This window comes from Rattus rattus, chromosome 10 (assembly GCF_011064425.1).
Source record: "Rattus rattus isolate New Zealand chromosome 10, Rrattus_CSIRO_v1, whole genome shotgun sequence".
NCBI lineage: Eukaryota > Metazoa > Chordata > Mammalia > Rodentia > Muridae > Rattus > Rattus rattus.
The window spans coordinates 51,149,937-51,374,215 of NC_046163.1; the positions used below are offsets into that span (position 1 = coordinate 51,149,937).

The 224,279-nt window shown below is 45.7% G+C and overlaps 8 protein-coding genes and 1 long non-coding RNA gene across 11 annotated transcripts; 3 read left to right on the top strand and 6 right to left on the bottom strand.

Moving 5' to 3' along the window:
• Positions 1-20,063: 20,063 nt before the first annotated feature.
• Positions 20,064-25,419, bottom strand: Nhlh1 (nescient helix-loop-helix 1). The gene is made up of 2 exons (XM_032915321.1): positions 25,107-25,419; positions 20,064-22,202 (listed from the first exon to the last, which is right to left on the bottom strand). The coding sequence occupies exon 2, from the start codon at positions 22,030-22,032 to the stop codon at positions 21,631-21,633; it is 402 nt and encodes a 133-aa protein (XP_032771212.1). The 5' UTR covers positions 22,033-22,202; positions 25,107-25,419; the 3' UTR covers positions 20,064-21,630.
• A 7,892-nt stretch (positions 25,420-33,311) lies between these two features.
• Ncstn (nicastrin) lies at positions 33,312-49,127 on the bottom strand. The gene is made up of 17 exons (XM_032915683.1): positions 48,968-49,127; positions 47,442-47,546; positions 42,888-43,011; positions 42,383-42,504; positions 41,868-42,013; positions 40,380-40,530; positions 40,027-40,136; positions 39,632-39,784; positions 39,014-39,118; positions 38,781-38,858; positions 37,524-37,696; positions 36,104-36,206; positions 35,919-36,014; positions 35,557-35,644; positions 35,152-35,306; positions 34,658-34,870; positions 33,312-34,093 (listed from the first exon to the last, which is right to left on the bottom strand). The coding sequence occupies exons 1-17, from the start codon at positions 49,047-49,049 to the stop codon at positions 33,971-33,973; spliced, it is 2,127 nt and encodes a 708-aa protein (XP_032771574.1). The 5' UTR covers positions 49,050-49,127; the 3' UTR covers positions 33,312-33,970.
• Positions 49,128-49,149: 22 nt separating this feature from the next.
• On the top strand, positions 49,150-90,015 carry Copa (COPI coat complex subunit alpha). The gene is made up of 33 exons (XM_032915682.1): positions 49,150-49,315; positions 53,571-53,684; positions 55,398-55,471; positions 57,793-57,873; positions 59,894-59,970; positions 60,945-61,054; positions 66,143-66,252; positions 68,835-68,934; positions 70,094-70,229; positions 71,142-71,224; positions 72,747-72,897; positions 73,824-73,890; positions 74,756-74,831; positions 76,763-76,845; positions 78,393-78,532; positions 79,040-79,125; positions 79,229-79,367; positions 80,215-80,377; positions 80,474-80,620; positions 81,282-81,471; positions 81,582-81,677; positions 82,559-82,647; positions 82,849-82,972; positions 84,854-84,943; positions 85,116-85,225; positions 85,815-85,892; positions 86,051-86,119; positions 86,604-86,740; positions 86,984-87,170; positions 87,256-87,366; positions 87,640-87,801; positions 88,891-89,085; positions 89,362-90,015. Exons 1-33 carry the CDS (start codon positions 49,276-49,278, stop codon positions 89,419-89,421), a joined length of 3,675 nt encoding a protein of 1,224 aa, XP_032771573.1. The 5' UTR covers positions 49,150-49,275; the 3' UTR covers positions 89,422-90,015.
• Positions 90,016-95,799: 5,784 nt separating this feature from the next.
• On the top strand, positions 95,800-110,771 carry Pex19 (peroxisomal biogenesis factor 19). Of its 2 annotated transcripts, none has more exons than XR_004389292.1 (9): positions 95,800-95,901; positions 97,523-97,632; positions 98,034-98,199; positions 98,764-98,849; positions 99,385-99,546; positions 101,438-101,614; positions 102,197-102,241; positions 102,404-107,716; positions 110,292-110,590. XR_004389292.1 is itself a non-coding variant. In XM_032914717.1 (9 exons), exons 1-9 carry the CDS (start codon positions 95,832-95,834, stop codon positions 110,299-110,301), a joined length of 882 nt encoding a protein of 293 aa, XP_032770608.1. In that variant the 5' UTR covers positions 95,800-95,831; the 3' UTR covers positions 110,302-110,771. The 2 variants fall into 2 exon arrangements, 1 of the variants encoding a protein (XP_032770608.1); XM_032914717.1 differs by having other exon boundaries at positions 107,661-107,716; positions 110,292-110,771.
• A 1,519-nt stretch (positions 110,772-112,290) lies between these two features.
• Positions 112,291-159,126, top strand: Dcaf8 (DDB1 and CUL4 associated factor 8). Its single transcript, XM_032915515.1, is given in 15 exon segments — positions 112,291-112,454; positions 113,353-113,425; positions 130,444-130,511; positions 136,741-137,131; positions 137,133-137,388; positions 138,334-138,474; positions 139,895-139,989; positions 143,502-143,612; positions 149,462-149,534; positions 149,992-150,049; positions 150,527-150,634; positions 152,173-152,303; positions 155,776-155,895; positions 156,488-156,604; positions 157,253-159,126. Coding segments are annotated over 13 exon segments (1,767 nt in total). The 5' UTR covers positions 112,291-112,454; positions 113,353-113,425; positions 130,444-130,462; the 3' UTR covers positions 157,370-159,126.
• On the bottom strand, positions 152,455-155,779 carry LOC116911523. The gene is made up of 2 exons (XR_004389328.1): positions 155,305-155,779; positions 152,455-153,553 (listed from the first exon to the last, which is right to left on the bottom strand). It is a non-coding gene; the product is annotated as an uncharacterized LOC116911523 (long non-coding RNA).
• Positions 159,127-159,447: 321 nt separating the features above from the next.
• Positions 159,448-169,300, bottom strand: Pea15 (proliferation and apoptosis adaptor protein 15). Its single transcript, XM_032915516.1, has 4 exons — positions 169,122-169,300; positions 162,952-163,125; positions 161,498-161,653; positions 159,448-161,337 (listed from the first exon to the last, which is right to left on the bottom strand). Exons 2-4 carry the CDS (start codon positions 163,121-163,123, stop codon positions 161,273-161,275), a joined length of 393 nt encoding a protein of 130 aa, XP_032771407.1. The 5' UTR covers positions 163,124-163,125; positions 169,122-169,300; the 3' UTR covers positions 159,448-161,272.
• A 3,418-nt stretch (positions 169,301-172,718) lies between these two features.
• Casq1 (calsequestrin 1) lies at positions 172,719-182,051 on the bottom strand. The gene is made up of 11 exons (XM_032915466.1): positions 181,757-182,051; positions 180,180-180,264; positions 179,088-179,188; positions 178,350-178,461; positions 177,930-178,003; positions 177,475-177,605; positions 176,270-176,315; positions 175,793-175,847; positions 175,482-175,582; positions 174,617-174,691; positions 172,719-173,142 (listed from the first exon to the last, which is right to left on the bottom strand). Exons 1-11 carry the CDS (start codon positions 182,033-182,035, stop codon positions 172,972-172,974), a joined length of 1,230 nt encoding a protein of 409 aa, XP_032771357.1. The 5' UTR covers positions 182,036-182,051; the 3' UTR covers positions 172,719-172,971.
• Positions 182,052-185,598: 3,547 nt separating this feature from the next.
• LOC116911083 (sodium/potassium-transporting ATPase subunit alpha-4) lies at positions 185,599-221,267 on the bottom strand. Of its 2 annotated transcripts, none has more exons than XM_032914869.1 (23): positions 221,217-221,267; positions 220,772-220,940; positions 220,528-220,587; positions 217,798-218,004; positions 216,990-217,103; positions 214,149-214,283; positions 213,751-213,868; positions 209,655-209,923; positions 208,112-208,313; positions 207,610-207,719; positions 207,279-207,413; positions 203,169-203,358; positions 202,867-203,039; positions 198,215-198,351; positions 197,684-197,834; positions 197,234-197,402; positions 195,702-195,856; positions 195,456-195,579; positions 194,659-194,804; positions 190,885-191,015; positions 190,682-190,783; positions 186,149-186,240; positions 185,599-185,895 (listed from the first exon to the last, which is right to left on the bottom strand). In XM_032914869.1, the coding sequence occupies exons 2-23, from the start codon at positions 220,910-220,912 to the stop codon at positions 185,867-185,869; spliced, it is 3,090 nt and encodes a 1,029-aa protein (XP_032770760.1). In that variant the 5' UTR covers positions 220,913-220,940; positions 221,217-221,267; the 3' UTR covers positions 185,599-185,866. The 2 variants fall into 2 exon arrangements, with proteins under 2 accessions (XP_032770760.1, XP_032770759.1); XM_032914868.1 differs by having other exon boundaries at positions 220,772-220,943.
• Between the last annotated feature and the right edge of the window lie 3,012 nt (positions 221,268-224,279).

Genomic DNA, 224,279 nt, shown 5'->3' on the forward strand with positions numbered 1-224,279 from the left:
AGATGGTTGTGAGCCACCATGTGCTTGCTGGAATTGAACTCAGGATCTCTGGAAGAGCAGTCAGTGCTCTTAACTGCTGAGCCATCTCTCCAGCCCTCTCATTATGTATTCTTAACTGGCCTGGAACTCCCTTTGTGGACCAAGTTGCTCTCAAATTCTTAGAGTTCTGTCTGTCTTTGCCTCCTGAATGCTGGGACTGAGACACTTTTAGTTACAGTCAACTGAGGATTAGGGAGAAAAGCAGTGAAAAGTATATATTTGATAAAGACCTTGTAACTACGTTATTAAAAGTAACTCTTAAAGACCAGTGAAATGGCCCAGTTACTTTCTCCGTTTCTGTGATAACACACTATGACCAACGTAACTTGGGGAAGAAAGAATTTATTTGACTTACCCTTCCACATCACTGTTCATCATCAAAAGAACTCCGGACAGGAGCTCAGACAGGGCAGAGACCTGGAGGCAGGAGCTGATGCAGAGGCCAGGGAGAGGTGCTACTCACTGGATTGCTCCCCATAGGTTGCTCAACCTGCTTTCTTAGAGAATCAGGATAGAATCCAAGCAGGGATTGTACCACCCACAATGGGCTAAGCCTTACCCCCATCAATCGCCAATTAAGAAAATGCCCTATTTTAGAAGTCTCATCTTAGTGAAGCATTTTCTTCACGAGATTCCCTCCTCCCTGGTGACTTCAGCTTCTGTCAAGTTGACACAAAACCACCCAGCACAGGAACTTACTGCAAAGCTTGGTGCCTGAGTTTGATCCCCGGAACCCACCTGAAGGAAGAAGAGAACAGACCGTGGGTTGTCTGACCACATGTTCACCATGGCACACGCGCATGTGCAAAGATGCACGTGGGTGGGTACACACGTGCAAAAATAAATATCTTTCAAAACCTTATACATTTTTAATGTTTTGAACAGCAGGAACTGGAAAGGTAGCTCAGTTGATAGAGTGTGGGTGAAGAGCTTAGCACGAGTGAAGGCCTGGGTGCAGTCCTTCACCCCTCAAACGCTGGGCGTGGTTAAGTACACTTATAATCTCAGCGCTAAGGAGGAAGAGAAGGAAAACGAGGAAGAGGAGGAGGAAGAGAGGAGACAGGAGGAGAATCAAAAGTCCAATGACATCTTTGACTATATAGAAAGTTAGAGATCAGCCTAGACTACATGAGGCCCTGTCTCAAAAAAATAAAATAAAATTAAAATAAAAAGGCTAGAAAATGAAAAAATCTATAAAAACGTTGCAAAGTAAGAATTTTTTAGCGCAAGGCCCTGGGTTGGTCCCCAGCTCCGGAAAAAAAAAAAAAAAAAAAAAAAAGAATTTTTTAAATTGGACTGGAGAGATGGCTCAGTGGTTAAGAGCACTGACTGCTCTTCCAGAGATCCTGAGTTCAAATCCCAGCAACCACATGGTGGCTCACAACCATCTGTAATGAGATCTGATTTCCTCTTCTGATATCTGAAGACAGCTACAGTGTACTTATATAAAATAAATAAATAAATCTTTTTAAAAACATTTTTTTAAATTGATGTTCTATTAAATGTATGGGATAATAGAGTGGCCTGTGGAGAAAATAAAGTTGGATTGCTACCTGAACTGTTCACCAGCGAAACACAGACAGTGGGGCTGTGGAAAAACTCAGTGGGAGAATGCATACTTAGTATGCATAAGGCCTGGGTTCAGCCTCCAGTACCAAAGGACAAGAAACAAAACAAAACAGTAATAATTATCAGGACATGTAAGGTTTCTTTTTTTGTTGTTATAATTTTGGCACTGGTAACTGTAGCCCGTAAGCAAGCTGCCCAGGAGGCTGAGGCAGGAGCATCTTAAGCACAAATGTTACCTGGGTTACTAAGTCCCATCTGCACAACTTGGTAAGATCGTCTCATCTCAAAATAAAAAGTAAAACTGGGACCAGATATCTAGTTCAGCGAGAGAGCACTTGTCTCCCCTCGGTTTAATCCCTAATAACGCAAAGATTAATTAACTAACTAAATCCGGCTTGACAAAAGTTACTATTTATAATCCTGTGGCTCTTTTTAAATTTCTAAAGACCCTAGAAGGAGTTAGAAAATTCCAAACAATTAAGCAGAAAAAAAAATATCTTTCACATTAAATCACTTTTCCTAAGTGGTACAATTGCATAGTTGGATAATATCAAATGTTAGCCAAGTCTTCCTATCAAGGAAATGGAACTCGACATGAGCTTAGTGGTGTGGATACAAATCTGTGTGTTTTATATGACAATGTAGTAGCATCTACTAAAATTGAGTATATGTATAGTCTATGGTCCAGTTCTGTTGTTTAAAGATTAATTTATTTATGTTTATGAATGCTCTGTTTGCATGTGTGCCTGAGTAACAGAGGAGGGTATCAGATCCCATTACAGGTGGTTGTGAGCCACCACGTGGTTCTGTGAACTGAACTCAGGATCTCTGGAAAAGCAGCCAGTGCTCTTAACCACTGAGCTATCTCTCCAGCCCCTCCAGTTCCATTTTTAAGAATATATTATTCCTTAGTTACAGTTTTATCGCTGTGAGAAACACCATGCCCAAGCCAAGCTTTATAAAGAAAACAATTTAATTGAGGATGCCCTACAGTTTCAGAGGTTCAGTCCATTATGATCACATCAGGGAATCATGGCAGCCCACAGGCAGACATGGTGCTGTATGAGCTACATCTTGATCCGAAGGAAGCCAGAAGGAAACTGACTTCAGAAGGCAGCCAGGAAGGCTCTCTTCCACACCGGGCAGAGCTAGAGCACTAGGCATCCTCAAAGCCCATCTACACTGTGACACACTTTTTCTTTCTCTTTTTTTAATGATCTATTTATTATATTATGTACACAGTGTTCTGCATATAGATCTGCATGTCAGAAGAGGGCACCAGATCTCATTACAGATGGTTGTGAGCCACCATGTGGTTGCTGGGAATTGAACTCAGGACCTCTGGAAGAGCAGTCGGTGCTCTCAACCTCTGAGCCATCTCTCCAGCCCGACACACTCCTTCTAACAAGGCCACACCTCCTAATAGTGCCACTTCCCATGGGCCACGCATATTCAAACCACTACATATTTTTTTTTAAGATTTATTTATTTTGTGTATACAAGTACACTGTAGCTGTCTTCAGACACACCAGAAGAGGGCATCAGATCCTATTACAGATGGTAGTAAGCCATGATGTGATTGCTGGGATTTGAACTCAGGGCCTCTGGAAGAGCAGTCAGTGCTCTTAACCTCTGAGCCATCTCTCCAGCCCACCACTACATATTTTTAACTAATCCTGTGGCACACAAAGTAGCATGATCAAGGATGTTTATTGCAGAAAACAAGGGGCAAACCTCACATGACAGATTGGAGCGTATACACATAGTGTGTGCAGACGTAAATGATGAACTGTATACCATACACTGCATCTGCATACTCTTCCCTGAGGAATAGCTTTCATGTACAGGAAGATGTCATGCAAGCTTCCAAGAGAGGGAAGCAATCAACAGGGCTACCCAGCCATAATGCCTATGAGCCGCAACAATGACCAGCATGTGCCAGTACCATAAGGGACGACAGTGGCACACATCCCCTGGAGGGAGCCAACAGACCTCCAATTGGATTTAGGTACCGATAAACGAGAGGAAAATCATGTCTGGTACTGTAAACATAGCCAACAATCCAGAAGAGAATCTAAAACCCACTTTATTAAACCAACACTGTATCCTAACTGTAACTGTATCCTAAATGCTTACCCTTAGACCCACAGATGAAATGTAGTTTACAGCCCTCCTCAAATAAACTTCTGTCTCCAATAGAAGGAGACGTTTACAAGAATCAGGTGACCAAAATGCAAAGAACAAGAGACTGTGCGGTGGCCGGTCCCAGTTGTCACACCTTAGACACAATTCTTGCATCTGAGACTTGGGGATCATTGCAAAGAGAAGGGACGGATTGTAAGAGGCAAAGAAACAGAAAGTTTGCTGTGAGATCGTGTCACCTAGAAATGCTAGAGAGGCTGCATCCCTGAAACCCCACCAACATGGCTGCCCAGGCAAGACCTGAACAATGACACCAGTGGACATGCTAGCATGCAAGCCGGAAGGAAGCTCAAGAGGCCTCCACTCTAGACAAAGAGCTCAGCTAAGGAACGCTGAGAGGGAGAGACATAATCTTCCCAGGGAAGAGCACACCAATTTAACCAATTAACCAGTACCAAGTGGTCAGCTCCGAAATAACACACAGAAGGTGGCATTATTTGAACTGAGTAAGATATATACGTATATCAACAACTAAAGAAAAAGGAGGCCACGGATCTGAAAGAGAGCAGAGGGCGCTTATGGGAGGGTCAGAGGAAGAAGATTAAGGGAGGGGGTGATGTAACCATATCGTAATTTAGAAAACGAACAGTACATCATTATAATTTGTAAAAGAATCAAACATTGAAACACATAAAAAGAAAAAAGGAGGAGAAAGCATTGTAAGGTGTGCAATATAATATTGTTTGAAATGTAAAATATGCAGACTAATGCATTTGCCATTTCAATACACAAATGCAGAGAGGAAAGGAGCTAAAAGCATGGACTAAATAAATGTGTAGATCATTATGGGCAGGGTGACAAGGCGACTGGGGGAAAGAGAGAGGAAAAAAAGTAAGGAATAGAAGTGGTCATAGCAGTTAAATTTTATGAAGAACATGAATATTTTTATTTTGCCTTAAAATTAAAAAGAAAATTGGGGCTGGCAAGACAGCTCTGTTACCTGAGGACCTGAGTTTGAAATTAAAAAGAGAAAACCGCACACCATGGCGTGTAGGCGTCGACATCCTCACACACCTAGCACACACAGCACACCACATGCGCGTGCACACAGCAATATCAAAGTTTAAAGAAAAAAATTAGAAGTCAGAGAGACGACTCGCCAGGTAGAGAAGCTTGCCCCGGAAACCCGATGACCCAAGTGGGTTATCCTGAGACTCGTGGTAGAAAGAAACAATCAACTCTAGTGAACGGTCTCCTGATCTCCATACATGTGCAATAGCAGGTGCCTGTGTTCTCATGCCTACACACGCATGCAGAGATAATAATAAATGAACAAATACAATAAATACATACACAGAGATAATAATATATGAATAAATGTCATTTTTTTTCATTTTTTTTTTTTAATTTTCAAAAAGATCGTACATAGGACCTGGTGCATACTAGGCATGCACTCTACTGTAACTTTAATTTTTTTCTTAAATCTATTTTTAAATGATGATTTTTTTAAACGTTTTAAACTCTCTTTTAACCCACTACCCACCAGAGGTAGTGGAAAAGAAAGGATACAGGGCGGGGGAGGGTGGTGGGAGGGTAAGTGGATCTGTTTAGAAAGGTTCTTTAGAGCAACTCCGTCTGTGTTGTTTGGAAATCAGCAGTTCAGTTCGCACGTTAGCAGCAGCAGTTCGATCCGCTCACAAACAGTCCAGTTCGGTAGAGTTGGGGTAGCAAACAGGGATCAGCAGGGGCGGCACTGCCTAGCAGAGACAGCCAGGCCTCTGCCTCGAGTCAGGCTAAGTCAGCAAGAGGGACCAACAGGAACGCCAGGAGAAGTTCTCGGCTGTGCCCATCTCAGGGAAGCGAAAACCAGCAAAGACTCGAGACCCACAAGGGTTGCACAGCTAGCTGTAACAGCAAGCCAAGGTCAGCATCTGTCACCGTCTGCCGCGTTTTGTTTACATCCTTGGTAAACATCACATGTCTTGCCTCAGCATATGCGTCTGTCTCAGCTGACATCACTCTGCCAATCAGCCACAGAATTCCACAAAAGTGACAAAAAAAAAAAAACAAAAAACAAAACCCTGAAACACACCACCAAAAGGTTTTGACACGTTTCTCTCTATAGAGTCCGCGCAAGTGTAACTCAGCTACACAGTATAAGGCAGACCAATATATGTGTGTTGTTAAAAACTCTTTTACCACGAGTCCTTTCACGTGTTCATTTTAACAGAACACCCTTTCTCCTGTGTCTGTTTTAACTAAACGTTCTTTTACAAATCTGTCTTATTCTTTCATCTGTGTCCTCTTAAGCTAAACATTTCTTCTCGTGTTTGCCACATCACCATCTAACTGACGTTCTAAAAGATCCTTAGCTTTCCACTTCACTCTATTGAGATACAGCCCAACCCTTTTTCTTTAAAAAGAAAAGGGTTTAGTCTTTATTTATGTGTATGTAAGTGTGTGTGTGTGTGAGTGTGTGCACGTGTGTGTGTCTGTGTGTGTGCGTGTGTGTGTGTGTGTGTGTGTGTGTGTGTGTGTGTGTGTGTGTGTGTGTGTGTGTGTGTGTGTGTGTGTGTGTGTGTGTGCATATGTGTGTGTGTGTGTGTGTGTGTGTGTGTGTGTGTGTGTGTGTGTGTGTGTGTGTAGGCCAGAACAGGGCACTGAATCCCTTGGAGCTAGATTACAGGTGTTTGTGAGCAACCTGATGTGGGTGATGGGATCCAGGTCCTCATGATACTGCAGTAAGTGTTCTTAACCACTGAACAACCTCTCCAGCCCCTCCCCTCCCCTTTGTAAATGATAGCTGCCTTGAACTTACTCTGCAACCCAACCAGGCATTAAACTTGGATTCCTCTTGCCCCGGCCATCTGAGTAGCTAGAAATACAAACCTATGTCATTAGGCTGGCCTGAAACTTCCTATGTAGACCAGGCTGGCCTCATAAGCATAGAAATCCATCTGCCTCTGCCCCTCTGCCCCTCTGCCCCTCTGCCCTTTGCCCCTCTGCCCCTTTGCCCTCTGCCCCTCTGCCCCTGCCTCTACCTCTGCCTCTGCCTTTGCCTGCCCCTTGCCTCTTGCCCCTTGCCCCTTGCCCCTTGCCCCTTGCCCTTCCCCTGCCCCTGGCCCTGTCCTTGGCCCTGACCCTGCCCTTGCCCCTACCCCTGCCCCCACCTCTGAAGTGCTAGGCTAAAGGGATGCCGAACTTCTTTTAAACAGACTGAAACAAAACTTCAGCAAGCCTAGGATACATAAAAGAAATAAAAATAGGCATAAATGCATCAACTTCAAATAACAAGAAAATTTTTAATTAAAAACAAATCTCCTCGGTTTTTTTTTTTTTTTCTTGCAGATTGGCAATATAAAAAAGGATGATGGTCTCCGTAGGACGGGCATGTAGAAGAATGTGAACTTTCACCCGTGGTTCAAGAGAGAAGATGTATAAGCTGGCACGATGGCGCGGGCCTGTGATCCCAGCACCTGGGAGGCAGAGGCAAGAAACAACACAGCAAGCTTGAAGCTGTCCAGTGCTTCATAGTGAGACCCTGACTCAGTAAAAATAAAATACCGTCCTCTTTGAAGAACACTCGTCAGTACCTATCCAAACGTTAAATGTGGGGTCAGGGAGGAGGTTCGGTGGGTAAAAGTTCCAGCAACGTGAGCCTAGTGCTTTGAGGTTGCTCCCCAGAAACCACGTAAAAAGCTGGATGTGGTGACCTAAATCTGTCATCCTGGAACGGCTACAGCAGACAAAGAACCCCTGGAAGCCCCAGGCCAGGTAACCTGCCGTGTGCACACAGCAGCAGAAATAAGACAGAGTCTGCCTGAGCAAGGTAACAGCCAAGAAAGATGTCCTCTGACCTACGGATGTACCGTGGCACGTTCAGGCCTGCACTCACGCACACGCACGTAAATGACTGAATTAAAATTTCCAAATACACATTCTCGTTACATTCATTTCTAGGAATCTACCTTCAAAAAGACGTGCACACAGAGCTAGTTGTGGTGGTGTGCACTCCAGCACTTGAGAGGCAGAGGCAGACGGATCTCTGAGTTCGAGGACAGGCTGGTCTACAGAGCAAGTTCCAGGACAGCCAGAGTTACACAGGGCAACCTTGTCTTGGAAAAAAAGACCAAAACATGCAATTACTTAATTGTGTGCATGATTAACGCGCTCCTCAGTGGGAAATAGTTTAATAGATTACAATACATGCCTCATGGATGGACTGTAAAAGTGCTGTTAGTCTCTGTGTAAGACATTATAGAAGAGTGTTTATAGCAGATTCCTTGAAGAAAACTAAGTAGCAGTGTGTGCATGTTAGTTTCTTTTCTTGTTGCTGTGACTGACAGGGGCAACAGATTTCAACTCAGGGTTTAAGACAGGATACAGTCACACACACACACACACACACACACACACACACAGAGGCACTTGCACACGCACGCACAGGCACACGCATGCACACACACAGCAGACACAGCTGTGGGAGGATAAGGAGGATAACCATATTGCCTAAAGTCAGAAAACACAGAGAGACAACTGGTATCGCTTTCTCCTGTTTCATAATGGTGGGTCTCTCCTGAAACTGAAGTTACAGACAGTTGTGAGCTGTCATGTGGGGATTAGCAACCAGACCTGGGTCACCTGGAAGAACAGTGTTCTTAACTGCTGAGCCATCTCTCCGGGCCTTAATGATAAATTTATTATATAATATTAAATTAGCGCACCAAGGTATACAAGTACGTGTAAATCACAGTCTGAAAGAATCCTTTTCAAAATGGCTAACCAGAATTACTTTAGGCGACAGGCCTGGTGGTCCATGCCTTTAATGCAAGCACTTAGGAGGCAGAGGCAGACACATCTCTGTGAGTTCAAGGCCAGCCTGGTCTGTACAATGAGTTCCAGGATGTCCAGAGCTACAGAGAGAAACTGGATCTCAAAAAAACAGAGGGGAGGTGTTGGTATTCTGTCTAAGCTCTACCCCCACAGCTACCTGGGAACAGCCAGGTATGCTCTGCCCCACAGTTGCCTGGCAACAGCCAGCTGTGCCTGACTATAAAAGGGGCCACTTGCTCCCTCCTCATTCTCTCTTGCTCTTTGTTCTCTTCTCTTCCCTGCTCTTCCCCTCTTCCCTGTCTCTTCTCTCTACCCTCCCTCCCCTCCATGTGCGCATGCCGGCCTCCTTTGTCCCTCCCTTCTTCTACGCTTCTTCTCTCATTAAACCTCTCCACATGGAACCATGTTGGCTTGGTGTGCTTTGTCCGGGCTCGGGCTGAGATTTAAACACCAACCTTGGTCCTAACAGGAAGGAAGAGAGAGAGGGAGAGAGAATTACTTCAGGGAGGCAACAAGATGGCTCAAGACAGGCACACGCATGCACACGCACACACACAGGCACACTTGCATGTGCACACGTACACTCACATGCACACACACGGTAGCATGTACTTGTTACACAAGCATGCACACACATGCATGCAGTTCGGGGATAGACTGTTTGATTCGGATGTTTGCTTGAACTCTACATACTTAGGCACTACTTGAATGGTATGTAATAGGCGTGTATGGCTTTGTTAATTTTTCAGAATGATTTTTTTTTTAAAGAAATATGTAGCCTGTAGATCCCAGTGAAGTGGAAAAAAACAAGCAGGGCTCTGGGAGAAATAACTCGTGAAAGCCTCATGTGAAGAGAGAAACAAACCCATCTTCTCAAGGTGGGTGGCAGCCAGCAGATGCTGAGCCAACTCAACAATCGGAAATGCTGGCCGATGAAAGCATTAATCACCCGGATATGGGTGCCATTTTGTTGGGCACCAGCACTGGACCATACGTGTTATCTCTGGTAAGGAATAGCTGCTCAGAGATTTTAAATAACTTATCCCAGTTCACATAGACATCCATATGAGAGTGTGATAAATCTCCATGCGGAGAGGGCAACCGTGGAGAGCAGGGTACGCAGAGCAGGACGGCAGTGGAGTGGGGTCTGCCTTGGGGCTATTGAAGGAGTGAGCCACATCTAAGCAGGTCGTGGAGATGAAGACATCTACGCTGTCTTGAAGGATGAGTGAGACTTAGATGAAGGTCAGAGCGAAGACGCTACCAGGTAAAGAGCTGCTGCAGAAACCCTGCTAGGTACACACTGAAGTAGGAAAGACTTCGTGTCTTAGCTACGGTTTCCACTGCTGTGAGGAGATGCCATGACCAAGACAACTCTTACAAAGGAAACATTTCACTGGGGCTGGCTGAGTTTCAGAGGCTCAGTGCACCATGACTGTGAGGGAAGCATGGCAGCTCGCTTTCAGACATGATGCTGGAGTTGATCGTCAGGCAGCCAAGAGGAGACTGGAATTCCACAGTGGGCAGAAGTTGAGCATTTAAGACCTCAAAGCCCCACTTGTGCAGTAGCAAGCTTCCTCCTCTAACAAGACCACCTCCTCCAGTAAGACCACACCTCCTAAGAGTAACACTCCCCATAGGCCAAGCATTCAAACACTTGAGTCTATGGGTGTTGGTATCAGGAATTGCCTTTAGAGCGACACCGGTTGGTCGCCGTTGCCATGGCAATGGCCATACATTCCCAGAAGACCTTTTGGCTCAATTCGCACCTCCACCTGGGAACCTTTACGTCACATTCCAAATAAAAGGCAGACACCTTCTGCCCTCCCTCTTTCTCTTCTCTTCGCTCTTTTCTCTTCTTCCTCTCACCCTTTCTCCTTGTCTCGTTCTCCCTTTAAATCTCACCACGTGGAACCGTGTTGGTGTTGGTTTGGTGTACTCTTTCCACACGGGTGTGGCCGGTATCTGATATTATTAACAACAATGGAGGCCATTTCTATTCAAACCACCACACTCTGGAACATGCCAGAGAGTGCTGCGCTTAGGAAAACTACCAGACCATACAGTGCAGTGCAGTGGTGGTTCAAGTCTTTAATCCCAGCACTTGGGAGGCAGAGACAGGTGGGTCTCTATGAGTTCGAGGTCAGCCTGGTCTACAATGCTGGTTCCAGGACTCCAGGGCCACACAGAGAATCCCTGTCTTGAAAAAACAAAGTCAAAAAACAAAACACCAAAGGATAGAATGGCATCTCAGGCTGGGCAGAGGGAGTGGCAGGAGAGATAGCATGAAGAAATCTTCCTCCCACATTAAAGAATGTGAGTTTTATTCTAGAAATAATGGGTAGCTGTGAAAAAGACCTGGATACAGAAGTGTCCTGCTTAGATTTGTATTATAAATGGGTAAGTCTGACATCAGGCTTCACAGTGGACTGGAGAAGAGTAACCCCAGAGGTAAGGGGGCATCTAAGTATGAAAAGAAAACAGAGGTACTGGTGGTCACACAGCAGTGTTCAGCCTCATTGTCATGGTAGCCTCTGATGACAAGTTGATGACAGACTGCAGGAGGCAGGAAAGGGAAGAAAATGGTGATAGCCTAGATGACGAGTGCTGGCCACTGTCAGTGCTGGTGGGCCACGTCAGGAGAGGTGCAGGGAGCAGGAGAAGATAAGATAGCCTTTAGGGTATGTAGAGTTGGAAGTCTCTGGAATGATCTCCAGTAAAGAGACCCAGCTCTTCAGTTACAAACCCAAGAAGCAAATGTCCTTCTGGACCGCTCCCTAGAAGGAGCCTCAGACATTGGTTCACGGCTTGCTCTCTTGATGCTGTCTCTACTGCCACCACGCCCATCCCAACCCAAGGAAAGCTCCTTCTCCTTCCCTCTCTGCTCTGGAAAGTGGAAACCCACTTCCTCCAGCCGCCCTCTTCCACCATACCTGGGCGGTTAGTTACCACAGCTTGCTGGTTTACCATTTAAAGTGCTGTCCTAAACTTGTGTTTCCTCTTCCCAATCGCCTCAGGCCAAAGACACAGCCTTATGCAATTAGCTTAGCAACAGCTGCCTAAAAGTGCTCCCTACCTAAGCTTAACCCCTATGGTGTGTGTGTGTGTGTGTGTGTGTGTGTGTGTGTGTGTGTGTGTGTGATATATCAGAATGTAACTCTACATTTCACTATATACAATCTGTGTGTATGATATATATACACACATATATTCCTATATCTTCATATACATACACATCATATACTGTACACATACACACATACATCATATACATATATACATACACATACATCATATAAATATACATATACATATTCATATACACATACATATGCATACATGTATGCATATATCATATACATATACACATATACATATACGGGAGGGGTTGAAAGCAAGGTCTTGTTTACTTTTCTATTGCTGAGAGAGACACCATGACCAAAGTAACTTTTTTTTTTTTTTTTTGGAGCAAACAACCCAAGTCCTCGTGCTTGCTAGGCAAGCGCTCTACCACTGAGCTAAATCCCCAACCCCCAAAGTAACTTATAAAAGAAAACGTTTCATCGGGGGCTTGCTTATAGTTTCAGACAGTAAAGTCCATGACCACTATGGTGGTGCATGGCCGTAGACAGTCAGTCATGACACTGGAACAGCAGCTGAGAGATTATGTCTGATGTACAAACAAGAGGTTGAGAGAGAAAGCCAACCAGAATAGCATAAGCTTTTTTATAACTCAAAGCCCACCCCCAGCACACATCTCTAACAAGGCCACACCTTCTCCAACAAGGCCACGCCTCCCAATCCTTCCCAAACAGTTTCATCAACTAGGAACCAAGCATTCAAACATTTGCACTTATGGGGGTCGTTCTTGTTCAAACCATCCTATTTGCTATGTATCTCAGGCTGGCCTCAAACTCAAACCCAAGATCCTCTTGAGTACCTGGGTTATAGGAGTGCATCAATATGCGTGCCCTAAAAGTGACATTTTCTAAAAAGATTTATTTATTTTTATATATGTGAGTACACTGTCACTCTCTTCAGACACACCAGAAGAGGGCATCGGATCTCATTACAGATGGTTGTGAGCCACCATGTGGTTGCTGGGACTTGAACTCAGAACCTCTGGAAGAGCAGTAGGTGTCCTTAACCTCTGAGCCATCTCTCCTGGCAGAGAAGGACACTCTCCTGCCCCCAGAGTGACATTTTTTTTTTTAAAGGATTTTCATTTGTTTCTAATTATATGTGTATGTGCACACAAATGTAATACCTGTAGAGGCCAGAAGAGGGAGTCAAATCCCCGGGGCCTGAAGTTACAGGCAGTTGTAAGCCTGGGTGCTGGGAAGAGACCTCTGCAAGAGCAGTATGCAGTGTCAACTGCTAAACCATCTTCCCAGACCCTTAAATTGACGTTTTTAACATAAAAAAATGATGATGACACCTATACCCTATTACAGCCTGTCCGCTGTTTTCCCATCAGCATGTAGCAAAGGACTGGACACTATCTACCTCACCTGACCACTATTCACCCCTCTCCTATCCCACCAGCCTGTGGTGGTTTTGTCCCAGTAATATCAAACTGATTAAAAAACAAAAACAAAAACAAAAACCACCTTCTCAGGGATCCACACCCCTCGCATCCATGATGCCGTCTACCTGGAATATTCCTCTGGGATTGTTCTCTGGGAAACAGATGTGGCTTGTTTTGTTTCCCCCTTAGCTACAAAAGCACTGGGATTGTCCAGGCCCTGCTAAAATCCTGTTTTGTTTTTTCTCTATGTGTTCTGTTTGTTATTTTCATTTCTGGAGACCAAACCCAGAGAGAGCCTCACACAGGCGTGGTAAGCAAGCATTCTACTGCTGAGCCGTCCCGGGTGGGAGCTGGATTCCTTGATTCTGACGCTGCACGCAGGCGAGTGCTCCCAGGTGTGAGGTAATCACGGGATTGCTACAGAGGTCTCTGATGATCCCACGAGGACTCTCAGGCTGGGATAGCCCGAACCAACCAGTCGTTGCACGCACGCAGATGCCCCGGGGAGAGAGCTTTCTCCTTCCCAAGGCAAGTCCTGGAGAGAATCCTGGAGTCAGCACTCCTACACGTGGGAAGAGAGTGCCTCTGTCCAGAGACGGGAATCTGTGACAGGGTTCTTGGCAGCATGGTATAGAGCTCATTATAATCACCTTGCTGACCTGCGGGAGCCCATTAACCTTCAGAATCGAGCTTGCACCTTACCTGTTCCCACCCTCATCAGCCTTCCCCACTTCTGCTACTTACGTGTGACTCGCGCGTTTCCATGTCTACGCCCCTACATCCCATCCTAAGCAGATTTGCGGAGGTGGCACAGAGCCTGTAGTGGGACCTGCAGCAAGGCTGGACACACAGGACTTTGCAATAGACGGGCACTGCACCGGACGGAATATAATCCTCTAAGATTATAAAAGGGAAGGCTGGACGTGAATGCCAAGGAGGATAAAAGAAAGGAAAGAAAAAGAGGTAGATGGCAGACAGGCCGTGACCTCAGACCCTTATCTCTCCCCTTGCTTCTCTTGGAAGATCCGAGGGGTCCATGTTAGGGGAAAGCTGGAATCTGAAGTGAGAATGAAGTGGGCCAGAAACGGGGGAGGTGGAGGGGCACAAACACTGCATCGTGCAAACAGCCACGTGGCTGATGGAGCTGAAAGAAAGAAGCCGCCTCCAAGGAAGGAGAGAGGCTCTTGCTGCCTATTGGCCAGCTGCCGCCCGGGTTCTTACATTAAAGAAGGGTAGGAAAGGACTGGACGGCGGCTCTGAGGTTTTAAGTGTCTACTGCTCTTGCAAAGAAGTATGGTACCAGGGTTGGGGATTTAGCTCAGTGGTAGAGCGCTTGCCTAGCAAGCGCAAGGCCCTGGGTTCGGTCCCCAGCTCCGAAAAAAAAGAAAAAAAAAAGTACGGTACCCAACACCCACATCGAGTGGCTCACAATGACTTTTAACTTCAGCCCTGGAGTACCCAGCCTTTCTGGTCTCCACCGGCATCTACGAAGGTGTGTGCAGGTGCCAGTGTGTGTGTGTGTGTGTGTGTGTGTGTGTGTGTGTGTGTGTGTGTGTGTAAGTGCACATGAACAATTAAAAATAATTCTGGGGGGTAAGGGCACAAGAAACAAGCATCAAGGTGTAGGGGCGTACACACACCAAATGAAAACAGCCACAGACAAAAAGGATTTGAAGCTCTAGTCAATGAATAAATAAAACACAAAGTCTAGTCGATATACCTAGTCAGTGTCTTCCCTCACCTCCCAGGAACAGAGTCCTGAGTTGCTTGCCCCACCAGCAATTTCTCTTCTTTGTCCCCATTTTCAGTTTCTTAGCAGCTCTCTCCATCAGGAAAACGAAGACTGGAGAGCGTCTCTGCTAGTGACCAGCAGGGGGCAGTGTTCAACAAGCAATGATCAAGATTTACAGACGGACTAGGGAAGGAGGTGAAAAGTAAAGTCCTTACAGACTCCTCTGACTCCCTTTCCTGGTTTTTCGACCCCCACCCCCCTCCTCGGCTATAATTTCTCCAGTCCTAGTTTAGTATAACTCGCAGATGTCTTATTCCCAACTCCCCAAAGAAGACTACCTCCTGACCAATTTTCAGGAAAGCATACCAGAGGCTTGAATTCAGGGCCTCTTCTCTAAAGATGTATACCTCCTCCTGAGAGCAGAGCTGGTCTGGTGGAAGAATGTCAAACCTTTCACTTATGCTGCCCTGAACAGTGAAGAACTTTACAGAAGTACAGGTTAGCCCTGCTACTTACTGCCCCAAGGTATCATTTGATGAACATGTATAAATCTCTCTGTGTGTCTCTCTCTGTCTCTCTGTCTCTGTCTCTCTCGGTCTCTCTCTCTCTCCCTCTCCCTCTCCCTCTCTCTCTTTCTCTCATTGAGTAAGATTCTCTGTATAACCCTGACTGTCCCGGAACTCGTTTTGTAGACCAGGCTGGCCTTGAACTCAGAGATTCCCCACTCCTTCACCCTCCGCCCCCCAGCTTTGGAGTTCTGGGATTAAAGACCCGCAGAGCACTTTCATGTAGACCCCATTTAATCCTCCTAGCACTCTGACAGGCCTTGATTATCTTCCCACTTCACAAGTGAAGGAGCCGACAGGTGAGCAGGCAGTCTGTTTATCTTTGTATGTGGTGGCCAACAACCCCTAATCCCAGCAGGCAGAAGGATGAGGCAGGAGGATTGCAGCAAACTCAAGGTCAGCCTGGGCTGAAGAGTGAGAGGCTCTGTTTCAAAAATACTAATAGGAAGAAGGGGGAAAAGGGGGGGAGGGAAGGGAACTGAATCACCACCAGTCTTCTGGCTACCAAGTATGGGCTGGCCTTTCCCTCTAGCACAATGTGCTGCTGCTGCCTGGGCCTGCTTCTCCCCCTCCCCCTCCCTTCCACTCTTACAGACCCATGGGTTTCTGTGTTCTTCTGTGTTAATGACCTGGCAACCCTCGTGTCAACTCACCTTCCCCAGCTAGTGGAACGTGAGAAAAGTCTTTAGAAAGAAGCCGGAAGATAAAGGATGGGCCTTCCAGGAAGAGGAAGAAGAGGAGGCAAGAAAGGCAAGCACTCCACAGGGCATCGAGACGAAAGGGGTGGGTGAGCTGAGAGAGAAGGACCCGCATTCTATGCCCAGGCTGTAAAGGGGCACAAACAGGACCCCCATTGTGTGGGCACAAAGGAGCCATATGTCTGCCAGTCTACAGTACTCTGTGTGTGTGTGTGTGTGTGTGTGTGTGTGTGTGTGTGTGTGTGTGTGTGACAGAAAGGGGGAAAAGAGAGAGAGAGAGAGACAGAGAGAGAGAGAGAGAGAGAGAGAGAGAGAGAGAGAGAGAGAGAGAGAGAGGAGGACTGGCTTAGAGACACATTATGAAGCCCTTGGGGCCTTGTCTTCTGCTGTCACTGACTTAAGGCTTTCTGAGACAGAGGGCAGGGAAGCAATTATTATAGCAGATAGGACTGAGAAGATCAGGAGCTTGTGGTCACCGGGGCATGAACAGCCGAAAGAGGCCACGCTGTGCATGGGAGCTAGAAGAGGAAAGAGGGAGTCAGATTGTCCCCCACCTGGGAATTTAAGTAACCTCCTTCAACACACACACACACACACACACACACACACACACACACACACACACATATACACATATACACACAGGAGTGCTTGTGTGCATGCACGAAACAGACATACATACACACATGAACACACGCACACATGCATACACACATATACACATACACACACATGCATACACACACATATACACATACACACATACACACATGCATACACACGCACACATACATGCACATACATATGCACACACACACACACACACACACACACACACACACACACACACACACAGAGGCACCCCACTACCTCTGGATCTGGGTTTTGTTTTTCTGTTTCTGTCTCTGATGTTGTTTCTTTTTTTGGTTTTTGAGACAGGGTCTTGCTATGTAACCCTGATTGGCCTCCCTGGTGCTCGGAATCTAGGCATGAGTCACTATACTTTTGAGCTGGACTTTGAAACAGCATGAGATGAACTGTGGTGTTCTCTCCCTTTCCTTTCTCCCTGCCTGTTAGCTCTGCAGCTCCCACTTTTCTCTCCTTCCCTCAATCCAGAGACTGCCTTCTCCCTCATCACTGCGATTTGTGCATTGTGCCCCTCCCGCCCCTCCCCCCTCCTTCCCTGTCCTGCCATGCACAGCCAAGCGGCAGCCGAGGCCAATTGATTATCTGAAGAAATTTGGAGTTAGCAGCAGAACAGCTGCAGCGGTCCCCTCTCACCATCCTCAGGCCCTGAGGGACCTGGGAGGGGAGGGGCCCCTAACCCTTCTGCTCTCCAGCCTGGGAGGGATGGAGCTGCTCCCTGAGCACAAGGCATAGTGCTCCCACTTAGAATCACACCCTGGACCCTGGGGCTTGGGTTATAATATCAGTCTATCATCATGGGAATCACGTCACCTTTCTGGATAGGCACCTGTCTTTGAAACAAAGGTTATTAGCAGGCATGGTGGCACACGCCTGTAATCCAAGCTTTCTGGAGGCAGAAATAGGGGGGTGGCAAGTTAAAAGTCAGCCCGGGCTATTTACTGTGACTTTGTCTCAAAATAAGTAAATAAATAAATGAACAATGAAAGTTGTTAGGCATATACAGCCGTGCACCCTTATAATTTTAACACTGGGGAGACTGAGGCAGAAAGATGGCAAGTCAGAGGCCAACCTGGGCTACAGAGATACCCGGTCTCGAATTTTCTTACAAATTATAAAAGGAAGGCAGGGAGGAAGAGAGGTAAGAAGGTGGGGAGGAAGAAGCTGGACCCAGTGATCTTCCAGGGTCCTTGGGACAGTAGTCATTTGTAATTCTCAGACTTCCCTGGTCTCAGTTCATCCCCCACTCCTGCCAGGCTCTGGGCATAAAATATTTCACCTAACTCGCACGCAAGAAAGCAGACATGGAATCTTGGGAGTTCCTTCTTAGCGCTAAAGATTTATTTTATGTGAGTATATTGTTGCTGTCTTCAGACACACCAGGAGAGGGCATCAGATCCCCATTTCAGATAATCATGAGCCACCACGTAGTTGCTGGGAATTGAACTCAGAATCTCTGGAAGAGCAGTCAGTGCTCTGAGCCGTCTCTCCAGCCCCCCTTCCTAGCTCTCATCTAAACCCCTCTTGCTAATGGCATGAGGTAGTCATCCCTCAGGTACCGCAGGATGGAGGACGTTTTCTTCCCACGGACTTTGCCTTCAGCCCTTTTCCATGGCCTCAGGTCAGGAAAAGCTCTCCAAGGGTCTCTACCCAGAGTGTTTCGTCTGAAGTGGGAATGTGCTCTAAGTGTTGCTACACAGACTAGATTTTTTTCCAGCCTCTCTGCTTGAATTCCTCTTCGTAGGACCAGGTGATTCTGAGGCTGAACGATTCCAGGTACTACAAAAACTGAAAAGTTTTACGTGGAATTAAAATCTATTATCCTATAGCTCCGATTCAGTGACCGGGAGCTACGCACAGAACATCCATTTCTTCATTTAGTATTCGAAGATGAGAATGGTTTTACCTCTAAATCTACTCTTTGCTTGCTCTGTGTTTGAGACAGATTCCCACATATCCTAAGGCCTCAACTGTAGCTGAAGGAACTTTGACCCAATGGCCTCCACTTTAGTGTGCCAGGATTAGAGGTGTCAGTACAACCCCTTTTATGCAATGCCAGGGAACAAACCCAGGTTTGGGGGCATGCTAGGTATACACTTTACCAACTGAACTGCCCTTAATATATACTGTAAGTTATATATACATATATGTGTGTGTATTGTACACACACACACACACACACACACACACACACACACACACACGCACGCACCTAAATATACTCTTATCAAGAAAGACAAGTATGTGAGGCCTTTGGTCCCATCCTCAGCACCAAAAGAAAAGTAAAACGAAAGTCCAAATGTGTCTTCTATTTCCCTTGTAGAGTGGCCTCCAGACATTTGCCCTTTTACCCATGCAATAGGCCTCTTTGTTTCTCATTAAATTAGGGGATCCAGAAGAGCAGGACCCATCAGACGGGGTCATTTCAGGGAGGTCAGCTATAGCAGTAAACACCTGCAATTCCAGTGCTTGAGAGGTTACCAAGCAAGAAGATCTGAAATTCAAGATCACCCTTAGCTATGTCAAGTTCAAAGCCAGCCACAGGTCCATGAGACCCTGTCTCCAATCAATCCATCCCCCAAAAGAAGCTACATCTGGGGTCTGGGTTTTAAGTGTGTCCCTAATAACTGTGTGGTGTTGGGTAAGGTGTTCTCTGGGCTTAACTGTCTTTACAAAATGATCTTAGGGACTTTCTAGAATCCCTCGGATGCCAGCTCAGCACTTTTCCCACTTTGGTGTTTTGGGCAGGATTTGGGGCTAAATTGGATTCTAGTCGGGGCTAGACTTGCATCCGTGACTACTTGCTTCAGTCATACAAACCCAGCCCCTCAGCACCACCCCCTTCCTCATTATCCCAGTGACTTGTTCTCCATCACACTTCCTGTAATGCTGGGAAGCACAGGACACACCAGGAGCTGAGGTTCCGAGCAACTTCGGCCCCGCCTAGAGATGCCAAACAAAAAAGGGAATGTGTCAACGTCACGCCCTGGCTTTCTCCAGCAGCATGGACCCAGGGACACATGGACACATGGACACAGGTTTAACTTGGATTCCATTAGGACACTCAGCTGCCTTCTCTCAAGACCATGGGGAGAAGGACCTGAAAAGCAGAATCACTCCATGAATGCTAAGACGATGCATACCTCTTTTTCTCTGTAGCCCCTCTTCTTCGTCTTCATGCACCACATGAAGCTCTCGTGATACAGATGCTCTCGGAAGAGGCTTCCACAACCAGGACTGCCAATACCCAGCCACCCTACATAACCTGACATCAGGCCAGCTTCCCAACACAAAGGAGCCACAGCCATATCTGGTACTAGATCGAGGTCACTTTAATTTTTCTTTTTGTAAGAAATTAAGAATGCAACCAGACAAAGACTTCCACACAGGACACTAGACACAGAGCCCAGGGTCTGCTCCTAGTGATATTGGAAAAAGCAGGGCTAGTAAAGAGGAATGGAGTAGATAGGACTGAAGTGGGATTGTCAGGATTGGGGGCAGCAGAGAGAGATTGAGAGAGACCCCCGGAAGCTGGGAGGCTGGGAAGGGGCACTATTCCAGAGGAAAGGGGATAGAGACAGATGGAGCTGAGGAAGGCATACCAGTATGGTGGGTGAAGGGATCCCCACGCTTGCACTGGAGAAGGAAGAAGTGACCCAGGAGAAAGCAAGAGGACCCTAGCTAGAGCTCGCTGCAAGGAGTCCCCCTCGCCCTACCCCAAAGTGCATAACTCGGTAATAAATAGCAATATTTATAAATAAATAAATAAGTGAATAAATAAATACATAAATAAATATCCTTGTAGAGCTAGGAGTTTGGTGTGAGAGTGGACGGAGCAGAGAAAAGCAGTGACTTCATTTACAGGGATTCTAAAGCCCAGAGACCGTGGTCACAGGCTACAAGGGCTGGTAGGCTCAGCAGCATGGGAGGGGCACCTTCCTGCCCACGGCAATTTAAGAAAGGAAGGGGGGAAATGTAATAAGGCCCTAGATCCTTCGCAGAGGGCAGTCGCAGGCATCCTCCTGCGTCTGAGGGAGGAGCTGGTGGGGTTCGCATGTTTTCAAGGGTCCACTGGGACAGAAGCAGCGGCTGAAGAGCTGCCCCACTCAGGGCCTGAGCCTACTGCAAGGTGCCCTGGGCTGTTTGGAGGTGTCCTCCTTATCCCAGGGCTGAGGTGTTCCTTTTTCTAGACAGCACAGGGAAAGGGAGAGTTCTGGGATGGCAGGTGTGGGAAGGGACCCGGGGAGTGGCCAGTCAGCTCCAGGAAGGCAAGGCACTCACTACCAAGTTAGATCTGAGGTCTATATATCCTAAGCCTCAGGAGCAAGAGAGACAAAGGGAAGAATTTTCCTATAATCCCTGGCTACCCAGGAGTCACCTCCCTCATCTCTCTGCCTTCCCAAGAGTCCATGCCCTCCCTCCCCCACCCCCCCACCCCCGCATGGACAGACAAGTCTGGGAGTTAGGAACCCCGTTTGCCCAACCTCTGCTACTAGTCAGTTCCCCTTCCTATTCTGCTGAGTCCCACCATTGTCAGAAGACAGAGAGTCAGGGTCTGGGGGCTCTGAAAACTTGGACATGGGGCAGAAAAGGCAGCAGCTGGGTAGAGGCTAGGCTTAGTTAACCCAGCAAGGACTCCATTCTGACCACTCTGACAAGCAACCCTGACCAGCTAGGCCCGAACAACTCTCTGAAGGAATCCTTAAGAGCATCCTTCACATTCCTGGGCCAATGAAAAGAAAGTGGCCTTCAGGACGGACGGGAGCCTGGTGCTCTGGGATGGGCAGCAGCCGGCCATTCTAAGTAATGCATGGTGACAAGGGGCTCTGGAGAGGCCCAGGGAAAAGGGGAGAATCCAGGGCCGGATGCGGACTGAGTTCAGACGTCCAGCACGTGGTTCAGGTAAGAGATATAGCAGATGGCCAGGCGCAGGATCTCAATCTTGGAGAGCTTCTTGTCCGGGGGCAGAGTGGGCAGCAGCTTGCGCAGCTCGGCGAAGGCCAGGTTGAAGGCTTCCACGCGGATGCGCTCCCGCGTGGCGTGCGCTGTGCGGTACTTGGCCGTGGCGCGGCGCCGGCGCCTGCGCTCCTCACGGCTCAAGTGCTGCAGGTCTTTGCGGCCCGACTCTCCGAGCTCTAAGCTCCGGACCTGGCCCACTCCCGGATCGCCCGATCCAGCACCATCCGGGCCCGGCCCGCCCCCACAGTCGCTAAAGCCCGACTCCGTCTCCGAGTGCGTGGGAGGCAGATCCAGCTCCATGGTGTCGGAGTTGAGCATCATGGTGGAAAACCCACACCTACGGAAATGCGGATCCTCTCCCCACCCCTCCCTTTGGGAGCTTGAAAGAGGGTTGTGAGAAAGGCAGGAAGGGCCTCGAGTGCTCGGGTCTGCCACTGAGCTCTGGAAAGCAGTTACTTCAAAGTTCCATGGTCAAGATTCCAGCCTGGAGCCTGAAACAGAGAAAGATGAATTGAGAGACTTGACCGCCGCAGAAGGTGTGGGCAGCTCACCGAGGGGCGCCGGGGTGGGGGTGGGTCAGGTCGGGTCGGGGTCGGTGGGGGTTGGGGGGGTGAGTTGGAAGTCGTGGTAAGGGTTGGGGATTTAGCTCAGTGGTAGAGCGCTTGCCTAGCAAGCGCAAGGTCCTGGGTTGGTCCCCAGCTCCGGGAAAAAAAAAAAAAAGGAGAAGCAGGCTGACACTCAAGACCAGCTCCGCCCTTTGCTACTTCTGTGGAAGTCGTGGTAAAGGAGAGCAGAACTTGGCTTCAGAGTTGTCCAAGGCTAGAAAGACCAGCAGGTTGGAAAGAAGCGGGAAGAATAACAGGAAACAGAAAATCCTAGGAAGGACAGAGCAGGCAAGCTAAAACTGAACCAGAGGACCAAAGGCTAAAACTGCTGAATTCCTACAAGGAAACAGAAATCCTTCAAGACACTGGACTTGGCCGTCCTTTCTTGAATATGAGAACAGAAGCATAAGCAAAAAGAAAAAGAAAAAAAAAAAGTCGACACCAAACTTAACTACAGAGCACTGAAGAGAACGATCCCCACAGTGGAAATCTAAGCTATGGAATAAGGGAGCGGTCACAAACCAGGATTCTGGTAATAGGTTAATATGCAAGGCATATAGAGAGGTTCCTAGGCAAGTGTGGCAGCCCCAGCAAGCAGAAGGCTGAGGCAGGAGGATTGCGAATTTGAAACTATCCTGGATAGTCAGTCTCAACAAAAAGGAGAGCCCAGAGCAACCAAAATATCGAACAACCTAATTTTAAATGAGAAAAGGACTTGTACAGGCGTTTCTCCTGTGATAGTACACAAATGGCCAACATACATTTGTGAACACGTGGCACATCACGGATCACTAAAAATGTGAAGCAAACCACAGTGAAACATCACCTCATATCCACTAGAGACAGAGAATGTATTTAAAAACAAAACAACAACAACAACAAAAACCTAATTCAATGTTGGCAAGAGTATGAAGAAATGAGAACCCTTGTCTGTAAAGTGGTACACCTACTATAGGTGAAATGGCCTGGATGTTCCTCAAAAAACTAAAAGTGGAAATATAGGATATTCCAGGACTCCGGAGGGATTGGTAGGTGAATGCTCATAGCAGTGTCAGAAGCAACTCCATCGCCTACCAGTGGAGGAATGGACAAACACCACGTAGATACAATGTATACATAATGATAAACTGCGAGCCTAAATGAGGGCGGATTCCTGTTGTACTGCAAAGGAGACTAAACCTTGAGGACATTGCACCATGGGAAGTAAGCAGTGACAGAAAGACAAATACTGTGACTCCGCTCACGTACATTTTTTAAAGTAGTCTAATTCAATTGACTCCATGGTTGCCAGGGGCTGGAGGGCGAGGCAGAGGGGGGCTAGCCATTCTTAAACAGTATAGAATTTCACATTCACAAGGTGAAAAAGTTCTGGAGATCAGTTTCACAAAATGACAATACATTTAATACGCTCAGGCTCTATACCTACTTGTAGTGACGGCAATTTCGTTATGCTGGGGTTTTTTGCATAATAATAAATAAAGAGAAAGGCAGCGCAACAAGGGGGGGTGCAAACCTTGGCTTAGGAACCTTCTGCACCCCAGTTTCTTGCTGAGGGAGGGGGCAAACCCAGAGATGGCTGTTGTCGAGAGGGCTGGGATATAAGGACCTTGGCACAGGTACCTTGGTTCAGCTCCCTCAGAATCCCTCAACCTCCCCAGCGTCACCACTTCAGACGTTAGGCCCTACTCCCCTGCCCATTAGAACCGAAGAAAGGTATTTCTTCTCAGCACCAGCACCTGCTCAAGACTACCAGAGGCCCCAGCTCTGTCCTTAGCTCATTTAGCCCTTACTATTCCCTGGCCTTCTTGGTGATGCTGTAAGAAGACTTGAGAAACTCACCCCACAGTCCGTGGTGTGGCCTGCGGAAGAAGACCTAAGCTTCCTGGAGCTCAGCTAAGTTTGCCCGTCTCACAACCACTGGGCCTTTCCCAGTGAGTTTAGCCTTGACAGGGACAGAAAGAGAGAGAGAAGCTCTTGGGATCCTTCCCAGCCGCCATCCCCAGCCCTGGCTCCAGACAGCTGACAGCTGACACACTCTCACAGGAGCCACCCTTGCTCCTGGGCTTGCCCCACCCTAACCCACAGAAGATGAGTTCAAGACCAGAGCAGTTCCTGAGCTCTTAAGGGGACGCGCACAAGACCACCAGCATCCGATGGTGGAGAGACACCTACACACCGACTGTGACATAAAACAACCTAATTAATGCTGAAATTATGAACATCCTCCACATTGTAGGGTCCGAAGGAAGAGAACAGGAATAGTATAGAGTGTTGGGGGAGCATTTCCGATACACATTCAGTGTCCCTAATTTCGTACTCTCGAAGCGAACTGGAACCAAGAGTTCAGCTTGGGGTTCCCAGGATTTCTATCGCAAGCAGATTCCCCCTCTGCCCAGTCCCCTTGTTCCCAAGTCCTCCATCACTCTCTGGTGTCCTCCCTTTCTCTCTCCTGCTCCCCATCTGTCACGACCCATCTCCACCTGCCCCTCCCTTCTCCCCACCTCCACTCCCTGCAGCAGAGTCTATAGTCTATATTCCCCTCAAGTCTTTCCTCCGTGTCTGCTCTCAAAGTCTCTGGCTCCGAGAAGCAGGGGAGCTACAATTCCAAGCATCCAATAGGAATTCTCAGCCCGCTTCCTACAACCGCCCCTCACAGACGCTGCCCAAAGAATCCAAGAGAAGTGGGCAAGAAAGAGGCAGAGATGGAGAGAGACCCTTCCTGGGAGGGGACTCCAGTCAGAGATCAGGAGGGGCGTGCCCACCCTTCCCCAGTGCATGGCTTCCCCTTACCTAGAAGGACTCTCCAGGGATCCAAGGTGACAATCGAGGGGGACAGCAAGCGAGCGTGGAGAGCCCCAGTCTCTTCTCGCTGCTCAAGGGTCATCTGTCTGCAAAGTTAGTGAGCAGTTTCTAGAGCTCTTAGGGGCAGCTTGTTGTGGCTGAACAGGATCCAGGACGGATGAGAAGGGTACACATCCTGAAGGCCTAGGCAGGAGGGATGGCCTCAGTCCGGAACTGGAGTCACTCACACGCACACTCATACGTACATGCACACACTCACACACCCACACATTCACACACTCACCGCACATACACACACCTGAGCTGGCCCAGCCTTCTGTGTGTATTTATACGGAGATACACACACACCCCCAGCTCTCTATTGGCTGGCCCAGGCACCCCCCTCATCAATATTAAACATCCAGGCCAGGCAGCCATTGGCAGAGGGATCTGGGAACCCCTTGGGAGCTGGGGGCGGGGGCTGGCCCTGGGGGGGGTGCGGGGAGTGGGGGAGCAGGGACATCTGTTCTCCATGCATATTTCATAAGTAAGAAACAGAGAGCTGGGGAAGGGGTGGGGCTGAGGCAAGAGCCAGGGCAGGACCACAGATGAACCCCCTCCATCTCCCACACTAGAGGTAGCAGGGCAGAGACTCCAAAGAAGCTGCATTTAAATGTATTAGTTCCATTCTAAGTCCCAGCATGGCTCTGACTGCCCCTTCTCCGTCTCCCTTTTCCTGGGAAGAAGGCTCTCCAAAGTACTAGGAGAGAAGCTATGAAAAGACTAAGTAGCCAGTAACCTGGAAGTCCTTCCCCTAAGTAAGTTCTCACACAGATAAGCGCCCAGAGCTTAACTGGCTGCCTCTTGCTGCTGTTCAGGTCCTAGCCCTTGTCATCCTGGGACTTCGGCAACCTGATCATCTCTCTTTTAGGCCCCAGTCTCCTACCTACCCCATCACCAGGCCAGCAGGGGAGTCAGATTCTGGGTGGAGACCCCCACAAGGAGTTTTTCTAGGCTGGCCAGTCCAAGCTGATCTACAGGGAATCAGGGGCTTGGGAGGGAAGAGCTAACAGGAGAGGGAGGAGAAGATCCAAGAAAGGCAGGGCAGAGATTGGAAGGACCCTAGGAGAGGAGGCCATGCAGCCTGCTAAGTGTGCAGACCATCAAATGAGCAACAAGAAAACCAGATACAAAATTATGTGCAGAGGAACACTGATTACGTTCACGTCAATAGCGCCACCGCCTCCAGGGTTTGTGCCTGCTCATATGTGTGGCTCTGTCTGTGTGGGTGTGTTGCAGGGTGGCCTGAGAGGGGAGCCAGTTTCTGGGGGCTAAGGGAAGCACAGAGAAAGAGTGGGCTGGGTTTCAGCATGGAAATTCTCCCGTGTATTCAGTAGTAGGACATCTTCATTGAGCCTCAGTATCAGAGACTCCGGGCACAGTGAGTTACAGTAAAAGGGGCTCTGTTGGCTGTATTAACCCTGGACAAGTAATGACCTTTGAGCCTCAGTGTCTTTTTTCTTTAAAATAGGGTAAATTATAACTGTGTAGGTTGCCATGGAGATCAAGTGAGATAATGCTGGCTGTAGGATAGACCCTGGTAGGATCACAGGCGGTGGGAAGGATTTGCTACTTCCCTGTGCTTTCTCAACCTTTTCTGGGCTTTCTCCAGGGTGAGGCCTTCCCTACAGGGAGTCCTATAATTCCTCCCCAAGCTCACCCTCCTCTCCCCACCCCCAGGCCTGGGAGGTGCCAACTCCCACCTGGGCAGGCCCAGACAGGTGCCCAGGCGCCAGCAGATGGGCTGAGCTGGAGGGGAAAGAAGGCCTGAGGAGGGGGTGGGGGGGGCAGGGGATCAGGTGGCGGCTTGGTTCTTGCATCATCATTGCCATGGTGCTGATTAAAAACCAATCTCCACCTAATGAGCCCCCAGCAACAACAATCCTACTTCCCCACCCTCCCGCCCTCCAACCCATCCAAGGAAGTGGGAGAAAGTGTCATGGGGGAGATGGGAGGCGATAGGGAGAAGCCCAGGAAAATGATGGAGACACGAGGAGGTCCGGAGACACGGAGGAGACACAGAGAAGTGGGAAGATGTAGTCACAGGGGGACAGCATAGGGGAGACAGAGAGGTTGGGAAGGAGGATAGGGCCAGGTTGTCAATTCTTTGCAGAAGGTAGAGATGTATGGGGTGTGTGTGTGTGTGTGAGAGAGAGAGAGACAGAGAGAGAGAGACAGAGAGAGAAAAAGAGAGAAAGAGAGAGACAGAGACAGAGAGAGAGACAGAGACAGAGAGAGAGAGAGACAGGGAGAGAGAGAGACAGACAGACAGACAGAGAAAGAGAGACAGAGAGAGAGGGGCAGGCAGGCAGAGAGACAGACAGATGACAGACTTGGGGAGAAACCTGAAAAGGGAGACTGCTATGGAGAGTCAGATGGAGGGGCATATTCAGGGACGGAGAGATATAAGAAAGTCTGACAGAAGGCCTCGAGCAGAAAGGAAATGCAGATATGGAAGTAGAATGCAGACAGTTGTCAAGAAGAGAAAAATTGTGGGCTATAAGGTAGGGTAGGGAGTCACAATAATCAAGTATTACAGTGTCATCCAAATGGGGGATGGAGATCCCAACAGGTAAAGAACACAGAAGAACGTTGAGAGATCACAGAGCAGAAAGCAGCGGCAGAAGCAGGAGCCAAGCCCCTGGTGCCAGCCTCTCCTCTTACATGCTCTTTAGCCCAGATACTTGCAGCCCCACTACCTCTGTCCCTGCAGCATCCAGCCCTAGCTGTCCCATGTACTCAGGGGACTATTTCTTCCTCCTCTGCATCTGTCATCCCAAGATCTTAGACTCTGGGAACTCCCAGGCCCAGGCCTTACTCAGGAACTCCTAGGGCAGTTGCTGAAGGATAACAAAGAGGAGTTGCCAGCATCAAACCGTAGAAAGCACTGTGAGCACTGAGCCCCGAGTCTGTGGGACCTGAGTCCAGGTCCTTGTGACCCTGGAAAGTTATGTAACTTTCAATGGATCCTTTTCACTACCTGCAACATGGGCATAATGTCACCTTTGCCATAGGGCTCTTGTGACACCCAGTGAAACAGTTCATGGGAGACTCCCTACACCTGCATGGTGGTCAGAGGGTTTAGAAAGTTTCACCTATATATGTGTGTAAGAAATATGACTGAGGGAAACTGAGGAGAACTCTCCGTGTTGGGAGCGCTCCCCCCCGTGTGTGTGTGTGTGTGTGTGTGTGTGTGTGTGTGTGTGCGTGTGTGCGTGTGTGTGTGTGTGCGTGTGTGTGTGTGTGTGTGTGTGTGTGTGTGTGTGTGTGTGTATCTTATCTGCAAGAGAAGACAAGAGGAGCAGGCCTTGGGGATGGAGAAGATGATTATCCCTTTGTGGTTGTTATTTTGCATTTTATAGAATTCACTTTTTCAGATTGTGGTTCACAGATTTCTCTCTCTCCCCCAGCTCGAAGGGTAGGTTAGACACAGGGGCTGGGGCTAGTCCTTGAGGGTAAGGGAGGGCCTGGAGAAGCTGGGAATCAGTGGGCTTGGCAGGAGAGGGGATGACATATGTGGGGAGCCCTGGGGACCCAACCAGGCAAACTGGCTGGCAGGGAGAGCAGACCGTGTTAACTCTTGCTGTGCCATACCTACCACCTGACCCTTCTCTGAGAGTGGGCTGTGGTTGAGGTGTTGTTTTGTCAGTGGCTGGAGGTGTGTTGGGACACAGGAGACAACGCAGGCAGGGAAGCTTGGGCAGGAGCTACCATCACTTGGAAACAGCAGCAGTGCTTTTGTGTCTTCGCCTTGTCCTTGGTTTCCACATGGTCTCTGTCAGTCTGTCTTGCTCTGTCTCCACCTCTCTGTGCCTCTAGAAGGTGACAGCGGGTCTCCACTCTGGCTAACTACACAATCTGTCGCTCTCTGTGCTGCCAGCCCAGCTGGAAGTCCCCCTTCTCAGCACCCAGCCCAAGCCCTCTGCCCCTGGCCTCCTAGGCCTTTGAGCCTTTGTCTCCTAAGGCGGCCTCCCCTTTCTTCCTCTCCTCACCTCTCCTCAGCTCAGAGCCCATCTCCAATCTCATTACAGCCTCAGCCTCCAACCACTGTGCCACCCCCACCCCGGCCTCTCCTCTTCCCTCCCCCATCCATCTGTCTTCCCTGAAGCTCTGTCTTTGTGTCCTCCCATCTGTCACCACCAGCACTGGGCCTACTCCCCTCCGGGCCACACCCGCCTGGCCTTTCTCCCCTTGGACTCAGTTCCTTCTCTCCCTTCCTCCTTTAGTCCTAGCAGGAACCCCACTTCCTCTGTTTCCTTTCATAAGCTGCTTTCTCAGGATCTTCTTTCTCCCTCACTTGTTTTTAATCCCAGCTCTCTAGCATCGCTGACCATTCCTTGTGAGTTGGGGGAAGAGTGCGGACTCCAGGGTCCCAGCCCCTAAGCCCTGAGCAACCACTTAGTTGGGGCAGAGGATGGTAATGTTGGCTCACAGTTGCATCAGCTCAGGTGAATGGCTCCTTAGGCCCCCTGAGATGACCCTCCACTCCTGCTGTTTGTGGGTTTGGGCCCACGGCTTCCACTGCCCTTCTCTACCCTGAAGTGTGAGGTTCCTTCTCTATCCCCTGAGTTTAAGTTCATGGAGAATAAAAATTTATCCAGGAGCCCATTGGATCCCTGGCTTTCCAAGGGCTCCAGATTCTCCAGCCTTTTATTTCTTCTGTTTTATTCCTTTTTTTCTTCCCTTCTTTTTCCCCCTCCCCTCCCTCTTTATTTCTTATGAGGAAATGATGCCATACTTCCCAAATTTCTATTGTTCCTTTCTAGTGTTGATCCTTGTGCTATCTCTGAGAGTTCATGAACTGATCATCTTTTCAACCTTCCCTGAGGGCCTCAGGGACAAGAGGAGGCTAAACCGTCAGTTGTTCCTTCCTAGAACCAGACAGAGCCAGTGCGGACCAGAGAGCAGTCTCTTGTCCAAGTCTACACTCTACAGAGAACACTGGGGCCCAATGTCACACAAGCAGCAGAGCAAAAACTCTGGTTGGTCCTGACCTCTTAATAACGCACGAGGCTTTTCTCCATTGGCCTCTGAACTCGGGTAGAACTTATCTAGAACTGATCTGGTACGGAGCATACACAGCCTTGCTGGGTTATCCTGGGTCATGTCCCTTCCCTGTATCTAAACTTCAGTCTTGAAAAGATGCCATATCTCTTATGCTTTAACCATGCACGGGCAAACTGCTACTCCTATAGCCAGGCTCAGCAGTGGCACAGATCTAAGACGTTCTAGTCTTATCTCAGTCTCTCCCTTATTGTCCCTGGGCAAGCAGCCTCACTCCTCTATGCTAGCTGCCATTTATCAAATCAAACGAGTTGATTCCCTGAACATGGTGGTGACTACCTGTAGCTCCAGTATTCAAGATACTGAGATACTGAGGCAAGAATGACTGAGTTTGAGGTTAACCTGGGCTATCAAGAAAGACTATGTCTAAAAAAAAAAAAAAAAAAAAAGATTTCTAAGGTGCTAGAAATTATAAGTCCCTGGATACAGGGAGTATGGAAGAAATTAATAAGGGAGAGGAAGATCTCACACACACACACACACACACACACACACACACACACACACACACACACACACACGAAAATGCCATAACTAGTTGCTTTGCATGCTAACTTAAAAAAAAAAAGTTGGCTGTGGCACATTCCTTAAAACCTACCACTCAGAAAGTACAGGCCTGTGGCCTGTGGGACCTAATTGCCCAGAATATATGGGGAAAGGGTCGAGGAGAGCTTCAACCCCAGATGTGTCACAGGAGGACAGCAGGCACTGGCTCCCCCTCCCCCAACCTGGCGCCAGAAAGTCGTCCCCACTATCAACCCTAGTAAGAATTTATTACCCTGAGAGTTATCAGGCCTCATCCTTGTTTGGCTTTATAAGATTTTTCCCCTTTGGAGCCCCCAGCCCCTTAGTATGCAGATGAAGTATCTTCCCACATCCCTGTCCTGGCCAATTGTACACAGTCACACAAACCTTGCCCCAGACACTGTGCCGGCCCCCCACAGAGGGATTAATGCCACCTTCTCCCCTCCAGTTAAACTAAACCAGTTCTCCAAAGCAGTTCCAGGATGTATATGTTCTTTACTGGTACACTCTCTGAGGACCAGGGTCCTGCATTCCACCCACACACCCTGCTAAGCTTCCCCAGGGCAGAAGCAGACACGGAGTGCAGGTAGGTGGATCTCTGTGAGTTTGAAGTCAGCCTCTTCTACATAGCAAGTGCCAGGTTAGCCAGGGCTACATAGTGAAACCTTGCCTCAAACAAAAACAAACAAACACATTCCCTCAAAGGCACAAAGTTCTATTGAATAAGGAGGGATTTTAGTACAGAACAGAGTGTAGATGTTTAAAAGGTTTGGACCGTAGATAGCTCAGCTGGTAAAAGTGTTTGCCATGGAAACTGGGCCACTCTAGGTCCCATGACAGGAGAGATTGGACACCCCAAAGTTGTCCTCTGACCATATACATGCTGTGGCACACGTGTGTGCACACACAGAACATATCTCCTCCTACAATGTCCGTTTGGACAGCAACCGAGAAGTTAGAAAAAGAAGAGAGTCACCTCTTTATTCAACCAGCCGGAGGGAAAGCCTAGTTAGACTTGAGGGAGGAGGCGTCCCAGTGGTCATTCACTGAACTTGCTACCTGGGTTGGAAGAGCAGGGTCAGTATGACCCAGCAAAAGCAGGGCAGGAAGGAAGCCCTTAGGGAATGGAAGGGGGCTAGAAAATGAAGCATTCCAAAAGGCACTGGGTGACGAGGCCTGTCTAGGGGACAGCTGAGGTATTACAAACTACGTGGCCCCTAAGGTGCTGCAGGCCGTGGGCTAGCACACTGGTCTGAGGAGTGCGAGTCTCGGTGGCCGTGCTTTCTGCGGAGCCTGACTTCTGCAAAACCCATGAAGTGGGTGGGCTCTGCCGTTGCTGGCAGGGAGGTTGGTGTGGGATGGTGCAATGTGGAGGGAGCATGGAAGACAGAACACGAGCTCAGATTCTGTGTTCTCCTTACCCCCCACCCCCACCCCCAGATCCCTTGACTCTGCCCAAGCCTGTTTCTCTGTTTGGCCCCCTCTCTGGTACCCAGCCGAGTCCGCACTTCCTGAGGCTGCCAGCAGGATGGGGGAGTTTACTGTTCAGTCCGCAGGGAGACCTGTTGGCCAAGGGAGGCATGGAGCTGGTCCAGACTATGGCAGCAGCTGTGTGCGGCTCCCACCAGCGCCAGCACAACACACAGCTTTTCCAGCTCCAACTGGGGGCTCGCAGGGGAAGCAGCAGGGTATGTTTCCTATCTCAGAACCCCAAACAGGCCTCCTCCGGGGAGCCTGGAGAGAAACCTAGAGAAAAACCATTTCCTCTCAGCAGGATTCTCGAAAAGGTGAACAGGACACGGAGTGTTTGGACTGTGAAAACAGCCGGTTTTCCGGCTCTGCTGGTCTTTAGGCATGTGTGAGCAACGGCCTTCTGGCTAGCAACAAGGAGAGAAGGCCCCACTTAGGACTCCACTGCTGCCGGGTCTCCTCTCCTGGCCTCAGCTGACTCAGCCTCGGCCCACGTTCACTTGCGGCTCTGCAGTGTTGGCTCCATGAAGACGTGGGGAATCATTACCCAAGAGCTGAGGCTCTTTCTAAAGCGGTCCCAAACCACTCCTGTATTCACCCACAAAGCGTGCGCCATTCAGTGGATGGCTCAAACTCCTCAGCATGCCATGCAGAACCTTCTGCCGTGGCCCCCACCTCATCACCTAGTGCTTATCCCAGTGGCTCAGGCACAGCAGGTAACTTACCATTTCCTAAACATGTGCCTTCGCTCGCTGTGCTTCTGCGTGTGGTGACTTTTAAATCCTGACTTAGTCACTTCCAGTGCCCTGTCCCAGAAGGAGCACATCTCAAAGCTTCCATTTATTACACTAAATGTTACGTCTAGTTGTAAACCCTGAGCGATCCGAGTCTAACGGGCAGTGTCTGCTTCATCTCTGCTCCTGCTCAGAGTCCGTGAATACACAGGAGCTACGCTAATGCTGTGCTAAGAGGGGCTTCACTTGGCCTGCGTTCTAACAGCGTCTTCCTCTGGACAGCGAAGCAGCACACACTGCACTCTAGTCCAGCGTCACTGGACATGGTGACCTGGGAAGAATACCAAACAACAAGTACGAATTGTATTGGATAATTTTAATGAAACTTGCTATTTATATATTTACAAAAAAAAAAAAAAGGAAAAAGCCCAACAAAAATAGATATTATAGTTTAATAATAAAAAGTACATCCGAGCACTGTGGGCTGGAGGTGGGATGCCCACCTAACAGCATGCCCACACTAACATGGCATCTGCACGCCTGGAGAAAGGACAGTGAGAAAGAGGCACTGGCTCAGCCAGGGAACCCATTCCTTCCCTCAGGTTCAGGGTGCTTGGATGCCGATGCCCAATCTTTCACACCCTCTTCCTGGTGCAGCAGGTGGCTGAACACAGGAGGCTGTGGGGGTCGGGTGACAGTGGGGTCAGAGGGCAGTACAGGGCGGGATGAAAGACAGGAGGAATCCCGAGAAAGGGCGAATGGGAGAGGGTAACTGGGAGTTAGACAGGAGCAGCAGGCCTCTATCGTAATCCCTGGTATTAGAGAAGGAGAAACGAATGGGGAAGGGGGGCTGAGAAGGGGAGGCAACTTAATCATCTCTCCACTCACATTTCCATCTACCTGTCAATCCCAGTCTAAGCAGGCCGAGACAGTCCAGTGACAAATTAGTGGTTTGTTCCCAGTCAGACACCTGGTCTGGGAAGGAAAGTTCAGAGCTGGCAGGGAGAGCTGGAGTCCTCTTCAGTAAGACACAGCTCCTGGCTCTCGGGGAGCAACGAAAAGGACATCGGCCTTGGCGTTGATACAGTAAGTGACGATGAGAGAGAAGACGAGGATGCTGAAGCCCACGATCAGTGTGATGAACTGTGAGGGCAAAGGTGTGGGCAGGGGAGAAAAGTGTTGTCAGAACGTCATAGCCTTAGGTAACCAGGAAGAATTGCCATCATAATTCAGCACTGAAGTCAAGTGCCCAAGAACTAGCAACAACCACGGGCAGCACCTTCCCAGTTAGCAGACCGGACTCTCCTCGGTGAGAGTGTCTGTTCTTTGTTTAGGTGATCTGAGGTAGGCAGGACCCATGGCTTTGGTTGTCTGGCATTGTCTTGCTTATGCTTATTGCTTATGTTCGTGACTTACTATAACAGGGCTCAGTAACTATCTGACTGACTTGTCCCAGCTGTGCCAGGAGTGGGAGACACGGAAGACCTTTCTTAGGTCCAACAGGGCTCTCTCCTAAGTGCATTCTAGCTATCAGTGTGGAGAAGACTTCTAATGGGAGGCAGGGACAGACCAGGCACAGACTGTACTGGTTCTGCTACAGATCCGGGACAAATGAGAAACAGCAGCAAGGAGCCTGACAGACAAGAGGCAAGGCAGTGAGTGAGGAGAGCCATGGGAGTATACCACCTCCCTCCAGGCCAGGCTTACCTCAAGTTCTTTGCTGGCAATGAGGAATATCCGAGCTTGGATATCTTTCCAGCGGCTCTCGGCCCACGTAGAGTATTCTGTGGAGCTCCACTGACTCAGCTCAAAGGCGGGGGACAAGGCCCTAGCCAGTCGTACTGTGGAGCGCACACACCGTGGGAGCCGCTCTGTCTTGTTGGAATTCCAAGGGCCTTGTACCCATGAGTATTCATACAACTGCACAGGAAGACAGGTCACAGCATAGGACTGAGCTGACACTCCTCTCTCTTGCTCCCTGTGCCCCTTTGGTACCATATTCCAACCAACTTCACCAACTGGCTGCAACTCTTCTTCCCACAGGTGGCCTAACTTCACTCAGGCCACAGCTTCCTCAACACTCAGGTTCCTAAGACTAGCCCTCTGCCTTTCCATGCCAGTCCCCCCGTCTGCCCAGGAGTCTCCCAACTTCTCCAAGGGAAAGAGGCCCCAGGACATCTCCGACACCCACCGCCACTCACATCCTTGCTTTCATTTGGGACTTTACTTGGATCCTGGCACTGCTCTTGGGTGAGGTTGGTCACCTTGCCAGTCAGGTTTGCCAAGGCATACTGCACAACGTAAGTCGTGTTGGTAGGGCTGGAGACAGCGATGTAGTGTTGAAGAGGCCCATCATCTGATTGCGGGCCAAAGGGAAAGGGGGATTTGGAAGGTAAGGTCAAGTGGGTCAGAAACAGAAAGAACCCAGCATTGGCCAGAAGGGAGCATGTTAGAAGAGGGTCCAACCAACATCAAGAAAAAGGAAGGAAGACAGGCAGAAAGAAAGTAGAGGAAAAAAAAAAAAAATAAAGATTAAAGCAAAACGATGCCCTTTTCTTTGCACGGTTCATCAGGTAGGAATCCCCCTTCTCACAGCAGATGCTTACCCAAATAGGACCTCAGATCATGTCTGAGGATAGACTGAAACCATGAGTTGTTAGCTCTGACCAGGAACCCATAGAGCAGACGTGTAACCTAGGATTGGCACACAAAAGAAAAAAATTGCTCCGACTTTCCACAAGACCAAGGAAACAGTGAGCAGAGCCCAGTTACAAGATAGGAACTCTACTACTGGGGCTGGGAGACGGTGGCCAGTCACAAGGATGTAGATGAAGTCACTCAAGAACTCCCAGAGGTATCACCCTCACAGGCATGAAGGGGCACGCTAAATCCCAAAGTTTAGGACGCTGGGGAAGGGGGAAGCCCGGGTTAACAGAAACAGAACGGACCAGAGGCCCATTTTTCTTACTGTCTGGGGATCAGCCTGAATGGAGTTGTTGAAGTTGGTTCCTCCTGCAAGCTTGTACAAAGCTCGTGCCAGCACTGTGGCAACATCTGCCAGTGCCTGCAGCAGGGGAGGAGAAGGGCTGGATGGCCCAGCTGTCTCCAGGCACCTCCCTTGTACTTCTCCCACCCAGCCCAGGTCAGTGCTACCTTGGCAGTGTCTGTTACAAAGTTGAGGTCCTCTTCTGGGCTCTGCGACTCAGGATAGGTCACGTTAATGTTCTCAGCAGTGTCATAAATGCTCTGGTAATACCTGTCAGGAAAGTCAGCGTGAGCCCTGGCTGAAGGGAGCCAGGCCTTCTTCCTTTCCTATCTAAACACCCCTCACATGGAACCTGCTATCTTACTCTTCAGTGGGAGAGGAGAAAGAAAAGAGGAGTTGGAAATGGGAAGCAGGAAGCCTCTGCGATGGACACAGTCTACAAGATAAGCAATCCCCAAGCTCTAGGGACTGTTTGGGCTGGCTTTTCAGAGAACTGCACCCTGTGCGAGTGTTCTAATGAATGCTCTCAGTGATACAGGGAAACTGTCAGCTACTAAGATCAGGCATGCTCACAGCCACAAACAGATATTCTGGATCAAATCACCGTGACGGACTTTAAAAGAGCACCCTTAGCCTTCCTACTCAAATGCCTCTTATGCAGGAATAAATTGCTCCCATACAGAGCCGAATCAACAACACAACCAAGAGAATCATACAAGATTTGGAAAGCAGAGAGTAATCTAGAACTGTCACTCCCTGCATACAGTGAGAAAGGATCTTTGGTAGGATCAGAGGATCTGCTTCAACGTTTTTACTTAAACCCTCATTTGGCTCCAAGGAGGCTGGGGAGAGAGCCGTCTAGCCTGAGTGGGAAGTCCCCTGCTCTCCCTGGCCTCAAGTTAGGCGCAGCATGAGGGAATCCAGAACCAGGAGAGAAGTGACTAGCAGTGCCTTCTTATCTTCAGTCACGTGTACTATCACAGGGTAACAACATGTCACATTTACAAAGTAAAACACTGTTCATGGACCCCAGAGAGGGACCACTCCTGTCCTCCAGCCAAAAACTACCCTCCATCTTCCTATGCTTGGCTTGAGATAATGCCCTCTGTGGTAGTCCTTGGGAACTCAGGTGCCAGAGGAACCTGGGAGAAGTGGAACCATCTCAGAGGACGATTGTACTAGGAGGTGCTAGAGGTTAACAATCAGGGTCCCAGGCCTCCCATGAATAGGCTACTGTGTAAAGAACCAAACTTCCTGGAGGTTTTTAGAGGCAGCGTATGGTGTGGGAGAGGACAGCAGTCTTCCTCCCACACTACAGAATAGACTTCCTGGGCTGGAGAGATGGCTCAGAGGATAAGAGCACTGACTGAGTTCAATTCCCAGCAACCACATGGTGGCTCACAACCATCTGTAAGGAGATCCAATGCCCTCTACTGGCCTGCAGACATACATGAAAGCAGACTGTATACATAGTAAATAAATCTTTTTTGTTGTTGTTGTTAAATTTAAATAAATAAATCTTAAAAAAGAAAAAAAAAAAGAATAGACTTCCTCTGAAAACAGAGGATACCGGGTCAGGCGACTCACCGATTGTGGAAGGAACCAGAGTGGTCAGCCAAGACTACGCCAGAGATATTTCGAGCCCGAAGAAATCGTTGTAGAGACGACGGTGGCAGGGCCTGGGACTGGACTAGTCTTCTCAGGACAACTTCAGGGATATCAGCACCACTCTTCTCCAGAGTGACCAGAAGTTCCTCCACCTGAGAACATCACAGAAGCGGACTGCTGGGAGCGGGGCATAGGAGCAGGAGGGCTCTGTGGCCCTGTGCTCTCCTGAACAGTCTTCAGTTTGGACAAGTCTCTCTGAACTTCCTACAGTCCGTGTGTTAGGAGGATAAGGCACAAAGGGGCCTGGGTTTTCCACATCCCTATCCACAGTGGGCCTTTCATGTGTGATTTGTTGTGCAGAACTGAAGGGGGGCAATCAACAATGGAATGTCAAATATGTAAGAAATTCTCTGAGAGCTACAGGAACCCAGAGCTGGGGTCACAGCAGAGGCTGGAGTGGCAACAGGAGTCCAAGGAGAAAAGCAGGCTTATAGCTGCATTGGCAGGCAGTAAGAGCCTTGACTACACGTGAGGAAGAGAAGGACATTGGCTGGAGAGATGGCTCAGTGGTTAGGAGCACTTGTTGCTATTGGAGAGGACCCAGGTTTGATCCTTAGTACCACATGGTGGTTCATAGCATCTGAATTCCAGTTCAAAGGATATGCCCTCTTCTGACCTCCCTGTGCATGTATATGCATGTGGTGCATACACGTGCGGGCAAATGCTTATACATATAAAATGAAATAAATTTATGCCAGTGCCCCACCAATAAAGTGGAGAGCAATTTGAACAAGAGCCTAGTGCAGGCAAGACTCCGATAGGCAGCCTTAACAACTGAGTCCATGGGACAGCAAGAAAAGAAGGAGTGGGTGGTGGTGGCACATTCCTTTAATCCCAGAAGTCAGGAGGCAGAGGAAGGTTGATCTCTTGAGTTCGAGCCAGCCTGGACTACAGAGCCAGTTCCAGGACAGCCAGGGCAAAACAAAAAAATCCTATCTCAAAAGCAAAAAAAAAAAAAAAAAAAAAAAAAAAAAAAAAAAAAAAAAAAAGGAAAAGGAGCAAGTTCTCAGCCATCCGTCCTTCATGAGCTGTAGGATTCAGGTATGGAATGAGCACAAGAACTATCTGTTCCAGGGAACCAACTGGTACCACTGAGTTTATGATTCTTTTCACACACCAGTGGGGTTCATCTTTAGCCAATACCTAATTCCACCCTTTCTCTTCTCTGTGGATTACCTGGTTCTTCACAGATTCATTTTTCTGAGACATAGGATCTGTGTGCATCCAGAGTTCTAGTGACGTCCTTAGGGCCACCTGGGAAGATGAAGAGCAACATGTATGACCTGTCTCCTGCTGCGACCCATGCCTGGGAGACAGACAGACGTCAAGGGGAGAGATGGGCAGTGCCTGCAGCGCAGGCCATAAAACGTACAGCTTAAGTTCAAGGAAGGGGTTGGATAGACACACACCTGCCCCAGCTCCACAAAGGAGTCAATGTTCTCTAGCCGCACAGGAAACTTGCCGTTCTCCATGTCATAGACCATCCTTGAGCTGCCAATGTAGTCAAAAGTTTCCTGAGGGGTGGAGAAATTCCCAAGGAATAGGGCAGTCTGAGGTCACCTCAGTCGCTAGCCATCTTACAGCCATGTGCTGTACCATCCCCCACCAGCAACTTAACCAGCTGTCTCTCACATGGATGCATCATGGGATTTCTTGGGACTAGACATGGGGAGAGCAGCCTTTGTGAGGGCTCAAAGCAAACACCAGCTGTCACAGAGTTCTTCTAGACTCTTCTACTCTTCGCAGTTCTGGCTGCTATTACCTTATACTTTAGCCCGGCTGTCACACCACAGCGATTGGGATGATAAACAAGAAAGGAAGCCTCAAAGTAATCTTATCAACGAGGGGAGAAAAGAAGACATAACTTCAGGAAATAGAAGCTTCCTTAAAAAAAGGGAGTGGGGGGAGGTTCAAAGGGAAATAGAGCCATGCAGAAACTCTGATTATCAGCTCAGATCAATAATTCCTCTCCCACCATTACCATCCCCTTCTTCTTTGTCATCATGCCCTAGGGAAAAAGCCCTTACCCCCTGGAAGAAGACAAACATCACATTTCGGGGTAGGGTGGTCACATCAGGTGCCTTGTGCAAAGCTTCAGCTGCGGCCAGCTGAGTGACAAAGGAGGCTACAGCACTTTCTGCCCCTGGGGCCACATTCCAGAAGAAGGAGCGGCTATCCAGCTGGAAGACAAGATAGGGGGCTACACTTAAAAAGTGGACTGTGAGAGCCAAGCCCAGGCTCCTTCTCTTGCTCCAAGAGAACCCTGGAGCACTGGAGAGGAGACGGACCCCACTGGACACGTATTAGAGCTGGGGAGTCCGACAGCCCAGCTCCCCCTCCTTCAAGGCTCCCCAGTAGGGTTCACTCTGAAATCAGAGAGACCTAGAGAGCCCTGCCCATGCTGCAGAGGGACAAAACTCACCCGTGTGGCTGCAACCACAACCCTGGCATCAGGTTCTAATCCCCCAGACGTATTTATAGGCTTAAGCATGCTCCATACGTTGTAGTCGGATAAGGGGTCACAGACGATTTCTGAGTAGGATACAAACAATGAGATCGATAGAGCTAAGGGGAAGGGAGTTATGGAGAAGGCCTTAAAGATACTCCAGACCAGTCCTCGTCCACCCCAAGGGCCATTTCTCCACATTCAACTGGTCTAGCTCTGGCTCTCTCGAGAAGTCTCCCGCCCAGCGCCTGCTGCCCGGGCCCACTCCGTCCCTGGCTGTATCTCACGAGCTCCCAGGCTGGCCCACCTGCACGGCTGCATCTGCTCACCTGGGTTGATGCTGAAGGTGCTCTGGATGAAGCTGCGTCGCATGCAGGTGGCGGTGCTGATGACGGCGTGCATGTGCGAGAAGAGCTGCATAGCACACAGTGGGAAGCTCGGTGCAGAGCCATTCTGACCCAGGTTGTGATCTTGATAGCACTGGAGAGGAGACGGACCCCACTGAGACAGCTAGCTGTGAAGGCCCTCTCTGGCTTTCCAGGAAGAGGAAGGCCCAGCTCCATTCTAGCTCCCTTTTGGGAGACATTAAGTCCCCAAGCTACAGGTGTCCTGGGATAACCATATAAGGTCAAAGAGAAAAATTCCTCAATCAGTACAAATGGCATGGACTCAACAGACTGGTCGGAGCAGATAAACTTATCCTTGCACAGTTTACAGTGGCCCTAACCTCATAAGCCTGGTTCAGTGACAGTATAGGTGTGTGTTACCACGCCCGAGTTCAGCTCTTAGTGTGTCTGGATTGAGGGAGTATCGGCTAAAAATAACAATCCACAACAGCTTGGCCAGCCGCTCATTTTGTCATTCTAAAGACAGACCTTTTAACTGATCTTAAAATGAAGAAGCTAGACTCGACAGAATTAGGACAAATTAGAGCTACAAACAACCGATCCAAGGGGCTGGAGAGAAGGCTCAGTGGGCAAGGGTGTTTGCTGGGCAAACGTGAAGAGCTATGTTCTAATCCTAGCACCCATGGAAGCCGAGTGTGCACCTGCAACCCCAGCAATGATGGGAGACAAGAGGATTGTAGGTGCTTGCGGGCTGCCAGCCTAGGGCCAGGGAGTAAGTGGAGAGTGAGAGCAGGACATCTGATGTCCTCCTCTGGCCCTGACACTGTGTTCTCACACACAAGTACACACACACACACACACACACACACACACACACACACACACACACACAGAGAGAGAGAGAGAGAGAGAGAGAGAGAGAGAGAGAGAGAGAGAGAACCTCAAGGATTTACTAAGCTCAACTCCTAATCCATTTCTCTCTGTCTAGTTTTGTTTTGCTCTTTATCAGACAAGGTCTCACTGTTGCCCAGGCTGGCCTAGAACAACCCTGAACTTTTGGCCATCTTCCTGCCTATGCCTGGTCCAATGTTCTTTTTATCTGGTTCTTAACCATGGCTAAACACCTTGTTTCATATTCTTCTTCCATGTATTTCTGTCCAGTCCAAAGCTTCCATTGCTATAATACCAGACAAGAGAGAAATGACGAGAGAAGATTGTCAGGACACTAGATAAGAAACTTCCAAGTTCTCGACTGTTTGAGACAGGGTCTTGCTATGTAACCCTGGTTGGTATGAAACCTGGTGTCTCTACCTCCTGAGTAATGACGCGTGCACCTCCACACTTGACCAAACTCCTTGGATGTTTTGAGGAGCCATTTTTCAAGGTGTGTATGAGTCGAACAAGCCTCCCTCCAAATCACACAAGAACATGGAAATAATTCTTTCTCACTAGAGCTGCCAGAGTCAGTACCTGCTTGATGACCTTGGTTTCGTTCTCATCTTCAAGAAGAAAGATAGGGAAACTGAAGTCTTCATAAGCCAAGCCATTGCCCAGTTCATTCCACAATGTTTTTTTGCAGTGAGCAAACTCTGGCCCATAGGAGTTGGAGTAAATACCTAGAGGGAGGGAAGCAGGGAGCAGTGTCGGGAACAGTTTACTGAGGCACCCAGCCCTGAGGGACCAGGAGAGGTGGGAAGGTTAGGATATCACTGGTCTGAGGGTAAGGGTACAAAAAGAGCCAGTGACTCTAAGAAGCAGTCATCAATCCACCACCAATCCTCCCAAAATACAGAAACCAGTACCAGTGATGTCTAGGCTGGCAGATTCAGTATCTGAGCATGTGTCAAAGAAGGGGGAGGGCAGAGTGTGGAATTAAGTTGTTCCCAGTCCACACAGAGATATGTGTGGACTGCCCCTGCCCCTGCCTCGGGAGCAACAATTAGTATGGAGCAACGGACGGTTCTCGGGATCTTTGAGGCTCTTACCAAACCCATCATTTGGGCACTGCACGCTAGGAGAGAAGCTTGACGTTGAATTGGGCTTGGCTAGAGTCACGGCAAGACCAGCGATTCTACTGGTTTCCCCCTTCAGCTTTTCCATTATATCTCTAGGATGGAGAGAAGGACAGAAATGAAGATAGGAAGGTATCAGATTGATACTCAGAATGGAAACAACTGGAGAATTAGGGACTCAGAACTACCAACTCACTCTTTCTCACTTTGGGGCTTAACCTCTGAGTCTGAACTATGGTCCGACCCGAGTTCGGTGTTTCATCTACCTTGTCCTTGAGAGATTTTGGACACCACTCCTTCTTCCCTGAAGGTCTAATTTTGAGATCAATGATTCCTTTTGACAGTATCTCCTCTTTTCTGAATACAAACCCTGCTTCCTGTCCCCTATCAAACCAGAGCAGCAGAAGTCGCCACTCATCGATACAAGGACCAACTCTTTCTTTCCACACAGTCCCAGGAAGACATACCCAGTTCTCACCTGGTAAAGAGCTTGCCCTCCAGCAGAACCATGTAAGGGGGGTTGGGGCCATCCGTCAATACCCATTTCAGGTCGTCTTCTTTCTCCACTACGTGGATAACCCCTGTATCCCCACTAATTGAAGCTGCCAGGATAGAATGGATCAAATTAAAGCTCCCACAGTTGACAAGTCTACAGATTTTTTTTTTTTTTTTTTTTAAAAAACAGGGTCTCACTATGTAACCCTGGCTGACCTGAACTGACTGTGTAGACCAAGCTGGCCTTGTATTTGCAGTGATCCTCCTGCCTCTGCTTTCCAAGTCCTGCGATTCAAGGCCACCATATCCAGCTTCTGCAGATCTTTTATCTCTAAAGATGTCACAAAATGTTAGGGTAAACACCGCCACTTCTAGACTTGAAGAGCTGCATTACCCCAATGCAGGAAAAGGAGAACAAAAGCCCAAGTGGATTCATTAGAGGTCTTTCTGAAAAAATTTTAACAGTTTGGACTTGGGTCATCAGGTTTTTATAGCAAGCACTTTCACGTGTTGTCACTGTGTTGGCCGTATGGCCTTTTAATTAGATGCTGGAAAAGTTCTGCAATTTTCACCTTTTTGCCCAATTCCGACACTTACCTATATACACAAGATTCTAGAACATTAGACACTCAAGTTCCAAAATCTACATTTTCCTTTAGAAAATGCCAGCCTGTACAATTCCAGCTCAGATTTACAGCTTTGGTCTTCCTTTGAAAAGGCATAGATTCCGTGGCCTTAGTAGCTTTTTTGGGTCACTATTTTCCAGCCTCCTTTGGGAATATCTTTATTTGCCCCTGGCCAGTTTTAGGTGATTTTAATCTAGAACTCTGAGCTCTCTAGAGCAGAGTTTCCCAACTGGTAGGCCTGGAATGGATTGAAGATGTGCTGATGAACACTGACTTCTTCCTGGGTCTAAGATTTTAAAAGCTCCTCAGTTGTCCAAATGAGTACATGCCTCATTCACACAGGATAGCCTATGAATAGTGCTCATTTTTATATGTGTTAGGATGCTAAATTATAATATTCTTTACATCTCATGATGTGACCAAGACTTGGAAATACTGTCTCAGAGGACTGACAAGCCACAGTCCAGCATGCCTGGAGTTTAACACAGTATCTCGAGTCTCTAGGAAACCATGCAGAGACATCCTAGGATTTCCCTGAGAATTTTCTCCTCGCTTAAGACTGTGCTATTCAAGACTTATTTTAGGGTTGGGGATTTAGCTCAGCGGTAGAGCGCTTGCCTAGCGAGCGCAAGGCCCTGGGTTCGATCCCCAGCTCCGAAAAAAAAAAAAGAAAAGAAAAAAAAAAAAAGACTTATTTTAGATACTAGTCCTCAAACGGACTGTGGGATGGAATCACAATGGAAGGTCTTCTTTGCTCTGCTGTTTTGGTGCTAGGGACCCAGTCAAAGGCCTCATGTATAATACCCTGCTACCAGACAGCTGTACCCCAGCCACTGCACCTTTAGGAAAACACAGATGCTTAGGCCTTCTCTTGGAGGACACATGCATTTTCTAAAATTACCATATATAATTCTTCAATATATACAATCAGATTTGAGAACCAGGCTTCTAGGCCGCAGCACTAAAATGCTTGTAACTCACAGAAGATTAAAAAACATTAAGTACTTCACAATTGCTAACCAAACAGGATTCTTCTCCCAGGAGCTCTGACGAGTAAATGCAGCAGAAGGGTCTACAACATCTGCCTATGGCTTATGCACAGTAAATACTTAACAGGATCATGTCCGTGGCAATAATAAAATATAGAAGAGTAGCAGAGCCTAGGATGGCTTTAGTTAAGATTGCGATACTAACGTGTTCAGAAAAACAATGACAAAAAGAAGAAAATACTTGCTAAAGCTCTTAAGACATGAGAAAAGAAAAAAAAAACACTAGTGTTAAAAATAAGTAAATAGGAGTTAAAAATAAGTAAATAGGGTTGGGGATTTAGCTCAGTGGTAGAGCGCTTGCCTACCAAGCCCAAGGCCCTGGGTTCGGTCCCCAGCTCCGAAAAAAAGAAAGAAGAAAAAAAAAAAAAGTAAATAAAGGTAACTTTGGCTCCAGGGAGGACAGGGAAGAAACAAATTGTAACTCTGGACTAGAGAAACCTAGATTTGCACCAAGGTCCCAGCTTGTGATTGCAGAGTTTTAAGTAACATGTTTGCTTTTTCTGGACCTTCAGCAAGAACAGCTTTGCTAGCCCATTCGCCTTATACAGGAGGGTTGGAGGGGAAACAAATTCCACAGCTCTCTTTGAGACTTTAAGGATCCATAGAAGTAGGCCATTAGAATCAGAAAACCAAACCCAGAGTTCCATTTTTTTCCCCTTAGCTTCATTATGCTCCCAGCCCTAATTAAAGAGGGCGTTGCCTGTGAAGGAATGGGCAGGTATGATGAAGCAGTAAGTAGGTTGAGAAGGAAAACAAGATCCTCATGAGGAAATGGCCAGAGTCCAGCCCCTCCCCTCCGCTCTCCGCTCTGGTCTTGGCTTGATCTCTAGAGGTTACTGCTTTGCTGGAGAGAACCTGCAGTGAAATTACTCTTCTCCAGGAGTCTTTAAAGCCTAGCTTCAGGAAGACGGGTCCTTAGTCAGGTCTGATCGAAGTCTGTCCTGGATCTGGTTTCCCTTCATCCACAACTCAGATAAGTAATTAAATCCGTCAAAAACCTGAAGGTGGTTTGACACCAATGAATCTACTTGCAGTACCTCCTGTATGGCGATAATGGGCCAATAGGCTTATAGCTAGCTCAGAGGTAAGCTTATAAAGTAAGACCCACCTCCCTGAGCAAAGTCCTTACTTCTCAGTAACTGGGTTTCTGATCAATTTGATGGTGAAGCCAAGATCAGACCTTGCTTATCGGCAAAATTATATCCCCACGGAGCTACTAACCATGGAAGACTAAAATCTGATTATAGCTTAAGCAGAAAACAAGCTGTGATTTTCATTTTATTTTATTGATATATATATATATTACCTAGATATTGAATTCAGGGCCTTGTAGGCAACCGTTCTACCACTGAGTTATACGTCCAGCAATTTACACAGTGTTGAGAATGATAGTGTTGTCATGTGTTCTGTTTTGTAACACATTTACAGAGCACAAGGATAAATCCAAATACTTCATTTATTTTTCTTGCAACTATTTGGCAGATGGGAGGAACAATAGGGTTCCTCATAGCTCAGGCTGGCATTAGCAACCTACTGAGTTTACAATTACAGCAGTGCCACTGTATACAATTTATATGGTGCTAGGGATTGAAACCAGGACTTCGTATTTGCTAGGAATGCACTCTACCAATTAGTTACATCCCCAGCCCTTGTTTGTGTATGTGTGTGCACATTCCTGTGTGCAAATGCCCTCCGGAAGACGATCTCAGACAAATGTCCTTTCCTTGTCTTCAACCTTGTCTGAGACGGGATCTTTTTGTTTTTTCTGTTGTACACAACAGACTACGCAGCCTGTTAAGTTACCAGGGATCTTCTGTCTCTGTCTCCCATCTCTTCATAGAAGTGATAGAATAATAAGTCACATTATGCGTATAGCTTTTTTAAAATATGGGTTATAGAGATCCAAATTCAGGTTGTGATGCATGCCCAAGAGCTTTTACCTACCAGGCCATGTCCCCAGCCCTTAGTTGGTTTAAGAAAACAAAAATAACTTAAAACATATTCTTGTGGATGAGTGTTTTGCCTGCATGTGTGTATGGGCATGCTGGCGCCTGTGCCAGTGGAGGTTAGAAACATCAGATTTCCTGGAACTGGAGTGATGATGGATGGATGAGAGCACATGTGAATGCTGGGAACCAAAACCCAGCCCTTTCTAAGAGCAACAAGTGCTCTCAATCACCACGTCCCCTCTCCAGCCCTGCTTAGCATGCCTTTGTGGCAGTTAGTCTATTGCCCTTGAAGAGGCGGATTTGGGGTTGGGGGATCCTAGCTCGATGGAGGGATTCAAGCAGCAGCCTCATAAAATAACAACAGCAAATAGTGACACATGTGTGGCCAAAACTTAGCAAAGAGAAGCACACAGTTGCAGTCCCAGAACTCAGCAGAAGGCCAAAGCTAACTTGGGGTACGTAGCAAGACTGTGTCTCAGAGGGGGAAAAGGGGTAATTTTGGTTCAACATTCAGAGTGACAGTAATGACCTGACTCCATAGGATATGGGATTGCCTTTCCCTAGAGCACTGTATGGTAAGACAGTTGAGAATCCCGCCAGGTTCAGATCCTAGCTTGATTTCTTACCATCATGGTGATGATGCCGGGAAAGTTAATCGATTTTCCCCAAGTTTTAGTTTCATCATTTGTACAATGTTAATAACAAGGTAAAAATAAAATGCACACTTTAAAATAGCATTTACTAAATTCCGGCTCTTATTATCTTGCCTGGTTGGACGGACGATAAACACCTCCTAGACATCTACTCTAATTTGAACGCCAGGACTTCTGAGCAGGACATGAGTACTTCTGAGTATCCAGGATACAAACTGAATTATTAATGGCCACAAACACAAATCCCAAGTTCAACTTACACTGGCAGCCAATCTGATGAGTGGCGTTGAGCAGGCGGACACAAGGAGCTGTTTTATTTAAGGGAATGTAGATCTTCCTCTCCACTGAGTTTCCCCCACACAATCCTAACCGGAAGATAAAAAGTGTTAGGCAAAAGTGAAAGATATTTGGTATTAACCTCTACCATCATCAGCTTGATTCATGTTTAGGTAAATTGTTCACTACCACACTGTCTAACACGAGAGTTATGATCATTCTTCTTACTCCTTGACCACATTATTGGAGCATTAAGAGTTGTAAAGGGTACCTAGCTGTGTATCTTAGAGAGTTATTGAACTCCATGGTGATCAATTAACTAGAAGCTAAAAGATGACTGTCCAAAGTATTTGACTTCAGATGTGCCAGCGTCTAGTTGCAAGGGTAAACAAATCTGCTTTCCTAGTTTGTATAGATACATTACTAATTAGTTATGAAAAGAGCTCTGGTTTAAGAATATTGATTACCAAAACCAAACAAAGAAAAGCATTAACAACAATAAAAACCACCTCAGAATCTGAACAGACCTAGGGGGAAGAAACCTTATGCCACACACCTGTTCAGTTAATGAAACATCAGACCATTTGGGAGCACACCTAGGGTATGGGGCAGCTACAGTTTCTCCCTTGAAGCTAGTCAAAAGCAATATGAGCGTAGAGAAATATAGAGTCATGGTTATACAAGGAAATGGTTGCATTTCAGGGCTTAACTGGTAAGCCATACATTTCCAAAAAAGTATAGCTTTTCTTAACTCTTAGTTGAACGCACTATAAATAATTACAGGTGGGGGTTGGGGATTTAGCTCAGTGGTAGAGCGCTTGCCTAGGAAGCGCAAGGCCCTGGGTTCGGTCCCCAGCTCCGGAAAAAAAAAAAAAATAATTACAGGTGTGTTACTGATTGTAATTCACAATTGCAAGATCACTTAAATAGACATTAGATTAGAAAAAACGAAAATATTCATATACATTAAACGTCTAAAATTCCTTGAATCATTACTTCCCTCTTAACAGTTTAGAGCAGCTAAGCTAACGTTAGCCTCACTTTAATAAGTAAAGAGAATAAGGAACACAAATTTAAGCTAGAACCAACAGGAGGAAATGAGAGCTCTTATTTTGCAACGTTGCACGGAGACCACAAAACAAGACTGTTTTGATCTAAAAAACACTAAACCAAAGGAAAGAGGATGAGCTTTTCACACCTGTCCCTTTTAATTGCTGTTGGGGTGGCTGGGCTTTAAATAAAACAAGGCATGCGAATAAGGTTGAAGAGAAGCAGGTTGGAAACCCAGAAAAGGGCTGGGGAGAACTAAGCGAAACGACATGCCTCCGGAGAGAAGAAATGAAGGTTCAGGCAAAGGAGGAACTTATGTCATGGGAACGAAAGACAAGAAGGATTTACAGGGAGGGGGACAGAGGGGCAATCGGAACCAGAAGGGCAACGCTTGCACTAGCGACGAGCTGTTCCGGACGGTTCCTCTTAAAGATCAGAGGTCCGGGTGGGGTGACCTCACCTGCTAGTACCACGGAAAAAGACAGAAGAAGGAGACCCCGACTTCCTGGGTCAGGCCCAGAGCCGCCCCTAGCCGTAGCCATCTTGCCTCTCCGCTGGGCGGAAGCCTCGGGTCCCTTCCAGTCTCGTAGCGGTCTCTCTAGGCTTCCGCTGGCATCGTCTCTGTGGCCCAGCGCTCCCAAAACCGGAAGTTCGTGTCTCAGGAGCTTCCGGGAGCCGCGACCTAGGGTAGCTGACGTGGAGCCTTTGGGAGTGCAACCGGGAGCGGCGGGATCCGCTAATCTGACCTGGGAGCCGAAGGCCTGAAGGATGCTAACCAAATTCGAGACCAAGAGCGCGCGGGTGAAAGGTAGTGAAGAAGAAGAGGGGAACTACGGAGGTTGGATGATAGGGGAGGTGCTGTCACCAAGGAAGAGAGAATGGGAGGACTCGTTGACCGAATTGGGCCTACTGGAAGAGCCCAGAGGGATAACCGAGGGGAGGCGGGTTAGGGTTAGTGGAGTCTCTGCAGTCTGCACTGCTTAGTGGGTCCTGGGACTTTGATTTACTCGTGTCATGGTTCGTTTGTGCTTTGTAGGAGAGCGCTTAGGCTCACTTCCTATTCTTTCCGTCCATTTCTTATGGGGGTGTGTTCCAGCTCTTTCTGTTCTGTGTTCTGTTCTTGTGACTTGTATGCTTTTTGATGACCATGTTGTATGGAGTACTTTTGGGGATTGATTCTCACCTTCTGTCACTGTAGCTTTTTCCGGAGTCAGTCACTGGCTACTCCAGTAGCCTGTCTGCACCATTTTAATGTCCAGCGCTTCCGTTGGACTTTTTTTTTTTTTTTTTTTTTTTTGCCTATTTGGAATTAGGGAACGTAAAGTCCTGCTACTGGTAGGATGGTCCGATGAAATACAAGATGCTTTGTATTAGATTTGAATACTAGATAAACAATTTTTTTGATAATCTGAAAGACAAAGGCCTGAGATCACACTCTTTCAAAATGTTGATGTTAGAAAAGCAGGGAATTAAGTCTACAGAAATCTGATAAAAATATATCTGGAATATTTTGTAATATGCATTATAGTAAAGTGGTTTAGAATGTGTTCATTGGAGTCAATCGAACTTGCTTAGGAATTCTGAAACATCTAAACAAGCCACCTTATGTGGCTTTCTTAACTACTTCTAAATCTCTATATGCTTATCTTTAAAAATAAGGATAATTAACATTTTCTTATGGAGAATTAAAATGAGAGAGTATATTAATGTGATTATGATGTGCCTTGGCCAGACTTAGTACCTCAAAAACTGGAGGCTATTTAATGTGAGACTATATTCTGAGAAGTTTCTAAGTCTCATGGGAAATTTGATCGTAAAGGGTGCCATTAAGAATTCTCAGTACCACCAGGGTTACACAGAGAGATCCTGTCTCAAAATGGCAAGAAAGAAAGAAGAGAAAAGAATCACCTGGTGCCAGTCATGATGGCTTTAATCCCAGCACTCAGGAGCCAGATGAGGGTGGATCTCTGTGAGTTGGAGGCCAGCCTGGTCTACATATCTAGTGACAAGCCTACACACTGAGACCCTATCCCCACCCAGCCCCCCCAAAAAAGGTGCTGTGGGCTGGAGAGAAGGCTCGGTTAACAAAATTTACTGTTCTTGAAGAGGACCTGAATTTGGTTCCTAGTTCAACAGCTCACACCCACCTGTAATTCCAGTTCCTGGTGACCTGACCCCCTCTTCTGGACTTGTGGGCACCTGAACTTCCATGTGCATATACATAATTAAAAGAACAAACAAAAACCAGTTTCTGGTATTTAAGTAGTTGAAATGAGTCTTCATTTTCAATGAGCTCTTTTCAGCTTTCTTCTTGGGTACTAGAAAGGGGTGGGGGAAATCAGTACTTGAGAGTTCATTAAGAGTGCTGGATCAGAGCCGAGAGGGCATACTGTCCCTACAGAGTTTGGTTCCCATCACTCAAGGCATGTGACTCGCCGCTGCCGGCAACTCCAGCTCCACAGGCTCCAGTGCCCTCTTCTGCCTCAGGCACCTACATTTCTGTGCACATAACCTCTGCACAGGCACCCACAATTAAAAATATAAAAGTGCTACGTTGGATGTAGTGGTTCATATCTGTAAATCCTAGCTCGTGAGAAGCTGAGGCAGGAGAATTGCTACAAATTGAGACTACATAATGAGGCCTGTCTCAGGAGGGGTTCACGTATATCATAAAAATAAAGGAAACCAAGGCCCTGGGTTCGGTCCCCAGCTCCGAAAAAAAAATAAAAATAAAAATAAAAATAAAAAAAAGGAAACATCATACAAAATAGGTGTTTTCATTAACTTGCTATTAGAGTATATTCCTCTAATGCTTTTACAGCTAAGCAATAGCTACTACCAGAGTTGGCTGCGGTGACTCACACCTGTAATCCCAGCACATGGGACACTAAGGCAAGAGGGTCCCTGCAAGTTGGGAGACCAGTCTAGACTACAAAGTGAGGCCATGTTGTAAAAGACCCTAATGTTCCTGGTGCGATGAGGCAGGCAGATCTCTGAGTCTGAGGCCAGCCTGCACTGAACAGCTAAGACTACACAGAGAAACTTTAGCTCTGAAAAAAACTCGAAAAAAATTACCAAAACTTTTTTTTTTCTTTTCTTTTTTTCGGAGCTGGGGACTGAACCCAGGGCTTGCGCTTGCTAGGCAAGCGCTCTACCACTGAGCTAAATCCCCAACCCCAAATTACCAAAACTTTAAACGTACATGTTCTAAGCCAGTGGGCTGATGGCTCAGTGGGTAAGGGTGCCTGTCACCAAGGCTTGATTCCCCATGACCACATGGTGGAATAAGAAAGCTGATTCTCATACATGTGTGCATTTAGACACAAACATATATACACACCCACAAGTAAATGTTACACAAATTTTTTAATGAACATAATCTATCTTATAGCCATTTAGTTTTCAAGTGTTTAGCCTAAAGCACTATTAAAGCAATTGGCCAATATTATCTATAGAAGTATCTTCAGTAGACATTTTTGTTGGTTTGGGTTGGTTTGGTTTGGTTTGTGTCCCCCCCACACTCCCCTCCAGACAAAGTTTCTCTATGTAGCCCTGGCTTGCCCAGAACTTACTATGTAGATCAGGCTGGCCTTGAACTCAGATCTGCCTGCCTCTGCCTCTGCCTCTGCCTCTGCCTCTGCCTCTGCCTCTGCCTCTGCCTCTGCCTCTGCCTCTGCCTCTGCCTCTGCCTCTGCCTCTGCCTCTGCCTCTGCCTCTGCCTCCGCCTCTGCCTCTCAAGGAAATAAAGTGTGTGTTACAACCACCTGGCTTCAGTAAATGTTTTTTTTTTAATAGCCAGAATCTAAAGGTGAATTTAAATGTTTCCTAAGAGTAAGGGTTTGTTGTTGTTGTTGTTGTTTGTACTGTTTATTTTGTCTTTTAAAGACAGTGTCTCACTATTTAGACCATGTGGGCCTCAAACTCACAGTATTTCTGTTTCAGCCTCCCAGATGCGGGATTATAGGTGTATAGTACCACGCCCAGCTTGTGAGTGTGTGTGGGTGTGTGTGTACACACACTAGTGATCATACACAGAGCTAGACAAGCCAATCTTCTTCCACTGAAGTAAATCTCCATCTTCAAATCAGCTTAAAATGTGATAGACTGGTGAGATGGCTCAGTGGTTAAGGTGCTTAGCCCAAGGCTAATGACCTGAGTTCAGTTCCCAGGGCCCATATGGTAGAAGGAGGGAATTGACACCTGCAAGTTGTCCTCACACATGCAGTGCGGCTTGTGTGTACCCACGTGAAAACTTGTCATGCACACAGAGTAAATAAGCATCATTAAAAATGTTGTGTAGTGCCCTTGTTCCTTACAGCTGTACAAAAGAATGAGTTTCTGTTAACTGAAGTATAAAAAGATTTACATCAGATATTTAAGTAAGAAAGGTTTCCAAAATAGCAACATAATTCCATGTTCGTAAATAATAAAGCACTTCAGGCTGTTAACAGGGCTTTCTTCTAGTATTTCCCTTTGTCATTCTGATGGAGTAACATGGACTAGGTTGTTTTCAGACACTGGTCGGTAAAGAGTACAGGAAATTATTTTTTGAGGGAAGGAAAATAAACAGGGTGGATCCTCTGCTTGTTTAGGTTCGTGCTTAGAGAGCGAGGCCAGGCTGCAGTGAAGGAAGAGGGAAGAATCCTGTGGTCCAGCCGAGGAGCAGAGCTCAGCATTTGGGGCAACAAAGATGGTTAGAATATGCTTGGAAATCCCAGGAAAGGGAGAGCGTTGGAGGTCTGTATGGGTTCCCTTGAGCGTTTGCCAGAGTATTGATAGGTACAAGCATGTGAGAAAAATATCCAAAACTCAGGGAGAAAGACATCAAAAGGTAATTGTGGGGCTGGGGAGATGGCAAAATGGTTGAGAACATTTGCTGCTCTTACAGAGGTTCAGTTCTCAGCACCCATATGATGGTTCTTAACCATTTGAAACTCTACTTCCAGGGGATTTGACCCTCTCTTTTGTCTTCTGCGGATACCAAGCATGCATATGTGACAAAAGAAAATAGCAGGGACCTTACCTCATTGTATAATTTTCTGCCTTTTTTCCCCCTTCCCCAGGCCTTAGTTTTCATCCTAAAAGACCCTGGATCCTGACCAGTTTACACAATGGGGTCATCCAGTTATGGGACTATCGGATGTGCACCCTCATTGACAAATTTGATGAACATGATGGTAAGTTAATTTCTAGGGAAAAATTAAAGATGGCTCAGTGGTGAAAAGTGCTAGCTGTTCTGTTCAGAAGACTCACGTTCACTTCCCCGAACTCAAATAAATACCTATATCAATCCAAAGGTCCCAGCCGCTTGTATCTGTAGCTCAAGAGGTGGGATGCTCTCTTTTGGCCTCCACTGACACTTGAACACATTGCACGTGTATGTATACAAAATAAAAGTGAATTTTTTTTAAGGGCAAGTATTTATCATCACCCAAATAAAAATCCTTGTTTGATACAAATTCCCCCTAAAAGTAGAGAATGTGGAAGTAAAAGGGGGTACAAACAAACAAACATAGCACAAATAAGAGGGGTTTGTTTGTTTGTTTTGTTTTTATTTTGTAGGGGAGGGTTCATCAATCCTTCTTGGCTGACACCTTCCTCTGGCTGCCAGCATATGGCTCAGCTCTTCCAGCATTTTTTTCTTGGGCTGATATATGTGCCCAGCCACCCTCTTCTTGTTGAACTTGAGTGCGCATTTGTCCTTGAACACTTTGAGCAACTCCATGGCACACTGCTTGTAGGGCTCGAAACCACACACCTCCTGGATCACGTCCCACACGAATGTGGTGTGTGCTTGGTGAGGAGCCCACTCCTCACCTTGTGGCCCTTGTTGAGGCCCATGGCCATGGGTTAGTACAGGGCTATGGTTGTTGCTCTCCAATGGCGTCCAAGACAGCAAATAAGGGTTTTATAAGGGCCAGATGTTGGTGGCACACATCTTTAATCCCAGCATTTGGGAGGCAGAGACAGGCAAATCTCTTGAGTTTGAGGCCAGCTTGGTCTACAGAGTAAGTTCCATGACAGCCAGGGCTACACAGAGACCTTGTCTCAAAAAAAAAAAAACAAAAAAAGGAGGAGGAAGAGAAAAGAAGAAGATTGAAGATCTTATTAGTGCTCTTTCCACAGTGTTGGTGCCTGTGGAGGCCTGCTGGAAGCAGAACTTTTTTTTTTTTTTTTTTTTTCGGAGCTGGGGACCGAACCCAGGGCCTTGTGCTTCCTAGGCAAGCGCTCTACCACTGAGCTAAATCCCCAACCCCGTTGGAAGCAGAACTTCTAAAAGGCGGATACACCAGGAAGGCTGTGGTGCAAGGCCACTTTTCCTGGCTAGGAGCGAGGTCTCTGAAACCAAAGAGCACAGGGCTCTTCGTACACCTGAAGGTGTCTATGCCCGAGATGAAACTGAATCGCACTTGGCCAAGAGATGTGCTTATGTGTATAAAGCAAAAATCAGTGCAGTGACTCCTGGGGGCAAACCAAACAAAACCAGAGTGGTCCGGGGAAAGCAACTCGGGCCTGAGAAATGGCATGTTTTGTGCCAAATTCTGAAGCAGCCTTCCTGCGAAGGCCACTGGACAGAGTCCTGTGATGCCCTGCCTTTCCCGGATTTAAACTAAAGAAAATTAAATCTATAAAGTGCTCTGTGCTTTTGTTTAGAAGGAAAGGAGTCTTAGGAACTGGTGAGGTGGCTCAGGATAAAGTAGCTGCCACGCTTGATACCTTAGCTCCATTCCCAGGACCCAGTGGTGGACGGAGAGAATTGACTGCAGCTTGTCTCTGACCTCTGCATGTGCACCCGCTCACATATATACAAATAAATCACTTTTAAAAACCTTTGACAAAGACATTGGAGGATACTTTCCGTACCAGACATTGCTTGTCTTCTTCCCTAGGTCCAGTGCGTGGCATTGACTTCCATAAGCAGCAGCCCCTATTCGTCTCTGGAGGAGATGACTATAAGATTAAGGTACAGGGGATCTGTCACGGCTGGGAGCAATAAATGGGAGAAGGTGGTAAGGTTTGAGAATTAAGGAAAGAACTGAGAGACAGGAGAATTCATGTACACAAACTTAGACTTCTAACATTGTCCAGAGCACTTTCCCAGCAAATGCCTACTGAATACTAATTGTATATCAGAAACTTACTTTGTGTGGGAATTGAAAGATAAATACAAAGTGACTTCTGTTCTCAAAGAGACTTTAATACAGAGGATAAATGTACACTCACATAATATGTGTGGTGTGGTGAATGATATAATAAATACTCAGTAAGACAGAGCAGGCCAGGTGCAGACGTGGACATGGCATCACTGGAGTGTTTGTAAGTCTCCAGTTGGTTGTAGAGAGTTAAGATCTGGAGAAGGTGGGGGTGGGGAACAGAAGATAGAGAGGGATGAGATCGTGAGCGTGTCTTTGCAGTGCTCATGAGATAGAGAGGGATGAGATCGTGAGCGTGTCTTTGCAGTGCTCATGAGATAGAGAGGGATGAGATCGTGAGCGTGTCTTTGCAGTGCTCATGAGATAGAGAGGGATGAGATCGTGAGCGTGTCTTTGCAGTGCTCATGAGATAGAGAGGGATGAGATCGTGAGCGTGTCTTTGCAGTGCTCATGAGATAGAGAGGGATGAGATCGTGAGCGTGTCTTTGCAGTGCTCATGAGATAGGGAGGGATGAGATCGTGAGCGTGTCTTTGCAGTGCTCATGAGATAGAGAGGGATGAGATCGTGAGCGTGTCTTTGCAGTGCTCATGAGTTCGCCGGTGGTTGCAAGACATAGAACCAATACTGGCTGGGCCTTAAATATAGAATCGGTATAAGATTTACATGGAACTTGTTTGTTTGTTTGAGACAGGGTGTCTCTGTGTATCCTTGACTGTCCCAGAACTTGCTCTATAGACCAGGCTAGCCTCAAACTAGTAGAGATCCCCCTGCCTCTATGTCCCAAGTGCTGGGATAAAGTGTTCGCTGCCACCACCACCACCACCGCCACCTGGTGGGTTTTTTTTAAGTTACTCAGATGGTAACAAAGAAAGTATTGGGTGAGTTGGGAAGGACTAGAGAGGTAGACAGATGCCCATGAGGAGATTATCTTGTAAGAGCATGGGCAAGTGAACAGAGCCTGGACTTCAGCGGTACCATCTGAAGTAGAAAGGGGACAGAGAGGAGCTTAGCAAGAGTAGGTATTTGTGATGAATGCTGGAGGGGTGAGAAAGAAAAGTGGATGAGATATCATTGCTGTATTTTTCCAGTCAGTGCTGAGGATTGATCTTAGGGCCCCTGTGTTAGATGTGTCCTCTACCACTAAGTTACATCTCCAGCCCTAAGAGGATGTCATTAACTTGGAAAGACAAAGCTGGAGTAGGTACAGTTTTCTGGAGTTAGGGGGAATGGATAATTCCATATTGGCTCTGAAATGCTTGAGGTACCTAAGAGACTCACTGATGATAGTTGGAATTTGTCAGTAAAAAGAGGGAGCTAAAGTCATAGTGCAGAAAGAAGACGCTGCCCAGGGAACAGTTTGAATAATGGGCAGATGATCATCTAGAAAGAGAGGCACCTTTCCCTTGAGGAGCCCATGCCCACACGTGGATCTGTCTTACATTCTGTGACTTTTCTTTGAGGAGCCTATGTTCATGTTCTTGGGAATGTCTTATTTTCTTTTGAATATCTCTCTTTCTCTTAACCCTTGTGCTTAAGTCTGCACTAACATATCTTTATCAAACCCCAACTCTAGAGAGGAAAAGAAGTATTGGTATAGGAAAGAGTAATTTTATAGTTTGGAGATAAACCAAGGAAAAGCAAAACTTTCTAAGATGCCAAGGAGGAAGGACATTTGGGGAAGATAAAGTGGTCAGAATGAGATCCAGACTAAGAAGAAACCGTTAGATTGCTCGTTAGGAGCTGGTTGATAATCCTAGTAGCTTACTCTCAGGTGAGGTTTGAAATGGGATGGAGGCAGTTCTGTGAAGACTGCCTTTAGCAAAGGTGAAAGAGTGCAGCAGCTTCGGGGGCTGAGGATAGGGCTCATTCAAGTGGAATATTTACCTAGTGTTCATGAAGTTCAGCACCATGGAAAACTGGGTATGTATAATTGTAATTCTCAGCGCTCAGGACTTAGAGGCAGGAGGATTAGTAATTCAAGGTCATTGTTGGCTCTGCAGCAAGTTCAGAGACCACCTGGGCCATGTGAAACCCCTGTCTCAAACAAGCAAATGAAAAGAAACCTGGTGAGTCTTTCAGAAGTCCGAGACATTTACATCCGCCTCTTGGGTTGAATTTCTGTCTTCACAGGTTTGGAATTACAAACTTCGGCGCTGCCTCTTCACATTGCTTGGGCACTTGGATTATATCCGCACGACGTTTTTTCATCATGTAAGTGGCTGTTGACCTTCATTACACAGCACTGTAATTTCTCCATAGTAATATATATGCCTTACTTGACATACTTACTGACCTCCTCCTTACAAATACCAGCAAAATCCTCTGCCATTGATCCCGGCAGTAGTCTCCTTGTCCTCAGGAGCCCATGCTGTAGGGCTGAGGGGAGTCCTTCAGTTGGTATGTGCTTCCACACAGGCATAGATAGTTCAATCCCCAAAGCCAAGCCTGGTGGCACACAGTTCTAATCTCAGTGTTGGGGAGACAGAGCCAGACAAACTAGGTTTTAATTCAGTTTAATTGGATCCAATGGGTTCCAAGAGGAAGTCATTGCTTTTCTACATTTACAGAAATGTAGAGATTATATTTTGTTTTCCAAGCTACCAAACCAAAGTTTGTAGGCTAATCCCATGTGTGGTGCTGTTATTAAGCAGTAGATATGTCCAGAAAAATTAAGACACTATTAAGTGAGCTAATAAACATTTTGGAGTATTAATGATCAGGTCCCTCTGTCTAAGGGTTTTGGGAATCTGTTGGAGCCTGTTCCCTTAGCCAGTCTCATGCTCTTTCAAGTTTCTCTCTCTCTCTCTCTCTCTCTCTCTCTCTCTCTCTCTCTCTGTCTCGTTTCTCTCTCCTTTGAGGCAGGGTCTTACTATGTAGTCATATCTGGCTTGGAACTCACTATGTAGACCAGGTTGGCCTCAAAGTCACAGGGTTCACTGGCTTGTCTCCCAAGTGACGGGTTAAAGGTGAGAGCCATCATGTCTTGCCATTTGTCTGATTTCATATGGTAGGTTTGAGAATGAATTAGAGAGACTCCTGGCCTCTTATCTAATCCTGTTATGACAAAGTCTTCCTATAATTAGTGCTATAATTCAATGAAATAAGTATTTACTGATTGAGTTTACTTATTTCCTTAGTTTAAAATATGGCCAACTGTTGGGTGGAGATGAGGGACATGGTTGTTTTGTTTTTTGAAACATAGTCTCACTTGTAATTTTATCTTTTATTCTCCTGTTGTAATTGTCTCTAAGACTTACTGCCTCAGTCTGTTAACCTAGGCCTAGTCCTAGAAGCTTCTAGCCTTTGTACAATCTTACCTAGGTCTAGAATGTTTTCAGTCTCTGAGACTTAACTGCTGAATAAGCTCACCCCTTCCTGGTTCTTTCTGATCTCTGGCTGGCTGGTTCAACTCAGCTGTTTTGACTCAAACTCCTTTCCAAGCTGACTGATTCAATCTGGCTTTTCTGGACTTCTCCTAAATTGCTCTGCTTGGCCTCATACTGACTTTGGCAGTCGGTCCTAGTCTTCTGTCCTCGCCTGTGTCTAGCTTGTTTTCTCTTCGCCATCTATCTCTAACTATCCTGGTAAAACTGCCTTCTTCCTCTCTCCGCACTGCCCCTCCAGTAGCTTCCCTTTCCTTTCGCTTCTTGTGAGAGTTGGACATGCCCTATTCTGTCAATCTTTGATTTGTCATTTTGTCTGCCACTCAATTAGACATCACTTTCAAACAGATTTTTCCAGTAAACAACACAATATTGGGGTTCACAGTGTGATCAAATATTCTGCAGTACTCACTATGTAGCTCTGGTTGTCCCGGAATTCACTATGTAAGCCATACTGGCCTCAAACTCAAAGAGATCCACCTGTCTCTGTCTCTCAAGCACTGGTATTAAAGGTGTGTGCCACACCTGGCTAGGAATTTTTTGTTTGTTTGTAATAAAAAATCTTAGCATAAAATGATATAAATACTCATTTGTTATTATCATAAAAGACTTGCTGAAGAGCCTTTCCTAGAGTAAGTTGCGCTCTTAAACTGGCATAGTAGTATACACTTTTAAAGTCCTAGCACCTCAGCACTTGTGACCACACAGTTTCAAGACTAGCCTAAACTACATAATGAGACCTGTCTGAAAAACCGAGGCCTGGGGATGATAAAACCCTTGTCAAGCATGCACAAGACTCTGGCCTGAAGAACAAGATTGTTCAGAGCCTCGTCTGAAATGTCTTTCAGGAGTATCCTTGGATTCTGAGCGCCTCAGATGATCAGACCATTCGGGTGTGGAACTGGCAGTCTAGAACCTGTGTCTGGTAAACCAAGAGGCAGTAGCCTCAAAAGCGGGTTGGTTTGATCCTAGATTATTATAGTCAGCTGCTTTTCAGGTCAGCCATTTTCCTTCCCAGGGGGGCCATGTCTGCTGGTTGATTGCTGGTCCTATTTTAGGATCCCTTTAATACAATAGTATCAATCTGGATTTTGTAATATCTTAACAGGAAGAAAGGCATATCAGTAGACTTTTAGGAAAGGATGTTTAGCAGCTTTTCAGTCCTGTTTCTATAAAACAGAGGTGGGATCTGGACAGGGGTCTTTGTTTGAACTGGTCCTCTGGAATTTTCACAAAGGCTGTGTAGAGCCCCAGCCTTCAGAAGCACCCTACTAAATTCTAAAAAGTCTGTTTCCAATAAGAATTACTAAGATTGCATTTATTTTCATGTTTTTATGTCTTTAATCTGAGAGAATTGTATAACCTCAGTTCCACGAAATTAATGTCCTTTAAATATTAAACAGCAGTGTCAGGAGGAGAGAACTGCTGGACAGACAGAGATGGCTCAGTGGCCAAAGGCGCTGTGCAAGCCTGGCGCCCCGAGTGTGGTCCGTCTAAGGGGAGGGAGAGCTGACTGCACGGTGCTCACTGGCGCTGCTTCCCTATAAGAAAATAGCTCTAATAGAGCTTTTTAAGACAGGCTTTCTCTGTGTGGCCCTGGCTGTCCTAGAGCCCTATCTGTAGACCAGGCTCACCTTGAACTCAGAGATCCTCCTGCTTCTGCCTCCTGAGTTCTGAGATTACAGGCATGTGCCAGCACTGCCTGGACAAAAAATGTTTTTAAAAGAAGCTGTTAACACAGGTTGCTTATTACTAGTACAAAGTGGTTAGGATGACTTACCTTGCTGCCACAAAAATACAATTAAATAAGCATTTGTTGAATATGAAGAAAGATATTTATTTAGCTTAGGGGGGGCTGTTGATTTCTAACTTTAATTTAATATGTTTTTCCCTTTGCAGTGTGTTAACGGGGCACAACCATTATGTAATGTGTGCTCAGTTCCACCCCTCTGAAGACCTGGTGGTATCAGCTAGCCTGGACCAGACTGTCCGCGTTTGGGATATTTCTGGTGAGCTGCCCAAGTTCAGGGGACAATCTAGTCATGTCTGGCGCAAAACTGCAATTGCTTAGAATAGCAAGAGTGTTTGGCTTAGAGCAACAAAAATTAAAATATCCCTATATAACATAATATCATCTTTATTTTTGAAGGTATCAAATCTGCTTTGTAAGTTCTTCATGTTAGAGTATTTTCTGTGAAAGTGGCTTACTCTAGAAAGGTAATTTGATTTAAATAACTTTTAACTTCTTTAGTTATCTTCATTAAAATATGTACATCGAGTTACTTGGTTAACAGCCAAGCTTTCTGTTCACATATTTTATAAAAATAAAAAATAAAAATTGAGACTTTGCAGGTAAACAGGATTCGTGAACCCTGTTGCCTTATTTATAAATGGGAAAGTCTACCTATTAGATTTTTTTTCTGTAGTAAGGAACATAGAGCAGAAATGAGTTTCAACTTTTTAATAAGCTTTCTAAGACTTTACAGACTTTGGGTAATAGGCTAATTTCCCTGTCATAGTTCACACATGGTGATTTTGAGATAAGGGTGGAGATTTGAGTGCCATACAGAGATTTCAGATGTTGCTCCACAGAGAATTTAAACACTGAGAGTCTCTGTGACGTAGGAGGAGCTTTGCTTTGGGATAGGGACTGTGTTGGGACTAAATACTGTGCTTCTCTACCCAGTTACATTATTTTAAAAACCACTCACTGAATCATCTTTATTGGCCACCTCAGAAGTTCTTAGAGATTGAGTTCTCCAGAAAGTCAGTGGTGATAAGTGCAAATTAGTGTTTCTTTCTAAAACAGGAAGGCCCTCTAGGCCCTTACCTGCTTCTTTGTGGAAATGAAGGAGTTAACTTTCACCATTGTATCCCTAAGGTGGTAACTATCCAACTTCTCTGTAACACTGCTGGGGTATGGCAGTGTAGTAATTGCTATTTTTTTTTTTTTTTTTTTTTTTTTTTTTTTTTTTTCCAGAGCTGGGGACCGAACCCAGGGCCTTGCGGTTGCTAGGCAAGTGCCCTACCACTAAGCCAAATTCCCAACCCCAGTAATTGCTATTTTTATAAACCATTAATGAACAGCAAGTAAAAACATTGAATTCTTGAATACAATACTTGGGATGTGGTAATAGCAATTACAATTTATGTGTTGTAGAAGTAAACCAAGGGGATGCTATCATCTTAGCACTTGAGAGGTAGAAGCAGGAGGATCAGGGATTCAAAGTCATTCTTGACTACACAATGAGTTCTAAGCCAGCCTGGGCTACATGTAACCCAACTCAAAGAACCAAGCCAAAGAATAAATTAAAGGAGCCAAAGAGACAAGAGGGCAGTTGGACAGTGGAAACACTGTCCCATGCTGTCTCTGGAGTTTCCACAAGTTTCGAGTCACAAGACAGTGCTGTAAGCAAGATTGTTTTTGAGATAGGGTGTTCATCCTCCAGGGCTTTGCCATTGCAGTTTTCCGTCAGACTGACTAGGCTATTTGAAGTACACCCAGATGTGACCAGCCATGCCAACAGGAGGAGCTTGGTACAGGCACTGTGAGCTTGTGCCCTCTCCTCACTGCCAGTACCGGGGAGCTTAGCAGTCACTCTGTCCGTAACCTGGCTGTGGCTTTCTGTAGGGTCTCATGCACACATTCAAGACACCTTCTCTGTCTAGGAGACACCCCTAACAAGGTTGGTTCCCAGCGCCTGCTGTCCCAGCTGATCAGGGACACTTATGTAGAACAGTCTGAGTTCCATGAGAAAGTTGCTCTAGGAAATACCTTGAGTGACTTTTCTCAGTTCTCCCAGGAATGGGTACAGTTAATCCCATCCTAGGACATAGGTTAATTTTATGCCTAAACTGCTGTTTGTAGGTTCCGGGGGTTCATCCCCAGGCTGAGAAGGCCCTTGTTCTGTTCTACTTTAAAGTTACTGTTTGTGCTACTTGCTACTAGCACAGCATGTTCCTGTGGTCTAGATAAAGTGATTTGAGCAATAACGTTTTAAAAGAATCTGTTAATTAAAATAATGTAAATTGGGCAAGTAAGGTGCCCAGGTTCTCATTTGTGGCCATGAAATGCCCAAGGCAAGAAGTACCCTTTGTCACCGTTTGGAGGAAGAAAACGTGTTTACATCAAAATTAAGGGTCTTAGATTAGAGGTGTGAGGGAGAATATGACCTTCCTGGGGTCTGTGTTGCTCTTGAATGTGTGAATCGCATGGATTGCTATGTGGTATTGCAACTGCTATAAATTGTAGACGTTACATTGAGAATGCTGTGCTAACTTGCTCTACTAATAAGAATGTTCTTTATTGTTTCTCTGCTGACTCTGTTGACTTGAAATCCTTTAACCAGAGTGGAAGGAGATGCTTTGGTATTTAAGTGGAAGTGCTCTGGGGTTAGCCTTTTACACTCACATTGATTGTCCTTTCCTCAACATTAGCGTATCTTCAGGAGTCCATTTTACTTTAGTCCTGGTAAGTCTGAACACAGGAGGACAAACCAGCTTTCTGGTCTCTTAGGGTCTGACATTAACATTTTCAAAACAGGAAAGTACATTTTAAATAAGGGGATGAATACTCTCATATTTAGGATACTGGTGAAATTCTGATAATGACTCTCTCTTTTAAAAAGAACGCCCTGAGCTGGAGGGGTAGCATCAAGAGAAAGTAGAGAGGCCTCTTTAAGGCAGAGCAACCCCTTAACAGCTCTCCATTTGGATTTGGCCTTTGTAACCTGAATATTCTGTTAGCCTGGTAAAAGTCATGTGTTTAAAGGGGAAGAGTTTTAAAAACTAACTGTGGAAGATGGGTTACTGTTTTAGCTTGTGCTTCCAAGTAAACTGTCACTTAAATTATTTTAATATGCTTACACCTTTGCATGTCAAACCCATGTAATTCAGGCTCACTCTTTCAAATATCCACTAAAATATATTAATATGCTGCCAAATCCTTTCCTCCTCTGTCTCTCTCTACTGCTTCCCCTGGTCCGCACTGGGAGGCGTACGTAACTGGTCCATTCTGAGAGTGTGCTCTTCTCCCCCTGGATTTGGGTAGCTGCTGTAGAAATTTTCCATCTGTCGCTCAGTCCTAGTGAGTGCCTTGTTGAAGGCTCAAACATTTCATCTCTAAGTATCTTTTCACTGCCTGTCACTGTTCATCTGTTTCGCCTTCCCCTTTCCCTGGATCATTGCAGGCAAGTGCAACAAAGGCTTCAGTTCTGTCAAACAGCTTTCCTTCTAATGTGCTTGTTGACGCTCATTGGAGGTGAAGCTCCTCACAGCTGTCTGGTTTTGTATCTTTTTGAACCTGTTTTATACACTTCACTCAGTAGAAAAAGTTGACAGATCCTATTAAAGGGACAAATGGAATAAGTGTAAGGTTTCCTTGTGATGATGTATTTATGAAGCTTGAGGAAAAAGCTTCCCTTTTTTTCACTCAGTTTATGTCTCTATGCCTGTGGCTAAGGCATCTCTTGAATTGGGCATAAAATAATTAAAATGGTTTGTGCAGTGCTGACATTAGGTACCGACTCCAGCAGAGTACACAGTAGTTTACAACACTGGCAAGAAAACGAGTCATTTGAATTTCTTTTCTTTCTCTACACATTCTAGTGCAAAGCTTCTTAGGATTTAGTTTCAATGATATGTTTTCTTCAGTCTTTGCTTTAAAATACGGTCTTTCTAAAAAGATTCAACAAGTGTTAGGTAACTCTATCTTACCATTTTCGCTCCCGAATATTTTAAAAGGTAGGAACTTAGTCTTAATTTTGTTTTGTATAATTATATATGATTATTACCTATGTTTAAGGGTTGTCAACAGAATCAAATCTGACGGTACTGATACTCGTACTCTAACTTTGGTTCTGGTTTTAACACAGTCAGCTTTCCCCTTCTCCTCCCTGCTTCTGGAATAGGGCTTTTCTCTGTAAGCCAGGCTGAACGTAAGGCAGTATTCCTGCTTCTGCCTCCTGCGTGCAGAAATTTCATGTCTGAGCCACCACACCTTAATTCAAGTGATCAGGCTTTAAAGATGTGTAGATGGATCATAAGCATGGGTCGTCCACAAATAAGACACTTACCCTGCTGTCTTTTTTTCCTATCATTTAAAAATTACAGGCTAATAATTCCTCCCAGTGAAAAATAGTCACTGTAGATTTTAATGGAAAATACATATATTCATATCTATAATCAGCCTTTTATGTAAGAACATGAAAAATCATGACAGTTTTAATTATTTCATGCCCTTTTCAGGAAGTAAGTAGGAAATGGAGTACACTTTGCTAGTACCTTGTTGCTATATCTTCTCAGTATTTGTAATAGTTCTTCCAAACTAGACAGCTGTTTTGTTAGATATGTCTACTTCTTCAGTGCATCGGGAACTTTCCTGTAAATTGCTTCCAGCTTGGAAAACACTGAAGTGTGATCTTCCCCAAGAGCATTTTTTAAAAAAATTTTTATTATGAGGATTAGAGATATGGCTCAGCAGTTAAGAGCACTGACCACTCTTCTGGAGGACCTGGGTTCAATTCCCATCACCCTTTTGGCAGCTTACAACCACCTGTAACTCGAGGGGCTCTATAGCTCTCTCCTGGGATCTATAGGCACCAGGCATGCATGTGTTATACAGATGTACATGCAGGCAAACATCCATACACATCGAATAATAAAATACATTAAAAAATTTAGGGTAAAAATAAAATAAAAAAAATAAGATTTTAGGGTGAGGGGGAAAAAGTATAGATTTTATGAACCTGAATGTGGACATTGAATGATTAGCACTTGAGGCCACATTTTGAGAAGAGTAAAGAAATGCAAAGTGTTACTGACCTAGAATAGACAGCCCTTTGAGGTGAGATTTAATGAACTTAGTTGGTCAGAATTTGGGTTGGCTCCCAATAAGGGATCGTCTGAAGTGTTAAGGAAGGAGCTAGTGAGGAGTAAGTAGGTGCTTGTGAGTGTGTCTCTTCTTCCTTCCTTCTAACTGTATTTTCCCATTTCGTTTTATCTTAGTCTTTCAGTGCACCTTTCTGTGATTTTGCCACTCTGCTCTTATTGATAACATTATATTTGCATCTTTCATCCCACTCCTTAACCCTCCAAAGGTCTAAGGAAAAAAAACTTGTCTCCTGGTGCGGTGGAGTCCGATGTGAGAGGAATAACTGGGGTTGATCTGTTTGGAACTACAGATGCAGTGGTGAAGCATGTGCTAGAGGTATTTATCTCTGTCGCTGTTGGTGGGTATGTGCTGCCCTCTAGGGACATTTAATTGTCATCTCTACATGAGTGGGTAGTGTGTGTGTGTGTGTGGGGGGGAGTCCAAGAGGATAATTTTGTGCAGTCAGTTCTCTCTGTTGTTTTGTGGATCCCGGGATTTGAACTGTGCCTTGGGTAGCAAGCATTTTATCCACTGCACCGTCTCACTGGCCCACATTCTTATTCAGTCTTGCAGCACATATTAAAGTGTCAGACACCATTTGAGATTTGAGGAATAGAATTGTAAGTAAACCAACAAAGAAAGGAAGAATACATGTCCTCTCAGTTATATCCATCTTGTAAATCCAGGAGGGAGGAGGAAGAAGGCTGGGCACGTGCTCCATTACAGTCACAGAGCAAAGCCATTCTTAGGCCTTGTAGACCGAGGGATCCCGAGGGAAATCAAGAAGTACCAAGAACTGATTCTAGATAAGCTATGAGAAACTTGTTCATGGTGAGAAGTAGAAAAGCCTAAGAAAAGAAACTAGGTTTTCTAAAATTAAAGTCTAAACCATAAAACTACTTGCTGAAATGTGAATGTTTAATCTCACAGAAAAAAAAAAAATGAGGCTTAGAAAAATTACACAGTTCCCCAAAGTCCAAACGTATGTGGTAAATCCTGGACTCCAACTTCAAACCCAAATGTTTTCACACATACATAATACCCTAAAACCTCTGAATGAAATTGCCATGTCCATACAGCCGTCAGAGATGAAGGAGGCCGTGTAAGTAGAATAGGGACCATCATGGAGGAGTGTCCTTAAACGTTTCAGTCTTTTTTTTTTTTTGGTTCTTTTTTTTGGAGCTGGGGACCCGACAGGGCCTTACACTTCCTAAGCAAGTGCTCTACTACTGAGCCTAAATCCCAGCCCCCACATTTCAGTCTTTTATCTAAACCTTCCTAAAATTTCAGTTTATTTATGTGTGCTATATCTTTCAATTTTAGCCATATTTGAAATAAACTTTTTTAAAAAATTTAATTAGTTTATCTTTATGTATAGGAGTATTTTACTTGCATGTGTTCTCTATGTACCATGTAATATCTGGGTCCTTCAGAGGCCATAAGAGGGCACTGCATCCCTTGGGACTGAAGTTACAAACAGTTATAAGTCATATCTGGGTGCTTAGAACCAAACATGGGTCATTTGTAAGAGCAGTCAGTACTCCTGACCAATGAGCCATCTCTCCAGCCCTTGTTTTTGTTTTTGGTGTGTGTGTGTGTGTGTGTGTGTGTGTGTGTGTGTGTGTGTGTGTGTGTGTGTGTGTGTGTTTTGTGCACATGCCCTACCATTGAATGACACCCAAACCTAAACCCGAGAACCTTTAAAAACTTGGACTTTTGCCTAACAAGCGCAAGGCCCTAGTTTCTGTCCCCCCAGCTCCGAAAAAAAAAAAAAAAAAAAAAAAAAAAAAAAAAAACTTGGACTTTGTCAGCATACATTTTATTAGCTGTCAGAGCAATGATGTATCACCTATAATGTGTCCTGTGAAAAATTCCACTGTGTAGTCATGGATAATAACAATAAAAGCAAATAAAATCTTAGTGGGATTTGGAAAATAGCTTTGAACTTGCAGATTTTCCAGTGGGATCTGGGGATTCTTTCTAGGGATTCCAGATCATAGTTTGAGAATTTAGTCGTTAACTTATGTCTTTTTTTTTTTTCTTTTTTTCGGAGCTGGGGCCTGAACCCAGGGCCTTGTGCTTGCTAGGCAAGCGCTCTACCCCTGAGCTAAATCCCCAACCCCAACTTATAAGTCTTTATACTTAAGATATTATAGTTACTTGTAAAAATAAAGCATATAGGGGCTGAAGAGATGGCACAGCAGGTTAAGAGCACTGACTGCTCTTCCAGAGGACGGGAGTTCAATTCCCAGCAACCACATGGTGGCTCACAACCATCTGTGATGGGATCTGATGCCCTCCTCTGGGTGTGTCTGAAGACAGTGACAGTGTACTCACATATAATAAATAAATAGATTTTTAAAAAAGATACCTCTCCAGAAAAAAATCATATAGACAAGTGAAAAATAAGGAAAAACCTAACTATAAATAAAGCTGAATTTCCTGGTGGAAATGTTTGCAACATCCCATAAGAATTTGAACATTGACATGGTTATTCTAATGTTCAAAGTTTTACAATAAGCCAAAAAACAAACAGATGTTTGTTACAAAACAACAAATCAAATGAAAATAAAACACCACCACATGAACTTTACAGTACCACAGTCCCTTAGACCTTTTTACTTGAAGAGTATTTCAGAGGACTGGGGAAATAGATCAGCGGTAGAGTACTGGCCTAGCGCCTCTAAGCCCCTGAGTTTGATCGCCCATATCACAGAAAAAGAAACAGACACATTTTGTTATAAGCACCAGCATGGTTTTCTTTTTTTTTTTTTTTTTTTTTTTTTGGGAGACTGGGGACCCGAACCCAGGGCCTTAAGCTTCGTAGGCAAGCGCTGTACCACTGAGCTAAATCCCCAACCCCCAGCATGGTTTTCTTTGGATTGTGTTTTTAAAGCTGTTTTCTCTCATTTTCACAGGGCCATGACCGTGGAGTGAATTGGGCTGCCTTCCACCCGACTATGCCCCTTATTGTATCGGGGGCAGATGACCGGCAAGTGAAGATATGGCGCATGAACGGTGAGTAAGGCACTGGCAATGCTGCCAGATCCAAGAAAGTGACTGCTGGCCAGCAAGGGGAGGTGGTCAGGTTCTCTGCCATATGCCTTAGTTGATTATTTACTACTATTACTAAGTGCATGGTCATTGTCTCTTCCTCCCCTCCCTACCCCTATGGCAGTATCTTGATTTTGAGAGATAGAAGCATAGTCAAGAGTGAAAATTCTTGGGGTTGGGGATTTAGCTCAGTGGTAGAGCGCTTGGCCCTGGGTTCAGTCCCCAGCTCTGAAAAAAAGGGGAAAAAAAAAAAAAAAAGAGTGAAAATTCTTGGGAAAAATAGTAACTGTGTTGTTCTAGACTGTGTTCAGGACTTTATTTGTATTACTGTGACTCAAAACCCCAATGCTGTAGAGTTTTTATTTATTCTCAAATGTCCGCAAGTAATACTTATACTCTGAGGATAAAATAGAATAGAGACCTAAAGAATTATTTAGTATAGATTTTACAGTCAGTAGGTGCACATAATAAAAGAACAGAGATGAACATAAAAATAGAATTTTGGAGCCAAGATAGCTCTGGTTACTCGAGAGGCCGAGGTAGTACAATTATTCATTCCTAGGAGCTCAAAGCCTGAGCTACAGCAAAGCCTTGCCTTGCCTCAAAAAAAAAAAGGGATTTGGAGGTTCAAGTAACCAAAAAATAATAAAAGATGAAGAAACTTACATGAAAAATATTGTCCAATTTGGTGCAAGTTAATTTAGTACTTTGCACTTCATTAAAAGAGCATCACGGCTGTACATGATGTAGGTATAGCCTTGCAGTATGAGCATGCATGGCTGAGGCAGGAGGATCACAAATACAAGACCAGCCTGAGCCATATAGCAAAACCTTGTCTCCTTAAAAATTGGGGCTAGAGATAGCTCAGTGACCCACTGCGGTCTGTCTGGGTGTGGTTTCTAGCACCTGTGTCAGGCAGCTCAGAGCCATCTGTTACGTCGGTTCCAGGAGACCCAAGGCTGCCTTCTGGCCTCCACAGGTGCTACACGCAGGTGCACAAACCCACATAGAGATGTACACACACAAAACACAAATAAAATCTTTTTTTAAAGAAAGGATGTTGGATTTATAGATCCCAGAGTTATGATAGAGAATTGTGATAACAATTTCTTTTATTCTTCAGAATCAAAGGCATGGGAGGTTGACACCTGCCGGGGCCATTACAACAATGTGTCTTGTGCCGTCTTTCACCCTCGCCAAGAGTTGATCCTCAGCAATTCTGAGGACAAGAGTATTCGAGTCTGGGATATGTCTAAGCGGTAAGGGAATTCTTTATGTCATGTGACCAAACCCAAGAGAAGGACCCTTTCTTTGTCTTAAAAATTAGATTAGAAACCAGTCACAGCGGCACATACCTATAGTGTTAGCAAGAGGGTGTTGGCAGGAGGAGCAGGTCAGAGTCATCTTCTGCTGCATAGTGAGTTGGAGGCCAGCCTTGGCTACCTGAGACACTGGCTCAAAAAAAAAAAAAAAAAAAAAAAAAAAAAAAAAGGCTAGTGAGATGGTTCAGCAGGCAAGGGAGGAAACATCCCTTCCACACAAGCCTGATGCCCTGCTTTAATCCCTAACCTATAGTAGAAGAGAGGCATCATCCAAAAAGTTGTCCTCTGTCTTCTACACATGCGTGACACACACACACACACACACACACACACACACACACACACACACACACTTTCTCCTCCACATAGAATATTAATATCTGTAAAAGGAAAGGGAAAATTTAGAATATTTCCTTTTCTCCTCAGCATGAAGAGAAATCACGCTATGAAGTGTTACGAAGTTTTAAGACTATGTTGCTTAGTGGTGAAAGTGCTTGCCTATCATGCATGAGGCCCTAAGTGTAATCCCAGCTACTGTGAAAAATATAAACAAGCAAACAACAACAAAAACCCTTAGAGACTCAGATATCAACAATATTTATTAGGTAGAAGTCTCCATGTATTCTTATCTCCTCTGAATTTGAGGATATTTTTCTTCCCTTCATTGTTCAGCTAAAGAGGTAAGAACTGTGAGCTAAAAGTACGGTCAGAGATGAGGAGGGGAAGGAAGCCTTCGACCTGTGTTCCTTGTAGACTTTACACTGGTCCCTAGCTTTGGTCGTGGACACCATTCACTGTCTGTCTCCATCTTAACTAACATTTTTCTCTGTGTACCTTTTGCTTTCCTAGGACTGGGGTTCAGACTTTCCGTAGGGATCATGATCGCTTCTGGGTCCTGGCTGCCCATCCCAACCTTAACCTCTTTGCAGCAGGTAAGGACCATTTCTTCTCACTCCTCGGGTGTAGTTGAAAGTTTGTAAGATTTTAAAGTGATTCTTCATTGGCTTTGTCTCTCATAAGTGGTAATAGGAAGACAAAGAGAAGCATAATTTTCAGAGCCATCTAACGGAAGCTTTCCTCATTTTTATCTCTCTTTTGGGAGACGGTGCTCTTTAGTGCTCTTCACTGCAAAGACCTGTTTAATGTTAAGCTCGTTCTCTCTGATGTGCTTTTAGGAGCTCATAGGAGACTAATATTGAACATTTAGAATTCTGACTGAGAAAGTAGAAGCCAAGTCTTATTCATTCATCTGTCAAATACATAATAAAATATCAGTCCACACTCTGGATGCTGGTGTCAGGGCACTGCATAAAATATTGCGTGTCTTGGTGGGGCTTTAAGGGAGACGTCTGTAAACTGTTAAGTATAGAAAGTGAGGTGTGTTTGACGATGCCTTGAATAAAAAGTCAAGCAAAAGGAGGGTGACAGCAGTGGTGGCCTCCAGGTCTATTGTGAATATTCAGAGAAGTGAGAGTGAGTGAGAGAAGGGAGACTGTGCTGTCACCGGCTGCCTTCCTAGTTTGTGTGAGGTCCCGGGTTAAAGAAGGAGAAAGGCCAGGAGAGAGACAGGAGCTATTTGGAAAAGGTGCTAAAAACTGAGTTTAGGAATGCATTTAGCCGTTGTATTATTCTGTTTTCTATAGCTGTAGCAAAGTACTTCATACTGTGTACTTTTAAAAAAGGGATTTGAGCCGCGCAGTGGTGGCTGATTGAGGATATCCTAGTCTGTAGAGCAATTTCCAGGACAGCCAGGGCTACACAGAGAAAAACCAAAAGGGGGTGGGGACATGGTGGGGGACTGCAGAGATGGCTCAATGGTCAAGAGCACTTGCTACTCTAGCAGAGGACTAGAGCTCTGTCCCAACACCAACATGGTGTCTCACAGCTGCCTGTAACTCTTGTTTCAGGGGATCCTATGCCCTCTTCTGCCCTTCCCAGGCACCAAGCATATACAGTGTGCACATAGAGTGTAGGCATTCACATGTGGATATAAAATCAAAGTAAATAAATCTGAAATTCACCATTTTGGAGGTTGAAAATCCGCTTGTCCTTTGGTAAGGGTTCCTTTGGCTCAGTCACAGCATGACACCGAGCATCATGAAAGGAGTGGTTGGGAGAGAAAGATCACATGACCAGTCAGCAATCCAGAGACAATTCAAGATACTCACTGTATGTCAGCATTCTCCTGACCTGTATCCTAAGAGGACATTCATCCCTGAGTGCTCCTCTAATGACCTACTGACATTTCAGTAAGCCTCATCTCTTAAAGATTCTGCCCCCTCGATATCACACACGGAGCTTCTCCACAGGAAGCTGAGGCACAACCCGTCTCCGAGCCTCCGAGCTGTAACAGATGCCTTTTCCCTTTTAGCATGTGAATGTAATCATCCTTGCCTATCGCCTATTTCTAGCAATCCTTTTTGCCAACAGCTGATTCTCTGTTCTGCTCTCTAGGCCATGATGGTGGGATGATTGTGTTTAAGCTGGAACGGGAGCGCCCAGCCTATGCTGTTCATGGCAATATGCTGCATTATGTGAAGGACCGATTCCTCCGTCAGCTGGATTTCAACAGCTCCAAAGATGTAGCTGTGATGCAGTTGCGGAGGTGAGTCTGACCTCCTCCTCCTTTCCAGATCTTCTCATCTGTTGTCATAACGCCCTGTCCTCAAGCAGGGCTCTTTAAACCAACCTTTTGGACCTAAGCTATCAGATATGGACTCCCTGTAGAGTAAACCTCCTCAGTTTAAATCCCTTTATGATAGATTCAGAGGTGTCTATGGGAAGAATGAGAGGCCCCTTCTTGGGACTACCAGTGACCCCGTGGTGAGGGTATTCCACTGCTGATGCCTGCAAACCGTCTTGCAGATTACAGAAAGTTCTTGGTAGAGAGTAGCCCAATTTATGCCTTTGGGAACCTTGTGGCAGAGAGGGGTGATAGCCTTAAATGACTATAGTACAGAATAATAAGACAATAATGAAGTTTTTAGAAGAGTTGCAGTTTATCATAGCTCTACCTTTACAGCAAAATACCACAACCCGCAAAAGCGGAACTGTGTCTCCGGAACTGTTAACTCAGGCTATGGTAACCCCTGGGATTCCCAGTCAAAGGAGCATTGGAATGCCAGCTGCGGCATTCAGAAACACTCATGGTTGCAAACACTGGCATCTGGGTTGATAACCACCCATAGCTTCACTGCGACAGAAAGATAGGTTTATGGGAACAGTCCCAGGGATAGAAAACAGGCAGAGAAATCATATCATGCTACTCTGTGGTGTCCACTGCAATTATGCGGAGCGGTTTGTACCAGGCGGAAGAACCATCACGGCTCGCCACCTCAGATGACAATGCAACTTCTGTTATGCTTTGTTGTTTGAACGATTAAGTAGTCATTTTAATGAAAAGAGGAAAAATACAATAACTGTATTTCCTTATAAAGAAGTGGTGAGCATACATGTCCTGAGTATGTAGGCGTGGAAGGGATAATTCTCTTCTCTATTCTTACCCCATTCTCTTTCCTCCTCTTTATGTAGTGGTTCTAAGTTCCCTGTGTTCAACATGTCATACAATCCAGCAGAGAACGCCGTGCTGCTGTGCACCGTAAGTAATCGTGGGGTCTCTGCACTCGCTCTCCTTAGTTTTCCTTAGTATTTTACTGCCCTTACTGCCCTCTAAGGACCTCTTAAAATTTCTTTTCCCGGTACTGAAAATTAAACATATGGGCACTTGCTAAGCAAGTTGTCTCGTTTCCTGATAGAGCTATTACTGGGTGTTTCGAAAGAGCTAACACAGTAGACACTCAGAGGCTCAAACTAGATGGCTTCAGTTGTCACAGCCTGTGAGGGTTGTGAGGTGATCAGAAGGAACGTTGGCACCTGTTTGCTGTGCAGAAAAGGCCTTTTCTGTCTGGCTTGGGTGAACTGTGTTAGAAGTGAAGTCAGTCAGTCAGTCAGTCACCCTCAGGGTTGTCAGAGCCCTTCCCGCTTCCTGCCACACAGTTAGCAAAGAAAAAAAAAAACAGTGGCATTCTAACTTTAGGACCCAGGTGGCTGGATGAAAACTGTCCCCTGGATAACTTTTCATATGGAATCTCCTTTAGTGTCTAACACTACCATATTCTCACGATGGTTTTCTTGAATGTCTTCTTGGATCTGTTTTGTTTTCTTTCATCTTTTTAACGTGACAAGTGTAATCAAATGAGACATCAGGTTCATCATCTTTGAATTTGTGGAATAGAGAGAAATCTTGGGTTTTATTCAGATAATATTTACACATTTAGAGGATAAAGAGAAGAGTGCCATCAGTGCTTAGCTGTTTGGCTGAGAGCACCGCAATTCTTACATGTGAAGATCGCTCAGATACCCTCTGGGTGCAGGTAACAGAAGTAGGAGAAATGTCTTTTCTGTCAGGATAAAACAGTATCTTCAGTACCCCCCACTAAACATGTTTCTTCTTTTCCCCACAGAGAGCAAGCAATTTAGAGAATAGTACCTATGATCTGTACACCATCCCCAAAGATGCAGACTCCCAGAATCCTGATGGTAGGTCCTGTTTGTCTCCTCCACGATGCTCCCAGCTCTCCTCATCTGTAGCATCACTTCTTTTCAAGTTTTGCACATCCCGTCCCCAGGCCATGGCTCCATCACTCTTGTCTGTTGGCAGGTGCCGCTGACAGTTGCACCAGAGGCAATTGTGGTGTGAAATATTCATGCTCTGCCTCCATTTTATTACCCCAGCTAGATATATATATTTTATAATTTGGTTATTAGAAACTCTCCATTTTCCCTTTCAGCACAGCATGTTACCCTAGATTATTGTCAGCTGATATGACTTTCACCCTGGTAGTTTCATTTATTTAAAAATGTGGCTCCAGTCTTGCAATGTCTCATCCTGGGAGTGGGGATTTATACTCTTCTATCTATATCCAGATCCGATTTGCTTCCTTTTGCTTGTCAAAAAGATGAGGCTGCTCACAGCCCCATGACCCACCTGGGATCCCAGGATCCAGCTGAGACCCCTGCCTGCCTCTTTCATCACCACCATCCCTTGTTGACATCCTTACTATTAGGACTTGCTGACAGAACATTCTGTGGATGGATTGGAATCTCATTTATGTTCTTTTCAATGCAGTTTTTCTAGTGGGTTTGCAGGCCTTACCCAGCCTGAAGTTTATTCCACAGGCCTTCCCTTTTACTAGTACATTTTGATACTGTATACCTTCCAAAGTTCTGCGAAATATTTTGCTAGTTCTGTTCCCTTTGTGAGTGACAACAGGTCATTATTGTAGTACTCTTGCTTATTTTGATTTTCGGAGAGGATATGTATGTGTATGAGACAGGGTCTCACTATATAACCAGGTTAGCCTAGAACTCATGGTTCCACTTGAATGGAGTTACACATTATGCCAACTCGTTCCAGCCTTATAAGTGTGCTTGGAGTGAGACGGGAGAAGCAGGAGACCTATATATGTGTGGGATCCGTAAGGCAAAGTTTTCCTCACAGAGTAATCAGTTAGGCCATCTTAACTAAACCTGTGATTTGCTGCTGCCCAACCCAGCTTGGGTTTTGTTGTTGTTTTTCCATATCCGTTAACAATTACTAGAACTTCTGTTCTCCATCCTTTGGAGGGATAATAATTATCAAGGTGTGGTCTAGTGGTGAGCACCAGAGAGGAGAAAGCAGAAGCTGGAGTAGTATGGGTTGTGGTATTAACAAAATTAAACAAAATTTTGTTTTGTTAAGTCTTTGGCACTCCAGATATGAGAGAAATACAAAACAGGTCTGGCCAGCATGTTCTGTTCTGTTTTCCACTGCTAAGACAGATAAGACTGTTTCAATGTATTCTTTACAAGTTTCTCAGAGAGTGGAGTATCCATTTCAAAATTCTAATCAGTTGCAAACTGAGGAACAGTTTATAGCTCTCCTCTGGGCGATAATAGTGAATTGACATTCACAGAGCAACAGCTTGATACTGTGTTACCCAGCACTGAGCCTGTCAAGATTTAGCTGGAGTGCTGTGTCCCACCCTGCCCGAGCGGGAGGCCTGCATTAGCATGTTAAAAGCAGCAGAGCAGCTGCGACCTGGGGTTGGGTTCTGTCGCTTCTCCAGCAGTGTAGATAGGAGGTCTTAGACTCTGACAGGCTGCTTGCTGTGCCTCAGCTTGGCTAGGAAGGCTCTGCTCGTTAGCTTGATGGAGTGTGCTGTCTCCCAAGATGGGCAGCATTTCTGCCAGTGTGTGGTGCTGGCTGAGATGCAGCCACTTGGCCTAGAGATAAGAGGCTTGGCAGGGGTGGGGGCTGGGGTTTGGAGAGAAGGATAGGGAAAGTCACTGACAATAGCCTGAGGTTATGGCTGAATTAGTTAGGAAGCAGCTGAACTGGCAAAGCCAAAATGGCAGCTCCATGGCACCTGACTCTGTCACCTGCTAGTGGCTCACCACATGCTCCCACATTTTGGTTTTGTTTTCCTCAGCCCCTGAAGGGAAACGATCCTCGGGCCTGACAGCGGTTTGGGTTGCTCGGAATCGGTTTGCTGTCCTAGATCGAATGCACTCGGTAAGTAGAAACCAGTTCAGGGAGTACAGCAACAGTGGCCCACACTGTAAGATAAAGAACAGTTTCCCTTAGTCTCCAAAGCAGTTGTGATCCTTGGGTACTGGGTCTCTCTCCAGCCCTACTCATAGGCTAACTCCCTTGGGGAGGGAAGGTTGATGATTGGGTGACGTTAGTAGGCCTCTGGCTTCTGCACGTGCAGGAGCTAAAACCTTCAGATTTAAGTATGTGGATTAGATAAGAGGGAGCTTTTCCTCCTTGTCCCACTCCCCTAATAGATTTAGAGAGCCAGATGGTGATACACACTTTTAATCCCTTTGCCTGGGAGGAGAAATGCATACACAATATGCACATACATACATACATACATACATACATACATACATACATACATGTGATAGGCTCAATGCAAGATAAGCAAGGGTCTTCCATTAAAATCTTAACAAAAGCCTAAATTTTGACTATTTTCTTTCTAGTTGAGAAACTGATCTAGGCGAATATTTTATTTGTTTGCTTATTTTTAAGTACAGGGGATTGAATTTGGGGCCTTGTTCATGCAAGGCTTTCATTTTAACTTGTTCATTTTTGTAATTTTGAGGGTCTCACTGTGTCTGGTGAGAAACTGCCTAGACTAGGAATGAACTCACTCTGCAGCCAAGACAGGGCTCAGCCTCCCAAGTGGCTGAGATTACAGGCCTGCGCTATGAGACCCAGCCTTTTAGGATTGCCTTTCTTTTCTTATCTTATGTACATTGGTATTTTCCTTGCACGTATGTCTGTGTAAGGATATTGCATCTGTAGCTGGAGTTACAGACAGTTGTGAGCTGCCATGTGGGTGCTGGGATTTAAACCTGGGTCTTCTGGAAGAACAGCCAGTGCTCTCAGCTGCTGAGCCATTTCTCTAGCACCTCCCCCTTTTAAGGTTTTATTTACTTATGTAATGTATATGAATATACTATAGCTGTCTTCAGAAACACCAGGAGAGGACATCTGACCTCATTACAGATGGTTGTGAGCCACCACATGGTTGTTAGGAATTGAACTCAGGAACTCTGGAAGAGCAGTCAGTGCTCTTAACTGCTGAACCTTTTCTCCAGCTTCTCTCCCCACCCCACCCCCTCTCTCTAAAGGAGAGAGGTTAGAGGTCAATGAGATGTCTTAGTGGGTAAGAACCCTTATCACCAAAGTAGATGACCTAAATTCAGTCCTTAGGTCCCATGTGTAAGAGGAGAGAACTGAGTTCTTCTATTTGTCCTCTGACCCACACACTTGGGCACCATGACATATAATATATGTACCTACACATTCTCAAGCGCACGCAGACACACACACAGACACAGACACAGACACACACAAATAATGAATGAATGAATGAATGAATGAATGAATGAATACTGAGAGGCCCTGGAGAGAGTATTAGTAGTCAACATGATGTATAAATGACTTGGATAAGGGACAAACTTCTTTACTAAAGGAGCAATTGCTGGGGGACATCATTAGTGGTTACCTTATCTATTTACTTCTCATGACTCCACCCATATTCATTTCAGCTTCTGATTAAAAACCTGAAAAATGAGATCACCAAGAAAATCCAGGTGCCCAACTGTGATGAAATCTTCTATGCTGGTACAGGCAACCTCCTGCTTCGGGATGCAGATTCCATCACACTCTTTGACGTCCAGCAGAAGCGGTAACATGGCAGACAAACTTGTAATGAGGGAGAGTGGGGGTCTTTAATAGGGGGGTTTTCTAAGCTTGCCACATGGCCTCGCTGCTGCTTACATTCTCGACTGCGAGGCTGTTTGCGATCCTTTTCCCTTTCCCTGGCTATCCTGCCACTGAGTGCATGCGTTCTAGCAGCGTGGCCAGGGCTACCAGACATTGAGCTATCTTTAAAGAATGGGTTTGGGTCTGGGGATGGGAAGAACACAAAGTTGAATAGCACAGTTCCTGTTCTTAAAGAACTTAGTAAGTCCAGTGGTGAAAATTGATAGAGACAAAGGCCTAATATAGGAGGGAACGGGGAGGCAGAGAGGGAGGAAGAGGAAGTGCAGAGTGTGAACCAAAGCATTTAGCTCCCTGACCTACAGCGTAGGCAGTGTTTCTCTGCATTAATTAAAGATGGAAAAGGCATAGGGTCATAGCTTGAGACAACGCAATTAGGCCCATTCATGATTCCCTTTCTCTTGCTATCCAGAACTCTGGCATCAGTGAAGATTTCCAAGGTGAAATATGTTATCTGGTCGGCAGACATGTCTCATGTTGCACTCCTGGCCAAGCATGGTAAGGCTTCATTATATCCACCGTCTTAGAGGCCACTTCCTCCCTGCCAGTTTACTGCACTCACCCTGTCCAACAGAGCACTCATGCCCTTTGCCTCTTACAGCCATTGTGATCTGTAATCGCAAGCTGGATGCTCTGTGTAACATTCATGAGAACATTCGTGTCAAGAGTGGGGCCTGGGATGAAAGTGGGGTGTTTATCTATACCACAAGCAACCACATCAAATATGCGGTCACCACTGGGTAAGTTAATTATCTGGGACAAGTGGGAGAAGGTGGCTTCTTGCAATCACTGTGCTAACTCAAGAGATTTAACTGCAGTTCTCTGTTAACATTCTTCATAAAAGAGCCAACAGGGTATATATGTACTATAGGTCTCTCTCTCTCTTTCTCTCTCTCTCTCTCTCTCTCTCTCTCTCTCTCTCTCTCTGTCTGTCTGTCTGTCTGTCTGTGCTGACTCAGTGACTCAGGCAGTTTCTCTAAGGTCAGACAACCTGAATTCAAATGGCAGGAGAGAACCAGGTCCTGAGAGTTTTCCTGTAGCCCCCACACACACCTGCATTGTGTACACACATAAAATAGAAAAATTTCAAAATTTAGGGAAACATTGTAAAGGACTGGGGAGGGGCCAGTGAGATAGCTCAGCAGGTTAAAAACAAGGCGTGAGTCTGCCAGCCCGAGTTTGGCCCCAGAGTCCTTGTATGGTGGGCAGAGAGAGCTGAGTGCCCAGAGCTGTCCTCTGACCTCCACAGTTCACTGCAGCATGCAAATCTATACTGCATAATGAATGCTTACATACATAATTATGAGTTTTTTATTTTTGAAGGGAGGCTAGTCATTGGTAGCATGCTTTCCTAGAATGCCCACGGCTCTAGACTCAATAACTCAATCTGCAAAAAAATAAAAAGTTCATAGCATATGTTCTGTCATAGAAAAGAATTAAATCGTTTTGAAACACTTTTTGTCTGTATCAGTGTGTAAGTACCACTTGATGAAAGGAAAATGAGAAAATACTATCTCAACTTTATTCATTTTTACAAGCTGGATTTTCTCCCTTCTGAAAATTGTGCCTTTTATCCCCTCTTCCTAGGGACCATGGGATCATCCGAACTCTGGATTTGCCCATCTATGTCACAAGAGTGAAGGGCAATAACGTATACTGCCTGGACAGGGAGTGTCGTCCTCGGGTGCTCACCATTGACCCCACCGAATTCAAGTTCAAACTGGCCCTGATCAACAGGAAGTATGATGAGGTATGAAGCAAAGCAACCTACGAACATGCTAAAGGGGGCAGTGCTCCTTTCTCCTCAGGAGTAATCTGTTTTCTGCCTACCAACCCGAATGTCTAGGTACTCCACATGGTGAGGAACGCCAAACTAGTAGGCCAGTCGATCATCGCTTACCTCCAGAAGAAGGGTTATCCTGAAGTGGCACTGCATTTTGTAAAGGATGAAAAAACTCGTTTCAGCTTAGCCCTGGAGTGTGGAAACATTGAGGTGAGAGGAATGTGTCATCAGTCCCAGGTAGCTGTAGAGAAAGGGGAGGCTTAGGGCCAGTGTCACCTAACAATGTACTGGAGGCCGGACTACAGAAGGTGCTCTCCTGTGCTTGTATTAGCCAGAGTGGAAGTTTGGAAGTTTTTAGTTTAAATTGAACCATTTTTCTGTTGCTGTTTCCGTTTCTGCATCTTCCTGTCTCCTCTTCTGCCCAGTATTTCCGCTCTTGTTACCATTTTCAAACTGAATTTAAGAAGTTCTAGGACAGCTAGATGGCTAGAAATACAAAGACTCTGCACATTTTCCGTGACGCCTTGGTCTTGCTGGGTGAAGTACTCACGCAGTGTTGAGGCCCAGACATTGCTTCAAGGAGAAAAGGGCTTAGGAATGCTGCTTTTCCAGTCCCATATTCCATCCCTTATTCCTCTGCCCTGCCTGAAACTGCTGTGCAGCCTTAGAGCTAAGGCTCTGGGGAGTCCACAGCCAGTAGGCGATGATACTGTACTAGTGACCTTTGGAGGGTCACACTGGTAGATAGAATTCTCCAGAAAAATAGTGTGAAAGTAGTGATTGCAAGCATGGAGAATTCCTTGGGAAATTTTAGAGACAAATGCTTTGATAAACTTGCCTACATTAAACACTGACCATGGGAATTCTTCAGATTGCTCTAGAGGCAGCCAAAGCTCTGGATGACAAGAACTGCTGGGAGAAGCTGGGAGAAGTGGCCCTGTTACAGGGCAATCACCAGATTGTAGAAATGTGCTATCAGCGCACCAAAAACTTTGACAAGCTCTCCTTCCTGTACCTTATTACTGGCAACCTGGAGAAGCTTCGAAAGATGATGAAGATTGGTGAGCTCTCGCTTGGGAAGTGTGGGGCTTGTAGGGAAGGAGGAAGGTAAATAGAGGAGGGAGATCTTTTGAGAGAAGGCCTAAGTAGGTTTCTCATTGACTTGATGCAGCTGAGATCCGAAAGGACATGAGTGGCCATTATCAGAATGCCCTGTACCTGGGTGATGTGTCAGAGAGAGTGCGAATCCTGAAGAACTGTGGGCAGAGTAAGTATTTATCGAGGACTTCCTGTCCTTTGAGACCTTTGGGAGGATTTTCTGGAAGTTGCCTTGTATTATTGGACTCTGTGTGTGTGTGTTTCTGTTTCTGTCTGTCTGTCTGTCTGTCTGTCTGTGTTTTCCTTGCATTTACTGTATTTCTGGGATTGAACTCAGACTGAGTTAGCTCCTCAGATTTCTTCTCTTTTACCTTTTTAAAATCCATCTTGTTGACATATTTCTTGGGCTGTTTCAGAGGATTGCCACATTTGTGGTGTCTATTGCTCCTTTCCAAGTTATATTTTAAAACAAACAACTAAGGGAACGCTCCCAACAGATTGTGTCCTCTGACCTCCACATGTGTACTGTGAGACTCACACACAATAAATACACAAAACTTTTAATAAATAAAACAAACATCCCTCACAGGTAGAGTGTGCTTAGCTTTTGTTCAGTGTGTGTAAAGCTGCAGTCAGAGTATTCTCAGGACTACAGACACACAGAGACCCAACAGGAGAAGAATTCATTTCCACATTCATGGGTGTGGGCATTCCTTGGGTCTTTGCTTCCCTTTGTCTGAGAAACAGTATCATCTTGCCATGTTACCTTGGCCATCACAAAGTTCACAATAGCTCCTTCAGAACAGGTTAACAAGATGACACCCAAAACAGAGTCCACAGTTACTGCAAGCCAATCTCGGGTGTGACATTCCATCAACTCTGACATATTCTGTCCATTAGAGGCTGATTAACCCCCACAGCCTACTCTTATGGTTGGGTATTAGTATGCATTTGAACCCTAGGAGCTAGGGGTCACCCCTTCCTCAGGAGTCTACCAAGTTAACATTCTCTTGGAAATGTACCCATACCACAAACTTGTGTTTTCTGTAGAATCCCTGGCCTACCTCACAGCTGCTACACATGGCTTAGATGAGGAGGCTGAGAGCCTGAAGGAGACATTTGACCCTGAGAAGGAGACAGTGAGTATTTACACAGATGTTTCTGATAACAGGATCCATTCCCATCTTGGGATAATTTAAAATAATAAATTTTACTCTACCACCTAATTACCAGAGTTGGGACTGGGAAGGGGAGATAAGTTGAGAGGAAACAGCGTAACCCTTTGTGTGTGATTCATGAAAGCTATTCATGTTTAACATTTTCATTATTCCATCCCTCAGATTCCAGACATTGATCCTAATGCCAAGCTGCTTCAGCCACCAGCACCTATCATGCCATTGGATACCAATTGGCCCTTATTGACTGTGTCCAAAGGGTTCTTTGAGGGCTCCATTGCAAGCAAGGGTGAGTGCCCATTACTCCTATATGGGTTTTAAACGTTGTTTTATAGAAAACTATCCTAACTGGGTCTGACTTGTACTCAGTGGATTGCTTACTTAGCATGTACAAAACTCTGGATTCAATCCACAGCATTATATACATAATTGACCAACTCCTGTGATACCAGCTAAAGAGATGGTGGTAAGAAATCAAAAACTCAAGGTCATCCTTGGTTTCATAGTCAGTTTTTGGACAGCTTGGACTATGTGGGACTATTTTTTTTTTTTTTTTCTATTCTTTTTTTTCGGAGCTGGGGACCAAACCCAGGGCCTTGTGCTTGCTAGGCAAGCGCTCTACCACTGAGCCAAATCCCCAACCCCTGGGACTATTTCTTAAAAACAAACAAAAAGGGGACTGGACAGATGGCTCAGCAGTTAAGAGCACTGGCTGCTCTTCCAAAGAACCCAGTTCAATTCCCAGCAGCCACATGGCAACTCACAACTGTCTGTAGTTCCAGTTCCAGGGGATCTGAATCCACCACACCTGGGAGGCTGACCACAATTCTACATTTAAAAAGAAAAAAAAAATGTTTACCAGCTTCTCCTGTTCTTCTTTCCGTGTGAAGTTTCACAGAGCACTAAAATGGTAGCCAATGCTAGGACGTCTCCAAACTGAGGAAAGTTTTTGAGATCTTTTTAAAGAGAACTTGAGCTCAACCTAGCACATACCTGTATTCTCAGCAGTTAGAAAGTTGAAACAGGAGGAAAAACATTCAAAGCCATCACAGAGCAGTAACTAGTTTAAGGTCTGGCCGGCCCATGTGAAACCCTTCCTCTGCTCTCTAGCCCCTGCCACAAGAAAGAAAGATAGAATGACGGCAAGTGAGCGTCTGCACTGCACCGACAGCTCCAACGCTCGGTGTCTCTAGCTCACCTCACATGCAGGCATCTCCACTTTGTGTTTTCCTTTTCGCCACATGCTTCTCCCCAGCACCCAAGCCCCCGTTTGCTTGGATCTTCCTGCTGGTTCACATCCAAGCAAGAGCCTAAGCCAAGTTCAATCATTTTGTGTCTGGCCCTGCTCTATCCTCGCCTCCTGGACCCACCATGTCTTCATTCTCTGCACGGACTATAGTAATAGTCACTTAGTAAAGTTTTCACAAAGAAACTCTAAGAGTGGGCAGCCAAGGACAGCCAGGTTTTGGTAACAGGGAGGTAGTTCTTTCCTACCTCAACAGGGATTTAAGCCAGAGCCTTATGCATACTAGAAAAGCTCTCTACCACTGCCACTGCACACACACACACACCCCTCTGGCTATCTCTCTCTGTGGAGACTGTTTCAAGTTAGCATAACTTATATGACAAAACCAATAACTCATAGTATGTGGATGGGAACTTTGGAGATGGCTCCGTCAGTAAAATGACTACCATGCAAACATGAGGGTCTGAGTTTGGATCCCCAGCACCAGAAGTGGAGTCACACACAGGCGAGCACACACACACACACACACACATACACACACACACACACACACACACACACACACACAAATACACAGAGCAGAACAAGACAGAACCTTGGGGTGTTGGGGATTTAGCTCAGTGGTAGAGCGCTTGCCTAGCAAGCGCAAAGCCCTGGGTTCGGTCCTCAGCTCCGGAAAAAAAAAAAAAAAAAAAAAAAAAGACAGAACCTTGGCAGTTATTTTTGTCTTTGCTTGAAGTTTGTTTTGAGATTTAACAACACACTAAAGCATATTTACTGACATCCACAGTTAGCAATTTCTAAGTAGACAGCACATATTTCTGAGGACACAACTTCTGAAAGCACATACCTTGCCTGTAGAGGCGATCAGTCGCACTTGAGACTTCTAAGCTCTGAGAAGTTCCCTCTGTCTTCCCATGGTAGGGAAGGGAGGCGCGTTGGCTGCCGACATTGACATCGACACTGTTGGTACTGAAGGCTGGGGAGAGGACGCAGAGCTGCAGCTGGACGAAGGTCAGAGTGTGTCCTAGGACTGTGCTGAGGGGTTTGGCGCCCTGGGGAGGAGTTACCTGTGGAGCGAGCAGTCTACAAGTCTCTAATTCATGGAGCCAGCGGGACCTAGTATTTTGTCTTTGGAGGCAGATGTTCCCACCTAAGTCTGTTTGATCATGGCTTGTCCTTACAGATGGGTTTGTGGAGGCTCCGGAAGGTTTGGGAGAGGATGCTCTTGGCAAGGGACAAGAGGAAGGAGGTGGCTGGGATGTAGAAGAAGATTTGGAGCTCCCACCTGAGCTGGTACGTGAAGTTCCTTCTCCTTTCCACCACCCCTGTAAAAAGTAGGTGGGTCTCTTTCCTCTCTCTCCTCTTCTCTTCTCCTCCTCCTTCTCCTCCTCCTCCTCCTCCTTCTCTTCTCCCCCCCTACTCCTCCCCTCCTTACTCCTCCCCTCTTCCCCCCCACACCTCATAGTGTGTCTATCCTGAAGTCCACAAAAGAGGGGGTTCCAGCATTTGAAAGAGGAATGTGTTTAATATCTAAACGGCATCTTGTGGAATGTCATTTTGGTCTTGGGGAGATGGCTCAAGCCAAGGTTAGCATCTAAATGTTGTATCTTGAGTTTATCAGAACACAGTACTTGAATGGCTATTTAAATGTCTTAATTTGGGGCCTGGGAACATAGCTCAGTTGGTAGGATGCTTTCTTAGCATACACAAAGCCCTTGATTTGATCCCACTATATGTAAATCAGGCATGGTGACAAAAGACTATATAGTCCTAGCACTTTAGGTAGAGACAGGAGGATTCAATCCTTGTTACAGAGTGAGTTTCAGACTCTGTCAAACTCTTATTTAAACAAATAAAGCCTTAATTTTCTTTTTCCTTCTAGGATGTACCCTCTGGGGTTTCCGGTGGTGCTGAAGACGGGTTCTTTGTGCCCCCAACCAAGGGAACAAGCCCAACTCAAGTAAGCAGGAAAACACAATTACACAGAGATGAGTGCTTCTGGGCTGGTTAATATTTGATTGCTATGTAAAAATATTGGTTACTTTTAATAGATATGGAGAAGAATTAGAAAGAGAAAGGAAATTTTTCATTTGGCTTATGTTTTCTATTTCTTACTAGATCTGGTGCAATAACTCCCAGCTTCCAGTTGATCACATCCTGGCAGGTTCTTTTGAAACAGCTATGCGGGTAAGTCTCCTGAAAACCTTGGCCACCCTCTTGAGTGTGTATTCCAGAGTCTTAGGGAGAATGGTGAACTCAGCTGTTTAACCCCATGGGAATGATCTGACCCACAGGGCCAAGGTAAGGTGTATATTGCATGGCGGTTGTTGCCTTGCTAAAGAGACTTGTTTCATAAAAGCCTTTTATCTGCTCTCCACTTGGTCTGTGGTTGTGTTTGCCAGTCAGCCATTTCTGCTGCTTCATTAGTAAAACCAGCACCTCTTTCTGAATGGGTGTTTATTGCAGACACTGTACCACATGTTACGATGATGTAACAGCCATGAACACTTGTTGTCACTCTTGGTCATTCTAAAATGCTCTCTGTAGATGTTAAGATGGAGTAGACCCTATAGTTGACTATATACAGAGAAGTAAAATACCTTGCTTAAGTTTGATTTATTTTTAGTTGGTAGAAAACAAATCCCTATGTTTCTCTTTTTTCTTGTTCTAGCTTCTTCATGACCAGGTGGGAGTAGTCCAGTTTGGCCCCTATAAGCAACTGTTTCTACAGACATACGCGCGAGGCCGCACCACCTACCAAGCACTGCCCTGCTTGCCCTCCATGTATAGCTACCCTAATCGCAATTGGTAAGTCCCCTTCTCCGTGCTGTGGGTTTCTGTTGGAGGAGATAGTGCAGATGATTCTCACAGTGACAGGATTCCCCAGAGCTACGGCTTCTAGGGAAGACCTGTGGCTTGTTACTTTGGGCTTTGGTTTACAGCACCTGCCCTCCTGTTTCCGGCTATGTCTACAGTAGGGCGTTGGCGATCGTGTCGGACGAGCCCTGCTCTGCTGTTGACCATCTGCTGTCTTCGTCATTTCCCTTCCAGGAAGGACGCAGGGCTGAAGAATGGTGTGCCAGCCGTGGGCCTCAAGCTTAACGACCTGATCCAGCGGCTGCAGCTCTGTTACCAGCTCAGCACAGTCGGCAAGTTTGAAGACGCTGTGGAGAAATTCCGCTCCATCCTACTCAGTGTGCCCCTTCTTGTGGTGGACAATAAACAGGAGATCGCAGAGGTAGGAGGAATCTGGCCTCTTACCCCATCCTGGGCACCTCCACATTCTTGTCTGTGTCGTGACTGTCTTCTGCAAACCTCTTCAGGCCCAGCAGCTCATCACCATCTGCCGTGAGTACATTGTGGGTTTGTGCATGGAGATAGAAAGGAAGAAGCTACCTAAGGAGACCCTAGACCAGCAGAAGCGCATCTGTGAGGTAAGATCTGTGAGACCTCCATCTAAATTGTTTGGGTTGGAAGTGTCTTGGCTTTGGGGAGGAAGAGAAATTGGAGTCATCTCCGTGAAGAGGTGCTCCTTTTCTCACTGTCATTCCTCAGATCATGAGTTCTCATATTTTAAGAGGTAGAACTAGTCTGTCTACCTGTGCTGGCTTTGTGTTGCTGTTTTGTTTTTTTCTTTTATAATTGTGTAGCTGTTTATAAACCGCAGCTGAACCTCACCTTGCTCTGTGCTCCTTTCTGTCCACTAGATGGCGGCTTATTTCACACACTCAAACCTGCAGCCTGTGCACATGATCCTGGTGCTGCGGACAGCCCTCAACCTCTTCTTCAAGCTCAAGAACTTCAAGACAGCTGCCACCTTTGCCCGACGCCTGCTAGAACTTGGGCCCAAACCTGAAGTAGCCCAACAGGTACAGGGGAATTCCATCAGTGCCTTTGGGGGAACCAGATCTTAAATTGAGGAATAGAAGCCAATATCCTTCTCTCTGAAACAATAGAACAGCACTCCACCCAAGAAAGCCAATAGATGCTGCCTTCTGGTTACTTACCTTGGGGCATCTTTTCCCCCCTGAAACCGGAGTGATAATTTATTCAGATATGGCATTGGGTGCGTGGCATTCTAAAATACTCTATATAGATGTTTAAATGGAGTAGATCCTGTAGTTGACTTGACTGCATTTTAGTAGTGAGAAAGCAATACAGAGAAGTAAAAACCTTGCCCAAGTTTGATTTCAGTTTTTTTTCTGTATCCCTGGCTGTCCTAGAACTCACTATGTAGACTAGACTGGCCTTGAACTCAGAGAAATTTGCCTGCCTCTGCCTCCCAAGTGCTGTGTTAATTTTGACCTAATTTTAATTTGACATTTGTGCTGGGCTTACCAGCCCTTCTCTTGTGGCCTTGCAACCTAGAATAGCTCCAGTGGGCCTGCAGGTGAGCTCCTACCCTTAAGCTCCGGCACCTGCAGATAATTCAGCTGTTCTTCAGCTCCAGGTGACCCGTCTTTACCTCTTATACTTTCATTCATAGTCCAGGATCCATGCCACCCAAAAACATTCTCCTTGGGCACTAGAAACCTGTTTCAGCTCTTTATGGGGCCCAATCCTGATAATCTAATCCCAGAAGTGAACAGGATTATGGCTTTAGAGCATGGAGCCATGTTGGAGAAAGAGAAAGATTTCACTGTGTATCCCAAACTCCTGACCTCCTACTGCCTTCTGGGCTCTGGGATGTACTGGTACAACCAGCACAGTGGCAATTGTCACTTTTTCACATACATCCTAGACAGAGGATGGGCCCTGTATTCTCATGGCGTAGTTACTTAGTTGTCGTGTTCTGTTTCTTGAGACTGGGTATATAACTCAGGCTGTCCTAGAACTTGGGATCCCCCTGTTCCTGTGTGCTGGGATTATAGAAATAAACCACCATGCCTAGCGTATAATCGCATCGGAGATTGTGATGCTTTCTGTACTCTTAAATATTCCTTCCTTCCTTCCTTTAGACAAGGAAAATCTTGTCTGCCTGTGAGAAAAACCCCACAGATGCCTGCCAGCTCAATTATGACATGCACAACCCCTTTGACATTTGTGCTGCATCTTACCGGCCCATCTACCGTGGAAAACCAGTGGAGAAGTGTCCACTCAGTGGGGCCTGCTATTCCCCTGAGTTCAAAGGGCAGATCTGCAGGGTCACTACAGTAAGTACTGTCCTCAAGAGTGTGTCTGTCAGGGTTGGGGTGGGGATCCAACAAAAGAAAGAAGGTGTGTGGGATATTGAGGGAAGGGCAGAGGAAGCTCGGTGCTGGCTCTCTCCCTGCATTTGCTGCGGCTCCCTCAGGCAGTGACACTGCACAGCTAGTGCTTCCTCCACTGCTCACTTCTCAGCACCAAGCATCCTTCTGCCTGCTCGTCGGCGGGTATAGGGAATAAGCTCTCTGGGGTTCTCTAACCCGATGCTGTTTTCCACTTCACAGGTGACAGAGATTGGCAAAGATGTGATTGGTCTGAGGATCAGTCCTCTTCAGTTTCGCTAAGGCTCTCCCTTCACGTGCATGGTTAATCACACACTGTTCTTTAGAGTCTCTAGCTGCAAACCCTCACTCTCCCCTACAGCCACAGTTCGGCTTATTGAGGTTGGTTCTCCCTGAAAACGTCATGTCCTTTCTCTTCGTTGGCAAATCGGAAGTTTCAAGCTTGATTTTCTTGCTCCTGCAGACCTCTCTCCTGAAGTTTACTGTGCTTGTGATCATAGATGACTTTGCGTTTCAGCTTGGGCCTTCCAAGGAACAAATGAAAACTCTGTGCTGGCCATTTGTTTAGCAAATTCTTTAGTATTTATTCCTTCCTTAACTACCGCCTTTGGTCCAATTCCACTAGCAAGCAGCAGGATGCAAGAAATGACATTTTTCCTCAGCCAAACGAACTGTTAACGATCCCATATTTTTCTTGTGCATTTAATGTCATAAATAGGTTCCTTCTTTATGTGGGCCCACACACTTGCAGGCTGAGAAGAAGTCATTTAGTTTTGCAAAATGTGTACCATTTTTCACTGATTTGTTCCTGTCCTTTATAACTTACCATTGTTCTTATGTCCTGTTGCTCACCAAATAAAAGTAAATTTCTGAGAGCCTCCTGGCTGCCATTCACTTCTTGCACACTCACTTTCACGACCCTGCTCATGTCCATGTATCTATCTCACCAGAGCAGATTCTTTGCCTCAGGAACACTTTTTAACCATTATATACATTATATACATTTTAAATTAATACTCACAACAAGGGGAAAATGGTAATGTTTTTCTTGGAGACATGTGAAACGTATACATTGTTGGGGACTGGTAAAAAGAGTCCACGTTTACTGCAACTTTCTGTTCGTTTCTAACTACAGCCAGTATTTGCTGAGCCCCTATTAATGCCCATCACGGCTCTGCGTGTTTTACATATTATATGCACATAGAAGAGAATGAGTATATAATAAATTACATATTTACTGTGAATACATAGTTGTCTTAGCTTCTTCTGCGGTGATAAAAGACACTGACAAAAGCACCTTAGGGGACATGGGGATCATTTGACTCGCAGTGGCAGGTCCATCATTGCAGGGAAGGGAAGGTGGCAGAACCTGAAGCAGCTGGTCACATTCTACCTCAGTCAGGAGCAGAGGGCACTGACTGCACGCCTTCCTGCAGTCCTCGGCCAGTTTTCTCTCTTTGTGAGACAGAGCCTCACTTGGCTGGTGTGGAGCTTAATGTGTAGACCTGGCTGGCCTGGGACTGCTGAGACTGGAGAGAAGGGAGAAGTCTACCTCCTTTTAATAGCAGCATTATGGAGGCAGAGGCAGGTAGCTTTCTCCTTTAAATTCAGGACCTCTGGCCTAGCAAATACTGCTGCCCACAGAGGGCAGGTCTTTCTGTATCAATTAACAAAATCATTCTTCATAGACATCGCCTCAGGTCCTTCCACCAGGTGATTCTAGGTTGTGTCAGGTTGATGGAACCATCACAATTGTCAGCATTTTGCTTCTAAGAGTAATTGGATAAAGAATGTGTATTATTTGTTTGATTCAAAATATATAATTCAGACCCAGCCTGGTAGCTTCATCTGTTCTAGCACTTACAAGGTGGGAATGTGATCAAGGGTTTAAGCCCAGCCAGGCATGGTGGCATGTGCCTTTAATCCCAGCAGTTGGGTGGCTGAGAATTCAAGACCAACCTACTCCAGTCTACATAGTTCCAGGCCTGCCAAGGGCTACACAGTGAAACCTAGTCTTAAAAACCAAAAGCTTAGGGCTAGAGAGATGGCTCAGCAGTTAAGAGCAGTGTCTGCTCTTCCAGAGGTCCTGAGTTCATTTGCCAGCAACCACATGGTGGCTCACAACCATCTGTAATGGGATCTGATGCCCTCTGCTGGTGTGCCCGACACACCAGTGTACTCATATACATAGAAGAAATAAAATCTTAAAAACCCAAAAGCTCAAAACAAGGGGCTGGAGAGGGTGGTTCAGCAGCCATTAAGAACTGGCTGTTCCTCCAGAGTAGCCGGATTCAGTTCCCCAGCACCCACGTGGTTGCTCACAACGATCCATAACTTCAAGTTCCATGTGATCTAACTCACTTTTCTGGTAGACAAAGGTACTGCATGCACACGGTACACAAATCTACATACAGTCACAATCAAAACATTTGTATACAAAAAATACAGTTTTCTAAGCCTAGGATAAGCCCAACTAGTTTCAGGGCCAGCCTGAAGGACCTTATCTCAAAAACAACAAAACAGGCTAGTGAGGTGGCTCAGCGGTTAAGAGCAAGGACTGTTCTTCCAGAAGGCCTGGGTTCAGTTCCCATCACCCAGGCAAGGTGGCTCACTACCACCTGTAACTCCAGCTTCGGGAGATCTCGTGTTTTCTGCTGACCTTCATGGGCACCTGCACTTCTGTCCATAAATGCACAGCTGGAGACAGCTCCGTTGGTAGGGTGTTGGCCTAGATGTGCAGAGTTTCGGGTTTAGTCCCAGCACTCCATGTGGTAGTACACCCCTTTCCTAAAAACAGATAAATGCAGACATTTTATTTAGTTTATTTATTTTATTTTTATTGAACCTGAGGTTTTGTACATGCTAGGGAAGTATTCTACTAGTAAGCTCTCTATAGCCACAGGAAAAAGATGTACAAAGTATGTATTTGGTTTCTTTGTGTTGTTTCTTGATACAGCTTCTCCTACAGACTTCACTGGCCTTGAACTATGTAGCCAAGGATGACCTTGAATTTTTAATCTTCCAGTCTCCAGCTCTTTAGTGCTGAGACTACTTGAATTTTTCATTTTAATCCATTTTAAATCTGTTTTTTCAACTAATAATATACTCATGAAGTTCAAACACCAGTCTTTAGAACTACACTGTCAGGCCAGTGAGATAGCCTAGAAAGCAAGGGCACTTTGGGGACATGACTGACAACCTGAGTTTGATCCCAGAAATCCACATGGTGGAAGGAGAGAAGCTGCTCCCCCAATTTCGTCATATAACCTCCACACAAGCATCATGGTGTGTATGTACCACCCCACCTACTCAATCAGCATTTTTTAAAAAAAAATTATTAATAAGCAACTATACTGCCCGGTGGTGGTGGCACATGCCTTTAATCCTAGCACTAGGGAGGCGCAGGCAGGCTGATCTCTGAATTCAAGGCCAATCTGGTCTACAAAGCAAGTTCCAGGACAGCCAGGGCTACACAGAGGAGCCCTGTCTCAGAGGAAAAAAATCAAAATAAAAACAAAAAACTGTACTCTGATGAGTTTGCCTTGTGTACTTTTTTCCTGAGCCAATCAGTTCCTATTACCTTTCCCCAAACAGGTAACTACCTACCAGTTTTTTTATGGCCTTCAAAAAAGTATATATGTATGAGCAGATATAACTATGTTCTTCCCCATCTTTTATACATGTCAGGAACATAATCTTTTTTCATTCAACACATTTTAAAGTACATACACACACACAAACGTATACACACATACATATATATACACATACATATATATGTGCATGTATATGTTTAGGTTTTTCTCATCATATACTATAAGTTATGGAAATGTCTCATAGTCTCTGGATTATTTGTAGCCTTTTGCAGGTATCAGCATTGCTGCAATAATAAACTTGAACATACATTGTGTGGGTGGGGGAAGTGTGCCTGGGACAGAGCGCACAGGACTTTAGTGTTTCCAGATTTAGGAGTCGCTCACTTTCTTAAATAAAATCCTCAAACTAAGACTACTTTCTCAAAAATTTGTATATTATGAGAACATTTTCTCAAGTTTTATACATTCTTCAAGTTCAGGCAAGAATCTGGCTCAGCAGTTCACACCCATAATTCTTATTCTTAGAAGCAGAACAATTGGCTAAAGAGTGAGACCCTGTCTCAATGAAACAGATATCTCGGGCTGGAGAGATGGCTCAGTGGTTAAGAGCACTGACTGCTCTTCCAGAGGCCTGAGTTCAAATGCCCGCAACCACTTGGCGGCTCACAACCATCTATAATGAGATCCGATGCCCTCTTCTGGTGTGTCTGAAGACAGCGACAGTATACTCTTTTTTTTTTTCTTTCTTTTTTTTTGGAGCTGGGGATCGAACCCAGGGCCTTGCGCTTGCTAGGCAAGCGCTATACCACTGAGCTAAATCCCCAACCCCGCGACAGTATACTCTTATACATAAAATAAATCTTTTAAAAAAAGACATTAAGGGGGTTGGGGATTTAGCTCAGTGGTAGAGCGCTTGCCTAGGATGTGCAAGGCCCCTGGGTTCGTCCCCAGCTCCAAAAAAAAAGAATCAAAAAAAAAAAAAAAAAAAAAAAAAAAAGACATTAAGAAGTGGCTTTCTGGGTGGTTAGAGAGATGGTTTAGCTGTTTAGAGTGAATACTGCTCTTGCAGAAGACTCAAGTGCAGTTCCCAGCACCCATGTCTGGTAGCTACCAATGACCTATACTTTTACTTACCCCAAAGGGCTTTGCCACCTCTTGCCCCAAAAGATAATGTGTGCATGCATGTACAATTTTAAATAATTAAAAATACTTTTAAATATCGACAGTCAGGGCTGGAGAGATGGCTCAGCGGTTAAGAGCACCCGACTACTCTTCCAGAGGTCCTGAGTTCAATTCCCAGCAACCACATGGTGGCTCACAACCATCTGAAAAGAGATCCTATGCCCTCTTCTGGTGTATCTGAAGACAGCTACAGTGTACTTATATATAATAAATGAATAAATCTTTTAAAAAAAATTAAAAAAAAATATCGACAGTCAGATCTCTGGGTTCTAGGCCAACCAGTGCTATGTAGTGGGACCTTGTTTCAAAGAATGGTCTTTTTATAAGTTTACAAATTAAATTGCAATTGTATAAAACACTCTAATGTGAGTTTTGTAAACAAAGTTGACAATCTCTGCTTCTTGAAGTTTATCTAACTGGGGGAAAGAATGGATGTATGTGTAATAATTGTAAATATCAATCAAGAATCTGAAATTAATCAATATGCGGTGGAGAGCCATTAAGTCCTTAGGACTTGTATGGAAAAGTTTCATGAGCAGGATAAGGCCTGGTGGTGCATATCTGTGATCCTGCTGTTTGGGAGGCATAGGCAACAGGATGAATGAGTGGTTCTAAGCCAGCCTGGGCTAAATGAGCCCCCGGTTGAAATAAGCAAAAAAGGGGAGGAGGATGTTATAAAATAATATCAGTACCCACTCTATATTAGGAAGGCAGAAAGATCCATGGGGGCTGCGGGGGAGAAAGTAAGCATTGAAGTAGGATGCTAGAAATACAGAATAGAAAAAAGAGCCAGGTATGGTGGCATGCCCATTTAATACCACCACCCTTGAGGCAGAGGCAGAGGTATTTTTTAGTTCGAGGCTACCCTGGTCTACACAGTGAGTTCCAGGAAAGCCAAAACTACACAGGGAACCGTCTCGATAAAATAAAAACAAACCAAGCTCACACACACAAAAAGAAAAGAGAAATAATTCAAAGAAAGAATCATGTTTGTTTTTTAGTCTGATTAATTAACATCTGTGTTTCCAATTCTATCTCTAGTCAACCCTTACAGGTAGGACCAACTCTGATTCATTTGTAGGTTTCACTGTGCTCAGCATGCTTGTATACAACAATGCTCACTACACGCTAAAAATAAATTCAGTAATCTTTGTTTATCTGTTTTGTGTATATGTCAAGGAGCATACTGCAGAGGTCAGAGTCCAGTACATGGTAGAAATCTCTCCTATCATGTGTGCTTTGGGGATGAAACCAAGATTGCCTCAATCTGGCAATCCTGTCTCAATCTAAAAATTGCTCGTTTAATGATTTCATATTTTAGCTAAGCCGTGTGCTGTAATCTCTGTCTTTGGGAAGTGGAGACAGTAGGATTGGAAAACCCTGCCTGAAAACAAAACCTCTCCAGATTAAAGATTCCAGATTAAAGAGACAAACACGGGGTTGGGGATTTGGCTCAGTGGTAGAGCGCTTGCTAGCAAGCGCAAGGCCCTGGGTTCGGTCCCCAGCTCCGAAAAAAAAATAAATAAATAAAATAAAAATAAAGAGACAAACACCACACAATAAATCCCTCCCACTCCTTCTGCCCGTCCCCTCAATCCAGCTGGGCTTTGTGGGTCAAGTATTTGGGAAGTGGAGACGGAAGACCCCGATTTCTGGACCAGCTTGAGCAATTTATCTAGTTCAAGGCCGTGTAGCTCCAGTGATGGAGTGCTTGCTTAGTACGTCCTAGGTTGGAGTCCCAGCACAAGAAAAAGACAAAAACAAAAACAAATCCAGTCTCATGTCCCTTTAAAAATGGCGGTCCGGCAGGTAGAACGATATTATTGGCTGTTCAAGTCATGGGGGCGGGATTGAGGGCGGGGCATGTGGTGGCGCCAGTGGTTCCACCTCCTACGGCAAGTCGGAGGCAGCAAGATGGCGGCTGCTGAAGGAGGTTGCGGTGCTGGGGTCGAAGCGGACCGGGAATTGGAGGAGCTTTTGGAAAGTAAGAGCCCACAATGGGAAAGTCCAGAAGTATCGGGGGAGAGGACCCATCATGGCGGTTAAGTGAACTTGAGATTTTTGGGCGGGGCGGGAGAATCTCTTCAATGGTTGGCGGGGGAGGTGGTCTGAGTTCGACCCCGGCCCTCTTTATTAGCTGAATCTGGGTGTTCACCTTAGTCAATGATCTGTCCAAACCGTACATCTCCCTGCGAAGGGGAAAACTAACCGTAATGAGCTGTTTCACGACCCCCTTACAAACTTCTCTTGCTTTAGACTGTCGGATTGTTGTTGAGGCAAGGTTCTCGATATCCCAGGCTGATCTGTAACTCGCGACAATCTTCTGCCTCTGCCTCTGGGAGTACTGAGATCACAGGCTGGACCCACCATGATCGGCTTCAGTAAATTATTGAAATCACCTCCCCTTTCAGTAGCAGGATTCTCAGAACAAAATAACCTTTAAGCTCTATATGTACGTGGTAGAATCTTTCTTAACCCGAAACGCCTTTTTACCTCACAGTCTTTTTTCCCCGCAGGCTTTTATCAGACCCTTAGTTCTTTCTTGCAAGTAGTGTGATTTTGAGAGCCTGTCTTGTGTAGTCTATCTAGGCTGACCTCACACTAAGGACTGCAGGCTAGCCTTGAACTTGTGATTTTTCCGGTCCCTTCCTCAGAATGCCTGGCCTCCTTTTGTTTGGAGAAACAAAGTGAGCCAGTCCCAGAGGAAACGGTTTCTTCTTCCTGAAAAGATGGTGGACCTTCGTTTCTGTCTTGGCCTTGCACTCCACTCCGGTTTTCTGCCCGAGTGAAGCCAGTGCCCTTTCCCTAGTCCTGGCAAGCAGAGTGTTGGTTACAACACAGGCTTTTCAGGGCAGAGGTGAACCTTTTATCTCTTGCTCAGTCACAACGATGTAGACAAGTAGAAAATGAACAGATATAGCAAGAGGAGTGCTCAGTGACTGGATTGGCCCATGGATACTGCATATGAGGCCAAGGAGGCTATAGGTGCCTACTGAGAACTAATTGGAACATAACTTAAGAGTTAATACCTTCCTGTAGAATGCATACTAGTAGTTGGACCTGTGGAAAGCTGGGTGGTATATTCTGTGCTTTCTTACAAGAAGTTAATTAGCTAAGGCCTCAGTGAATTCAAAGAAACAAGGCTCTTCCCTCTTCAAGTTAGACGAAATGTGTCGGACTTTCAAGGGAATTTTACAATTTGCCCTTTTAAAGATTTCTCTGCTTTTTTTTTTTTTTTTTTTTGGTTCTTTTTTCGGAGCTGGGGACCGAACCCAGGGCCTTGCGCTTCCTAGGCAAGCGCTCTACCACTGAGCTAAATCCCCAACCCCTCTGCCCGGCTTTTATTTAATTCTTTCCTCCTAGTTCTGAGGTGAACACTGGTTCTGTGTAAAAGGGTTTTCTTCCCAATTGGTCAAAGTAAACTAGATGTTTCCCAAGGAAGGGGGGAAGCCTATTGACGAGTGGTCCAGACAGGAGAGCAGGAAGAGAGAGAAGTTCAGGAGAGCGGTCACTTTATATCATTTTCCTAGTAGTTTGCTTCAAATCACACAGCTCTCTAGCCTTATCCATCCCCAACATACCCACCATGTCTCTTGTCTCCGAAGGTGCTCTTGATGATTTTGATAAAGCCAAACCCTCCCCAGCACCCTCTCCTACCATCTCGACCCCCGATGCTTCAGGGCCCCAGAAGAGATCGCCAGGAGACACTGCCAAAGTATAAATTCTATCCCCTTAAGGGAGGGGGAGGATGGGTATGCAGTTCAGAGCAGAGGTGGGGCAGGCCCCTGTGGGCCGGAGGGGTGGCTGGGCGGGTACCTTTGCCTCACACTGCTGAGTGTACTTCCAGACCTCAGTTCCTATGAAACAGGGATAACGAGGAAGTGCCTCGAGTAAAGAGCAGTTTTAAGTGGTTGGATTTGTGTGCTGCCTCAGATTATTCCTTCAGTGGCCAGAGTCTTTGCTTGCTGTCCTGAGAAGAGGCAGATGGAATGTTCAGTGGAGGTGCTTGTGGGGGAAGATGTTTCATTTCCCAAAACCTACAATCTGAGCTCCTGTAAGAGGCTAGACCCAAGGTGATGCTGTAGGAGGCAAATTTTGTCTACCTCTCCCCTACAGGATGCTCTCTTTGCCTCCCAAGAGAAATTTTTCCAGGAACTGTTCGACAGTGAGCTGGCTTCCCAAGCGACCGCAGAGTTTGAGAAGGCAATGAAGGAGCTGGCTGAGGAAGAGCCCCATCTGGTGGAGCAGTTCCAGAAGCTCTCAGAGGCAGCTGGGAGAGTGGGTGAGGAAGCCCCAAACACAAAATGCTGGACAGACCTCTTAATCGCTTAAGAACACCAGGATTGTAAAGTTGATAACAGTCACGGTGTCACAGTCACAGAGTGGGGCAAGGCAAGAGGAAGAGATATGGGAAGCTTGCTTACTAAAAGAAAAGGGTAAGATATTTTGGGAAGCAATAAAAAAGGTTATTCCAGCCAGGTGTAGTGGCGTATTCATTCAATCCCAGCACTTGAGAAGCAGAGGGAGGTGAATCTTGTGAGTTTGAGGCCACCATGATCGACACGGTGCGTTTTAGAACAGCTAGAACTGCAGAGTGAGACGCTACCTCAAAAATAAATATGATTCTCCCAAACCAACCTTTGTAAAGGAGTGTTACTGTAGAGAGCAACCAACATGTTATCAATATAGACTTACAGCATGACCGTGAGATAAGTACAGAACAGTGGAGATTGGGAAGAGGTAGTAGTTTCCTAGGAAATGCTTTATATCCAGACGGTAACTAGGCAGTGTAGACAAGCTGACAGTTAAAATCCTAGGTAATCCTCGTTCTTTTCATCTCTCCTAGGCAGCGATGCAAGTTCTCAACAAGAATTTACTTCTTGCCTAAAGGAGACATTAAGTGGGCTAGCCAAAAATGCCACTGACCTTCAGGTAAAGGGAAAGGAATAAGATGTTTCCTGAGCATTCTCTCAAAATAGATGCTCTTGAGGTGGGCGGTGCTGGAGCGATGGCTCAGTGGTTAGGAGCACAGGCTGTTCTTCCAGAAGATTGGGGTTCAATTCCCAGCAACCACATGCCAGCTCACACTTATCTATAACTACAGTTCCAAGGCTTCTGACACCTTCACACAGATGTACATGCAGTCGAAAAAAAAAAAAAAACCATAAATAAGATTAAACTTAAAAAAAAAAAAAAAAGTCTAGGGGTTGGGGATTTAGCTCAGTGGTAGAGCGCTTGCCTAGCAAGCGCAAGGCCCTGGGTTTGGTCCCCAGCTCCAAAAAAAAAGAAAAGAAAAAAGAAAGAAAGAAAAAAAAAGTCTACTTATAAAAGCTCTGGCATATCTCCCCAAATCTGGCCCCTTTGGATTTTTGTTACAGGCAAATTTCGATAGTTGTTTCCACCTGAAAGTGTGGTAAGCATTTCAGGAAGGCAGTGTGCCTGTTCACCTCTCTTTTGTCTCGTCTAGAACGCAGGCATGTCTGAAGAAGAACTGACGAAAGCCATGGAAGGGCTGGGCATGGATGAAGGAGACGGGGAAGGGAACATTCTCCCCATCATGCAGAGCCTCATGCAGAACCTCTTGTCTAAGGATGTGTTGTATCCATCCCTGAAGGAGATCACCGAAAAGGTCTGTGAATTCCCATTTCTGTCTCTTCTCCTCACTTCAATATATCAATAGTCTGGGCCACTTGGCTCAGACTATGCATAGTAAAGGCAATTTGAGTGGGAAGTACAATTTTTAAAAACACTCTGTTTGTCGCAGTTGTTACCGAGAGAATTAAGCTACATTGGTGATCTGATCATCTATCCACACTGGGAATGTCTCAGCTAAAAGGGGAAATTTCCAACTCTAGTTTTCTATAAATGAGTTCAAGACTTTGAGTTTGACTGATTCATTCATTCTTATATTCTTAACTTTACTAATTTCACCAGTAAGGACTCACATGATTTGGTGGTGGTGTTGGAAGGTGGTTTAAGCGATGGTTCATGCTTGAAAGAGCTTATAGTTTGACCAGAGAAATGAAGTAGAGAAATATAAGCTCTACAGCATCACAGGCAACCTGTGGCCGAAGAGCAAGAGCAAGAGCAGGAGCAGCGGACCAGTGTTTGTGCAGCCTCAGTCTGACTGACTCTGAGTGTTTGTACAGCCTCAGTCTGACTGACTCTCAGTGTTTGTACAGCCTCAGTCTGACTGACTCTCAGTGTTTGTACAGCCTCAGTCTGACTCTCAAGTTGAGAGTATTTTTTACACTGTTTTTAAAAGGTTTATTTTTATTACAGTTTTTAAATTAGGGGTGTGTGTGTGTACACATGAGTTCAGGTGCCTCCTGGAGGCCACAGCCATCAAACCACCTGTGAGTTGGAGTTACAGCTGGCACTGAGCCACCTGATAAGGGTGTTGTCGGGAATGAAACGTGAACTAATTCAGGTCTTCTGCAAAAGTAGTGTATACTCTTAACCACTCAAGCCGTCTCCAGCCCTGGTTTTTGTATTTTAAGTTTAAAAACAACAGGGCTAGGGAGAGATGGCACACTGGCTGCTCTTCCAGAGGACCTGGGTTCAATTCCAAGTATCCACATGGCAGTCACAGTGGTCCATGGCTCCAGTTCCAGAGGATTCGATGCCCTCTTCTATCTTCTGAGAGCACCAGACACACACGTGGCACACAGATATAAATACATGCAAAGTTTCATACAAATGAAATAAGAGTTTTTTAAAATTACAAATAATGACAACAACAGAGGGGTTTGTTAAAGAGCACTTGCTGTTGGTCGCCTGGATTCCGTTTCCAGGCCCAACGAGGTAGCTTATAACCATCCATAACTCTAGTTCTAGGGTGTCTGACACCTCTCTTTCCAAGTACACCAGCTATGCACATGGTACAAATATATACATGCAGGCAAAACACTAATGAATACAAAATAAAAGTAAATAAATCTTAAAATGCAACAATAGCCCAACAGTGTTAACTAAGACCATATGTGACCCTTGTCCTAGTTAGCTGCAGCTGTCAGCTTTACACAGCCCAGAGTCATCTGAGGGAACCTCAGTTGGGGGATTGCCCAGATTAGATTGGACTATGGCCATGTGTGTGAGGAATTACCTTGATTGATGGTTGGTATGGGAGGGCATAGCCCACCATGGGTGGCACCAACCCTAGGCAGGTAGGCCTAAACTATATAAGACGGCTAAAAGTCAACGAAGTAAGCCAGTATGCAGTATTCCTCTGTGGTGACTGAGGTTTCTGCCCTTGGTGATGGACTGTTACCTGAAAGTGTCAGATGAAATAAACCCTTTCCTCTCCCAAGTTATTTTTGATGTTTTATCACAGCAATAAGAATGAAACTAAACAACCCTTAGAGCCTAAATCTTGCTTTTCACAAACATAGTTTACTAATCTGCAGTTACCATGTATATCAGTGTGTCCAGATGATCTGTTGGAGTCAACAGTACTTTGTGCTTTTCATGATGAACTTGCTTGCTTCATCCCTTCCCATCCCCCTCCTCTCTTTCTTTAGTATCCAGAATGGCTACAGAGTCACCAGGAGTCTATTCCCCCAGAGCAATTTGAGAAGTATCAGCAGCAGCACAGTGTCATGGGCAAAATCTGCGAGCAGTTCGAGGCGGAGACGCCCACAGACAGCGAGGCTACTCACAGGGCTCGCTTTGAGGCGGTACTCGATCTTATGCAGCAGGTAAGGCCTCCTTACACCGACTCCCACCCTTAACACCCTCCACTCCCGGGTTCACCACTAACAGCAGATAGGAGAGAAACAGGAGCAGAGGGAAAGAAGTCCCTGAATCTAATTTCTGTTGTGTCCTCTTTGACCACGGCTGCTAACAAACTGCAGCCAACCTCCCTAAACAACCAACAGCCCTGCCCTCTTGGCCCCTCTTGGGGCCTTGAGTTTATGTAGCCTCAAAAAAGTTCCTGGAATTCCAAACCTCACACAATCACAGAAACTATCTGCAGCTGGCAAAGCCATGCCTCCGCCAGAGCATGCAGCAAATCGTGGTCAGCTGCTGCTGTCAGTCTGAAGCAGCCCCACATCCCCATACCTGGGATTAAAATGAAAGCACACTCTTAAAATATTTCTGTGGTTTTTTTAAAGTAACGAAATTCCAGAATTCTCAAAAATGTCACTACAATGACTGCATAACATGATCAGAAAAAAAAATCAGATGACTAATCCAATTCTTTTTGTTGCTTTTGTGTTTTCTGTGATTTTCATTTTCATTTTTTTTTTTTTTACTCTTATATTCTTTTTATTTTCTAGTTACAGGACTTGGGCCACCCTCCAAAAGAGCTGGCTGGGGAGATGGTGAGTATGTCTTGTATATTTTAACCCAGTTCCCAGTTTGCAGAAGCCAGTAATCCTTAAGTAATCCATATAAGGTGATCATTGTGGCTGCTAAGGATGGACCTTCAGAAGCTCTGACCTGAAATATGAGTGATTTTCTCAGTCCCTTTGTCTCTTCTCCAGCCTCCTGGCCTCAACTTTGACCTGGATGCCCTCAATCTATCGGGCCCACCAGGTGCTAATGGCTTAACAGTGTCTGATCATGTGAAACACAACACGGTTTCCTCCCTGAGTCCCAGCCATGGGGAACATCTGGAATCAACAGAGTCACTGGGAACTGAGGCAGGAATATCATCCGTGGGAGCTGCTGCCCCACACTCTCTACATCCCATTCAAGACTGTGCCATACCAGCTGAGGACCTGTTGTAGGCCTTTTCTATGAGCCCTACTCCATTATGGTGTCTGCTGTTAGAAATGGGCCAATTATTTGCTAGGTGAAGGAAGGCACCCCTTGTGGGGCATTTTACTTCTTCCCACTCTCCAAAATAATGTTACATGTGGTGGTACTCATGTTCCCCTTGATTCCCAGGGACTTTGTGCCTTGTTTCTACTCCCTCCCTTGTGTCTGGGAGCAAGAGCTAAGTCCTAAGACTGCGCTTCTCTTAGGCAGGGCCTCTGGGAATGAGGAGAAAGGTAGCCTGGGTGGGGCTGGAGGCTTGTCACAGTATCTCCTAGCCTTCTTTTGGAATTCTCCAAAGGGAAAGGAATTTTGCACTTAGTCAGCAGGTTGAAAGCAAAGCCTTGGGCATTTCCTGTCCCTAGGTGCTTCGCCCTAATTCCCCTTTCCTCCTGAGAGCTCAAGTTGCTACCCTGGTTCTTTCTACAACTCCATGATTTAGGGGACCCCGGCTCTTGACTTTGCTTTGCCCCGTGACTATCCTTACCTCCTCTCTTTAGAGTCTTATTTATTCCGCTCTTTTTAACTAGGGCTGTGATGGATGGAGGCCAATCTTGTTTCCTTTCATCTAGTACCTGGACCATTCTCACTAGACCCTTCTCTGCCTCTTTGGCCAACACATACTTGTCAGATCTGGTACATGAATGGCCATTCTACCCAGATAGATTTTGGCTTATTTAAGACATCAGATTCCCTAGAATCCTTGGTTCAGGAAGGCGCTTGGGAAAGGGGTGTAGCCAGATTCTTTTTTTTCCTGCAAGCCCCATGGGGCAGTGTCCAATAAATATTCTGAGCGAGCGTGTGGGCTATTTTTCATCCAGGTCTATTCTACTCTTCCTCAGTTTGTGTAGGCTGCTAGGGAAGAGTGAGAGATAACAGAAGAGTTGTGTGTGGTGGTGATGTTAGGTCTGCCACGACCCAGCCCTCCCGCTCAGGTTGCACTTTCAGCAAAAGAATACTGTCTTCATCTCCTTGGTACTTCAGTCTTAACTCTTTACAAGATAATTGATGCTAATGATATACTGTTAACATGTTTTCTAAATTACCTAACTTTGAATTGAGCTGCCTTTTCACAGTGGGGCTAAGGACCATGGTTGCCATGTAGTTTATGGATATTCTTTTTAGGTCACCTAGCTCTCCTGGTTCACTTGGAAAATAATGTTTTAAAAATATATTTTTTATTTATTTTATTTTCGAGACTGTTTTTTTTTTCCATTTTCATTTTGCTTGAACATAAGCAAGTCTCTTTTCCTAAATACCATTTGGAATTTAATACATGTATACAATGTATTCTGATCATATCCACTCCTCTGGAAAATAACCTTGGCAAGAATGAATTCACATTTATCATTTGAGTCACTTTAAGCTCGTAACACATCTTCCCTGGGTTAAAACCATGTTTAAAGATGCCACATATTCTATGGAAGGAAATGTGCTTGAGGCCTCAGGCTGGGAACTACCCCGCCAGCACAGTTCATCAAACCGAAGTCTCAGGATCTGAATTTCAGATTCCTCCATCCTCTGAGAAAGGGGAAAAGTACCAGCTGACTTGTGATGATGAATGGGGCCTGAATTGCCAATATTGTATTGATGCTCCTGACAAAAACTTGACAAGGACAGGTGAGGAGACAGGAACAAGAATGACCTGCCCTTGGAATTGTGCTCTGTGCCATGCTGGCTGTCCTTTATTCTCATTTCTGCTGGTGATGCTGTGGTTGACAGGGATTTTACTTTTGAGACTTTTCCATTTTCATTTTGCTTGAACATAAGCAAGTCTCTTTTCCTAAATACCATTTGAATTACTCTGGGACTTAACAGCTGAATAAAACCTGGTGCTCTAGGCAGCCTTTCTCAACTTATGTGTGGTAAAGGACCGGAGTTTTTATCTTTAAACATCTAGTGTATGGACCTGTTGCCCATGACAGGTATGTAATTGAGACTATATTACAACCTGTCATGCAAATTTGAAACCACCTAAACTGTCTAGACGCCATTACAGGTGAAGTCCACTGGTCACATAAATTGAATTTCACAGCAATATCAAATACTAAAATTTTTAGACAGTCTATTTCTGATTCCTAATGTCACAAGTTGATTCAGTGATTAAAACCAAACCCCTTCATGAACTAATGCTGCTCTGGCTTTCCTTAGGCTCTCCATAGGGCCTAGGCAAATGTGTACTTACACTTGAAATCTTCTCCCGTGTGTCTGTCACCTGTGGAGAAAAAAACATGGTCTTTAACAAAACACCTGTTCATATATGGTTATCTAGCACTTTTTCTAGCTTGCTTCTCTTTCTTGATAACTAGAAATAAATTGCATAGCTAAACTTTAGTGAAGTGTCTAAGCTGTGCTCACAGTTTACAACAGCTGCCTTTCCAAAATTCTGTGTGTTCTGGTAGATGGTTTCATGAAACAAACAAATTCATACAAGATATATAATGTTTTCAGAAACCCCAGAACATCCTCTCAATGCCCCATAAGCTAAAACTAGGCCATTGGTTTATTATTAATCTGACTGTATGTGTGTGGACTGGAGTTAAAGGTGGTTGTGAGTCACCAGATGTGGATGCTGGGAACTGAACTCTAGTTCACTAAAAGAGCATATAGCTCCTAGCCACTGAGCTTTCCTCTAGCCTGGTATCACATTGGTCGACATGGCAGATAATACAGAGATGTACAAGGATGCAGGAAGGGGAATGCATTGTTTGCTATATAACTGAAACAACAACCATATTCCTTTGGAAAGCCAAGGCAGTAGGTACTTAACTGTCAGAAGCAGATTGGTAGCTTTCCCACGGTAACAGCTTGAGTGGAAACTGCTAATAGCACACAGGTACTCCTAGGAGCAGGACAGATAGGCAGCCAAGATCTGTAAATAGGGCCTTCAAAATTGAAGTCAAAAGTCCTAAGTTTTGGTCAGTGTCTGAATCACAAAGAGTTCTAAGACAGACTATCAATTCAAAGAACTTGATTCAGGAAAAAACATTCAAAGGAGTTGAAAAACAGCATTAGGATTTTCTAGAGCAACAAAACCCATAGAATGAATATATTATAGCGGGTTTATCAGGTGGCTTTTACATGGCACCATAGTAGGCCAGCAGTGACTGTTAACCTGATGACGAGTCTAAGAACTAGGGAGTGTTCAGGTGAGGAGTCCAGACGCCTCAGCCCCAGAGTGGTGTTGGAGACCTACTTAGAAGGTTTCTGGAGAGCCATGGTCTTAAGTGCATGTTGGACACTGAAGGAGCTGGGCTCTGGTGGTAGCAACAACAGTGAACAGACATCTGCAAGAGTCAGGACAGGCAGCCAATACTGCTAGTGTGGAAGGCGCTGCTGACTGAGGAGGGAGGGCCTTCCTCTCTCAGGCACGATTACTAACACACCACAAACAACCCCCATGAATGACCATCGTCCGACCAGACCTTTGGGGCCCAGCATTTATATAGCCTCTGAACAGTTGCCAGAGTTCCAAATGTCCCACATTCGCAGAAACAATCTGCAGCTGGCAAAACCATGCCTCTGCTAGAGCATGAGGCACATCACAGTCAGCTGCTGCAGTCAGTCCAAAGCAGCCCCACATCCCCACACATTAAAATTAAATTAAAACACATTCTTTTATTTTTGTACTTTTAAAGAAACCAAAATTCCAAATTGTCACTACCCAGACCTAAGCCCAGGGACAGTTGGCCAGTACAAAGTTAATTCAATGGTTTTCTTGTGGACTTTGTTTTGATTTGTTTTGTTTTGCCTTTTGTTTTTGACTTATGATCTTTAGACGGTTTTGACTGTTTTTGTGGGGTTTGTGAGTTTCTTGCTCTTTTTGTTTTAGGGGGGATATAAAGTTGGGTGGGTAGGCAGGTGAGGAGGATCTGGAGGAGTTGAGGGAAGGGAAACATTAAAATGTATAAAAATGTTAATAAACACCTTAGGGGTTAGTGAATACCATGGCTTTCCAGAAACAGTTAGATCCCAAGGAGCTGATGTAATCAATGGAGCTTTCACTTAATATATTCACAATATGATGGTATTATTAGGGGTGACAAAAGGCTGGAGGGAGTGGGGCTTAGCCGGAGGCAGTAGTAGGTCACTACCTATCCTTACAGCTATATATCTACGTGGCCTCTCCCTTTATTATCTTGTTTCTCTGCTTGTTTGCCAAGAAACCAAGGACAGTCTCTACCCTGCCTCCTGCTGTACTGCTCTGCCCAAGCACATGGAGCCAAGCAACCAATGGACCAAATCCTCTGAAATCATAAGCCAAAATAAATCTTTCCTTCCAACAAAAAAACAAACAACTTAGGTGACTAACCAAATCCCCATTTAACCAGCTGGTTATTATCACACCAACTAAGTCATAAGGTTGGGTAGATTGAAGTGTCCATTTTATTAGGTTGATGTAAAAGAAATTGTGACTTGGGGCTGTAAATTTTAAATCACTATAGACTCAAACACATTAACCAAAATAGGAACCATTGCAACCAACATGTCTTCACCAATAAGAAATGAGAGTATTTCTGTAGCAGAACTGAGTGTTTCCCCTTACAACTCCTGCGCCTTTTCTCCCACGTGTACCTCAGTAGGATTGACTGTGTGTTTAATTAAGACAACCCAACACATCCTTGCTTTGTCCTCGTATTGCACACTGTGCTCAGTCTGTTAGCAAGCTCACCTCTATGCCACCTGAGAGCACCTCAGTGCAGCCACCTCTGTCACTTGTCCTGCAGTACTAGTTCTGCAGGTCTTTTACAATCCCTTCCTAACTAACGAGTCTGCCAGCTTCTGTTTTACCTCCCTGAGGGCAGTTAAAGAAACCAGCTATTGTGAACTTCTTCCGTTGTAAATCAGGTCATGCCACCTTTATTCAGGATCTTTTATGACTCCCTAGCATACACGTAGAAGAAAATCAGTTCTCTTCTTGGTTCATAAATTTGTAATCGATCTGAACCTTCTTTTCTCCCACCATCTGGCTTCCTCTATAAGTACACTGGACCTTCAGGGTCTTTGCTGATCCTTCTGGCTGGAACACTTTTTCCCAGGTGAGTATGGTTCACTTTCTCACTTGTAGTCCTTATTCAGAGGGTACCTCAGCAAATGGGTCTCTGCAAACACCTATGGGAAAAAAGAGCACATCTGCCCTGTAACCTGTAACCCTAGTAACTTATTTTACATTGTCTCCCTTCACAATAGTTTTCATAACTTTATATTATTTTATTTTTAAAAAATAATTATGTTTATGAGTATACATATGTACTCCTGTACACTGTAGCTGTCTTCAGACATACCAGAGGAGGGCATCCCATTATGGATGGTTGAGCCACCATGTGGTTGTTGGGAATTGAACTCAGGACCTTTGGAAGAGGAGCTAGTGCTCTTAACTCCTGAGCCATCTCTCCAGCCTCTATATTAGTTTCTATGCGTCTCTTTCTCTGCATTCCCAATCGTGCACTAAAAGCTCTGTAAACAAAAGAATCTTGGTTTGTTTTATTCACTGCTGTCGTACCAAGATAAAGGCCTCTATACAATTTATTTACTACAATGAATGGTTGCTGACTGAATGAAAGGATGAGGTTGGAGGGCAGGACTTTGACTACTTTGCTCATTAGCCTTCTTCTAGGTGAAGATTACATTACAGAGATGAAAAAGTGATAGTTCCTGCCCTCAACAACTTACATTCTAATAATATAGTTAGATTTGTAATATATAATTGAAGCCTAGATAGACGGCTTAGTGGTTAAGTGCATTGGCTGCTCTTCCAGAGGACCCAGCACCCACATGGCAGTTCACTGTTGATTGTAACTCCAGTTTTGGGGGATCTGATGCCCTCTGTGGCTTACACAGACACTGTACTCACACTCCTGTTTCCACCTCTCAAATGCTGGAATTACAAGCATGGGCCACCACACTCAACCTGTGAGACCTCATCTTGTAAAAATAAAAGCAGAACCAAGTATGGTGGTGCACGCCTTTACACTCAGTGTGCTGGAGGCAGAGGCAGGCAAATAGGTCTCTGTGATTTCAGGGCCAGCTGGAGCTACACAGTGAGACACTGCCTCATAAGTAAAAGCAGAACCTGTATATGTAAGTAAGGATGTGTTATACCAAAGGACCATTGGTATAGAGGCCTGACTTAGGAGAGATGCAGTATAATAAACATAGCTGAACATTCCAAGGTATAACACCAAGCTGGCGCTGGAACATAATGCGGTGCTTCTGATAGCGAGAAGGGCAATGAGGCTAGAGCAGATCCAGGCATCATGGGAGGAGATAAAGTCAGGAATGAGATAGGTACCAGGTAATGTAGAACTGTGATAATTTTGGTTAAAAAAATTTAACGTGTGGTGTTTTACCTCCATATATGTCTGTGTGCCATTTGTGTGCAATGCCTACAAAACCAGAAGAGGGCATCAGATCTCCTGAAACGGGAGTGTTTAGCTAGTATGTTGGGTGTTGGAACTTGAAACAGAAGCCTCTGGAAAAGCAGTTAGTGCTCTTAACTGCTGAGCCATCAGTTCAGATAGTTTTGACTTTCATTATGTGATGAGAAAGTAATGGATGTTTCGGATAGGGGACTATGACCTGACTTATATTTTAAAAGACACTCTGGCTGTCTTATGTTTAGTTGCATCAGGACACTAATGGAAATAGCCAAACCAGCTGGGCTGATCCGAAGGTAGTGAGTTATCTCAATTGATTGTTCACAGTCAGTTACGGATTGAACTCCTGTTCTACACTTTCCCCCTAAACCAGCTGTGTTAGTTACTTTCCAAATTGCTGGACAAATTATGTGAGCAGAGCCATTTATGTCAGCTTATAGTTTGAGGGGAAGTTCATCATGATGGGGAAAGCATGGCAGCTGGAGTATGAGGCTTGCTGGTCACATTGTGTTCCTAGTCATAAAACAGAGTAAAAAATACTGGTACTCAGTTCGCTTTCTCTATTCAGTCAAGCCCCCCAGCTTGTAGAATGATATCACCCACAATTAGGTGGGTCTTCCTACCTCAATTAGCCTAATCTAGGTAATCTCTCACAGGCATGCCTAGAGGCTCGCCTCCTAACTAATTATAGATCTTGTCGAGTTAACAGTATTAATTACCACATATCTACTTCAGCAAGTAGTCAACAAGAGACAGCTTGGAATAGAATGTATCTGGGGATAGAACTCAGTTAATAGAGTGTTTGCCTAGTATCCATAAAGCCCTCGGTTTGATTTCCAACAATGAATAAAATCAGACATAGTGGCACATGCCTGGCCCTCAGGAGGTAGAGGCAGTAGTTACAGAAGTGATCTGTAATCTGACTCTGGAGGTAGAGATGGGATATAGCCTGGGATGCAGGAGACCCTATCTAAAAAGACATCTTCAACAACTGTTGGAGTTCTGAGTCACACCAAAGAGAGACATGGCAGGAGGAAATATGGCCTTGTAGGCAGCAGGGAAAGCCAGCCTCTGTGGACTGAATATTGAACAGGTACCCCAAAGCATGTTTATTATTATGAAAATGTTGTTGGGGGTGGGGTAAGACAAATTCCTTTATACTAAAGACCCTATATTAGCTCTGTTTCCTGAAGAAAAACACCCTACAACCTTAGTCCTTACTGTGTACTGTTTGCAGTGCTCGATAATGCAAGACATTCCAGGTGTGCCAGGACCAGCTTGTGACCCAGAAGTCACTCAAAGGCTGTAAAGCTCCTTCAGAAAAATAACCCCATGGATGAGAGAAAACACCCCGGATTTCTACAAGGATTTCTTCAAGGTTAAATTACTCTCAGAAAAATCTCTTCATTCTGATGTCTACCCTAGATAGTGAAAAAAAAAACTGTTTTATTTTGCTGTCTACTCTGGATATAATGATTCTATTAGATTTTTCTGCTACAAATAAATAAGGTGCTCCAGCCTGCTAACTAGGAGTAATCTGGAATCCTAGAATCCTGTATAGATTTTCTTTAGGTGTCAGCACAAAGCTGTGTACAAAAGTTACCTGAAGCCACCAACCTGCAAAGTTTCTTGAGATATCCGTATTTCAGCTGCATTTTCACAACAGCTAAATTATGAATAAACCTAGATACCGGCAGATGAATAAAAAAATATGGAATATATACACAATGGAATCATTCAGCTATGAAGAGTGAAATAGTATTTGCAGATTATAAGCAACATAAATTACCCTCAGAAAGATAAGCATGACATGTCCTCTCCCATATGCAGAATCTGGGTTTAAATTTACGTGTACAGATATCTTAATTACACATACTTATTCATATTTAACAAAGAAGTAGGAAGACTGAGAGGCAAGGAAGAGATATATAAAGAGTGGAAGGGGAGCTAAGAAAAGAGAATGGAGTAAACCCTAATCACAAAAGCTAATGGTAATTATTGGAGGAAGGTAACCAACAAGAAGGGGAAAATGAGTGGGAGGGGACCAGGAATAACCAGGTATTGACACATATATGTATGAAAATGTCACATGGAAACCTATTTTGTTTTTGTGTATGGTGTGTGTGTGTGTGTGTGTGTGTGTGTGTGTGTGTGTGTGTGTGTGTGTGTGTGTGTGTGTGTGTGTGTTTTGGAGGTGGGGGAAGGACTTATTCTAGCCCAGAACTTACTATCCGTTGTTCTAAGTTGACCTCCAACTTGTGTATATCCTGCCTCAGCCTCCTGAGTGCTACTTTGTAATCTGTTAGTTTGCATGCTAATTTTAAAAATTAAACTCTTCGGTGTTGAGCGCCTTTAATCCTAATCCCAGCACCTGGGAGGCAGAGGCAAGTGGGTGATCTTTATGAGATCTACACCGTTCCAGGACAGCCAAAGTTGTGTAGAAGGACCCTGTTTCAAATGAATAAATAAATCCAGTTTCTATGCTGTCTCACTCTCACCCCCAGGTCTGGGGTCAAACTTTTCAAACTTTTTAGACCCTTAGGAAGCATTCCAACACTTGGCCAACATCCCCCAAACCTACTAAGGCTCTTTTAAACAAATGGACAAATGGGTGCTGTCAGGCAGAAGTGACCCTCGACAGAAGGCCTCTTAAACCACTGAAGGAAGTGCAGTCTTGAGCCTCAAAGGAGAAAGGGGTTTTGCTTTTTTTTTTTTTTTTTTTTTTTTTTTTTGGTTTTTTTTTCGGAGCTGGGGATCGAACCCAGGGCCTTGCGCTTCCTAGGCAAGCGCTCTACCACTGAGCTAAATTCCCAACCCCACTTTGTTTCTTTTTTAAACAAGAAAAAAAATGTGGCAAGATTTAGAACCTCAGGCATAGAGGACTAGTAGTTTGCCTGCCAGTCCCTTTGGAATGAGTGAGGTTCATTTTCCATCACAACGCTAAGGAGCCCCTAAATCGCATGTGTTTTGAATACCAGGAGAAAAGCCATCACTCTGAAACTACGAAAACAACTTGACTCCTCCGCCCCGCGCACGCGCCCCTCGCTGCTTCGGTTGGCCTTAGGCTCCGCCCCCTGTGCGGCCACCAGGAGGGTTGGGAGCCCAGAGCTCGCGGGACCGCTCTCGCTCAGTCGCCTCCAGCACAGCGTCGCAAACCCCGCCGGAAAGCGTGACGGCGCAGGCGCAGGCGCGGAGACCCGAGACGGTGGTGGTGGCTGCCGCTGGCCAGTGTAAGATGGCGGCGGCGTTGGTGGCGGCAGTGGACGGGGCGGCTGGGCCTGGAACAGTTGGAGCATCCGCTGGCAGAAGGATGACCCTAGATGGGAAGCGGGCTGCCGGGCCTCGCCAGCTCCCGTGCTTGTAACTGCCCCAGCCGGACGCCCTCCCCTTGACCTACCGGGTCCGTGTTTAGTCCGGCTCGGCCTGTTTCCCCTCTCCCTGACTGCTCTCCCGCAGGACAGGCCCGATCCCTTTCCTAAAACTCCCAGACTTTAGGTCTTATTCCCCTTCACCCGAGTCAGTGCTGGGGGGACTACCTGTCCTTTGCCCGGGTCAGTCCCTGGGTTGCCCCCTAGGGCACCCCCATGATTCACAGGGACTTCTTGTTCGTCCGGTGACCTATTCGTAAACTCTCATTTCTTCTTCCTTTATAATTTGGGGACCCGGCTCTGTCTGTGTCTCCTAGTCACTTCAGGGCCACCGCGCAATGTGCCCCCTTCCCCCATCCCAAGTTCTCAGGCCCAGCACCTCGTACGGAAGGCCGAGGTCCAAGAAACTGGCAGCCTGTTCTTGAGTGCTTTGTGATCTAGTTCTCTTAGCGTACTTGCCCCTGTCCCGAAATCTTTTAGGACACCTTAGAACGGTCCCGCTTGGTCCTTATTAGTTGGAAAGCATCTGGTGGCTTGAATTTCTGACTCATGATTGTTGGTGTAGTCTGTAAACAAACCCGCACTAGAGCTATCACATTCTCCCCCGGATTCTCCCCTCCCCCACTGCTCTGTAGTTTGTCGAGAGGGGTGGTTTGGTTTAGAGTTGAAAAGATGCAGGTTTTCCTCATAAGTGACTTTTTAGTGTTGGTGGAGCTGGGAGATAATTTGCCTGGCGTTTAAATCTTGTGTTAATCCTTTGTGTTTCCATTACGGGCATGGGTTTTGTTCAGTAGTCAGAATTGAATTCGGTAAGTTATTTTGGTTTTAAATAGTTCTGAGGAGACTAAAAAAATAGTAAAGCGTGGTCATAAATATTTTGGGTACGTTCGGAAGAGACACCTTTGCCATGTAAACTTTAACTTTTCTCAGTTCTTCAGCGAACCTTCAGACCAGTTTTCTCAGGATCGTGGGCCAGACTTCGGTCGGCGATAAAAACAGCAAGGTGAGTGGCTTTGAAGGCATTTAATTCCTCAATTCAAGACCTGTTCTTGATGTGTAAGTGCAGACCACTAAACTCAACAGTTTTACCCCCGTTTCCAAAAGTTTGGATACTGTTCGCAGCTTTGTTATAATTTTGGTTAAATTACTTACAAAATTTAATTGGCTGTGTTTCGACCTGCTGCCCTGTACTATGGCTGTGTGTCTTCAAATGGTATAAGCCCAGAGTGAGCACTCTGCCTCTTTTTCATTCCCTCCTTTATTTGCATTGTAGTTTGTCTTTGTGTGGGTCATGTCTTAGACTGTTAAAAATTGAGAATTGATTTCCCTGAATTCTGTTTAGCCTTTTGTCAAGTCAGATCTCTTCTCCCAAACCCAAAAGTTATCATCCTTGCCATCTGGAGAGTAATTAACTACTCCTGACCAGAAGTTAGGAGCAATGAGTGAGCCTCCATTTAGTTGATGCCTTAAGTCCAGTTAGTCTCAGAGGCACAAATTTTCAAAACATAGTGGGATTTTTTTTTTTTTTTTTAAGTAGCTCCTTTTGTAGCTAGCTTGCAAATTATCAGTTGGCTTGCAAATTTCAGCAGCACGGGCCAAAGAGGGAGTCCAAACACACAGTTGTCAGTGTGGTTTCTGTTAAGACTTGTAGATTACTGGTAGCAGAGGGTAGGTCATTTTTGAGACTGGTAGAGAAACTCTCAGGTAGGTTTGGCCACTCCTTAGTTCCTCTAGGATTTGTGCTGGGAAAAGTTTGAGAGTGACTATGGTAAGTTTTGTTCCACATGGTGCCCAAACTAGAAATGCTCAGTATGAACTAAAATAAAAACTTTAATGCAGATGCATATATGTAAGATCTAAGAATAAAGATACAGCGTTCACAGTTTAACTTAGTTTATGTATATGGCTGTTTTACCAGCATGGCTGGCTGTGCAACACTTGCATGACAACTGCTGAAGGTCAGAAGAGGGTGTCAGGTCCAGAACTGGAGGTATAGGTGGCTGTGAACTGCCATGTGGGTGCTGTGAATTGAACCTGGGTCCTCTGCAAGAACAGCCAGTGCTCTTAAACAGTGAACCGTTTCTTCAGCCTGTTTATTTGAGTTTTGAGACAGGAACTCATTTTATCCCAGGTTGGTCTGAAATTCACAATGTACACCAGGCTGGTCTTGCAAACTTGTCTCGCCTGGCTTCCCAAGCACTGGGCATACAGGTGTGAGGTACCAATCATAGGAAATACATAGCACACGTGTTTGTTTTGCACCGGTCTTCCTAGCGTTTTTGGGGGTTTTTTTTGGGTTTTGTTTTGTTTTGTTTTTTTTTAAAGAATTGGGGCCTAGGCTGATGGTGGTAGTGCGTGCCTTTGATCCCAGCACTTGGAAACAGATGCAGAGTTTGAGGCCAGCGTTGTCTACAAAGTGAGTTCTAGGAGACCCTATCTCAAACAAACAAAAACTGGGGCCTAGTTTTCAGGTAACCTAAGCAAGCTCTCTGCTTCTGAACCACAAGCCCCTGACCCTCAGATTCATTTTTAAGATTTATGTGCCAGTGTCTGTGTGGGAATTTATGTATGCGAGGGTAGTGCCTATGGAGGCTGGAACAGAAGAAGGCACCCGATCCCTTGGAGCTGGAGTTACAGTGGTGAACTATCACTGGGTTCCAGACACTAAACTCGGGGCCTCTTCGATAGCAGTAAGCACTTCAGTTGCTGTCCCTCATTCAGTTTTGTTTTTTTTTCTTTTTTTTTTTTTTTTGGAGCTGGGGACCAACCCAGGGCCTTGCGCATAGGCAAGCGCTCTACCACTGAGCTAAATCCCAACCCCCTCATTCAGTTTTATTGTTCATATTATGTGTTTGTGTTGTAAATGTCCTGTAGGGTGCCTTTAAACCTGATTTTTGAGTGCAGGAATCGGAAATGTTTACGTATGTGTGTTTCTAAATGCATTCTTAAACTAAACATCAACTCTTTCTTTGTTCCTTGGCTTCTTCCTCTTGGCCTGTTAGCATAGCCTATCAGAGCACGTTCTTGTTCCTTTCCCTTCTGCTCTAATGTCCACCTGGTGCTGCAGCTGCCCGCTGTGTGCTTAACTTTTGCTACCAAGAGAGACACATTTTTCTCCAGGTTATGAGCTCTGTGGTGAACCTCTCCAACAGATTATTAAGAAGGTGATAAGAAAATGCTTTGTATTTTCTAATGTGAATCAGGGCTAGAAACAAACACTCATCTCTTCTTCTTAGGGCCACACCACCTTAAGACAGTGCAGGTAAAGAATTTTACATCTTTTTTGTTTTGTTTTTCTTTTACGTGTGTTTTGGAAGAGTTAAGGGTTCAGAAAAGTTTAAGTTTGATGACAGGACAGCATAAAGGCAATGTCATTCAGATCAGTGAGGTGAGGGCTGACTAGCTTTTGTCACCATCACCCAGGGACTAGATTTCCTATTGTAATGACAAGACTCTTGGCAGTGGTCATGAACTAGGCGTTACATTTTATGAGATCTGGTTTCTGTGTTTCATGAAGAGGGTGGAGGTGAGAAGGAAATCTGTTGAAAGAATGACTGTTCCTTATGTACTGGATAAATACCCCACCACCCACTCCTCAAACTTGCAGGAAAGATTTCCGGTGACATCTATGCATTGAATCATGTTCTTAGTCTGTGTATCACAACTGTAAAATTCTTGTGTCTCAGACTATTTCAGGGTTATAAATATTGCCAAAGAACAAGAGTTTTGTTGTTTCTTTCTCTTTTTAAGAGTCTCTTATAGCCCAAATTGCCCTCAAAATCAGTATGTAACAGAGAATGGCCTTGAACATCTGGTCTTCCGGTCTCTACCTTCTTAATATCTCCATAGGCATGTTCTGCCATCCTGGGTTTATTGTTTGAGACAGGGTCTCACACTAGCCAAGCCTCATCTTGAGCTCACTGTGTAACTCAGACTGGGAAATTCACCCTGCTATGTGAGTGCTAGGATTATAGGAACAGATGACTATGCCTGACTCTACATTACTGGCCTTTAAAATCAAATGACTAGTTAAACTATGCTTTCAGTAGATTTACTACTGTACTGTTTTTGCTATAAAAGTTATTCTAACCAAGTTCAGGAAATAGCTAGATTATGAAAAAGCAACACGGATCCAAGTCCTGGGTGTTGTGGCACACGCCTTTAATCACCAGCACTCTGGAGGCTGAGGCAGGCAGAGTTCAATGCCAGCCTGGTCTACAAAGTGAGTTCTAGGACAGTCAGAACTGTGATGAGAGACCCTGTTTGATAAAGGATCCAAATTGAAGTTTTTATTATATAACATTGGTGTTAGAGTTGTTTTAAATTTATTTGTTTATTTATGGAGTTGACTTTTCAATCTTTGAGATTGAATCTGTCTTTTTTTTTTTTTTAAGTAGATTATCAGTAAACAAGAGACAATCAATTATTCACTCTTTGTATTTAGAACTCAGATACCTGAGTGAATGAAATTGGTAGCCTGGGTGTCTTTATAACCATTTGTAACAGTAAGCCTCTGTTATGTGTAGTTTGGATTTTTTTTCCTCGTCAACTGTGGAATAAAAATATTAATTGGTAAAGTACAGAATTAAAAAATTTGTAACAATTGGTAAAACATGAGTGTGTGTTAAGTGGATAGCGCTAAATGCGACTCGGGCTACAAGAGGCTGTGAAGGCCTCCTTAAGTGAAGAGAGCAAAGTTCTCAGGAAGGGAAAGGTAGGAATATCCCTGTGATACCAGATACTCAGAAGCCCGAGGCAAGAGAATTTTGAGTTCAAGTCCAATGTCCCCCCAATTCCCCCGCCCCCAGAGAAAAGAACAAGAATCTTATGCTATAGTTTCTAAGATATGTAATAAAGTATCTTCAGAGAGACAACACAGTGAACTTACATTGGTATAATTTTTAAGGATTTATTTGCAACTACGCTGTGGTGGTGTTCCTCTTTATTTCCAGAACTTGGGAGTTGGGGGCATGCAGATCTCTGAGTTGAGGCCATCTTGGTCTACAGAGCGAGCCAGGACAGCCAGGGTTAAATGGACAAACTCTTGTCTCAAGAAAATAAGAAAATATTTCATGTGTGTTGTACAACAGAAGTTTTCCTGGAAGAGACAACATAGGGTCTTATTCAAGCCCACCAGATAGGGTGCCCAGTCTGGTCTCAAACTACTTGAGAATAATCTTGACCTTATAATCTTCTTGCCTTCACCTCCTAAGTGCTGGAGTTACTGGTATGAGCCAGCATTACAGACTGACTGAGTTAACTGAATCCTAGTGGTTTATGATCTTTGGATGGGGAAGAGAAATATCTGGGTCCTTGAATAAGAGTGAGTCACTTAGCTGGGCACAGTGGCACACACCTGTTATCCTAAATCTGCACTCTGGAGGCCGAGGCGGATGACAAAGTGAGATCAGTATATGCTCATAAGACCTTGTCTTAACATCCCCCAATCTCCCCCTCAAAATGGCTCCCTAGATAATTCCATGAGAATAGCTTTTCACTCTTTTGGGCTGGGGGTGGGGGTTCAAGACAGAGTTTCTTCTATATAGACCTGGCTGTCCTGGAAACTGCTTTGTTGACCAGGCTGACCTCAGAACTCGGAGATCCACCTGCTTCTGCCTCTTGAGTGCTGGAAATAAAGGCGAGTGCCACCATGGTCCGGCCTAACTTCACTCTGAAGATCTCTTCATAGTTATGTCTCTGCGTTTTTTTGCAATGGTGGAAGTAAGAGGACACATGAACCATTAGAAATCTGTCCTTGACTTCCCTCACCCTTTCTGTCCACACTTGCTTTTGTTAAGGATCCCAAGATTCTTCCTTGGACTTCCTTTCTTAGAGCATAGATACTCTCAGGTGTACTGATCGAGTTGTTTTAGTAAGGTTTAGTTTACAAGGTATCTGGGTTTGAACTTCCGTTTAGATAATGTATTAGTGTGTATATCAAACTCTCATTCATTTCTTCCCAACATTTAAATTCTGTTGTTACTTACTGTGTGTGGTGTATGTATGTGTGTGGGTAGACACTTGCCATGGTGGTATGTGGAAGCCAGGGACAACTTGCAGGAGCTGATTATCTCCTTCTACCTTGTGGGTCTTTGGAATCCATCTTGCCAGCTTCTCGTTTATAAATTCCACATCTACTGCATTGGTTCTCACTACCTTTGTTATACGTCAGCTAGGATTTAAATTGATTTTAGAATGATTTAGAAATTTGAGTCTTGGGGTTGGGGATTTAGCTCAGTGGTAGAGCGCTTGCCTAGGAAGCGCAAGGCCCTGGGTTCGGTCCCCAGCTCCGAAAAAAAGAACCAAAAAAAAAAAAAAATTGAGTCTTCTAGGTACCAGCTTGTCATTTGTGGCATTTGATTTCTGTCCTCAAAATGGGTCTTTCTAACTTTGTTTTGTAACTGTTTATGAAGCCAAATACTGTCTATCCTCCAGTGTTTGGTCATGTCTGTTCCTTTTTATTTCCATGTGTCACCAGTACAGTAGCTTTAAACTTGTTTCTCCTTCCATTTCAGACTGTCTTACTTTTGACAAAATAACCTCCCTCGAGCACGAGTGTGCGCGTGCACACACACACACACACACACACACACACACACACACACACACACACTCTTCTCAGACCTATGCTCTTTGTTAGCCTCCTTTTGTTAGCCTCCTTTTGTCCAGTTCTTCTTAACATTTAACTAACAGCATACTAATGTTTTTCTTGAATTTATCAGATTTGTATCTTCCATTTTCTTTTTCCTGGTGGGCTGTCAGAATATCAATGTCAGGCTGTCCTCCTGTTTTTTGGCTTTCTCTTCCTCCTCTTTGAAATTTTGTTCTGTCTTCAAAGTGCCTTAAAGGCTTGTTTTCCACAGAAGCTTTTCCTTTCTTCTCAAAAGTGAAAAAAGCGCTTTACTTTCTTTAACAGTAACATTTTATTTATTTTAATTTATTTTCTTTTTGAGATAGGGTCTCATTGCATAGCCCAGGCTGGTCTCAAACTTGTTACTTATGATTGTAAGCCTCAGTCTCTTCTATTTATTTATTTATTTTTAAAGATTTATTCATTTATTATTTATATAAGTACACTATAGCTGTCTTCAGATACACCAGAAGAGGGGATCGGATCTCTTTACATTTACAGGTGGTTGTGAGCCACCATGTGGTTGCTGGGAATTGAGCTCAGGACCTCTGGAAGAGCAGCCAGTGCTCATAACCGCTGAGCCATCTCTCCAGCCCTCTTCTATTTATCTTTAATGATCTTGATATTTGTGTTGTCTTTTGTATTATAGTTGTATAGTTATTTTTCTTAGTTGGTTAGTTGACTTGATAAGGGATTACAGATGCATTGTTTATATTTGTAGCTTCTGCCAGGCGTGGTGGTCTTTAATCCCAGTCCTGGGGAAGCTGAAGCAGGCAGAGTTTGAACCCAGCCAGAATTACATATTGAGACTCTTATTAAAAAAATAATTAACAATATACTTTGAGCTTCTTAGGCCTGGTACATTCTTCTGCGCTTGCACATGCCAGCATGTGTATGCAGTGGATTAGTGGGTGGTGCCAGGGGCTTACATTTTGAGTGGGCTACCCAGCACTTCTGTACAATTGGGTTGCCCTGTGCTGTCAGGTTTTTGTATATTAGGAAATAGAGGTTAATTTCCTTGAACGAGAAATAACCAGCTTTCCTTCTGCTCTGCATCCAGCCCACCAAAGGAGAAGATGTTATTTGTCCCATTTAAAAATGTAATGACAGAAAGTAGCCCACAGTCCTGCCTCCCATTAACATTTTGTGTGTCCAATTATTTATTTATTGAGATAGGACCTCACTGGGTAGCCCTGGCTGTTCTGTAACTCAGAGATCCCTGCTTCTGCCTCCACTCAAGTGCTAGGGTCAAAGGTGTGTACCAGCACACCTGGCCCTGTTCTATGCAATATGAATTTCTTGCTTTGAATTTCAGTGCTGTTAAGTTCTCTGAATAGTAAATTAGAATGTGTCTAGCAGAATTAGTAGAAAATTGGCTTGGAGAATTGTTTATTATGAAGATGAAATTACTTAATTTAATATTAGAATATTAAAGTAAGTAAAATGAACATTTCCCCTTGATAACTAAGTTTATTTATTTATTTATTTTTCTTTTTTTTCGGAGCTGGGGACCGAACTCAGGGCCTAGCAAGCGCTCTACCACTGAGCTAAATCCCCAACCCCTCTAAGTTTATTTTTTAAAGTGTCTTTATTTTCATTTTTATTTTGTTTGTTTTTAGTGTTTTTCGAGATAGGGTTTCTTTGTGTACCCCTGACTGTCCTGAACTCTGTAGACCTGGCTAGCCTCAGACTCTGCCTGTCTCAGCCTTCCGAGTGCTAGGATTAAAGGCATGTGCCACTGTGCCCTGTCATTATATAATATTCTTCCTTCTCTTTTCTGCCTCCAACATCTCTCTATACTCCTCCCCTCAAATTCATGGCCTCTTTTATTAAGTTGTTGTTATACACAAATCTCTAAATATATAAATATAACCTGTTGGATCTTTTTAACCTCACTTGTACTTTTGTGATCTCAGGTCTGATCACTTGGTATTGGATAATGGACAGGGGTGTTTTCCCTTCGGAGGAGGGCTTTCTTCCACGCCCTTCTCTCTCGTCAGCTCTCTTGTTTCCTCCTCTTGTCTGTGCCTGGGCCTGGTAAGGGTTCCATGTTTGCACGTCTGTGCTGTCATCCTTGTGCAGCCACACTGCTGAGACTCGACAGTGTAGCTTCTAGAATTTCTAGACATAATCTGGTAATAGAAAACCAGCAGCTGTGGTGTCCAGCTCAACACAATTCCTGCACCAAAGGCTTAGGGATCTGTTGCTGAAAATTACAAAAAAATCTTTTACCCCGCACTAGGTCTGACACCGTGGTGCCCCAAGATATCTGGTAGATGTCTTCATCTCAGTCAGCAAAGCCTCTCACCCACTCTGCTCCATCCCATATCACACTGCCATGGCTTCTCTCTGAGCCTGGCAACAGTCTCTCTACCCATCCAGTTCCCAAGGCAGGTTGACACCATGCCAGAAATAGACATCCCAATTCCATGGCGGCCTAGTGTCTCCAACCACCACATACTCTCTTAAACTTAATTCACCACATGAAAGAACACACAACACAATAACCTCTGATCCAATTGATATGATATAATTTGCTCATCTAGACACACAAAGCCCTGTACACATCCATCCCTTAAGAACATTCATAACAACCTGTAAAGGTGTAGAGAGGAATCTTAACATTCGCCTCCATGTTCTCCCGGCCACTTCTCTTCTCTCGCTCCAGTCTCCTCTCTCTCTCTAAAACTTCTCTCCCACCCATCTTTCTTTCTCGTCCAATGACAGGCCTTGTTCTATCTTGTACCTGCCTTCACCTGTATGACATCATCCTGCAGGGATCGTCTCAGAGGACAGGGAGGGTGTAAGAGCCAGAAGAAAATGAAAGACATGTTCTTTAGTTTTATTTATTTATGTACATGAGTACACTGTGAGACACACCAGAAGAGGGCATTGGATCCCATTACAGATGGCTGTGAGCCACCATGTGGTTGCTGGGAATTGAACTCAGGACCTCTGGAAGAGCAGCCAGTTCTCTTAACCACTGAGCCATCTCTCCAGCCGGGAAAATGAGCTTTAAATGAGCTGTTTTTGTTTGAAAACAAGAATTGGAAATAGGGGCGGAGGGCTCATTCCAGATGATGATGGGTCTGGGAAAACAAGTCTGTGCCTCGGGTGGGGATTTGCCTTGAGCAGCTGCTCAGTCATGAGGAGTATGGACAGCTTTCTTCTCCAGGGGAACTGAGAACAGCGTGGCTGACAAATACCCATCTCACTAGTAAATGAACTTTTGGAAAATGACCTTTTGATTTCAGAGGAAATTCTAGAACCTTACCTCATTTAAATATAGAAGTTTATATAGGAGAGTTTTTGGCTGCATAGCAGAATGAGACATGGATTGGCTTGAGAGAATGCTGGGAAAATGTAAGTCATAAGACTAAAAGACTGGAGAGATGGCTCAGTGGTTAAGAGCACTGACTGCTCTTCCAGAGGTCCTGAGTTCAATTCCCAGCAACCACATGGTGGCTCACAAACATCTGTAATGGGATCTGATGCCCTCTTCTGGTGTGTCTGAAGACAGCTACAATGTACTCACAAACATAAAATAAGTCTTTAAAAAAACAAAACAAAAAAGAATAAAATACAAAAAATTGACTAAAACTGAGTTCTCAGTAAAAGGATGAAGGACATTAGCTACCATGATATTACTTAGATGCTGATATTTGTGTCGAGCCCAAGGGAAAGTGCAGTTATCAGACCAGTTTCTACTGGCCCCAGACACCAAAGGACTTAAACAGCAGCATCTAAGGGAAGTCACAAAACCAAAAATGTCAATAATAAGGCAACGGAAGTGTAGCATGATGGCGGTGTATGTTTATAATGCCTGATAAGTCCCTAATCTCCATCTTCAGCATCAGTAAATAAAGTTCAAGTTAATACTCTCTTGCTGGGTATACCTTGAATTATTTTTTTTTTAAGATTTTTTTCATTTTAGGTGTAAGAATATACTGTAGACACACCAGAAGAGGGCATCAGATCTCATTACAGATGGTTGTGAGCCACCATGTGGTTGCTGGGATTTGAACTCAGGACCTCTGGAAGAGCAGTCAGTGCTCTTAACTGCTGAGCCATCTCTCTAGCCCTATTTTTAGTGTTTTAAATGCATCTAAATAATACTGAAACATACCAGCTGTAGGTTTTGCTAATTCTGTGGACAGACATTTTTAGTTTTGGAGGTAGGGTGAATGCCTAGATGATGAGATTCTTGGATTGTATAGTAAATTTATATTTTATTTAGGAAATTGCAAAAAAAATTTATAAATTGACTATACCATTTGATATTTCAACTAACAGTATATGAAACTTCTAGTTAATGTCTGTCTTGTCTATATTAGATATAAAGTAAAATTTTCTTATAGTATTTTAACCATTCTGAAGATGGTTAGAGAAGTCTCGTTGGTTTTAGTTTATTTCCCTAATTATTAATAATGTTCAGACTCTTTCCTCAAATGATCATTATATGTTGTAAAAAGTTTTTTGTTGTTGAAGGTTTTGTTTTGAGGAAGGTTCCACTCTGTAGCACTGGCTGGCCTAGAACCTACTATGTAGACCAGGCTAGCCTTGAATTCCCAGAGGTCTGCCTTCCTAGTGAGTGAAGTGTATCCCATTGTGCCAGGCCTTTGTAAGTTGTTACACAGGACAGCTTGCTGTCCTTCGCCATCCATTTGTTTCCTAGATATTTCTTTACAGTCTATAGCTTACCTTTTCATTGTCTAGTCTTTTGGAGAGACTTTTCATTTCAGTATTAACTCCAAGTATTTATTTTAAAACTTTGTGGTTGTTTCCTATCATAAGAAATAGTTACCTAATCATAGAGTGTATAAAGATTATCTCTGGGGTTTTCTTTGTGAAGTCGTGAAAAATTCTTTGATTTATTTACTTTGAGGGATGTTAGGGATCGAACCTAAAGCTTTCCGTTGCTAAGCATGTGTTCTACCATTAACCTGCATGCCACACCCATTCTCAGCTCGCGGATGTGGTGCAGCTTAGGGGTTGAGGGTGTGTCCGTTGTGATATCCAAAGCCAGCCATTCCAGCACGAGCGGTTTGTCGTTGGGAGGCCATGACTTTGGTTGTTTCTTTTCCATTTTGTTTGTTTGTTTGTTGTGTGTGGTTTTTTGTTTTTGTTTTTGTTTTTTGTTTTTTAGTTTTTTTGAGTCAGAGTTTCTCTATGTAGCCCTGGCTGCCCTGGAACTCACTCTATAGACCAGGGTGTCCTCAAAACTCATAGAAGTTCTACCTGCCTTTGCTTCCTGAGTGCCGGGGCTAAAGGTGTACCCCAACAATTTTTAAATTAGAGATTCTCAGTTATTTTTCTGCTTGAATTTTAGTTATTATCCCATCATATAGTTAGCTAAAAATTTAAGGTGGTGTTATTACTAAAACAGAAGAGAACAAACTAGATCCCTGGGATTTACTAATGAACTTGAAATACCCCACCCCCACCCCACCCTCATGCTCAAAACAGTTTACTCTTTAACCTTCACTTTGGCAGGAGTCATGGTTATTTTTAGAGTATAGGCAGGAGAGCTAAGCTAAACTCCTCCAGCTACCTGAGACAGTGACCTCATCAGCTCTCAGCTAAGAATGGTTTGTTCTGGACCGGATTTGACATGTTAATTGATCAGAGTAGAAACAAAGAGTTTTGGGTTATATAATACATTGAAAAATGAAAATGATGGTTTGGGCTTGAATCAAATGGTATTTTCTTGCTGGTGAATAGAAGAGATTCTACAGTGGTTATAGTGTTTAAGTTATAGTGCACAGTTGTAGTGTCTGCCTGCTTTAGTTTGGATGGTGTCTTAAAATGGCTCAGGCTGCTATGCCAAAATACCAGTGACTGCTGCCTTAGGCCACAGAACTTTATTTCTAACAGTTCTAAAGGGTAAAGTCTAGAGCGACATTGCGGACGGTTTCTGGTCATGACCGTCTTCTTGCTTGTAGGTGTCTCCCTCCTCACCGTCCCTCACATGCCAGAGAGAAAGGGAGAAATAAAAAACACAAATCCCATCATGAGGATAGCCATTTTTATGACCTCATCTAGACCTGATTGTATCCTAAAGACTCCATCTCTAAACACTGTCACATTGGGAACATGTTTTCAGTTTAAGAATTGCAGGTGGTTACTGTAGCTTTTCCACTAGAGTTGAACTGGTTATCTTTCATTTTGACTGAAGCTTAGAGCTTCTCTCAAAAGTGGTTGTATTGTCCGTGTGTGTGTGTGTGTGTGTGTGTGTGTGTGTGTGTGTGTGTGTGTGTGTGTGTGTGTGTGTGTGTGTGTGTGTGTGTAGAGGGGCGGGGGGAGAAGTGTGCACACATGAGAGCAAGTGAGCACACATGATGCCACAACAAGTGTTGTCGGCAAAGGCAAGCAACCTCAGGTGGCTGCCCTCACCTCCACCTTGTTTGTGGTGGGTCTTTGCACCTGTGTACGCCAGGCTAACTAGACTTGAAGCTTCTGGGAGTTAACTTAGTCTCTAGCTCCCATTCTCCTAGGAACACTGGCATGACAGATGTGAGCTCCCATAGCTTGCTTTTGCTGTAGGGCCTGAGGATTTGAATGCATTCTTAACACTTGTGAGGCAAGCATTTTACCCACTAAACCTCTCCTAAGCCCATAATTTCTTGGTTTTCTAAAGAAATCGTTTCCAAAACGAGAATTTATACATTCATTAAAGGATATGTAAGATCCAGTAGTGTATAGAAAAAGAATGCCGAAATATTTGTTTGGTATATATTCTAGAAAAATAACACACTTTTTAAAATTATTATTAAAATTTTCTTATTGTTTTTATGTGCTATGGTTGTGGAAGTCTGAGGACAGTTTGTAGGAGTTGTCCCACCAAGTGCGTTCCAGGGGTCAAACTCAGATTTGCAAGCTTGGTGCTGGGTCAGGCACATTACTGAGCTATTTTGCTAGCCTTATTTTGCATTTTTAAAATTTACTTTTATTTTATCATTTTGCGTATGGGTGTTTTCCTGCCTGTGCCTCATATTCATGCATGTTTCCTGTTTCCTGTGGAGCCCAGAAGAGGGCATCCTGTCCCTTAGATTAGAGTTAAGACTCTGGGGTGTGGGGTTGGGGATTTGGCTCAGTGGTAGAGTGCTTGCCTAGGAAGCGCAAGGCCCTGGGTTCGGTCCCCAGCTCCGAAAAAAAGAATTAAAAAAAAAAAAAAAAAAAAAAGACTCTGGGGTGTGTTGTGTTATTTGGAGAAGTGAACCTGGATCCTCAAGAGCAGCCAGTGTGGGGTTGGGGATTTAGCTCAGTGGTTGGGGATTTAGCTCAGTGGTAGAGCACTTGCCTAGCAAGCGCAAGGCACTGGGTTCGGTCCCCAGCTCCGAAAAAAAGAAAAAAGAAAAAAGAACAGCCGGTGTTCTGAGCCATCTCTCCAGCCCCCCTACTTTGCATTTTTGGGATAGGGCTGTATTATGTAGCTCTGACTGGGTGTTGCTTAATATATAATCCAGGTTTGCCTCCAACTCTTGGAAATCCTCTCGCCTCGGTTTCTCAGTGCTGGGATTACCAATGTGTGCTTCCATGTTTGATGAGTCTTATTATTTTGTGCAATCTGATTATATGTGTATGCATGCAGATTGGGGGTAAATGCTCAAGTTCATTAATAAAATTTTGGTCACTGCCCCTTTCTGCATATATTTTAGCATAAAATTTTACTAAAGTATGGGATACGGGTTGAATATCCGTTGCCAAGTGGTCAGGACCAGAAGCATCCTCTGACTCGGCTTTTAGGATTGTTGTTGCTGCAGCAGTGGGGGTTGAGCCCAGGCCTCATAGGTGCTGGCTAAGCACGCTACTGTTAAATACTTCAAGCCTAGACTCGGGAATGTTTGCATATAAATATGAACATCTGAAATACTCTAAAATTTGAAACTGAGGATCTTGTTAATTCTCAAAAAGGCTTACAATTTGGGGCATCTGAATACTTAAACTTAGATATACTTGGTCGTCTCGTTTGTTGTTTGAGGTCAAGGTCTCATGTAGCCCACACTGACTTTGAATTTATATGTCTGAGGATAACCTTGAACTCATAGGCCTGCCTTCACCTCCTAAGCACTGGGTTTGCAGTCATGTGCTACCATGTCCAGCTTCCAGTCCGATATTTCACAGATGAAGACAGCAAGGGCCAGTGAGGGTCAGGAACATCAGAGTACAATGAACTACTGGATTCACTCATCTGCTGAATTCTTGAATTTCTACTTTTTTTTTTTGTTGTGTTGGTTTTTTGAGACAGGGTTTCACTGTGCAGCCCTGGCTGTCTGGACTCGATTTGTAGACCAGGCTGCCCTTGAACTCACAGAACCACCTGTGATTTCCAAAGAAATCTACCTCTCAAGTGCGGGAATTCAAGGTGTGCACCACCACTGCCTGGTGTTGCGGTAAAAATTATCAAAGAACGTTTGTTTTCTGTCAGTTCCCGAGAGCTAGATCTGCTTGCGCCGACTGCTGCTCTGCCACAAGGTCCACAAGCCACCCTCTCCTGTTTGTCTCCTTTTAGCCCCCTTCTCGGAGTGGTCCCCTAGGCAGTAGTTACCATGCCTCACACATGCATCTCGTTCTGCGGGCCCTGCACGTTCTCCCTCCTTGTGGGGCACTGACCGGATCCGCAGGCTCCAACTGTCTCTCAGCCATTTCTTTCACACACTGTCCTCTTTAGCCCAGTAAAATCAAAGTTCCAGAAACTTGTAATTTATCAATTAGATTTACATGTTAAATTCCCAATCTACAATTCATCCACACAGTAAATTCACTGCCAGTTGATAAAGATATAAACCGCCCACCTAGACAAGATAAAATCAATCCAGTTCACCTAAATCTGAACCATCCTCCTCCGTAGACTCCATCTTGATCCTCTCCTTCCTTCTCCTGCCTTAAAAAAACTTTGTCCCCGCCCCACTCTCTACTGTCCAATCATGTATCGCCTTGATATCAACCTAGAGTCTGAGAACTTTACTTTTTAGTCTGAGACTGATTTTGCTAAAGTTTAGTTTTTAGAACCTATCTGTTGTGGTTTGCATAAGCAATCACAGGGTTTTCTGGTTCTTAGTTTAGTAATGAGGTTTGTCACTTTTACTTCAAAAAGAAGATCCTTTCTTAAAAGACCCTTTAAGCCATTTTCTCTTCCAAAAGACTATACTATACACCCTGGATATGAGTTGGACATTATGACGCCTTTTCTCTAGGTCTCAGAGCCTTCATCACAGAGACTAGGCAAACACATACCTTCTTTAGAGCAGTGTGACAAGTCCACACAGTCCAGACCTCCTGATGCTATTCAGTTATGAGAATAGTTTTGGGGAGCTGGTGTTTTATCCTCTGCAAATGGATAATAGTGGGGGTGAGCATGTGATATGGTAGACAGTTTAATTCTGAAGTGGAAAATGCTCCTACTTTACCATGATAACAGTGGTTCGCTTTATGGCCAGTAATGGAATGACTTTCCTTATTTCTTAGGACTTTTACAATAGTCTAATTTTTAAACTGTAGATTCATAGTGGGGAAATTACTGAAATGCTAAAGAATATAGTGACTGTTGGGAGACAAAGCCAAGAGCTGTGTGGGAAATACTTTACCAGAATACATCCACACGGGAAGCATCCACACAGTGTCTCACAAACCTTCCATAACTCCATTTCCAGGGGATTCAACATCACTTTCTGACCTCAGGCACCAGGCACACAAAAGGTGCACAGAAGTACATACATGCATGCATATATACATGCATACACACAGGCAAAAACCTCATACATAAATCTTTATTTAAAATTACATATCAAAGAGAAAATCAATTTGTGGTGGCTCACAGCTGTTATCCAAGCCCTGGGAAGTTTGAGGCAGAAGGGTCTCCTGTGCTTTCGGGGCCAGCCTGAGGTACAGAGTGAGGCCCTGTCTCAGACCAGAAGTGAGAGGGAGAGCACAGTCCTCTCCAGAGTGGCTCCTGTTCTGCCCACTTCCCTCCTTACACTGTGCTGTCATTCTCTTCAGGTGCTTTTTCAGGTTCAGTGCTGGGGTTTTTTACTTTTTTGGTGGTGTTTTTTGTTTTTGCAGCGTTTCTGCTTCCCCATGGTGGCCTGCTTCTAGTAGTTTTGGGCAGTTGTCTCTGCAGAGAACAAGTTTTGTTTTTTAATGAAACAGCATAGGTTTCTGTGAAGGAGAGAAGTAGAGAGAGCGGATAAGGATGGGCTCCTGTGGTAATTGTTAGGGGAATGAAAGGGCTGTTGAAAGATTGGAGGACGGTGCCTGGGCACTTGGTCTGGCATCATAATCATACTCTGTCTTCTACCACTGCCTTTTGTTCAAGACACTGAAAGGGCTAAACAAACTCTGGCCTGAATAATGTTATTCTCTCTGGCGTTTGCTGGAGGTGGCAGTAAGGCCCTGGAGAGGGTGGGAGAGTTATAACAACATAAAGGAGTGAGATGTGTCCCCTACTTCTAGTTAGGGCTTTGCTACAGAGCAAAGTCTGGCAAAAATGAGTAACATTTGTTGAAGTGATGTTTGCTCCGATGTAAAATGAGCTGAGATGGTTTAATGGGAATTCTCTTGTACACACCTTTGTATGGCCAGTCTGGCACACAGATCTGCCTGCCTCTGTCTCCTAAGTCGGGGCTTAAGGTTATTTCTTAATAGTAAGATACTCCTAGGTTCAAATTCAATCTTTCCTTATACTTTTTTCTTAACTTTTTGAGTCGGTGTTTCTTTCTGTAGCCCTCCCTGTCTGTCCCAGAATTCCCTCTGTAGACCAGGCTGGCCTTGAGCTCTCAGAGATCCACCTGCCTCTGCTTCTCCTGAGTGCTGATATCAAAGGTGTGTACTACCCCCGGGCTCTGCTGATAATCTTTGCTTAGATAGGCTTGGCCGTATGTATCTGAGTGACGGGAGGTCAGGATTTTTTCCATTAGCTTGATTCTTCTCCTATTGATTTGTGTGTGAAGTGAGACTCAGAATCATGACTCATGTACTCAGAGTCTGTGGAAACATGTCTGTTACCTACGGTGGATTCTTGTTCCTAGGGCAGTGCTGAGTAGCTTCTGTGTTAATTTGAGGTTCTTAGCTAACAGCATGTTATTAGACATACGGCTGCTGTTTCAAGCTTTAGTTCAGTTCCCCTTCCTTCCCATCTGAAAAAAGACACGATTCTTCTACTCAGTAAAGAAAGCAAAGAGATGGCAGTTGACCTCCCCTCAAGTATGTTTATGGAATTACAACCAGGGAAGCTGGGGTATGGGTTTATCGACTGAATAGCCTTGTTAAGTGTACGCATAAAAAAAATTCATTCTTATGAAAATGGTAAAATCTATGAACTGTTGAATCTCCTTGTCTATTTTATTAACTTTCCCAGGGCTTTATAATTATTCTCTTCTTCCCATATCCAGGCTGGCTACCATATTCAAGATGTCCAGTAAAAGGCCCAGCACAGATGGGAGAAGAGACTTGGCTAACGGTAAGGGTAAGGCGTGGGAAACAGGTGGGACTCCCTTTACTCTTAGCCGAGGTCTCAAGACCTGAATTTAGTGGGACAAAGAGCTCTTTGTGTATTGATTGAGGATGGGAAAGTATACAGGAATCATCTTGGATTGCCTGCCACTTCTGCTACTTTCCTTTAAAAATTTTTTTTCTAATGTGTGTGGTTATTTTGCCTTCATGTATGTCTGTGTACCACTTTCGTGCCTGGTGCCTACAGAGGCCAGAATAGGACACCAGATTCTCTAGAGTTGGAGTTACATACAACTGGGAGCCCCCATGTGGGTGCTGGGAACTGAATCTGGGTCCTCTGGAAGGGTGGCCCATGTTCTTAACTGCTGGGCATCTCTGAGTCTTAGACATGCCTTTCTTTCCTTCTTTCTTTTTTTTTAAGATTTATTTATTTATTATATATGAGTACACTGTGGCTGTCTTCAGACACACCAGAAGAGGGCATCAGATCCCATTACAGATGGGTGTGAGCCACCATGTGGTTGCTGGGAACTGACCTCAGGACCTCTGGAAGAGCAGTCAGTGCTCTTAACCGCTGAACCATCTCCAGCCCGTAGACATGCATTTCTAAAAGTCCCAAGTGGTTTGGATTTTTGAAAATTTACAAACAAGCAGACTTATGAAATACTACTAAGAAGAAAAGTAAGGCTGAGGAAGTTTAGGGGAAGTTGAGGTTCCTCTGTTAATTGAGATGTTTGTTTCTATGTTAGAGAATAGTTTCAGAGAATAAGAAATGAAGTTACTGGTTTGGGAGTGTGCCTCATTGATAGAGTGCATGAGACCTTTGGTTCAGTCTCCAGTGCCAAAAGGGCAGACAGCGACCAAGAAAAGGGTTGAACCCAAACCATCTAGAATTGGGTCTTCCATCTGTCCCTTTACACTGGGCTTAGTTAAAAAGGACAGAATTCTAAAGACATTTTAGGTGTGTGTGCGTGTATACATACATACGTACATACGTATGTGTGTGCTTGTGTACATGCACATAAACGCACTCACACATTCTGAGGATCAAGCTGTGGACATGACAGGCAACTCCTCTGATACAGGTCTATCCCTAGCTCACAGGGATATTTTTGAACTGCAGCTTATCCATGGAGATTGGCAAACTGGTTTTCAAACCCAAACCTGCTTGCCTCTTGGTTTTGTAAAAAGTTGTGTTGGGGCACTTGCTGCCTAAGCTTGAGGACTGGAGATTAGCTAGCAGGTGGGCATGATGGCCCCATGTGATTACAGTCTCAGAAAGTAGAGACAGGAGAGAGTCTGAGTGAGAAGCTTGCTAGATTAACTGTATCAACAAGCTCTGGGTTCGCTTGAGAGACTCTGCTTCAGTAAGGTGGAGAGTGATTGAGTAAGACTCCTGATGTCAACCTTAGACCTTCACTCGTTTGTGACCTGCTGGCATATATACTCAGATGTACACACCACACACATATATGTTAAAAAAGGTCCACTAAAACATAACCATACCCATTAATGTACTATCTTTGAGTTACTTTTGTGCAAGTAGTTAAGACAGTGCTAAATGATTTTCTATACTTAAAATTTTTACCCTCTGGGCTTGTACAGAAGAAAATTTGCCAGATTTTAAGCTAGCTCTTGGTCGGTGACTCCTGAGCCCCTTTTCAAGTTTGTGGCACACTTTGTCCCTTATATTAATGTGCCACCCCCTTCAGAGTCTGCATTTGTTAGTCACAACGTTTTACATTTTATATCACATGTACATATTCAGTGTCGTGTGCTGTGTACTTTAGTAGAAACAGGTTCTTCAGTCCTGTGATCTGGAAGCTCAAAATTCCTGTTGTCCTGTGTCAAGTGCCTTTACCTGCTGGGCCATCTTGCTGGCCCTCGTTGATCACAGTTTTAACAGTAAATTCCAGAAGTTTGAAGGTTTTGCTTTTGCTTGCTTCTAGGGCTCTGTTCCATGTTGTGTGCTGTGACAATCCAGAACCTTGCACACATTGAAAGGTGCTCTATCGTTGAGCTGTTCCCTCGCCCTCCCTGCATGTGGTGTTTTATCCCCTCTTGCCACCCTGAAGCTTAGGCCCAGTTGCACTCAACCACACGTGTTATACTTTCTCAGCATGTCTGCTGCTTAAGTTCAGATTTCTGTGGGTCTTCCCCACACACGTACTTTCCTTCTGTGTTCTAGCCCAGTTTTCTTACTATTAATGCTCCTTGGTGGGGCTTTTGTGTTGTTCAGCCTTCTCTTGTTACTTCAGACAAAACACTTCTGTTTTCTGTGTTGGGCTCTGCCTCAGAGTTCATTGAAAAGAGGTTTTATTTCTTCAACAGACTTGACAAATGATTGCTGCAATCCAAACAAGCAGACAGTCTGAGGTGCTCTAGCTTTGGCACGTTAAACATTAGACCTGGACCCAGGTAGCTTATACTAGGATGACACAGTTGGTTTGTCTTCCTCTCATGACTTACTTGTCAGGTAACTGTGTACTCGTCTGAGGCAAGGAGACAACAGTAAGCAGTCTTAGAGTGGTTTAAAACCTTTCTTCCCTTCCTTTTTCCAAACCTTGACCTTAGCTTGGAGATTGTGCTTATATTGAGTATAAACATTGTTCAAGTGCTCAGTGCATGATTTCTTTGCTAGGTGACAGTGAAGCATTTAATTGTAAGCACTGAAAGTCACCCAGTTATGTAACAGTCCCAGACTATACCAAACTTCTCTAGAACTGCTTAGAGTAGCCCTGCTTTTTATCAGCTTCATATGTTTCTCAATACAACTGTTTGATCGCCCAATAAAGACACTGAAAATGTGTCTAAATCGTATGAACATTTTAAATTAGGGTTGGGCATGTAGCTTCAGTGGTAGAGCTCCTCTAGGCAAGTACAAGGCTTTAAGTTTGATCTCTGACATCACGGAATAAAAGAAAAAGATTATTATTTTTAGTAATTTGTGCCTGTAATCCTCAGTTGAGAAGCTAAAACAGGAGAATCTTCGTGAGTTTGAGGCTAGTGTGGGCCATATAATGAGACCCTATCTAAAGACAAGCTAATTGAAGTAAGTTAAAATACATTTGCTAGAAAAGGGATGAGAACCTGTATAAGTGATCATAATGACCAGTTTAAAATCCTTCAAGTCCCCTTTTCCTAAGTTTTAAGAACTGATAGACTGGCTAGTAATACAGCTCAATGAACAAGGTTGTTTGCCACCTGGTTGATGACTGAGTTTGGTCCTGAAAACCCACACGGTAGAAGGAGAGAACCCATTCAAGCTGTTCTTTTATGGCCAGATGTTCACTGTGACACACACACACCAAATAAATAAATGCCATGGTAATAAAGAAAACTTTCTGAAAGAAAGCAGTTTAGGGGCAGGAGGTCAGTGCTTTCCTGACATGGGACATGACAGAGGCCAGTGTGTTCTCTTGTCATTTATTTACCATCTTTCAAACAAAAGGGAGGGTGTGGCAGTCCTCCCTGAGAAATTTTCTCTTCTGAGATTTTTCTGTAACTGTTTAGTCTTTTTCTATGCCTGTCCTAGCTCTGAATAATGATACAGAGGCTTAGAATTATCTGCATGCTTATGCCCTTAAATTAGGCTGCTCCCCAGTTAGCTCTTATATTAACCCATATGTACTAATCTAAAGCTCTGCCATGTGGCTGGTCTTGGTGGTGAATCTCCTGTGTCTCTCTTTCCCCAAGTTCCTCTCTGGGAGGATGTCCTACCTATTGTCTCTTGCCTTTATTAACAGGCCATGTCTTTATATGTTGGACAAGAGATTATCCCTACATTGTTCATTTGAGATAGATCTTCATGAAACAGAACATAGCCTAAAGCCAGGTGTGGTGCCCGGTGTGTACCTGTGATCCCAACACTCAGGAAGGAAAAAAAGAGTGCCACAAATGGAGGTCAGCCTGGTCCACATCATGAGTTCTAGGCTAACCAGGGTTATCTCGGAGGCTCTATTTCAAACAAGGCAGAATCTAAGGTAGTTGCATCACACACACTTTTTTTTTTAAAGAAATATTGTAGAAATTTATTCTTTTCACAATTTCATGCATGCATAAAATATATCTTGATCATATCTACCCATTTTCCCCATTTCCTCTGACTCCTTTCACATGTCTTCCTCCAACCTTCATACTGTCATAGTCTTTTTTTTTTTTTTTTAAAGAACCTGCTAGATTTAGTTTGTGCTTCTAGCAGTCACATGGATGTGGGACCATCCACAGGAGTGGGGGCAATCTACCAGTTGCTGTACCCTGAAGAAAGGTGATTTCCTTTCCCAGCAGCCATCATTTGCCAATGGTTGTTCAATATAGGACCTCATAAGCACTCCCCCAGTTATACTGGAATCCTAACTGGCTTGATCTTGTGCAGGTAACCACGGCTGCTTTGAGTTCATGAGTGCAGTGGTTGTCTTGTCCAAAAGAAAATAGTTCTCAATAATCCTCCCCGTTTTCCAGCTCTTGTATTCTTGCTGCCCCTTTTGTGATAGTCACTGAGCCTTGGTAGGGAGTTTATAGAAATGTTGTATTTATGATTAAACACTGAATAGTCATTTATTCTTAGTGCCTTGATCAATTATAATTCTGTGTTAACCATGGCTCACTGAAAAAAGAAAGAACACATATTCGTAAATATAAACAGGTATTTAGAAGGTAGTTTGACGTGTCCACACTTCAGTGAAATAATAATAATAATAGGTTTTCCCCTATGGACCCCTGGAGCCATGACCTTTTGACTAGGTTTATTACGAGTAAATTCCCTCCTATGAAGAGTTCCCTTCTGAGCAACCTCAGGAAGGGGTTGGTTATCCCTGTGACAGTTGTACCACTATTGCATCAGTGGGCTGTGGTCAGTATTGTGGCATCCATGCTCCAGCATTGCATAAAAGTAGTGGTGGGGGTTTTTTTTGTTTGTTTTTTGGTCTTATTTTCTTTGCCTGGCTTGGAGTTCACTATATGTAAACCAGGCTGGTCTCAAACTCATAGAGCTCCACCTGGCTTTGCCTCCCAAGTACTGGGATTAAAGGTGTGTGCTACCATGCCTGGCCATTGGTATATTTTTAAAATTTGGGGAAGGGGGATTTATTGTATGTGTATGGGTGTTTTGCCTGCATGCCTGAAAAGGCAAGAAGAAGCATTGGATCCTCTGGGACTGAGATACAGATGTATGTGTAGATGCTGGAGATCAAACCCAAGTTCTCTGGAAGAGCAGTCAGTACTCTTAGCCACTGAGCTGTCTTCAGCCCATTGGTGTTTCTTCTCACAAAGCACCCACTCTTCCTTTGGCACTGTGAAAATCAGCCAGCACCGAGGGAATGGCCAGGCTAGTTCCAGCTCTATTTTTCTGTCCTATAATGAAACTGTATGATTTCTTTAGGGGTAGTCTTTTACCATCTAGTTTTGGTGGACAGCCAACAGCAATAGCCATTGTTATTTTGGGGTCATCATCCCTTGACTATAACCTAGGGAAGTATGCCTTACAAACCCTATATCCTGACCTCTATAGATACTCCAAACTAAACACCTAGTTCTAAAAGTTTGAAGCTAGGGTTCTACAAAAGAGAGAGTATATGTGATTTTTTTTTTTTTTACAGGCCTAAGTTACCTTACAGGCACACTTCTCAGATAGTATTCCAGTGCTTAGCATCTTTTCAAATTACGGTTTTTGTGAGACTTGGCTTTTTTGAGAGTGTGTATATAGCCCTGACTGGCCTTGAACTTGGGGTAATCTTCCTGTCTCTGTCTTCTGAGTATGGGAATTACCAGTGTGTGCCACCATGCCTAGTACTTGTGCAACTTTGATCTTTTTTTTTTTTTTTTTTTTTTTTTGGTTCTTTTTTTGACTGGGGACCAACAGGGCCTTATGCTTCCCTAGGCAAGCGCTCAACTTTGATCTTCTTACTCTTTTATTTAAAACCAAGATTTCCACTCAGAAATTCCCCCATTCTCTTTTTTTGAGACATGTAGCCCAGGCTGGCCTTAAATTTGCTGAAACTGACCTTGAACTCTTGGATCCTCCTGCCTCTATCAGCCAAGGACTTGGACTACAGGCATGAATGAGCATGCCTGACTAGAAATTATTCTTTATAAACATTGGAAAGTAAACACATTTACTGAAATTTGTTTCTTGGTCTCTTTAGTGTGGTTTTTTTTAGACCAAAGTGGAAAATCTTGCTAATCACTGCCCTAATTGACTTTCCTTCTTTTTCTCGCATCTGTCCACTAATATTCAGGAAGCCTGTCTAGCAGTCCAGAAGAAATGTCTGGAGCTGAGGAAGGGAGGGAAACATCTTCGGGGATTGAAGTAGAGGCCTCAGACCTGAGTTTGAGCTTGACTGGGGACGATGGTGGCCCCAACCGCACCAGCACAGAAAGTCGTGGCACAGACACAGAGAGCTCAGGTGAAGAAAAGGACTCTGACAGCATGGAGGACACAGGCCATTATTCCATCAACGATGAAAACCGAGTTCACGGCCACTCAGATGAAGAGGAGGAGGAGGAGCAACCTCGGCACCGCGTCCAGCGCAAACGGGCCAGCCGTGACCAGGACTCATCAGATGATGAGCGAGCCCTGGAAGACTGGGTATCTTCAGAGACAACAGCTTTACCCGGCCTGCGCTGGCAAGCCTTCCTGCGCAGGGGCCGGGGTGGGTTCAAGTGCCGCCGTGTATGAGGCTTGTGGAGCAGAGTCTTTGCCTGGCGTTTTCCGCCTGCAGCATGGGCTTGAGGGCCATACAGGTTGTGTCAATACTTTGCACTTTAACCAGCGTGGCACCTGGCTGGCCAGTGGCAGTGATGACCTGAAGGTGGTAGTGTGGGATTGGGTGCGGCGGCAGCCCGTACTGGACTTTGAGAGTGGCCACAAAAGTAATGTCTTCCAGGTAAGGCATAGAGACGTAATAGCAACTGAGGAAATCAAGCATGAGGTAGACCGTTGAGTTGTTGCCTAGAGCAGAAGATGGTAGCAAGTTGTGATTGGAATGAGACATCAGGACTTGATCCAACTCTGACTTCATGGTAATACACTGAGAGACCCATGGCAGCCTTTTGCTTCCTTGTATGTAAGGACTTTTATTAAGTCGAGTGTGGATGGGATACTTAAAACTCGTAAAGGTGCATTGTACAAGGCGGTGGAGTAGAGAGCACAAGCTCCTGACCCAAACCGCTCGGTTGTCAGATCCTGGCCCTGGATCGGTTTGGACAAGTATTAATCTGTGCTCTGAGTCTCTGTATCTATGAAACAGGGCTTGTAACACATCTTATCAGCGTGTGCATGGACTGGGAAGGTAGCTCTGTGATCCAGCACATGCTGAGACTCTTGGCTTTTTTCCCCAGTACTGTAAAGGAAGCTAAGCAGGTAGATTCATTGCTGTCATTTAATTACATTTGGTAAGATTTGGCTAATAATGATTATTCTATGGAGTTTCTACACCTCCGTCCTGTACTCCATACTGATAACTCACCGCTCATCCAAAAGAATGAACTCTTTAACATTCTTCCCAGGTTTCTTTCCTTTTGTGACAAGTTTAGATTTGTTTGATAAAGATTGTCCTTGTTTATTTCTTGCTTTTTCCCCTGTAAGGCATAATTGTAGTTTGCCATAGTGTTGAATTGTGTAGTGTTCATCCTTCCAGAGCCATCTGGAATGTGCATTCGTAAGTGATTTCCTTTCTCTTCCTTCTGGAAGGACTTGGGCCTAAACATCTGTACCCAGAGCAGGAGAGGCACATCAGTTGTACACGGGAAGAAGGTGACAAGGGCTCCTCACACGTTCTTCTCGGAGAGTCACCTCTAATTTCTTTTGTTTTCCTTTTTTAATACTCCAGGCCAAGTTCCTTCCTAACAGTGGTGACTCCACCCTGGCTATGTGTGCCCGGGATGGGCAGGTCCGAGTCGCAGAACTGTCTGCTACACAGTGCTGCAAGAACACCAAGCGTGTGGCCCAGCACAAGGGAGCATCCCACAAGGTAAGGAGGCTTTGTATCCAAGATTGTGAATCCAGGTCCTCTGTGGATCTCAGCCAGTACATTCTTTCTTTCTGTCCCTGTCACGTCCCTTGTTGTGTTTAGCTGCCTTAAAGTTCCTGAGAAACAAACATTTAAGGGACCCTCAGCTCCTTACAGTACTTGGTTGATTATCCCTAGCCCCTGACTGGGTGTGCTGGCTTATTTATACCTGTAATCCTAGAACTTGCGAAGTTAAGGCAGGATTTATCCTTTATGAGATCAGAGCTAGCCTAGGTTATGGAGTGAGACAGCCTTAAACCCCAAAATAAAAATAAACCTAGCCCCAAGCTAGAGTCATGGTTAGTTGAGAGATCCTTGAGTTTCTGTTGTCTTTTTTAAACCCCTGAAGTTTACTCTGATTGTTTTTAGATCATTTTCATGGTTCCAAGGTGCTGGGGGTTAGATCCTCAGATGTGGAAACTCCTGATTTTCCTACTCTCCACGAGCAGCCTAAAAATAGTAATGTTATTAGAAGCTTTATTTAGAGCTGCGAATATAGAGAGGGCAGTGAAGATGGCAGCCAGTGAAGCCCTCAGAGCTGCCCAATGTCAGGGTAGACACCAGAGTTTCCATACCATGCAAAGGAAGGCTTAAACATATCGAAAAGACCCACCTCTTGAATTTTTTTCCTCTCTAACTTCTTTGGTTTTTAAGTCACATTCCCACCTACTATATTTAAGATAGTAAACATTTAACTCTATATTTTAGAGTTAAAATATGGGGACTGAAAAAGGAGAGAAACATCTGTATTATTTATAGATTTTATTTTAGAATGAACTCTCTTTTTTCTTTTCTTTTCTCTTTTCCTCCTCCTCCTCCCCCTTTTCCTCCTCCTCTTCTTCTCCCCCCCGTCACACATACACACACACACACGCATGCACGCCTTGACGCACGCGCACGCACACAGTTTCTATAGCCCTGGCTGTTCTGGAACTCACTTTGTAGACCAGGCTGGCCTTGAACTCAGAAAAGATCGGCCTGCCTCTAGGGCACTGTGATTAAAGGTGTGGATCTCCTCTGCCCACTTTGGAGTGAATTCTCAGTAGTTGATGTTTTTCCTTTGCTGTCAAATTACCTGTCCTTTGACCTGTATAGAATAAATGAGCTATCTATCAACTCTCACAGTAAAAGTGAATGAAGCTTAAACTATTTCTCTTATGATTTTGCAACAAAGTAAAAAAGTTGGATGTCACTTGCTCAGACTTTTTTGAGATATAGTTCTCACTGTGTGGATTAGGCTGCCCTTGAGCTTACGAAGATCCTCTTTTCCATGCCCAGCCTACTATGGCATTTTAACCACTTCCCCTCTTAAAGGTGAGTGAATGAACTCTAGTCCACCTTGGTCTTCAGAAGCCACATTCTTTCCCTTTCTCTCCTTCAGTTGGCCCTAGAACCAGACTCTCCCTGCACGTTCCTGTCGGCTGGTGAAGATGCCGTTGTCTTCACCATTGACCTAAGACAAGACCGGCCAGCTTCGTAAGTTTAGCCATAATACCTTCTTTTGTTTAAGGTTTGTTTTATTTTTATACTTTAATCTTAGCCAAAGGCTTAGAAATGATGGCTTAATTTGTCTTAAATTGTGTGTGTGTGTGTGTGTGTGTGTGTGTCTGTCTGTCTGTCTGGGGATATGTACACTTGAATGCAGATGTCCACAGAGGCCAAAGGCATCTGATCCCCTAGAAGCTAGAGTTGCAGGTGATTATGAGCCACCCAGCATGGATGTTGAGAACCAATCTCTGGTTCTCCGCAAGAGGCGCGTGTGCTCTTAACCTCTGAGCCGTCTTTCTCGCCCACAGTCATGTTCTCTTTACGGAACTCTCTTCCTTGACTTTGAATGCTCCACATGCCATCGTCATAGTGACCGCTCAGGTTCCCACAAGTATTATAAGAGATAGCTTAAGCTTCCTGTGTCGGTTTCATGGAGCGAAATGCTTAATCTACCTTTATTTCTCAAAGAAAGTCCAATTTTTATAGGTAGACTTTAGTAATTTGATGGTTTTCTGTTCTCCATTCACTTAGTTACCTACCAGTCAGTTTAACAAAAGAAGCACACTTCTCTACAGTCTGGCTTAGAGATATGGTTCTATATATTTTCAGTTAATCACATATAGAAAAATAATGGGGGCTGGGGATTTAGCTCAGTGGTAGAGCGCTTGCCTAGCAAGCACAAGGCCCTGGGTTCGGTCCCCAGCTCCGAAAAAAAGAAAAAAAAAATAATGAAAAATCTTGAAAATAAGATTGATGCTACAGTAGGGTTTTGTTATACTATAAATCATTTGTGCACGGAAGTCCTTTTCTAACTGTGTAATGCCACAGAGAACAAAGCACCTTTTTTTTATTTTGCTATTTGTGCCTGCGTGCGTGCATGTGTGTGCGTGGGTGTGCGTGGGTGTGTGTGTAGGTGTGTGTGCGTGCGCGAGTGCAAGTGTGCGGTATGTGACTTTTTGCTTTTCAATGATCTCTTTTTTATAGATAAGGTCTAATGGAGCCCAGGCTTTCTCACAGTTTATTCAAGGATGACATTAGTTTCTAATGATCTTATGTTTGCCTCCCATGTGCTAGGATTAAAGATGTGTGCCACCATGCCTGTCTTCTGTATTCTTTTAATTGCAAGCTGTATAGATTTTAAAATCAAAATCTCATGTCCAGAGCAGTTCTAGGCTCACGTAACTTTGATCATGTAGAGAAAATACTAAACTTATTTCTTTACAAAGAAACTTGTTATGGTGCTTGTCTTTTTCTTGTTTCCATTTTCATTATTCCAAAATGAATAAAAGCTTAAAAGACAAAAGTTGAAGTTAGGCCCTTTATAGTTTCTTTATGTCTTTCCTATAAGCTTATTAATCTTCACAATACCATATTTGACAAATTGACACTTAGATCTAGGAGAAGTTCTATAAAATTACTGTTACTGTGGGCTAAATTATGGCTGGCTAGCTGCTACTTATCTAACCAAGGTGTTGAGGTTCCCTAGGGCTCTCTTGGGCCCATGCTGTGAAGTCGTCAGAAGACCATGCTTCTGTGTTACAGCCAGTTCTGTTGAAGTGCTCTCCATTGCACGTAGCTGTCTCAATTAAGCCGTCCTCTCCTGATTTGCCTCACATAGGAGAAAAGGACGCTGTTTTCTTTAGAATTGTGTTCTAGAAAGCAGTAACTCATTTTCCAATGTGTATGTGTCCTTTTAGTTTTTAAATTACATGTATTTGTGTGTGTGCATGCACAGTAGACATGTGCAGATCAGACATTAGATTGAGGGAGTTGGTTCTTTTCTTCTTCCCTGTGAATCCTGAGGACCACACTCAGATTGTCAGGCCTGCCTTTACCCACCGAGTCATATTTTTTTGCGCCCATTTTTTAAAAAACAATTAATCTTCGTTTGCTTGTTTACTTGTGCTGAGGTGTGCATGTGAAAATCAGAAGACAGTTGGGGGAGTCTGTTCTCCTCCTCCCTTGGCTTGAACTCAGGTTATTAAGTATGGCAGGGAGCCCACTTACCACAGAGCTATTTGCCAGCTCTCCATCTTTGTCACTAAATTTGGAGCTCATCAAATTGTAAAGACTAAGTGGCCAGCAGCTTTGGGGATCAGCTGTATCTGCCTCCTCCGTAGCAGTGGGATTAGAGGTGCACATCTTCTTGTCACTCAGGCACTTGTTTTAGGATGGCAGACACTTCACTGACCCCATTCTTTAACCCCAAAGCCAGGTTTTCATCTACTTCCTTTTTTTCCCCCTAAAAATCGGGAGATAGACTCTACTTTCCAGACTTCGTAGCTCACTGTCCTGTGCTGCTACTTTACTTATGGGTATTTACATGTGCGATGTCTGTGCACCATATGTGCATGTCCAGGGAGGCCACCCCCAGAACTGGGGTTACAGACAGTGTCGAGCCACCATGTGGGTGCTGGTAATCAAACTCAGGACCTCCGGAAGAGCAGTCAGTGCCCTTAACCACTGAGCCATCTCTCCAGCTTTCCTATATGGTACAAAATGATGGATTATTATTGCATATAATACAGTTTGTTCACTATCACCTCTAGATTCTTCTCTTTACCCCCTAAAACATCTTCCTTTTCTTTACAATCTTCCTCAATTTTTTTTAAAGATTTTATTTTATGTATTTGAGTATGCTGTGGCTGTCTTCAGATACACCAGAAGAGGGCATCAGATCCCATTACAGATGGTTGTGAGCCACCGTGTGGTTGCTGGGAGTTGAACTCAGGTCCTCTGGAAGAGCAGCCAGTGCCCTTAACCACTGAGCCATCTCTCCAGCCCCCTGCCTCATCTCTTTTTTAAAAGACAAGTGTCATGTAACCGAGCTGGTCACTAGTTCTTAGATAGCTGAGGGTGACTTCAGTCCCTCTCTTCCTTCCTGTTCTGAGTGCTGGATCGCAGCTACGCGCCACCTACCCAGATGAGGTGGGGCTAAGGATCGATGTCATGGCTGTGCTTCGGCTGGGACTAAATGCTGGGATAACAGACATGCCACTTCTCCTTCCTCTTGTCCTTCCCTTTCCCATCCCCTGCATGGGAGAAAGTCACGGATGTCTTTCTGACTCTGGCTCAGTCACTCAGCACGATGACTGCCAGCCTCTGCTCTTCAGACAACACCAGACCACGTCTTCATGTTTTCCCCACTCCTCAGAGCAGCGTAGTGCATTTTCTTATTTTGTAATTCAGAATAGAACAAAACAAAAACACCTCCTTTTTTTGGTACAGATTAGAATTTGATTTACTAGTCATGTCTGCATTTACTCTGTTGATTTTTTTTTTTTCCCCCCACTTTTCATGACCATCTTGGGTCTTTCAGGGTTTTTTGTTGTTGGTGCTAGTTTTATTTTTATTTTTGAGACATTTCTCTGAGGCCCAGGCTGACCCTGAATTCAGGTAGTGAATCTCTTCAGTGCCGTGATTACGGATCTGAGCTGCCGTGCTGAGCTCCCCCTGGGTCTTTGGAGAATATAACTGTATTCTTTTTCTACTTTTTGAAGGAAACTGGTGGTGACAAAAGAGAAGGAGAAGAAAGTGGGTCTGTATACAATCTACGTGAACCCTGCCAATACCCACCAGTTTGCAGTGGGTGGACGAGATCAGTTTGTTAGGTGAGTTCATCAGTCTTTTGAATGTTTGAGAGTTTGAGACTTAGGATACATTGTATATTGCCAGATGCTCCCCAATGCTAAGTTAGCAAATTGTGGAATCCTTTAATACCTTGTTGACCATTTTCCCCTTTTGGGAACTGCTCAAGCACCTGTGAGACATTCTGTTCCCTATTACAACAGCCGGAGGAGTTTCATGTTATGGGGAAGTGTCCTTTTCAAAGTTAATCTGTTTTATGTGCATGAAGGTCTGCATATGTGTAACTGAGCATCCTTGAGTGATGTTTGAGGAAGCCAGAGGATGATTTGCCGTCTTTCCAATCCTGGGATTATCGTGTTTTAAAGAAATGATCACACTTTAAAGAATGATAAGATTGTCCCACATAGTGGCTAAGACATGAACCCATATGTGCCTTCCACTATTTTCCTAGATAAATCGATGTTGTACTAGCACTCTTTTCAGATAAATTTAAATTTAATTTTTGTATTAATCTGTGTGGCTGTGACACAGTAGATGAGGGTGTGTATACCACAGTGTATTTAGCGTGCACGTGGAAGGCGGGAGACAACTCAGAAGTCCCTCCTTAACACTTGTTATAGGAGTCAAACTCAGTCCGTGAGGCCCGCATCACTGAGCACCAGTGTGCTTACCCAGTTAGTCCTCTTGTCAGCGCCTCACGGCAGCTTCGAACAGTGGTCAGATTAGAGGGACTTTGGCGGGAACACTCTGTAACTAAGGATTTTCGCTGCTGTTGTTCTGAGTCACTGTTCTTTATCTGCAGTGATATCTTTGTTGCTGTGAACATCTGTTTTTAACACTGGTATTGAGACATACTCAGGGAAAATACACCATTCTTTCTACCTCACCGCACCAGCTGTTCTCCTCCTGACCCACATTCGCTGCCTGCCGTATTTTGACTACATTTCTACATTTGGGATTTCAGTTTCAAAAAGGAGGGATAGCATGATTAGAAAGATGGTGTTTTCCTTTTCTGATCTGCTGGTAGTTGAAATTCTTCTTTTGTAATGAAAGCACCTTTTTGTAACTATTGTGAAATTACTTCATTCATTAGAATTATGAGACATGTTTTCAGAAAACATGGCTTACCTTTTCAAGAGTTCTGGACAATTGTTACTCTTTCAAAATGTATTTCTTTTATTCAGTCTTTAAACAAATATCTTTTTTTTTTTTTTTCTTTTTTTCGGAGCTGGGGACCGAACCCAGGGCGTTGTGCTTCCTAAGCAAGCGCTCTACCACTGAGCTAAATCCCCAACCCCTTAAACAAATATCTATGTGTGTATTTGGTCTTTAAATATATAGCAGTATTTTATGTGTTTATATTGTGTGCATGAGTCTTTTGCCCGCATGTATGTGTGTACATCATGTGTGTGCCTGGCACCCACAGAGGCTAGAAGAGGGCTGTGGATCTCCTGGAAATGGAGTCTGGGGTGTTTGTCAGCTACCATGTAACATGTGGGTCCTGGGAGCTCTTAGCTGCTGGCACAGTTCTTTAGCCCCTTCACTACTTTTATGTAAGATACTGTTGATCAAAAGGCTGTTGTCAGAACTTTCCTGGGTTAAGCTCCATACAGTAACTGAACTTCTAGTTGGGTTTTTTCCTTGAAGAAATAGATTGCTTGAAAAGTCTGTTATGAAGAATTTAACCATGAGGATCAAGATGTTTACAGAGCATAAAGTCCCAGTGCCCTGTTCCACGGCTTATCATTTCCCAAGGTTCAAAGTAAGGCTGAGAATTGTTCTTAGCATTTCAGTGCACAAAGGAATAAAACACTCGGATCTTTCCTTTCGTTGGCGTCGATGTTTTCCATCTTTTGTGCACCCCTGGTGCCTTAGTAGATGGCAGCCTGCTTCCTTGACAGGAGTGCATATGCGTTTTTGAGCCACACTGATTCTGCATGAGCACAGAGTCCTTTTGGTACCCAAATCTCTGGCGGGTGTTATGCTCATCTCAGTTTCGCTGGCAGTTCTTCAGTCTAACTTCCTGAATGTTGTTGGAATCTTTATTTTCTGGTACAGATTGAAGACATACTAAATACTTCATGTGGTATAATAGCACCATGGCTTTTACTACTGGCCTGAAGGAGTTCCTGCAGTTTCCTTTCAAGAAAGAAAAGGAATACAGAGAACTAGCCTCAGGATTTCACATCATTATTGCTGGGTTTTATTTTAGGGTTGTGAAAAAAGCATTTGAAGGCAGGTTTAGGGAGACATGATTACCCCCACCCCCACCCCGGAGCTGGGGACCGAACCCAGGGCCTTGCGCTTCCTAGGCAAGTGCTCTACCACTGAGCTAAATCCCCAACCCGCTCCTCCAAACTCTTAAATCAATCTATATACAGTTTAATCATAGAAACTCACACTTTATTGTCTCCACTTGATAATTTCTCTTTTTTTCCACTTGTTAATTTCTTTTCCTTTTGTCTGCTTTGGCTTTAGATAAAAATCATGTCTCCCGGGTTGGGGATTTAGCTCAGTGGTAGAGCGCTTGCCTAGGAAGCGCAAGGCCCTGGGTTCGGTCCCCAGCTCCGGGGGGAAAAAAGAAAAGAAAGAGTTTGGAGGAGCATGGTGTAAGAGCAGTTGTCTACTGTGTTTGAATCCCTGGTTAGAGCCTTAGCACTAGAAAGGAGAGTATCAGGGATGAATCCTTTACTGGTAAATTGGTAGTTTAGTTGGCTGTCTTGTAAACCTACTACTGTAAGATTTGGGCTAGGCCTTGGTTCCTAAGGTGGCACAGTTGGTAGATAGTGCCCCTCTCCTTAGAGTGAGAATAGCACATTAGAAGAACATCAGAGTAAGGTCAAACAGGGGTAAGCAGTCCAGGGTAACGAATCAGAGGCTGCCTGAAAGCTTACAGAAGGCTTTGAGAAGGATGCTAGAGAGATGGCTTAGTTGATATGACTTACACACAAACATGAGGACCTGCATTTAGATCCTCAGTGCTCCCATAGAACTAGGTGGGCATTGTGGCAGAGACCATAGACCCAGCACTGGATGGGCAGAGAGAGCACCACAGTTCAAACTGCCTGCAATTCCAACTCTGGGGATCCAGCGCTCTCACCTCTGTGGGTACCTGCATTCATATGCTCATACCCATATTCAGGCATATGCACAATTAAAGATCTTTTTAAAAAATAAAGTTTTATTGGGACATAGCCATGACTAATCATTTCCGTGTTGCCGACCAGCATATCAGTGCTCTGATGACAAGAGTTCAGCCAGGCTGCTTGGTGCCCTGCCAGGGTTTTCTGTCTGTTTAACAGTTGCCAGCCCCTACCTAGTCCGGCATCCTATTTTATGATTAGAAGAAAAGAAAAATAAGTATTGCCTAAAAAACAAAAAACAAAGAATAAAGAGTACTGGGTGCTAAGGGACAGAGTAGTTCATACACACACACCACCCCATGGGCTTTGAGTATTTAGTACTTTTGCTCATTTGCTGACACTAACCTTGATGTGATGGTGCTGGTGGTTGGGTTTGTTTTAGACAGGGTCTCACTGTAGTCCTGACTGGAGGCTCTTCCTGTCTTTGCGTCCTGAGTTCTGACATTACAAGCATGTGCTACCTATCATGCCTAGTCACTGAACTTTTGAATGGGTTAGTGGCGTTTGAGCTCTGTTGATTTACAGTTTTTTAAGAGCTGTTGATTGAGACTTAGTTAAGAGAGAAAAGTTGACAGTTAATAAACTTACTTAGGAGTAATATGACCCATTTTCCTGGATATTCTTTTTATGCAGAGTATTTAGATATTGCCAGGAACATATCATTTATTCATTTATTTAGCATTTGTGGTATAGGAAAAAATATAAGGTATCTGTAACTTACACAGTATTATTCAAGTGACTATTTGAACTCAAGTCAAACTAAAACACACTGGAAAGCATTTCACTATGTTGCAGTTTTTGTTTGTATACAGAAAGTATTAAAGACAGTTGGATAATTAGTATTTGAGATAAAAAGAACAATGTAGGGAGAGGTATGGCAGTAATGATGAGACTTTCCTTTTTTAAATTTTGAGACACTGTCTTATGTAGCTCAGGCTAGCCTTGTACTCTGTGTAGTTGTTGCTGGCTGTACACTCTTACTCCTACCTTATGTCTCCAGTGCTAGGATTGAAGTGTGGGTCACCATCGTAGCTTGATCACAGACTTGTTGCCTTTGGCTTGTTGGGTGGTAATGTGTAGGCCTTAAGGCAGCTATAGGTAGCCATCCTAAGAAGTTTGAACTTTGTTTTTCGGTAGTGTTCAGAAATTAGTGAAGAGATTTAAGTAGGGCACTCATATGACATTTTGCATTTTGGATACAATTCTGATGGCAACATGAATAGGAAAATCAGAAGAAATACCATAGTAGTGGAGGCAGAGTATGATGGAGGGACGTGGGAGGAGCAGATATAACCAGAGCACTGCACCCAGGGAGAGGAGCTGGCAAGAAGTAAATTAGTTATAAAAGACAGAAAATACCCGAGGAGGAGTGGGAGATGAACGTGATCGTGAATTCATGGATGAGAGTGCCAAAGAACTCATCAAAATAAGCATCTCAATGAAAGAGAGATTGTGCATGAAGGAGCTGATATCTGGTTTGCTCATCTGTGTTAAGGATAGTGTCACTGACAGACTGAAGGCACAGGGATGATTTAGAAAGAGTTTTGAAAGGAAAATGAGTTTGCTTTTGGACAGCCGATTTTTACAGTATCTGTTAAGTACATGTAAGACTAAGGCACAGAGTAAGAGACACAGATTTAAAATAGATTTCCGGATGTCAGGAGATGTAGGTAAAGCATGGAAATGGAATTTTATCACAGAAGAAAGGACAGTAACTGCCCTGATTTATAGAGGATGTATTCCCTGGTTAGCTTTGAACCTCTGCATGGTACTGAACCCGGAAGGTGCTGTGTGTGTGTGTGTGTGTGTGTGTGTGTGTGTGTGTGTGTGTGTGTGTGTGTGTGTGTGTGTGTGTGTGTGTGTGTGTGTGTGTGATATATAAACCTATGGAAGTGTCTGAGTTAGGCACAGTGGTTCAGTGGCAGCAATGGCTAATAGTAAAGTGGGTTGCTAGAGAAACACAGTAATGGAAGCTATGTAACATTAGTATACTAGGTTTGTTGTTTTTCATTCAGTGTTTTGACTATAGTTGACTATAGATAACTTCAGGACATTGGTGGTTTGGTGATAGTTTTTGTGGCTTATGAGAGAAAAAACTAGCCCAAAAAAGTTAAAGGAAGGAGGGATGGAGTGGTGGCTCAGCAGTTATGAACGCTTTCTGTTTTTCTAGAAGACCTGGGTCCAGTTTGTCATACCCACAAGGCAGCTCATAACCATCTCTAACTTCAGTTTCAGGATATCTGGGGCCCTCTTCTGACCTTTGCAACACTATACTTAAACATGTGATATACACATGCAGGTAAAACACTCATACACAAAAATAAAAATAAATCTTAAAGACCTATTGCCTTCCATAAAGTACCCACCTCTCAGACACGGAACCTGAGTTTGATCCCCAGAACACACTTGAACATGAGGGGACTGATACTTGCAGATGGAGCTGGACAGGGAGATGTAGCAGGATCCCTGGAACTTAACTTGTCAGCCAGTCTAGTCTGATTGGTGAGCTCTGTGGGCAAAGGATGTGGAAAGTACCTGGCTAAGGTAGAGTTGGAAGTGGATTGGAGAGGGGAACAGCTCTGCTAAAAAGAACAAAGCAAAGACTTGATTAGGGGAGAGCCTTTGTCTTACAACTCTGCAGGGGTGGATTAGGGAGAGCCTTTGTCTTACAACTCTGCAGGGGTGGACCACTGTGGGCTTTGACGCTTTGATTGCTTCTTTCATTATAGGATTTATGACCAGAGGAAAATTGATGAGAATGAGAACAATGGTGTCCTGAAAAAATTCTGTCCTCACCACTTGGTAAGATTCATGAAGGGCAGTGGCTCCTGCCTTCCTTGACTCTATCCGGAGCTGCTTTCAAACATACTGGCCATAATGTGAAGAGATTTTAATCCTAGCTTTCTCACTTAAAAGGTTTTATGATCTTAGGAGCCAGTTGACCTTTATTAGTCTAATATTCTCAGCAACAAAAAGGAGGTTTGTCCCATCATGGCGTGGCCTAATGAGATAATGCAACTGAAATGGCTAGCACACCAGAGAGAGCCAAGACAGGGCACACTAAGACTCTGCTATGAGGTGGATACGTTTCCTCGGTTACAGACCCCTCACTCATTCACCCTGCCCCTACCTCTTTGTTTCTATTTATCTCTATCTGTCTTTGGGAAACGATACAGGGGAATTTCTAGAAAAACCTATTCCTGAAGATGGTATAACAAATGGGGTGGGGGTATCAGTCGGTATCTGCTCCTTATTGCAGGTGAACAGTGAGTCCAAAGCAAACATCACCTGTCTTGTGTACAGCCACGACGGCACAGGTACGTGTGCAGGGCCTAGCTCCTAGGCTGGATGCCTCCACGTTCTAGGGAGCTGCTGAACCAGTGAGGCGTGTGCTCCCCAGGCTCACCACTGTACTATAGCTCCAGGTGGAGCCGCTGGAACAGTCGCCGATGGTGAACATGGAGTGGGAGACCACAGCAGATGACCTGGGAAATGCTGGCAGTGGTGGCCCACGGGCTTGTCCTTACACTTTAAATCATTAGCAAAGTTAAAGGGGGTGAGCTCCTTGGTGTTCTGCTGCCCCTGGGCTGCTGATGTGCTCCTCGTAAACCCTACATAAGCTTCCATGCCTGCTGTACCAAACTAAGTAAGATGGATGCTATATCTGGGCACTTAAGAGGACGGACACACTGCCTACAAGAAACCCCGTCCTAGACAGTCTCCCTTTGCCCCAGACTACTTTGTCCTGCACTCGTCAGCCTTTGCCTTCATTGCTGTGTTTTTGTTCTTGGCAGAGCTCCTGGCCAGTTACAATGATGAAGACATTTACCTTTTCAACTCTTCTCACAGTGATGGGGCCCAGTATATTAAGAGATATAAAGGTCATAGAAATAATGCTACAGGTCAGTCGCCTTCCTATGTTTCTGTGACCCAGGTCACAGTGACAGCCCACATTATCTAACTTCATTGTATAAATGGGTGCTACCTGAGTAGACTGCCTGTGTCAACTTGGGCAGTGAGAGGGTTGTCCCTAGTTGGGCTGGTATTTTCTTTTTTTCAGTGCGATTCAAGGAGCGCTCAGTAGCATCTGCACTGCTGTGATGTTGCCCCCAGTTGGTTTAAGCATGAAGCTAGACTTGTTTGTTTTCTGCAATTTCACGTACTGTAGCGTAGGCACAGGGTCCTTTAAGAAAGCCACGGAAAGTTGTGGTGCTGACGTAGTCCTGTAGGTGCGGGTGAGTGTGTCTAGGGGGAGAAGGGAAGGATCCTTGTGCATGAAGCAGAGGAGGAGGAACAGTGGTAGTATCTGGCCTATTTCCAATGAAGTTTGGCTTTTGAGTTCTGTGTCTGGTTCTCCAATGTTGGGGTTCACTAGACTCACCTCAGCCTTTTAATAAGAGCACTGATGCCTACCTCCTCCCACACACATTGTATTTAATTGATGCTGGATGCAGCTGGAACACTGGGATGTTTGAAAAGTATCCTAACTGGTTCTAACGTAGAGAAGGTAAAGAATTCCTGCACTTTGTTGGTACCACTCCTCTGAGCTGCGTGTCACCATTTGATCCTGAAACACTATTAAAACCTTTACTACTTCTCTTGAACAGGTAAGAAGGAAAGAGGGGCAGGGTTCTGTATTTGGATTTCATTACATGGTCAAGCAAAAGGAAAAGTGTCAGTATTGTGGCTGGTATGTGGCACTGGCTTTAATAGGTGGACCCCTGTCGTTGACAAAGTCTAAGGACTTGGGTGTTTTTACTTAGTTGGTAGCGATTTCTTGTTCATGTGCGTCTGGTGCATGTGACTGTGCCACATACCTTTGTCAGTCTCAGATCAACTTATGACTGAGTAACAATAAAATCCAGACCCAGGGGGCCGAAGAGATGGCTCAGCAGTTAAGAGCACTGGCTTTCCTTCCAAAGGACTTGGGTTCTATTCCCAGCACCCACATGGCTGCTCACACCTGTCAGTAATTCCAGTTCCAGGGAATCTTGACACCCTCACACAGACACACATGCAGGCAGAACACCAATGTATAGAAGATAAAAGTCATTTTTCAAAGTTAAAAATAAATAAAAATACATACCAAGAATAATCTTAGGGCCCAGGGTGGGCAGAACTGAAATTACAGATAGGCTATTATTTAGAGGCCTATTCCTGAAAAAGTGTAATTGAAGCAGACTGTTGCCCAGGGAAGCAGACTGCTGCACTTGGCAATCCAACAGAGCACTTTAAGAGAGTGCAAATACTGCCTGGAACTGGTGTGATTCTAATAATTGTCTATCACACACACTCTCTTGTTTTGTAGCAGTGAAAAGAATTATTTGGCATTCAGCTGACTCAGAGTTATATTACTAAATTACTAAATTCTCAGTGCAGTAAATAAATACAGGCCCAGTGCCAAATCTTATGTGGTTTCTTCCCTCATTTATCATTTCAGTAAAAGGCGTCAATTTCTATGGCCCCAAGAGTGAGTTTGTGGTGAGCGGTAGTGACTGTGGTCACATCTTCCTCTGGGAGAAGTCATCTTGCCAGATCATTCAGTTCATGGAAGGGGACAAGGGAGGTGTGGTGAGTATGCTGTGTTAGACTGGCTGTCCCCTAGTTTCTCAGGTCAGTAAGGTAGGTCTTACGTGGGCCACCAAATTTTCACTGTCACTATATGGTACCATATTTTAGAGTTCCACATAGCGAAAGGAAAGGAGTTATGCCTTGAGGGTGCTGAGATTTTGAATGGAATACTTTATTCCTTCCTTCTTCCCTTATAAAGAATAGTTTATTGAAAAGAAGAAAGGGTTTTGGAAGAATTTATAGCCTGAGCAAAATTCTTAAGCTTGGGCTTTTTCCAAAAAAGAAAACATTAGTTTGGGACAAACCTTCTATACAATGTCAAAAGCAGATGTCTCTGGGCCTGGTCCCTTTAAGGTAAGCAGTGAGCTTGGCTGATTCCTGGATCAGCAGATAAAAGCTAGATGTACATTTACTTTAGAGAAACAGTTTGAATATTTGGGGAGATACGAGTAAGGTTTGTAAGTTAGATAACATAGTATTGAATACTAAACTTAGTTAATGTACAGTTTAAGAGAATATTCTGGTACTTAACAGATGCATGCTGTATTTAGGGATAGAGTGCCATGCCTGTTGTTAAGTGGGTACAAGTACAGCTAATGTACCGGTGTGTGTAGAATGGAAAGCAGATGTAATAATTTATATATTTCTTGGAGAGAACAGCTGAGTAGCCTGCTAGGTAATGTGGTTACATTGTTGTCCGCCTGGCCTTTGAGTTTCTCAAGCACACTCCGTATTAATGGTCAAGAAAGAATCACACAAATCAAGGACTGAGGAATGGTCTGCTCTCAGGATATATCTCAATGACCATATTTCTTCCCTTCCAGCATTTGGAGAGAGTTAAACACCATTTGTTTAAACAAGGGTTTTGAGCCACTGAAGAAAGGGTAGAGAGTTTGGAAGATTCCTCTTTACTGATTACCAATGAAGACAAGGTTACCTGAGTCCTCTAAGAAACGCTGGGGCTGCTCGGCCCCATCCTTCTCAGTCTTGCAGGCTGGAGCCTCAGCCCAGCTATGACTCAGTGGTGCTGCTTACCAGAGAGTGGTTTAGAGTTGAAGGTGCTTCCTTGGCAGGCAGGGTCCCATTTCTTCTTGTTTCCTTGGTCTGCTTCTGAGGATATTTGATACTTAATTCTGGTTTCCTCTAAATTGTTTGGACCTAGGACATATAGATTACATCTTCTATAGTCTGAATGTAAAAGGCTGTCTCTCCGCTTCAGTTTCCATTCCTTCAGAGGTCCCTCCTCTCACCTGTAGGTAACAAGTTCAAAACATTGGAGTCTTAATGAAAAGTCTGCAGTACGCACATAGTAAGTCCAAAAGGACTGGTGAGTCTTTCTTGATCCTAAACTGTTGTCTTGCACTCTGCTCCAGAAGCAAAGCATTCTGCTGGCCAGTGGACTTCCAGTTTGGCTGGCACCAGGGTTCGTTGGTTAATCCAGTGCTAGGTGGGGAAGAGCGTCTACTTGGGGTGGTTAGGTCCTAGGCCAGAGTTTCTATGATTTTAAGAGATGTAGTGATGACCCCGAAGAGCGTTTCTTTACTTGTTTTTGCCTTTGTGTAAGCAGAATGATCCCTGTGATCTTACCTAGTTCTCTCTAGGATCATTTGGATTTGTTACAACCTCCCAGCAGCGGAGGTTACCAAGCTCCAGTCTGGGCATAGATGATGAAGCGTTCTCCATCATGAAGTAGAACGCTAGTATCAGAGGAATCTTAGACATTATTGCCCACCTTGTTCAGGTCTCCTAATTCTTGTTTTGGGGTCCTTTCTTTGTCCCCATTCATCTTCACAGGAACAGGAGTGGGAGACGATGCCATACAACAACTCTTTACTCTCCCAAGAGCACTTTCATGCTCTAGCCCATTCCCTACACCCCTCGCCCAGTCTTCTGAGGCCAAAGTTCTTTTCTGTGCAAGCATTATTGACAGAATAAGTGCTGGCATTGAGACAGGTCTGGTGAAGTGACCTGACCCTTTGGCCCCCCTGGCCCAGAGGTTCTCTGTCTGCTTCCCCTGCAGGCCCCAGTTCAGGTATTGTATGAAGTTTGTTCTTTCATCCTCTTGCTTTTGGCTTTGTCCTCAGGCTTAGGTCCCAAGGAATTGTTTGTTCCTTTACCCACTTGTTGATAAAGCAGAGGTAGCTCAAGAGGGCAGGTCTTGGGCAAGATTTCATGAGTGAATGGATGGATGAATGAGGTCAGGTTTGTCTGTATAAATTGTCAGGTCATCTGTTGATAACGTTCCTACTGGAGTTTGTTCTCTAGTACTTCCTCGGGCTCCCAAGTACATAGCCTCAAAGGAACTGCTGTGAGCGCCAGTGTGAAATGGGAGAGGAATACGGGGCTGTCTGTTTAACTCTCTTAGATTTGGCCTTCTTTAACCTATTTCATTTGTAAATTCAAAGCTAAAGAAAATGAAGTCACCTTGCCTCCATGCCTAGTCTCCATGCCTGTCTTGTCTTTTCCTTAGCTGTGGTCTGTATGTGCAGGCACAGCAGCTAAGGTTGGTCCAGAGAGAACTAGAACAGGCTTTTTGCCAGGGTTTATTTTCTTGGACTGTAGAGCAGCTGCAAGGCGGGGTGCTTTTTCTATCAGTTCCTCATCTGACTAAACGCCTAAAAATGCTTTAGCAGCTACATCTGGGACTGGCTCTTCCGGTGGGGATGGGAACTGCCCTGCCCTGCCTTGCCCTGCCCTGTTCGGAAGCTCATTTCTTCAAGTCAGACAGCAGAGGGCATGGGTGTTTTCAGACAAAAGGAAACTGTCTGAGACCCAGTGTCTGTTGTCCACTGTGTTTTCCACTGTTCAGTGGATGAAGGTGGCTGAGTCAGTGCAGAGTCCGTTGTTACCTGTGCTTTCCTGCAGCTGTGTTTACTGTGCCCTTGGAGGAGCAGGGAGCAAGATGTTGCCCTCTATGATAACAGAGTTCTTAGACAGACCCCCTTCTGATCCCCAGCCCCAGTTCATCTTCCTCCCAGCCCTGACATCCTCAGTTACTAACCAGTGCTGTGTGCATATAATTGTCCTCTGAATCGTCTCTGGGAGTGCAGTGACAGCTGCTGCTTTCCTAATTTTGAGAGGGGAAAAATGTCACTTGATGAAAACTACTGGAAGAGGTTTTTTGTTTTGTTTTTGGTTACTTTTTGTTTGTTTTTGTTTTCCAGCCTTGGGCAAGTTGGAGCTTTAGATTCTGGAGTGAATGGGGTCTGTACCTCATTACCTTATAAAGCCAGCAGTAAGCATGTCCAGTCACTGCCTGCTCTTGGGGCTATATCTAAGGATGCAGCCTCCCCTCCTCTGTATATTGGAAATGTTTTAGACAGGCTGATTTTATATCCAGTTTTTATCTCCTCTACTGCCAGGGCTATCAAGGGCAACAATTTGGCTCAAGGTGGCTCTCGTGTTTTAAGCTATACTCCCATGTGTGTATATGTATGCTCCTGAGCCCATGCTTTCGTTTCTCCTAACCCAGGTAAACTGTCTTGAGCCCCATCCTCACCTACCTGTTTTGGCAACCAGTGGCCTAGACCATGATGTGAAGATCTGGGCACCAACAGCAGAAGCCTCCACTGAGCTAACAGGGTTAAAGGATGTAAGTGGCTACCTGAAGACATTGGTGTCTATTAACTCTCGCCTTCCTCCATGTCATAGGGAGGAGCAACTGTTACTCAGCTCTTTGAAGGCATTGTTCTCACACCATCTTCTGCCTTCTTCCCTGCTTCCGTGGGGCAGTCCTGAGCTCTGAAATGCTTCTAGTTAGAAGGTAGAAACATCGTCAGAAAAACTGTTTTACATTAAAGCATCCAACCTTCTCAATGGCTGACCTTGGGCGTCCATTGCTAGTCTAATCTAGCTCTCCATTAGCTAGTGATAACTGAAAGAACAATTTATTGGGACAGAAGACACAGTCTGCGTGTGTGTGTGTGTGTGTGTGTGTGTGTGTGTGTGTGTGTGTGTGTGTACACGCGTGTATGCACACACAGGCACACATGCCTTGCAAATGCCCTACCAGTGAGCTACATTCTAACCCTTGGTTTTCAGAGATAGACTTTCAATGCTTAGCTCAGGCTAACCCTAACTCTGTCTTCACACGCTGGGTTACAGTCGTCCAAACAGCAGCACCAGTCTGCATGAAGCACAGAGTTTCTATTCACATACCTTCCCCCAACCCTTTTGGGTTCCAGGTGATCAAGAAGAACAAGCGAGAGCGGGATGAGGACAGCTTGCATCACACTGACCTGTTTGATAGTCACATGCTGTGGTTCCTTATGCACCACCTGAGACAGAGACGCCATCATCGGGTAAGCTTCAGTTGGAAGTGAGCTCCCAAGGACTGTGCTCCTTCACAGAAAGCTGAACAGTTTCATGGCACACTTCCTTACTGCTTTACAGAGGAATGGAGTGGTCTTGGTTGGGTGTCCCACCCACTGGCCTTTACCCGCATTAGAGGAACTAGTAGAAAGGAGGTGGTGTGTGATTTGCCCTGTCACCATATATGCAGAGGGCTAGCTTACAATTGCAGTGGCTGGAGGGTGGGGAGAGTAGAGAAGAAACAACTGCTCGGGTGACTGTGTTAACTGTCATGTTAAAAGAGGTCTAGGGCAGGTCTCAAACAAACACATTATTATTGAGAATGCAGCCATACTATTTTCTTTGTATTACCTGGGGCTGCCCTCGAGGTGCAGAGACAGCTGAACAGTTCCAACAAAGACCACATGGCCTAAAAGATTTCCTGTCTGGCCTTTTAAGGAAAATCTGAGCCAGGTACAGTAGTAAGCACCATAAGCCTGGCTACCAGGGAGGCTGGGGTAGGATTGGTAGTAACCAGGTCACCCTGAGTTTTTTAATTTAGGGGGAAAAAAAAACCTGTTGACCCCTGACCCAATCTAGATCTAACAGTTTTGTCCTTGATCCAGGGACATTACTAACAAGGATTTCCCATTCTACAGCGCTGGCGAGAACCTGGGGTTGGGGCCACAGATGCGGACTCTGATGAGTCTCCCAGCTCCTCAGACACATCGGACGAGGAGGAGGGCCCTGACCGGGTGCAGTGCATGCCATCCTGAGGCCCCAAACTTGGGAGGGATGGGCCGGGGCTGCTGACCCGCTCCTGCCTGGGCAGCTCTTTTTCAGCCCCAGGCCCTTACATTCAACAGAAATGCACTTTGGACTTTTTGTTTAAATAAAAGAAAGCTATCTGAGGAGGACAGAGCACGGGAGGTTGAGCCAGCAGAGAACCCCTAGAAGTGAGAGATGAGACCGAGCCCTGAATGAGGTTCCATGGAAGGTGCGAAGGACTCAGAGAAGTGGCCTCTCCCTGAAGCCTTTCGTCAACTGGCTTCTTTTTCTTCTTTTTCTTTAACCTCCCTTGTTTCTTTTGGAGGGTGGGGGGTGTAGTACCAACGGGCCAGAGAGAAGGGTGGGAAGGCCACTCTCTTTGGTTTAGGGTTTTCACTTTTTTTTCCCCTTTGTTTTTTAAGAAGTCTGACAGTTGCATTGGGGGTTTTTGTTTGTTTTTTGTTTTTTGTTTTTGTTTTTTTTTTTTTGGGGGGGTTTGCCCTGAGCAAGCACATCCCAGGATCCTGTTTTCTGGGAAATCCTTAGAGCCCCCAGCCATCCCAGCAATCCCTCTCTCTCCCTCCCACAACACTTAATTCTCTGTCCTTATCACAGTGCTTTGCTCTTTCTTCACCCGTCACCCTCTAAATGGGGTCTGGGATGGAGACTGTGGAGATGTGGGAGGGTCAAGAGGTGGAAGAACAGGAAGAAGTTACCTCTTGGTTTTGTTTTTAACTGTTCAGTGGCAGCAATTTCCCTGTCCCTATCACTGTTAGAGGCCTAATTTTATATCTATAAATATATTAAAAAGCAAGTTAAACTTGGATGTATCAAGTTAAAATTATTGTCAGAAGTTGAAATACCTATATATTCTCTATGAACACAATGCAATAAAGGGGCTGGAAGACGAATGAGCGAGAGTGATGCTGTAGAGGTGGGGTGGGCCAGCCAATTGACCATCATGGTTGCTGGCAGAGCCTAGGGCTTCCCTGGAGCTTTTACAACGCTTAAGGATGGGAGGATATTCAGCTGTGCCCTTCTCGGCCTCAGCGCCGAGCTTTAGAAAAACAAATTCAACTTTGCCTCAGGTCTCCTAATTTTTTGAAGTCTTGTGGAGGCTCCCAAGATTGCTCCTCTCATTAGAGGCTGGCCGGTCCTTAAAACATGACTGAAGCGTGACTTCAGGAAGGGGCATCACTGCTACAGACTGTCTCCTGGTTCTGTAGATGACAGAAAGCACACTCGCCCTCCCTTTAGCTGCTTGATTCTTTAAGCATTCAACTCCACACCAGCTCCCTTCCTAATGGAAGGATGAAGGGAGAACTTCCAGGAATCAAGGGACAAGCCAGTAACTGAAGGATTTATTCTGGTGACTGGGGCTTAGACACCTGTCTTCAGCACTGGCCACTGAGTATGAAAGTCCCTGTGGAACTCTTACCCTAAATGCTTGCGCTTCTCTTCCTATACCCATGGTGTTCACAAGATCCAGTCAGGAATCCTGCATCATGGGATGGCTGGATTTGACCTCACTGGGCCAGGAGGAAGGGGGAGAGTGGAGGGTGATGCCCTACACACTTTCCTCCTGACCCCATCCAGCAGCACAGACCAGACGCCAGCTGCTGGTCCTCCTTCGTGAGAGGGGAGTGTGTGGTAACTGAGTAGTCTTATGTCCTCACTGCTAGAGGGATGATGAGGTGGGCTTAAAACCATGCACTCTGGAATTTGTTGTATTTTTTTCTCAGTAAAGCTTTTCCCCTGACTGCTGCTTTGTGTGGTATGTGGTCCATTTATTTGTGATATAGTGCTTTCGTTCCTTCGGTGTACATGCGTGATTTTGCTCATGCTTTAAAGCCTGGGATGGCCCCTTTTCCAGTGCTTGAGCTATAAAAGAATGCTGTACGTGCAATAGGTCTGTTGATATCAGTGGTACAGAGAGATGGGGCCACATTATTTGGGGGTGTTTTCTAGTTCCTTATTCTATACTGCAGTGAGTGATAATGGGGGAAACATGGCTGCACATCCCCTCCCAGTCATTCAGAGCTTCCCAAACTCTCAGGGACCCACAGAGATTCTTGAATCAGTCAGATTCAGTACAGTCAGTCACCTTTATTCCAGGGTTAGAACAAGGCCGTGCACGCTGCAGACAGAGGAACACAGGCTAGGGGCAACCTCACAGCAGCACGAGGGTAGCAGGGTAGGTGAGTGTATTAGGGCAGGTTAGTGTGTTTAAGGTTTGTGTTTTTTGCCTTACAGAGAAACTGCTGAGAAGCACCCTCTCTCTCTCTCCTGTGTCTTCATAAGGAAAGCCTCCGTCTTAACTCCTGTTCTCATGTAACACCCCAGATGGAAGGATGTTGCCCATAGTTCCTTTCTCCCAGTTGTACAAGGATTTCTTGTCTCAAAGGAGATGCCAGGCAGGACTAGGGAGACTTAGGAAGGACCTTTAAGGCAAAACTGGAGTCTTAGAGGTGTGTGTGTTAAGGCAGGTGTCTGCAGCAGTGGCCAGAGGAGATGGGCAAACTGGGCTCAGCTAGGAAGTGAGGGTGCTCTAGCCAGTCTGGCTTCAAGAGCCCTCTTCTGACAGCTGGTCCTCCCTTCCCTGTGAAGTTTTGCTCCCACATCCTAAAAGCTCCTACCTTCAACTTTCTCTAAATTGTCTCTTAGCTCAAATGTAAATGCAATGTTTGTTGTGATTGGTTGAAATGTTTTCTGTTTCTACTACGTAGCAATTTGGCTCTGCCACTCCCTTTACTGTGGCATTCCCCCCCAACTCCCGCTCTGGCCTAGACAATAAGTTAATGCTAAAAACCACAAAAAAGGGCAGACATGGCAGTGCGGGTTTAATATACATATATGTAGAATATATATGTACACACAGTTAGCACGGTCAAGATGGGGAAGGGCATCTTGGGACAGGGAGGAGGCTGGGTTCACTCACTGTACTCTAGTGGCTTGGCTGTGTGGCATTCACAAACCCAAATGAGAAAGGTGACCAGTCCCTTCCTGGATTGAATGGGGTGGTAGTCAGTGCAAAGGAAACACTGTCGTTAACTTATCTCTTGCTTGGAGAATTCCGAACTGGAAAGTGGAAAGGTTGCCTACAATACCCATATTGGGACTCTGCAGGTCGCGGTTAAAACCTAAGGGATCTCATTCCCCAATTCCTAGGCTCCGGGTCAGTATATCCAACAGTCTATCTAGAAACTGAGGAGCGAGAGTGGGCCTTTCTCTGCCTGCATCCCTGGCTCAGGCTCAGCAGTGCATGGTCCCAGCATAGTCTCTCCAGAGCAGAAGTTGGGGGACATCAGAAGCCGGCTTCTCCACTGGGGTTTGATCTTTGGGACCAGGAAAGGAGCTAGTGGTCTTCTCATTAGGATCTCTGCTCATCCACATCCCAGGCCCGTAGCAAGGGCACAAAGGAGGGCCCGCTGGCACTCAGGAGCCCCTCCAGGTGGAGGTGGGGTAGCCTCTTGACCTTCCTTCCCCACTGGTTTCCTTTAGATCTAACTATCTCCGCCATACCTCATCCTCACCATAGCTCCTCAGTGTGGGGAAACGCAGGCCCTTTCTGCTTCCGTACTTTAAAGATGTGGGGAAGAGTGGAGGAGAGGGGAGGAGGAGGAGTGTGCCAGTTTCTGTTTACATAGAAAAAGCGTCCACCTCCCCTTACAGTGGGGGCAGCTAAGCCCCCCTCCCTTGACTCCAATCCCCTCATGAGGAGGAGGAACTAGATGAGCTAGACAGACAGACAGCCAGAGCGTGCGCACACGCACACACACGCGCATAGTAAGGGTTAGGACCAAGTTAGTAAGTGGGTACGGAGCAGGGTGTTGCCCTAGCCCCTCCCATTGAGGATGGGGAAGGGAGTGGTCTGATGAAGATCCAACCTTCCTCCTCTTCCTCCCCCTTGCTCAGGCCTTCTTTGGTGGGGGAGCCAATTTGATGATTTCTTCCTCAGAGGGCTGCCGGATAATGTCTAAAAAAACAAAGAGGGGGTGTGCCCAGGGATGGAAGTTGCCAGGCAGGCCCATTGAGTATCAACCTCCACTCCCCAAATTCAAACACCCTTCCACTCTAAAAATTCAGTCAGACAGAAAAGGCAGAGGTACAGCTGTGCCAATGGTATGGCCTCTTACCTTTGTACTTCTTGGCGCTGGGGATACGGGTTAGCTTGGTGTCCAGCTCATCCTCCTCAGAGATCTTCAGCACACGGGTTCTGTAGTCAACCACCATCGTGAGTAGGTCAGGACGGCGGGAGATCTCAAAGATGTGCTCAATGTAGGAGAGGTTATCTGGAGAAAGGCAGCTTTCATCAGAGTTAGGCTTTCTTTTTTTTTTTTTTTTTTCCCGGAGCTGGGGACCGAACCCAGGGCCTTGCGCTTGCTAGGCAAGCGCTCCACCGCTGAGCTAAATCCCCAACCCCCAGAGTTAGGCTTTCGAAGTCAGCGCCTACCCTGTCAAACTGGTACTCTTGGACCATGTCTGAGTTGCTGACTTTGGCTTTTGGAGGGGACAACAGTGAAAGAATGGGCTACCAAGCCAGGAAAAGTTTGAGGCAGCCAAACAGCTTGGAGGATTACTCCTTAGAGGACAGGCCGTTAGCCAATGAGATTTTCTAGGGTGTAAATGGGAAATTCAGACTCTGGGCTAGATATCAAGACCATCCTGGGGGAAGGGACAACAGAAAGGCTGCCTTCAAAATTAACCCACATCCACCCTGTCCCTTTCCCACTTTCCTTCCAAATGAGTATCAGGGAGAAATCCCAGACACCACCTGGAACAGGGAGGTGAGATTTATAGCCAGTCAAAGAGACACTCCAAGCCTAGTAAGGAAAGTTACTTAATTGAGATAAAGCACAGACACCACCAGGCTGGCTTAAGATTGCCATCAGATCATGTGGCTCCTGTCCTGATTGTTGCAATAGTCTGAATTGTAATAGGTCCTCCTTCAGCTTTCCGCCCTACTGTCGGACTCTAGCCAGACTAGTTCACACGAAGGACTCTAGGGTGACTTCACTTTCACACACCTGTAACTCAGCTGCCTCTAATCAGACCCAATATTTTTAGCACAGCTAATGTGGACTGTGTTCTTTTGCTTAAGAGGCTCTGGGTTCTACCTTAGACATCCCATTTGCCTTTGGGGTCAGCCTATTAGCAGCAGCAGCAGCAGCAGCAGCAGCAGCAGCAGCAGCTTGAGCCCTGGGCCCTCTTGCTAAGCATACATGGCGAGTACTTTTCCCTGCTATCCTGCCGGCACTTGCTTACAGACCAGTTGACCCCACAAGCCCCAGCTGCATGTATTGCTCTAATCCAGTGTCTGTCTCCCACCTCTAAAAGTAGGTAAGAAATCGTTAGAACAGTGGCTTTACCACCTTTAAATTCTGTTTTCATGTGCTGTTGTGCTTGTAATGATAGCACAGGGGCACTGAAAAGTGCTTTGCCCTGATAAGGCCCATGAAAGAAACCTGTCTGACGACGACTGTCCTAGGGCCCTGCACGCTCTCAGAGCAGATCACTGCACCCGGCCTGGTCCTAGGGTTTCCCTTTGTATTCGCTCCTATTTGCCGAATGAGCAGAGCCCCTCCACAACCTTTGTCCAGCTTGTTGTGGCTCTCCAGGAAGCTAAACCAGGCACTGCCTGTAGTGATCTCTTCACTCTTCTCACTGGGGATGTCCTCCTTGCAGGCTGACTTGAGCTGTTCCAGGTCTTCAAGGGTGATGTTGTTGGTCAGGTCCTGAAGGAGAGTCCCGTACTCTGCCATGACTGGAGGGGAGGACAACAGAAGGGAGTGAGCAGCCTGAGCTTTCTGTGGGGTCTGTCACTTACTTCAAGTACTTACCAGGGACTCCCCCCACCCCCAGCAACATGCACACTTGCACATACACTTTGTCCTGCCAGGGGGCCTCACAGAGAGAGATTTAGGAGAGGGAGAAAAGGAAAGCCCTGCGTAGCAGGAAGAAACTTTGGAAAAGTAGGAGCCAGCATGAAGCCTAGAGTGATAAGTCACACACACCCCACCCCATACACAATCTTTTTCTTCTTTTTCCCTCCCTTAACAGTAACCCTGGCAACAGCTCCCCTGACTGAGGAGGCGGTTACCATGGCAACATTCTCCAGACTTTCTTGCAGTCTCCCAAGTACCCCCTCCCCAATAGCTCCACCTACCTACAACTCCTCCCCCTGTCACAGGCTTGCCTGGCAGTGAGACACTAAAAAGGAGCTGGAAGGATTGGTTCAAGCCCATGTGTCCCACCATTCTTCCCCAGAAGCAAAGGGGTCCCTTATCACATCCTCCCACCACTCCACAGATGACCTTGGATGTGCGCCTGGTTACTCGGCCTGATAGCTGGATGGCCCCTCCATGCCTGCTTCTGCATTAGATTATTGGGTCTTAGGGTAGCAGGGAGCAGTGGGCCACCCCCCTTTGTGAAACTCATTTTCTCCCTTGATAGTTTACTGGGCCCCAACTCGGCCTCCTCTACTAGCCTTTGTGCTGTGCCTGCAGCCCCCGCGCCCAAGAATACCAAGCGGCTGGCTCTGGCCCCCTGCCCAGTTCCCAGGCAGGCTGGGTGATAGGGGGAGGGGAGTTTAGATGTAGCTTTCAGAGTATGGCAGCAAGGGGGCTTGCTAACCGTTTATCAACATCCTTCGATACTACCTTGAGTCTGGCCTCCCATAGGCAAGGCTAGATCTGACCTAGGCCTTTGTACCATGTCTTTCATGATCCTTAGGTGAGAAAGGAAACACCCAAGGACACTCTTTGCTGAGATAGGAACTATGGCAAAAATAAAAAGGTCAGACCTAGGGCTGGAGAGATGGCTCAGAGGTTAGCACTAGCTTCTCTTCCAGAGGACCTGGGTTCAATTCCTAGCATCCACATGGCACTTTACACTTGGCAGTTCCAGGGGACTTGACGCCTTCACACAGACATATATGTGCAGGCAAAACACCGATGTTTTTTGTTTTTTGTTTTTTGTTTTTTTTTTAAAAAAAACCCTTGGACCATGGATTTGATAAAATGTAAAACTCCAGTGGTAAGCTAAAATCAGAGATCTGAGCATAGTAACTTAGCGTCTAATTCCAGTACTCAGGTGTCTGAGGCAGGAAGATTGCTGCACGTTTAAGGTCAGCCTGGACTACACAGCAAAATCTTGTTTCATATAAGGACCTGTTTTCTGCAACGAGTCCACTTTTTTATAGTCAGAAAATTAAAGCACTGAAACAGTAAACTATATCATAAACATTCTGTGGCTAGACAGAAAGGTGGGCAAGAAACCGAATGACCTTAAACCTGACCGCTGCTGCCCATGCACCACCCAACTCTGAGCTGAAGCTGGCAGATCAAAGGGGCCAGCTTGACAAACCTGTTCTCCTCCATTCTAGCCTCTGTTGTAGGGGAACTGAGGCAAAGCCATGAAGATTGCATAGTAAGCATGGACCCAGAAGTCCTTCTTCCCAACCCCCTACTTTGACCAGAATAAACAAACCACCCTTGTTGGCAGGCACCGTGACAAACACAAACAATAAGCCAGACAGCAGGGCTAGCACGACCCCCAGAAGAATCGGCAGGGAACATTTTGACTTGCACACCCAGGTGCCACCAGACAGAAGGGCCCAGCAGTGGTCCTGCCAGGCAGGGCCAGGGACAATGCTCTCTGACTGTCAGCACCAGGAACCATCTCTGCCTGGAAATCTAGGTCACAGCAGCTCTGGAGCCCAGCCCCGCCTCCACTGATAATCCTAGGGCAGAAAAGGGGATGTGGGGGAGGGGCTGGAAAAGTAGCAAAGGATGGAGACAAGAAGACCCTGCCCCAAATGAAGCACTAGGACCAAACCCTCTTTGGAAAGGGGGTCACACTGCCTTGATTTCACAGGGAAGGAGAGTTTGTAAATATGAGAGCTGCTGTGGGAGGAAAGTGTGGAGTGCTGTGAGTGACTCTCTTGGGAGGAGTTAAAGATTTAGGGCTCTGGATCTAAAACACAGATCTACTGGGGTGGTAGGCGGGAAGGGATTAATGTGTGTAACACACACACCCACAAAGGTTGGGGGCAGTAGGTAGGAGCGTTCCCAGAGTAAAACATACAAAAAGGCCCTATGGGGACTGTGGGCAGAAATGTACAAGGTGGGCTACGGAGAGATGGTGTGCACACCCGTGGATGTACACACCCGGGTGCGCGCACTTGAATGTCACTGGGTGAGAACAGCCATGTGGAAGATGCCGTAGGTGTGTTTGGATGTTCTGGTAATGGAGATCAGTGCAGCACTAGCCTCGAGCTTATGTGAGTTGTATGTTTGTATTTGAACCAGTTGAGAGTAGTCAAGAACATTTACATAGACTCACATCCAGAGGGGAACCTACACTGTGACAGAAGAGAGTTGGCCTTGGGAAGGCTGCACATGAGGTGTGTGTGTGTGTGTGTGTGTGTGTGTGTGTGTGTGTGTGTGTGTGTGTGTGTGTGTGTGTGTGTGTGTGTGTGTGTGTGGGGGGACTAAGCACGGAGTCCACAAGGCTGAAGGCTCCACTCAGCTGTTACCATAGCAACCTCAGTTCAGGGTGCCCCACCCCCCAGTCATCGGAACAATGACACTGCCATGGGAAGTGCGAGGAGTGTTAGGGGCCAGAAAGGATAGGAATGGGGGCTCTTCGGGAGCAGTGAAGGAATCGAAGCTACTGTCTGCCCATGGGCAGCTGTGGAAGAGGCACGGGCAGAGGAGTTAGGGAGCATGTTTTAGGGTGCAGAATCTCCTGTACGTGACTTTGAGGTTTTACTAATCAGCTGCTGTCATCCCTGGCTGGTCAGGGTCAGTCTGGTTATGGTGGGGCTCACGATACCATACAGAGACTTAGGATCTGTAAGGGCCTAAGGAAAAGTCTGCCCTCCTGGCTCTGAAAAATGCCCATCTCTGGAGCACTGGGCTGAGGCCATTCTTGGGACAGGATACCAGGGCAGGAACTGAGAACCGGAGCTCAGGCTGCCAGGAAGTTAGTTCCTTCCCATCTCATTCTGCGTTCTGTTCACTGCTTCCTCACACCTACCTCTCGCAAGCTGCCTGGAGGCATAGCCAGAGTGCCGGAGAAGGGGCCTGTGAGGCAGATGCGAGCCCTGAGTGCGAGCCCTGGGTGCGCTCAGAGCAGCCTAACACAGATAACCACCTGTGGTGGAGGTGGCAGCACCAGAAGAATTCCTGAGCATTTTGACACTAATGGTAGTGTCAAATGCTAGTAGATTATCCCCTTTTCCAGAGCATTCGGTTCCAGATAGGAAATGGGAAAAGGAAGCCTGAGGAGTAAATGTTACCCCTTCCTCCACATCTGCACAGCTGCCAAAGGCTGAGGGGGAGGAGCCATGCTACTGCAGCCGCAGACACTAGAAGGTCGATTCCTAGGCCCTCACTCCAGTCAGCCAGCCTCGTCTGAAGTTGGGAACTGGAGGAAGTAATCAACGGAAACAGGTGGGAAGGGCGTGAGCAAGGCCGCAGCTATTGTGATTTCAGTGCTACCTGGGCCTCAAGTCCCGAGAGCCAGCGAGTGTTTCTTTCAGTATCTTAACTGGCTTCTTCCCCCAGCCTTTTAATCTAGCTTTGGGTATCTCAGCAGACACTCTTCTTTCTTCCTGTAACAAAGACGAAGGTTTTTACGGTCCCAAGGTCAGCCCGGGAGTAGGGCTCCAAAATGTACATCTAAAATGAAGAACAGGTTGCCCCTGGGAAGGGAAAGGTCATGCCCAAGATGGAGGCAGCCAGAGATAGCTGGCATAGGATTAGGCAGGGCAGAGCAGGCTTCGTGGTTGTGAGCAGGGATGGGCCCTGTGTGACTCTCCCCAGACTAGCTAGCCGTTCACGTCTTTCCCAGCTTTTCCTTTCCTCGTCTAGTTCCTCTCTCCCCAGTCGTTTTTAGTTTTTCTATCTCAGCTACCCTTCTGGGGTGTGTGTGTCTTTTTTTTGTAATTTTGTCTCCCACCCCCCTCCCACCTTGGAGGACCCAGCCCAGGGCCTTGGGCTTGACAGGCAGGCACTCTACCATTGAGCTAAATTCCCAACCCCCTTTTATTCTTTTAATGGGCATTCAGACCTTCCAGTTCTTCTATTCATTCACCCCATTTGGGGGTAGCCATGGATACATTTGAACTTCCTAAGGCCCAGTGTCCCCACCTAAATACCCAGAGCTACCATAGGGAAGGGATGAGCCTCAGAACTGAAAAAGAGAAAGGTTGGTTGTGAGGAACTGAATGTGTATGCTGGGTGGCTACGGATCAGCTCACGGAGATGGCCATCATGACATTGTACATGAAGATATGTGTGTGAGGAACAGTGTGGCTCTGTGCCCTTCTGTATGACAGTGTATGGACACCTGCCGAGCACAGGTGTCACACAAGTAGCAGGCAGCCAGGGATGCTGGCAGCTTAAGGCGTGCTGGCAGTTTCCCCTCTAGAGTGTTTAACCACAAAGGGAAGGGCAATTAACACTAATCGCTCCTACAGCCCAGGGGCCAGACACATAACCTAGAGAAGCAATGTCCAGCCCGGGGGCCAGACACATAACCTAGAGAAGCAAGACTCCGATCTTCACAGGTTCCTCCTAACTCCCTGCCTTCACCCTCCCTAACTTGTGATTCTCTTTAGCCTCCTCTCCAGCAATCTTCCTGTTGCCCTGGCCACCTCTTTCCTTTTCTCTGTGGTTCTCTGGCCAGATCTCTCTGTCTTCTCACACATTCCTCTCATTCTCTTCTCCCTCTGACTTGGGTTCCATCCTTGGCTGACTCATTCTTTTCACCCTCTCCCTGGCTTCTACTCCTCCTCCATCCTTTGGCCCTATTGATGTCCAGAATCTAGCCACTCCCAGGTACCCTACACTCTAAACTTTCAGTCAGCAACAAAGGTTACAAGAAGCCCCTCACCCAGGTGAGAGCACGGGCTCACCAGTCCTTGAGGTATTGCCCACTAAAACTACAAAATCTAGGTGTGTTTGTGGACAGTGGCCCTTTCCACCCACTACTGAACATCCATTCCTGTTAAGACTGATGTCTTAGAGGTGGTGCTGGTCAAGGAGACTCCACATGGGAGGTAACAAACGGGCTGTGGTGGGTGGGTGGATGCATAGTGCAGGGATGTTGTGATTTGGTTTGTATGAGAGGATGTGTGTAAGTCACATGGGTGTGTGTCACTGTGTGGTTGGCTGTCTTTTTTTCTTAAAGGTGTGTTTGTGCCCCTGTCGGTTTTGACACGGATTATTTTAAAAATTAACTAGGGTCTTTATATTGGCTACATCATGCCTACATCATGCCCCCCAGCTCCTTTCCTACAGGCAAGCTTCCACCAATCCCACTTTCCTCCGACGCAGTAAGCTGGGCGTGAGAGTACCCGAACCAGTTGCCCGCTGCCGGAGGAACTGAGGCAGGGCTGAGTTGAGCCTGGACGCCTGCAGAGGCGAGTCCGAAGCTAAAGCGAGGAGGGAGGGGCGGGAGCTGGCCTGGCTTGGCCGGCTGGGCGGGAAGCAGGCTACATCCTAATCCTCAGGCCCCATCGGACTCCCAAACTGCTGTTCAGCACGGAATGGGCGGATGAAGCCACGCTGCCTGTAGCACACCCCAGTCTCTGGAATCATCGACAGAGACGGACCCCACGGGGCCTGACACCGTGGACCTGTCTGAATTCTCAAGCTCCCCTATTTGTCCCCTGCGTCCGGGATCGTGACCCTCCAAACCCAGACCCCCAAACTACCTCCTCCCCACGACACGTCTCCCCTCTCCCCCTCTCACCGCCTCCGGAGCTGAGAGCTCAGGGTGCGGGCACTCCCGGATCCCCGGTTCCTAAGCAGCGTCTGGAGCCTGCTCCTTGGCTCCGGCCACCGCTGCCGCCGATCCTGCCGCCGCCGCCTCTTCCGCCCGTGGAGCAGAGCCTGAGCCCAGCACCGCCTCACCCCACCCGACTGGCCGGTGATGTCAGAGCCGGGGAGGGGCGGGGGGCGGGGAGCGGTGAGGAAAGGGGGAGGGGAGGCAGGAGGGGACAGGGACTGGGGACTGGGGTTCTGGAAGGCTCCTAGGATGGGGACAGGACTGGGATGGTATGGACTCTGCCTCTTCCCCTTCAACTGTGGGAAGATTTTTTTTTCCTAGTGGGTCACTTTCCTGCCCTCTGACCTTTAGATGACCACGATGGCCAGGACCCCCAGAAGGCAAATCAGTTTGGATTGGGGGATTTGGAAGGCCTGTGGCCTCTGGGGTTCTCCTAGCTACTTTGCTTTAGTATTTAGAAAAACCTCTTTCCTAGCCTTATAGATCAGAGAGAGAATCAGTAGGAAACGATCAAGTTTATCCACGCTCCGAATAGAAATGGGACAGGGGCAGGCACAGGCAGCAACAGGGGAATCGCTTTTACTTGGCCCGGAGCCATGATCTCTTCTATATAACAGCAGCTGGACCCCTGTGCTCCTCCTGCCTTTCCCAAATATACCCCCGCACACACACACCGACACCCCCACACCCCCACACACTATGATGTAATTTTATTTTCTGGGGAAAAAAAGCCATGAGCTCAGCATGCAAATATAGACAACAAAGCCACACTTAGCTGTCTCCTAGCTCTGTCCTTCTGCCTAGGCCAGTGTGATAATTCTCACTTCCCCTACACCTCAGGGACTTTCCTCCCCCAGATTCTCAGCCAGGCTGAAAGAGGGAAGGGAGACCTGGAGAAGCATAAGGGGTTTCAGCTCAGCTCTGGAAGTGTCTGACCCTGAGAAGGTCTTCAGTGTTTGCACCACCAGGAGCACCCCATCTTGCCTTCAGTTCCAGCTGACCAGAGACCCCTCTTCTCATCCTCAGATGAGCCCTTTCTCTCTTGGAGCCACACTTCTGGGAGAAGCAGGTCCTGGTCCTGCACCTTAGGTTTCCTGTACAGCACTTCTCTTTGCTAATCTCCCCCAGCGTGGCTGCCCGTTGCCCCTTTGAAAATAACGAACATAACCCTCAGAATTTGCTTTTGCTTCTGATTCGCTCTGTGCTGTAATCTGTCTGGCTGACCCATCTTTGAGCCCCAGAGTGATGGCACACTTGTGCACAGACATGTACCGTATAAATGAAATCAGGCAGAGCAAGACACAGAGAGTGTGGACTTCATACTTACTCTGTTTCCTTAGACAGTTTAAGTCCATAAAGTTAAGGCTACCAATGCTGTCTTCATAGGGTTCTTCTGAGAATCAGGAATAAAAGGTTTTTAGGGATTGGTACCAGATGAGTGCAGAAAAGAAAGTCAAAGTCACTTAGTTTAGTATTTTTTGCTGATCTATATGAAGCAAACCCCATAATATTTTTATGATGTAACCTAATACCCAATTACCTATTAGTTATCCAGTACATGTGAATAGGCTGATTAAACATTTGGTTTCTGCCTTATAGACTTCTGCAATTGTCTCTAGCAGTACTCCCTAGATTTGACTTTGGAGAGTGAAAATGTCTCTAATCTCGGGGCTCATTCTTCTATATGTAGACATCCAATAACTTTACACTGCCTTACCAAAAGCTCATATCATATATAACACGGTGGTATGCATACGCCTGTCATCTTAAGACTTAGAACGTTGAGGCAGGAAAATTCCCGTCTTGGGCTACATAGCGATAGCCTCTCTAGAAACAGCATCAAACTGTCTGCTTCCTTAGAAGCTTGTTTGGGATTTGGTCCTTTCATGCTTCCAACTTGAATGTGTTTACTCACACCTGAGCCTGTCCTGGGGATCGCACACGTCCTTTTCAGACAAGTCCGACAGGTCCACGTCTAGGAGATGCTCTTGGTTCAAACAGCAATACCACCTCATTACCACGGCCAGAGTCTCCCGAACTTACTCTGATTAAAACAGTTTCTGACAAGGATCAGGGCTCCTTGCCCCTGCCTCTTGACATCACCTGCCCTCCTTAAGTCCGCCGTGGCTTTTGCTGCCAAATGAAACTTTGCCTTTCCCGGTTCGTAGGATTTAGTTCAGACATCTCTACAAAACAACCCCACGATGCTTACCCAACCTCACGGCCACAACTTGAATTTCTCTTTACTTTTCAGATCTCTGTTATGACAAACACGCCCTGCCGATGCTTTGAGGCTTTTGTTTGTTTGCTCCTTTGACTGGAATGTCCTAATTCCTTTGCCTCCAGTCAAAACCAGGAGAAGGTTTGTTTCCATTGTGGAAGTCCCCAGGCCCATTTTGCTGTTTGTTTGTTGCTGTTTATTTTCTGAGACAGGATTCTTCTGTGTAGCCCTGGTGTCCTAGAACTCCATCTGTAGACCAGCCTGGCCTCCGATTCACAGAGATCCACCTGCCTCTGCCTCTGGAGTGTTGGGTTGGAGGTGTGCTCCACCGTCATCCAGGCTTCCAAGCCCATTACCCCTCCTCCCACCCACCTTGTTTTCCATCCTTTATTAAACAAACACAGGACAGTTCTTTATGTACCGGGCTGGAGGAAAATAGACCGGAAGCCCGGGTTCCTGCCCTCAGGACCCAGTTCAGCAGCCGTAGAACTGAAGAACTAACGGGTGCATTAAGTTCAAGAATGCTATTCAGAAAGGGCAGTGGGACCACTGAAGGAGACAGACAGCGGAACCATCAGAGTCTGGGATGACCGCACTAAGAAAGGACAGTGGACTCAGTCCTCATGTTCAAAGAGAGCGGCTGGGAGGGCACTGTTAAGCGGCACATGATCAATTAGATATTGCTATTTTAGGGTGCGTGTCTCGATGTTTCAGGCAGAGGAGTCAGCTCAAGAGCAGGGACAGGCCTGGCACTCTCCGTTCTTCCAGAGCCCGACAGCAGCACTGGACAAACACCGTGTGTTCAGAAAAGGCTTGTTGACTGGAGGCAGATAAATATCCAGGCTTCCCAGGGGCAACTGCCTGGAGAGAGAGCCCCAAGCCCATGATCAGCCCTCTAATGAATTCCTAACAAGGCACCCACACTTAACTCTCCTCAGTGGTCACCTCCCTCCTGCCCTAAGGGTGAGACTTCATCAACAACAGACACTTGCTCATTCTGCCCCAGATTTCTTTATTAAGGCCTTGCATTTGACCCAAATACATTAACAGGAGATGGCTAAGATATAGCCCCTAACACGGTACCTCCCTTCCTCCTAGCCAGGGTCAGGACAGTCAGAAAGGTTTAAGATTTGAGTAATGGGGGGGCTGGGGATTTAGCTCAGTGGTAGAGCGCTTACCTAGGAAGCGCAAGGCCCAAGGTTCGGTCCCCAGCTCAAAAAAAAAAGAACCAAAAAAAAAAAAAAAAAAAAAAAAAAAAAAAGATTTGAGTAATGGGAGACCATACTGATGGAAGGGACAGAGAAGAGTTTGCAAATCGTTAAGTATGGGGAGTGGTAGAAGAGAAACAGTAGATACAGATAAGGTACGGGATAAGAAACAAGTCAGATGAGAGAACTGGGCTGGTATCGGAGACAAAGCAGCTCCTTTTCTCTTCAGCGAGGGAGACCAGGATCTCGAGCACCCTGCATGTAGACCACAGTTGGCCCTATAGTAGAGAATGACCTAGTGTCCCAAGGAGCTCGGGGCAGTGCATGGGCGGTAGGAAGGTACATGTAAAGAGCAAGGGGGGCTGGTAAGGAGTTGCCATAGCAACTAGTCATCGTCATCATCGTCGTCGTCGTCATCATCATCGTCATCATCATCGTCGTCGTCATCATCCTCTGTGTTGATTTCACCCTCCAGCACATCCTCCAGCCAGTCCTCCAGCTCCTCAGCAGAAGGCAAGTCCTCCTCGTCGTCCATCTCCATCCATATGCTGTCCGCCTGGGCAGGCGCAGGGAGGGGATGGGAGGTAAATTTAATACAGATCTGGGCCTGCCCCCTCCCCTTGTACTGTACGTCCTCTGCCCCTTGCTTGCATCCTTAAGGTGAGAGAAAGTATCCTGGTGCAGACGAGAGTTAGACTAGCGATCGATGTGTGTGGGAAGAAAAGGCCTTGGCCAGAGACCTCCCATCTGTCTGTCTGCTTTCCTGCTGCGTGCTGGGCTCCCAAAGCCATACTTCTCTACCATAGCCGTGATGTGGAAGCAGTGGTGGCTCCTCGTGGCCAACACAACCAAGCCAGAAACTCTTAACATTCATGGATTTTCATCAAGTGATTTTCTGGTGCTAGCTTTAATGAGTTCTAAACTAAAAGTGTATTTTAAAAAATACTCGCCTGTTCCTAACCCTGATTTCACTTTTTTGCTGTCTTGTTGTTGGTGGTGGTGTTTGTTTGTTTGTTTGTTTGTTTGTTTGTTTGTTTTTGAGATGTGTTCTTGATGGCTCACTCCTTTAATCCCAGCACTCCAGAGACAGAGGTAAGCAGAGATCTTTGAGTTCAAGGCCAGCACGTGCTCTTGCTTACTAGCCTTGGCTGGCTAGCCTCTCATGCTTGCTGTGTAGCTCAGGCTAGCTTTGAACTCACAGCTGTTAGTCCAGCCCCTGCCTTTCCAGTGTGTGTGCCACCATGCCTGGCTTTGCCTTTGACCTTTGATGTTCATCCTCCTCAGTTTGGAGACACGTATTTGTCCCTTATTGAAAACTCATACACTCCATGGTCTTCATGGTAATGCTGCTTTTTCCTAAACTCTACTCCCGACTTGGTGCCATTTATTATAAAATTTACCAAAGTCAGCCTAATAATTAGTGGAAATACTTGCCTACTCCATTAGACCATGAACATTATGAAATCAAAAGTTGCACTTCTCAGTTCAACTCAAGAAATAGGTATCTGGGGTTGGGGATTTAGCTCAGTGGTAGAGCGCTTGCCTAGCAAGCGCAAGGCCCTGGGTTCGGTCCCCAGCTCCGAAAAAAAGAAAAAAAAAAGTATCTGCTATGTGCTCACCAGGAGATTTCTGCCTTCAAAATGTTCAAAACCTACTAGAAGAGATAGCATGCTCCAAGGAAGTTCCCCATAGGGGGAATACTTCCAAAGACAACGTAGTGGAGGACAACAGGTTGAACTGGACTCTGAAGAATGGGCAGATGGCTCCAGTGAGTGGATGATTCAAATGTTCAGATCATGCATTGCCACCCCACAGGTCCAGCCATTGGACCGGATGGATGTCTCCTGCTTCTGGGCCGTGCTTGTTTCCTTGACAGCAGTGTTGTGTAAGACAACTAGCTGTGCTGAGAAGCACTGGTGCTCTGCCCGAGGCCACAGCACCCTCACCTCACCCAGTCCCATCTAATCTGGTTAGTACTTGGGTTGGAGATGATCTGATACTTAGGCAGGAATGAGGAAAGGGAGACTCACATCCGTAACATTGACAACTCCTATTTGCGGAGCTGACAAGTCGATGTCAAAGGTCTTCTCCCAGTACGGAACCAGCTGTAGAGAGAACCGAACACGTGAACTGAACAGAAGTTAGGCGCACACACGTCATCCAGGGATAAAAGGAGGTAGGAGGAGCTGGCAGTGCATGAAGCAGGGCGGGGGTAGCCAAGCACCCAGGCGCCGGGTTGTAGGGAAAGTTAATCAGTGAAAGAGAAACCCCAATGGAAAAAGATGAGGAAGGAGGCCTCTTCCTTCTGAGGAGAAGCACAGAAACCCCTCCTTTGTCCCCAAGGCTGCCTATGATTGACCTTGTACCTTTGCCCCCTGTAGCTGAACATCCACCAGACATGGGTGTTGAGAACTGAGTTCAAGTCCTCTGGAAGAGCAGCAAGTGCTCCTAAGCTCTGGGCCATCTCTCCAGCCCAGGTCCTGCATTTCTTAACCTAAGTACTTAAGCCTGGCAACCATCCGTGTTTGTCACATTCCTGTTTCCTCATTCAACAATACACACTAGATGCTGGGGATTGGGCTGGAAACAGAGCCATCTCCTGTGACACAGAATCTGCTGATTCTCTGAAAGTGCGTTTGTGCAGTGTCGTACTCAGCTGCTCACCACAGCACTGCCTGTCTGCCTCTGCTCTGGGGGTCACACATTATATCCCTTCTCTTCCCTCATCCCCTCGCTCAGGAGACCCTCTGTGTCTACACTGCTCATGAGCGGGCAGCAGGCGTAACTCTCTGGATCTCCAACTAGGAAGCAGGGATAGGAACTTTGAAACAAAGAAGGGGCCCCAGCCCAAGTCCCCACATTAGGACAACGGGGCATTTGAGCAGGGCCTCTTACCAGCGGGAAGTCATCAGGGTCAATCCAGATGATACTGAGGTCAGGGTTCTCAGTGTTGTCTTGGGCCACAGCCTTGAGAGTCTCTAAGAACTCATAACCATCTTGGAGGGAACAGAAGTGAGAAAAGTGAGGTGGAACAGACAGGAAAGGAACACAGGAAGCAGGAGTCCAGACCTAGTTCCCTACCTCCTACACCAACACACTTCAAGCCCTAGGCTGCTTGCAAACTCCCAGGAATGCCTTCTGTGTGAGGCCTATGATCCAACAAATACACCAACTTCCCCCAGGCCACTCCAATGTTCCTTCCTCACCAGGGTCAGCTTCCTCTGCAAAGGCCACAATGTGGATTCCATCCAGATCATCCTCCTGTTGGAGGGTGAGGAGGGAGCAGGGTTAGAGCCAGGGGTTGGAGGGTGAGGGGAGTGGCTTACTGTCCTCCTGTCTTGCCCCTTGCTATTCTTGAGTCTGACTCACGGAAATGGCAGCTTAGGTTTTCATGATGGTGATTTTTCTAATGTCACCCTTTCAGCTCTAGCAATCCCATTACCTCCAGAGTTTTTGTCCGTCTTGTCATAGTCATTCAGTTATGCCTGTCGCTTGAGACCTGACATAGTCTTCGGTACAAAACAAAACAAAACAAAACAAAACACCAACCCACTTGCCCCTTGGCTGAGGCACTGCGGTTTTTCCTGGCAGAGGGCACAAGGAGGAGCAGGGACAGCTGCTTCTAAGATGCAAGTCTTTACCCACTGTTGCTCCCCAAGGGCCTGGGCCTGGTAGTCACTCACCCAAGTCTCATACATACTCTCAGGCTTCAGTTTCCTCAGGGTCGATCTAGGAGAGACAGAGGGCCCCTACTCAGTGGGTGAGGACACCTCTCTCCAGAAGGTCCCCACAGCTGAAGCCACCTCTGGGTTAGGCCCAGGGCATAAAGAGCTTGTAGCCCAGAACAAAGCCAGTTAGCAAACCTAAGCTCTGAGCATCAGGTCTGGACCACAGCATGGCTTCGAAACAATGTTTAGTGGGAAGGGGATGGCTGGAAGAGAGACACCAGGGGCAAAGGTACGAACCGGATATCAGCAGTCATTCATTTTCTCGCTCACTCATTCAGTACAACTGACAGCCTGGGCTCAAGATAGAATTACATGCCTAATGTATGCCAGGTTCCCCACCCCCCAGGACAGGAAGGAGTTGGGGGCAGGTATAGGTTATAAGTACTGAGTTAGGCATTGGGTAGAGTTAAACCACGCAAATCTGTTGTGCCCTGATGAAAGAGGCCAAAATCTAGTGAGAGAGAGAGAGTAAGCAGTATTTAGACTGATGAGCGGGTATCTCCGGTTGTGGAGTCAAATGAAGGAAGAGAATTGTGTGTGAGTATAGGGCAGGTTTCCTAGCATCAGCACTGCAGACAGGAGGGAGGGGTGTCGTGCACACCGGAGGATGGTTAATACTATCTCTGGCCTCTAATTACTGAATACCAGCAGCACCCCTCACAGCCAAAAATGTCCTGGAAACATTGCCTAGCAGCCACTGAAAAGGCAAAACCCTGTGTCCCTGTTGACAACTGCTAACATCAGAAAGACAAAGGTTAAGGGACTGATTGAAGGCCTGAATCCCAGTTCTGATTCTTCCCCTGAAGCCTCTCTCACCCAGGATGCTAAAGGAATTAACTTCAGTAATAGAGAGAAGGTACCTCAGAGTGCCTCACACAGGCACTCACTACTCACTGGTTGACACTCCCTAAGTCAGAACCAGCCCCTCAGCCCACGCACATTTACAGAGGACATTCTCTGTGTAGGGCTCAGAGTTAAGGGCTGGGGTACAAAATATAACACAGAACTCCTAGTGCATCAGCGAACACCAACACGTGCAAGTGCATTTATCTCCAGTGCAAGGAAGCTTCCAGGTTGGCCTGTTTCCCAGCCGACCTCACAAACTGATGTGCCAGCCCCGGGAGGAGCCTGCTCCACCAAGAGGCTTGCCCAATCCCCACCTCCTGTGCTCCTCCACGAAGTTGACAATCTCCTCTTCACTGTTGGGCTTGTCTGGGATGGTCACAGGTTCTTCCATGAAGGCCTCATAGAAATCGATCTCGTTCAACTTCAGCGTCAGCTTCTTTGCCACCTTTGAGGAAGGAGACGTGATTTATGGGATAGGAGAGGCAGGGGCTGAGGGAGAAATAGTATAAAGGAACTAGTTGCAGAAAAGGAGTCAGAAAATGTGACTCTGGGTCACCGGGCGAGTGTCTTCTCTGGGCATTGTTTAACATGATAAAGGTGGGTTACACAGTCTAATGTCCATTTTCAATTCTATAGGAGAAGGACGATGAGTTTGGGGTGGGGAGTACCAGCATGAAGAATGGGACCAAGACCCCATCCATTTTGGTAGGGAAAGCTGAGGGAAACTTAAGAGGGTAGGGAGACCCAGTGTAGCTGCAGGGAAGAGAACCTTGCTGTCGAAGGTAGCGAAGAAAGGGATGTAGGGGTGGAATTCTTCAGCTGCATCCTCATAGGCTTTGTAATCTGAAGGGGAGGAAGGGACAGTCACGTTCAGGGTCTGCCAGAGAGTCATTCCCCTTGGCTTCTCTGCAGATCTTCCCCAACATGTGAGTCTCAGCCCGAGACCCATCCCCTCGAAGCTCTAATTCCCTGAGAATAAAATACAATCAAATTGTAGAGGAAGCAGTGGAATGCTGGGGGTGTTTGGGAATGCCCCAGAGTGCAGGCAGATAGAACAGATGGTGGAGCTGACGGTGCAGAAGGAAGGAGAGGGCCTGGGAGGTCAGAGCCAGACATGCTTAGCCTCTGGCCAAAGTAGGGAGGCAAGGAGGATAGGTGAAGTGCGGGGTCAGAAAGAGCTGTTACCCACGCTCTGAGTCTTTGCTCTTGAAGTAGCCAATGAGTTTGATTTCATCCTCGATATTCTCAAATGCCTGCAGCTCTCGTTCACCTTCAATCAATTCGACAGGGTCTTCTAGGACCTGGAAGAAAACATTGAGGAGACCATTTCTGTTCTCACCGATAGGACCCAGAGAGAGATATAGGGGGAAGACAGGGAACTGGAATAGGAACTAGATGTTTGCAGAGTGTGTGTATGTGGCCTGTGTGCTATACACTGTTAATGGTGTATGTGTGTATTCCGAGTGTTGTAGAGTGTGTGTGATATGCATGTTTTGTATCTTCTCTTTGGCATGGGGTATGTGTTTGTGATATGTTGTATCTGTGGTTTATGGTTCTGATATGCATGGTATATGTACAATGTAAATTGTATATGTTGCATGTTTTATCGCTGTATGTGTGCTATGTCATGTATGTTACATATGAGTATGCATTGTATATATATATTATGTCTTGTCTATATGGTACATATATATGAGCGATATATATATATATATTATGTGTGGGCACATATATGTGGTATGTGTATGTTTTGTGTACATTGTGTCTGCTCTATGTGATATATGTATGTGATATCTGTTACGCAGTATGTGTGGAACTAATGGAGTATATGTGCGTCTGGGGTGTGTGTATAGGAGTGTAGGGTAGATTAGTAGGGACCAAGGGGCACTGGTTACTTCAAGGTTATCAGGCTCAGGGGAATCCTCACATCGAGCAGAAACTCCACCAGAGTGTCTGCAGAAAACTCGCCATCATACTCGATGACTTCATCTCCTTTGAACACATACACGCTGTCCTCTTCAGTTAGGCCTAGGGGACACACGGAGAGGGGAGCTGTGAAGGCAGCCTTCCCATGGACCTGAGTCGCGCCTGGTTACAGCCCACCCGATACTCCTGGTAGACCCGTCCTCCTCCACCTCTCCATTCCTCCTCCCCGTCGACCTTCAACAACCCTTTACACCCTTCATTCCCATTAGTTCAGGAGCTAAAGCTAGGGAGAAGCCGGGGCCTGTGAGGGTGGGGGTAGGGTAGGATTTGAGGGGAGGAAACTGGGAAGGTTCAGATTCTGGCAACACAGCTCCCTTGCTCTGCCTACACAGGCAGGGACGAATATCCCTGCCAGCTTCTCTGAAGGCTCTAGTGGCTGATTCTTCGCGATTGCTGTCCAGATGACTTGTTGCTAACTACCCTTCCCCCATCCACATCCGGTGTCCAGCCTGTGCTGCCGCCTGGTGGCTGGGTGGTGTAATATCTGGGCTCTGCTAAGAGGAGAGAGGGAGGAAGCAGAGAGGGAAGGGGAGGGCAGGGAGACGAGGGGGAGGAGCCGAAAAAGGACTTTGTAGAAGGTCTCCCTGGCTTTGCCTTTATTTCTCAGTTTTACTTTCCCTTCCAACACCTAGCTGTGTGTTTTTTTTTTTTAAACTACATTTTTTTTTAGGCTAGCATACAAAGAATCTCCATGCATTTTTTAAAAGAAGTTTCACTATGTAGCCCAGGAAGCTTTGAGTCCACAATCCTCCTGCTTTGTCCTCTCAAATACAGGTATCACAAGTATAAGCCCCTGCCCAAACTTAGCCATTTTCTAGATGAGCACCAAGAAGGCCACCACCCCACCACTCCACCTCATGCTGGGAGCGGGGCACAGGTGTCTATACAGAATGGTCCCTAATCTCAAGTGCCCCGGCCAACTCCGATAGATGTGGTGGAAGGGCTCCCAAGCCCCTCAAATCTCCCCAAGTTCCCATGTAGGCCTCTCTGGTCTTGCACAGTCTACTTCTTGGCCCTCCTTGCCCTCCCTTACCTAGTTTCTTGGCCACAGCTGCATCTTTCTCAGAGTCCACCAGGCCAAAGCCAACACCCTTGTCTTCTAGGACTTGGGCTGCTAACTGGAAGAAGGAGTCAAGAGTAAATTAGCCCCTAGAATTCTTATGAACCCCTTCCCCATGTAATACGTTCCCATCATGGGGTCAACTGAGGTGCAGGAAACCCAAGCACTGACCTTGACCATCTGTTAAGATGCAGACTATCCCCAGGCACCTCATAATCCTAGCCTGTCTCTGGTTCAGCCTTTTAAAAGAGCATGCGTATTTATTGCTCATTGCGGTGTCCCCGAGGGACGCTGAGGAGTCCCTTTCCATGATCATTCCTACCCTCCATCCTGATCAAAGGCCAAACTCAGCAGAGTGGAATGTGGGACCCTGGGATCCTCAAGTAACTCCCAAAGTGAGAGCTGTGGAGGACAGGGTGTGGGGTGAGGAGTAGGAAAGACCAGAAGGTCAAGAGGTCACCATCATCCCTGGAGGGACAGCCATTCCTCTTCCAGGCCCCACTTCCCCCTTTCCCACGGGACTTCTAACCAGTCTTTAGGCTGGTCGCTGCCCCACAGACCTCCCCAGCCATCCAGCCATCCACTGGTTCTTTCTGCTGTGGGCATACTATGCAGCCTCACCCCACCCAGCACTGCAGTGATTCTTAGGGGAATGGGAGTGCGGGAGGCAGGTGGATGGCAGAGGCCAGAGCACTGAGGATAAAAATACTTGACTCATTAATCAGACAGCGGTTTCCAGAGCCCGATGGGGGCACACCGAAATGCAAGCCTGGGGCCTGGTGTCTTACTCTGAAATGTTCCAAGCTCTGTACAAGGTGGGGCGCCTCTGTGTGCAAGCCAGGGAGGTGCAGACAAAGACAAATATATCCAACTCCCTAGGGATGTGCGTGGCTACGCATTCCAATCAGAAGGCCGTCTCCCCTCGTTTCTTTTTGTATTAACCATCTCTGCTTTGGGCCTAAAGTCAGATTGGGGGTCTCTCCCCTGGCTGAAAAAATGGGGAGCCACGCTGAAGCCTTCATAAGAGTTGTCTAGTGGGGACATCTGTTTGATCCAGTAGGGACAACAGAAGGCTGGCTGGGAGGTCGGTGGGAAACCTCTAGAAGATACTTAACTGTGTAGTCATTAAGTCAGTTGCAGGCAAATAAAATAGCAATTGTGTTTCCGTTTCCGCTGTTTGCGGATTGGAGCACAGCCCTGACTGAGTGTGGAGGGGGGGGATCTTTTGGCTAGAAGAGTACATTGGTGGTATGAAGCACGGGGCAGACTACTGTGCAAGCTCCCCCCCCTCACTCCCCTCAGCCAAACCTAGTGCCCCTGCCTTCTGGGCATGGAGGGCAGCCCCCTACAGCACCTGACCTAAACTTACCAACAGAAGGGTAGGACCTTGGTCCCTGAGTCTTTTTCTTTTTGCTAAGGCCACATTCCAGTCATGTTCTGGCTGAAGACAGAGGCCCAGCGATGCTGCTCTTAACCTAGCCCCTGCCCTCAGACACGGGGTTCACCGAGGGGACTGAGCATGCTCCTCGGGCCTGCTCCTCTCTACTCACCTCCAGAATTAGCTCCTCCATCTCAAATTGTCTTTGGGAGGCCTTGTCGTCCTCGGGGGGCTCATGGTAGAGGAGGGCTAGCACCTCATACTTCTTAAACACGTTCTTGTAGTTCTTTGCGTTCACATTGATCACGCGGTCCACACCATCGTATTCAGGGAAGTCCAGCCCGTCCTCCCCCTGGACCCCTGACCTGGGCGTCCCTAGCACCAGTACAAACAGCAGTGCCAGCCGCAGCTTGGACACTGCCCTGGCCCCCATCCTGTCAGTGGCTCTCATGGAGGTAGTACGAGCTGGGTCTGCTCTCCTGGTCCAGAGGAGGTTAGCTGGAATAGGGAGGAGCCCCCGGATACAGAGTCCTGAGTTAGGGGCTCCGGGTGGGGGTGGGGTAGAGAGCGGGCCAGAGCAGTGGACAGTGGACACTGCTGGGTCCTGGAGCAACTGCTGACAGAGCCAAGAGAAAAAGGGTCAGGAGGAGGAATAGGAGCAGGGGCGGGGAGGGAACTGGAGCTGCCCCTTGAAACTGGCACCCCTCCGTCCCCACCTGGTCCTGTCTAAATATGTCTCTGTGGTTGGCAGGAGAGATGGATAACCTTCTGAGGCCAGGACAGCTCCATGAGAGCCTGAATCCTCTCACCTCCTATACCTCTTCCCTAGGCTCCCAGCAGCTGGTTCCTTCCCCCTCCCCCAGTGTCCAGGACTCCTTAGCCCCTGGCCCCATGCAGGCCTAAGAGCTCATCGCCATATTAAGAAAGGGAGAGAGAGAGATGCCGGATCTAAAAATAAGACCCGATGAGTTAGGGGTAAGTGAGGCTGGGGCTGGAGGAGGGGAGATGGAGGGGTGGCTGGGGATCCCAGCGTAGGACAAGGCCGATCAGAAGTACAGGTAGAGAGGGTGAGACTGTTAGGGCTAGAGGCTAAACGGATACTACAGGGAGAGAATGTGGCATTTCTAACTCCTAACATCTGGCACTCTGCAATAGGTAAAGTGTATTTCTTTGATCTTACTTAGAAGAAGTGGGCAATAAAAGCACCTTCTAGGCTCCAGGAAAGAAACCCCCTGCAGTTCCCTTTAAAGAACTCGGCCGGCCGGAGGATGAGATCATTCTCTGAATAAAAGATGGAGCGGAGTCCAAGACCAGAAACCTGGCTTAGCTCCAGTCAGTTTCCTTTGCTTCACTCAACAGTCCCAACTCAGGAATGCAGGGGGGGAAGGACAGGGCTGGCCCGAGTTCCATCCTGGAGTGATGGCGACTTGGGCTTTCTCTGCCTGTACTGCTCATTGCTGCTCCTCCAAGCGCTCTGCCCTGATCCTGTGGGACTCTGATTCTAGGGCACAGGGGGCAGGGAGGATTCCCCAGGCTGCATGGTTCTATAGAGAGCTAATAGCTACAATTCATCACTAGGTCTTTGACAAGGCACAGATGATCAGTTATAAGTATGGGAAAAAGTTAACATGAAGTAAACAGGAAGAGGTGGGCCATGTGCCCTTACCGGAGGCTGTGGATTAATTCTGTGCATCTGAGGCCTAAAGCAGAGCTGGGCGTATGCAAGCTGTCATTTTGGGGTCCTAGCTTGGAGGTAAAGAGTTGAGTTAAGCTTTGAGTACCTAGCAAGGACTCCTTCATGGCCTTCTAGGACTCATACTATATATAGGAAAACTGAGGCTCAAGGGGGATCATGTGGAGGACTTCCTTGTCCACAGTGCAATGTATTTCTCATTCTAGAAGGATGGTGTTTAATTCGCATCTAGGTAGAAGTATAAAGTTATGTTAGCAAAATAACTTCTTGCATTCCCGTGGGGTAGAACTTAACACAGCTAATTTAACATTCTTAAGAACGTGACAGGAGTGGGTCCAAGAGGGACAGCTTGTCACTGGAGCAGGAGAGGCCAGAGATAGTCCGAGCATGGCACTGGAGCTAAGGAGATCTCAGAACCCCGTCTCCTCATCTCCCAGGAGCATGACTGATGTGCCAGGCAGAGGCCTGCTCCTTAGATGATCTAGCTTTAGTGTCTATTTCTGCAGGGTTCTGGGGAGAGGGAAATATCGGAACAGACATTGGAGCACAAGACCTCTTCCATCGTGAACTGGACCTTTGGAGTGAGACAGGACTCTGTGGTGACCCTGACCACTTCAGCCCCTCCTCATGCTATGCTTTCTGCTTTCTCCTCAGTCCCCTTCCTTCCAGGCTGCCTGAGTGCAGGCCTCTGGATCTAACACGCCTCAGCTACCCGTATCAAATGACCCTGAGTTGGGGCGTCTGTATTTTTAACCCACCAGACACTCAAAGCTCCTCACTACTGAAACTTGAGGAGCTGGCCCCTCCGCCTCCCCCTCCCCACCTCACTCACACACCTCCCCAACCCTGCTTCCATCTTCCAGGGTCTGTTTCAGCCCTGTCAGCAGCCGGAGTGGACCCCAAACTGATATAGCTCTGTCCCCAGGAGACCTTGTGCGAGAAGAGGGAGGGAGTAGAAGGAAACCTCTGAGGAAGAGGCCTAACGCAGAGAAAGAGGGGTTAGCTATACTTCCAGTGGGAAAGTTTCTTGTCTTTTGTCTTCTGTCAGCCGCAGAACTCTACCAGTCAGTGTCCCATGTATTATTTACGTATGTATTTATTTAGCCTTGTTCGTAACTGTTTGGTCCGAGTTACCACTGTAAGACCAGTTTGAAAAGTGGTTTTGGGTACACATTTCAGAATGAGGCCCCTGGTTTCGTCTATGAACCAGCACGCAGGAAACATGGTGCCAAGAACTGATGGTGGGTTCGGTCCTTGGCCCGATGCCAGAAAGTGTGCAGCTGCACGGGGTCGGGATGTGTGTGGCATTTCGGTAACAGCTGCTGGCCCACCCCCTGCTCCCCGGTTTTCCTCAGCATTCCTCTATCATTTGGCCAGATATCTCTAAAAGGTTCCTGACATGAACTGAGAGTCAGAGACAAAGCAGAGAGGCTCACTGAGCAGAAATGAGTTCCAGAGGGGGCAGACGAGGGAGGGAGAATCTAGAGAGGAACATGGGCAGGGGAGTGGCTTCTTGTACCTCTTTACTGAGACCAGATCAATAAAGGTCCAGGACCCAGCATGTAGGCCAGTGATATAGCATTTGCCCAGCATGCACACAACTGTTTCAAGGCTATACCAGAGAGAAAAGGCTAAAGGGTGGGCTAGCTAGTGTAGAAACGTTGATGATGGGGTTAAAGGGCAGGAATCACAGTCTACCCCATTTACAAGAGGAGGGAACCCCTTATCCCTACCCTGCCATTCCCCAGTCATTGGATCTTGTTGGACCTGATGTTATTAGGTCTCCTTTTGAACCACATTGCTATGGTCTGTAGTCTAGTCTGAGAACATCCAAGTCAGGGTCTAGATTATTTAAGCCCACAAGCCCCCAGTGTGGGTACAGGTATAAGTGCTCCAGTACCCCTGCGAGATATAGCTCAGCTGGTCTTGTCTTTCTTTCATTATCTGGTTCTAGCTAGACTTTGAGGGCAGCTCTTCGTCCCTTACAACTGACAGACTATCAGAGATTGATCTTAAAATGGGGAATACCCTTCAGGGTTAAGTATCCCTGATCTTCTGTTTTTAAAGCCAGGGTCTCACGATGTAGCCCTGCCTGGCTTGGAACTCACCATGCAGACAGGCTAGCCTCAAATTCACAGCCTCCAAATGCTGGTATTAAGAGGATGTGCCCTCACACCAAGCCCCAGATCCTGGATTCTAGGACATTTTTACTCTTCTCAGGTCCCTGGAGGTCTCCCTTGCCTAATTACAATGCAGGTGTAGGAAGTGAGCTTTACTGAACCCTGTTCCCTCCAAATCAGACTTCTGCACACCAAGTGACGTGAGGGTTGTTCCAAGTGTTTACTCTCCACCGGCTGCTGGATGTAACAAAACTGCACCTACTCGCTGGGCCCCAGGCAGAGCAGGCTGGGCCTTCTCTCCACTCCATCTCCTACCAGATGCTCTTGCTCCAGCGCCAGAACTCGCCTCATCCAAAGTAAATTCAACCCATACAATCGTGCCCCCTGCTCAGCTTTATCTCAGATGTCATTGTTATACACAGTCTTGGCTTTGAGACTAATGTCATGTGAAGAACTTTCTCTGATGCAATTAGTAGTACGTCTCCTTCTCCAGCCATCCTGTGGAGAAGAGACAAAGGGAGCTGAGAGAAGGTAGCAGGGGAGCCACGCAGACAAGAAGCAGGTGGAGAGGCTGCCATGAGCAACAGGGTCCAAGCCTTGGGAGGAACAAGTGAGGTCAGGAGTAGAGGACCAGGGTCCAGGAAGAGCAAAGGACAGACAGGGAGGTAGGGAGAGCCAGTGCGTGGGATGGGAAAGCTCGTTAGAAGGCCAGTGACTACTTAAGGGCAAAGTCCAGAGTAGGTAGCCTTACCACCGGGCCGTCTGCGGATGATGAGTTTTCGAACTTCATCATAGATGAAGATGAGAACACTGTAGGGAAGCGCGCAGAACCACCAGTTTATCCTGCAGAGAGCAAGAGTTGGTCAGTGTGTCTCGAAAGGTACGACCCAAAGAAGGGTGAGCAGCAATGGGGCGGAGGAACTGTGGAGACTGAGTGGGTGCCGACAATGGGAAGGCAAACTGAGATACACCTGATTTTCCCCTTGAGGAGGTGAGAGCCCTAGTGCTAAGCGATTGGGGGCAGAGAGGAAAGACACAAGATAGAAATGTAAAATGCCAATGGCCATATGATAAATGTCATGTTCAGAGTTAATGTAGCAATTAAAAAAAAAGATTTATGTATGTGAGTACACTGTTGTTCGCTTCAGACACACCAGAAGAGGGCATCAGATCCCATTACATATGGTTGTGAGCCACCATGTGGTTGCTGGGAATTGAACTCAGGACCTCTGGAAGAGCAGTCAGTGCTCTTAACCACTGAGCCTTCTCTCCAGCCCCTGATGTACCATTTATAAATATTGCCAATTGGCAATGAGTTGCTGAGAGTCCCCTCTTCCTCATGTTGCATTTTTTCTGCACTGTTGAGGCCTTGCGGCTAAAGAATGCAATCTAGGGGTTGGAGATTTAGCTCAGTGGTAGAGCGCTTGCCTAGGAAGCATAAGGCCCTGGGTTGATCCCCAGCTCCAAAAAAAGAACCAAAAAAAAAAAAAAAAAAAAAGAAATCTATACATTAATTCACGCGTGTTTACATGTGCTTTCATACTGCAAAAGGGACGTCTGCTTTTCTCTTTGTGCCTCTTCTATAATTAGGGAACGGAAGATGGATTTAACAAGTTTTATGCCCTTTAGTGACATAGAGAACTGGGTATAAATCAATACCACTGTTCAATAGTTCAGTGCAAATATGCCAGGGCTGGAAGATGGATGGAGATAATGGCTCAGTGGATAAGGTGCTTGTCACACAAGCCTGATCACCTGTGTTCGGATCCCTAGGACGAATGTAAAAGCCAGGTGAGGAAGCACAGCCTCTATAACCCCCTAATGGGGGATGGGAGGCTGAGGCAAGAGAATCTCCGGTATCAGGTAGACCAGTTAGCCTAGTACATGCAGCTGTGAACAAGAGAGACTCTTGTCTCAAACAAGCTGGAAGGCAAAGGCTAAGACCAGTAGGTGTCCTCTGACCTTCTCAGGTATGCTGTGGTACATGGGCACCTGCCCTCCTGTAGGCGCACACATCATATGCACACATGGATATGCATACACACAGAAAAAAATGAAAAATGTAATGCAAGCCACGTGTAAACTTTAAAGTTCTCTAATACCCATATTAAGATAAGTGAAACACAAGAGATAAATTTTAATAATTTTACTTGACTCAATATATCAAAATGTATGTTTATTATTTAAATCAATATTTCAATATATGTTGTATAACATATATAAATACATTTAACTCAATATATAAATATATTTATATATAATATATATCTCAATATATAAATGTATTTAACTCAATATAACTCAATATATCGAAATACCATCTCGACATGTGTGTAATCACTAGAAACACTGTTTTGTTCTGTTTGGTTTTTAAGACACACTCTTTCCACATGGCCCAAACTGCCATCAAACTCGTGATCCTCCTGCCTCAGCCTCTGAGTGCTGAGATGCAGGCATATACTCCCAGGCTAATCAATATAAACATGACTAATCAGATAGTTTAAATGCTTCTTTTAATACTAAATCTTGGAGATCTGGTGGGTGTCCGTGTTCTGCTCACCTGTCTTGACTCAGCCGCTAAGTGTTTCCCCCACTCCCACCCCCTCTGCAGGTTCTCATCATCCAGACTGGCTCTGAACTTGCCGTGTAGCCGGGCAGAACTATGATCCTTCTGAGATCACAGGCACGCATCCCGCCCCACTCTAGAATATGAGTTCCAAGGCTAAAAGGAAACATCACCTAAAGGAATAAAATTATTGTGTCCTTCTTTTCCTTTCATTTCTTTTCTAATTTTTTTTTTTTTTGAAATGGGGTCTTATGTTGCCAGGCTGGCCTCAAAATCATGATTCTCCAGTATTCATCTCTTATAAAACTGCAATTACAGATTATAGCACCACCCGTGTTTATAGACACACGTAATGTTTTTATTTTGAGACAGGATTTCTCTATGTAGTCTTCCCTGACTGTCCTGGAACTCACTCTGTAGACCAGGATGGCCTCAAACTCAGAGGATCTGCCTGCCTTCGCCTCTCGAGTGCTGGGATTAAAAGTGTGCACCACCACCGCCCGGTTCTTGCTTTAATTTTTAACCTTGAGTTGAAATTAAAATTATAAATACACATTTCACGCGCAGTAGTCATACTTTTCGAGAGCTCAATAGTCACACATGGAGAGCAGCAACCACCTTGAACAGTACAGACATAGGCCAGCGTTTGTTTGCTATACAAATACCTTTCCACTCATTGAACACCAGTTCTGAATACCCTGGGTCTGTGTAAGGTATTGGGGAAATAAAAATGGTTCAATGATGCTCCTTTATCTTGAATAGTTCAGAGAGATCTGCAAAAAGAGCTGACTAGGCCCACAAAATAATCCTAGGTGCTAAGTGTGTGTCCAAGAGTGCAGTCGGTTCATTTCCATTTGTTATTGACACCTTCGGCAACAAAAGCATAGAAACCATTAATAAAACGGTCTCCATCTCCAGATATGCCCAGTGCTTAAAACTCAGGTCTCCATGTAATTCGCAATGCTCTGCCGGACTCCGTCTTTTCTCCAGTGCTAGAGCACAAACGCAGGGCCTCACATATGTGTGATTGTGTAAAAGCACTCACCTGTCAATAAAAAAGCCTTTGGCCAATGAGCTGAGGCCGGAAATAGGAGGTGGGGAGTTTGGCAGAGAGAGGGGAATTCTGGAATACTAATCAGGAATGGGAGATTTCCCCCCAGACACAAAGGAAGACAGTCATGTGAAACCGAGGACCAGGTAATCAGCCACATGGCATGACTTAGAATAAAATAAATGGGTAATTAAGACATGAGCTAGTCAGGGAACAGAGCCAGAGCATTTAATCACATACAAGAAGTCTCACATGTGTTATGCCTGTGCTCTGCCGTTACACTACACCCAGCCCCGGCAGATGTGTGCTGATGGCGGAGGCTCAGAATAGTGGCATATCTCTTTAAAGTCGCAAAATATAAAGAGCCGAACTTCAAACTTAGGTTTGCCGATGTCTAAGGCCGTTTATGTCATTAACTATTAATTGAGCACCTATATTGTGTGAAGCCATGTGACTGCACTGTGAGGGATAGGTAAGCCAGCCATGCGAACACGTAGGCAATGAATTAGAAGAACACACACTAAATCGTTCTAGTGCAGGTGACACCGTGGCTATAGGACAGGTACTTTTTTTTTTTTTTCTTAGTAAATTTTGGATTTACTCTTTCAATCCTGGGGATAGAGTCTAGGGCCTTGAACATGGGAGGCGAGCCCTCCCTGACTGCTACACCCGCAGTCGCTCTGTAAATTCTAAGATTGCAAAGGAAAGCTGAGCGCGGTGGCACACAACTACCATCCTTGGGAGACTGAGGTGGGAGGAGTTCAAGGTCAGGCTCTCTACACAGCAAGTGCAAAGCCAGCCCTGGGCCGTGAGCATGAGACCCTGCTCAAAAAATTCCATCGGTGTGCATTAATGTTAAAACAAAGTGTACAGGGGTTGGAGATTTAGCTCAGTGGTAGAGCACTTGCCTAGCAAGTGCAAGGCCCTGGGTTCGGTCCCCAGCTCCGAAAAAAAGAAAAGAAAAAAAAAAGTATACAGAGTAACAGTCTGAGACTTGAATAAGACAAGAAATCAGACATTGAGGATTTCAGAGTGCTCGTTCACATATTAAAACAGATGGATATATTAGTCAATCTCATCTAGTAAAACATTCACACCTTAAAACAGATGTGTGTGTGTGTGTGTGTGTGTGTGTGTGTGTGTGTGTGAGAGAGAGAGAGAGAGAGAGAGAGAGAGAGAGAGAGAGAGAGAGAGAGACCAAAAGAATTAGTTAGGTAAGCTAGTCATAAATTTGGCTTTGTTTCGAGACAGGATTCTATCTTAGGTTGCTCTCAGACTTACAATGTCACCAAGAATGTCCTTGAATTCCTGGTGCCTCTGTTTTTGTGTCCTAGGATTACAGGCATGTGCCATTCTACCTGGTAATTAGACTCTTGCCATGATTATATTAGGACCAAGAAACATGTATCCTTGCCCAGCTGTCAGATGCCGTCATAAAATTCCACTCAATTAAACACTGCTAAGTCTGCTGAATTTGCAAGTCCAGCCGCTTGTCTCCTGACACAGTCTCCGAGGCTGCCCTAAATAGAGGCCGTGTACGAGTGTGAAAGAACCTAGCAAGTCACTGTGGGTAGCTCCACTGGGCAGTCCCCCCACCTGGCGATTGTCCTTTTCTCCCACGTCCTCCCAAACGTCCTGCCTGGGTTGGTGCCCCTTCCCTTACTCACTTGAGTGGGTACATTCTCAGGGCTACATCCATGCCTGGAATGTAGGACAGGCAAGCTGCCAGGATCGTCTCCTCAAGGAGTCCAAATATTAGGACTTTGTTTCTGGGAAGAAAGAGTGATGGGTGTGATAGACACCGGGAGAAAAGGCGAGGAAAGGGCGAGTTCGAGCGCGGGAGGATTGGTAGGGATTCGAGGGCACGCACTTCATGCCCTGCTTGAAGAGTGAATTTCTGCGCGTCTTGCAGATGATGAGGTCAGCCCACTGCACGATCACGATGCTGATGAAGAAGGCTGTTTGGCACGTGAACTCCACCACCTTCCGCTGCTCATAGGTCTAGGGGAAGGATGGCATCTGGGTCAGACAGAAGTTTAGATATACCCAAAAGTTTCTCCTTTTTCTTGCCTTTCTGAACCCAGAGTCTGAGCCTTGTCTTCTCTGAATGCCTCCAGCGCTGTGCGCATAGCTGTCTCTCTTACAGCATTTGTGTGTTTTCCCTACCTGACTGGAAGTGCTTTGGATCCCTTCACCACACTTTGCCTATTAAATATTATATAGCGCACCTCAGTAAGTACTGAATAAATTAGGAATGTGATTAAAAGGAGGTGGACTTAGGCCAGCAGAGTCCAGAGGTCCTAAGTCAGAAAAGAAGGGAGAACCAGAGGGCACTATGAACACAGCGCGGGGAGGACTGTCGGAGAGGAGTGGTAGACAGGAGCCTGAGGCTGCGGCTCAGTTGTACAGAGCATGCTTGCCCTGTAGAAGGCAAGCACTCCCGCATTCATCCTGCATTGTATGAGAAAGGGACTTGGAATCTGGAAGGAGGCATAACAATGCTAACAATGGCAGTACCGTAGATAAGTCATAACAGAGGAGCCAAGGGCACGGTAGGAACTGGGGGCGAAAGCGGGAGGAAAGACCCCATGCCTAAAACCATCATGTTCGCACCCTGTTAAGATACTAACGGTAAAGCCACTTGGGACGCACCTCAAGTTGTATTTGGATAGAAATGAAAAAGCCTTAAATGACCAGAACTCTAAGGTTAAGGTGCTGTACCCCCTGAACCCCAGCTTTTGGGAGGCAGAGGCAGGTGGACCCCTACATTCCAAGCCAGTCTGCTCTGCGTAGTAAAACGTTGTCTCAGACAAACGAGCAAACACAACAAACAGACAAAAACTTGTTGAGCCAAACGCGGAACACAGGCCAAGCCCAGCCAGCATATTTGTGTGCCCGAGAGCTCTCACCACCGCCTGTGCCAGCCCCTGCCGGTGCCAGAGGCCTTAGTGTCTGGTTCACTGTTAACTCTACTCCTGCTCTTGGCCTCTTTTTTTTTAGATTTAAATTTCATATTTATGAAGACTCTTCCATTACCATGGCTCCCCAGTTTTTTTTATCCCCTCTAATTCTGTTATCCTCCACACTCTAAGTAGGCAGCTTGCTCTCACAGCTAGGCTGTAGACACTATCCTACACCCTTTGCGAAACCTAGAGTTTTTCTGCAATTTAAATTTCAGGCGTATTTATCTTTCATGTTTACCCTTCGATCTCACTCAGAATCTCAATTTCAATATTTCCTGGTCTCCCTTGGACTTATTTAAAATTGTTAACCTGATGTGTTACACACACACAGACACACACACACACACAGACACACACACACACAGAGACACACACACAGACACACACAGACACACACACACACACACAGACACATACACACACACACAGACACACACACACAGACACACACACAGACACACACACACAGACACACACACACACACACACACACACACACACACACACACACACCACCCTCTCCTCCCATAACTAGAGTAAACTCCATAAGACTCGTGGCTTACAGGCTGGGTGTGGTAGAGCACACCTTTAATCCCAGCCCTGAGAGGCTGAAGCAAGAGGCAGGTATGATGACTTAGAGGCCATCCTTGGTGAACATGGGAAGAAGCTCATGACTTGATCATTTTGCCTTACTGTCATATCCCAAGGTCCTGTAGCAGTATAGGTTATGATAAGTAGGATTAATGAGTTTCCTAAAAGATAAGGAACTATTACTTTAGGACTGAAAGTACTGCCCTTTCTGGCTCAGCCATCGAGAACTCTAATGCTCTGGAACTGTAAGCCTAGAATACACTTTTTTTTTTCCCTTTAAGTTTTCTTAGTCATGGTGCTTTTTTTTTGTTTGTTTTGTTTTTCTTTTTAAAAATTTATTTATTTAATATATGTGAGTATACTGTCGCTGTTTCCAGACACACCAGAAGAGGGCATCAGATCCCATTACAGATGGTTGTGAGCCACCATGTGGTTGCTGGGAATAGAACTCAGGACCTCTGGGAGAGCAGTCAGTGCTCTAACCACTGAGCCATCTCTCCAGCCCGGTCATGGTGTTTTATCGAATCAATGGAACAGTGACTGAAGGGCTGAAGACATGGCTCAGGAGTTAAGAGCAGTTGCTGCTCTTGCAGAGAACCCAAGTTCAGTTCCCAGAACCCATACGATAGTTCGCATCCATGCTTAACGCCAGTTCCAGGAGGTCCAATGACCCCTTCTGACCTCTACAGGCCCTGCAAGGAAAACCACACATAAAATAAATGGAGGGGGGGGGGGAAAAAGGAGAGAAATGTAGCTAAAACAGAAGTTGGTAACAGGAGTAAGAGATCACTGTGGCAGACCTGACCACGTGGTTTTCTTGGAGGCAAAATGAAAACTTTGGTACTTTGGACTAGAAAACTGGCTGAATGCTGTAAGCAGAGCTTACCGGGCCAATCTCAAAGAAGTTTGGAAGACAGTAGTGGGTCAAAGTCTATGTGAATCACAGTGGCCCAGGTTGAGGGGATTGAGAAGGGAAGAGCATTAGCCACTGGACCAGACACTGTTCTTGGGATATTTTGGCAAAGAATGTGACTGCTTTCTGCTCTCATCCTAAAAAGTGAATTTAGAAGTAACAGACTAATTTCTTAAGCAGGGCAGTTTTCAAGATAGCCTAATATTGACTTTATTAGTAATTATTAGTAATCACTCTTTCTTTTTTGTATAATGACAAAGAGAAAGTGGGGGGGGAGAAATAGAAAATGTACAGTTTGAGGAGGAAAGGCTTATCAGGAAGTTTAATGTTAGCCCCACATGACACGAAGCATCCACCCTGCAAAAGGAAGCGGCCTAGGGAATTTTCTGCTTCTATAAAGCAGTAACAGAAGCTGCTGCAAATGTGATTCAAGTGGGGACGGGGTTTGTCCCAAGTTGTCACTCATATGATGTTGGCTTTAAGGTCATGAAGGACACAAAAGGGAGTATGGAATATTCTATGGTTACAGAGAGCCACTGAGGCCAGGCATGTGACAAGGTAGTCCATGCAGAAAAGCCCCGAGAGGCCATTGTATGAGTCTGTGAAAGTGAAGCCTGAATTGCACAGGACCCCAAAATGTTGGGAGGTGCCAGACAGCTGTTATCAACCCATTTTTATAATACTTTATATGTCTCCAGTAAACAAGGGAAATTCTTGTCATGTAAAATTATCTTTAAATAGATTTAGTCTATTATAAATAGGTATCGCACCATGCCTTGGCTGTAGGGAAGACATGGAGAATATAAAACTATCAGGGGCTTGGGTTGAGGGCTGGGGAGATGTTGGTGTGGTGAACAGTAAGAACTCTGGGCATCACTGACTCCTAGAGCACGTGGACTTCTAGGGAACGTGGAATTCTTCTGATGGCCTTATGAGGTTCAACTGGCCGAAGCCACAGGTGTACAAAAAGTATCTTTCTTCAACAACTAAGATTTGAACACACATTTTTTTTTTTTTGACGAAGTCTCATAGCATAATAGCCTAGGCTAATCTTAAAAGTTACCATGTTGCCTAGGTTGGCCTTCAATTTGTGGTACTCCTACCATAGCTTCCCAAGTGCTGGGATTACTACCACAGTCTCATTAGTTCCTCCTCAGAGTCTACCCTTTTTACTCACCCACTGCTGCCCATAGGTGTCCTCTAGGTCATTTAGGTTTGTATCATCCCAGTATAGACGGATACCCAGAAGATCAAGAGGCTTAAAACCATTCTCCGCCAGGATCACGAAATAGGTGAAAAATCCAGCCAGCGCCTGTATCATCCCTGTGAGAGATGGAGGCATCAGGGAGGAGAGTCTGCTCAGAGAGTGGTCCCAAAAGGCGGATCCTAACCGTCGTGGGGCTGTGTATCTGCACAACGATGGAGATTCCTGTCATGGGTGATCTGATCTTGCCATCTCTACTTCCAAAACCCTGACATTTGTTTCTAACCGTGCTAAGCCTGCAGAGAAGAGCTGTTTAAGCCTTCTGGCATGAATCAGAGAGCTATATAGGATTTGGAGTTTGCCTCGCTGGATTTTGGTCTTGCTTTGGTCCATATAGGGTCATCTTTGAATCCTATACTCTCTTTAGAAACATATTTTAAATTTTAATCATGCGTATGTGTGAGGGGAAGGGGGCGGGTATGTATGTATATAAGCACAGAGCCTACAGAGGTCAGAAGAGAGCTTCAGAGCTACTGTACCGTGTTACCTCTTTAGTCCTTGTTTCACATGTGGAGAGGGGCGCTATTATTTTGTGTAGGTTTTCCCCTTTACTGCTGGTCTGTAAGGGCATCTCAGAGATCAACAGTTCTCTGCGGTCCCACAGTTTGCTGTTGAAAAACTATTTCCCCGATGTCTAAATAGAGGTGTCTAAGTGGCCAGCCACAGCCACTCCCATCACCCCTCTGCCCCTTGCACTTCCCTGGGCTCACCGATCTGCCCATAGGCCATGCCAATAAGACGGTCGTTCACGAGATTGTCAGTTTTGGGGTTCCGTGGAAGCCTTTTCATGATGTCACTTTCAGGTGTCTCATAAGCCAAGGAGATAGCAGGGACCTGGAGGGTGCACGGTGGAGTTCAGAGTCCATCACTCTAGCTCAGTACTGCCCATCCTAAGACAGCTTTTTCCCTACACTTGATCGATCTTAGGAATCCCCAGAGTGAGGCCTGGTGCTCACCATGTCAGTACCCAGGTCAATGCAGAGAATGGTAATGGTACCCAGAGGCAAGGGTATACTTAAGATAATGAACAGCAGGAAGGGGGTGATCTCAGGGATGTTGCTGGTCAGGGTATAGGCGATGGACTTCTTCAGGTTGTCAAAGATGAGGCGACCTGGAGAGGAGAAGCAACCAGGGGACACACCTCTGATAAACTAACTCCTGGGAAGAGAAATCGTTAGAAAGGATTGGTCCATGAAAAAGCTAGGGAGGCCCAGACCTTGGAGGTGGGAGTGGGGTTGGGGGCGGGGTCTATGATTTGTCTGCAAATCGTGTGCCCATCAAGTACAGCCATGATGTATTAGCCATGGGAAGACTTTGTACTCTTTGTTCTTGGATTCACCATGGCTAGTGTTACCTGATTTTAGTTCAGTGATTCTGAAAATTAGGCAGAGTTGGGCAGAGTTAATCCTGGAGGTGTCTGAAAATATCAGCGTTAAAGTCTTTGCAAGATTAAGACTGAGTGGAAAGAGCCCAGGCTAAGGTTTGAATCTGATTTTTCTGCCTTAACTTGTGACCTTGCTTATCCCTCAGAGTGCAAGATGGCGGGGTCTAGCCTTGGCTACTCTTCCACAGGCTGTCATTTCTTCCCTTAACTCCCTGCATCCTCCCCCGCCCCCCATTGCTTTAACATACTGTGAAATCTGCCTTGTTCATTGTCTGTCTCTCTTCACTACAAAGAAAATTGTTCATGGGCAGGAATTTGTGTCTTTGTCTCCTGCACTTGGGGACAGTCATCTTGCACATGGTGCTTAGAAAAATTTATCGAATTAAATAGATTTCAAACAATGAGCAACAGAAATGAGGGAACCAGACGTGGAACCTCATGGGGTTCTGTTCCAACGGGCATTCTCTTTGGAATTCTCTGGAAGGAGGGCAGCCGAGTTCACCCAGTTCATTTGCAGATCATCTCCAATTGGTCTTAACATGTCTGCATCGTTCAGACGAACAAGTTTCTATGGGGCCCTGCTGAGGACAGAAGCATCCAGTTTCTGAGGCTAAGGCTACCTCTGAAAAATGTATTGAAGTAAATACATTTGGATCCCAGCGAGACCATAAAGAAGATACGATGTATGCCAGAGTCTCAGTCTCCCTGGCAAATCTGGACAACATTTCATCTTTAAAAAGAACACTTAAGCATTAGCTGAATTTTTTTTTTTTTAATATAAGGTCTCTCATTTTTCACTGGCAGGCCTCAAAATTGCTATGTAGCCAAGGATGTCTGACCTTCAACTCATGATCTTCCTGCCTCCCTCATCGGAATACCACATAAATCGGTATTTTATGTGGTATTGGGACGTAAGCCTAGGGCTTTATGCTGGGTGAGTCGTCTACCAGCCATGCTGATGGAGTTTTTAAGGCTTTGTCTTGTGATGTCTTGCAGTCCATACCAGATTAGGAGGTTGGGTGGTGACCATAGGCAAAGAAGGTAATGCACACTAAGCCCCACTCAAAGGATAAAGTCAAACCATTAGGTGTCCTGTGTCCTCACCCTCCTCCACGCCCGTCACAATGGAGGCAAAGTTGTCGTCGAGAAGGATCATGTCAGCCGCCTGCTTAGAGACATCAGAGCCAGTGATGCCCATGGCAATGCCGATGTCAGCCTTCTTCAGCGCGGGGGAGTCGTTCACCCCGTCACCAGTCACTGCCACAATGGCTCCCTGGTAAAATCCAGACGAGAGTGGAAAAAAAAATGTGTGTTAGAGTCAGGATCAGTACCAGAGGTCAACTCGATTCCGGCATCTTGCAGTCGTGTTTATCTGTGCTCAGCCGTGAATTCTGTTCTCTGAGCTATTTAAGCCTTCAGAGAGCGTTCAACCTGAAGGCTATCGATGAGGTTCAAGATGGGATTCCCTCGGGTACCTTTCTACATTCCACGAGTGCCCTGCTGGCTTTGTGGCTGGACTCTGTCAGGCTCCCCAGGGCCCCTCGGCTCCCTTACCAGTCTCTGACACCCCTCCACGATGATGAGCTTCTGCTGAGGAGAGGTCCGTGCAAACACGATCTCCTTGTAGGACTTGAGGATATTGTCCAGCTGACCTGAGTCCATGTCCTTCAGCTCTGAGCCGTGCACTACAATGGCTTTAATAGACCTAAGGGAAGGCGTTTCCAAAGGCTGAGAGGACTCTCCTCAGGTTCCAGGATCCTCGACCCATCTCTTAAGTTCTGGTTTCTTCCCTGCCCACTCTCCTTGTTCCCGGTGTGTACCGTCCTCAGATTGACTCATCTCTTCCTTGACCCTCTTTGTCAACCCCTCCTGCCTTTGGCTCTCTCTCGTCTCCTGTTTCCTCTGAAAACCCAGTGACCTACTTACCCAGTTACTTTTCTGTTATACTTTACTTGGCAAAGAGTGTAAACCCCACAGTCCTACTTGCTGCGAGAGACCCCAGGAGCTTCGTGAAGTGATTTTTTGGGCAGGACAGGCTGAGGGTGGAGGTGCGCTTGTCAGATCTGAGTTCTTTAGGGGACTCACTTGTTATTGACTTGACTGATGGAGATATTAAGCCGAGCAGCAATGTCCTCCGCCGTTTCATTAGCTTCTGAAATGATGCCCACACTTTTGGCAATAGCTTTGGCTGTGATGGGATGATCCCCTGTTACCATGATTACCTGAATTGGGAGGAGGAAGGAAAAGGAGAACGTTTAGATGAGCTCCGGATTCTTTATGGGCCCCTCCACCCCATAATAGCCCATTTAGTAGATCAATTCCAAGCACAGCTCATCCACGTCAAGAGCTGTGCTACGGTGGCTTTACTACTTGGAGGCTGGGGCATCAGCCGATGTGACACAGATGCTTCAGGTTCTAGATTGGCCAGGAAGAAGCCAGTCACTGGGAAGTTTTACAAAATTCAGAATTCTATTCACTTTGTTCCAGAAGCCATTTGAAATTTCAAGCAAGAACATGGAAATACATACCAAACATTATGAAGGGATGCCTACAATAATATGTCACCTAACAAAACTTCATCAAGGTTCAGTGCATATAGAGCCTGACTCTGCCCCTTGCCTTACCCTGCACTTTTAATCTGGAAGCTTGTTGTATCCTCTTCCTACCCAAAGATGAGGTCCTTGTGTTCTTGACTTTCTTAGCATCCTGTTCCTTCCACGTGCTACCACTTAGCGCTTCTCTGTGTAGCGACCTCTTCCCCACTGGAATGAGGGCTTTGAGAAGGAGAGGGGGCTGCATTTTGCCCCACCACAGTGTCCTGCACTGAACAAGTCATCCACAAATAATTTTGGGATGAGGGTTGACGGGAAGTCCCTTCTCAAGGTCCCAGCTGTCCTCTAGGCATCCACACAATTTTTCAAGCTCTCATAGGAGGGATAAGTGAAATATCTGAAGATGGCAACAGAATTCACTGCTTTCAGGGACAAAGGCCCAGAAGAGATCTATTTGCTTTCAAGGTGTAGAAACACCCATTGAAGTGGACTTTCTCCAAGAACTCGACTGTCAGGTTTCACAGACCCCATCGTTCCTCATCACTAGCACCCCTGACTTAGTGGAAGAAGGCAGCCAAGCTAAGCTGCAATTGCACCGAGCTGGTACCCAACTCTTTGATGTTGATCATTCAGCTCTGTGGCAGGACAATAGATCACCAGAGAGAGGCTCAAGCTAGGGCTGCCTGATAGTGAGGCGCTAAAAAGAAACAACTATAAGAGGAACTACCTTGTACATGTGGCTGAGACTGAACCCTTAGTGAGGTGATTCTGGATTACAAGACGATGCAAACTTCCCAGGGGCTCATCCATGGTGGCCTAGGACCTGCTTCACAAGGCATGCTTGTCTTCCTCATGCATTCCTAGTCTCTCACCATGTTTGACAATTACACCGACTGTTGCCTAGTGGCTTCCACCATACCACCACCAGGCCAAGTCAGAGAAGTAAAAATACAATGCTAACTATTCTGAAAGTGAGCTTCTTGATACAGTGTTACAAAACACTCAGATATTCATGTATAAGGTGCACTTCATACAGTCAGAGAAATAACAACACAATGCTAACTGTCCCAAGAGTGAGCTTCTTGACACAATGTTACAAAAGTCGGGTATCCCGTAAGAGACACACTCATACAGCAGAAGTCTAATTCTACAAAAAAAAAAAAAAAAAAAAAAAAAAAAAAAAATAGCTCCTTTTGACATAAAGGGTATCCAGCTGCTCTTGGAATTCATTAAGTTCTGGAAGGATTTGATTTCTCACATGTTGGTGCTGCCTATACTTCTCAGGCTCTCACAGAGCTGTACCAACTATCCTTGTGTTCCCGTCTACTCTTCTTCCAGATCAGACCATCTGAAACCATCAAAGTAAGAAAGCTATGTCCCCAGGATAACTTTCAAAGCTTGGCTTCTTTGTAGAAAGAACCAGGCTTATAATGCACCAAGTATTTTCATTCTACTGAAATCTTAGTGCTAAATATGATGGAAGTGTTTTTGTTTTTTTTAAAATATTTTTAAAATCACATTTATTTCAAAGACCTGGACTACCTGCTCAGTCCTCCAATCGTTCCCTGGTAAAAGGCTTTGGGGCCATGCAACATTTATATGGCTTCTTTTATTCTGTAGTCTGTAACAGTCATCAGTTTTCTGTGTGTCATCACCACTTGGGTCGGGGCAGGGAGCTTGACTCTGGAAGGTTCTGCTTCACAACAAGCTCCCATGTGTCAGTTACATTTTGTACGTTTTGAAAAATGACGCTGTTCGCCGAGCTCACAGCCAGCCCTCTGAGTCCTCACCGACTACAACGAGCCGGCTAGGCCTCCAGCTGTCGTGACACCCTAATCTGGTAGGCATCCTGACTCATTTTACTTCTTTGGGGGCTCCCCACCTGTTGTGGCTTGCCAAAGAGACCCACAAATCCCCAGGTGAGATAAATCGCCAATGGAGGTATATTTATCCACACAAGGTAGATTTATAATTTCGATTGGAAAGATAATGCTTTTTTTCCTGTTGCCAAAAAGCATTTTGCCCTAGGAAAGATGTATTCTACTCGCCAATGTAAGGACCCAGAGCTGGGGGTGGGGCAGGGTTGTTAAAGCTAAGCTAGTGAGGGCTAACGTGAAGTTGGGTCTCAAGCTACTCTGAGCAGCCAGCCTGTCTCCTGGGAATGTGGAGCTCCCACGGGAGAACGGGCGGCCACTCAGACCGCCTCGACCAAGTGCAATATGCTTGAGGGTGTGCTTAGGCACTAGGAGGGAAAGGAATTTAAATAAAGTTGAATACAGGGGAGAAAGGAGACAGATGTGGAGGAGAGGAGGTGGAGCCTGAGCACGTGGCCAGGGAAAATAGCAAGAAGGGAAAACATGGTGGGAAATAATTTACAGTAGCTCCAGACTGCCCTGTCCAGGCTTCCGGCTGGTAAATAAATACCTGGACGGTGTGTCTTTTATACGGGCTGGCTGGAATTTTAAGCTTTACAACAGCTGACTGCACTCACAATGTCTCTCCTCACTCTAAGAGTCTACCTCAAAGCTCAGAGACGGCAGATGACTGGCTGCCTTCTTCCACGATGTGGCTTCCAGTGCTTTTGGGAAACAGCATTGGTTATTCTATGGAGATGTTCTGTAATAAAGATATTCTCCACAAAGAACTCACTGCCTCAGAGGGTTTCTAAGGTGGTAATTAAACATTTGATACGTTGTAATTTTCCGTATCACTTCTTTAGTCTCCACTCCGGTGAACCATCATTTAACTAAGATCTACTGTAAGAGCAGCTCCCACTGAGAGCACCAACGCCCCTAAGTGACTGCAACTCCCCTGCTGTAGCCAGCTCTTCCCAAGGCTTAGATGCAGGCCATCCAGAATATAAGGTAGGAGCAGAAAGTGTCAAGATCTAATCTGTTAAGATGTGAATCTTGGCCCAATGAGGTGGCTCAGTAAAAGCGCTTGCTGAACAAGCCTGCCCACCCAAGTTCAAATCCTGAAGCCCACAAGGTGGAAAGAATTGACTTCCAAAGGTTATTCTCTGAACATCGTGAACATCGTGGCCTGTGTGTCCCCACACTCACGTGTCTACAGATACACATACAATGATTCAACGTTTAAAAAAAAAAAAAAAAAAACAGATACAAATCCTTGACCTAGAAACATGAATAAACAGAATCTCGGAACTGGAAAAATCCCATCGCTACCTCCCTGTGAAGTTCAAGGCCCACCTCATCAAAGACTTCGTCTCCTGGGTCTGCTCTACAGTGGACTTTCATTCTTAGTTTCTAGTTTTCCTTCCAGGGTCGGAGGTTTATGCCTGTTACTGCAGCTGTGCACTGCAAGTCAGACCCATGGAGAGCTCCCCAGTTCTATAACCTCAGCTTCACTGTTGTCTGCTCCAGCCTCCAGGCGCTTTAGCTTTGCAGGACCATAACCCAGCCCAGCATTAGCTCCTCCTACAGTTGGAAGAGCAGCGGTAACACAGTGTAGGAGTTTGTTCTCCAGTGTCACAGCTAGGGGAATCAAGATGAGGAGAGGGAGGGAGGGGAGGGGAGGGGAGGGGAGGGGAGAGGAGGGGAAGGGGAGAGACGGGAGGGGAGGGGAGAGGAGGGGAGGGAGGAGGAGGAGGAGGGGAGACAGGGGAGGGGAAGGAGGGGAGGGAGGGAAGGGGGGGGAGAGGGAGGGGAAGGGGAGAGACGGGAGGGGAGGGAGAGGAGGGGAGGGAGGGGAGGAGGAGGAGGGGGGAGAGGGAGGGGAGGGAGGGGAGGGAGGGAAGGGAGGGAGAGTTGAAGAGAAGAAGGGAGAGAAGAGGAGAGACAAGACACAGAGAGACAGGGACAGAGAGGCAGAAACAGAAAGGTCATTCACACATGGTTAAAGCACTGTGCTTGACAGAAGTTTCAAACTTGTATACTCAGAGTTTCCTGAAGCTTTTTGAGGTACTGATGCCTAAGAGTCTTCCTAAGATCTGGGGCTTAGTTTAGAAAGCCGACTTTTCAAACTTCCATGGTGGTTTTAACACTCAATTCAAGATAGGCGTCCGGAAGGAACTTCCTGTTTGACATCTCCGAAGAGTAGACACCAGAATCTCAAGGAGGCGGCAGTCAATTAGACCAAGGGTATGGGGCCTACTCTAGACTGAGTGTCCTACCAGTTCCTTCCATTGTGACAAGTGGAGGACTTTGGGGAAGGGCAGGGATTTACCTTAATCCCTGCACTTCGGCACTTGCTAACAGCATCAGGCACAGCCGTTCGAGGAGGGTCGATCATAGATATGAGGCCGGCGAAACACAGATTCTCCATGGGAAAATTTAATTGTTCGGTATTAAATTGGAATCCCTTAGAGAAATTGCTAGGCAAATTCAAGAAGCAGAACCCTGCAGAGAGACAAAGGGTTCAGCTGTCATCCAGTGTGTCACCCGACACAGCCCCAACACTCTGAACTGTTCACCCCACAAATAGTCATCCTGATGGGTCCTTTCAGAGCCCTCTCCCCAGCTCCTCACCCAGCACACGCTCGCCCAGACCTCCCAGTTCTATGTAGGCATTCTGGAAGTCTGTCTTCATTTCTTCGTCCATAGGGTACTCCTGCCCATTGAGCAGGAAACTGGAGCAAAAATCCATGATCCTTTCTGGAGCACCTTTCATCAGCAGCACGTGGGCTTCTGAGTTATCTTCCAGAAGGTGGATAGACATCTAGGGAGAGGAGATGTGATAGAACCAGACTGGAGGGGGGGCAGGGCAAGAGACCAGTAACCGGCTTCATACACACCTTCCACCCTCCACCAGGCTGGACTCTAGACTGGATCTAGCTCCTCGTCTGCCCAGGAATCTGTTATCCCCTCAGAAGTTCTCTGAGAGCACAGCAGCTACTCTTTCTCCCTGACTCTTGCTGACGGGACGGCTCACATGAACTCGAGGACCACTGTTCTAGAGCCAGTATCCATGTTTTATCTGCTTTGAGATCTCAGCTAAGTCCTGCAAGACCTCAGCTCCCATACACTATTCTACAGAAAGTAAAAATACCGTGTCTTGGCTATTTTATTTTTTTTAACGATTTATTGACTTTTAATATGTGCATTGGTGTTTTGCCTGCAAGTGTCTATGTGAGGGCATCAGATCACTCGGATTGCAAACACTCGTGAGCTGTCATTCGAGTGCTGGGAATTGAACCCAGGTCCTCTGGGAAAGCAGCCAGTGTTCTTAACACTGAATCATCTCTCCAGCCCCCTTTATTGTTTTTGTTTGTTGTTTGTTTGTTTGTTTTTAATGAGAGCTGCCAAGCAAAATCAAAACCCAAGGTTTGACACTGAAGCACGGAAGTCCCGTAGCCATTCTCCTACAGGCAGGAGATGCCACCGAGAGACACTGTCTACGGGCTGGATGTCTGATGGCGGAAGGCAAGGTATGTATGCATGTTCATGAAAGAATCTGGAGCAAGCAGAGGGAGAAATCAGGCGGCTTGGGTTTGCCGTTCCCTTGGATCTCTGTCTATGAGAAGGCACCCCGTAGAGTTCCTCTTTTTGACTTATAGGAACTGCCTGCTATGGCCCCAGTTGGAGACAGAATCAGCAAACTGAAAGGAACTGTGGGAACGCAGAGGAGACCAGACTGCATTTCCTGAATGTTGAGTGGGGTGAGCCACTGGCCCGTAAAATGTGGTTACAGCGGACTTGTTAAAGAATGATCAGTTATGTCGAACATATGCTCAAGTCGTTAAAGGAAGAAAACGTGGTTCAAGGAGGAAGCTGTAAGATTAACAAAGCTCACTATTTTCAGTGATCAGTGAATATTGGCTGAATGATTTAAAACGGCTCAAGTAAGCACAAGAGCTCCTTACTCTACTAACTTGGTCACAGGGAATAAAAATATTGATACAAGATTACAGACCGGGCTTACAAGATGGCTCAGCAAATAAAGGTGCTTGCGGCCAAACCTGATGACCTGAATTTGCTCTCTGGACTGACAGTGGAAGGAGTGGGCCAGTCTCACAGACTGTCCTCTGGCTGCTGCAGGGAATCCATGACATGCCCCTCCCCCCCAAAAAAGGGTTTTGGCTGGGCCTGGTGGCACACGATTTTAATTCTAGCACTTAGGAGGCAGGGATAAGTGGATCTCTGTGAGTTCAAGGCCAGCCTGATTTGCATGATGAGATCCAGGCTATGTAGAGAGGCACTGTCTCGAAAATTAAAAAAGAAAAGAAAGAAAGGAAAAAGAAATAGGTGGGGGTTTTGTTGTTGTTTTGGGTTTTTTGTTTGTTTGGTTGGTTGGCTAGGTTTCACTATGAAGCCCTGGTTGGCCTGGAACTTATTCTGTAGACCAGGCTGGCCTCAAACTTACAGAGAGCCTCATGGCTCTGTCTCCTGTGTTTTGGGATTAAAGGCATATACCTCCACACTTATCCAAACAAATTTTTGTTGTTACTGTTGTTAAGATTACAGAAAGAACAAGGTGGTAGTGGTGCCCGCCTTTAATCCCAGGAAGCAAAGGCAGGTGGTTTCTGAGGTGGTTTGAGGCTAGCCCGGTTTACAGAGACATACAGGGATACACAGTGAGACCCTTGTCTACCACCACCATCCCCTCCAAAGATTTTATAAAGATATAAAGAAGATGGAGGAGGGAGGGAGGGAGGGAGGGAGAGGAGAGAGAGAGAGAGAGAGAGAGAGAGAGAGAGAGAGAGAGATCAGAAATACTCAGACTACAATCTATTTCAGAGATGGTAAGAGACTAACAGGCTAAGTAAGACACATTCCTTTCAAAGACTGGAGTCTCTGCCCTTGGAGCAAGCTAATTATAGTAGTTCACTCAAAGCCTGTCAGAGCTGGGGCCAGCTGGAGCTGAGGCTAGTGGGGCTGGCTTGTCCCACACAGTGAGCCACAGAGACGAGGCCTGCTGCTTGAATGCTATTCAGTAGCTCAGAATCACTCATATGGTAATTTGGGGGGAACATGGTTACTTGTTAGACATTCCAACAATGTCATGAATATGTTTGACTTTTATTTTTAACCACATGGAGGGAGAGGTGCCTAATTCATCCAAAGGCCTCTGCCAAGCCAAGGAATTCCTGTCTGGTTAGTGAGGCCACCAAGTGTCAGAAAAAAGTAGGAACAAAGTTTGTAGCTTATCTGCAGATCTGGGAGCTCTATTTTATCATAGTGACTAAGGCAAGTTTAGACCGGAAGTGTAGATCTACTTATCCCTAGTGTTCCATCAGAGTACAAATAACTGGGTTTTTCAAATCCATACAGGCTGTCATTTTGTTTATGCCTGAAGACAGAAAGGCAAAACTGACTTAGGAGTCTTATTTCGTAACCCTGTTTCACACACTCAAAATGTCTGGTCTTCATGGAAATACAAGGACTTGGAGGAGCCGTTGTCTGAGCAAACTGGCCTAGTTGGCCTCCAGCCACAGCCACAGCAAGGCTGTTCTCTACTTTCTACTGAAATCCTCTTTGAAGTTGGCTTGCTCCCCCTCCATGGACTTTCCTTCCTTGCTTGCTTTTGCTGCTGCTGCTGCTGCTGCTGCTGCTGCTGCTGCTGCTGCTGCTTTCTGCTTCCTTCTTCTTCTTCTTCTTCTTCTTCTTCTTCTTCTTCTTCTTCTTCTTCTTCTTCTTCTTCTTCTTCTTCTTCTTCTTCTTCTTCTTCTTCTTCTTCTTTCTCCTCCTCCTCTTCTTCCTCTTCCTCTTCCTCCTCCCCCTCCTCTTTCTCCTCCCCTTCCTCCTCCTCCCCTTCCTCCTTTCTCTCTTCCTCCTCCTTCCTTTTTGCCTCCTCTTCCTCCACCTTCTTCCTTTTTCCTCCTTTTCCTTCTCTTCATCATCCTCCTCCTCCCTTTTTTCCTCCACTTCCTCCCCTCTCCTCCTCATCCTCCTTTTAAAGACAAGATCTCTCACGCTACAGGTCAAATTTACCTGAAATTCAGATTAATCCTCCTGCCTCAGCCCTCTCCCAGCTGCCGAGGTTATAGGCATGACCACCACACATAGCTTCTCTGGATTTTATTGTTTATATCCCTGGCCATCTCTCACCCTCTCCTACCTGCTCCTCCCTAGATAATGAAGCAATGCTTTTGAAAAAATGAAACACAGAAAGCCTGGAAATGAGTTCTGGGACAGCCGGGGCTGCACAGAGAAACCCTGTCTCCAAATAAACAGAAAACAACAAAAAACAAAAAAAGAGGAAAACATGGCACGTGTGCTGTCGACCCCTAACTGTCTCATGATGGCTGCACTAGGGAGGGAAAAGGCTTAATTGATGGCGAAGGAAACAAGAGTGCCTTGCAGTCACAGCCTAGTGTCTACAGTGGCGAATTTCATAGCAGACACTGGTTTAGACTAACAGTGTCAGCTGCCTCTATCTGTCTTAGCATTTTATGATGTGTTCTCTTTGCAGGCAACATGGGTGAGCATTCTGCTTGGACCCTCTCCCTTTATCACCTACTTCTCCTCTCCTCAGCCTTTGTCACTTTCCTTGAGCTGAGCCTTCCTCCTAGTTGGGATGCTGGCTCTCCTGAATGAGTGACCTGCTCCAAAGTACAGCTGGAGGCAAAGGCATAGCGCCCCCAACTGGCGAGTCCATTCCCTACACCGTCCTTCTACCCAGCTTTGTCAGTTCTGTACCTGGTACTTGTTGGTAGAATTAAAAGGAATCTCTGCCACCTTGGGGTTTTTCTGTCTCATTTCACTCACAGGGCTGTAAGACTGCTCAATGAATTTGAGGAGGGCTGACTCAGAAGCATCCCCTGTTGTTGCCCGCTGCAAGGAAAAGATCGTACAGTAAGTCTCAGGGGTATACCATCTAGGCATGGGATTTATCTGTGGTCTCAAGCAGAGAGGCAGAACGGGGAGGGAAGGGCGTGTGTAGAAAACCACTGGGAAGCAGACTTTTCTGAAAGGGACAGGTGATACTAGTCACCGAGATGACCACCCTCTTTCCACTTCGACTTAATACCTTAGTTATGGGAAGAGACTCCTGATGAGGCTTAAAGTCGGCCCGGTTGCAGAGGCCAGCAATTCGAGCCAGGTAAAACCAGGTGTCAGAGGACTTGGGAAATGTTTTCCCTAGGGAAGAAGAAGGGGGAGAGCTGTAAACACAGAGTTTAAAACAAGGGATTAGACTTTGACAGGGAGGTCAGTCAGGGGATTAGGAGGGTCAAGATCTTTCTCAGCTACATAAGACGTTGAAGATCCAATAAACTAAGCAGGGGTTATTCAGTTTCTCCTTCGCACCCAAACACTGCACAGAGATAGCGTCTCTTCCCTTTCTTTTTTCTCTTCCCTTTTTGGTTTTCCGAGACTAGGCGTGTGTCACCGCCGCCCGGCATGATATTTCTGTCGTAAGACACCTCCTTTCCTTCTATGCTCCAGCTTTCTCCTGTCTGCCTGGTGTCATCGTTCGCCTAACATTCCCGCCCCAAGTCCTTCTGCTCTTGGCTACCAAGGCTACTAGTTACCCGTGGTTTGCTCCTCGCTGGTGTCAGCCTCGTACACAGTCTTATCAAACCACAGATGAGCCACCGTCATGCGGTTCTGGGTGAGGGTGCCCGTCTTGTCCGAGCAGATGGTGGACGTGGAGCCCAGCGTCTCCACCGCCTCCAGGTTCTTCACCAGGCAGTTCTTGCGAGCCATGCGCTTGGCTGTCAGCGTCAGGCACACCTAAGGCCACCGAAAGGAGAAAGAATGGATTGAGTGGGGGCCACGTTATTTTGCTTGGGGAATTTGATTATTTTTATTTCCTCTTTATCCTAACCTGATCTTTGGAAATCTCACCTGTGTTCTACGTAAAGGATACCAAAGAAATGATTTAGGGCAATAGTTTTCAGTGTGTGCCTTCTTCAGATGTCTGTCACAGAGCACAGGCTCCTTCCCCTGGACATGTTCAGATATTCCATTCAGACACCTCTTTTCCCTCCTAGACCACTTCCTGTCTTTCAGATCTACTTTCTTCAAGGACCACATCGGTGGGTCATGCTTTATTATGGTATACAGTGCTATGTACGCATGGGGCATCTGGTCAATAGTTTCAGAAAAGTTTGGGCAGGAGGAACTGGGAATGACTTTGGAAAAGGAGGTCACAGTATTGAAAAGCCCCTGGGAGATCATTTAAACCAGAACATTTTTAAGAACATAAATTGAAGGTAAGGTTTTTAAAAATTAACAAACCACTGTGCTATGGATATGTAAGTGTAGAATTCCAATTCATGGAATTCCAATTTATTTACATTATATCACTAGTCCCAGCATTTTAAAACTAGTCCAAGCATACCCTAAACGTTATCCTTATTTCTATTTTAAGAAGAATATTGGAAAAACTAGAGCATACCCAAGCAAGTTATTAGCAAGACAGAGTTGAGACCCTGTCACAGGAAGAACGTTTAGGGGAAAGGGGATTACTTGGAGGATCTGAGGGGACACAATGGTTGCCATAAGAGGTGCGGAGGGCTTAGGCCATTAGGAGGCAACGAACCAACCTATTTGGGTTGGGAAAACCGGGATGAAACAGGGAGGCCTATTTCTGCTCAGTTTAACTAAGTAAACGGAAAGCAAGACGGGCTGAGACCAAGGGGCTAAGTCCGCCATCCTCAGAAACAAACCACAATTATCTTCCATGGATTTTATAGAGGACATTCCGTGTTGACCAAAGGTTGGTTTTAGATGGCCTTGGCATCCTTTCCAGGAGGATTCTGTAATCCCAAATTAATCTTTAAAAACTAGCGAATACTCGAGGCCCGATCATCTTAAATGATCTTGGCTGAGTTTAACAGCCAGTGCACCTGAGACCAGAGCATACACTTTCTCTCTGTTGTGTCTTGCTTCCTTTTTCACTGAGGGGAAAGAGTAGTCACGGAGGTGGGAACTAAATTGCTTCTGATGCGTATATGCATCTCAGGGATACCCCACACTTCAGATGTGATAGTAAGGACTTCCTTTCCCTGGGGCCATTTGTCTGCCCAGAGCTCACCCCTCCCACACACACCCCCAACCTTGTTCACTCACAGTGACAGTGGCCAGCAGCCCTTCTGGCACATTGGCCACAATGATGCCAATAAGGAAAATGACAGCATCCAGCCAGGTATAGCCCAAGATAAGCGAGAGGAAAAAAAACGTGACACCGAGGAAGACTGCGACAGCTGTGATTATATGAATGAAGTGTTCGATTTCAGAGGCAATCGGGGTCTTGCCCATTGTCAATCCTGATGTCAGGGAAGCAATCCGGCCCATTACTGTGTGGTCTCCTGTAGCAATCACAATACCCCGGGCTGTTCCTGTGAGTGAAGGAAGAAGCTATAACACGGTACTGTGGTAGAGTAAGAAATACGTGGGTGGATATTGCCACCCCAGTTATTGACACAGACCTTCTAAAATCTTTTGGTTGTATTGCTAGAATCTTTGGTTATCATGGTTGGTTCCTGACATTTTATAATGTCTGGCATGAGAGGAATATCGCACAGAAAGCTTCCAAAGTCCATAGAATTCCTGGGTGGTAAGAGAACCTTTTGCTTTAATGAGGAAACTCTTGGTGGGCTCTTGGATAGCCATAGGACAAGAAAATTGCCAGGGGAACCAGCCATGTGATTACAGGTGGGCTTTCAGCTCTACAAGGGATGGGGAAGAGAGGCTGAAGGTTGAGTTGATTACCAACAGCAAGTGATATAATCAGCCATGTCTGTGTAATGAAACACTCGTTAAAAAGCCAAGACAACTGTGTTTGGAGAGCTTCCAGGCTGGCAAACACATGGAGGTGTCTGGAGGATAGCATACTCAAGATACAGAAACTCCACATCCCTGCTCACACCCCATGCCCTATGCCTGTCTCCCATCTGCCTGTTCACTTGTCTCCTGCCATCTGTAATAAGCGCAGAATGTAGGCCAAGTGCTTCCCTGACTTCTGTGAGCCTTAAGGAAAAAGTCATGGGAATGCCAGTTCACAGCCACTCTGTCACAAGTATGGATGACAGCCTATTGCTTGGACGAGAGACTGAAGTAGGAAGACTCTCATGGGATTGAGCCCTCATCTGATGCTATTTTGAGGTAGTTAGTGTCAAAGTTTGACTGAATTATGGGGAACTGATGGGGAAATCCCTATGGTAAGACATAGGATTCTGTGCAGACAGGAAAAATAAGGGTGCAAGCCACAGGCTGCTAAACATCCTACAGTGTTCACTGAGTCCTCCTCTTCACTCACAACAAAGACCTCTCCAGTCCTCAGTGTCAGGACTCCAGAAACTCTGCCTGAGGAGCCCCCTCCCTGCTTTTCTGACTAGAGCTAGTCTGACCTCTGCTGGGTGGCACAAGCCATGACACCTGTGCCCTGTGCTTTACCAGGGCACAGGGCCCTTTCTTTCCACCAGTTCTGCTCCCTATGTAGAAGGACACTGTGGTTGACTTTATCCACTCATCCACAACTTTGAAACAAGATCGTTTAAAGCCATTTTTTTCTACTTCACCATAGTGCCTGTCACCCCTACCATTCAAGTCATAGAGTTTCCAAGAAAAGAAACTCATGGAAAGAATGTTTATTTCAGAGGCAGAAGGGCACAGGGCCGAACCATCAACTTCTTAAACAAATAGCTCTCTTCCCTGAGGCGAAGTACCACGCCTGTTGAGACTATGGTTTCCTCATAGTTAACATGGGATGAAGCATAGCACAGAGGTTGTGAAATCCAGTATCGGGGAGGCTGAGTGGAGAAGGAAGAGGAGGAGGAGGAAGAGGAAGAGGAGGAGGAAGAGGAGGAGGAGGAGGAAGAAGAGGAGGAGGAGGAGGAAGAGGAAGAGAAACAACAAAGAACCCACAAAGCTGTGAAATCAAATGTCTCCAAAAAAAAGCCTAGAACAGGCTGGATATGGTAGACACTCAACTTTATTCTGGCATTTAGGTAAATAGAAGATTACCTAAAGAATCAGTATAAAATTATTCACGTGTCTCAGTGGGAGCGGCTCCCACAAGTACAGGGGCATGGAGCAGTTGGAGGTCTCCAGTCTAAAGTTGTCTTCAGCAACAGTCAAGGGACATGGGGCTGAGGAGACGGCTCAGTTAAGAGCGTCTACTGCTCTTGCAGACATCTTGGATTGGTTCCCAGAACGTACATGGCGGCTCACAGCCATCTCTAACTGGAGTCTGAGGGATTGCCTCTTCTGACCTCCTTGGGCTCCTGAATTTATGTGGGACAAGTATGCAGACACACACACACACACACACACACACACACACAACTATTTCAAAAAAGAATCTAGGAGTAGAGTTTTTAGATGGATTAGGCTAGTATTGTGGGGAGGGAGACTCTAGAAAGGGTCGCAATGTAAAACACTCTACAGACAACCTTTGAGCTGGTTGACAGGGGTTCTCTGAACCTTTATGAAAATAATAACTGAAAGGATTTTATATTTTTGATAGGGTGGGTGTAGGTGGCTACATTGTCATTTAAATCTATTCCGTGCATATATCTAGCTCGAAAAGATTAAATGTAACAAGGGCTCCCTGTGTGTCGAGAGATGGAGTAGTATTGTCAGAGAGAGATCAGGCTCCCAAAAACATGGGAACACAAAGAGGGGTTTGTGCCACTGCCTGTCAAGCTTGTAGCACTGACCGCTGGGAGACAAGGATAAAGTTGTACTTATGTTACTGATTTGTAAATTGGTCTAGGGTGAAGGTTAGAGGGAAAACTGGTCTAAGGCAGATGCTATTACTCAGCAAGCTGTACAATCTTAGTGTGCTGGGCATGGGAGAACACTTCTTTAGCTTCAGCACTCAGGAGGATCTCTGTGAGTTCAAGGCCAGCCTGGTCTACGTAGCAAGTTCCAAGACAGCCAAGAGCTGTGTAGTGAGACCTGACATGCTTCGACAAACAAAACAAGACCCCTTAGCCTAATCTAGCTAGTTCCAACCTCTTGACTACATTTGGATTGTGCTTGTCTCCTGTGAAATCCCTTGTCTCTCAGATAGACCCTTGTCTCAACTGCAGTGCCTTCCCCCACTCTTGCCTAGTCTGCTTGTCAGCAGCACATACTTCAGAAAGATAAACCTAAGTGAATTTTCTCCTAAAATAAAGCAGCCAAAATACAGCATTTTTAGAGGAACCTTGTTAATTTGCATTTTTCTGTACATTCAATAATTATATGTTTCATAGATTGTGTACAGATCAAATAATTTCTTTCTGGTTGGATTCTTCATGCATGTCGAACATTATTGTTGTTATTAAGACACCTTCAAGTGAAGTGATTTAATGAGGAGGTCATTAGCACTCTCTGTGTAGAGCAAGCAGCGTGGGAAGAGGAGGCAGACTTTCATTAGAATCTAATCTTCCTCTTTTCTGTTGGGTCATTGTCTAAACTATGGTGAGCATGCAATTTCTGGGGACTTTATAGAGTTTCGTGTTTGGCATTGTGAGAGTCAGGAAAAAAACGTTTCTAGCACTTGACACACTACAGTTAGGTGCATTTATCTATTTGTCAGAAAGCATCTATCTTTAGACAATAAGACATTCATTCTTAAGCATTAATAATGATTTGCAAGTGCATCTGGGATAAGTTTAGGTTTCCTCAAGGGCAAAGGGCAAAGGAGAGAAGGACAAAAATCGTGGTTCAAAAGTGTCTTCTTTTCATTCTAGGGACAAAGCCAGCGCTTGAATGACAGAGCTCGAAGGGCACCTTTGAGAATTCAAGCTTCTGGGGTTGGTATCTTCCTCTGGAAGGTAAAAGGAGTTAGGAGGGTGACCCAGCAGGGTTGGATAACGTTTCTCCATTCTGTGCTATTTCCAACACATTAACTGGTTTCTCCACCAGTTCAAACCACTGTCACAACTACAGGACGCTCTCAGTGGATTAGACCTTGTGCTAAGTGTTTTACGTCATTTAGTCCACAAGCAATCCATGGGTAGCAGTTTTTAGTGTTAACAGAATGCAGATTCGGAAAAGATGGTTTTAACTTTTTTGCCAGAAGTCATTAAGCGCTTGAGTGATGGAGAAGCCAACCTGGTTATTTTCTTCCTACTCCAGACCCTTTGGAAAACAGAAGGTTTTAAAAGCCATGTGTTTCCACCTCTTTTTTTTTCTTCTTTTTCTGAGTCTGTGCTGCGTATGATACAATACTCACCTTCTACACAGTTGGTGGAGAAGAAGATGATATTCCGTGTCTCCAGAGGGTTCTCATGGGTGCAATCCGGGCCACGAGACTGTGGTTCTGACTCCCCAGTCAAGGAGGAATTGTCTACCTGGGGTGGGAAGGATAGGTTAAAAGGCAGTCTCAGGACAAAGGACGGATTCATGGATGAAGGCAGCACCTGCACCTTATCTGTCAGAACCATCACGCCATTAACATGCAGAGATAGGCAGCCATACTCCCAGCACCTCATCTTCTTTCCCCCCAAACCACCCTCATCTCTGTCTCAAGGTTTTGAATTATAAGATCGTATTAAGACTAAGTCCAGGTCTTCACCATGCCTCAGAGCCATACATTGCCGTAGGCTCCCTCCTCCTATAGCTTCTCCTCACCTTACATCCTTGCGCAGAGATAACCCTGATATCAGCAGGGACTTGGTCTCCACCCTTCACTTCTACTAGGTCTCCCAAAACCACATCTCTTACATTGATCTGCATTGTCTCTCCATCTCGAATTACCAGAGCTTGCTGTAGGAAGATAATGTATGGTCGTCATACAGCCTCCTGCACTTCCTGTCCCGCTCCTCCTGCACTTCCTGTCCCGCTCCTCCTGCACTTCCTGTCCCACTCAAGCCCTCTCTGTCCTTCTGTGTTATCTCCACTATTGCTGTCTGCAGAACCTTTGCAGTGTGACTTCGATGGCCTTCCTATTAAGACGTGGGATCTACCTCTTTGTCCCTAAACGTAGAATCGACCATGTGATCGATCTTGTATTTATGGCCCAGAAGATTTTAGCAAATGTAGTAAGCATAAAGGCTTAAAAGATTATTTCATGAATCCACAGCCAACCATTATGTGGAGCCTGGAGAATCCTGATGGAGGGGGGGAGGAAAGATTGTAGGAGTCAGAGAGGTCAAGGACAGCACAAGAGAACCCACAGAATCAACTTGTCCCCATAGGGAGCAGAACCAACAGCCAGGAAGCCTGCAGGGGTCTGACCCAGGCCTTCCACACAAATGTTATAGTTGCGTAGCTTGGTCTTCGTGTGGGACTCCTAACAGTGGGAGCAGGGGCTGTCTCTGACTCTGTTGCCTGCCTTTGGGACCCTTTCCCTTAAGTGGCTGCCTCACCTAACCTCGACCGGAGAAGATACACCTAGTCTTACTACGACTTAATGTGCCAAGGTTGTTTGATACCCCAGGGAAGCCTACCCTTTTCTCAAGAGAAAGGGAGGAGGAGTGGATGGTGGGGAGGGAAGGGGAGAGGACCGGAAGGAGAGGGGGGATGGGAAGCTTTGGATCTGAATGTAAAGGAAATAAATAAATTAGTTTAAAAAAATCGTTCATGTTAAGGTTTGCCCTGCTGTTCCTGGGAAACCCTCTGTTCCCAGGAACAAACCAGATCCCTAAGCGTCCCAATCCTTTCAGCTGACGACTGAATAAGTTTCTCTTATATTTCTCCCTAGAGCAAGCTGAAGCCAGCTTAGACCAGAGCAGCAGCACAGACACAAAATTGTGACCAAAGTTATGTTTGGGTGGTATATTAGACAATCAGTGCCACCTGATAATGTCCAAGGTCCTAGTCAAAACTCTTACTCAAAGGAAGGTTTAACTTATGTTGACATTAAAGGTAGAAGAAAATCTTGGGCTGCGAGGGTAGAGCCTGGTAATATTGCTTCATGATTTGGGAGACTGTATTTTCTAAAGCTTCTAGGCCTGTATTTAGGAACTCCAATCTGCTGTCATGCTATTTCCAGATACTTTAAAAAACATTTGACTTGAAAATAAAATTTAAATTTCAGAAAAGTTTCGGTAATAAGAATAGTGACAAGCGCACCTATAAAACTTTCACCTGTCTTCACCCACTAACTTTCCACCTCAGTTACTTTACCCTTTCCTGTCTCTAAGTTATATGCATCACGGTAATTTATCCTAAACACTTGTGTGTGCATTTCCAAAGAATTACATAATCTTTGTTGTCTTAAAAAAGACTTGTTTTATGTATAGATATACATATCTATATACATATGTATATACACATACCCATATGTATGCATGTTCATACATATATATGTATACATACACACATGTATGTATGTATGTATGTATGTATGTGTGTATGTGTGTATGTATGTGTGTATGTATGTATAGATATGCACTGTGTTCATGCCTGGTCCTTGTGAGACCAGGAAAGAAGGAAGGCGAGATTCCTTTGAAACTGGAGTTTCAGGTGGTTGTAAGCCACCATTAGGGTATGGGAACAGAGCCCAGGTCCTCTGCAAGAACAGATTCTTAGGGTTTCTGTTGCTCGGATAAACACCACAATCAAAATTACCTTTGGGAGGAAAGGATTCATGTCTCTTAGACATTCCACATCACAGTCCATTATCCAAGAAACTCAGGCACTCAAGGCAGGAGCCTGGAGGCAGGAGCTGATGCAGAGGCCACGGAGGGATGCTTCTTACTGGCTTGCTCTCCATGGGCTTGCTCAGCCGATTTCTTATAGCACCCAGGACCACCAGCTGAGAAGTGGCACTGACCACAGTGATGTGGAGCCTCCCAGATCAATCATCAATCAAGGAAATGTACCACAGGCTTGCCCACACGCCAATCTTGTGGGAACATTTTCTCAACCGAATCCCTTCTTCCCAAGTGACTCTAGCGTGTGTTGAGTTGACATAAAATTAGCCACCAGGAGCACCAAGAGCTGTTAAGTGCGGATCCATCTCTTGGCCCCTAGATTATTCTTTTTCTCTGGCAACACAGTGATGAGTTTCAAGTGGTGTGATTTTGATGCAATACTCACATTTACTGTGTACATTTCAGCTTTTGGCACTTGACCCAAAATGTCGCTTTAGGGCATTGCCTCCCAACACAACATCAGGCCTGAGACCTATCGCCATATCTTTCTAGCTTTTTAAAAACTGGAACATTTCCACAGGTTCATTGCCTTTAATGTCACCCTCCCCACTGGCTTGGCTTTCAGCAGATGTCCTTATTTAAGTTGTGGAGGGTCATTCTTCATTTCATTGTCACTTTCAGACTAGACAATTTGTGGCTATCCTCATTGGAGCATTGCTTACATTTCTCCTGGTAACTCCCAGGCTCCCTTATCACCAGCCTCACTCAGGGCACCCACTGTGTGTGACAGTCTCCAGGAACTACTGAGCAGTTATACAACTGGTCACAATCTGCACTTCCTCTCGCTAGCTCTTCCCACATGAGTCCTACCTACCTGAGGCACCATGGTCTTAAAAGACTCCATGATCTTTGAGCTCTTCGCCTCCTGGTAATATGAGAAGCAGCCAGTGATGATGACTACGGCAGCTAGTACAATACCCAGGTACAGCTGAAGACAGAGAAGGAAGGTGCCATTAGCACATCCTTCCCCGCTTCTGCATCCTCACACAGACTGCCAAGGGAACAACTTCCTCTGGCTGGAGGAAGTCATGGAACTGAGGGCTGAGGAGGATCTGGGAAGTGTTGGCACACTTGACTTCCTGGTAATGAAGACCTAAGCTATGGGTTGAGTGGTCAGAAAACTCCCAGAGACTATGAATATTTATCTCCCTCTATAGGCAGGTGGACGACAGTGAGCCAAGGAGAGCAAGAAATGAAGAGGTCGGCGTTCTGAGTAAGAAAGGGGGACTGCAGGTGGAGAGATGGCTCAGTGGTTAAGAGCACTGACTACTCTTCCAGGGGCCCTGGGTTCAATTCCCAGCAAACACATGGTGGCTCACAACCATCTGGAATGGGATCCGATGCCCCCTTCTGGTGTGTGTGTGAAGACAGCGACAGTCTGAAGGTGTCTTTCAAAAAAGGTGGAAGTGGAGACCACAAAACACTGTGGTAGCCACTTGGTGAGTAGACTGATTAGAATAATGCCTCTTAGGCATTATTAGGTCTTAGGGAGCTGAACCAGAAACTTTCTAGAAAGAGTTTGCAGGAGACCAAGATGGACTAAGAGCTTCCCCAGACACTTCTGGACTATTGGGGATTTGGGCCAGAAGAATTCGAGGTTTGGGGGGAGGGAGCAAGCTCACATTATCTTTGTTGGCGTTTTCTTGGAAATAAGTTACATGTATGCCATAAGCCAGGAAGCAGAGAAGGGAACCAGTCCACAGCAGGAGGGAGAAGCCACCAAATAATTGTTTACAGAATTTGATCCATTCTGGAGTGGTTGGAGGAGGGGTTAGTACATTCGGTCCATTTCGAGTCAGAATTTCCTGGGCATCTGTGACGCTAAGACCCTGTATGGAGAAGAAATAAGGATGGAGAGGAAGCTGTGACAAAGAACCAGTTACAACGAAAGAGGACCTACTGGTTACAGCCTCAGGACAGGCCTACCCCCAAAGCAGCCTTGGAACATCCTTCTGAAGAGTCTTTCTGATAAGGTAGGATTTTAGAATTCGTTTTGTAGACGGGGTTTCATTTAAAATGCTTACTTATATAGGGCTTTTTTTGTTTGCACATTCGTGTATGGATTGGTTTACAAACCTTTTGAACTTGAATATTGTATCTTGGGGCTTGGTCATGTGATAGGAGCTGAGAATATCATCATCAATAGGAATGACTTCCACCCAAAGAGACTCTGAGAAGGCATGTTGGGAAGGGTGGTTGCAGCAAGGTGTGACAACCTAGGTCTAATTCTTGGACTCACGTGGTAGAGAGAACTGAATCCCACGAGTGGTTCTCTGACCCCCATGTGCACAATGTGGCACAGTCACATCTCCACCCATAAACTGAGGCGTTCACAATCAATCAATAAATCGAATAAATGAAATTCAAGAACGTTCCTTATTCTTAGGGAGTTCAAGTTGGGAAACAAACATATAGAAATGATTACAGTATACTAGGCTGACTGGGGTTATGATCCATGATGCTGGCAACATCTCGGCATCCACGCTTTGGCTTTCCAATTTGGAAACTAGGGAACAATCAAACTGAAGATACCAACGTCCAGATTTTATTCTAGCCTTATGCACATACTTCTGTGATTTTCCTTGATTTTATGTGAGAATAGAATCTACTGAAGCCTATCAGCTATTCCCTTAGCCTCTCTTCAAAACAAACCTAAGGGGCCTTCAACCTCTCAAGCGTTTAAAGCTTTTTTTTTTCCCCTTTTCTTTTTTTCGGAGCTGGGGACCGAACCCAGGGCCTTGCGCTTGCTAGGCAAGCGCTCTACCACTGAGCTAAATCCCCAACCCCGCGTTTAAAGCTTTTAATAACAACACTAAATCATTGTCTTCTTTACTCATCCTTGGTGATGGGTGATTGGCCACCAAGTTCCAGGACAGCCTGATCTCAAAAAGAATATGTATGGTAAACGTCATGGTTTGACTCTTAGATATTCCCCAAATTACCTGATACCCAGCTGATGGTGGTGGTGTGAGGGTGCTGTCAGGAGATGGTTCAGGGGAGGAAATGGACTACTGGAAGGTATCCTTGTAAGGTATGTTGGGATTCTTCCTCCATCTTCCTATTGGCCATGAAGTAAGCCATTTTGTTCCATCACATGGCTTCTTCTTTCCTCCCCACAGACGAAATGTGAGCAGTGGAGCCAAGAGACCCTGACCTGGACCCTCAAAGCTCTGAGTCAGAACGACTCTTTCCTCCTTTGCATTGTTTGTCTCTGTCCTACATTACTTTTTTCGATTGCTGTGAAGAGACACCATGACCAAGGCAACCTACACAACAACGTATTTATCGGGGCTCACAGTCCCAGATGGTTAGAGCCACGACCATCATGACAGGGAGTATGGCAGCAGGCAGGCTGTAGTTGAGAGCATGAATCCTGATCCACAGGCACAGGCAGAGAGAGAGCTCACAAGGCCACACCCCTTAGTTCTTCCAAGAAGTCCCACCGACTGAGGACAAAGTATTCAAACATAAATCTATGAGGACCCTTCTCGTCCAAACACCACCAGATGTTTTGTCACACTGATAGAAAGCTAATGCTTCAAGTTTTCCAAAGATGTCGTGATTTATCCCAATAGATTTAATACCAAAAGCTATGAGAATTCAGATTTTTCCATTAGAAAGCTAGACTTTAAATGCCGGCCATAGTGTTATACACCTTTAATCCCGGCAGAGACACGTGTATTTCTATGAGTTCAAGCCCAGCCTGGTCTATATAGTAGTGGGTTCCAAGTTAATCAGAGGTAAATAGTAAGATCTTGTTTCGGGAAAATAAACATGTAAAAGAAAGTTAGGTATTAAAGAGATTTGTAAAATATAAGATGACACTAATTTATTTTGAAAAGTATACTTATTTTGGTTAAAAAATGATTGCTGTTAATTTATAATAAACCATTTTTTTCCTTCTCTTCTTTCTTTCATGACTCTGGGAATCAAACAGGCTGAAGATACTCTACCACTGAGCCACATTTCCAGCAACTACTCTATTTAGAACTAGGAAATACTTTTAAAATTTGCCAATTTAAATTTTACTATGGCAAATACCAATAACATTATTTTTACCTAAGCAAAAGCTCTTTGGGGGCCTTGATGAATCCTAAGAGTATAAACAGGTCTAGAGGACCAAAAAAGGGCATATTCCCAACCACCCACACTGTCCAACCACCCATAAGCCTCTTTCTCGGGTCGTTACCGTGATCATTTTCTTCCAAGTAGAGTTATGTGGAGCTTTTGCGGGGCTGAGGGTAAGAGGTACAAAGTTGGATTTGAAGTTGGGGGGTGGGGGTCACTTTCAGCATCTGCACTGTCCCAGTGGCTTCCAATCAATGAGGACCTCTGCTTCAAGCAGTTCTTACCTTGGTCAAGTCCACAGAGTACTTGGCGCTCAGCTCATCCAACGTTAGCTTGTGATCGTCCTGAGGGAACAAAAGGGTCATCAAGGTGAGATAGTGACCTAAGGTCTCGTGCAGGGAGGAAGGAGGGGTTGGACGGGATAGTCCTGGCAGTGTGCTTCTGTTCTCCAGGCAGCACCGGTGTGGAAGACGATCAGGCAGAAGGCTGAAGGGTGTTTCAAGGGCAGTTTGCTTTGGACATCCTCACCATAACCACTTCCTTCTTCAACTCCTCTAAATCTTTCTTCCTTCTTTTCACTTTCGGCTGACTATTCGTATTTGAAGCCCTCAGGGTGGGTCTTGGCTTCTGCTCACTAGTGGCCGCTGTCTCTTTTCCAGGTTCCATCATGTGATCTCTAGATATAGGTGCGTTGGCTCTACTGGTGGAAAGAAAGCAAAAGAGGGTTAAGGGGGTATGAGAGCAAGTGGAGGGAGGAGTTGGGGGGGTGAGGTCAGTGTGGTGAAAAGAGCAAAGGCTGGCCAAGGAGTGGGAAGGTAGAGAGAGGTCTGTACCCATGGGAAAGGAACGGTGAAGAGGGGTGCAAAGTCTGAGTGGCAAGGCTGGAGAAGGAAGCGCCAACCTGAGCGAGTCTAGACTCTGAAAGTGAGGCTGGGCTAGAGGGCAGAGATTGGCGTCGAGGGCACCTGTGTACCTGAATGATGAAGATGCAGGGGCTCGGCAGGTGGGAAGTGCAGTGGAGCCGAGGTCAGAGTGAGCTTCTGGGCAGGCCTGGTACTCCCAGCCTTAGGTCCTGTGGGTTCTATGGCAACAGCCTAGGCGTGGCATCATAATGGGCTCACGAAAGATCTAGTCAAGAACGCACAATCCTCTGGGTGAGGATTGGAGCAGGTTCGGTCACAGAGAGAATTTAGATCAGACGGCAATGGTAGATAGAACAAAGTCTTTGTGTGCATGGTCTTGGGACTTCTGAGGCTAGGAATATTCCAGTTAGGTGGCTCGATCAAATCAAATCAAATCAAGTCAAATCAAAGCAAAGCAAAACAAAACAAAACAAAGCAAAGCAAAACAAAACAAAACAAAGCAAAGCAAAACAAAACAAAACAAAACAAAACAAAACAAAACAGTAGTGTGTGTATGTAGCCTAGAATGTAGCCCTCATTGGTTTAGAATTTGCTCTGTGCTAGGATGATCTCTTGTCTCTTCATCCCCTGAGTGTTGGGGTTAGTACTGTGAGCTGGCCTTTTTAGTTCTACCCAGGCTCAGCTATTGAGCAATACTGAATTTATTTATTTAGTTTTTTAGTTTTGGAGGTGAACTCTGCGTCGGAATACTGAGTCCTCATCTAACATCTGTGTGACTTTGTACAAAGTCACTGCCCTTTCTGTACTTTCCTATTCTGTCTAGACTAACACTGTCTACCTTGTAAAGTAGCAATGGCCAGAATTAAAGCGAGGTGCTCTATGTCCTAGCTTCTCAAACTGTACGTGGCCACCCTATAAATGGTTGTGTAGCTAGATGGGTGTGTGCGTGCGCGTGTATGCGCGTGTGTGTGTGTGTGAGTGCGAGCAAAAATTGGCAACAATAAAAAGTTTCTTAATGCAAAAGAACAAAAGATTAGTTTGAAATCGAGCATGTGGTGAATCTAAGGGGTTGCTGCCAGTGCCCACTCATGCTATGTCATGGAGCCTTGGTTTTAAACACATGCTGTGCACACTTGGCACTGTTGTGTGGGTGCAACAAATGTTGCCAGAAATACTCTAGCTCAATTCTGTGTGTGTGTGTGTGTGTGTGTGTGTGTGTGTGTGTGTGTGTGTGCTGCATGCATGCATACGACACAGTGCATGTGTGGGGGTCAGAGGACAACTCGTGAGAGTCATTCTCTCTTTTGTCCCTCGGGTCCCAGTGGTCGACAGCTCAGGCCTTCAGGCTTGGGCAGCAGCTCCTTTACTGCCGAGCCGCCCTCCCCCTTGGTGATTTCACTGTACAAACAAACTTTTCTGTCCTTACAGAAACGTGACAGAAAATGACCCCTAGTATTCCCGTCCCAGGATTCTTTGGCGTAGAAGTATTATAATTTTGGGTTGAATTGTGCAGGAATGTTTGATGGTTTGAGTTTCATTAAAATTGTATTAAAAATTCACTAAATGAATTTTGGCTTGGGATTAGGATAACATTTACAACAATTTTTGAAATACACATCCGCTATTTTGCACTACATATCGACGGGCCTTCGTTAGCACTAGTGATTGATGATGATGATAATAATAATAATAATAATAATAATAATAATAAATCAACTCTGAAAAATGTTGCTGGGTAATATCAAATATTCAGCCAAGGTTTAACTCTTTTTTTTTTTTCTTTTTTTTTTTTTCGGAGCTGGGGACCGAACCCAGGGCTTTGCGCTTGCTAGGCAAGCGCTCTCTCTACTACTGAGCTAAATCCCCAACCCCGGTTTAATTCTTTATATAAAAATAAATGAGCGCACCCGTCTCATTAGTATGTAAATTGGTGTAACGATATCTCGGGAGAAAAGGGGCGACAAGTGGAACACTTAAAGAAACCGCGCTCCACACGAAGAGTAACTTCTGGCAGTCCGTGGTCTGTGTTCCATGAGTAGTTTGGATTCACTGTTAGTGGTTTCACATGCAGCGGGATGCACAGCTCTCAGTGAAAATTAAACTGCCCTATATGATATACAGTAGTCCCTTACTGTACAAGGTATTGGCTGGCAAGATAGCTCAGTAGGTAAGGGCACTGGTTGAAAAGCTTGATGACCCAAGTTTGATCTTGAGGACCCACGCATGCGGTAGAAGAGTTGGTAGAGAACCGACTCCCACAAGATGTCTTCTGATCGTCGCACACACACAAAAAGTACAAAATTCAATGACACGTTTAGCTCTTCTGTTCACTTGCTCTAAGCGCCTTCACATTTATGTGGTAATTATGTTTAATACTCCCCTCCCCTTTCCCCGCTTAGAACCCCATCTGCCCCTCCCATTCTCTTTCAAATTCTTGGCCTCTTTTTTCCCCCCACTAATTATTTACTGCATTGTGGTAATTATATTTTTAATGTGTTATTCAAAAGGATCTGAAGCGGCTACATATTTCTGTCAATTCTATTTTTTTCGTTTATGGGATCACATAAATTTCTGTTATTTGGTATTTGTTTAATTGCATTTTGGCTGACTGGGTGTGGTTGTGATTATAACGGAACCTGAAGACATCTATCACTGTACTAATGGGGTCCTTCCCACTTATTTCCCTTCCCGGATGGAACAGAAGTCAGTCTCCTGGCAGGGGTGGTGGCCCACACGTTCCTTTAACCCTAGCATGTGGGAGGCAGAGGCGGCGTTCTCTGAGTTTTCGGCCAGCTTGGTCTAGAGAGTGAGCTTCAGGACTGCCAAGGCCACACAGGAAAACAAAAATCAACAGCAACAACAACAACAACAAAAACCCCAAAAAACAGTCAAATAAACAAACAAACAAAAAAGTGGTTCATCTCTTTCCTTCAGAGATCGTCTTCCTTCTTTAGCAAAAAGAGTAAAATAAGTAAAAGTCGAAGGACCCCGTTACAGATCCGCAGCACCGAGGTTAACTGCTGACTGTGGTGAAGCCTGTCTGTACTCACAGGCCTGGGAGACAAGAGGATCCCTGGGGCCGGCTGGCCAGCCAGGCTAGCTGAATCAGTGAGGTGGCCTTTCAGTGTGACCTTGCCTCAAAAAAAATATGGTGGAAGGCATAGAAGATTCCT

What these genes read in the sequence shown, in the direction of transcription:
- Casq1 (XM_032915466.1), bottom strand. Translation starts at nt 182,035, where the DNA reads ATGAGAGCCACTGACAGGATGGGGGCCAGGGCAGTGTCCAAGCTGCGG. An exon ending in TCGCTACCTTCGACAGCAAG is followed by an intron (nt 177,606 to 177,929) that starts GTTCTCTTCCCT and finishes CCTTCCTCAAAG; the next exon opens with GTGGCAAAGAAGCTGACGCT. An exon ending in TGCAGAGGAAGCTGACCCTG is followed by an intron (nt 175,583 to 175,792) that starts GTGAGGAAGGAA and finishes GTTCCCTCCAAG; the next exon opens with ATGGTTATGAGTTCTTAGAG.
- Pea15 (XM_032915516.1), bottom strand. Translation starts at nt 163,123, where the DNA reads ATGGCAGAGTACGGGACTCTCCTTCAGGACCTGACCAACAACATCACC. An exon ending in CCACAACAAGCTGGACAAAG is followed by an intron (nt 161,654 to 162,951) that starts GTTGTGGAGGGG and finishes GCCTTTCTCCAG; the next exon opens with ATAACCTCTCCTACATTGAG. An exon ending in CAGCGCCAAGAAGTACAAAG is followed by an intron (nt 161,338 to 161,497) that starts GTAAGAGGCCAT and finishes TTGTTTTTTTAG; the next exon opens with ACATTATCCGGCAGCCCTCT.
- Nhlh1 (XM_032915321.1), bottom strand. Translation starts at nt 22,032, where the DNA reads ATGATGCTCAACTCCGACACCATGGAGCTGGATCTGCCTCCCACGCAC.
- Copa (XM_032915682.1), top strand. Translation starts at nt 49,276, where the DNA reads ATGCTAACCAAATTCGAGACCAAGAGCGCGCGGGTGAAAG. An exon ending in GAAGATATGGCGCATGAACG is followed by an intron (nt 68,935 to 70,093) that starts GTGAGTAAGGCA and finishes TTTATTCTTCAG; the next exon opens with AATCAAAGGCATGGGAGGTT. An exon ending in AGAGCTGCAGCTGGACGAAG is followed by an intron (nt 84,944 to 85,115) that starts GTCAGAGTGTGT and finishes TTGTCCTTACAG; the next exon opens with ATGGGTTTGTGGAGGCTCCG.
- LOC116911083 (XM_032914869.1), bottom strand. Translation starts at nt 220,912, where the DNA reads ATGATGGAACCTGGAAAAGAGACAGCGGCCACTAGTGAGCAGAAGCCA. An exon ending in CTCCACCAACTGTGTAGAAG is followed by an intron (nt 209,924 to 213,750) that starts GTGAGTATTGTA and finishes CTTCACTCACAG; the next exon opens with GAACAGCCCGGGGTATTGTG. An exon ending in ATCAGTCAAGTCAATAACAA is followed by an intron (nt 197,835 to 198,214) that starts GTGAGTCCCCTA and finishes GCCTTCCCTTAG; the next exon opens with GTCTATTAAAGCCATTGTAG.
- Pex19 (XM_032914717.1), top strand. Translation starts at nt 95,832, where the DNA reads ATGGCGGCTGCTGAAGGAGGTTGCGGTGCTGGGGTCGAAGCGGACCGG. An exon ending in AGAGGCAGCTGGGAGAGTGG is followed by an intron (nt 98,200 to 98,763) that starts GTGAGGAAGCCC and finishes CATCTCTCCTAG; the next exon opens with GCAGCGATGCAAGTTCTCAA. An exon ending in AAGAGCTGGCTGGGGAGATG is followed by an intron (nt 102,242 to 107,660) that starts GTGAGTATGTCT and finishes TTCCTCTATAAG; the next exon opens with TACACTGGACCTTCAGGGTC.
- Ncstn (XM_032915683.1), bottom strand. Translation starts at nt 49,049, where the DNA reads ATGGCTACGGCTAGGGGCGGCTCTGGGCCTGACCCAGGAAGTCGGGGT. An exon ending in TCATCAGATTGGCTGCCAGT is followed by an intron (nt 43,012 to 47,441) that starts GTAAGTTGAACT and finishes CTATCCTGGCAG; the next exon opens with CTTCAATTAGTGGGGATACA. An exon ending in TCCCAAATGAAAGCAAGGAT is followed by an intron (nt 34,871 to 35,151) that starts GTGAGTGGCGGT and finishes CTTCCTGTGCAG; the next exon opens with TTGTATGAATACTCATGGGT.